This window comes from Syngnathus acus, chromosome 9 (assembly GCF_901709675.1).
Source record: "Syngnathus acus chromosome 9, fSynAcu1.2, whole genome shotgun sequence".
Taxonomy (NCBI): Eukaryota; Metazoa; Chordata; class Actinopteri; order Syngnathiformes; family Syngnathidae; genus Syngnathus; species Syngnathus acus.
In genome coordinates this window covers 7,198,643-7,447,186 of record NC_051094.1, presented here as the reverse complement: position 1 = coordinate 7,447,186, position 248,544 = coordinate 7,198,643, and the positions used below count along the sequence as shown (strand labels likewise).

Here is a 248,544-nt window from a genome sequence, read left to right as displayed (position 1 = left end):
TTGCTTGCAAAAAAAAATGAAGTGAAATGCCTGGTGAGCATTTGTCCGCAGATGAGAAGCAATCAAGCTCTTCTTCACACCTACAAAAAGTTATCCCCATGTGACTCAGCACTTTCATCCTGAAAAGCGTACAGATAAAGACTGAGGCATGGCTTTGTTTCTAAAGCAAGATTGAGCGAGTGTGTCAGTCACAGCTGCAGTGAACCAAAAACTGTTCTCACCTTTAAGTATAAAACCACAACAGACTGAAATGTCTCTCTTGACGGTCACGTGTTTAAAGTGTGTGACCTCTCTTGCTCTAATCCTTTTTATCACAGCTCCGTTTTGCAGTCTTTTTTTTTTTTTTTTATCAGTTGAACGTAGGTGGGTGTATGGAAATCTCTGGTGGAGTCGCACACTGAGTGCTAAATTATGTAATAACTTTGCTTTGAAAGCCGCCGGCCTTCATATTGTATGTCTGTTATTCAAAATTCCTCTCATCTCAACGCACCGCTGTAAAAATAAAAGGGAACATTTTTAACTACATTGTGTTCCAATTAAACTATGCTGTTTTTGTTCAATGTAATAAATAATCAATTACAATTAAATGTTTTTATTTAATTTGGTCTATTCAACACCTCAGTATAAGCCAAACCCCCTCAAAAAGTTTGAAACTTTTACAAATAAGCCGAATTGTTACGCACCACAATTTAAAACAATAATTGGGGTGTCTTAAACTGTCGGAATTTGCACCAGTCAGGTTTTACGATAAGTTAGGAGCTCAGGGGATGGTTAGAATTATTTCACTAATGCAGGACTTTTACAACTGCAACGCAGTTCTGAGGTTCTGGGTTCAAATCCAAGATATTGCCGACTCGCTCTGACTTTCTTCTCCATTCAAAAAACATGCACGTTTGGTTCATTGATGACCCCAAAAAGTCATACATGCGCATTCACTTGGAACAAAGCTAATGGAAGTACCATTAAAGCAGAATATTTGCAGTGGCGGTGAGTGACAACGACAGTCGCTTATCTTCAAAGGATGTGACACAGATTGTATTTCCATGCGACTAAAAATAGAGCCTGCGTGACATCCTGAAAACAAAGACAGAGCTGTAAACTTCCTGTTTCTTGCTCTTCCCACCACTTTATAAATATATACAACCATTAAACGCCAGCAAAATGTCACCCAATGGCTTTATAGTCTGAAGGTAAGGTTCTGTAATCTTTAAGTCTATGCAATTACTTTTGTTTTATTCTTACTGTTCTTTACACGCTATCATTCTGCAATGTTAGATTTCAAATGTCATGTTCCGATTTATGTTCATGACAACTTCCTGTCATGCTTTTGTACAGAGCATTGTCACTGTCAAATGAAATCTTTTTTTTTTAAATTCCACTTGTACTCAGAAATTTGGGGAAGGGCCAAAAAAACAAACAACTATTCACACACAAATGGACAATCTAGAGCACAGGTGTCAAACACAAGGCCCAGGGGCCAGGTCCGGCCCGTAACATAATTTTATGTGGCCCGCAAAAGCAAAATCACGCGTGTCAATTCAATGTTTCTTGTTAAAATACCAAAACTTGAAATTGTCTTTCCTTTTAATAACAGTGAGATGTTGCAACATTTTTGTTATAATCCTAATTTCAAAATAAATTAGAAAATTGTTGACCTTTTCTGTTGCGTGTATTTGATAATATCCACCCATTCATTTCTATTTAAGTCATTAATGGCCCCACGAGGGAAACCATAACTCCGATGTGGCCAGCAACAAAAATTTGTTTGACACCTTCCATGCTTTTTGCTTTGAAGCATGGGCGGGTTAAATAATATAAATAAAATAAAAGTCCACTTGTAAAGTTTAAACTACCTGAAACTTCCCAATTCAAAAGACATCCAAGTGGAATTGCTTTACATTGTCCCCAGGTAGCCTACATGTGCACAATAATGATCTAAGCAGACAATACGCTCCAAAAGAGTGTCAGAGGTGTTCCACCATGTGGGCTGTGCTCTCGCTGCCTCTGTGATTCACAAGGCCCTTGTTCCCCAACCTGGGTGGGCCTGATTTTCACAGCATTGTTCCAGGGCCCTCCATCCTACGCCATTTTGTTTCATGCACCATACAGGAAGTTCACCTTTTTTTTTTCCCAGCAGTGCGAGCTAAAGAGTTTTTGCAGGCGCACACACACACACAAACACATCCTCTTTCTTTGCGCTTCCGTTACACTCGAGTCCAGGATGAACCTCTCTGATGTGACGATGACCCCTAGTCCCAATGGGACAAAGCCAAGAACACGTCCACTTTCCTTTGCAACATACAGTAAGAGGCGCAGACGTGCAAAGGCATTCCTGTAAGGATGTTGCAACAAAAAGGATTAACGCTACATTTTTTTTACCTGCTCAAACACGTGCGGGAGGAGTGACAATGAAGAAGGCGGTGTATTTGGGAAGGGGGAATATTTATTTTGACATTGGCAAGACTTTTTATGATTTTGCCAGTATACACCACCTCTGGGCAGCACAGTGGATGGTGATTTGCACGTTTTAATACCGTAGATTTGAAGTAACACTGTAAATATAAACATAAAACTTGATTATCCTACAGAACACATGTCAAACTTAAGGCCCAAGGGCAAAATCTGGCCCGCCAGATCCTTTTATGTGGCTCCCGAAAACTAAAATTTCAAATTGTCACGAGTAATAAATAATGCTGAGATTTTGCATTTTTTTTTGTTACCCTTTTACAGTAACTTGAACATTCGTTGAACAAACTATTATTCTTGTCTTTTGTTTTCGATACTCGTAATCCATCAATGTGTTTTCATTCCGAAAAAGAACCTACTTTAGTTTCATAACATTAAAAACTTTTTTTTCTTTCTTTACTTTCTAAAGATCACATGAATAAAGCCAAAACATTAGGAAAAAGGAGCCAGAATATATGTTATTACTTTTGTGCATTTAATATTATGCTGAATATTTTGTAAGCTAAAGAGAAAAAGTCACCTACAAAAAGGTAAATCCAAATGAAAAACACCCTGTATAATTAAGGCCCTGCATAATTATATGATGGCAAAAAAGGTACGATAAAACATAGTTTTGTCACTCAACACTCTCACCACAATGAAGCGATAACATTCCATAAATGCTTTGCTGACAAGACTATTGCACTACATAAATGGATAGCAGTGACTAATACAGCAAATCCCCTTTTTTTCATAGCCAGAAGGAACACACCCATTAGGAATTGTGTGTTGTTCAAACACATTCCCGCAATAAAAGACACTCACAAGCGTCTTTGGGAATCCAAGTGCAAAGACATGGCTTACATTCCATGTCATTAATTGGACTTCCTCTGTGAATGTGTTGCTTCAGGCCTCTGGAGGAGTGAGGCTTCCTCTCCATATGCTTCCTCCAAGGAAGGATGCCATCACACCTCCTCCTCCTCCCTGGAGGTTCCACCCTTTCCTCACTTTAGTCAACTCGGGGCCCCGGTCCGGTTTAGCACCCGGTTTAGTCCGGATTGGGTGTGCAGTGGAAGTTTTTGGGTGTGTGGTACAGAAGGTTAAGGCGTGTGCGTCTATTTGTTGAAGTACGTGTCTTTGTGCACCTGAATCGTTCATTAGAATACCTCTGAAACCTCTCAGCATTGTTTCCAGGTATATGTAATTCTCCGGTGGGTTTAAATTTATGCAACACATGCTAGATTGTCTACCATTAAAATCAAGAAAGTAAGTTTTTAAATATAGAGTCTTCTGTTGCCTGAATAAAATTGTTAATGAAACTTTAAGCAAATGCAACTACAAACTCTAAGATGACACTAAAAATTATATTGATTTGTCTTCTTGCTGTGACATATTCATCTATCATTTTTGCTGTACAATGAGCTATTTCTTCAGAAATAATGTAACCGTTTTTGTTGCCAGACTGACAAGTTATTAATAAGTATATTATTCAAACTACCTGCAACTGACTGGTGCCTAGTTCACGGTGTTTTCCAGAATAAAAAAAATTGTAAAATGGGACAATAAAAAAAACGATAAACTTATTCAAAAAAATTTAAAAATATTTTACAAGTAGTACAATTCTGAACCATGGCATGCAAGGGTCAGACAGAGTTATTTGTGGATAAAAATTGATAATTCAAATTTATATACTTTTTTTAAGTACATAAAGTCCATTGCAAAAAGGGAACACTGGTGTAGGAAAAGGTTATTGTAATGTAAAATGGAAAAATACCCACAAAATCACATATGTATTATGAATCAGGTCGGGCTCTCCAGTGCCTCCAGGTCTTCAGAGTTAGTCATGAGCAAACAGCAATATCGGAAACAAGCAACTTCAAACTCATCAATAGGTCGGATATAAATACTAAACCGGAAATGGGCATGTGTGGCAACAATGCTAAAAGAGCAGCCCAGTTTATGATGCAGAAGGGAGCACTATCCACCCTCAGAGGGCCAGTTCAGTACTTTCGCTTGTGAGTCACGTAGAAGGCGAATACAGCGAGCTCACTGGGCCATGGGAGCAAGAGGAAGAGGAGGAGGTGGTGGCAGTGTGCGAAGAAGATGCGGTCGAGTCATGCAGAAGAAGCAGAGGGTTGCAACTTGGACACGGTGAATCATCTCATCGGGATCCCATAAATGCTCTGGGCACATGCACACGCACACACAAACACTCCCCCTCACTAGTTCGGACTCTCCCCACATAGATGTGTTTGGAAGCCTCCTGCTACAGGGCAAATAGACATTTACAGGCGGAGTCTTTGAAAAGTCAGAGGGGAAATCAGGGTCGCAAGTGCTAAAGCTTATTTAGCTGTTTGCTCATACTGCTGTGTATTGCTTACTGCTCCACTTTGACTACTGTTTTCAACCTGAGCTATGACCTTGCCAGTCTTTCATTTATGAAGAACATCCATCCATTTTCAATATGACTTATTTTCATTTGGGTCACGGGTGAGTTGGAGCCTACACCAGCTGACTTTGGATGAGAGACTCATCTAGGGCTCAGAAGTATTTGGGCAATAGCCAGTCCATATAAACAATCAAGCATTCACATTGCTATCACACTTGGAAAAGTCTTTGATTAACCTTAATGTCTCTAAAATGTCGAAGTAAACCGGAGTTCCGCTAGAATTCTTGTTAGTCACTTAATGAGGAAAATGAGAAACCTTGAGAAGGGGCCGCAGTTAGGGGAATCCTCGTTCCAGGACGACTTGGCTGCAATGGATACTTAAGACAATATGGTGCTAAGAATAATGGAAGAGTCCATTAAATAAGATGAAACATAACTAAAACTCTTCTAGAAGGCATAATTGTACGATAGCCATGGGGTTGTTAAAACATGCCGTGGCACCGTAGTCCTAAATTAATTCATGTTATTGTCACATTCAGTCTGCGATTGCCTGGCAACCAATCCAGGGTGGATTTTACTGTTCTTCAGGAAGTCAGTTGGGATAGGTTCCAACGCACCCGCAACACTAATGAGGACAAGCATGACCCAAATAATAAAAAGGGATGCCTGTGTTAGGGTAAGGACTGTCATGTTAGAAAGGGATTTTTGAAAAGCCAATTATGGTAGGTCTGAGACTGCTGCATTTAGGTTTGGGTGGAATTGCTGGCATTCCCTTGTTTATTTGTAGTTTTATTCTTGTAAGAATAAAACATTTCTTCTCTCATAAATTAATACAGGTTTACTTCAATTTGCGCCCTCATTTGCAAGAGTTTGAGTTATTATAGTTATCGCATGTGGTTTGCTCACTAAAACCATTAGCATCGCACTGCATTGTTCATTCTTAAATCGATTATGACAAAGTATAAAACTGATTGACTTCTATTCCACAAAACGTGAAATTTTCCTCATGAGCTTCAAAGATGAGTTTGTGACCAAACAACCAATGAGGAGCCACCAGGAGGCAGATGTGCACAGATAGTTTATGGGCATTGCACATGCCATGATGTCATCAGTCAATCATTTCTGACCAACAGTCAAAATGTATTGCTGTACTTTACAAGTACTTTGTGTCATTTACATATTTAGATACAACAAGTGGGGTAATACCAAGTGGAAAGTACAAATAGTCATTTGTATTTTGAACAGGAAACAGCAACAAGTAGGAAAATGCCCCGTGAGAATGTTCTACTCAAAAGAGGATGCCATTGTAAGCTTCAGTAATGAGGGTCAGGTGATTCAAGTGTGTCAAACTTGTGTGGCATCTGGATTACGTCAAGGCGTGATGGTGTGACATTTCCAAAACAACGGAATGCAAATCAACCTGTTTGAAGGTGAAGGTTGCACGGAATTGCGTGGCTTTATTTTTTTTTCCCCACTGTCAATAGACATGTGGGTCACTGATGTTAATGTTTAGTGATCATACTCATGTCCATATAAATGTGATTCCGAAAAAATGATGTAACATATGTACTATTCCAGCAATGCCAAACACATATCAAAACATCAAAATATGTATTTAAACTCAACTTGACTCAAAAACCACAACCTGAGTTCTTGTGATTAATTTGTGAAATCGCGTCGCTGCTCCAAAACAAACTGTCAAATTTTTTTTTTCTCATGCTTTGTTTGCTTTTGTGTTTACAAGCTCAATGTCAGCCATGGTGTATCAGCGTATAATGGCACCGGTGCAGCCTGGGAAAAACAATGGATGAGGTCACCTTTAGGCTTTTCTTCCACGCTTGTTTGGAACATAAAAAGATGGTGGTGCTGGGAGTTGTAGAAAAGAGCTGAGAGGAGGAAGGGGAGGAATTTAAGACCTTGGTTCTCACTCACTGCCAAATAACAATGATGAGAAAAAAAAAAAAAATGCCCCGAACAAAAGCTAATCATAATGTATGTAATTTTAGCTACACTTTGAAACCCCAGTGATTAAACTAAAAATAAGTTATGAGGAAATACCTCTCACTTGTTATTGATGCTTTTCTATTGGCAAGACTAGGTACTATGCAGTACCCCCCCCCCCCCCACACACACACATTTGCAGCCACCAATTCACAAATTCACCAAGTTGCGATATTCTAATTAAAAAAAAAAGTAACAGTCGGTATGCAGGAGTGAGTCATCAATTAAGGCTTGCCCAGGCGTTTCTTTTTGGTACTTTCACTAAGCGTTAAATCGAAGTCATAAAGCTAAGCTCCATGGCTGTCATTGTTTTTGACATAATCCTTTAAGAGCGCCGCTTCTGATGACTCATCGGAGGGCTGGGTGACGAGCAGGCGAGCGAGCGAGCGAGTGGCAAAGGTGCTATGTTCTTGGCGTTATGCACCAACGCGTGGACCTCCGTCACAATCCACTCCAGTATTGTTTAATTACGTACATTCTGTCAAGTTACATTCAAACTGTGGGTGTTATTATTATTTTTTTAAAAGGACAATATGCCTGCTGATTCTTTTCATTTGGCTGACAGCATTCACAGTACATAATAATGCAAGACAAACAAAATGTTCATTATTTTGCATGGCATTCATTCATCCATTCATTTTCTTTAGCAAACGGCCTGATTGGGGTCACATAGTGTACAGACAAACAAGGAATCTAACTCTTATTCAGACAGATCCTGAAGGTAGGAAAAAAAAAAAAAGACTCTTTCTCATGTTTGCTGAGAACCGCCCGGATCGCGTACAATATGAGATTCAAACACAGAACTTTGACCAGGCTACCATGCAGCCAAGTCAAAACAGAACAAAGGAGAATAATCACTATTAAACCCACAATGGTCTAGAATCATTGCCCTAATTGATTTGTAAAATCTGTAACTAAAAACCACAACTAATGTGTGCTGCCATGAACTGATTGTTGCCTCCGTTAACTATTTACTCTTGGTGGGGAGGAAGTGAGGCAAAAAGAGAAGCCGCTGTCTCCTCCTCCCGTCATCTTGTTTACAGAGTTACACGTGTGCCCATTAAAAGGCCGCGTGTAGCTGGAATGACAACACTCGGGAGCCCTTGTTGTCCCGCGCCCTGCGGTTTAGTGGGCTAAAGGGCACATTCAGTTAATCATCGTTGACCACACTGTGGTGACAATTCCGGCGATACGGAAGGGGCAAACTAAAACTCCACAGTCAAACACTGTTCCGTGCTCATGTGCAGCGGGTAGCAAAAAAGGATAGACAAGTGCGTGACCTTTGATAGACACTCTGCGGATTGGGAAAGGGCAGCGCAATCTTACGGAAGCTCTCCCTCGGTCAGGCGGAGAGCATTTGGGGCCACTTGACTGCTTGTAATTATACGTCTGGACGCACGGACGAGAGGGAAGGCTGTTGCCTGCAAGGCTGCAATATAAAGTTTAGGAAGGAAAATGGAAAAGTGTCTCTAACGTAGAATAAATGGATGAAGTCCATTTTCCGCACTTGGAGGTCGTGTCAAAGCCATTTTAAATATCGGATCGTTATTGAAAAAAGCTTTTTTGCCCAACTTGTTTGTTAACCATGCAAATTTCCAGTTTCCAGTTGTTTAGTATAAATGGCACCAACATGGAACGAGGGTACAGAGTTGGCCCTGCAATTTTCTTCCTTTAACACCGCCTGTAAAAGCCACCATTTGTCCACCTGTTTTCAAATGTCACGTTCCGGATGAACAGCACCAACACCAAATGGAGAGGACAAAGTCAACTAAGCGATTTTCTACCCACAGAGAAAGAATCAGAAGCACCATTTCATGTAGGAACAGTTCTTCCTTTCTTTTTCTTTCCTATGTGCCAGTTGTATATAAATCACAGTGACACCCAATTAGGAAAACAAAGTGTGATTTTTCACCTTTTACGCCACCTGTAAAAAGCCAGCATTTTTCTACGTCTCACTTGGATAAACACAAGGCGGAATGGGACGACCAATGTCAACCCAATAATTTTCCAATCACAGCGATATTATCAAAAGCCCCTTTTGTACTGCCTGTAAACGATGGCAATTTTCCAACATCAGTGCTCTGCATAAATAGCACAGACACAAAATAGAGGGACAAAGTTATCCTTGCAATTTTCCATCTTGGGAGTTAAGATGACATTTTTACACTGTCAGTACAAGCAGGCCTGTAGAAATAGCACTGCATTAAATAGGAGGGAGGAAGTTGACAATTGTCCACCTTTTGAGAAGACATTAAAAGTTGTTTTTTCTGGTTTTGTCCCGTGTTGCCGTTCAACACAAACGTCACTAACACAGAATGATTCAAGTCAATGCGGATATTTTCTAGTAGCAATTTTACAGAGTCTCTGAGTACAGAAATCTATACATCTTGTGGAATATAATAAGAGACTTGTCATATTGGATGCCAGAATATCATTGTTTCACTACAATTTATTTGTTTTAATGTGTTTTACTTAAAACGGCTGAAAAGCACATTGGTGACTGTGCTTCCTTAATTCCTGTTAGAACATGTTGCATTGTTAACACTCTCCACCTCTGTGTCAAGTATGTGTGCGTGTGCAGGAGGGAAGAAAAAAATCAGGATTCTGTGAAAGTGTGCATCATGCATCTGTGAACCTGCAGTGTGTTTGTGCAAGTGTGTATTTGAGGATGTGAGTGTGTTTTCACCAAGTGTCAACTAACGGCTGTACGGAGTACGTAGCATGAGCAGAGTGTTGCGTGGTGTTTGGAATCCAAGGCTGCTACTGCTGCTCAAACATTCAAATGACACAGACACCGGAAGGAAATGTGAAATAACAGCAGTCTACCAACTCATTTGAAGAGATTTACACAAAAGACAGTATCTGCCATTACTGAGTGTAAAGTGTGTTTACATGGCCTTGCTATTTTGCTGATTATATACACTTTGCTGGTGACTCCGAAAGGCATTTTCACGATAAATTTGTTTGATGATATATCCAAGGAAAAATAATACTACCGTATATTCCAGATTATAAAATGCTACTTTTTGCACAAGCTTTGCACCCTGCGGTTTATAAGTACAGTGTGGCTTATTTATGGATTTTACATGATTTTATGACATTGTATGAGTTGTGCATCTTCTCTTACATATGGAAATTAAACATTAAAACACCTGCGTCTTATAGTCCAATGTGGCTTATGTATGGACAAAACAGGATTTCCCTGTAATTTCAGCTGATTCGCCTTACAGTACTGAAATTATGGTACTTATTATTGTACTTAAGTAGAATTTTCAAGTATCTGTGCTTTATTTAAAATGTTGCCAACCTTCACTTATGTTCCATTTCTGAAGTAAATTGTATACGTTTATCATTTTTGTTACTCGATAGTGCTAATTGAAATAAGAAATTCGGATTTTATTTACATTATACTCAACATCCCAGCCTCCCCAATGACTTTCATGTATTTTCTACAGGATTGGTAGAAGCTTGGAAACAACATCTGTACTTGCCATTGGCCTAAAAGAGCCTTGAGGGAGTTCTGTGGTCTATAGTGTGGCATTCTAGTCTCGCAGCAAACGTCACAGATCATGCAGTTTTACATTATGACCGGCTCACTCTTTAAAGGACTCTTACTGACATGCTTCAACTGGCCCGAATTGGCCTTTAACTTGGATGACTGAAGGAGTCTGCAAAAGAATATGTGAGGCAGTGAGTAAAAGCGATATAAAGTGCTTTGGATGAAATGTGCTATTTCAATCCACCGTAAACAGAAGAGCTGCATCTGGCCATGAATAAAAGTGAAATATTTCTAAAAGGGTTTAACAGAAGAATCGGGCTCATTGTTTGTTTCATTTTCAGGAAGCACCTGATAACATTTGTCATAATAATGGTTGCGTCCGACTCTTGCAAAAAATGGTTGACATGGAAAATAAGGACTTTCCATGAAAGAAATATTTAAATATAATTCAACTTCAATTTTTTTCTTTTTACCTTGCAACATGTTTTTATGCCAAAGCGTCCAACGATTGCGATGATGAACTTTGTGGCATCACAAATCCAATCATCGACATCAAATGAAAAGCGAAAGCTCACACAGGCTAATGAGCCTAAAATGTCAGGGTTGCCTGAGAATGAGTCAGCATACCTCCAAGTGAAGAAAAAATGCCACGTGTAATCTCATGCATGGTCATGTCTGAAAGAAGCAAGTGACAGAAACTATCCACTTTGCTATTTGGAGAATGTGACCTAACAGTTTCGCACTCCAGTGATCAGCATCAAAGTGTCATGTTGAAAATGAATGGCATGTTAATTAAAGATTAAAAGATTAAAGTCCCAATGATCGTCACACACACACCTGGGTGTGGTGAAATTTGTCCTCTGCATTTAACCCATCCCCGTGTGATTTTAATCCATCCCCTGGGGGAGAGGGGAGCAGTGAGCAGCAGCGGTGCCGCGCTCGGGAATCAGTTGGTGATCTAACCCCCCAAGTCCAACCCTTAATGCTGAGTGCCAAGCAGGGAGGCAATGGGTCCCATTTTTATAGTCTTTGGTATGACCCGGCCGGGGTTTGAACCCACAACCTTCCAGTCTCAGGGCGGACACTCTACCACTAGGCCACTGAGCTGGTAATGTTTGGTGAAATGTTCCTGGTGTGAACAGTTGGAGATGTCATTCTTGTCTTCAACTACTTTTGGTTGGAAAAAGTCAGCTCCAGAAGCTAGTTTGTTGGTAGGCATTTGTATCTTGAGTACAAGAAGGTCTGAGGAATATATGCCCGAAAAGACAGGAAGTCGGCCATCTTTAATTCAAGGCAACATTTTAGGGTCTTGTTGAAAATTAATAGCATATATAAGCTCGTTAAACGTGAATGGCATGAACAGTTGGATATGATGTCATCAACATCGATTCTGCTTTGGGCTTTGTAGCACTCAGCAGAATTTTGAGAAAAAATCTGAGGGAAATTCAGTTCCCTCTCAAGCCAGTTTCGCTTGACAACATGCAATTTGGTAGATACGGTCTGTCTAATAAAAAGTTCCATGCCGGGAAGACACCAGAAAAGGAATGCCATGATAATGTTGGTTAAACACGCTTGTTGAAAACAGTCAGACACGATTTCGTATTTAAGTCTGACGCACAATAAAAGTCTCAGGAACACCAAAGTACGGGATATCCTGGTTTTATTTGGGGAATTTTCAGATTAGATTTAGGCGTCTTTCAAAAACAAACAAATGAACATACAAATTTGCAAATAATTTAAATAATTAGCAGGAAATCAAATCAATGCAACAAACGACCTCGTCCTTCAACAGGTTTTTACAAGTTCCGTCTGTCTGCATGACATCAGTATTTATTTTTTACCCCACAATAAGACTAGGCATTCATTATTAAAGCACCCTTTTTTAAGCTTACTGAAAGACTACTGAGAAACTTGAAGTTGCTTTCAGATACCCAACTGGGTGAAGAGCGAGCCTTTCGGAGTAGCCTCTTTGGCCTGTGAGGTTATGCGGTTCATTGTATTGATGCATTTGTGTGGCAGAGAGCCATGTGAAGTGGTGGATCTGAAACAAGGTCACAATGTATGGGCAAAACCTATTGGGACACTCGTGGAAATCTATGTGGGCTGCAAGATGTGCTCAAATATAGTTGTTATGACCAAAAAGGTGGAAATTTGATTGGAAATCTACCAGAGCGGCTATGTGATCGATGACATGATGAAGCTGCATGTGTTTTTTTGTTTTTGTAACTTGACAATTGTATCTTTGTCATCACAACGGAGCAAAAATACTGAGAATATGTCTTAAAAGAGGCATTCCGGGATGAGTTCAACTTTAGAGGATTCACAGCACTTTTAAATTAGATTTCAATTTCAATTAGATCTCAACTTCATAAATTCAATTGCATTATCAGATTTGTTATATAACTTCAAAGTTGAGCAGGTTAACTTGTCACTGGGAGAAATGGAAGACATTAATGGATTTGCCTGTCACCTGCATGATTTAGCACAAGATGTACCAAAAAATGGAGGTGCATGCGTGCACGTGTGTAATCTTGTCTGCGATTCGGCATTCAGGGTCTCATTTTCTTTTCTTAACCGGCTATTACAGAATGATCTCGACATGCACTCTGCAGGAGCAACTAATTCAATACAATATACTGCTTGCTTGAGACTGAAAATAGGGAATGAATAAAAAATGTTTTTATATTTTCAAAAGAAAGTAAAGAATCTATTCAGTGGAAGGAAAAAAATCAGAGTGGTTATCCACTTCACATGACTTTGTGATTTATAGTGGATGAATGTGCGGTGCACTCCGCTAGTCAATTTTCAGGTGATAGTCAACAAAATGAGTGCAGTGCTATTATGCCGTGCCATCGCCCCCCTCATTTTCTGCCCTGGTCACGCCTTGAGTCGTATCGTGCCTGGCACTGGGTCGTGATGTCTCGCGTCTGAAGGGCTTATCAAGGCAGAAGTCAAAACGGGACCCATTACGGCTCGAGAGCAATCTATCAGAGCTGACTGCACACATGGTCAGGAAAGAAGTGTGGGGTGCAATGAATGTGTGTCTCTCTGTGCAGTGGGTAATTACAGACTGGTAAAAAAAAAAAAAGAAAGGCGTCAAGTCGTGCTGGGTTGTCTCACTCCAGCAGCTTTCAACCAAAGACAGCAGACAGCCTCCCTGTTTGGAGCAGCGGGAACTGCTTGGAATACTAATGTGCAAAGGAGGAAGGGAGGACATAAGGGATGATGGAGGGAGCAGAGGAGGGAGGGAGGGGGCAGAGTAAGGGGAGGAAGCGATAGGAGAGGCACTTAAAAAGTAGGCCTCGCAAAAAGACCTCAATAGCAAAGTGGGGATGCATATAAATCATGAATGATGCTGCATTATTCTCTGGAGTGGCAGAGTCTAACCCGGCCGACAATGAGCAAGAGGTGGAGTACGAACTGGACAACCCTATGTACTTCCTGTCTTCTTGGACACCAGCTTCCTTCCACAGCCCCAAAACATAAATGTCAGCAAAGACTCAAATGTGTCCCTATGTGCCAATAGAATCTTACATAACTGTAACATTTGTATACCTGAGGGCAGTTGGAAGTGACGCTGACTGGTTAAATCTACAAATTAGCGTTGATTTGTAGAACAGACAAGAAACTCAGGATGCAGGATGATTCCTCTCTCCTCCAACTCCAATCAAATAAGATGTTATGTTTGAACTTTGGATGACTGATTGTGTGCAGCGGATTTCTTAATTGGATACTTCTATCAAGGCTGATGATGAGATGCATGTACGGCTCTGAATTCCCCCTTGATTGCCATAATCAGTGCAAAGAAAATGCTGTTGGTTGGAAATTAAAAGTCAAAGTGATGAGAGTGCTGAAAAGGACATCACAAAAGGAAGTTATACATAAACCTGGCTTATATTGACAAAATATAAATTATATATATAATTTTATATATATAAAAATATAAAATATATATTGCCCGGAGAGCATTGATGATTGAATATTTACATTATTGTTTGAGTCATATTTTCAAAGAAGCAAGAGAAGATTTTAGTTCTATTCTTGTAGCAGTCCTGCTATGTATCAGGTTACAATCATTGATCCTTTTTTTCCCTGTGAAATTAACTGTTGGTTAATTTAATTAATTTATTAATTAAAAGTTTTATCTTGAAAGAGGCACCTCTCAAACTAGTTCATTAGATTACGCAAACTCTCACTGTGAGGAAATGGTTGACTTTCAGATAGGATCTAATCTCACCGATTTCTCTTTCTGTTTGTTGAAGGTGCAGAAGCCAGTCGACCAGGACTGACTGCAAATTGGGAACAAAGTCGAAGAAGAAACAACCGTATGTCGCTTCTTTTAGTGTTCATTCGGTACTTCCCGCAACAAAAACAACAACAACAAAAACAACAAAGTGTAATAAATCGAAAGCAAACGCAAAAAAGCGACTGCGCTGTGTTTTGGCCTGCTCGCTCCATTCAAAGGCTAAAGTGCACCTGTCGAGGGAAGTGGACACAATGGGTTAAAATGAGCTCATCTATCAAGCCCATAAGAGCCACTCCCCGCTCTCTTGCCCTGCACCCGGCTTCCTGTTGTGCAGGAAGCGTGGCCTGCCCGCCTCCACCCACTCGGCTGCACGACTAACAGGGAGTAAAAAAAAAAATACACAATATATCAAAAGATCACTCGTATGACGGAGGTATAAGTTTATGTGTGTAACGAAGAGTAGACAAATCATCTGTCTAGTAAACAACACATGCACACGCAGAAGGTCTTGGCAGCTGCATGCTTCCATTGTGGTGAGGCCTCATTAGCTCAGGAAGCGCTCTGGCAGGAAAAGCGCCATTTGGGATCATTCAGGCTGCAGGAAGCCTTGTGCTTAGACAGCCAAGTCTTTCCTGTTGGAAGGGAAGGTGTGATGGCTTTTGTACACTCGCACACCTGCAGCTGCAGAGACCCCAACACCCCCCCGTCCCTCGCACGCTTTCAATCACGAGCAACTATTCACATGACGTCTTTTTGCTATTCAACGCATTCTCATTGATGTGACAGCTGACTTTGGGGGAGAGGTGAGGGATACCCTGGACTGATTGACAGTCAATTAAATGGCATACTGTTAACTCTCATTGAAAAGTCCATCACAATGTCAATACAAAAAATATCAATGAACTTGCTAAAAATAAAAAAATCCCTTTTATGTGAGTGTGTGAGGGGGGGGGGGGTAGATTCTCACTCAGTCGTCACGGTCACAGTAATCTGCAAAAGTTGAAACCAATTTTTTCTATGACGTGTTGGTTGTCTCCTATAGTTGAAATTCGGAAATATCCTCCCCCATTTGAACTGAAAGTCCATTTTGATTCTCCAGAGCGTCCATTATTGTAGGATAATGGCTTCCGTCAATGAATCAGATTTTGCGCTTTATCATCAATTGATTTTCTTTTTTGACTGGGAGATAAAGAAAATGAGTCTTATGAAATCATTCTGCCCAAACCATTCATCTTAAAAATGAGGAAAATTTGAGCTCTTTTTTTGTGCTGTCCAAGTCTTGCGCAAGTCGTCGGCTTTTTCGTCAGTATTTCAATAGCTTGTTGAAGGAAACAAAAAAAGACTTTGTATCACCTAATTGTTATCCATAAGAACTACCCTGATTACACCCCCACTGTTGCAAATACTTGGCAGTTCATCATTTCTGCTGACATACGTCAATGTCTTCATGCATCACAAGAGAGTATTAATGGCTGTATTCAAACATGCACTGGTCCACTTTGAACGGATCAGGCGTCCCTTGCGTCAGGTCTCATGACAAACCACTTCTGATTCGCTACAAACACATGCGGCTTTTTGTTTGTAACAATCCACTGTAGGCCGGCATCTGAGATAAAACAGTCTTAGCCCGTAGTGAATTTTGATTGTACCTAATCCTTCTTGTAGCCTGTTGTTGAGGGGGCGGACTGTGTAGAAGTCTAGAAGTCATCGAGGGAGGTCAGGGGCTGTCTTCATGCTTTAGGATCATGCACCTCCAGAGATGGGAAACTCTGCCACAGTTTAGCTTTAGCTACAGGTACTTTTAATCAACTATCAGGTAAACAAATTTACCTGAAGGAGTAGAAACACTAAAGACAAACGGTGGCAGGGTTTTTTACTTTCTGGACTGGGATTTCCCATCTCTGGTGGTGGTTGACCCTAAAGCACGAGAACAGCTTGAAGACAGCTGCTACTCTTCGCTTTGCTGCAACAAAACTGGAAATTCCCCCATTGCAGGGTGAATAAAAGGCTTGCCCTATTCGATTTTCTTCTACTCATGTGAAAAAGTAGATCTACCAAGAAACTAGTTGGGGTCTCGTGCAGCTGTGTCAAGCTGGGACAATCGTGAATAGATGCACACATGGTGACATTCCTGAATGCGCACATTAATTGGCTCCTTCTTCAGCGTTTTCTCTCGTGCGCCAGTTGATTAGTAATAAGAGCGAAACACACAGTCTTGCTGTGAGGTTCCTGCGTCATCAATGTCGTTCTTATAATCGCCCTCCTTGTGTTCCCGGCATTTGGACAAGAAGCACGGGGTCTCTCGTGTACAAACCCAACTAAGACGCAGATTGTCTCTATCAGTCATTTGTATCCAAAATACATTTAAAAAAATTATAACATGCTAGAATTCTTTATGATATATTGATATCAGGCATGTCGTATATGCGTTAGCTCGATTTAAACAATTTTAAATTTAACATATGACTGTGTTTTAGGAAATACCCGACCTGAAAAACAATAAAGAAAAATGTTTTTGCATTTCAGGTTGAATTATAGGATAGCGACGCAATGTTTTGTTAGTATAAAGGCCCTAGTACCAAATCTTGTGGTACTCAAGAGACAATAATTACAAACAGTAAAATGTATTTTTGTCTATCCACATAGCATTCTAGTCCAGAATTGACAGTCCTTGTTCTACGCCAAGCCGAAAATAGCAAACCCATCCATTATCAACGTTGCCAGTGAAATGATTTAGACTCCATTAGAGATTCCAATCAAGCTGAACTAAACATCATTAAAGATGCACCAGAAGCTCAGATGTCAGCAGTGTAGCATTACGTGCAAGAACATACCCAGGACAAATTGTCTTCATACAGATGTGAATGCATCAAGGAGCTCACTTGGTGGTGTCGCATGACTCCTTGGAGGCTGAGACAATGACCACAACATATCTCCATGTGATATAATCATCCAGGAGTAAAAGTACAATGTATTATTGATGACATCAGTCCCCTAGATCATTTCTAAAATACACACACGCATCATAATGCTTAGCAACATGACAATTCCAAACAGCGGGCCATCACTCGCTAGAAACGTGTTGTCATTTACGGAAAAATCAAATTAGGCCTTCCAGGTACCGAACTCCTTGCATTATTACGCGCTTTATGTTCAGTCATTGAGTTAATGTCTTCTCGTCTGCAGTACAACAGAAGCATCCATTTGTGTGATTTGTACAGACGCCCAATTATTGTCGTCTAACTCGTCTTCTTACTGCTGCTCGGAACATGTTGAGGAAGAAGGAACTTAGGCGGTAAAATGTTTGTATCTAACATTTTCGCTGGCGACAGTGGCGTGAGACAACAATGGCAATTTAGTGTTGCGCAAGATGTTCCCATGAATTATAATAAAATGATGTGGGGAAAAAAAAACCGCACTGTTCGTTTGACTCTGAAAAAAATTCATTGTGCAAGAAGATGATTTGTTGAATATTACGTAAGGTAGATGTTTTGAGTTCAAATGAGAGGGGGACTAACGCAGCCGTAACTTGGCTGACTACAAAAATGATTGATAAATAATTATGTTCATCAATTTTTAAGCACCTTATTCTGTGCTTCTTTTTCAATATGAGCTAAGTAAGCTGGCCATTTGCCATTGAGTCATGAAACTTGTTGGGGACACAAACTTGTTTGTCAGTCCTCGTATTTGGGTTAACTTTCTACCTTCATTGTCTAGGATGTATTACGTCGCCAACAAATACATGTAAGCATCCTTGAAATTCTGAAACTACTCCATAATTGGGCATATGCCTTCTTAACATTCTCAGCAACATCTCAAACAATTTTAAACACCTTTTGAAGGTGAAAAATATTCACACAGTCCCTCTTTTATTGGTTTGATACCAGCGCTTGTCTCGCTTCTGAGTCAGCACTCACGTCAGCATTGTGAAGCAACAAAGTGTGTCATGTTATTTTCATGAATAATGCCACAAATACAAAAAAAAAAAACTATCAAAATTTTGACATATACACAAAGTTACCAGTTAAAATGCATGGATGGTTTAGTCTTTGAGAAGATTTTTCTTTTTGGTTCACAGGCTATAGTTTGCATGAGTCACATTCATGGCAAAGTGCATCATTTTAAGGCTTATATGGTCTTAAGATTGATTTTTCTATTCTTCTCTGTGACGAACATACCTCCACATGGTTACTGCGTATTATTGTGTGTAGTGGTTGCAAATAAGTTTCCCTTCATAAAGCGAGATTGCAGGTTTTGAAAAAAGCACTGACAGAAGAACGGAATGCCCTAAAGCCAGAAGGGCTAGCGTCATTCTCGATTTGGGAGGGTTTGACTGAAGCATGTCCGAACCTGCTCAAACAAAAGTTGCTATTGATTGAAAACATACCGATACTTACATGGGTGGAATCCTTCAGTATGTTGACAAAAGTGAAAGAAGAAATTGTCCTTTTAGGACACTGGAGTCAAACTCAAGGCCCGGGGGCCAGATACGGCCCGCGACATCATTTTATGTGGCCTGCAAAGACAAATTGTGCATCAAATTCGTGTGTCATTACTAGAATTGCAAATTGTCTTCACTTTTAATATCTTTTTTTTTAAATATTTGACCAGTTTTTACTCGTCTGATTTGAAAACGAGTTATTTGTCAGTTTGTTTTGTAGATTTTACTGGATATAATATGAGGTGCTTATACATTTATTTGGGTTGACAGTCATAATGGCCCTCCGAAAGAAGCTATGACTACAATGCGGCCCGCGAAAAAAACGAGTTTGACACCCCTTGTTTTAGGACGTGAAATCGTCTTTTAGCACGAGAAGCTGCTGTGATCCACCATTGTTTGTTTTCAGAGTGGAGCATGACTTGCTTATTTTCACTTACAATGTTTACAAAGTAAGCATTAACAGTGTATTTAAGAGACCCATTTTTAAATGTCTCAGTCTGAAGATAGGGTAGTATTGCCACGTAAACAAAGCAAACCAAAACCAGCGAACCTGTCATCCATTTTTTTTTAGATAAAGCGCTGTCGTGTAAACAGCCCCTATGAGATAAATGTCTGCAGAGAAGCTGCTAACAGACATGCCGTGCGGTCACATTCGAGAAGGTGCTAGTCAGACCTGAGTCTTTCTTCTCCAGGTGTGCTTTTACACTGACAAAAACAGATGCCCCCCGTGCAAGTTACAATTATCGAGAGTCATCGTATTACTTTGAACCGGAGAATGAGTATTTGTTTGTGGCTCGTCATCATGCGTTGCAACTTTCTTGGCGAGAACGACACCTACACTTTGGCATCCAGTGTTGAGGGTTACACACGCTCACACAAAAGAACACACCGCAAGCCCTTACATGGTTACAAAGATACAAAGTGGGCCAACATACCCACATCCACTACCGAACAATCCATTCATTGTTTAAGGATTGTAATTATTATGAAAATTATTTTTCCCCGAGGCTCTCAAGGCAATGGCACCCCCACTATAAGGACATTTAATACTTTTAGATTTATTTAAATTTATCGATAGAAAAATACATTCATATTGTACTACTTTTAAATTGATTAATTCTTCTAATTTTGCATCCACAAACATTTATCATGTTAATACATATTATTAATCATATCTTGTCGAATAAATAATTAAATTAATGGTAAATGGGGTGTTAGTAGGTGGATGTTAGTTTTACAATGTCTGGAATAACTGTCATATATTTTTTATATTTGTTACCTCTATTTATAAATTTATGTTAAATTTTCATTTTTTTCATTAAATTAAAATATACAATGTTTATACTTATATAGAAATCATGTCTTTCGTTTTTTTTTTTGGCAAATGTTTTGTACTGGCAGCTGCAGCAGTGAATCACATGCACGTCTCTTCCAAAAGTGCTTTTCTTTTTTTATTGCAAATAAACTTGTAGTGAAACCTGTGCACTAAATTCATGACATAATCTGATGACAGTATTTGGGAGAAGAAGAGCGATGACTCAGACAGAGAGACCAAACCAACTGCAGATGTTTACACGCGGGGGATGACAATGAGCGAGCGAGCCAGTGAGAGAAAGAGAGGCGGTTGCCACAGAAACAGCGATGTGTCTCCCACTCAGCTCGGTTGCAGTCTGCACATTTAACAGCAAGACTTGATGGCGTTTGATTGGCTCGTCGCGGATATGTTGTGCTTGACGACTCTGACCTCACGTCACGCTCTTTTAAGGGCATGCAGCTTTTTTTATGAATGAGAGGAGGAGGAATGTGCTGGAGTATTATGGACAAATGTCTTGACGCCTTTTGTAACGTCACCTGGCATGTGACAATTGGCTATGCAGGGCTTCCCTTATATGGAAAAATTCATCAATTTCATTCAAATGAAAACCATTACAACAGTCAACATTTCTTTGGTCTGCTATTAATGCTGCTATACTAAAAGCCACTCCTTAGCCAGGTTGAGGAAGATTCAGGGAGCAGAATCAAATAATACGAGTCTTGACGCTTATTTTTTTAATAGCCTGAGCTCAACCAGTCAGATATTTTAAATCTTTCTGTTTGTACACAGGCAATGCCTGATATGTGAAAACAAGCCTTTCTCTCTCCTTTACTAAAAGGAGACTTGGATGGTTATCAACCCATTTTAAATCTGTGTACTGTAGCAAAAGTTTTAAAATTTCTATTAAAGTCATTTATTGAGCAACATAATATTCTTATCCCAATGCAATCTGATTTCAGATTGTTTGAAACTTAATGATATCAATTCTGCATTTGAAAAGAAATTATTCTGTGTAGCCTTATCGATTGACGTTTCCAAGGCATTTGGCACAGTAGAGGATTGCATCTTGTGAAATGTTGGTTTTGGCCCCAGTGCAAATAAACTGGAGCTAACTGGAGCTAACTATCTGACCGATCCCAACCGGTATGCTAAGTATTAATGATTTGCAAGTATCGTGAGCATTAGCACTTGTTGAGCAAAGCAGCCCCACCCAGATCCCTTGGAACTCTGGGCATGCCTGTCTTGGATTTGCTTTCTACATCAATGTCTTGTTATGAGTCACTAGTTTGAAACGCAGCTTTGAAGCCTGTCACGCTTTCTCACTCGACTAGGCAGGGCTGCATTTAATAACGTGACACATTTCGGGGGAGCTTTGCTCAACGTCTTTGGCACCTTGTCGCGACACAATTCTGTTCAAGAAACAGAAAACTGACCGTGAAGCCATCGTTCAACTGTGACGGCTTTGGGAGTCGCAACGCCACACCAATCCCCCCCCCCCCCACATCCTTTAGAAGAGCTTATGAAAGTAACAAGTGCCCTGACAGCATTTGAGTTTTTTCATAGGGTGGCGTGAGATGCATACATCCCAAGCTTCTCTTTCACACTGCTTGACATAAATCACAGAAACACTGTTGAGCCACGTCAATAGATTCATATCAATTTTAACAATTTTATAAGCGTAACGTGTGTGAGAGCATTTCGGTTTTGTGTGAGAGAGGTCATGTGAAATGATGTCCCGGTTGGCCCCTCATAACAATCATTTCTACTGACTCGTGCTTTTGCCTGCACACAACCTGAGGGGAGAAGCCGATATAAGGATTCCTTTGTCACATCAGCTCAAGCTCATGGCTCAGCTTACCCGCACGCACTACAACATCTCCTTAGTCGATGTGACTCAAGCTGGAGCTGCCTTGTTTGTGCCTCACTGCCAATATGAACTTTAAATTAGATACCAGCGTTCACACTAATTGAGTGAATCACATTTTGGCTCTTTAATGGAAAAGGAGCTAAACCAACTCTGTAGGAAAAGTGCCATGTCTTTAGTTGTAAGTTGGCATAATCAGTGTTGGCTCAATTACTTCCAAAATGTAATTAGTTAAAATTATTAGTTACCTTTCCAAAAAAGTAATTGAATTAGTAATTGAATTGGCCCTTCATAAATGTAACAAATTACTAGGGAAAGTAATTTTTACATTACTTTTTCAAAAATGTTCAATGATGAAAAGAATTCAGATTTTTAAGCAGGTGTCAATACAGTTGCATAGAGTAGAACAGCATAGACCAGTACTTGATTTAAGTTAATATTTAGTGAACAACAATGTAAAATAAAATTTAAATAAATAAATTGTCACACAACACACACTGCGTGTTAAAAAAAAAATAATACAGCAGTGACCGCTACATGGTAATGTAAACAATGTTGAATTTTTTGGACAGTCCAAGAGCTAAAAAATCAAACGAAGAAAAACGTAAAAACTTACCAGGTATGCCAAGTTCCACACTCAAAGTCCTCCAGGCCTGCTCCCGGTTTTTATTTTTTATTTTTTTTGCCCTGATACATAAAGAGGTATTACAGAAGTATTAAGTCATAGAAAGAAATATTGCATACTCAGAATGAGCACGGGCAGCAGCGATGATCATTTTCTCCATTTTGGTCTCTTTTTCCCAAACAAAAGCCCCGCCATTGCCTTGCGCAGTGTCATGTGTCACCTGCGCGAAGCTGATTGGCGAGTAACGTGCCGCGTTTCACTGTTAGTAACGGTAACGGCGTTTAAACAAGTAACATCAGCTTGGTCTGAAGTTCTGTGTTCACATGTTGGCGAATTTTTGGGGAGTTATTTTTTTCCCCTACGCTTGTTCCTATGATCCAAAACCAAAAACATGCAAGTGTATGAGTTTTTTGTTGTGAGTTTTTGTTTTATGTTTTTTTTCCCCTCACTTTTTTTTTTTTTTTTGTGTGCCGTTTTGTTTTTGTATATTGTTTTGTGTAGCTTTTATGTGATTTTTGCCTGTTTTTTTTTTCTACTGTGTATTTTTTGTCTTGTGGATTGTCCATGTGGATTATGTGCGATTTTTTGGTGGATTTATTAAAGTGTATTTTATTGTGTTTTTGGTTGGATTTTTCCTTGTATTTTTGTGGGGATTTTTTCTTCTACCAATATTAATCATGCTTCATGTCCTTAATTTTGTATATTTGACATCCATCCATCCATCCATCCATCCATCTTCTTCCGCTTATCCGGGGTCGGGTCGCGGGGGCAGCAGCTTCAGGAGGGACTCCCAGACTTCCCTCTCCCCAGCCACTTCATCTAGCTCATCCCGGGGGATCCCAAGGCGTTCCCAGGCCAGCCGAGAGACATAGTCTCTCCAGCGCGTCCTGGGTCGTCCCCGGGGTCTCCTACCGGTGGGACATGCCCGGAACACCTCCCCAGGGAGGCGTCCAGGAGGCATCCTGATGAGATGCCTGAGCCACCTCATCCTTCTACCTTTTCTTCTCACTGTTAGTGAGTTCTCAGGTGCGTGTCTGCATGCATCTGATGCAGATGCTGGTCTGTGTTTGTTAGGCCACAAAGTCAAAACGCCCTTGAATGCCATGCAAAGTCAACATCAACATTCTATTCGGAGCGTCCATTACCGTCAAAAGCACTGGGACCCTGGAGGTATCACCGCATGAATAATTCCTACTCCTTCCCTCACGTGGACCGCTACTTCCTGTTCTGTGGGTATGTCTACGCTTGAACCATGTATTATTGAGCTCCACTGAGCATTGATATTTTTTTGAAGTGGATGACTCAAGTATCTAGGTTGGACTGCAGACATTTCATTGCTAAGTAAGATGCAGCAGTGAGGAGGTGTGCAACTAAACAATCAATTGAACGTTCGGATGACAAAGTGTGAGCTGTAGAGGAAGTGATCTCTGACATTCAGAAGAGCAAAAACTACCACATTTTTCCCTTTGTAGGAATAAAATTTGCACAGTAAAGTTTCATTGTCCACGTGAAGTATCAATATTTGTATGATAAATAAAATTAAAATGTAAAAACATAAATAAATTGAATGACATTTATATAACATAAATCTCAGTGAGAGTTTAAAATCGATTTAACAAATAAAATACAAATACTTTAGCCAGTTTTCGTTCAGATGCTAATAAGTCTCATGCAGTATGTTTGATCACATAAACAAATTGGTTAATTCATTTGGAGACAGGCACGACTTATTAACCTAAATCATGTCTAAGTGAAACAAGTCAGTCAAAGTCACATCAGGTCATCTTTGCAGAGATGGGCCTTTATTGTTGACAACCTCTTCTATCTAGCTCATTTCTGTGCTACAAACCCTCATGTTCAGATATCGTACTTGCTTTGATTTGGACCGGAAAGAGACAAGAGTTGGAGATGGGCCTTTATTGTTGACAACCTCTTCTATCTACCTCATATTCAGATATCGCACTTGCTTTGATTTAGACCGGAAAGAGACAAGATTGTCAATTGGGTCCATTTAGCTTTTATTCCCCTCTGCAACTAATTGCTTTGGAGTGAGAAAACAACTCCCAAACTGCTGCATGAAACATTTGTTTAAAAAAATAAGGGAGATATGAAGATAAATTGGCATTCGGTGGAAATCGTGATTTGATCGAGTTTGTATGTTTGCTCACATTACAGTGAAATGGTCTCCAGTTTTGTGTATATTATAGTTAATAGGTAAAATATTAGTAGAAAAGAAAAGAAAAATTCACACATATTCACTTTTTTTTTTAAGAAAATGCACTTTATTATTAAATAAATAAATACGGCACTTTTTGTACACAATAAGTTATGTCGTATTTTTTTTCCCATAATGATGATGATGGCTCTTTAAGCATTCTGGGAAAAGAAAACATCCTCCCCCACCCCTGTGCGCTCAGTCTAGTCGTCATTAAAGAACTCGCTGTTCATTTTTTTTTGCATGAAATTACAACCCTCCCACACACACTGACTCAGATACACACACAAACAGATGTACACATTTTTACCACCATTTGAACCTTGGCCCAACCACACACATAGTATAAGCATGTTTCTGTATGGCAGGTTATCTTACACTGTACATCATTTACAATATTGAGACCGTCTTGCGGCCTCTTTTTTCGATTTTCAAGCTGGTGCCAGCCCAGCTGTTCGCTCTTTCCAAAAGACATCCTCCTTCTCGCTCTTTGTCCAACACATTTGGATCGTACCAACATTCCCGGGTCCAACATACTCTCCTCCAGTCAAACGTCATCTCTTCTCTCTTGCATGGAGTTCCTTTATCATCCACAATCTGTTGTCACACCACAATTCCACTTGCGCAGTTCCTCTCCGATAGCTCTGCAGGATGTGTTAGTCCATGTGTCGAATGCACATATTTAAGCAGGGTAGGGTCTTTAGCTGCACCTCTGCAGCAGCATGTTGAGCGAGTAGAGCATGCGCTCGCGCAGGTCGGCGGGGCAGCCGGATGCCAGCAGTGAGCTGAGCTTGAAGGTCTTGGAGACGCGGTCCTCGTTGATGTAGGTCAGCATGTATTCGTCCCTCTGGCAGCACAGGATGATCTTGGTGTGGTCGTGGTAAAAGTTCACCTTTGGGAAGAATGACAAATGACAGTTAATAATAGCCAAAAAGGGTTTGGGTGTTTGTTAAATTTGGTTAAAAAAAAAAAAATCTGGCTATCTGATCTGTGCCCTCTCAATTGAACCAGAATGATAATGAGTGCAAATGAGTTTGACAAATCAAAAGGGATCGTAAGGCTATGCGGTATTTCTTGTTTCAATTTCACCAAAGAGGTTTTCAGGGGATAGCGATCTGTTTGTTTTCCTGTTTTGGGCTTCCTGTTTAGAGTTTCAATTTTGCATTCCCGAAAACAGAGGTTTGGGTCAGGAAAGTGAAATGGACTGAAACACAAATTGCAATTAGTGGAGGGAACAACCTTGGGGGCTACTTGATCATAATTTAAACAAATTATCTGAATTCCTTTTGATGCTTGCAAGTTGCATTTCCCCAATTTTCTTGAGTGCGGCTCAGTATACACTCACCTAACAAGATGTTAGAGCCATGGAGCTTTCAGGTGAAATTACAGGATGAACCTAAAATGTGCAAGACCCTTATGTTTGACTTTTAACTCTACATTCCGGTGCAGTCATCTGACTTTATTTGACTCCATGTATCCATGCCTACATTTTTTAAAAGGCAGCTGATGTGCTCAAGAAAGATATGCTACAGGCTACAGCCCATTCCACAATGACAATGGTTTCATTGTCTTTCTTTTTTTCCCCCCAAAGAACCTCACAAACATCTTTGTCAAATCTTATCTGATTCTCATGAAAATTGTGTCCGTCAGCAGTTCTGACACAGATTTGGCGGTTTAACATTATAAAGCCCTGAAAAAGCACAATGACTGTATGTCAGATCTGCCAAGAGATATTTCTCTGTCTCTAATGTTGATATAAGGGCGTTATCTGGCTTCTCCTGGCAACCACCTATGTTTTCCCCGAGAGTGTTTACCTGGAAAGTGCCGTCATTAAAGAGCATCATGAGGGCGCGGTCCGATTTGAGCCATTGAAGCAGATAGAGTCTGGGCATGTGTGCATCCGTCATAGTGCCCAGGTCGCCGCCCTAGAAACACAACACTGTTAGCATCCGACAGGCCGCGGCATGCTATTATTTAGAAACGTAATGAACAACTTACATCCATGAGGTTCTCCTCCATGTAATGGGAAAAGTACTTGAGTACAGTCACTTGGCCCACAAAGTGTTCAGGAACCTCACAGGTGGGGAAAACAGAGCGCTGGCCCAACTCTGCATAATAATGGATTGTCCTGGGGATGAATTGAAGATAAACAGAGTCAGACAAACGTTGATTTGAGCAAAAAGCTCAAATAGTGTGATTATCATTTTTTTGGCAGCGTCTGAATAGCAACATTTGCATGGCGCAACATTTGCAATGGCACGTACTTTCTGTCTGGCAGGAGGCTCATGTGAGTGCCATTGTTGAAGAGAACGCCCACGGTGTGGTCGGACAACTGGTATCCAAAGCCGTACTTGTTGGAGTAGTCCACCCACTTGGTCACCCATTGAAGGCCGCAACTATTTGCACTTTGAGGAATGTTGTCGGCTGCAGGGCGAAACACAACAAGAACAATAAGGGGGGTTTAGAATACATTTACCAGGAGGACTGCATGTAATTTGTATTCCTCACTATCAAATAAGTGCACTAATATCACAAATGTTCTGTTCTGTTCGGTAAATGGTGGCTGGGTGAGGGGGCTGATGTCCATTAGAGTGGAGGCCTTGGGAAAGACTAATAAGGCATAATTTGCAGTTCACCTGAAGGCATCGCAAAACATAAGTTACTGTACATTTCTGTTCTGTACTGACATTTACTGAGGCAAATATTAGCAAGAGAGCTCCACTGTGGATGGGGGTAGGTGTCAGTTTGGTGGTAGGCCTTATTTTTTACGATCCATATTGGTAGGAGGAATCGCTAAGTCACGTAGCTACATCGGAACATAAATTACGCAAAACTGCGAAGCGCCTCTACGTCTGCACTAGAACTCCACATCCGCAAAAGAAGTTGTTTCAGGGAGTGATAAAACTTTACAGACTTTATGTAGTTGAGAATTATAATCATCGGCTTGAAGCCTTTGAGTCGGTGCGGCTGAAGTTTTATCGCTCTCCAACCCACCAGTTAAATCGGTTCATAACCTCAAAACTGTATCTGTTGGGTACGTCGTATATGGCTGACTCACCTTTCGGCATGTTCTCCAGGCACCCCCTCAACACACCGGCGACCGTATCGGCGACGCTCCCCGTGGTGTTGTACTCTAAACCTTCAGGGATGACAGGGTATGGATTTAAGCGTTTCATGTTTTGATTTACGGTCACACTTCATTAGGTACACCTGCACAGTGCTGTCAGTCAGCGAGACAGAAGAAAAATACTGCAAGTCCTGCAATCATTAAATGGAGTCCGTCGTGAAAGGCAGCAGCGTGTACCACCAATACGGAAAGTACAATGCAGGATTTTTTTATATGTCTCTTTGATTACATGTCAATAAATTGTAAAGTGTACCTAACGAAGTGTCCAGTTTACAAATGTCACCGTAAGAACTCACATTCGCTGCTGCTGCTGCAACTCCCCAGACTCCCCCTGACGATTAAACGGATGGTATCTCGCGTCGTCGTCAGGGATCGGCTCTCTGTTGCCAGGGCGACGGGGCTTTGGGCAGATGGCGGAAGTTGACTTCCATTCTGAGGCGGATGAAACGAATGACGACAGCGTTTGAAAATGTGCGATGGAGTAGGATTCATCTCCTCCCACTATGACTCAACTCAAAATGGTTGAAAATAACCAGCTTTCTGAATAACTTGCTCACTTAGGGACCGTATGAAAATTGCCAGTGTGAATAATTCATTCATACCTCGGCTGTCTTTTTGCACTGCTGCTGGCCGATGACAGTTCGCTCCAGGTCATGCTGCAGCTTGTAGATCTCCTCTTCTTCTTTGGTTAATTTATCTGCAAGAGAAAATATATTTGATGCAATGTAATGCTAAACTACACAAGTGCTTCGCTGTAAGCAGCTCTCAAGGACTTCTCAATTGGTCATTTGAAGCAATAACCCAAATACAAAATGAGATTAATTTATTTCCAACAATTTATTCTAGTGTGTTTGTCCATGAAATATATCTTAGACTGTTCAATCTGATTTCGGCCTCTAGATGCCAATTTAATCTGCCCAGGGCCTTCGGCAGCACTCGTGCTGGGAAATGTAACATAAACCAAATTAGAAATCGAACGGTCCCTTCCTCGAATGGGACCCACAAGTCAGCGTTTTTACATCCTCGGGTTGGTGAGAGCAAGAGATCCGTATTTTATTACTGTAACCCTATCATTAATACCGAATTCACGGTGATCGGTAAACGAGTCTTACTCACTCAGAGTTTCGTAGTATTTGACCTTGTCTCGTCTGCCTCCAAAGAGAGCCGCCGCAGCTTTCTTGAAAAAGCTCTTGGCGGGACTTGAAATGTGGAAATCGGGTGCAGAGTGACAACAGCTCGACGACAGACGCTCAGGACTTAAGCCCTGCAAAGGGGACACACCAAAGTGGGTCAGCATCTTACTGTAAGGAAGGAATGTAGCGGATGGAGGTTTTGTTCTTTGGAAAATCACCTGTGTGAAGAAGTCGTGTCTCAAGATGTGTTCCAGGTCAGGTCTGTCTTCTGGCACCTTGGCCAGCAGGCTGGCAATGAGCTGCTTGGCCTGCGGTGATAGCGAGGAAGGCAACGAGTAGCGAGCCTCGCGGATGCACCGGTACGTCTCTTTCAGGTTGGTGGTTTCAAACGGCGGCCTTCCCAAGAGCATTGTGTACCTGGAAAAAGATGGTGCTTGTAAGGCTCTATCCATTTATTTTCTACCGTGATTTTGTTCATGGGGTTAAGGTAAGCTATCTAAAACTATTCATATGCCACCCTCATTTACAACCGTTCAATTCAAGTTATACAAGTTGCACTTTCATACAATCAGCACTTTGAGGGTTCACATTAGGACTCATTTAGAAGTCTACTCACATTACACAGCCAAGGGCCCAGATGTCTGATTCACAGCCATGGCCCTGCTTGTTCAGCACCTCGGGGGATAGATAGTTGGGAGTCCCGCAGATCGTCTTTCTCCTGTTCCCCGCCGGCTCCAGCTTGGCTGCCAGACCAAAGTCGCCCACCTTCAGCTCCATGGATTCACTTACGAAAAAATTACCTACGCGGGATAAGTGAGAAAGATGAGAAAGGGCGAGCTGACGAGGCTCCTGTTCTATTCGACACGCACGAAAGACTTACCCAGTTTGAGGTCCCTGTGCAGGATCTCCTGCTCGTGCAGGTACTTGAGCCCAGAGACGATCTGTCGCAGGTAGTAGCGTACCTCAGGTTCGGTGAGCACTTTGCGCGCCTTCAGGATGTGGGCTAATGACTGTAAAAAAAGAAGAAGGGTCAGGCATGCAATTTGCCACAGGGCAGAAATGCAGACTAGTCGGGGTGCAACGCAAACATGGATGGGTGGGATGGCTACAACAAATATGTATATAGGAAGCAAGCCACTGATCTGCTGCAGTGCAGTAGTTGGATCACTAACAGATCAATTTTTCTTTTCTACCATAACATTTTAAAAATGGGTAGAACCCAAATGAAATGATAACAAAAATCCACTTCATGCTCACAACAAATGACAAAAAAGGTCAGTACTCAGTGAATCGACAGGTTAAATATTTATAGACTAGATTTGCATGCCTTTACTTGCACAGTGCTACGCCGTGTGAGGAAAGGAGGCAACAAGTAGGCAATAGGATGGCATAGGACAGGACAACAACTAACTTTTCTGCTGCAGTACTCCAGCAGGATGTAAATGTTCTCCTTGTCCTCGAAATGGTGGTAAAAGTGCACTATGTGCTTGTGATGGAGTATTCGGTGCAGCTCGATTTCTCTGTCAATCTAGACATGAAAAAACATTAAAATGGTTAAAAACACTTTAAAAAAAATAATTGTGATTATTAAATTTGGAGACAACTGTGTTATGTGTGGGTTTATACCTTCTCCCGTTGGTGCGGCTTGGAGACGCGCGCATGCGGGATGATTTTGGCTGCGTAAACTTTGCTGGTGGAGAGGTCGGTCATCTCGTAGCACTTGGCAAAGCCGCCCTGCAAAGACAAAATATTATTTATATGAATGACTGAATTATTGCATAAATAAAAGTTCTCTCTCTCTTTCTCTATACCTTTCCCAGAACTTTGCCCCGGCAGTAGCACTTGCCGGTGGCCGGGTCGGTAATGATTCGAGACATCTCCGAGGGAGCGCCGGGCTCCTCGGTTTTCTTCCGCCGAGGCTCGCATGACCTCGGCGTGGATTCGCACATGTTGCCGCTCCTTGGTTGCTGAAGCCCGATAGTCCTCTGTACTTCCATTTATCGTGAAATATGAGAGTTGCCTTTGCCCTTTTCTACACTCTCAATGCATATCCAGAGCGCGCACTTGGGTTTTATACTGCGGCGCCGTCTGTACTCCGCCCCTTCTGTGGCGTCACAACATTCCTCTTACGTCCATTGCTATGAAAATACAGCCCAAAACAGGTATAGTAAATGAATTTATATTTTATATATAACTCTAAAGAGGTGTTTGATGATTGTGACTGTATTTTTCTTGCATTAGCAGTCAAATAAAAATCACACAAAAAATGAATTCACTTTGAATATTCTGAGCAAATCTTTTTCATTTAGGTGAGATTAGATATGCGGCTGATGTATTTAGTCGTCCTCAAGCATAGTCCTGGCTGGAGTCTGTTTTTGCAGCTGTTTGGAGTACGAACGCCCCCTGGGTGGTTGTACGCGTGTAGTGCATTTCAGCTTCGGTAAATGGAATGCGCATATTACCTTGCATTAAACCTCAAGATGTTTTCGTACGTGGTGGATTAGTTTTCATGTGCAACTTCTAAATATGTTCAAGCCTTTTTTTTTTTTTTTTTTACAATTTTTACCAAGCTAAGTTTTTCAATGTTTTTAATATTCTTTATGTAACACTGTACAAACAACCACTTAATTATATCTACATTATTCCGAACAAGTACTAGTGATGTCCACTAAGATATAACCAGAAAAGTCACTAAAAATCCATTACAGTATTTTCATATTTAATTTCAAAGTAATTAGGACAAACAAATGAGATGTGTTAAAGAACCACACTAAAAAAAAAAAAAAGCTAACCTGCTAGTTTTTCACATATTAAAATTTACATGCGAGCAGCAAATGATTTGTCTTATTGCTGACTCATGCAGGACATTCAGATATACTCCAAACATTCAGTCCCTTAAATAATCATCCTAATCTGAATTAATGAAAAAAAGCATTGCACAACTGAGGGTCACCTGAGTGACCTCCTGCTTCCTCACATTATTTGACATTTTGCCTCAGACTGGACCTCACAGTGCCAATGTCGTAGGCCCACGTTTGGTTAAGTCCTGAGCCGAGAGTGGACTGGTGAGTCCAGCCGGGGAAAGGGTAGCGGCAAGCGATGACTCGTGCATCGTCAGGAAGCTCTTTCAGCAACTTCTCTCCGAGCACTTCCATCTGTCCAACCATCGGGAGAAGCTGCATCAGCCAAAGTGCTATTGCGTAATGCTCGGAAAACGTTAACTCACCACTCCTGTAGCAAGAAAAGCCGTCACGTTGTTGTACTGTGATAAATCCGTCTATGAGTAGAAGAAATAAAATTCACCGTTAGTCTAAGATCCATAAATAAATAATCGCACATCCACCTTACCTTCCAAAAGTCTTTTTTAACAAAGGTAGCCTGGCTGGAAGGCAATGCGGTCCAATGGGCCTTTGCCCTGGCATACGCAACAAGAATGGAGTTAATTTCGAAGCCAGTGCACTTGAAGCCAGCAGAGGAGGCAGCAAACACCTGAGAGATGACAACATTTCTTCATGTCATTTAAGATTTTCTATAGCGCTGGGCTGGTTGCAAGTCAATCACAGGGTGCATTTAATTTCATTTATTAAGATTGGCATTAGCTTGGGCAGAGGGCACCACGATTCTTCCTGGAGTCCAATTCCACCATTATTACCTTTACAGTGCAATACATTACACACTTCAAGCTTAGGCATAGCAGCTCACCCACCACTCTCCCATCTCCTGATCCCAGATCTGCTAAGCGACCTGTGCGGCCATCAAGCAGCTTCATGATGTTCCATGTCTGATCCTTACAGGAGGGCAAATAGGGCACCTAGAGAAAAGTAAACATACATCAATTAATAACACCCGCTGGACACTGCATTAGATACATCTGCACAAGCTAATCTATGCCATAAACACTTTTTATATAAGAGAACCTTTCTTCACAAATATAGGTTTTGATGTATTCTAACAACTATAAAGGTCCTTTCTAATTTCTTGCAGCCAACATGCATATTAAGTTAAAAATACTTGAAGAACTATATGTAATCATAACATTGCAAACCACACCTATAGGGAATAGTTTAAAACATTGCAATAGATTCAACATAATATAATATTAAATATTTAGACAAGTAATGTAAAATCAGATATTTATAACAATAAATTAAATTTAATTATTTTTAAAAAATCAAAATAATCTGAACACAATCCAAATACAATAAAATGATTAAAAATTATTACAGACATTACACTGGTGCATCTCAGATTTAAAAATGTTGTAAAAATTTGTGGACCAATTAATTACTATCAAAGGCAGGATTCCTGATACAGCTTTTGTACTGGGTCTATCTTAGCGTGTATATGCATGATCATTTATCCACTATTGTTTCTGGCATATCATTGACATGTTAGGGAATCATGGGAAAAGATGACTAAAGTGCAAGGTAATTGCACAAAACTACAACTCACTTAAGGACAATCATCTCCAGATCGGCGTGTTTTCTTGGTCTGATTGTGGAAAAGAGTTTGCATTATGTCCAACAAAGAATCTCTTTCATATGTACAAGAATTAATGCAATCTAGGTTACAGGCGACTTTTCTTTGCTACTTTTGTTGCTATCACACACGTACAAAAAAACCAAATGACTTAATGTGCAAGTCTGTCTTATTTTGCATTGATTTTACACAAATCAGGCAGACGGTTTAAAGGGGGGGGGGGGGGGGGTGTAACATTGAAGCACCTTGAGGTTGTGCGGGATTTTCCGGAAGCCGGGCATGGTGAAGAGGCTCCATACTCCATAGAGGCCTGTGAACAGGGCACCAGTGCAGGCCGACAACACCGGATGAGGATTGCTCAAAGGAAGGACCTGCAGGATCACTTCGATGGAGTCTTCCATTGACAATTCTATAAAAGAAAAAAAAAAAAAGGGTCTCAAAAGATTAGCCATTTTTTTGCTCTCTGGTCTAAGCAGTCGATGTTATTCACTTTTTTGTCTAACAAACCAGGTGAAGTATTAGCTTCTCTAATAATGGAGATTTTGTTGAACAACACTACTCCCACATATTGGCATATTCATTTTTTTTGTTAACCCCATTACTTGCAAATAACTAACAGGTTTGCTCTTTTAATTCTCTGGCCTTAGCAAGAAAAGTAATGGTTTGACATAATTTCCGCTATTCGGTGAGAGGCTTGGTCTCCCTCCGCAAATAGGGAAGGGGTTAGGTGAGGAGTGGGTAGGTGTCTAGATGGTTAGGTACTGTCCCTACTCTAAGTTGAGATAGACATGTTGCAGAATAAAAAAAGAAAGCATGTACATTACAGGTTTTTGCATGTAGTGTTTTTTTTTACGTCATTGTAGTTACATCTGGTTTAGGATTTGCCAAGGTCTAAATTAGCTCAGTTGCATCAAAGTGTTGACCTTAACTTGACTCGAGTTTGGCCTTTAGTTAGTAGCAAGCAGCAGATCGATTCTTGTGCAAAAAAAGCACAGGGCGCTACTTTGGACCTTTAAGCCACGCAACACCTCCTAGAAAAAAAGTGCCTCCTGCACGATCTGGTGATTAATTAAAAGAGTTGATCTTTTTTATTGCGCATTTTCTTCTACAAATTCATTGCGCACGTCACAACTATCAAAACTGGCTGCAAGCGTGGCAAAAACGCCACAAGATGAAGAAAAGTGCCCAGAAGCGATGTGAAAATATGCTGTTTATTCATAAAAATGCTGCAATTCACAAGCAGGCTTGTTAGTGCAGCCTACCTTACCTGCTTCTGGAGCGACTGTACTGCGTAGACTTCAACGCCCGAGCCACCATATCGGGGGAGGGCAGCTCCCACCGTAGCCGGCCTATGAGCACACTTTTCCGGCCACTCGTCCTATCACAGACGAGTCCAAGCTCCCTAAAATCGCCCATACTTGTCACTTGACAGCCGCACAATAGTAGTTTTCAAGCTTATGCAATCACGTTATTGATGTCCTCATCTTTAGTCATTTAAACACAATGGACTTGTACGGCAAGGTAAGGAAGCGGTATTTCATGACACGTAAGCCGTGAGGTTATTTATCACACTCCGTTGTCATCGTAAATCACAGTTATGTACGCATGTACCGCGTTGCATGCTGGTAAATGTAGTCAACGCTCCTTTTTTCGGCAGTGGATGCGCTTCCGTGTCTGAGCCGTAAGAAAACTACAACTTGATAATGGATGACGTCAGTAGCAATTCGTACAGTCACAGGAGAGAGGGGGGTAGAGGAAAGCGAGAAGGGAGGGGGAGGGGGAGGTGGAGGGAACAGCTCCCTGGTGCTGAAATTGCTTCAACACAGCCAACGAGCGAGGCGCAGTGGGCAAGAAGGACAGGGGGAAAAAAAAGACGGAAAATAACAAAAAGCCAACAAATATTGACTAAAACAAAGGAGGATCATTTTGACACAAATTGAACTCGAGCCAAAGTCCTTGGAGACAGGTTTGTTTATCAGCATGTCTATTGGCTTCATCTGTGAATGGCTCATATAATTCGTCATAAATGACCTCGCTAGCGTTAGCCGGTATGCCCCCCTCCCCACTACCAACACCCTCTACCCCCCCTCCTCCATTCCTATCACATCGTGCCATTCTTTTTATTCATTATTCATTTATTAGTCGTGTGTGTAAATGACAGCTCCTCAATGGTTGCATGTGTTTTTTTCATAGTAGACAAAAAGATGCAAAGTGGATGCTAAAATTATTCTATTTTAAAATGACAGCAAGGCAGCATATGTTTGGCACGAGTGAATGCGGTGCTTTTGCCTGCACGGTTCACCTTGGAGCAAAGATGATTGTGTGTGTGTGTGTGTGTGTGTGTGTGTGTGTGTGTGTGTGTGTGTGTGTGTGTGTGTGTGTGTGTGCGTGTGTGTGTGTCATTGTGTCTCTGTGTGTGTCGGTAAGTGGCCGGTTGGTGACGTAGAAACGAGCAGGTCAAACATCGTGAGAGAAGGTTATTGTATTTACATGAAGTATTAAGTTGGTGACTCTGCATCAGGGGCAGGGATTGCAGTGCCCCACCTAATACAACAGATGGTACTATTTTGGGGGTTTTGGATCATTTTGCTTGACAAATTCCACCAAACAACATGCCAGAGCAAAACTGTAATGCACGTCAGCTTCACGAAACTTCATAAAGCAACAACCCACACAGGATACATCGTTTATGCCTCTCATTCATCATTCATTTACACACACAGATTTAGGAAACAGATTGAAACCAAAACATAATTTGATTGTATCTATGATCATTACGGTACACGTTGACTTTCAAATACTGACATATATACTTGTCACTAATAGTGTTAGATACACTTATAGGTGTAAATGCTCATGTAGACATTGGTGAAGTACTGTACTGTGTACATAAATTTCTTCAATAGCCTCAAGCTGTTTAATATTTAAAGATGTAAATGTACTTTTTGTGTGTTCATTTAAATGTAACAAGTGCACTTTTGTGTTAGATCAGTGAAAATCACTCCAATGTACGTACGTGACTGAGCAAAATTGTAAGACTTGACTTGCTACCTGCTTGATCTACATCATGATTTCACTCAACTTGTTTCGAATTTGGTGTTGACTCAACTTAACTTGCTTGATTTTTAATTCCTCTGTAATTTAAGACTTGTAAGTTATGACTTGAGACTTGCACATAGTAATGTACTTTGTATGTGATTCAACAAACCCACCTTTGGAGAATAATGTTGAAATGTTGGGAGAAAACGTTTAAATGTCACAAGAATAAAATCACACTGTTAGAAGAAAAAAATAAATCAAATTTTAAATCGCAGCGAAATAATGGCCATTGGCCATCATAAAACCAGATGAGCCATCAAGCCTTGGCATTTTTTTTTTTATATTATCATGGAATGACCCTCAGACATCTTCCAAGGTTGAACTGCTAATAAAAATGATTTGTGTTTGTTTGTCTGTCTGTTAGCCAGCCGGCCACTCCCTTGCCGACCGCTTAAAAGTAAAAGCCATATCCTGCTTACAAATGCAGCCCCTTCCCATCCTTTTCACGACGTTGCCCAGCCTCTCCTTCAATAGAGGCCTCCTCATCCTCTCTTCTCTCCGTTGCAGATGGCTGCCACTCAGGATGCAAAAGGCAAAGGGGAGGGAGGTGACCAAAATTTCGATTACATGTTCAAGCTGCTGATCATCGGCAACAGCAGCGTTGGCAAGACGTCCTTCCTATTCCGCTACGCCGATGACGCCTTCACCTCGGCCTTCGTCAGCACCGTGGGCATCGATTTCAAAGTGAAGACGGTGTACAAAAATGACAAGAGGATCAAGCTGCAGATATGGGTACGAAATGACAAACTTAAGGGTATAAAACAAAAAGTCCTCTCCGCAATCATGTATTTTGTCTTTGTACTTTGACATTCATTGGAATTGGGGAGGCAGATGGAAGTCTGAACATTTGTGAGAGAAGCTCAGTAAGTGTTAGCTTGGCGCTCAGCAGGAGGGGAAGGACACACACTCACACGGTCGCACCTTCCTGTGTGTGGAAGTGAAGCTAAGCTGAAGCTTTTTTTAATTAGGACTTGCAGAAGCACATTGTCTCGTTCTTGCTCTGTCACCCATTTTCCCTTCCCTCTTGAATTTCACGCCAAAGGTTAACGTTCCTGTCGAAAACGCCATCTCTTGTCGTTAAACTATTTTACAGCAATTAGCCAGCCCCTGACATTCAACGACCGAGATTTGCTTTTAACAGCATCATGACTGTCTGATGCGTGCATTTTTAGTCAAATGTCCTCCTTGCTCTCAAGTAACTGCTTGGTCGTCTTCTAATTGGTCTAAGCCGACACTTGCAGTGAGCCTCTTATGGCTGCTGGATGACAGCGATTTATTGGATCTTATCTATATTTGATGATTTAGCACAAAATTAATCCAGTAATAGGGACCGAGTCATGTTGAAAATAGCAAAGAAAATCTGTCCCGGATCTGTCTCCGCTCCCCCTCCCCACTTTTACAGTCATTAGCACACGTCGATTCTTTTTATACATGTTGTAACCCTTTTTCCTAAACTGCCCTTGAATGCATCGTGACAACTCGCCACAATCAATCACAGATATAAAAGACAAGACAGACTTACGCTGCCGTCTGGCCATGGCAGAAAAGAAAAGGAGCAAACCAGACTGCAAACCTACAGTAAGTTAAATTAGTCTGTTACATTTAATGACAAATTACCCAAGCCTGTTTAAATGCCATTTTTTGTGACAGAAAAAAAATTAGACCAAGATACCAATGAAACAAGGGCTGAGCTTCTTTGCCATAATTCCAAATGATCTTATGCTCATAAAAGTTGGCTTGAACAAATCGGTGCCCCTCCCCACCACTACTGAAAAAATGGCTGCAAACATGTAATTTCCAATATTAATAGTTTAGATTATAAAACATAACTGACAAAGTTAATTAGTATCCAAAATAAATGCCTCCGCCCAACCGCTCTCTGCTTGATGGTGTCAGCTGTTTGCATTGATTTCCTGTCAGCGTCCAGCCCAGCTTTTCATTTGCACGACTCAGCAGGTTTTTTTTTCTCATTCCAGTCATTCTCTTGACATTTAAATGACAACAAATCACCGGAGCAGTGCTCTCAGCTTTTCTCTAATGAGTCTCGGAAAAAACTGTACTATCATCTTGGACTGTATAATCAAGCAACGGAAGCACAATTATCCATAGTTTTTTGTTTTTTTCCAACGTCTTTATTCCATATTTTTTATGTGTCATTGCAAGCAGTTAAAAGGTCAGTGGTGTGTGTGTGCATGTGTGTGTATACATGCAAGTTCAATCTCTGCAGAGTGAAGGTCAGAGTGGGCCTCAAGCTACAGCGAGCACACTGCGGTGATAGCCATGCGCATGCCGACGGATTGCAAAGCGTGGTAAAGTGGCGCCAAGTGGAGCAGCCAAAAAAAGCCCTCCAACATGATTCACAGACAGACGCTCCCCGCAAAACACACTTTGCTGTGGGCGGAACAAACTGCCCAGCGCAAACGGCAGACCTCGTGTTGTCGTTATCTAACTTTTGGCAAACGGGACGAGGAGTAAACAAATAGCCCACACGTCCTCTACTACAATCAAGCACATCAAAGCATCATCATTTGCATTTTCATTGAAATTTCAGAGCAAAAGGTGCAACGGCGGCCGTTTGTTTCCACGGTGATATTTTGAAGTGTTCTGGTTTTCCACTGGGCGGGATTTACACCAGCCACAGTAAAGATTATGCAGTTGCATCTCAATTTACTTAAAGATTGAACCACTGATATGATTTAACTAATTAAAATCATTCCATTTTTTTTTTCTAATGACCTAGTTGGAGATTCATCAACAATATTACATACACACAATCGAATGAGATCCAATATTAAAGCTGGGAAAGAAATTCTATCTTGATGTCAAGCGAACGTAGAAACAAAATATTTACACAGCTCGGCTGAGCTTTTCGAGGAGACGCTAAAATTGAGTCACTGTTCTGTGTCAGTGCAGATTTATTGCGAGGCACTCAGCAGAATGATGTCTGCATGGTGAACACGACACAAAGGATGCGATTAAATGCGGCCATTGCATCCTGCGTGGTTTATACTCTCTTGTAATCAGATTGTCATGGACAGTTATGTATGCACATGACAGTGAACAGTACATGCGTGTGCGTACGTGTGTGTGTGTGTAGGACACAGCAGGCCAGGAGCGTTACAGGACCATCACCACGGCCTACTACCGCGGCGCCATGGGCTTCATCCTCATGTATGATATCACCAATGAGGAATCCTTTGGCGCCGTGCAGGATTGGTAAGTTTATTATTTAGTAGGGTTTTATTTTTGGGCTGTCATGATGTAGGCAAATTTATATTTAGTGTCTATGTACAGTATGTGCAGAATAGACTTTTAAATGTCCAATGCTAATCAAGGTCACATAGTGTTGTGTCATCGTCTGAATTGGGTCACATTCAATCATTTTTAGAAAGCAAGTTTCTGGGTGGTGAATACGAAACTGCTTGTTAAAAGTCCCATGCAAACACGCTACTGACAATGTATCTCATTTTGAATGAGCTACCAAGTTTTTGTAGTCCCTGAAAATGCAGAACCAGACGAGCAAAGGTTGTGAGGGAGGAATGCTTACAAAAACAACAACAAAAAAACACTAAGAAGGATCAAGATACAACCGCACAAGAACCCAAAACTGAAACATTACCGAACTGCTGTATTCTGTTGGTCTTATTGCTACATTCCCCGTTTTAAATTTCACTGCCTTTCATAGAGTAATCCAATCTGCACCTTGTATCGACTTTTTGTGCCTGTCACTTTCATTCCGCTTCCTCCCATCGCACCCTGCGACGTATTGCGAAAAAAAAAAAGCATCGCCATGGCAACCATTCTTTCCTCCTGAATGAAACTGTGTGACGTTTTTATACGTATCCTGTCTGCGACAAACCTATTCTGGTGCCGCCGCGCCACACAGATGTTTTTTTTTTCTTTCTAAGTGAGTCATACTGTATCTCTGTACACATACACAGCATGTCTGGCTGTCTTGCCGCCTCTTTTGCTCTCCTGTTTTTTGGAAGCCTTCATCTTCGCTGGCCTACTTTTGAGTGGGGCTGCAGCACCACAGGAGATATTTGCTCCTTAAGCTCTTTCTCTCAATGCGCCTCACTGAGTCACAGGGACTCTTTTGCACAAACACTGACGCATCGTTTGGCTGCAGGACTTTTTAACAATCAAGTAAAGTGGAACTGCTGATGTCGGATGTCCAAAAGTGTGTAACCTGCTTTAGTGAGTCGCATTTTTCTTCACTTTAGACCTCTCGACTTCTGCATGTCTGTCCTGAGAAGATTTTATAAATATTCGCCTCAATGTTTGGAGCAGTCGTAATAACAAGAAAGAATTAACCTACATAGGAGTGCACATGTTCATCCCAGAACAGCACTTGACCCACTTTCCCTTTCCTGCCAGCAGTGATTCATATAACAAACGATGAGGCAATCTCAACCTTTGACCTGTCCAAATGGCGGACCAACTTCACAACATGCCCATCTCTCCGTTCCAGCTGAAAAGATTCCATGCAATCTGGTGACCCAATAACAACTTGTCATTGTTGTTTGACCGAAGCATGTATTCTTACGTTGTTGTGCACAGGTCGACCCAGATAAAAACATACTCGTGGGATAATGCGCAAGTGGTGCTTGCTGGTAATAAGTGTGATATGGAAGAGGAACGAGTAGTGTCGGTGGATAGCGGCAGGCTGTTGGCGGAACAGCTGGGTAAGTGTGAGAAAGACCTTATTTGCGGGCTGCACCTTGAACTAAAGTGTGAATTAGATATACGAAGCTCTCCAATCAACTATATTGAGTATCTGTATTCATTCTTCAGGAAATGCTAACTCTAAATACTAATGTAAATGCAAAAACTGCATAACTATTAAAACCTAAATGGTAAATGTACAAATTTCTTGTTAAACACTCGACAAAGGCTTTGAATTCTTCGAGACCAGCGCCAAGGACAACATTAACGTCAAGCAAACCTTTGAGCGCCTCGTCGACCTCATTTGTGACAAGATGTCCGACAGCTTGGACGGCGACCCCGCCGTTACAGCTGGAGCGCCCACCGCCAAACTGACAGACAGTGCTCCGCCGCTGCAGCAGCCCAGCTGCAACTGTTAGTTCCACTTACTGTATCGTGTTTTTGTCCCCCACAAATCCTTCTTCCCTTTCCCCTCGCCATCTGGGCCCTTTCGTGGTAGAGATATTAAAATGCTGTCGTGCTATCGCCTAACCTTCGTCACTTTCTAATGCGAGCAAATAAGAAGTTACAGGATGTGCTATTAGAGACACTGTCAATAACCTCCATATTTGTAGTCCACTCCATTGTAAAGCATCCAAACAAATGAAAAACAATGATTATGTTGTGTATTTAAAGGAGACATATTATGCAAATGCTTTCACAATTTTAAACAGTTCCTAGATGTCTTAATAAACTGATCACTAAAGTAACTCCTAAACCCTAACACTAACCCCTAATTCTAAACCCCAGTTAAAATAAGACACATAAGTGAGCATGCAACTATTTGGATACAAGCCATTAAAAAGTGAAATCTCCATCATATGTCTACTTTAAATGTTAGGCTGCCAAATAGGGCACTCCTCAATGAGTATGTGTTTGTGAATGAACTTTTTGGGAGTTTTCACACGTTAAAAAAGTGGCCTTTAAGCATCCATCATGGCCTGACTTTTGTTTGCGTTTTTACTTTTTCACGTTGTACTCCATCGATGCCCTTTTTAGCATGCCGCTGAAAAAAGGTCAATCACATGTTCATCTTAAAAAGACAATGTCGTAACAATGACACAGCACAGGAAGTGTACTACACAGTTAGTGGGGATGGGGTGAGGGAATTGATTGTTGATTAGAATCGTTTCCTGTTGTAGTCAGCATGCCAATGACGAAAGAGCTCCTCCTAGTGGGTGCTGAGGGCACTGCAAACGTGAGCTGTAACCAGTTGATTTTTTTTTTGTGTCCTTAAGGCCCTTTTGGCTTTTTTAGAACACTTGCAATCAATGAAATATGTGTGCCAAAAAACAGACAAAAAGGTTTAAAAAAACAACAACACTCATTTTAGGTTTGTTTGTTTGTTGTGTATAGGCAACAAAATAGCAGGAACATGCATGACCTTGACATTATGAATAAGATAAATGTATACATGTACAGTATATATAAATATATATGTAAATGCTACGTTAACAGATTTAAAAAAAAAAAGCATGCTTGCGGCGCTCGCCGTGACATGCAAATGGGCCAATAAGTGCAATATTTTCTGACTTTAAAAGCCTGTAAATACTCTCTCCATCACTATAACTACAGTGTGTGTGTGTTCCATTTTGTTTGGGTCAATCATTTTGTAAGACAAAAAAAAATTAACAGATGGCGTCCCCGCTCTACATGTCGGTCGTGTCAAACTGCAGTGTTGTCGTGAGGATTCAACGAGACGTTGTGCATGAGTGTGTGCGTGTGTCAGAATGTGTGCGTAATGTTAGAATTTGATGCAATGAATAGCCATGAAATAAGATATATTATCGTATGGATCTCAAGCAAAAATGTCTGCGTTAGAGCAGGGTGATTTGCATAACTGATGAGATATGACAGAAAATTATGATTGAGATTGTGGAAAATAAAACCAATTTAATGTCCTTCTGGGGTCCTCTGTTATTTCCACTGTGGTGTCAACGTTTTGACTTGCACTATAATATCAGCTCTAGCACCACCTAGTGTTGAGCGTGCACACACGCACGCGCACACGCACGCACACAGAGTGAGGGGAATCATTCATTACCAGCAAACAAATTCCAACATTTACTATTTTGCATATTACTTGTAAAAGCAGGTACATAGAAAATAGCTATGAAAAGTTTGACATAAATAACAGAAAAATATGCAATATTTTTTTTTTTCTTTGAGTTAAAACAAACTTTTAAATGGATTTATGTAAATTGCCCGTCACTCGTATTGACACAAAGAGGATTTAAGTGAGCTTACCGGCTTTCTGTTCAGATCTTTGTTTCTTTTTAGTACTTTGTATTTGACCTGCATTGTGTGCTGCGGTGATATTTCTTGCTCCTCCTGGGATCCTTAGTGACATGCAGGTCAGAGGTTTTCTTTGATTTACTCAGGTGCGTAACGTGCACGCAAAATGAACTTTCTCAACACTGACTGATGAGTAATCTACTATTATGTTTTTTGTCAATATGTAAATGTTTTTTTTTGCAAAGTTTGATCTTTAATCTTATTTCAAACAGACAAATATTTCAATTAATTTAAAAATGTGTAATTAGTAATTACGTTAAAAATATTTATGTATTTACTTTTTGTGGGAAAATTGGATACTGCAATTTGTAATTGAGCTAAATGTGTCTTTTTGTATGCATAATTGAAAAAAATGATGGAATACCCAATTTAGGCAGAATCAACCCATGCTTTTATTTAATCCATTGCATATAAAACATTTTTTTTTTCATTCTTTTTACTTTTTTTATACACAAAGTGTTATGCTCTACAGTTCTATCCAATAGACTGCAATCAACAAGGATTCCATTAAAATAACATTTGGAATTGTCCTGTGAAACGTCCAGACAAGTTGGCATTCTAAAGACATAACCCCAAAAAATAATTGTCCTGAAGACCTTTTTATTTTCTTCTTCTTCTTCTTTTATTTCAAAGTTACAGTTTGTGTTTTTCCTTTCATACCATTAAAAAATAAAACACAAAGAAGAACAACAGACTGTTTCCATTGGGCCAGGGCTGTTTAGCATCTACAGTATATGTGTCAGAAGAAGCGTCTCTGTTTGTCGGAGTATTGTGTTCTATTGCCAGGAAGGGAAGGAAGGAAAGAGGGAAGGAAGGGGGATGTTTATTAGCGACACACACACTCATTGTCAGTGTTTCAGCCAAATTTAATGCAGCAGCGGCTGAATGTGCACGTGTGTGTGGGTGTCGCCAAGCCTGTGTGCTTTCCATGAGCAAAGGTTTGGCTTCAAACGTGAAACAAAAAGGCATTTTATCAAGAGGTGAGGCCATCGTTACGGTGGCCCAGAAGTAGCAGAAACAAAGAAGCAAAACAAATGTACTTGTTGTGAAAGACCCAATTGTTGATTGATGAAAACATGTTGTGTTTTTTGTTTGGCTGTGACAACTTCACAGTACAAAGTTCCCAAAAATACATTTAAATGTTTGTTTCCCTATTGTATTGCTAAATGTGACTAAAATATACTTTTTGTCGATGTATGTCAATTTATATATATATCGTTGCGAGGTTACTGACCATTGATTGTTGTTTATTTGTTTCAAAGTATTTTTTTGTTAAAACTTTTTATGTCACATTTTTTTCTTTTAAACATTTGGTGGTTCAATTGCGCAGTACCGTGCAACATAATCACTGTATTGTGAAATTTTCATCCCAAATAATATTGTGATTTATGCCACAATTCCAACAACATGGACATTTGTTTTGAGTTTTGCAACTTTGTCCTTGCAGGCCACTGGACGTTTCTAATGCAGCAGCAGAAGAAGATAGAAAGAAAAGAAGGGCGACAGAGTGTTGGATTTAAGGCACAGCCCATGAGCCAAGGAACAGTTGCTCTTTAGAAATTAATTTGGCTTAAACCCCCCTCGTTAGTTACCCCCACCCCAAGCAACAATTTTTTAAAACCTTATGATTATTTTTTTCTCTGACACATTCTCTCAACAAGAGGTACGCGATTACAGCCACACCATCACCAAAAGGGATGATTAAAAGTTGACCATTTACAACAAACGGATGATAGTAATAACATTAATAATAATAATAATAATGATAATAATAATAACTATATAGTATATACACAACAACAAATATCATGTTTGTAAACAGCGGTTAAACCGAAAAAGATCGTATTACAGATAAGGGCATCAGGTGAGCATGAGGGGGGGATAAAAATGGAGAGGGAAAGCATTTGGCACAAACAAAACGAGAGATCAAATAAAGTAAAATAAATAAAATGAAAAAAAATCAGTGTGCAGTCTTCAAGTGTGTTTTTTCTTTTTTTGGCAACTGCTGATTGTGTTTTATGTACACAGAAGAAGAAGGAAAAATATAAGAATAATATTTGGGTTTTTAAACTGGCAAGCTTTTCTATGCTACAGTGACTTATGTACTGTACCAACTTTATAGGATTCAAATTAAGGGAGGAAAAAATATATTAACAAGTTATGTGTGGAAATGGTGAAAAAAAGCATTTGAGTGAGGGAGACAAGTTGGCATGTTCGATTAATTAAAAACATCTCAAATTGATTGAAGTTGAAAATGAAACAACACTGAACGGAAATAAAAATAAACAATGATATAAAAATGGAAAAAAGCAAGTAAAACAAGTTCAAAATATTGGGGGGAAAAAAAAGATCAAATTTAAATAAATTACAAACTACCAACTTGAATGCAGTGAAAAAACCAAAACAGGAAGTGACAAAACAATAAAAAAATTTTTTAAAAAATCACTCCGCTAATCACTAAACATGGTTACTAGTTGTGTCGAGGACAAATTCTTTGACAAAAGAAAAAAAGGTGCTTTTTCATTGTATGGACTAGAAAGCATTGCATTGTCTCAAGATGCGTTCAAAAAGAACTGTAGGCAACAAGAAGATTTAAAGGCTTCACCCCACTTCAACTTGTGTTTTTTTTGTTTTTCCACCTCCTCCATGGTCAAAAGAAAAGCTAATCATAAAGTCCTAGCAAGTTAGCCGAGTGGGAGTAGATTAAGGAGTATAAATGCTATCGGAGCAAGTGCAAACACCTCACAAGAGTCTCTCACACACGCACAAAGACCTCATTGTACGCTCAGTAAAACAAAAGTGTAGAAAAGACCAGAAGACAACAAGACAAAGACAGTATCCCTCCACTTTCCAAGGAAGACTTCCACATCCGTAATGTGTTTCTAAAGGCCATCATGCACGCACGCACACACACACACCCTCTCAGATTTAGGAGAAGAAGGTCAAATGATGGAGCAGGAAATACGGCACCTTAGTGTGAACAGGAATATAAAGTTTTCCTGAGTGCAAAAACAACAACAACAACAAAAAGTGACAGAGTACCGGTGGGTGGACATGTTTGAACCAGACGTGCGCTTGGCATGTTTGAGCGGCGCTCATGTGTGCTGGGTGTCGGCTGAAGCCCGATCTATACTGTAGGCCTTTTACAGTCAAAGGCCATTTGAAACCGTGCTGGATTTGCCACAATTCTTTCTTTACTCTGTGGATTATTTCTAGCTGTTCTGTTCAGTTGTAATTTGCAAGGTGGCGGTTGTTACCATTAGCTGGTGAGAAGCACAGGACAGTCAGGTCTGGACTTTTTGACATTGTGGGGTTTATTTCAACTACGCAAGATGCAAGAGGCTAATTTGTGGATTATTTTTAGTCGTTCTATTCATGCTGATTTCACAAGAGGGCAATTATCGTGGATAACTGGCACGGATATAAATAATAATCATATGACACAAAAATTGCATGTCAATGTCTGCCACAGCTTTTTTTTAACTCTGGATTTATTCTAGTTATTGTATTTATTTCTATTGCAAAGTGGCGATTATTATTAATTACATGACACGCACATTGCCCATCTGTAAGCGCACGAGGTGGACTTTTTTTACTATTTTGAACTGCCTTGTTTTTATTCTGTGGATTACTTTTTTCATTTATTTTTTTCTAATCCAATAATGTCGGCGTTGCATGTTGGTTCCAAATCGTGCCGGGCTACCTCTGAGGTGAAGTGTACACATCACAACTAAACATTGTGGACTCAAGCACGGTTCAAACGGCCTAGTGCGAGCATGCGTGAAATTTTGCAGCATCATCTTTTGCTCGTGTGCTACAGTCTAGAGCAGGCTTAAAGTGTAAGTCAAGTCAAAAAAGGTCTTCGCAACATGTTCTAAACGACCTCACTAGTCTAAATACAATATTTCAGAATAATGTTGTGTTTATGGAACATGAATTAATTAAATTATTTAAATCTACCCGTTTTTATCATTCTCAAGGGGCGGCCATTTTGCCTTGTACGGCGACTTGCTGCTGACATAAAGACAGATTCTACTTAATTCATGTTCCACAAATACAGCACATATCAGAATGCTGTGTATAGAGAAGCGGAGCGCCATCAAATTTAAGTCGAGAAGATTTTGGACTTGACTTCCCCTTTAAAATCAGTGTCTGAGCAGGGCAGAAGGGGAACATACAAGTAAGATAAAACCATACCCCCCCCCAAAATAAAAATTCTATAAATAATCATTACTAAGAAGCAGTTCATCACTCCCTAAACTGTTATGTGTCAGGAGATTTCACTTCCGCCTCATCTTCCTTCCCTTCCGCTACCGCCTCTTCTTCTCCCTCCTCCTCCTCCTCCACGACACATGTTTGCGAGCAGGGAGAGTCGCCCTCCTCGGCGACCTCCTCTTCCTCGGCCACCTGCTCGTCCAAGGGAATCTCAGTGCATTCCGAGTCCTGCGTGCAGAGGGTTTTGGAGTCCGTGCAGCTGTTTTCATCCTCGTCCTCATCTTCCTCTTCTTCTTCATCCTCCTCCGGCTGGCTGCCGCTGTCTTTCTCCGTGTCTGACTCGCCGTCCTCCTCCAGTGTCAGCTCAAACTGGAACTTGTCCCCGCCCGGGTGCCGCCCGCCGTCCTCGGGCTCGTCCAGGGTGGGCGAGGGGCTTTGGGGGATGGTGCTTTGGTACCACTCCCGGTTGTCCTCAAGCGTGTCCAAAATGTCCTGAGCGTCCGGATGCACTAGGTCGGCCCACGTCTCCCACAGGGGGTGCACGATGTAGTCGATGAAACCCACCTGCGCATCGGGGGACACTTCATGAGAACTGATCTGGTTGGTCCAACCCAACACGAACCACCAAAGAGGTACAAAGAGTCTCACCTGGCTCTTTTCGACAGAAGCGTTGTGCTTGTCGCACATAGGGCTGATCTCCATGCCTCGCTCCCTCTCGCGGTCGCCCTGGCTGAAAAATTCCTCCATGATGCGGTCGGTCCACTGCCTGTACAGCTGCAGCGGCTTGGTGGGGTTACTTAGGTCGGCGCAGTGAACCATGTTCTGCAGAACCTACAAATCAAGTTGGTGATTATTATTAAAAAAGTTTTCAATTGGGCTTTGGAATAGACCATGTTTAGGACGGATGATGTGAAAATGGACCTGTATCCGGTCGGAGTAGTTGTCCAGCAGCAAGACTCCTGAGCTGGTCACCTTTTTAGTTTCCACCATGGTTTTCAGATCAGCCAGTAGATTCATGTGCTTGGACATGTCAGTAGCCAACACCTAAGATGGAAAGCAGCAAGTTCGGACTCATCAGGAGAACAAATCAACACTGGAAGATTTAAACACAACTGTAAAGTGATTGATAGACAGACAGACAGACAGATAGATGTTTTTGCACTCACAATGTCGATGACCATCTTGCGCAATGATTGTCGTTGTTTTTTGGTGAGATTCTGGAAGATGTCGCAGTTCTCCTCCTGCAGGAGCTTGAAGCCCACGGCCAGGTGGTGGTTCTCCAGCACGGATGAGTCGTTATACATCAGCGCCAGTTCAGAGTCTGCCGGGACGGAAACAGTGAGACAATTAAGCTAAGTAAGGAAAAGGTTTTTCTTCTTTTCTTCAAAATTTAACGTTTTGGAATAAGGCTGTGACGTAACAAAAGGCGAAGAGAAGCTCTGTGAAGATTTTCCAAATGCACTTGAAGTAACGATGATTGGTAGGAAATAGTGCTATTTATAACGGCTGTGCCATTTTGTTCAACCCAGCTCGTGAAGCAACTTGTTCTTAAAGTGACTCTGCTGAGTTTCCCAGAAGAGCTGCTAGCCTGAGTGGCTAATAATGTTGAGTTGAAGCTAAACAGCACGTTTGATGAGCCACTTTGAACTCCTGACAGCACGAGGTCACCTGTCTTCACACGTGAACAGATGCACACACGTGAAGCTCTGCCACGTGGACCTCGCATTTGTTCAAGTCTGTGTGTATGTGTGTGTGTGTAATTGATTTTTTTTTTTTAAATATGAAAGAAACATTTAATTTCTTAAATTTGCAATATGAATAGGAGCAAACTATTTCCCTGTCTAAAAACGTTTTTCCGTGGAGCACTTACTGATTTCATAAATATTCAAAATACTATATTAATATGCTTTTGATTAAATATAATTGATGATCGCTTTTCTAGGACTGCCGGGACAGGTCGGTTGTAATCGATTCAATGCTGACAATCAAATGACCTGGATGAAAGAAAATATTCACAAGCAAACACATTGTGTGTGTGTGTGTGTGTGTGTGTGTGTGTGTGTGTGTGTGTGTTCCCACGTGAGGAGAGAGTATTGTGTGACCAAAAGTGATGTAGGCGCTAAGATAGCACCGCTTATAAACTCACTGGTGTTGATGAGGAACTGGTTAGATACTCCTGGGTGGTCCACGTCGTGAATGGCGCTGGCAAAAATGGCGGCAAGGATCTCCAGGTCCGTGAACACCGCCTGCCAGCAAGGGAGAGAGAAAGGAAGGGGGAATCAGAAAAGCACAAGTTAAAAATATCCCCACAAGCACGAGCAATTGATTGCAGTGAACTCGGGTTTGATTGAAGCTTATTGTGGCGTGCTCACTGGTGCGTTCATGCTCGTGTGTATGCGAGCGTGAACGCGCTTCTTCTTCAGTACACGGTGTTACGAGACTAAAAACATCACTTTCCGAGAAAAAACCCGTTTGCTAAGAACACTGACAAAGTGTTGTGGGGAAAAAAGGTCATGAGAAAAAGTCAGTGTTAGGCGATATATAATTTTGCAAGTAATTTCGCAATACGTCACGGAACTAAAGATCATGATTTTACGACAGGAAACTCAAGGTGATACTCACAGGAATAAAGATGTAAATTTTACGCAGAAATGTTAGAGAAAAAGTACTAATTTACAAGAAAATTAAATTGAAATGTTACGTATGGCACTAGAGATGTCATTTTACAGGGAAAGATTTCCAACAAAAATGACAAACTTACAAGAATAAAGATGGAATTTAATGGGAAATAAAATTGTGTCAACATTTCTAGGGTTATGAAAAGAGAAAAATGACACAAAAGTGGCATTACAAGGGGAAAAAAAAATCACAATAGTACAAAAAGAAACATTTTTAAAGAAAAATGCCACAATTTGACAATTAATATACCAAAGAGGGATGAGGTCTCAGTTTTGCAAATAAATAAATAAATTAATAAAAACCAAAAAACGTGTGTGTGTGTATGTGTATGTGTGGTCCTGACCTCAAGCGCCGGTGTGGAAAGCAGCACGTGGGTAGACTGTGTGACGTCAGCAGCGTGGATATTGTTATGGTAGGCCACGTCGCCGTGATAGTGGTCCTCCAAGGTCATCAAATAGGTAATAAAGGTGTCCAGTGGAATTTTAAAGGTTTTCAACAAGTCTCGCTCCTGAAACAAACGGCAAAGAATTAGTTTTTCAAATCCAAAGGCTGACTTAATACCGTTTGGTGAGCGGGAGGCAAGACGTGCTACCTGGAATATGGTGTACATCATGACTGTCAGTGGCCGATTCCCAGAGAATTCGGAGATCTTAAAAACGTTAAGGCCCCATTTGTTCACTTGTTCCAGCTCCTGTTGGAGAATCACAGGAAATATTTGAGTTTCAAAGCCAAACCGACACAATTAAAGCACGACTTTGGTGTCATCTTGGTGTTGTTGTTAGGTTGAATTCATTGATGGCCTTTTTTGTTATTTGTAACGTTGATTTTGAACTACTCAGTTGTTACACAGTCTGTTAGCACCATCTAGTGGCGAAAGCTTAATACTGCAGACAAGCGATGAGCTTTTCTGGTACATGGTCTTACAGCATAGAAGTTGGCTGGAACAGTAAAGGTTGAACGGAACAAGGAAAAAAAAAGAAAAATAGGCGCATACCTTGCCCAGCTCATCTTCCGTCTCCGTCTTGACGCCAAAGCGAGCGATGTTGGAGTTGGTGAGGCTGGACGAGTGTTGCAACTTCTTGACACCGCTGATCTGAGACATAGGCTTGTTCTTCTTCTCCTTATCCTTTTGAGACTGAGGTGACGGCATCTCGACCTCATGTTGCTTGTCTGCAAAAGTCGGAAGAATCAGATGATGGTCCAAAAAGCTGATAGAGGATTTAGCATGAAGACCAAATAGGAGACAATATGGCGCCTCATAAAAAAATTGAATATAGAAGAACCAGTCTCACCTAGGAAGGTGCTGGAGATGAACTCAGACACCTGATTCCCGGAGCGACTCATCTCTGACAGGTGAGTCAGTTCTCGATTTAACATCCTTTTGAACTGCAAAAAAGCACACGTGTCTCTTTATAGGGTTACTTCGGGACGCGCCGCATGGAATACAACAAATACATGAACAAAACATTCTAGACGTAAGTACTGGTTCATCCATTTATCCAGGAGGTTGGTTCTTCCACATCACACTAATCCAACCATCAGCAGCAAACAACCTTCCTTCCCCAAACCGTTTGCACACATTTTTCCAAAATGTATTAAAAGCATAAACTAATCAATCTATCGTGCGATATGTCTCAAGGTTGTCAAAATACAAACATGGAATATAAAACCAAATTCTAACTTGAGGTTAAAACCTCGGACTGAAACTGTATAAACAAAAATGAGAAGAAACTGGAGCCAAGAACGGGATTAAGGTAAGCACCCAATGTCAACTGGGGCAGGTGTTAGCTCGCCCACAACCCTATTAAGGATAAGCCTGATAGAAAATGGATGGATATGCCTATGATAAATTTGCCTTTTGTTACCATGACAACCAGGGCACGGCAAGGGCATGCGATCAAGCTTTGTCACGATATTTTGGGCAAGGGTGTCCCGTCGTTTGGATCAAATACAAAGGAAGGATTTAACCATTGTAACAACATTTTCAAAAAGCAAAATAAACGACCAGGTGACTCCAGAGTAGGATCTGGACGAATTAAATCTAAAATTAATCTCAAAATCATCATTTTTTTTCCCGATTGGATGCCTTGCGAGTGCACCGCCATCTTTCGCCGTAACCTAATATTTAGTTCAGCATTTCTTGCGTAACAGTCAGTTTGTGCCTGTCCCTTACGTCACGCGGGTCTAATTGAAGTGGCAGGAGCTCACTTATCAGTTGCGGTTTTGTGATTTGATGGATTGAGGGTGCTTGAAATCGGAGGATTTTCCATAGTGCTTCCATAGCAAAATTGCGCAACAACTCATAAAAAAAAGAGAGAGAGAATAAGTAAAAGAGTCACTTCCTTCAGGCTAAACACATTATGCATGCATATTGACAGAAACACAGGAATCGGTATTTACTATTGATCACTTGAAATAGACCATTACGGTGCCACGAGAGTGCTTACTGCGCTATTGTTTGTGCTATTGAATAACACCTCCCCTTTTTTTAATGGACACAAAGGTTCATCTGAAGAGCACTTTTGTGATTCATAAAATAAAAACAGAATACTGAAAAGTGACGAAAAACACATGACTCAAATAAATAAACAAGCACACATAAATGAATGAATAGTAATTCGTGTTTCATTGCCTTGTTCCAGCCTGAAAAGCTGTATGACGCACACGAAGCTCTCTAGAGGACGGCTAAACCTTTGTCACGTTTAAAATTTTCAATTACGATTGTTACATATTTATTTTAATGAGTAGCATAGTAGCATTAAAATAATTTATATATGCGTATATATGTATATATATTTATATTAAATAACCATAGAAGAATTCAGAAAATGGATGGATGGAAAAATGATGAAGCTTACCTAAAATAAAAAAAATATACATATACCTAAAGTATATAAATAAAACTCAATAACCATAGGAAACTAATGATACAACAGAAGGGGGAAAACATTCCTCCCCATATAAAAACTAAACTAAGTCAGTTTTTAATCACAGAAAAGTTCATATTATTATAGCACTAGTAAGCAGTGAGATTTTTATAGCTTTGAACAAGTCAGGTAATGAACAGTATCTCTGAATACGTATGATTTTTTTTGTTCTATTTGCAGCCCGTTATTGTCATCATCTCAGAGGATACACTAAAAAGTGTGTCATTCTATTAATATTGCATTTTTGTAAATGTAATGAAAGATGAAATGACCAATAAAGGGTTATAAAACCAACATTTTTATTATCTCTTACTGTTCCAGCTAAAATAACATCTTACCTTAATGTATCCCCAGGATACAGAGAACAAATAATTAACTTCAGGCATTTTGGCAAAACAAACAAAAGTGAAACCCACAAAAGAGAAAGTGGAAAATGTAAAGTTTCCAAGATTAAAGCTGAAGTTCAGAGAGTGTCTTCATGATGCTTCACATCCCGCTAGCATCCGCTGAGGAACGTCAGGTGGAATGTGACTCCCTCAAAGATCAAGCAGGAGCACATCGTGACGGATTGTGCATCCTCGTGAGGGATGCGGGGAGCAGATCGGATGCGAGGATTAGAAAAATAACAAAAGGATGGACCGCCACAGGGAAGAGATGGGGAAGCAGTGGAATATTTGTGTCATGTCCTTCCTTGCCTGCTCGGCTAAGCTGAGAGGGAGCGACATGATCCTCCCCCGCGACGCACAGTCTGCTCCTAAAGCGACGGCAGCCAATCGAGACGGGGCACGGGCGGACGGTGAGCTCACCCTGCTTTTTGATTGGTTTGGACGCCAGCAGACTTGAGGTCACCAGCTGAGCGATTGGCCCGAAATTGTGGAAAATGTACAGTCCTGCGCCTCCATGCTGGGGCATGCGTGTGCATCGTCATACGTGTGTGAGATCATATGAGCCGGTGTGTACTGTGCGGTGACTAAAGAGATCCAATATTAAAGGAAGCTGAGCTCACACATTTAACACTGAGTCATTGGGATGATGTCAGTGGGCCAGAATAAAGACAAATTAAATAATTCATGCTGACAAATCAAAGGTGGCAAAAATACTTACAAACTGGACTTATCAAACAAACAAGTAAATATTTTGCTGTCTGGCATCTGTCTTTTATTGAAAATGTGTAAGTGACAGTTACATACAGGGGGTGTCAAAATTAATCGATTAATCGAAAACAATTCTTATATCAAGATAATCGTTTTATATTTTAAAAATCCAGTGATCGATTTTTTTCAAATCTTCTAATTTTAGGCTCTCTAAAGTTGTTTGATTTTTTTAGTCCTTCATGGAAGCAAACTGATTTTGTATTTAATCAAAGTAAGACATTAGCAAACATTTGCTTTTACTTTAGAAAACAATGCCCATCAATCTTTTATGTGTGATATTGCTTGACTGCTGTTTAGTTGTTTTTTGATCACTAAATAATACCAAATTAATTTGCTAATAAACTAATCAAAATGATATCCATAATTTGTATCTGATTATTCGATTAATCGATGGAGTTATTGATAGAATAATCGAATCTAAAAATATTTTATATAGGGACAGCCCTAAACTACAATGGCCTGGAATCAAACCCTGTGATGATAATATTGTGATTCCCGTCTGCTACAACTTGGCTCGACTTTTTTTCCCACCAAGAAAAATGATCAATTTTGCTGTAAAAGCTCAGAATTCAACTTCACTTTCAAAGTGGTGAGGGCTGTTTTGGGAGATGAATAGAACACAATGTCATTGTCAGGATGTAAAATGTATTGAAAATGGAGCAAACGAAGAGCAAGTATCTCGTCTGACTTTGCAGTGGGAGTCATTTACAGCTAGAGTGAAGCAGATGAGGCCACTGGCTGATCACAAACGCGCATGAGCACATGCACGTGTATCTCTTATGCAATGCACACTCGTACGTATGGATAGGAGGTGTGAACAAAAGGTATCGGGTACAAATTGCAAAGTGTCACACCAGTCTGAGCCAGGCCCCCAAAGCAATTTGTTCTTTGGCACACTGACCAAAAATATCTACTCCTTTCTAAAGAACACCTGCACATGCTAATGTGATTGCCACCGAAATAAAATAAGGTATCGTATATGACCACTTTTTTAAAACATTTTTTAACTGTTTATATATGTTATGTGTTTTTTCTTTAGGCTTTTTTTTGGTCTTGTTTACAAAAAGGATGATTGATTTTACTGATGGATGTGGAATATTTGATACCAATAAATAACTTTGCCCAAAATACACTCAAATTGAATATTTATTTTTTATTTTTATGCTCACCTCTGAATCACTATGCAAATATCCATCCATTATCTGAATCACCTATCCGCACAACACTGCTATCTACTGGATGTGAAGGGTACTCCGTCTAAGGAACTGTTATAGAAACAGTCAACATGGAAATAAAAAACCACTAACTGCTCCATGGGTCTGCAAATAAATCTCCATTTCCATTGCCCGTCACTTCCGGGTTCCAATCCGCACAAAATTCCAATCAGCATCCTAGTTACAGATAGACTGATTTGTTTTTCTCAGTTAATCTTCTACTTATCTTTGGTGAACATTCAAACAAAAACAAAGAGCACAGGGATTTCCCAGCGTATGTAGTATCTCCTTAAGTTAAATGTTGATGGATAGATAATATTTAAATAATACAATGAAACCTGTTGTGTCCATACTAAAAGCACGAGAGTGGAAATTTTCATAGGAAGGCCAAGAAATAATTGTCTGTTAGCATTCCCATATTAAACAAATCAGGAACAGCTCCGTCTTTTAGTCAATGCACCATCTACAAGGTGGCCGCATTTAGGCCTGTAGCTGTTGCCATGGCAACCAAATATTGTAAAGCTGTGGATGCTAGGTGGTAATGGTGGCAGGTTTTTCTTGGGGGGGGGCACAACACATATTCCCGCTTTTATATGATCTCACATGTCTGGTGCCAGTTGACATCAGTCATTTTTGTGCCTTTGTCTTGCCATTTCCATCATCCACCTACTTCCCCCCCCTTTTTTGTGTGACATCACAAGGTGTGACATCATTGCAGCTGATCAGCATTCAGAGTGTGCTGCACACACACACACACACACACACACACACACGCGCGCACGCATGGCGCACACACTGACGCTGACTGAGCATGCTCCCTGGCTGCCCGATGATGCTATTGCTGGCACGCTAAACGCGATGTGCTGACAATGCTAAGAGATGAGCGGCTGCCATTAGTGACGTAGAGACGACACGGGGTCAGCATAACTGCGGATGTGCACGACACGTACGTGCTTCAACTTGAGGATCAAGCTCTCAAAGGTGATGCTTCTGTGCAAATCTTGAAGAGTGATTTTTTTTATTATTATTAACCCTCCCACTTTTTGCTCCTTCCACATCAACTGATCTAAACCATTCAAACTTCCAAGTTTCTTTTTTTTTCCCTGCAATGCCATGTTGCCACATTTTCAAATGATCAATCACAAGTGTCCCTTTTAGAACAGGCCCGCAGACAAGCTCATGTGGCCCTCGAGTGGAGCCCGCGAGCACCTCGCTGTCGACCCCTGATTGACCCCGTCATATGTATGACGGCTTTCACCTCCGAAAAATCATCATACCTCCCACAGCTTTCCTCCCCAAAACATTTTAGCCACAGCCCTTTTTCAACCACACCTCAAAACAAAGCCTGTATAGTGAAAAGCCAACCAAGAAATATGACACATCATGTCATCACACATCATCATCATCATTTTGTGCTGGAAATAAAAAGGTCACACAGCACAGATGCCTGGCACTCTCTGCAGTTGAGTAAACAAACCTCCAGGCCACTAAATGAGGAACAACAGTACACGATTGGTCATCCTTACCTTATTGGAGGCCATCTCGCTGACTGAGTGTCTGGTCTGCAGGGTCTCCAGCTGGTCCAGGCACCAGTCCAGCTCCTCCAGAGTTTCAGTGGCCAGTTTCTGGTAGGCCTCCTCTGCAGGAACGAGACAGGACAGTAAGGGGTCAGTAAGGGCCCGCTTCAGGGGGCTAGTGGACGGCCCAGGCCCGGGGTCTCCCACCCCACACACGGCTAAGCTGGGATACCCCGAGTAGACACATGGGTGACTCTTCATACTGGACGGAACCAGCTCTTGGGGAAAGGTGTGTGTGTGGGGGTGTCTAGGGAGTAGGGCCTTGGGGTCCCTGTGTCCAAAAACAGAATCCTTAGTCCTCTTCTACGAAAGTCAGACAGATTCAACGTCAGCCAGGACGATCAAGACTGTCCAGATGCTAATGGAGGGTAACAACGATTCGCCATAGAAGCCAGAGAGCTGCCCACGCGCACGTTCACGCCACTTCCTGCCTTAGCAGCTCCACAATGTCATTCATATGAAAGGTGTAATTCCAGTCATGTAGCAGAATGATGAGCAGTCTGCCCAGCAGGCTCGGGAGGAGGGAGGATGGAGGAGACACATCGGATCCGACCGGGGGGCTCACAAACGCCTCGGATCCCCGCCGAAGCATCCTGACATGACTACCAAACACACACGCACGCTCACGCACCGCAGCGCACGTAACACTAGCACATGATGCTTCAGCCGCCGCGTGTGCAAATAAAAACATCCATGGTATCCGTGAGGGTAGATTCCTCTATGCTAGCCAGACAGATGCTGTGTGTGTAAAGAAATGGAGGTGGTGCTCAGGGATGAGGGGATAGGAAAGGGGGGGGGGGGTATCTGCTGTTGCTTCGGCGTCCCTGGTAGCCAAAACGTGCTGTACCTAAAGCCTGAGAGGACTGCACTGTAGATGAGAAAGGGAGGGCGACAACACATGGACTGGATTATAGGAGGAGCAGGAGAGCGCCATGGCAGCTCCTGCTATATCGTGCACGTCAAATATATGATCAGCATACAAATGCACCGAGCAAGGAGGTAAACAATTAACATGGCGTGCAAGATGATAGACGCCAAAGCTAATGCTATGTGATGAGGGGAGAATAAAATCGGTCCCCTAAGTATTTGCGGTTTACTAGTCACAAATTTACGTACTGGTGTGTTTTGTGAGGAACCTATCCGCAGCTACTCACTAAAAAAACTCAGCTATGGCCATTTTCTGTAATTTTTCTGAAACACCACAAGATGCCGCCAAAGCTACATCTAAATGAAAAAGTAGCACAATGGATATCAAGGAACGTGATACATTTCCTTGTAACACTTATTAAGAGGCATCATCCATCCAAAAACAACATGAAGAACAAGAACATAATTTTGGAAAAATTGATTGTAGAAAGGCTTGATAAAAAACATTTGTAAGCATATTTTTGGTTGAACTCCAAAGTGTATATGACATTTGGGGTATTTATCTTCTGCACGCCGAATCAAATCAAAATGCCGTCATCTTCCTTTAGGGCTTTAATGACATACATATAACGTTGCCATCGAGTGACAACAGCATCAGTGCGGTCACACAAAGCGTTCGTCATGAAGAAGCTCCTATGTCACCGGCTATTGTCAACAAGATCCTCCTACTCCTCTTTCTGTCACAATAATCCTCCTTCCTCTCTCTCACTCATCTTGTCTGTCTGTCGTCTTTCTTCCCCGTTTGCCCTCCCCGGCTGGGGTGCTACCCTTTCTGACAGCGACTGCACTGACGTCAATGACATTCTTCTCATGCTTAGTGCGACATCAGACACCGGGTGCTCCGAGAGGCCACTCTGCTGCTGCACAGACGCACGGCTGCAGACAAACCACGAAGCGGAGCGCTCGGGCAGGCGAAACTGGACCGGGAGGAAGACAACGGCCACATTTGATTCTTAAAACAGAGTGATGGGATGGTCATTTGTACTTGTAATATGATTTCATGTAGTTCTGAGCCAAGGGTGTATCAAATTCTTGACTCAATTAAAAACCGTGGCAATTGATTGATTGAACGCATCTCCAAACCAGTTGGGCGCACTAAGTGGCTGTTGATGACACTATTCAGCTATTTATTTCTATTATATACTATAAACATACACGGCCGCCTGCACACACGCGCACTAAATTTGAGAGAAAGGCCTTGTCTGATTTACTTCAACCATGAGCTAATCTTCCATCGATGAAGTCCCTGCCTTGCCGTTGCAGGTCGTCAATATTCTCAAATAACCACTACCGTGACTCACAGCTGTCACCAGTTTATGGCAGGGCCCATAATGGCCACTAACCAGTATGATTGTCCTCTAAATATAGCGCAGCATCGACAGACGTCCCATATAAAGGAGCAGGCGATTTATCGGCAAGTAGATAATCTTGATTTTTTTTCAATGCAGCGAAACCTCCTATTTCCATGCATAAATAAATGCATGTGAAAATGAAATGTGAATTTTACTATGAATAATCTATATCAGGGACATATCAGATTCATTTTCAAAATTCAATTTTATTAAAAAAAAGTTAATTATCATTATTACTAGGATGATGCTGATTATCATTTGTTGTTTTCATCAAGGGCATAGGATAACACAAACCTCTTGGATTTGTTTTTTTAATTTTTAAGTAAGAAACATGTCACGGGCACTAAATTTAGTGTCTGGCACAGATGTAAAAAAAGGACGGTGGGTCATAAATTGGCCCCGACCCTAGTTTGGACATCCCTGGTCTATATTGTGAGATATATCAAAGTGTCTAGGACAAGTGAAACCAAAAACAGACAGCTCATCTCAACAACATCATTGCCAGTAACAACAACGTTCATCATAAAGTTGGTCAGAAAGTTTCATAGGGTATTTTGAACACACAGTGGATGTAATACTGACATCATAGACTGACCTGTAAAGGTGGTCTTGGTGATGGGTGGTGGGTTGCACATGGGTGATCTCCTGTTGTGAGGAAAAAAACCACACGTCATATATTTGCAAATATTAGCCAAGTGTGTTAAAACTGCAGCTGGGAAGGAGGCCTTCAATTAGACATCACTGGAATTATATTAAACACTGTTTGCAACATAAAGTTGCCCAGAATACTTAACAGGGAACACCTCTGTTAATTTGATCTGTTTAAATGCTTGGTAAGTGTTGCTGTTTTGGTTAGCAACATAGTTCCAAAGAGCTCACCACTCAAAACAGTATTTGCTATTCTGATTAGCAACAGTGTTAAATCGAGGCCAGAGGTTGTTATGTGTGCACAATCAGGTTTATAAACTCAGATAATTACACTTCCTACATCTTTTTTCCCCCTGGATGGCAAAACAGAGGCATATATTTGACAGGGCCATTTATTTATTACACTTGGATCATGCATGCAGCAACTAAAAGTAATAAAAGGCTGTAAAGCTGTTGATGTAGTACCACTGACGAACAGAGGAGGGGGTACAAAACCACATTCTGAGGTAGAGCTGACATTTTCCCACAAAGGGGCGCAAACGTACTTATTCGACGCTCTGTCTTGCTGCAGGTTGGTTAATGCTCCAAAGTTATTCCGTACAGTTCTTAGGCTGGCAAGGACCTGTAAGGCAGAAAGTGAGAATTGTGTTTTTAGTATGACTTGCAATTGTGAAGCCTGAACAAATGGGGTTGAAAATGATTACCTGTGCAAATGGCGTTACAATCATGTCGTCACCATGGCTGGAAAACACAAGAAAGAGAATTTGAAGTAACAGTATGTTAAGTTTTTACTCTCTACTATGCTTGTGGACATCTTGTGGACAAGCACAAAAAGATGGGGTGTCGTCATATGAGAAGTTTCAGTGTCTGTCTGGCGCTCCATCATGTCGATTTCACATCATCAGCTGTTAAGGCACTCGTCTCTTGTAAGCCGGCTTTCGGTATGCGGCTGGCGCAACGTTGGTGTGACGCAGAGAAAGCTTCCACGCACGAGGATTTCCTATTCATGGATTCTGGGAAAAGCCAACAGGATGGAAGGTGAGGGAGAGGCCCTTACGCAGTTTGCTCCCTCTTGAAAGGAATCCGAACTACAGAGACGGTGAGTCACGCACACGAGTGGCGGTGACCTCAAAGCTCACCGTCAACATTTGATCAGGTGATCGATGAAACGTAACACACATGACATGACATGCTGGCCGCGTAATGTCTTAACGCAGGTGATTACTTTTTCGTCCATCCATTACTATTTTTCTCATCTTCCCTTTCAGGCTCGATCAAAAAGCTACATTTTCGCCCAATGAATCCATTTCCCGTTTGACTGCTTCATGTCAGTGGATAGCAGCGGGGGAGCATGCTATCTTTATACGAAGGAGGCAATGTCAATCTTATTATTTTGGTGAATGCTAAATTTTCAATACAAGCAAGATTTTTTTGGGGCAAGTGTTGAGTCGATAAAGAACAGTGTGTCAACGGCAGGGGTTTAATCAGTCATTTAAGATTCTTCACCGTGCAGACGGCGCGCGATATGCGATAAGAATAGATGTGACACCACTCGGCGAGCTGTTGGTGATGCACACTTCCCTCCAGAGCCAAAGGTGGCCGATGTGGCAGCTTTATGACCTGTGCTGATAAACATCCAGCTGTGGCACTCAGACACACACTCAGACAGGCAAAGAAAAAAAAAAAAAAAAAGAGTCTAAAAATAGAATAAAAAGCTTTCAGCGCAACAAGAGAACATGGGGGTGGATTTTTTAAAAAATGAAAAAGAATTAATGGTCCGATGCACTCACATGTCGCTGGCGATGGAGGAGTTTCGGGACATCGACTTGGGCGAGAGGTCGTAGTCGCTGTCTGAGCGGTACAAGAACGACTCCCTCCGCTGGCTGTGGACAAAGTTGGCCTGCAGGATGAGACCCGATCCTGGACTGGCCATCGGGTCCAGCGGGCTGCGACCTGATGATGTTCCATTGTCCACGTCGAAACTACAAAAACAAAAAGAAACAAATGTTAACAGGGCCATGGTATGTGAAAGTCGGGGATGTTCTGCACCCAACTTGACTTCCCCTTTAACGTATATATAAAGTGTACTCTAACTTATTTGAACTATATTTAAAAAAAAAAATTATAATAATTTATTTTCTCAAATTAAGGACCATTTTTATCCTTTTTCATGACCTTCCTCAACAATCTATTTTAAAAATCTAACGTTGCCCTTGAGCACAACCCCTGCACTGGGGGATGCCACTGACTCACGACTCAAACAGCAAATCATTGCCACCTCGGCAACACCAACCCGAACGCCTTAGTCTCCAGAGAGAATTTATCGACCGGCCAATGACTACCGTAATTTTCGGACTATAAGTCGCACCGGAGTATAAGTCGCACCAGCCATAAAATGCCCAAAAAAGTGAAAAAAACCATATATATGTATATAAGTCGCTCCTGAGTATAAGTCGCCCCCCCCACCCAAACTATGAAAAAAAACCGCGACTTATAGTCCGAAAATTACGGTACTAGTACTTGTGTCACAGGCAGGTGAGATCTGTTGCTGACCCATCCCATAATCCCAAATGGTTGTGAGGGAGGCTGGGGGGGTGGGGGGGGGTGGGGGGCATCCCATGACGCCGAGCTATGACGTGCCCCCCCGCACATAATCATCATCCTCACTGTGGATAAGGGCATATCCTTAATCCTGTGTGACTAACTTTGTAGTGTGTGTGTGCAACAGGATGACGTCAGCAACGTGTTGAGGCATGCCGTACGCACGTGGATAATTGGAACGGTGGAAAGGGAAATACATTGTGAGAGCGCGTGAATCGTTTTCTCATCAGAGCTGATTCATACCTTCACAGAAAAAAGTGGGAATAAAAGAACAAGGAAGATATTTCACGTAATTGGGATTATATTATTCAGTTCAGGAGAAATAAATTCTCTGACATAAGAAAAGGAAAATTTGACTCAGCGAGATAAACGATTTAGTTACACTTTGCCAAATGAAGACAAGGAAAAAAAAAAACACACACAACCGATATATCTTCAAATCAGACTCAGGCCTCTTGCAAATATGAAGAAATATCTGATACATTTCGGCTATCTGCCAATCCGAGTGCCGTGTAAGCAGATTTGAGATACAGCGCCAATGTCTGCTTCTGGGACCATTTCACTTCTGGTACGTGCAGTGAACATGTGTCCCAATACTTTAGCTATGATGGTTGAACTTATCCATTTATCTTTTATGCGTCATTTAGCAAGAAGTAGGTGCGACCGATACTAAACACAGCGAGAGCAATATGGAATAGCAACCACTGGAGTACAAACACTTCACACACAGAAAAATACTCGGAAATATTCTATAGGAACCTCCTGCATGTCATTTAATGTGTAAAAAGACATTATTCGCTAAAAACAATAAAATACTCCATAAAGTGACAATGTGTGTTTAGGGGAAAAAGCTAAATGGTACTTTTGGTTCCAATTGTGATAACTGATATAGAAGCGTTAAAATTGTTAGATGTGGATGAACATGTTATCTGTGTGTGGATACACGTGTCGCTATGTTACAGCGAGCCAAAGTGTGAGGAAGCCCCCCCACCCCCCCAACACTGGGTTCTCACCCTCTGTTGTCTGGGTAGCAGCAGCAGCTAAGGGTGTGTGTCAGTTTTGGCTGGCAAGGAAAGGGCAATCGAATTGTTCCCTCTTTCTCTCACACTCATATTCTCACACACACGCATGCATGCATGCACACAGCCAGTATGACTCCAGTAACTCCTCGTTTGTGTTGACTGGACATCATCCGGTGTCTCTGCACCACATTCCTCTCACCGCCACATTTCATATTTAGCATCAGGCATGAAAATGAAACCTCACATTCAGACAAGCACCCTTTACACTACTAAAAAAAAAATAATAATAAAAAAATAAAAACTGTATTCCCCATGGTCCGTACCAACAGCGCCGACACAGAATGGGGACAAAGTCAACTTGGCAATTTTTCGCCTACCCTTTTATTCTGCTTGAATAATCTTTTTCTATGTCACTGTTCTTTTGGTTGTCATTTTTTTATTTTGTTTTGCTTTTTGGGGGGGGGGGGGGGGGGGGGAGAGTGAGTGCACTTCATTTTAGTTTAGTTTTGATGAGTTTCAGTACGAGTTGTTTTTATATAAATATATGGAGTATTTGTCCAGTGCAAATTAAAAAAGGTTACAAGGGTGTAATAAAGTAAATCACCCCCCCACCCGCATTTGGAATTTGCAACCTACTGTATAAGTCTAAGTGTGTGTGTGGTGGTGGTAAAGAACACACCCTCTCTGGGAATGTCTTATTGAGCTCTGACGTCACACCCAACGGAAGATTTTCTTTCCAAGGAACGACTTGGCCGCCAAGGAAGAAAATATTTCAAGAGTCAGCAGATTCCAAATACGCCTCTAATCTGCCTTTGTGATAAAACAATATGTCTCGTTGACTTCCAAGAGGACAGCAACTTGTTCAAAGATGGAAGCTCTAGCTTTAACTGCCCATACATAGCAAATACGCCAGATGGCCGGCAAGGAACAATGCTTCCCACGCGAGTCAAGTTGCATGCTCGAATGTCAGGAAACTTCACTGAAAGCGACTCCTCCTCACACTCCGCAAGCGGTGTGAGATTATTAATTATCAACACTGTGTGGGACGTATTAGTATTTATGATACAGAACATTGAGCACGGTACAAAGTTCTTACGCAGAACAAATGAGGTTCTGGTGGGCAAAGTATGGCTTGGGGGCCACATAAGACATGAACTGGACTTGAATCTGGCCCACAATGCATTTTTATTATAAAGAGTCATGTCATTTCTAATATGTACCATTGTGTATTTCATTTATAGAATGAATTATGTCAGTGTTGAAATGAACAATTTTACATTCACATTCCTTTCTATCTGTAAAAATCAATGGCCCACGGACACAAGCGTCTGCCTCACCCACTTTAGCCACACATCTACTCTGTAAACAAATATGGACAGTGCAGGTCAGCCTCTGCTTGGTGCATGTCACAGTTGGTTAATATGCTTTCAGCAGCAGCCAAAATTGTTAACTCATTTAAAAACGAGAAGAAAAACCTAGTGCAGAGCAATCTCAAATTTCAAGTGGCACTTAAACAGAGGATGTAACCAAAGCAATATCCAACAATAATAATAATAATGAAATAATAGTAATAATAATAATAATAATTATTATATTACTATATTTACATTTATGAATGGGGGGGAAAGCAACAGTTTTTTTTCTGAATGAAATTACTCTACAACTCTACCTTGCGCCACAATATTTTGCAATTTATTTTATCTTGAGACTTTAAAATATATTGCTCGTAGTTTGCAGTATTAAATGTCATTGAATCTTGAAGGTGTATTTACTTAAACTCTTGTTTTATTTACCAACAATGTATGTCATTGGTGTCAACGTCCTTGGAGAGAAAATTAGCATACAAAAGTAGCCAATTGTGTCATCCAACTCTGTCTGGTTAATCTTGTTCTGCCAGATGGAGCGCAAAAAAGTCAACACTCGCTGCTCGTAGTCTCCACGCTGACTGTCAATGCTCCATTCAGATGAGCCATTCAGTCGTGACACGCGTGCAAAATAAAGGTCACGCACTCAACCAGTTCCGCTACCGTGCCGCTAGGAATCTAAAGACTCGAATGTGACTAATATAAAACAGGTCCTGTGCACATGCGAGCTGCATCGTCGCTCAGTCGACTGACGGCAGACGAAGTCCAGATGAAAGTGCTTCAAGTCAACGTCAGACAATTCCATTCCTCCACGCTTCATCTCAGCATGCCATCATCTGTGTTTTTGAAGTGGGGCAGAGGTGCGAGAATGCTGGTTTTTTTAAAAAAAAAAAAAAAAAAAAAAAGGTTAAAGGGGAGGTCAACCCAAAAACTTTCTTTACAATAATATGTGGTATGTGCCCCCACTAGTCTAAATGCTGCATTTTGATTAATATTACATTTGTGGAATATGAGTTAGACAGCAAAATGTCCTTGTTTGTATTCATCTCTGGAGGCGGCCATTTTGCCACTTGCTGTCGACTGAAAATGACATCACAGTTGCCAGTTTCAGGTCACAACCAATCACAGCTCAGCTTCAGAAAACTAATGAGCTGAATTCACCGGATTGCAACTCCACCACTTGCCTGCTTTTCATAATAACCACCACTAGACTGATTACATTACTAGTTAGTCTGGGCTACGTTCCAGAGTCACTTTCAAGCTCCATTGTCTGAATGTCCACCATAAGTCCCAGACTTGCTACCATGCCAAAACCAAAAGCTAAGCAGGGCTGCTGCTCTGGGTTTTGTTAAATGCAGAGGGAAGGTTGACCAGCTTTTGACCTTAACGCTCCCAGTTTTCAATTCAATTCAAAATAAACAGACATCATCTCTGTTGTGGTATTGAGACAGGAGGTGTGCCGCACATTACCCGAGGGTGTCAGCTCCACATGCAAACACAAACAAGTACCACAAAAGAACACCAGAGTAAAGTACTGTCTTATCCTAACAGACAAAGCCAAACAATCTCCCACACCTTTCAGAGCTATTTTTTTCACATTTCGTGTGATAAAGAGACTACAGAAATGTGCAAGAAAGAACTGATGAAAGGATGTAGTTAAAAATAGGAAATCAGAGAAGAGGCGTTCTCCTCTGTCCTGTACGATCGCGGCATGGATTTGGAGATTTATTTCAGCACTGTCTGACAGCACGACAGTGGAGGAGCATCTTTACCGGGCTCCCTCCTCCCGGCGTGGAAGCGACAGGAGGACAATTTGTCAGAAGGAAATGCGAGCCGACAGCCAAGGACGAGTCGAGACAAGATGAGGGCAGGGCAGGTTGCGCCTCGGGCTGCATCTTTGTTTATCTGCTGTACCAAAGCGAAAGAGAGCGACTACTTCCTCGGAGGACAAATGGAGATGGTGGGGACCAGTGACCGTTTGAAACCTGAAGTCTTGCCTGAGGCCCTATAGGGGTGCCACCGGTTAAAAAAAAGAAAACCTGGATACAACGGAGGTCCGTCCATTTTCTACATCGCTTGTCCTCATGAGGGTCACAGGTGAGCTTGGGTCTATTTAATAGAGTAAGTACATAGATGGACTGACTGCCAGTCAATTAGCAAGTGCACACAGTTTTCAATGAACGTAACGTAGATGTTTTTGGAATGTTTGAGGAAGTCCGCGTATCCAGAGAGGGTGAGAGATCCGAAGCCTGAAACTTTCAACTGATGTCATCTCGCTGCACTTCCTACTATGGATATTTTAATAAATATCCACGTTTAGACAATTTGTGACAATTCATCGTAAGAAATATGATGACACTTCATGTTGAGATCAGGGCATACAAATTAGAAGAAGAAATTGCCCCAAATATGTTAGACTGGCAACACATGAACATTTTACTGATGAATTGATTGATCAAGGTTTCTCTATGTTGCAGTTTGTCAATAAACTGCTTCAACACTGGCTTGAAGAGAAGTGCGAGACTATATTGAAGATTCAAGAGTTTTTATTCGCCATGTTTGAGCGTGCCAAACAAGAAATTTGACTTTGGTAAATCACAGCCTCTGTTCACCCCAATGAATGACCCCGCTCAGGTAGGTAGTGACGCAAATCCCCATTTTCACTGCACAGTTACAGCCTCACAAGTTTTACCTTCAAATTAGTACCTTGGGAAGCTGAAAACAACGTGGCATTGAAACGCTAACAAAAAACCACAATACAATAGACGTGAAAGAGGTGCTTCAGTATTTACTTCTCGGTGCGTCAGTCACAGCATGGTGACATCAGAGAAGACAAAAAAAATCGATATATTCTTGACAGAGAAGACAGGTGGTGTGTAAGAGGTGTGACGGAAACCATCAACATGAAGGTGAAAAGACCATCTCTAAACAGAAGAGGTGACTTCTGGCACCACATATCTCCAACATACAATGCCATCCTTTCAAACTTTCCCAAGAAACTATTTCCTGGTCTTGATACGCATTTGTATTTGGTGTCAGCTCATTCAAATTTCCATTGACATTCTAATCATTCTTAGCTGTAGGCAACTGTGAGAATTATATCCGAGAGGAGACTAAGGGCTGTAGCAGCAAAGTGGAGACTGTGGAGTGTAATACGGCGTAGGTCGGATGTAAACCAACAGGAGGTATAAGTAACACTCAAACAGGAAGGAAGGAATGGTGAACAATAGCGTGTGACACACACACACACACACACACACACACACACACACACACACACACACACACACACACACACACACACACACACACACACACACACACACACACACACACACACACACACACACACACACACACACACACACACACACACACACACACACACACACACACAAAGAGGACAGAATGAAGATTGTCAATTCTACTATTTACCATATTCCTTCAGTGTTCTTCAGCGAGCTGGTGGAGCGCGACCTTGGCTTTAGAATGATACTCATGTTCTCCTGTTCCCGTCCACATCCACTTGCTCTACTCAAGCACACACACATGAAGCCACCCCAACACAGCCACTCAAGGGCCACCTGGAGCTCCAGTCCTGTACGCTCCCAAGTCGTCCGTATTCCAGATGATTCCCGACTTCCTTTCAAGGCTCGTTTGGAATCCAGACAACTTCCTGGGTTCCGCTCCCCCACTCGGCACCCTCGACCCCTCACCCGAGTGGAAGCGTTACATGACTCTTCGCGCTCTCTCTGCCTCACTCCACAGCTGCAGCCAGGCTTTTGAGTGCAAGTGGGAGGGGTTGTTTTGGTCATAGTAATTCCTTACAGGGCGGGACTTGCTTTCAGCTCTCGCTAACTCCCAGGCATCCTTACAATCTCACGCGTCGATCACCCACGCTGCCAGGGTAACCTAAAACCAACGGCAACGATGCCAGGAGAAGCGGCCACGGGCCCCATATGTTCTTTGACTGTAGCAAAGAAAATGTGAGGGAGTGGACTGGAAATGTGTTTGATGGGAGATAAGAAAGTGACAGTTAGATAAGTACCCAAAGTTAAAAAAAACAACAACATAATACTTAAGAAATTCTGAACCCCAGAAAATGATTGTAGTAGAATCAATGATTAGTGACAAAAAATCCAAATGCGCCCCAGTCAGGTGTGCGTATCCTCAATTGGTGTTTCCCAACCTTTTATTGAGCCAAGGCCGCAAAAAAAAAATGTCACTATCAAAATATTAAGCCTTAATTGAATTGATCTGCCTATCAGTACTACAATGATGGCATAGAGAGAAGACCAAACTTTTTCCATTCTTTCTTTCTGTACCCGAATTTTTCTGTGAATATTCTCATTCCTCCAGATCATTTCTTTCTCAGGGCATTGAATTGGTCGCAAAATTTTCAATAGCTCCGACGCTAGAAATAGATCATAAAAAATGATTGCAGGGGCTTTTTCATTGTTACTTGTGTTTTTAGAACTGCATCGCGAAGAACTGTTTCCCTACCCCCATCATAAAACTGTGGCTGTTTTACACCGACAAAGAAGAACACCCAAGACGCCCTGAGGTCAATTTAAAAGCAGCCTTGTACATTTCTGACCAACCAGAGACGTAAGCGACGGCAGAGTGACATCAGTCGGCGTAAGGTTCCCTTTTGTTCGCGGCAAGCACAGCGTATGTAAAAGACATGCAGATGGAAATGCGTCCATCTGCAAACCCTTTCAAAGCATAACAAACGGCCTGCCCGACCCTTTTGACTGATAATACGCGGTCATCCACTCCAATTGCAGGCATGGGCTTTCATGTTATGAAAGAAAGGTGGCGGTATCGGCGGCCTTGAGGTGAATGCAGGATGCTGCGTTGCGTACGTACGTTCGTGCGTGTGCCGGTGAGCTCACAAGCACAAACATGTACTCATTACGTGTGAGCGTCATCGTAAACACACCTCAACACAGCATAAAAGCGAACTCAAAACGACACTTGAGACTGTTGTTGCGAAACAGCAAACAAACAGGCTCTTTGGAGCCAAGATTCCGCATCATACTGTAAATCACATTTCAACTCAATGCAACACTTCTTCGGGACATTTTCAACTTTTACGTAAGGCAAATATCACAACCAAGTGCTGTTTGATATGGACAGGTTTTCCAGTATAGTCTTTTAGAAATATAATAGACTAATAATGATAATACAAAAATATTAACAATAAGAATAACTTCAAAAATAAAATTAAATATTAGCTCAGTGCAAAGAATTTTTTTTTACTCAAATGTTTTTTTGTCAAGTTGTTGCATGAAATAGATGGATTCAGATACTCCAGATAAGTGGCGTATCTGGAACCAAAATAATTTTGTGACAAAATAAAATGATCTGAAACCAGATCATTTTATTTTGTCACAAAATTATTTTGGAGCAAATTCAACACACCATTGTTTTTTCAGTGGAGCCCTGAGAAGACTCAAACGGTCCATCATAAGTGAAATCAAAAATCTTGCCCGCCCCTGATGTACAAGACAGCCACCTAGTGCTGATTGTTCTGCAAGTGCAGCATTAAGCCTGCCCTCAAAGAGCTGCAGCACAGATTAAACCGACAAACACAAGATGATTGATTTTGTTTAGGGGGGGGAGGAAAACGTCTCGCTTGTGGTACACATAGAGAAAGCACTCTAAGTAAACGCTGAAATATATATAAATAGCACTAAAGGAGGCAGAGCACAGATGGCTCAGGCGCGCTATTGACAAGGCTCCACCATATCTATATGTCTACACAGCCATTATCTTAAGTTCATATGCAAATACTCCGACATCACACACACACACACACACATCAAGATAGGCACATACAAGTGAATATCCAGATTTCACATTTATCTATATATATATTTTTTTTCCTGTGTTGTTGTTCGAGGTCACTGAGTGTATGCTGCTAACAAAAAAATATGGCAGCATGATAATGGATCTAATAAGGTCCTGAAATTTGCTGTGCGGGGCCTTAATGGACACAGAGTGCACGGATTATGAGCGGTGCGCCTGAACACCTTGATTGAGTGTTCATTCGTCGTTAACCTTGTTGTCGGAAAAAGCAAAAATGAGGAATATGGGAATATGACACAAAGGCACACATGCAAACAGACACTGCAACAGGGCAGCGACCCAGGCGCTTGCCCGGGGCATCGAGCTGAAGGGGGCCAAGCGAAAATGCTGACACTGGCCACTATTTCAAACACTGGCAATAAAAAGGTACACCAGGTACATAAAAAAGCTACATTCTGGAAAACATGCCTTTGAATCATTACACTGGTCAAATTTTAACCAGAGATGGCTCTCTGTGTCTCTACTTAGTTTTGAGGATAAATCAAAAATGCCTTTTTGTTTTCTGATTTGACCAATGAAAGCTTACGCAATTCAGATTTTACGTGTTTAATAATATTATTTTATTATTATTATCATTATTATTATTAAAACCTGATTGGCTACAGAGAAATGGTTATTTGTTAGTCGTTTTGCAGTATTTTTAAGGTTGATGTCAATTATTAGAAGTCATGGAAGTTGATAACATATTTGGAGTTGATATGTATTTGCAATTAAAATAAATAAAACAATAAATGAAACTAAAATATTTGTGATGCAGTCCCTTTACATAGGTTTATGAAACAGCTGTTCAGATTTTCAACATGTTGAAGTTTTTTTTTCTTTTTATCTTGGACAATAGAATTTGTTTTAAAATTCCTACAAAAAGTTTGGGTACCTCCGAGACAAAGCAGCATGTCTTAAATAGTTCAATGAAAACTTTAAACAAACAAATAAAGTTTTCTACAATACATACAATTTTCTAAAATTTCACTATATCTGGAGTGTTAGTTTTACTTCACTTCGCAGGCCCAGCAGCATCACTTAAAAAGTTAAATGCAAATTGAAATAAATAAATAATTTGCACAATATTCCCATGTTATCCGCCAGTAGATTTTGAAAAATATCATTTGCATCAAAATGCCAAACAAACATGCAAATTCAACTATATCATAAGAAGTTTTGGGGGCGAGGGTCCTCTGTGATCCTTGTTTGGGCCCCCCAAGGGATATAAAACTCCCCACACACACACAACACAGATATATACAATGTTGAGTAAACAGTGGTAAACTACAGCAGGTGGAAGAACTCAGCAGATACGCGGTCATAAGCATGCACACAAAGCAAACCGTTCAAGTTCAGGCTGAGTTTCTGGCTCTCAAAGCAAGCACACAACTTTTTGGACTCGATTTAGCCAAGCCCCTCTGCCTTGCATACCCTCTCCTGCCGCGAGGTTTGATGTCGATGGGCTTGTTGGTGGCGTAGGGCGAGCCGTTGGAGCAGGCGTGGCGGTAGCGCGCTATCCTCTCCAGAGACAGGTACTCGGAGTTGACCGGCAAACTCATCTCGACCAGGGGCGGGGGTTCATGGGACCGGGAAAGGGGGGGCTATTCCAAATCCAACAGAGCCCACTTGGTACCACCGAGGCTTCAGCGTCCAGTGTTAGTGAAAAGGAGAAGAGCCGAGTGTAGAGAGCGAGGGAAGCGGTGGGTGTGACTTGGAGTAAAAAGATGATAGAGGGAGAGAGAGCGAGGGATGCAATAGGAGGGGGGCAAAGTGCAAATGCAGAGCAAACTAATTTATCATATCTGTCGGCTCATAATCAAGTATGTTTTCTAGTAATGCTGGAGACTGGCTGCATGAGCACACTTTCAAAGTCACTTTGCTCATAAATTACATTCATGTGCAAAAACTGTTTGGACAGTTAATAGCTGAGTGGACCTTATTACTGGAAGCTGATGTTTTGGATGAACATAAGCACTTTTTCTTTTGTTCACATTTTTATTCAAAAGAAATACAACATTTCTGTAAGCTGTAATATGTTCAAAGTTACCTGTTGTTGAGAAAAAAAGTAATGAAGTGACAGAAAAATGAGAATAAACTACTTTTTGTCGATATTTGTTGTAATTATTTGAAAATGACATCACAGATGCTCGGGGCTCAGGTAATGACCAATCATGGCTTACCTGTGTGCTGGGTTTGGTCATGGGACATTCGCAAGCGGAGCCGTGACTAGTCTTTGCCTGAGGTCTGAGCAACTGTCATGTCATTTTTGGCAGCAAGTGGCAAAATTGCCAACCCTGAGATGAATAAAACTGCTTGATTCTTTAATTCTTACTTAACACGCAATATTAATCAGAATACCGTATTTCGACAACTACAAACTAATAATAATGACAATCATAAATGATGTATTATTAATCCTTTTCCCCCTTTAAGATAAAAATTATTCCAGAATTTAGCCAACATAAATCTTTCCCTGTCAGACTGTGACCATGGACACAAGATAAGTTTATATGGGGACACAAAAGCCGATCACCCACACCCATTCAACTCCTGTAACTGACAATTTCCACCAGTAGGAGGGAGTAGCACATCACAAAGGCGGACACGAGTCAACAGACACGCAAAAAACCTCACCGGAATTATTTGGTATTTTGACTTTTCAAATAAATGCTCTGAATGACAATAGTTGATATCAGCTGTCTACAAAATAAAACATTTATTCATTTTACTCAAATGGATAAATAGTAGCATTTAGAGACACTCCATGCCTGAGAATTATGTTTTAATTTAAATTCAAGATTATAAACACACACACTGTATTTCTCAGCGGTGTTCCTGTTGCTACGCCACTCTGTCAGACTCACACAGCGTGTGACAACAAATCGTGCGCATGTGTGCATGACAATGCCATCACACCGGTGGGCCCTGTGACATCCACGTACGCACACACTATCCATGTAGTGATTTAGTCGAGTGTGTCGGGGCAGGTGACACGCACGCTCCAGTGCAGAGACAAGCATCTCGTGTGCCTCCTCACACAACAAGCAAACTGTATGCTTTGCACACCCTGTCAGCGCGGCAAATGACAACACGACTGCCGTCACTCGGTATCCCGCCTTCCCTGAGGCACGCTGCTAAGTAACCAAAGGTGACAGAAGTACTCTATATTTAATCACGAGTTCGCCATATGGCTCTCATTAAAGGTTTTGATGAAAGATCATCTGAACAAAAGAATTGTTGAAAACACCCAATTTGTGGTCTTTATTTGAAGGTGCTTTTGACATGGGATATATGTTGTCATTATGACGTCATCGGCCATCAAATTACAGCCTCCAAAATCGATGCCGCCCTTTGAATTGGGGTAGAGCTATGCTATTTTGAGCCAAGTCTGTTGTGTTGGTGGAACGTGCCACAAGCAGCTGCAGGCCCATCCTAATGCCATTGAGTCAGAACATTGCCCTCTAAAGTGGTCTTTCATTGCCACAGTGGTCTAGTACCCAGCGGCTGTTAATTTGTCCTTCTCTCGCAAGCTTCCTTGGCATATTGTAGGAATGATCTGTTCTATGTAGAGAGATACAGCAGATTCACTGGAGTGCGAAAACCTGCATAAATCAAACAATCGAAATTCAGCAGTATGAGCACTTTGTTCAGATTTGAGTGCAAAGCCCACATTTAACGAATAAATTGGATAGTTTGACTGACTGACATTGTAAGAGTTTGGTGGTTTGACAAATACTTAACACTGCAGCCAAGTCAGTGCATTACGTACTTTGTGGTATTGTTTCTCGAAAGATAACACAGGGCGTGAGTGACAATCCGATTCGACAAAGAGGTGGGGATGAGCTATAGGGCCATCTATCTTACACCACTGGCTGACACGCTCGTACAGAAGGCACATACATCACAGTTAATTGAATTCTCCGCAACGGTGGGTAAATGGTTAAAAAAAAAGAAGAAAACATTCTCCGCAGCGCATGCTAAATTGGCAGATTATCACCATGGCAACTGCACCTTGGCCACGGGAAAGCAGGTTGACAAAGACTGACTATTCATCTTACGATGTGTGTGTGTGTGTGTGAATGAGTGAGTAAAGTTATTGTGAGGAAGACTTGGCAGTGGCGTGGCCAAGAGGCAAGTCCAACCGAGCGTCTCTTGACCAATTACGCGTCTCACCTCAGCTTGCACCTCCTGCCTACCTTTCGCCGTGGCCGGCGAGTCATGTTTACGATGCGGTTGCCTTGGAGACAAGGGGCCAGGTAACCAACCAGCATGTCGTTGCTAAGGATAAGAAATGATGACAAAATAGAGGATGACGAGAGTTGACGTGATGTACACGCAACACGATGGGAGGTGATCTCAAAAGAACATTTGCAAGATTCTATCACAATAAGGCCGCATACAATGCGTTCAAATAACAAATAAAATAGTCTGACTGATTATTTACTCAACTGCACATCGCTTTTGTGCAAATATTTTAAGCACACATTTTTTTCTTTTTGAGTTGGGTTTTCATTTAATGTGGAAAAAAAATCCACTTGAGATATTCCACTCTGTCTCGTTCATTAACTTGCACCGCTAATTGCCTTGCCAGCGTTCCAGTGATGGCGCGACAACAATGGCTTTCAATTCCATTGATTATGGACACAAAGATGGTCACCGCGGGAGTGCTGTCAAATCCTTGCAGGATCTGTCGTTGGCGCACAATAACTGTGAAACTGGCTTCCTCTCTTGAGACGTGCTAAATTGATGGAAAGATGAATGGATGTGGGGAGCCTCTTAAACCTTACGCATGGCCACACACATGCAAGCATAGCACTCAAGATGCAGTACACTGCAAGCACATGGGGCAGCTAATAGGTTTAACCTGGCAGTGGGCCCGCTGATGTCAGAGTAATCCCTCATTAATGCCCTGATGACATCACTACTACGCGAGTGAGAGTGTGTGAGCGAAAGCTTGGACAACCTTTGTGTGTATGCGTGTCTGTGTGTGTCGTTCTCTCATTCTCTCTGTTTGCCTGACAAAATCTTCGCCGTCCGTCCTACCTTTATTGTGTGGACATTTCTCTTTGTGTGAACATTTTGGACAGTCCACAAGAGAAACCGCCTTTAGACTGTGAGCATGTTTGTGCGTGTGTGAGGGACAGCCTGTCATTGTGTGCCAACACAGACCAGGTAATCCAGGATATTCCCCAACACACACACACACGCACACATGCTTAGTACGCTGCAGGGTCTTTGTATGTGTGTGTGTGCGTGTGTGTGTGTGACTACACCATGTGTTCATGTGCAGTTTATATCAGCACATTATCACTAACAAGAACATAGGGTTCCACATGGGTTGAAGAGGACCATCAAAAAATGCAATTATAAGCAAATTAAATAAGTTTATTGCTAAAACCACTGTGGAAATTAATTAACAGTGTAAAGCTTTGACAGTGGTGCTTTTTGGTGAGGCCACAAACATTTCCTCATACAGAAATATAATCATATAAATAGCCTATAGACAGAAGTGGTAATCTGGACAGTTGCAGAAGTAACATTGATGGACAACTCCATTTGTTTTGCTCTTTCTTTGGCTATTTTGCAACATTTATTCAAAGTAATGTGGGCCTGAAGGAACCAAAAAGAATCAAACCTCGACAGATGTAATGCGGGGCATGACTCTTGATCGTTATTAAAATTTTCAAGTGTTATTATGGTTAAAGTCTCACATACAAATATTATCTGTTTTTTTAGCTTATGTATAGAACATAGCCCATTTCTGCTTTTTCCGCTGTAGAAATGGAACTCCGTTTTAAAACAAAGACACCTGTATGAAGAGAAGTGAAACGCTACTTAGGTTTTGCTATTGAGAATCTGGCTCAAATGTTCTGGAAAAATAAGCCACAACTACAACATTGCGACAGTCCCCAGAGTCCCTTAATCAAAAACAAATAAAGGCACATATACAACAACATATAGAAGGAATAAAAATCCTGCGGCGGAAATGAAATGTCAGTGTGAAATGTGCAAGTCCTAAATGACGAGTGACTTTACACGCCGACAATGTAGAATCTGTGCTACCACATGGATGAATAATGTACAGCAACAGTTAGGATTGTGCAAGTGGGAGTGTGTTTCCTCCAAGGAAGTCATTGCATTCATCGTGTGCCAGAACACACGCACACGCACAGTACAGTGCTGGCTAAACATTACTTCTAAATGTTTGCACAAATGAGAATATTTAGGGTGGAAGAAGTGAGCCAGAGAAAGAACATGTAGACGTTTTCAAGTCTGTCATTATGACCCGATCCAAGCAGGTACGAGGGGGGACTCCCTCTCTAAGCCCGTCTAAGCCGTTGATTACAGCCAGCCATAAACACCATCGTCATCCTAATCGTCGGCGTCATACAGCTTCGCTGCTAAAGAGGGCGATTCCCGGAACGCGTGTCAGGCACCGCCTTCGGACGCCACTGACCACGAGGGACGTGATTGCAGCACTGCAGCTGGCCATGTGCTAAGTGCTTATTACCTCCTCCAAGGGCGTGAGGTTCCCAAAGACTGTGTGTTTGTTAGTAGGATTACTCTAAAAGCGAATTATGGAAAAGTTTTTTCCCCATTACTTTTGTTGCCATTCTTTTTTCTGATGAATATTACTGTGGATACGCATATATTATACAATCAGGATGGGAAAAGTAAACCCCACAGGCTCCGCTCTTAATCCAGCCCAATGATCTCATATTCATACATCTGTTGCATTCATTAGAACACATTTTAATGAAATTGGGTAACTGAAATCCATTTGTTTTATTCATTCAGTCATTAAATGATATTTTCATTTTTATCGTAAATGAAAGGCACAACATTGTGAAAACATTAAATGGATTTTATTTTTAACTAACTGTAAAATATTTGTTATTAAAAAGTTAAATTATTTGACATTTATTCCTTCAATTTATTATCCTTTTTATTTATATTATAAATGATTGTGTTATGAATTTATTTTTGCAAAATAGTGTTACTCATTTGAAGTAATCAAAAATGAGAATGAACTATTTTATTTTTACAATAAACGGCCTTCCTGTTTGAAGAAGCTACTCCCAGGTTGTTTGCTCTCCTCAGGTTCAAACTATTAATACATAAAGGCAATTATTGTGATTTTGTTGTGGAGGTGGTGGCGCTCAAGTCCTCATGGTTCCTCGCTGTTCACAGCGGGGCTTGTGGTCCTTTATTATATGTGGATAGTACTGATCCAGCTTAGGTTAGGTTCCAACTGTGATAAAGGTTATTACGTCCAAGAGTAGCCCTTCGAGAACAGGATATCTTTATTATTATTATCAGATGATTTCCTTCAAACGCAACTGCAACACTCAATCCACATTGTTTTGTTTCATTGCCATTTATTAGCAGCGGCGGCACTATTGAAGTAGACGTCTCCTTTGTTCATGCAGGATGGACCGTGCTTGATAGTATCTCTGGTCTAGCCTCAGGTTTTGTTTGTGTCAAAGGCTGACGTACATGGCCGCACAGTGGCACTCTGATTCGCCGCACGTATTACGTTTCACAGAATCATTTTACGAGGAAACTACAAAGGCCTGTCTAATCTGAGTTTGGGAATGTGGCTAGGCAGAGGATTAGCCTCCGTGGCTCGCTATTAACTAGCTTCAAGAGATTCATGATCTAACTTAGAGAGGTTTAATTTTTGTGCCACTTTAAATTAAAATTCTGGCTCAGGTTGTTCCCATGGCAGTGAACATTATAATTGTTATTACTAACAAACAAGCATAACTTATTTCCTAAAGGCTACATTTCATAAATTAAAGACAGGATGTGACTCGATTAAACAATATTGTGTTGCCTTGGATTCTGCCAGTTAGTTGGTAACAACTTTCTTAGAAAATCTTAAGCCCGTATCTTACTTGACTGTAAGAGTTTGTGCATGTAGCAAATGTTAGTATTTCGGGTTGCAAACAGTTGCAAACGGTTGCAAACGGTTTTTGAACATGTTCTTATTAGTTGTACGCCATTGGAAACCACAATAAGAAACGCGTTGTTGAATTAATGCCTTTGAGACAGAAACCTGGGCACGATATTTGTATCGATATCTGTCAACATTTCAAAGCCCCCTCCCAAATCAATCAGTTATTCCCAGTCAGCCAGTCGCCTTCGAGTCAAAACCGCGGCGATGTTCCTAATTTTCAACAGCTCACAAAGACATACGTCATGACCGCCAGCTTGTGGTCTGTCTTTCTTATTGATCCGTCCGTCTTCACCCCCTATGCGGGAGAGATGAATGCCAGATTGAGCGACCCCGTGCAGCAGCTGCTGTGTGGAAAGCACGACCTGATAAATCAAATTGAAAAAGAAATGGATATTTACAATTGATGTGATCTCAAAGCTGCCTCGGGGCCTTGGGGAGCCTCTCCTGGAAGTATGGTGTCATGTAGCCATACCTGAACCTTGCTATCAAAGACAAATATTGTGTGTCGAAAGGCTCACATCTTTATTGGTCATGGTCCAACTTTATTTGCGCAAATCTATTTCTGTAAGACCTCAGGGCTTGTTTGGGGCTCCAGATGACCATTTTGTGTCATTCCGGAGACTTTATTCAACTGACCAGTGACAACCCGATTCACTGCGATGCCCAAAGAGATTTTTGGCCAGTTGTAAGCACGAAAGGAGACATATTAAGACACTTTATCACAAAATGAAAGAGATCCTAGGAGCCCTAATAAAATGTGTGGCATTTCTTGGATAAAATGCCTCATGGATGCAAAATTGCAGGACACTGGACGTACTGAATGTGAGCATCACTTTGAGCTTCTTTTTGGATGATGTCATGTAGAGGCGCCTTATCCTTACGACTATTATGATGTAATTTATTTTTTTTGCGTTCATGGGAGGTGATACGATAACACTCATATCCTGATAACGTTCAAATTCAACAACCCTGCAGATCTGCAGAAGAGCAACAATGTATGAAGGAGAACGTGGATAACGCAAACATGCAGAATAGTGTGGAGAGAAAAAAAAGGAATATTTTGGACATGACGAGCCTCAAAGTAAAATACACACAATTAAGTAAATACTGTTTCTGGTCAAGCAAATGGTTGCTTCCTCAAAAAAAACGAAAAAAAAACAGGAGTTGAAACAAGGAGGTCTTTGTGGGCAAGAACTAACATTCCACGTTAGCGCCCATGCACACGAAAGCGAGACAAATCGGTGAGAAACATGTCTGTTCTGCTTCAAGTCAGTTTATAATCAAGTTACCGCCGCACCGCGCACCTCATGGGACACATCAGTGTTCTCACACACTACATAAAATATGCTCTAGGTTTTGATTTTAAAGACAGTTGTTAGCGGAGGTCCTCTCCCAAACGTGCATCTTTCGTTTTTTTTTTTTTCAAATTCAAATAATCCGTAAACCATTTATTTTTAAGGGGCAATTTAAAATGAGTATTAGATGATATTGAAATTGTGTGTTTTATTTTAGATATAAACCATTAATATAGGCATTTTCTTGAGCTATATATCTTCAATTTATAATACCAAATCTGCTCGGCCAATGAGTCAACCGCATGACATTGACCCGGTACAAATATTAAACCTGTTACATATTAAAACTTTGTCCACCAAGTGTGTGTTTGTGTGTTTTCCTCTCCACCACATCACATTTCTGATGCAGGAAAAAGGTACAACGTGTTGAGCTGCTTGGCCTCACCGTGGGGAGAGTGTGGAGAACCTAATGAGTGCCAGCGCACCAGCATCACACAAATGAGTAGGAAGGCAAGATTGATGCTGCAGTTGAGCAGCACACACACACACACACACACGCACACACACGCACACACACGCACACACACAGCGCTGGTAGGGGTCCTTGGCATACTCTGCAAACAGTGAGTGATGTGTTTGTGTCACCACAAATGACAGCAGGTCTCTGCTCTCTCTAAAGTACAAAAAAAAAAAAAAAAAAAAGCCCATTTCAAAAGCAAAGCAACTGGCAGAGAAAAAAAGTCATCTAAAGTTTGCCTGAGTGCAAGTGCAATCAATGACACAGGGCAATGGCAGACAAGAGCGAGATAACAAGTGTCTCATTGTAAGAGGAGCGCCTCGGGCTAATGCGGAAGAGGTAGACAGGAGGGTGTCGAGGCACAGGAATGAAAATTGACCATTAACCAGTAAAACATTGGTAAGAAAAAAAAAAAAACGTACTTTCCGTCATCCGTAACTGGTCGAACAGGAAAAAAACCCCAGCTCCACTCCTCAGGACAGATGTCAGGGTTGCATTTTTCAATGCTTTTAAAGCAGTGCTGAAGGCAACCACATCAATCACTGGTTTGATGGGGAAAGTGTGACTTCGGAACACATCACATTGGACTGATGGAGAGTTTAGCAATTACTTGCGTGAAATTGTTGTTGGGTATGAAAAATGAGTGGGATTTTACACTAAATGTCCCAAGTCATATCTCATCATAGCATTCTACACCTAGCACAGACAGAAGAGGAACGGCTCTGTTATCGAGGTGTAATCAATTATACATGTCTCCTTGAAAGCTGCTTTGGCTATGCAACTACACACACACACACGCACGCACACACACTAACAACAATAGGTCAGTACAGAAAAGATTTCACCATATTAAAAACTATTGCCCTGACGTGTTTGCAAGCACGCGCTTCGTGAGAGGAACAAGGATGTTTGAGCATGTTGAAAGCAATCTTGAAGGGTTATTTGACGGCACCTTCCTGTCTATAAAGCCTGCCCTCTTCCGTGCATGACAGTGCTGTAAAATAAAGATACTACACTGACGTCTTCACGTACGTCAATGTCTGTTTCCGCTGCTGCAGCAGTTCAACTTGTGTGTCTTGAGTGAAAAACTACCTGAACCTTAACGTGACAATAAACAGATAATAGTTTCTGTAAAACTGCAGAGTGAGACGCACTAAAACAGAAGGGAGGAAAGGTCATTTCGAGTCAGCAATATTCCTAAATAGGTAGTAGAATCAGAAACACCATATAAAAGTTGGCATCATAGACAACATGTTGAGTGGGAGGACAAAGTCAACAGACAAATTTCCCATCTTTGTTGAGAATATCAGAATCCTCCTTAAAAGTCAACCCAAGAATTTCCGAATGGAACCAGTATCGTATTTTTCCAATCGACATCGGAATGGAAATGCCCAACACGGCGCCCCCTTGAGGTTGATGAATTTTGTTTAACTCTTACTGCACAAATGTAATATAAAGAAGAATACCCGATTTTTACTGTTGCTTACACACTATTCTTAAAAAAAAAAAAATCATCCTTCCACTTTAACTGTCCGAGCTTTCTGCCTTTGTTCCGCATGGCTGTTGTGTATAAATGTCTCCAACATGGAGTTGCCTTGGCATTCTTCCTGAGCTACCTGTAAACGCTGATACTGCCATTGTTTTTTTTCAAAATGGCACCAACCTGGGAATGGGACGAAATTGACAGAGAAATGTTCCTACTTCTGGCGTAATATCAGAGGCGTTTTTTAATAGCTTATAAAAGCGCCATTGTTGTTCCCTACTATGAACAGCGTTGAGTCAGAATGGGGATGGTGAAATCAAGGAATTTTCTGGTTTCAGTGGTAGTATGGAATGAGTCAATAAATAGCCCCCGCAGAACCAACCAATCATAATTAGCGTCAGAAGTAATTGTCTTCAACTCTGACTTTTCTCAACTTGCAGACACAACAGAAAAACTACTTCAAATGATGCAAAGATAAACTTGGGTCCATTTACTGGCCGCAGAACGGAACCAATTTGCCTTCACGAAACAGCACTGATATCACAAATCGTCCCTATGCACCTCCTCTCATTTTCAAGCGTATATGGCACACCTGCAGTATTCCCAAAAGACAAACCATTTAGCCTCATTGGGATGACTAACAACCAGACAGCAGGAGAAAGAGCCAACAGCCCAGCAAGTCATTTATCAAGTTTTTTTCCCCCCCCTTGGCTTGTTTGGCTGTTGAAAAGCAGCAAACATCAACTTGTTGCACTTTTTTTCCCCCCCTCCTTGTTTACGTTTGTTGCAGAAGAAAAATAACAGGAAATCTCACAATATGTTTCCTGGCCTGAGATTGCAAGGGGTTGGAAGGGCAGCAGGAGTTATTTGTTGAAACTCACCATATCCAGGAGTGTCTTCTAAAGGGAAAGTGGCTAAGGTGCTTCATGGTTCTGTCACTGGAGACACCTGGACACAGTCCGGGCTTCATGCTCAGGCTGACTCAGCTCTTTTGTCACTCGGATTTGAGTTAGTCTATCCACCGGTGTGGTGTCCCATGCTGCAGTGGTATACCAAACGAGTCCAGCAGACAGCCATAAATATAAGTCTTTGGTTGCAATCAAAAAAAGCACTTAAAAATAAAGTAGCACCTTCAAATTCATGAAAAAAAAAAGCTGCTATAAAAAGGCAGATAAAATCCCAGTGTCCAAACTGCAGCGTATGGACTCCCAGCAGTGCGGCCACCCACGCCGAGCCCTCTGGGCCGCCGCCACCGCCGCTCCTTTTTTCCTCGGTATTCTTCCGGCAAAGGTCTGGAAATGACTGCCCCGCATCCACATGGTGAGCCGGCTTCAGGGAGTCATTCCTCCGGAGAACAGCTGACGGGGGGCAGCGGCGGGAGGAGGAGGAGGAGTGGCGTTAACGTGACCGAGCATGTTGCAAAGCGCTCTGCTTTGTCTCGCTTACTTTCTCAACATCCCGCAGAGGAACGTAAAGAAATAGGAAGGGAGAGAGAGAGGGAGAGGGAGGAGGAAAAAAAACAACAACAATGAACCATCTGAGCCTATCGCTGCTTCCCTCCTACTCCTCCTCCCCGTGTGGGATGTCCTGATCGTGCATAAGAGGGGTGCTTTCTCTCTCCACTTTGCTAAAACCTATTGATCCTCTTACCATTCCTGAGCGACGTGTCTACACATGCACACAGCGGTAGTGTGTACTTAATGTGCACACACGTAAGTTGACACACGTAATTCCGCCCACTTATATCCATCTGCCGCCGCACCTTTCTTTTCTTTGCGGAGTACGCCTTTGTTTGTCTGCCGACGTCATCGCAAGCAAGCAGAGCCGTATTGCTTTGCATTTGTGCGCGTGTGGGTGGAACGCAATAAAAACATGCAGGGGCATGCTTGGAAACATGTTACACAGGATGTTAACTAGCCCCTAACTATTAACCAGAAACAGACATTCCTCTCTTACATCAGCACCTTGGAGCGTCAATTATGCATGAAACCATAAATGCTGGAAGGGGGCCACAATTTTTGCTCATGGAATGGGGGCGGGGGCGCGCATAAAACCACACACTTCCTAACCAGATGTATGACAAAAATGTCATTTTAAATATGTGTCAAAATACAAGCACATGAGTAAAATACATGCTTTTGATATTTCCATTGTTCATAATACATTACTCAATGCATGTTTATCAATGATTTACTACCCTAACCCAAAAAGGAAGCTTTGAAGCAAACAACAAAATAACCACATACTGTGTTTTTTTTCTTCTTCGTGCAAAGGGTTCTCTTACTTAAAAAATACAATTTAAGGGCAGCACAATCCTCCTGAATAGCAAACTGACTCATTTTGTGCATCTCAAAATGCGTAGCATTCCAAATTTGCAAAAGATTACTACGTCCTAAGCGTATCTCAGCCATACTTGCCATCTAGTGGTAAATGGTGAAATTGCAACTTAATACTACAGTCAACTTCTGCATATTGGCATAGTCAGTTTAGATTTTGGGTATTTTGCATTTTTCAGGGGTTTTAATAGGAAATGTCCAAAAGTCAAAATGCATTGCGTTTCCTTTTCATTCAATGCAACCCATAAAAAAGCAACACTCATTCCTTCATTTTCAAAACTATGGTCGACATTTTTAACAGTATGCCCATCAAGCTGTGTCTCAATGGTTGGATTTAAAACCAATTCTACAGGCAAGTCAGTTCTCTATGAATTACAGTGTTTCACCGTGGTACAAAATCCTGCAGCATTCTCGTGAGAACAAGCTCGAACCTATTTAGAGTGTGAAAGAGGGTCATACGTCACGATGTCATTCATAAGCACTGAGGTGTGAAGATAATCCCCCCCAACTGCGTGATTGACACTGATTGCAGAAAGCATGCGTATTTGCGTGCACGCATGCGTTTAGGAATTTGGGTATAAGGGAGTGGTTTGCGAGGAAGTTACGAGTGGAGGTCGGGGTGAGCACACTAAGTGTGTGTGTTGTGCAAGTCATAGCAGTGGCGCGACTCCAGTTGCTTGCGGTCTGAAAAACAGGATCCAACGCTGCTTCTTGCACACTTCCTGCCGACACGCACGTCAGCAGCCTCTCAAACGCTGCCAGGAGTCTAAACCGCCTCGCCGCCTGTGTCGACTTGCACCTCTGGGCTACGCGGGTTGGGTGGGGCAGCTGATGACGGGCGGGGAATCCGCTTGTGGCCAACGTCGAGACCGAGATGCGGTCCCGCAGGGAGACTGTGGCCGGTTTGTGCACGCAAGCAGGATGACTAGTGTCGTAAAAGCGGCGACAGGGAAAACGTTTTCATTTAGGAGGCTTCAAAGGACAGTCGCAAAACTAACAAGACCTCTTCCAAGTCTTGGCTTAAGTAGAAAAAAATTGCGGGGTGCCATATTTGTGTTTATATGTCCCTCCATTCATGTTAATGGTGCGCCATTTACGTCATGGCGACACAGTTAGCAAAAATAGTCAAATAATTGTAGAAATGCCTCCAGCAGTTTGCAACAACTGAATTTACAAATAAATTGATTGAAAGTTAACAACTTATTTCAACACAAGTGTCTATGAATTGAAGTAATTACACTCAACACTTGATTCAATCCATTAATCTGACATGACTATAGAATTTCCTGTATTGCAATTTATTCTTTATTCTTCTCTGACATTTTTTTAGATTTGATTGTTTTAGTGGTGATAGTCATAGACACTGTTTGTCCCTGTATGCCTCTGCTTGTCGTCTTGCATAATCTTAGACGTTTCCCCGGCGGGCTCTTGGCCCCCGATCCACTCAACGCTGGTGAGTTGTCACGACTCATTCTGCCAGTCGACACAAATAGGAAGAGGAAGGGAGTAAAGGCTAAAACAAATATGCTAAAAGTGTGCAGATGTACATAAAGATGAGAGCAGGACTCAGACGAAAAGATGAGGTTTAGGAAAGGTACTTGAAGGGTCAATGACCACTTGTTTTGTAATATTTTCCCAGTCATTTTCAAACAACTATGTCCCTAGCAGGAGAACAATGGACAGTATCGTTCGTCAGAAAACGCCTGCGTCCCATCGCATTGGTGAACCGGCACTCCCGTGTGACCCTGGGCGCCCCAATGAAAAGAGGCGGGATTACACAGCCGAACAAGTCGGTATTGATTTCACGTTAGCAAAGAATTTAACCTCGTACGCTGTATCTCGAACTTCCATCGATCACGGAGCGGAGACTTGACAGAATGACACCGCGACTGGTCATGTGACCGCTTTTGTAGCAGGTGAAATGCAATTAATTCAACAACACGGGTTGCCGGGTTTTACAATAGTCCCAACGTACACAGTTCATAAAAACCTACATGTTGATAATGCCAGGGCTGATGTTAATAAAAACACTTCAATACTCCAGATAAGATCCAAATGCAAAAGTGATGCTCCCCAGGGAGGTGAAAAAAAGTGGAACCAGGTACACACTTAGCTCCTTTGAGGAAGGTCGGCTGTCCGTCATTTGTAGGTGTGCTGCTGTGCAAAAAGCCCAGAGGCACCAGCCCTCCTCCTTGCCATTCACACAAGTATATGTGATGGCATTTCAGCAAATGGTAAGTCATTCCCCGTTGGAGGCAGATATTTGTAATCAGATCAGCATCGACTGGGGGGGGCACTTTTGAGGCGACAAGGAGGCTTGAAGGGCCATCTGAAGAATATCAAGAAGGATTAAGTGGCAAGAGAAGAAATTGCTCACTTGATAAGTAGGGGAACAGCCCCCCCCTACTCTCTCTTTGATTTTATGGCCTTTATGGCTTTTTTTCTTTTATTCCAAAAAAGAAAATCAGCTTCAAAGAGCTGCCGGATTTTACAGATGGAGCACTTTTTAGTAACTCATAAAAGGAAAGGAAGCAGGAAGCTTTGGAAGTGTAAAGCTGACACTTTCACCTTGTCTACTTGTCATATCACCACAAAGACAGCTAAGTGTTTGTATTTGGTCATGGTTCCATTTTACATTAGGGCCAGTTTGACGAGTTTGCAGGTACTCAATTTGCATTTTTGGGTTTTCTCCGAGCGTTTTCTTCCTTCCACATTCGGAAAAACATCCATGTTCAGTCAATGGATGGATGGGTGGGTGGATGGATGGATGGATGGATGGATGGATGGATGGATGGAAACGCTACATACATTTTTCAGCCAATAACAGAGGATAGTTTCCAAAAGAAAAGCAGAAATAGGCAAATTTGTGAATAGCAAATAGGCGGGGGATTGCCGACTGTACGTATATGTTGAGTATAAATGTACAATATGTCTACATGTTTCTCATTCACACAGGCACTGTTGCATGTGCACTTTTTCCCAATTTCCCTGCCCATCAAGCAGTGCACCCCAGCACCTCCATTTCTCAGCTCCGTTTTTCAAGCCCTCCAAAAATAGACTCCTCCTGCATTGCACCAACGTTGTGTCACTGGTGCGGTCGAGACACTCGGGCTGACTTTTTTCCCCTTTGCGCCGACTGACTCGTGCTGGCCTTAATCACCGGGCTGCATGGACTGATCGTCAATGTGAGCGTGATTAGTAATTCCACAGGGGGATGGTACAGCCCACTCGTGACCCTGTGATACAGTAATTACCAGGAGCTAGCGAGGAAATTACATCCAGTCTTGGTCTCAAAGAGAAACGATAAATTGAAATCAATTAGTTATCCTGTTGATATGGGACCCAAGAGGTGATGTTGATGGGACACTTCATCCCGTACAACCCTGGAATGTGTAGTTTTATTGCTCCATGATACTGGTAGAGCAGACTACTTATGTTGTTAGCATCTGTGCTAATCTTCGACTAGATATGACGTTATAGCTTACATAAGGTATGTTAGTACATTTGTTGGCTTGACTTCATTGGCTTTATTTTCCCTTCCTGTGCTTTAAAAGCACTTGAGGATTAAAAACAGGAAGCGGAAAAAAAATCACAAACACGATGAATACTCATACTGATATTAGTATGGAGTATTCAGACCGAGACACATTCGAAGGAATTTTGAGGGCATTTTGTGCAAAAGAAATGAATCATGGCTTTTTGGGTCCTGTTTTTTTCCCACTGCCTTAAATTCCGTTCAAGGGCATGAATTATGAAGGCGGAAAGAACAGCACACGGGAAGTGCGTTGTCAATGTACATGGGGGCGGATATGTGTGACATTAAACTGTTAAAGTAATTACAGGTTAGGTGGATCTTTGTGGGATATAAAATTATCTTCCAGGCAAAAAAAAGCTACGTTTAATTTTCTGTCTACAAAGTGCGGAAGAAAAAACATAAGACTGAGAGGCACATTCACTTCTACACCGATCCCTAAAATCATCCACGTTAGTGGTCTAGAATATTAGTGGACCGGCTTGTTTTTTTTCTCGGCTAGGTTATGTGGCAGTTCTGTTTTCTGCGTCACAGAAGTGCTGCGAAAAACTCTGCGACAAATTGCAAACTAGTTCAAATTGCAAAAGTCACCTACGATGTGAACCACTACACTACGGACAATTCCGAGAGAAGACGAATGGTCGCTGAAGCAAAATGGAGACTGCTGTTTAGTAGCCTCAAGTGATCTGCTTGGAAGTGTGCGCTGGCCTGCCAAGGTGGTAAAATTGGTCGCAATTGAATTGGAAAAAAACAGCGGTCAACAAACATTCAATTAGCAGAATAGGGCCATTGTAGATTAAATCTAAATGAATTAACTCTTGGAGTAAGACTCACAGAGCGGTCCGCTATCAGTATTGCTGTGGGCTTTTCTCTGTGCAGATGCGGCGGGCGGGGTGTTGTGGATTTTGTGTCTTGACAAGATGTGACAGCAGCGACTGAGGGGCACACAGCAGCGACCCGGCCACCCTTCTACGTGTGTGCGTGTGTTCATGCGTGCGTGCCTATGCGGTCATGGCTCCTGTGACATTTAAAAGTCAAACTTTCACCTCCTTTTCATTCACACATCGTCTTTACCCAAATGAAGCTCGACTGTCAGTCCCCTGGGATCCCTGGCAGACTGGGGTGACATGGACTGGGATGACAAAGGCATGCTAGCATGTTTGTATGACCCCGGACACCACATTAACTATATACAGTAATGCTCAGCTCCTGAGCAATACATTTTTTGCATTGGATCTCATTAGACCGAATGCTAAATGAATGTTGTGACCGCTGAGTGTATGCTACATAATGCAAAGCACTTAAGAGTATGCACCTCCTGCGGCCACATGTTAATATTTTAGTGGGAGCCTCATGCCCCCGGTGTGTAGCATCACCAGGTCCCCGATGATGTCATCAGTTCAAGGCATAGAGAAATAGAGAGCCTCCCCGCAGAGATCAACAGTGTCATGTTGCGGCTATTATTGTTCGCCCAAGTAAAATGACCGAGCCAGCACCTGCGGCACCTATGCTCTACTTTTATTCCATTTTCCATATTTTATCTACTGACTGATGGATTGATTCCATGTATGGTTTTGTGGACTTACTCAACGTTATTTAAAGACTATTCCAACAACAACAACAAAACACGATGACAGCAAAGAAATATAAGAGCTCACTTCACATTAACATTTTGTAAACAGGAGGTCGAATGTTGCACAGTCAAAGTTGTTCAAAAGGAGCATTGGTTTAAGAGACCACTGAAAGTGAACGAGGAGCGAGCATCGTTACGTAACGGCGAGGAGCGAGCGGCATGGGAGCAAGCAGAGGGAAGCTCCCGGGCTTCTCTGCGAGTCGCAGTATGACGCATTGCCCTGGCACACGTGCACACGCACACAAAACATGGGCACACACACACACAGAAACTGCAGCACGCGTTCAGCCGAGCTACTCCCAACCTTTCCTCGACACGACGAAATCAACGCCGCTGTGCTGCAACGGGTGTGACACATGATGGCCGTTCAAGCGATGAATTATTTAACACGTGTGCACCACAGTTATAGATTTACATCCATGTCTTATTTAACAAGTGGGGATTAAGGGAGTGGGTGGTCTGACTGCAGTGCGCTGGGGTTGAAGACATCCTAGTGTGGAACCTTTATGGTGGAACGCCACAAAGGTCGTACAAAGTGAAAAATGTCAACAAAGTGTTGAGGGGAAATATGCTCAATGCAAATGATCTAGTAAGATAAGATGAAGTATCTTAAATCAAGAACTGGCTGAAGAGCGTTTCAATTGATTCAAGCCATTTTTCAAAATCTATGTACAAACTTGACATTTTTATTATCGATAATGAGTAGGTTTCGTTTCAAATACGAAATACCATCATTCTATAAGGGTAGGTCGGTGATTCTCAAAATGAGGCGCTGCCTCTAGTGGTTTGTGAAGACACTGCATAAGTTCAGTTGTATTTAACTTTTAGGCTCAATACAGTTGCATTGACTGAATGCTGGAGCAGATATGTTAAAATTTACAATTAATTTATTATGATAAGCAGCTTGGCGTGAAGGGGGGGGGAATGAAACAATGTCTTCCAGGAGTACATGCAATTATGATAGTAAAATATGAATACATGAGAAATGTAGAGCTTCCGTTGAGATGAAGCTCTTCATTCATCACAAATACATTTAAGTGTCGATCATTTGTTTGCACTTTTTTCCAGCAGCGTCTCCACGCACTTTAAGGCAGATCTCCAGGAATCCGTGTCGCCTTCGCAAGCTATTTTTACATTTGTAAACTCACGCGCGCAGCAACCCTGAGACGAGGCGGATCGATTGATGAGCCATGTGACAAAAAAGCTGCATCGCTCCCCACCTGGAGCGCAGGCGTGGGCCGCCGCAGAAGACAACGTGGCATGATCAATATCCCGCAAGTTAATGAGTCATAACCTCAGAATCTGATTAGATAAACAGATTAGCAGCCAACCACAACATCGCCAGCGGGCGGAAAGAAACACACACTGCAGTTTAGGCGAGAGAGGCAACCCCTTGTTTTCATAATTCTGACTTGTGTTTTTTAAGTTTATGACCGAATTCCTCAGTTAGTGGCCCAACTCTAGTCAAAATAAATATTGCTCTCGAAATACTGCAGCTTATTATTTTTGTTGTTATTTTGTTTTAAATCGACAAATCGCACGAGTTGATGGTGTTGAAAATAAATAACGGCATATTGTGTATGGAAAACATTTTGACTGAGCGAAGACAATTGTACTATCACAACACTGCAGGGCTGGAGGAAAATAATAATTAAAACGTTCAGCCCTTCATAAATAATAATGATACATTTTACTATACCCATTAAGTGGTATAAAAAATTTGACAAAAATCCTCTCCACCCTTCTACATTTGAGAAGATCACTATGTGAGGAAACATGGTGTCAGTGAAGCACTACTGCCTAGAGTTCTTGGTGATGCTGATATTTATTAATATGCCACCTTATATAACGCTTTTTAAAATCAATATTCAACAGACTGAAGCATCCAAGTGAAGCAGATGACTGCATGCTTTACCTTTAGGGGCACCTCATGCTCACTTCAGCAACTTACCTATAAAAAGAAGAGAAGAAGGGAAGAAGGGTGGAATGGGAGAGAGAAATAAAGAGAGAGGTTAATCCATCCACTCCAGTCAAGTGTAATTTGTGCTGAAACAAGCATGGGAGCACATTTGAGATGACTGGAGCTAGCCCTTGACCCCCTCAGCGTAATGGACACCACGCACACACTTAGAGGGAGACTCTATCAATTCACTGCAGTGGTGAGAAAACATCTTTCTTTAGCTTCCTGCACTACGGCTTATTGATCGAGTCGAGCCGAGCCTTTCGCGTTGCTCTGCGCTCACCCGCCTTCGTTATCAGCATCGCTCGAATAAAAATAGAATGATATGTCTGCAATGGGAGAAAGTGTGTGTGGGGGGGAATCGTGGACTTGTATGATAATTTCAGATACTTTTGAAGTGTAATGAAATCTATAAAAGAACAAGAACCAGTGGAACATTTCCCTGAGGGTTCGACAAATTTGCTTGAAAATTGCTGTGCAAAGGTTTTGGTTTCAGTCAGGCTCTTAAGTGTTGGCTCCGCACTTACTAAGAGTCTGGTAGATATTAAACAATTATTCAATTTGTTTATTGCCACTCCCAGTCGAATATTACTTTGCAGTTAAACATAAAAAGAATCACAAATTGCTTTTATAACCAGAGTGTTAACTTGAAAGTCTGCTAGCTCAATGATAATACAGAATATAAAGCTCCATCGATGGGGTAGAGAAAGTAGCATCCATCGTATAGTAATTGTTAATTTTTAAACAACGTACCGTCAAAAAATTGTTATTTTTGGTATCAATGTCAATCAGATTAGTGTATTGATTTCTTAACACCAATACATAAACTCAACTTTTAGTAGCAAAGAAAAAAAATCCTGGTTCTACTCTTCATTTTGCATTATTTTTAGATTAAATCCTGCATTTTTAGTGCACAGCACGACTACACGAGCACCAATGAGGCAGTCGACAGGACAAATGTGATACCATTGTGGCTTTTCTATAGCAGCCGTGTGGAGTGAAGCTTGGGAACGGGAAGTAAGATAAAACTAAATGGGTACATGGCTATTTTTCATTCATAAAGACCCAGCATGATGTGTATTGTCTTTTACCTCTACACCGCCAACCTTTAAGAGAGGTTAATGGTTGCTAGGATACATAAGGTAATGGAGAAATAATGGCTTATATACAGCAGTCAGAGAATGTAGCTTGTGTATACACTCAATTTGGACATACACAAACAATTTAAAAAGTATGGGTAATCAACATTTAGAACCATATTTTTCACCTTCAGAAGCTTATTTTCAGCTTGTCCATTTTTTTCCCCATCATTTCTCATATCAACAAATTGGTGCACAAAGATGCATCCGCCATCTTTGGAACATGCTGTCAATCGATTGTGCAGCCATGGATTTTAATGATTTCTTTTAACAGTTGGATGCATGTTAGCTACACCCGAACAAAAGCCGCCTCACGTGTTGCTTTTTGACCGCATACCGTACGAGATGCACGTGCATTTCAAGTGCACAGACTAATAGGACGAGCCTCTCCAGAGACCAAATCCTAACGAGGCTCGTTACCGTGGTGACGAGATACTTGGCCGGGGGGATTTACAGCATCAAATAGTCGTCACCTTCAAAGAGTGCAGTCCTAAGTGAAGGGTGACAGCTTGCGTCTAACAAAACAGATGCAGCGAACAGGTGTGCGCGCCTCATTACGCCCGGCGTTCCATTACGACCCATTTTAATCACTTGCATGAGAAACGGGTGCGGCGTGCACAGTACGAATACTCGTGGAATACTTGAAACAAGAATCAGTACCTTTGCCGTCTCATATCAGATGCATTGTAAATGACAATAAGATGCGGTCATAAGGTACAGAAACAAAGGGCTCCATGTATAAGCGGTGCTTGCTTAAGAACTTAAGCTCCATAACAAATAAAGAGAGCAGACCCAAGCTCCGCTCTAATCGTAGCAGCTTACATTATTTTCCTCACAATTGGGAAGCCACTGTTTGCCGTTTTCCCACCCTTGGCAGACATCCTCCGCCCTCTCTCGACACACTGTCGACGCAAACAGGTCCATTGAGGGGGAGCGTTTTTGGGGGAAATTGTTTTTAAACACAGCATATCCCCATAAAAAAATGTTTTAACACTGCATGTTATAGTGCACATCTCGTTACATACTTTGGTAGGTTCTGCTGTTTTGGTTAGCACAGTTCAAATGGCCTCAGCTGCCCGTGTCCGTCTGTCTCTCTGAACTTATGACAGTTCGTACCTGACCTGTTTCGCAGATGAGAGGAGGAAGACGTTCATTTGCGATATTCACTGTGACAACATTATCGGCAAACGTGTGATGGGTGAGTTGTGTAACTGTCTCTCATGCATCATTAGAACTGAATAAATATTTCATGAAAGAGCCAATCAATGCTCATTGACATGTAAGAAAGTGTGCAGACTGTAAATGTGTTAAATAATTATTTTTTTTGTATATAGATTAAAGGCGTTGACTGTGTTGTGAGCATCCCGCAAATTTTGAGGATTAGAGGTTGCGAGTCTGCAGCAAATGAGTCACAAGGATTACAATTTCATACTGAGAGATGTAATAATGTTACGTCGCTGGCTCACTTTCCCGCCCTGCGCAAGCCAGCAACAAAAACAAATAAATGCAGGGGGGGAAAAAAATGGGATTACAGTTGTCAAAATCTCTCGGGTGTGTTTCAGCCTCCAAATGGGAGCAGTTTGCAGTCACAATTTGAAGACGCTCATTACTGTGAAATGACCCAGTACGTCTTTTTAAAGGTGTTTATAAAAGCCGTGCAGAGAGTCTCAACCTTACATAAATCATAGGAGTGTGCTGCTTAGAAAACGTGAAATATTTCCTTTGTGATAACAAAAAACCCTCCAGATCTGATTAACGTCGCAGCGTGTTCCATCTGTATGAATAATACAGACGCTGTACCAATTTAAGTAATGAGATTCAAATATAAAAATTTGTTTGAGCTCAGTATGGATTCCAGCTATTTTTTCTCACGACGAGCCGATTCATAGCTGACGCTCAAAAGTCACACGGCAAGGCTGAGAGGTCAGCGGGGTCATTGAAGTTCAACCCGCCGACGTTTGTCGAGAATCAAGCGTGTGATTTACGGGCCGAGTCTCCGCCATCGGCGTTGCCTTAGCGCATTACCTTGTTCCTGACTCTACTTGTAATTACGCTTTGTGTGATGTTGCTAGTATAATGTTCTTTACAGCCTCCTGCAAGAATGTGAAAATCTGAGAAAATAACATGTCAGACTGTACAAAGACAAAGATTATTATTCCGTAGTCCGGAATAAACCAAAAAGTCAATGGTGGCTATGACATCAATCATGTTTTCATTTTACTCTCCGATTCGTAAACCCGGCATTCTCGCTTGCTTCCTCTCTTCTTCCTCTCTGGCTCCAGAGATAAGCTTTCTGTCAAATACCAATTTCGAAAGAAGATTACGCATTTCTGGCTCTCAAATCAATTTGATCCACTCCGCCGCAACATGAAGACAAGCGCACGCACACGCACAGAAATGCATCACGAAGCACGGGCAAGTTGTTGCATGACAACTCCCTAATCAAACATGGCACAAGTAGCTGCTGCATGATTCCAGAGTCAAATATTAAGGTGCTGGATATTACTTTTTCAATCTGCTATCATTATTTCAACACAAAATGGCTGTATGTTTTTGGTGGAAGGATCTTTCCGATGCATACGGTTGAGAAGCTTTAGGAATTGAGGCTGCATAGAAAAAAAAGGATGGTTAAGGTCACGGAAGAGCCAATTGGGATGTTTTGACCAATTTTATTATAGAAGCTTTTCTCCTCAGTGTAATTTTTTTTTCCCTGTTTGGATTTCATCAAGATCTAACCTCAGGCCAAGAAAAAGAGGGAAGGAATGAAGGAAATCAATAAGACAATCAGCTGCGAGGAATAGCAACGCAGGTGTTGGAACGCAACAGCATCCAACATGCATCGACAGATGAAGTAAATACTTAATGCCGCAGGTATGAGGAGGAGTTCACATCCAAGAGTTGTCAGCAAGAGTCGGCGACATGGACAGGAGAGAAAAATCAATGAGCGGGACGCACGTGACAAGGCCCGCTGGGGAGCATCCAAAAAGCAACAGCTCGCAAAGAGGCACGTGGGATCCTGGAGAGCAGGGGTGGCCCGTGCGCTCGCATTCTCTGGAACGATGTCAACTTCTGTCGTTGCCATGGCTATAGCGGCGGCATGCAGCATTAGCGCCACTGCTGCGGCTGCTGGCGGAGATGTACTGTGACTGCAGGTCATTCAGAGTTCACCCTGAGAGAATGTTCCTCTCTTGACTGTATTCCGACTGCTGTGTTAACACAAGATGGATTTGTTTAACTATTTAACATGTACATCAAAAACATGTGGATGGAAACGGCATCTTGTAAAAAAAAATATTTATAGGCGTTGCGGGCTTTTCACAGCGGGTAAGGACTCAGCCCAGCTGCAAATAGCGAGAAAAAAAATGTTTTTTTTAAATTAACTACTCCTGACTGTCCACTTTAAACTTAAATCTGATGTCTTCTCCTTTCCAGGTACCATAACACTCGCCCTACCTCAAGTGTTGCAATAAAACACTCTTGAAGCAAACACAACAGATTAAAAGGATATTTTCAGATACACCTCTGCACATTTTGAAGCGTGCACATCCATTTGTGCTCTTGTATTTGTGCATGTTGTGGGTGGGATGTGATGTAACTGTTGTCTTGTGTGTTTTCCTGTTTCCTTGTTTACTTGATGTGTGGGCATTACTGCAGCGCATGTTGCCAAGATACTGAGCCATTTGGGATTAAGGAAATGTTCTTGAGTTTGCTATAAAATCTCACCAGGAGACCAAAACAATTTCAATTCTAAGCCTTACATATGATCAACAACCATTTTGCAACATGTCAGGTTAATAAATGACTCCCCTCGAAGTTGGTTTTAAGGCTCCATCGCGAAAGCCGTGTGAGGTGATCCAAGGTCCATCTTCTGTTTTTAAGTATAGGTACCTGAACTAATCTTTCCACTCCAGTTCAATTCCCAGGCCAGACGCTGCACTTACCTGGCACTGCAACACATCATCATGTGAATTATGTATGATAACATACTATACCTGAAAAGCTGCATTGGAAAATATATAATTTAAAAGTTTCAATATAGAAATTGTACAAACTCTGGGGAAAAAAAGTTTTGAAAAAATATTGTTCGCACTGTGTGGATTACATCCATCGGTTTTCTACTGCTTACCCTGTTCAGTGTGAAAGGTAAGTTGGAAACGATCCCAACTGACTTTGGGTGAAAGCAACACAAAGTTGTTCCACGGACCAAATTCATTTATTTATTTTTATTTATTTTCATACATTTAAGGTCAAACTTAATGACAATATTTAAAAAAAAAAAAAGAATCTTGTCACGACCAGTTCCAGACCTGAAGACGAGATCGTTTGGCCGTCACGGCTGGAAACACATGCAGCCTGACTGCCAGGACCAAAATGAACCCTGGCCCAAGATGATAACCACAACAATTAAAAATCACTATTCAATAAACTCAAATCCTCAGATGTGTTCTACAGCTGTCACAGCTGTGAAGAGAAAAACTTCAAAGATTTCTGCCAGAGGCTGACAGCATTCATCCCAAATCACCAAATCCACTTGAACCTTTTCCTCTTCGACACATTACACATACTTAGTTGCACTCCTTAAAGCCATCTGCTCAGTCACACATTAACGTGCTGTTCAAACATCTGTCAGGGTACAAAACTCTTTAGAAACATAGCTAAGTTGAGTTGAACTAAATCCAAAGGTTACGTTACCTGTTGTATATAAGTCTTGTATTGAAGCTTTCAGAATAATAAGAAAAATAAGAAATAAGAGGAAGATAATAATAAGAAAAAAGGCACGATATAGCATTTACCTGCAAATGCAATCGATAGGTTTCCATGTCTGGAACATGCCAAGGATCAGGAAGTACAACATAACATACTTATCACATGCATACATTTTTATTGGAGTATTTTTTTCCATCAAGATCTGAGAAATGTGATTTCAGGGAGTGTTCCAACAGAAAGTTAGACCTAGAATGTCTCGATTATGAGGCAGATGTGCAAAACCACTATTCCACTACACTGCCTCTGCCCTTCTCCGCTCACGTATTGACAAATTGAAAAAAAAATAGATAAATAATTCTTCAGTGAACCCATCATGCATGTTTTTGGAATGTGGGGGAAAAAAGCTGGATTACAAACCTCAGAACTCTGACGCAGACGTGCTAACCACTCAACCACTGTGCTGCCCACCAACATTCAACTATAGCACAAGTGAAAAACGTTGTCATGGAATTTTCTCAATACTGCAGCTATTATTTTGTGAGGTCAAATACATGACAGTGATTTTAAAACGTGTTTTAATGTTTGATGTGATTTTCCCCTGTCGAGAAGCAAACTTGTTGCAGAGTAGTAACCTCGCACACTCGCAGAGCGCCGCTCATTTATCACCACGTGAACCGCCGAAGCAATTCAATCAAAACGAGGGAGTGCATCAGAGGCAGAGGAGACGGCGGATGAGTGGTAATCAGAACAGGTTCTGACAAAAACAAGAGTGCACACAAGTAATCCACTGGCGTACACAAACATGCATTCATTGCATGTGTATATGAGAATAATGCACACAGACAAAAGACGCCAGGTGTATTTACACAGGCATGTTTGCATGCACATAAAAGACACGGCGTTAAAAAAAAAAAAGGATATTGGGAGGTCGCTGTGAAAAACGATCAAGGGATGACATAAATGGCAGGACAACACAGGGGACATCTGCATGTAAATTGTACATGCAAATGGTTAAGAGCGGCCACAGGAGGACGATCCACCCCATAGGTCATAGTTGAACAAATAACCAAACACCTTAGACGCCAGCTGCTTTCCTGTCCAAAGAACATTCTCGCCACATAAAAAAATGACACAAATATTCAATGCGAAAAAAAATTCCATGACATTTTACAAATTTAACTTTCTTCCATATTTCTCAATTTAGTTTTCTTTTGGTATTTTCTTAGACAGGCACAGGTAGAAAGGGGGTGTTTACGCCGTAGTGGGAGGCAACACAGCCGACTTGGTTGGCAGCCTCGCTTCATTCCCTTAAGATTCAGCTCAGGGAGAAGCGCATGTACACATTGAGATTGACACTCGCATTCATGGTCAGCACAATATCCTTGAGTGCCCACAAAAGTGCCTATGAATAAAATCAATGATTAGAGACATCTTTTCATCTGAAGCACTTCCTCTGACATCGGTTCTACTTGAGTCTTTACTAAACAGTCGCCTTGTCCAACAAACTGTGCAATGCCACCATCCATCATTAGACGCACACTTATCCTAATTAGATACCTTTGCTGGATAAGTTGAAACACATGAGCAGGCACTGAACGTTTTGGACCATCTATGTCTTATCATTCCTTAACAAGCTTAGGCAGTCATTTTATAGGCAACCGTGACCAATGGAGTCAAGCCAAAGCAATATATCATTAAGGCTTCTCACCTTCCAGATAATAAGACCCCACTCAACTAAATGTGATAACAAAAGCCTTAGGGAACATTCAACTTTCATTTTTGGTCACGCAACGTTAAGTCGCTCCTCGGAGATGAGATAGGATATGTGGCAAATGATGGAGTTATATAGTCTTTATCTTTGAACGGCGATAACGACGTAAGGCTAAAACGATGATGTCGTCAAGAAACGACACTACGTTAAAAGCTCCCCGACACTTATCTACGCGTCACACGCTTGATTCCTCAGACTATTTCTCTAGTCGACCGCGTTAATCATGGCCGCAGCTAATCAGTTGCTAAATTCTTTCTTTGCAATTAACTTTTAGTCAGAGTGGTACCAGTGAAATGTAGCAGTGCAAAAAATGACAAAGATGAATCACGGATATGCATACCGATTTTTTTTTAATTTAGCCGAGCCATTAATTTTGAATTTTAATCATAATGTTGGAAGAAGAGTTACAAATGATATTAACCTGTCACGGATTGACAGTGAGCCAACTTGCATGAATCGCTCCACAACAAAAATAAAAGCCTCAAACTGTCTACGTTTCCATATTCAAATGTAATTTAAAAATAGAAGCAATGGGGGATGTGTATGTGTGTGTATGGTGCAGTGGCCACTGGCAGAATCTTTCCGTCATTGGGTTGAATCAAACAAGATATCAGCATATCAAAAAAGCCTTTGATGAAGCCCTGCAGCTGGGCGCATTCAAGGCGCATTCACTCTTGTCACACTTTAATTAAACGCGTCGGTGTGCTAACCTCAGCCGAGACACCTTGGTGTGTCTGCACCAGTTGACATCCACTCATTGTCAAAATGTCTACCATGTGACCTTTGTATTTCCGAAAAACACGGAGTACAGCCAAGTACAGACTGCTCTATTCTGCCCGAGTATGTCGAGTAAAGCGTCATTTCAGATATCTGCCACATCATTTCACCTCGTCATTTTTGTCGAAGCATTTATTGACACAACTACAAAGAGTACTTGACGTTTATTCTTGAATATACTTTTCTAATAGTATGTTTTGTAATCATATACCCCCCCCAAACAGGATGTGCCTGTTTGCGGTTGCTATTGTTTAAGTGGAAAATTAAGGAAATCTGCCCCCCCCACCACGTGTGAGTTATATAACATTAACATTGTGCGACTCTTTTTTTTTTTTTTTTTCTCTTTGCTTTTAATGTAGATTGCCACCAAAGTGCTACTGTCTTGTGTTCAGGTTCATTTGCAACTTATCAAAATGACACGAGCACTTTATTGAGCATCACGCGTCTGCCGTGACTGTCGCAGGATAGAACGCCCGCACTTCAATAACTCATTTCCTCCAGTAAAGGTCACATTTTGCAGCCATTGTTTGGTACACGCCCGCCCTGCAGGGATCAGACAGACAGACCCCGATTTTGTCAACAACGCAACAGTGTGGATAAAGCGGCTTCTCTATATAGGTTTATTTTCAGAGTTAATACTGGTGAGCCAATTTAAATTCTGTTGCGGCAACTATGAAGATATGAATGGAAATATCAGGATTTTTTTTTCCTAACGATGATATTTATCTTTTTTATTCTACCATGAATTTTAATTTTAAATTTGCATTGGCTGATCCACCAACAGCGTGTGTTGTCCACCTGACACAACAGTTGAGTAAATAACCCTCAGCCTATTTGATCAAATGTGGTAATGAAATCCGAACTATTACAACAATAGACAGCGGCACTTTTCTTTCCCCTGAATTCTCTCTTATCTTATATCGACCATCACCGTCTCTGTCACAAGTACACAAAGTCAAAGCTGAGTCACACAAACATGACTAATCCCCGATCGCCAGACAGAACAAGTCAATGCGTGTCTGTGATAGCGTGCAGCATCACGAGCAAAATCGTGTATGCCCAATCTGTCCGTCTTTGTCAAACGACGTGATGATACAAAAGCAGCAGCCGCAGACACAGCAGAAGCATCGCCGCACATAAATATATGTATATGCAAATCATTTATTCTCCTGGGCCGAGAGGACTGTTTGAGCTGATAAAAACTCGATGAATCCTCGTTTCTTTGCCGCGACCTCAAAAGAAGCTGATTACTTGAAGAAGAAAAACATGTGCTACACCTTTAAAATGAAAGGATGAGCATGAGCATGGACTGACTGCAAGGCCCAAACAACGGGCGACGTGGCCCTGAAGAGACTATTAATAGAAATGGCACAATCAAAAGGTAGCTATAGAGCCTGTGGAGAAAAGGAGCGGATGGCTATGGTTATGAATAAAGAAAGAAAAGAAAAGATCCTCTGCAGCGAATGACAGGACGTACAGAAAGTGGATCATCTTGTAAACAATTGATAGTATCATCATAAATATCTTTCAATAAAAGGAGATTTTACAAATTCAAAATGAGCCACTGCTTAAGCCGCCCATCAGTACAGCGGCAGGGGCCAATGCAGAGCACGGATTTTATTATAATGACGAGGGGGGTTTGCGATAAGATGCTGCTGCTAGCCTCGACTATAAAAAAATAGAGGAGGAAGCAATTTAGACAAAATATTCCCTTATTTGTCCTATGCGGGGGGGGGTATTCCAAAAATGTCATTACCTAATTGCAGATTCTTTCATGTGGCGCATGCAGAAGACATAACAAAGTATACCTGGAGTCTGATTCTATCCAATATAAAAAAATGCCTTTGGGAGAATAGCAGCCAGTTTTGATTGACAGTAATGTAAATTTATGTTAGGGCACACTAAAAGTCTCAGTCAAAGTCTCTTTCTTAAAACATCAGTGCAAGACTAGCAGCTGACCACAGCTATATCCAAAATTCAGCTTTTACAAACTAATGGTGATTTTTGAGGGGGGTTATTCATCATTGTGAGTTTTACTGTGGTTGCGGTTTGCAGTGATGTACAACTGTTTTGCATCAATCCAGCTAAAAGCCATCAAATAAAGATGCGCAAAACGATGATATCAGCCAGTCATGCACTTTGGTCCTCGACTCCGAGCCAAACATTAAACATTCATCATCCATCCGCCTGTCCGTCAATCATCTGTCCGCAAGCTTCCCGCTTGGCCAGAGAGGAAGCTCTGGCATCAGCGCAAACCTGCCAAAGCCACCTGTTTCCCCCGCTCTCCCCCTCCCTCCCTCCCTCCCTCCCTCCCCTCCCCGCCTCACTGATGTGGCCCACTCTTCCTGTTACATAAAGAGCCAGTCGCACTGTTGCAATGCAGCATCGGATGCGGTTGTGCAACAGCATTAAAATACTTCAGGGTCAGTTGGGAGGAAAGTTGAAAACTGCGACTACGGCGGAGGGAATGTAAAGAGGAGTTTGTTGGTTTAGGAGGTTTATATCTTTATTTATTGGGGGAGGAAGTACAAACACAAAGCAATGGACCCCCAATTAGGGTGGAAAGGAGTGAATGGATATTTCAATTTGGCAACTGTTTATTTATTATTTATTCTGTCATTCATTCATTCATTCATTTATATAAGAGTTCCCCCCTTTTTCAAACTGCAAAATGTACCTTCAAGTTAACATAACCAATATCTTAACTCATTCTCCATGAACGTGCCTTGCAAGCTAAGATACAAACAAAATGATCACACTGTCCAGTAAGCATCCGCTGCATCTCTTGCCTCGCTCTTGTCAGCTACTGATTACGGAAAACTGCTACTTGCCACAATGTGGTCTGTCAAACCAACCACAAAAACAACCCTCCACTTTGTTGCTTCTCTACATTGGGAGAGGTCTGCACTCCACTGTCAGTCACTGATGAAATCAACATTCATGTACACGTGCAAAGGATTCAAATTACAAGCAAAGCGCTGTTGATAAAGAGTGCGTGGCTCGCAGAGTAATTAAATGCTCGCGTGTGAACTTTGGTAATGGAGGTGTCACAATAAGCTAAAAGGCTGTCACTTCAATTGCGCATTCAACAGCACAACTCATTTGCATTCACCATCCGCATTCATGTGCTCATGTCCAAGCCACATACATAAGTGTTGTTTTATTGACACCAAAGCCAAATCCAATTTAATTCTGCTGAGGTAGACTATCTTGCTGCTTGTTAACACTCCTGTCTTTTTGACAAGAAATTATTATAATCCCAAACCGCTACACTAAAGTCCCTTTGAAGAGCTGTAATACTGCCAACAATTGCATTGGAAGCTCCGCCTACATTAAACACATTATCAGCTGTTTGCACATGCACAGGTTCCGTTAGCTCCGAAATGGGTACAGTATGTCCCACTAGCTGCATCTTTAAACCTACCGAGCGAGCACTTTTATTATCAAGGGTCCTATTGCATAAATCTAGCCATTTTTTTAATTCTAATGTATTTTTACAGTATTTGTTTTTGCATTTATTATCTCATTGGAAACAGATTAGTTATTCATAATTACATCAATAAAATAATCCTATAAAATTAGAACGAATTTGGTGACCAAAAAAACACAAATTATACATACACATTTTCATAATATAATAATTTAAGAATTTAACTTGTTACGCAAAACACGTCAATAAAATCTCCCCCTAAAGTGAATGGAAATGGCATTAATCTGTTACAGCCTTGGTGTTCCTTCTGCCGTGTAATACAAACATACAAAACTGGGCTTCACAATTGACTCCATAAGCAGCAACAATCATGTTTTAGTGTTTTTTTCTGAAACAACTAAGAATTAGTGGTACTGATATGAGTATATTGTCTGTCTTCATGTGTTGCTTCACCCCTTGTGTCCAAATACACATTGTGACACTGCAATCCAGGAGGTGATATATTTTATTTTATTGTTGTTTTTTTAAATTATGAGACAGGTTTTGATGTTTGTTTTGGCCAATCAGCATTTTGTTCGCATTGATGATAGAAGAGAAATCAGTTTGCAAGCAATTTCCATTTGAGCAGCTAAGCCGTACATCAGTCCAATCAGTCCGGCGAGAAGCATTGTCTCCTTAATGAAGTGTGGAGTGTTACCACTGAGGGCTAAGTGTATGTGTGTGTGTGTGCGTGCGTTTGTGTCACTAGACTTTAACACCCAGCGGCCCCGCGAATCCGAGCAGCAGTCAAACAATAAGGCGGTGATTGAGGTAAATTGCGCTAGTGTCTGTCGCGCTCTCATAAATAAATTGTCTCTCCCTTTGCCCTCACGATACAACACCTCTCTCCTCATCTGTCACATCATTTGTATCTAGTCTGTCTGACACTTCTTATTGTCGCCATTTTTTCCCTAAATGTCAAAACATAAAAATGACCTTGCTTACCTAGGCGTTGTCTTTGCTTACCGCCTCGGACTGTTACTCTCTTGCAAGACCACGGTCATGACGATAAGAATGTTTGTCTTGCATTTGCATAGATAGCTGACACATCACGCTTCATATCAACACATACAGCCAGTTTGAGTCACGTTTCTAACAAACAGGACAATTCAGTTCCAAGGCATGAATCCAATCCATAAACCATGATCAGACTTGGTGTCAATAATGTAAAAAGTAGAGACTGATTGATTTATCTTATTATCAATCAACTCTGGTTCAATCTGAGTCATGACTTAATTTCAAATTAAAATGATAGAGTAGAAGAGAAGCAGGGTATCAGAGGGCTGTGTGGATGATGTTTTGCTAGTAACCTCACTCATTTTGTTGCTTATATGCGGCATACACCTATGGCCTGAAAAGTATTATTTTCACATGTTTTTGTACTTGGAAATTCCTCTAACCTTTTACTATTATGAGTATCCACAAAGAATGTAGCTCTATTTAATTCCGTGTCGTTCAGCCAATGCTAGAAAAGAACGAAAACCAAATGGCTAATATTTGGTACTAAAAGATGGTTTGGAGTCTTTGAAACACATTAAAAGCCATACTAAGATGAAACTGCTTTAGAAACCGTCACATCAGGATGACAACTGGATTGGATATTCTTAATTTATCCTTTTTTTTGACTGTTTACTATGAATGAGCCATTGCATTAATTTCCAATGAATGCACTGTTCTGTAGCACCAGGACATCTGCCCAGGGTCCTGCTTAAGTCATCAGCGGGTTAAAGGGTGGAGAGCACTGCTATGATGTCACACTATTTACATAGCTGACGCAGCTATGGCTATCCCGACACACCCCGTGGTGGAAATATAAGCCAGATCTGGGTTTACTCTTTCTCAACTGTTCTGTGGACATCTGGCTCAGATCCCCAAACAGGAAGCTCGAGGACCTCCAGAGAAGTAGAAGACAAGCAGAGTCCACACGGAAAGGATTCAACACGGTTTTAAATTTGCTTCTGGCAATGATTCAGATTTACTCAAAAAGCAAACAGCTTTGCTACCAACAACCCTTTCCCACAATATCACCGTGGATAAGAGCTTAAGTCAATAAAAAAAAGTCTGGTTATTAATTAAGAATAGTGGAAAAGATTAAAAAATATTTTAAAAAAGTCCTCCTTAAAGTGGCTGATTGGGGAGAACGATGGTGGTGTGAATGGTTACATAACCTGAAATAACCACCACGGACAAATCGTTGCATTCACATGTGTGCGCACAGACACAGATAATAAAGTCATAAAATTGAAATTACACACGCTCGCTCGCAACATATACGAGCACTGGGCGCCTGAACATTGGATAACAGCAGTAATAAAAGTGATGGGAAATTTAATAAAGAAAAAGACTCCAGACAGACAATGCAAGGAGACAAACGAAGTAAAGCCACATTTTATGCAACCAAGAAGTTAAGCAGGCAGATGTCACAAGGGTAAAATTAGCGGTCTAATCACCATAGACATGTCTACCAAGGTATTTTAACCCCAGTGTCACAATGACAGGAAAACCTAGCAAATCATATCTGTCAACTCGTTCACCTCGTGCCATGTGTAAATCCAGAACAGTCACGTGCTCACACTGTCATGAATCAAGGAACCAGCGAATGACATTAAGAATAGAATATTGTCGTGGGGGGGCGACTGGTTAATGTGGGTGGGGGGAGAAGAGAGCTAAGGCGGCACAGGCAACCGGGGAATAGATGAAGGCACGAACAAGGCGTGGGTGGGTGCAGCCAAGCTTGACAGACAGCCATGAATAAAGCGCTAATTAACAGTCCAAAAACTAATGGCAGGCAGGTGTATTAAAAGGAACACGATGATGGAAAAAGTGATGGAGTTTTGAAAACTCAAGAGGCGGGCGGGGCCTGCGTGAGTATCCAGGTGTGAGCTGGGGCTGACAGCAGCTCCTGTATGAGGGCGTGTGTATTTCTCCCTTGAAAGACTTTGATGCCTGGTGGACCGATTCGATATGGCTCGATTTGATTCGTTATGGCACGAGAGTGTAATGCAACCATTTTTTGGTTGTCATTTTACGGCATAAATTCACTTGTCAGTAGGTTGTTGTAAATCTGACATTTCCCTCAATGAGATATTTCTCCAATAAAAAACGATTATAAGCGTATCTCGATAGATTTTAAAATGGCTCGATTCAATTTGATTCGATTCCCCACGTCTTTTAAATGAAAACCGATTTTGCTGATGTTCTCTCTCCCAATATTGTGAAAATGATTGGAAAATGTGACTATGGACTTTGCAAGTCAATTTGTGATTCATGCCACTAAAATTTCAGATTCGGGGCAACAGTGCTCATAGTTATACCCCACATAAAGTTAGTCTCGAGCCCTGTTCTATAAGTAAAAACAGTAAGCAGTACGTTGAATGCTTTAAATATCTCATCACGCAGCTGCCACAAGCAAGGACACTTTTTTTTTTTTTTTAAAGTACGGTATTTTGTCTCACCATGTGTGCGCTACGGTGAAGCGCCTCTGCTTGTGAATGTTATTGTTGAGCAGCATGCGGCGGAGCAGCCTCGGCGAATTGCGCGGCGAGAGGCGGGGGGAGATGGAGGAGGGCGAGCGCCGGTGTCCTCGAGGTCTCTCCGGGTGCAGCAGGTTCTCGCGCAGGATCTTCACCAGGTCCTCGTTCAGGCCCGAGTGCTTGGGCATGGGGGGCACGGCCAGGGTGTCCTGGTGCGTCGGCCCCATGGCTGCCTGCTGGGCCATGCCTCGCCCGCGGCTTGGCCACCAGCACAACCAGTAGCACCAGGAAGATGCCCGGGATCCAAAGACAAAATCACCTTAGTCCATATAGTGACGAATCTGCAACCCCCCCCACCGCACCTTCCCAAATTCCTCAGGGTCGTGAAAAATCAAATGTTAAAATCCCTTTTTCCTCCCCTCTCCTTATCAAGAGATGATCACCGAGGCAGGCTGCTGCCTTTGTCTGCAACACCACACTGGATGTCTGCTGTGAGAAGATGAGGGCACGATGCAAGAGAGGAGAGAGGGCGGTAGGCAAAAAAAAAAAAAAAGGGATTTCCGTCTTTCAGAGCAGCGGCACAGTCCGGCAAATCCAAATCTGGCAGCAGTAGTTGAACTAAATCAATAAGTGTGTGCCCCCTGTTTTAGTGAAATCCAACCATTGGGAACCATCACCAGCCCAGTGCGACTAAATCCAGTAAGGCTTGTTGGAGTTCTGCACCATCCAATCGAAGCAATTCACCCATCCTCCTCCTCCTCCTCCTCCTCCTCCTCCCATCTTTCCTCCTGACATACACACACACACTCGCGCACACACAGAAAATGACTGCTGACTGCAGCCAGTTTACAAGCTACTGATCCTTTGGCGCTGTACGCAGCGAGTTGTGCGCGCAAGAGTGTGTGTGTTTAATAAACTATAAAAAGAGGGAGGAATACAGTTTGCTTGAGTGACGCTGTGAAGATGTTTTAATAGAAATATGCTGAGAGCGCAGCTGTGTGGCGCTAAAAGCCCGCATGAGTTATTGAGGGAGCTGAAGGCAGGCTCGACATGAAGATATGTCGAGGAACAGCCGAAAATGCCAAGTGTGTGCCTACGAATGCATCACTTCACAGGGGACGTCAGCTGGAAAATTGACTTTATCGTGGCAAGTTGCAAAATAAAAATACAATTGTAAATAGTCGAGTCTCCGGGGTGCCTGTCCAGTCATCTAGTGTGACATTAAACAAATACATATTTTGTTATCTGAAAATGTGTGTGAGCACGCAATTGTGCACTTCCTAATTTATAGAATGTCCTAATCACATACCGTAATTTTCGGACTATAAGTCGCACCGGAGTATAAGTCGCATCAGCCATAAAATGCCCAAAAAAGTGAAAAAAACCCATATATATGTATATAAGTCGCTCCTGAGTATAAGTCGCCCCCCCACCCAAACTATGAAAAAAAACGCGACTTATAGTCCGAAAATTACGGTAAATCTTTTATGCCCACAATATGACCAGCTAAGCAGTGAGAAAATGCAAACTGAAAGTGAAAGGCAGGCAATATGACACAAAAAAAAAAAAATCCTCATGAGTGTGACGCTCCCGCAATGACGTTCAAGCCAAAAGGTTAGCAAAGCTGCATTTGTTAAATGCTCAGCTTAGCATTAACGCCTGATGAGTAGCACATATTGATTCTTTTTATTGCTATTATTGCTCGGTGAAGACGTCAACGTGGTGGTGCTGATTTATATTCGTGTTTGGTATGTAATGTCAGATGAATAGAGAGAGGTGATACATCATCACCAATCTTTGTCCGACAGGGAGGGGCTAAGTTTAGCCTGGGTCATTAGTGGGAGTTCTAGAGTATATGGAATGTATGCATGCACATTATTTATTCAAAATGAAAACAATAAGTGTTTTGAGACCATATTTTTGTGATTTTATAGTATGAACTATTAATAGAGGAACATCAATTAACTGCATTCTTTCATAATTTGTAACAGCCCCTCCCTTCCCCCGCCCAAATAGCTTTGGTTTGTAGTCTATTTCCCTTATTTTTAATGGGATAAATGAATGACCAATCCCTTAAGTCAACTGGAGACAAAAACTATAAATAGACCGTAGAAAAACATGAAGGAAATGCCACCATTTCTGCCAACATCATCTAAAAAAATGTTGCTTGTACCACCAAAGAAACTAAGAAAATGTACCATGGCACTGGTTAATAGCCACAACATAACAGAATCTTCAAATATTGGAGAAATATGCTCTCTAGTGGCTGCAAGCAGCATCGGGACGACATAAGAGCCATTTCTTGGCTATCATTCCAGACTAAAGTATCAGTTCTGCATCTCCAAGGCAGCATAAAAGCATTCTTCTTCATCACGATGGCCATTTGTCTGCCAACCTTGACCCATGTCTATTCAAACTCCTTTGCAGAGAAAGCTGGCTCCATGAGATTCAAATTCAGCATAATCATGTTCAAATGAATTGAAATGCCGCAATGTGGCTGTTAAGTCGGCCGAGTCTTACATCATTGGATGGCTGAATCGGCGAAGCGCAAACCGTGTGACACATTCGACGGCGGCAGCTTGCGTTCCAGCATTGCCAGCCATCTTTTTTTTCTTTTTTTTTTATCTCACGCTGCTGTTTCTCTCCTTACCGCCTTCACTTGTGCTTCTTTTTCCTCTGACCTTTTTTCATGTGAATTCTCCTCAAGCCTTCGAAACGTGACAAAAAGCGTGTATTCAAACCGCCCCCACCTAGTTACCAGAGGCAACATAGATGCAAGAACAAGTGGATTCATTAAAAAAAAAAGGCCAAAGGATTAAAAAAAAAGAAGAAAAAAAAAGCAGAAATTGGATGGATACAGATCATTAGTTGAAGGAATAAATTCATCAACACAACCACAAACAGAAATAAAAAATCTATTGTCTAACAAGTGGAATGCCATCACAGAACAGTGAGACCTGCATAAAAAGCTGCTGCCATGGTGTTTCCGGACAATTTCTCAAAGGAATAAATTCACCAAAACGTTCAAATGTTAAACGGCCTTGCCCTCCCACCGCCATGCTTCACTGATAAGGTGATAGTCCGAGCTATAAATAAAATGGGGAAATTGGCTGCTCAGCCATTCCACGGCCTAGTGAGCAAATATAGCTTGCCGATGGAACTGCTTCCTTTGTATTTATTGATGATGTGACTGCTGACAAAAGCAGCAGGGAGAATTCGGAATTCCGCTCATATCCAGAAGTTGGACGGCACTTCACACTGCGGATGGTCAATGACTTTCACCATACTGTGAAAGCAACCTAAGAGTTTCTTAAGGTAAAGAAGTGGAAAGTTATGTGTTGGCCAAGTCAATCACCCAACTTGAATCCAATTGCAGTATGCATTTCGCTTGCTTAAGACACAACTGAAGGGAAAATATGCCAGGAGGATGTAAGAAATGAAGCAGAAGACGCCAGGCTGAGCATCACCAGGGATGAAATCCTCCACCGATTGACGTCTATGCTTTCCAGACTTATTATCTATCACACGAAGGGCACAACATAGAATAAAGAGAAGCCTGTAAACGTCACTCTTAGACATCTTTTATCTACACTGCGGAAGGATACATTATAAAGTGTGACTCATACCCAAAAGCATAGACTAGATTTAATTCATGGTCAGACGGTTTCATTTTTTTCCCCCCTTTTGATAAAAGTATTTACTTAACCATAACATAAAATGAATGTGCATCAGTGAGCAACGGTGTAAATGCATTTTCCCTGAGGCAGTGTCATGGAGGGACAGCAGTCGAGAGCGTGAGGTGTTATCAGTGAAGGGGCACTCCAGACGGTGCTCACAACACTCGACTGTGCTTAGCATATTTAGTATGATGTACACAACGGCACGTAACGGTTAGCTAGACCTGGAACAAGCACACAACAGAAAGTTTAGGGATAGGTAAATTATTTGCCAAGAGGAACACTGAAAATATGATTTAGTTTTGCCTCAGCAAAGCTTGTGCACATCCGTTTTAATGCTCTGGCTCCCTCTAGTGGACATATAGTACATGAACCTAATGAACAGCACTCATTAGGGGTGAGATATAATTTTAGTCATCAGTAATTCTGTGAAGAAAATATGATAAATAAAAAGCTGTATAAATGTAATAAGTAATAAATAATAAAAGTTTAAATATTACTTCTCATTAGGAGCCTAAAAAAACTTAAATAAATGCAATCAAATGGCTGTCCAACAAAAAGGTTGAACCTCTTCTTTCAACCCAAAACACAAAGAGTAATAAAATTCTGTTGTTTCACAAATGATTGTTTCCTAAATAATACAATAACATTCTGACAATACAACAAATAGCTTGCATTTTTACTTTTTTGTTGTTGTTGAGTTTCAATAACATTTTCAAGCGTTCAAAATATGACGATACATACAATATATGAAAAATTCTAATATAGATTAAATACAGCTTGTATTACGGCTTCCATTACACACCATCATTTCTTATGATTTGTATTATTTCCACCTCGCCTTTCAAGGCAGTGTGTATTATGATGTTATCATTATAATCCATTTTGTGGCAATACCCGAGTAAAAATGGTGGCAACCTCTATTTGAGGTGCCAGGAAACAATTGTCCAAACTAAGTCGCAGTAACACCAGTTGACCAGTAGACAGCAGCATTGGTGCAGCAATCTCCTCGAGATGCTCTGCAAAGACTGACACGTACTATTTATAACATCTTCAACATTTATGGAGCTTTCACTTAAGATGAATCACAAGTAAAACTGAGGTTGTTAGTCATTTAAAAATGAGAAAAACGGGCTGGCTGCTTGTGCACGTTCAGAACCTCAGAGAAAATGTGACTAATATCTGCTGCTCATTTCAGGCACAGATCCAAATTTATTCTATATTTTGCTGAAAAAATGTCAGACAGGGTGGGGGTGGGGTGGGGGTGGGGGGCATCGTATGTCTCCTATAAAGCAAAAGACTGCAAACCTTCCAGTCCGGCACACAGATCCTTGATCCTACTTTCTCTGTTTGCTTTCCTTATTGCCCCCATCACCTTGCCAGGTAGGGCAGGCTGGCTCATCGGCTAGCACAGCTGCCATGGTGACCCTGAGTGGTCCCGTTGTCCCACAAGTGGTCAGTGGTCCAGACCAACCCTCAAGCCACCCACTTTCACCCCTTCTGGCCAAAACACCAGAGCAAATGGCAAAGTGTCAAGTCAAGGCATACATTGTGAATAATAGCATCACTTGGGTTAAAAGGGTGGCAGATTTGGCATATCTGAGCTCCACAAATGGCCCGAATAACTGACTACAATTTGCATTACACCATCCATCAATAATTCACACCCACACAAACACGCATGTATACATCAGTTATTGTTAGGTGTCTTAGTAAGGGAGCCAAAGTTCTGGAAAGAAAATACTTCTGAGGTCAAACAAAACTTGAGAGTCCATAAATGAGCCATCCACTAAGTGAGAGCATCTAAAAGCATCGTGTGTGTGTGAGTGTGTGTGTGTTTGTGTGTGTGTGTGCGTGCGTATTCTACACAAGTGTATTAGTGTTTTGGTTTGGTTGTTTGTGATGACAAATGGCAAACTAAATTATAATTTTTCTATGATCTCTTTCAAAATAATTACAATTCAAGAATGTCACACAACTGCTGAACAAGAAACCAACATTCATTCATTTTGCAATTGGATTGAATTCAGGTTTCATGTCACTTTTTTTTCTCACTGAAAAAAATCTGAAGTTAACAAGAGAGAAACTACATTCAAGTGATGTGTTCCCTCCTTAAATCCACATCCGAATCTGGCAAAGAAATAACGCCATATCGAACGCACATCTCTCACTCATAATTCACCTGACATGTTGTTGAGAGGCTATTGCAATTTCCGAGGCATTACTCGTTCAGGAGCAGTGTGCCTTCGACGGAATAATGACTCAGAAAGCCCAACTTGGAAGAGTCGGCGCTGCTGAGGAAAATAAGTATTATTACAGACCCCAGGCTGGGATCCATTAGCACACTCCTGGAAGCTTTGATTAAAAGTGGGCATGCGGCATAGCGACATGCCAATGTGTGAGAGTCTTGTTTTTCTTTATGGCACAGTACCTGTACATGCATGTGTTTATAGATTTGACACAAGCGGGAAATGGACCAGGTGGGAAGAAGAGGAGGGAGGAAGGTAAAGGAGGTAAATGAGCAGGAGCAGGTTGCCAAGTCTGACAGGAGCTGAGAGCGGCCGCTAACAGATGCTGGGTGAGAGTAAAAGGATGAATAAGAATGAGCACATGGATGAGGGAATACATACACACAAACGTGGGAGAGAAAAGGAAGACGAGAAGCTGAGGGCATCGCCGCAAATCGTCGCCAGCTACTGTCACGACGTTCCCTGGAAGAAGGAACCTCCCAGACCCCATCTGTTCCTTTATATTGGAACTCAAAGTCCTTTTAAACTTATTACTACAACAGCAATAACAAATACCAATGTCCCTGGGATAATAATTGTGTTTCTTATTTTCCACCCTCATTCAATGAAAAGTCAGTGAGTTCGCAAACGATGAATCATAACTGATTCTGTGATGTCGACAGGCAAGGAAACAAATGAATTCACTTTAAAGCGTCTGTACTCTATATTATACAAAGCGTGTTAAAATGCTAATCCCTCCCCCGTACCGCCCCTCAGACTAAACACACGCCCACTTTCACGACGTCCTTTCCACCGCTCTGAAATATTACCGAGTCGATTTCCGTGCGCTCACCCACACATGCATGTACAGATGAAGGCGCGCTATGGGCGGCCTCCCCGTCCGAGACGCACCTTTCCGGAAACTTTATGTGATGAAAGGGGCGTGGCAACCACAATGTAAGAGGCGGGGTTAGAAAAACAGCCACCAAAATAATATCGACATTGAGCTAAAGATAATATAGAATTAGTGGAAAGCTTAAACTAGCATGTTATAGAACCTTTAAATCATTTCCTTGGTGGAAAGAAAATATTTCACAGTACATGCACACTTTCATGAACAAGGAATATGTAAATGCGAGAGGGGAGCAAAGGAAGGCATGCAGGGATGGAGGGATGGAGGTCATGCTAAGTCACGTATGAATCCCTTTCAGTGATGGTGGCTGACACTAATAACGTAAGTGACCCATTTTCTTTCTTGTCCGCAGCCCTCATGCATGAGCATGTGTTTCATAAAATGACTCCTAAATGAATAGTCTATTTTAAGCTTGGATTCACTTAAAAAAAAAAAAAAAATGACAAGAACAGAGCTTAGTCTTAAGCGGGGTATCCACATACCAATTTTTAACCTCTAAAAAATGGACAAGTGTGTGCTTATTGCTTTTAAAGCAGGCTAACACTGATTCTGATGAGCAAACATCGATAATTAAACCTCGGCTGGCTGATTAGAATCGAGTTAAATTCTGTATTCCACTTTAGCTAGTTAGTTACTGTTCATTGAAAAGCCCAGCGAGTAAATTGTGTTTAAAAATGCTTACATCATCTTAAAATGTGAATGTATGATTCAAGCAGCCTAATCTGTCTGTTTATAAAGTCGATGAATAAATCAAAATTTGAAAAGAAACACAGCCTTTCACCCCCAACCGACAACAACTAATTTAAACGGACAGAAAAGAAAACTGGAGGAGACATTTCTGAAATTGCAGTCAATTTGCTTTTAATATGCTCTCATTATCTTTCCACTGAATAAAAAATGAGGACTTCTATCGGGTTCTGCGCTTTGAACCGCCGGAGCGAAATACGGGAAAACAGCTTGGAAGCTCTGGGGATGTGACATCAAGGCTAAACCTTCGTGTTATTGCTAGTTGCACTGTGGAACTGGGGGCGGAGCTAATGAGTGCTTTAAATCTAAAAACTGGGAAGACCCCACAAAGATAGGATATATGTAGATTAGATTTTGTCTTCATGGAGGCAGCACTTGATGACAGAACTGCAATGAAGATATCACACTTGTCTTACCACGCTTGCTACATCAAAACTCAATGCAGCTCTGCTTACCTTTTGACTTATTTTACATTCTGATTCGTCCCGTCACGCATCCTTGAGTTTGTGACCGTCCTACCGGGAATATGCCGAGGAAGAAGTCAAAAACATGCAGGCCGGGTCTTTTTCCTTAGCTTGTTCTAGGTGTGCAAATGAGTGCGTGCTTCGGCTTGAGCGGAGGACATCAAGTGCAGAACCCAGGAGACATTTCATCGTTGCTTAAAGAGGGAACACATGTTGATGGGATCATGCTGGGTCAGCCGGTACAAAGAGATGTCCACGTGGGAGTAGACTACAAAGGTTTTTGGTTTTACGCTCTTTATTTTTATTTATAGACCACAATGCTTCCGATAAATGCACATTTCCTTGCAAAGAGCAGACCGATTAATGGTCGTCAAATTTTTTCCTCTGAAAAAAAGACCTTGAGTCAAGCTTTTATCGTTATACTACAGGAATCCCTCGCTATTCACGATGGATAGAGATGAAAGTGAAAAAATTGACGCAATGCTGCTTTTTTTTTTTAAAATGCTATATATACATCCCAAATCATAGGTTGCAAAGGAAAAAAAATACAGACACCCCTCTCCATCATGGGATTAGGGTTTGTGGTTTGGCTATTACGCAGATTTATTTTTCAATCATTTCACTTCCAATTAATCGCAAGGCAGTGAAAAATATTTCGCTGCCATCATCAGTGCGACTATACCGTACCAAATTCCATTCATAATAACCGCCTGGAGGGACAATATTTAATTCAAATCAAGAAACGCTTTCTGCAGTACTGCACCTGTGCCTCAGCTGTTTTTTTTTTTTTGTGCTTTTTGAAACACAGCTGTCCAGCTTTACAAAGTGTGCTGAGCTCACACAGCAACTCCTCCGCTCCCTGCACCCCCCGCCTCTCTATTCCATCATCTCCTTTCCAAACGTGCACTCTTCCAAGCCCATAGCCCCAAAGGACGCTGTCTCTTTGACCTCGCTGGAGCCTGATGCTCTGCTCTCTGAGCCACCACCACCCCAGAGCACAAAAAAAAAAAAAAGAATCCACAGGGGAATAGACCTTATTGTGTCACAGATACACAAACCTGGCTTGGTTGCACACGCAACTGTTAGTAGGCTGAAGCATCATCGCCAGATTATGATGTTCAATAATCATTAGATGGTGTCTGTTATTCCTCAGACAACAACAGTGTGGTAAAGAAAACATAATTTATCATAGAATAACAATCGCCACGACATTTGACGGCACCTGTGCCTTTTACTGTCTGCGTATTATGAATAGTTATATTTTAAGGTAAGCAGAACTGCAATGAAATTCATTGAAGCATTTCTTCATTTAGCTGAATGTGTGTGTGCAAATTCATTTAGCTGTTCCTTAAACGGTAATATTAATTATGTCCCTGGGATTTGGCATTGTTGGAGTCAGTAAAAATCTAAAATGCACACGCAACAGAAAGCTATCACCAAGACTGTCTTTGCATACAGAGGGGCACTTGGACTGTTATCTTTCCCTCACAGCACAAGTTGGAATTCAAAAACAACACAACACACAGGGGCTTTAAAAATAAATGGACCCGCTTGCTCTGAGGCTCCCTTGTCAAAGCCATGAAGCTGATCAAGGATGCCGTTTCACTCGCCCCTTGATTAGCTACATCCCTTAGCACTTAGCATGAAAGGCTCTCTATTCCGTCCCTTGAGGAATCTGAGTGGTCACCCGCCGACACACAAATAGCCGCCAGCAACAGCCTGAGAGACTTTCTTTTCCAAAGTTCCTGACAAAATCAAATAGAAAGTAGAGATGCCCGCATGGAGCTTTATATGTACTTTAAGTGGAAGTCATATATTAAAACTTCACAGAGGGAGAAGTTGCGCGCAGGGGGCGGGAGGCAAGAAAGTTTTTTTGCCCCCGTCACATTCCCCTTGCTTTTTCCTTGATTGGGACTCAAGAGTCGCTTTGGGATCTCCTCTGGTGTAGCGATCGGGCTTTTTAGCATCCACTCGCCACTTCAAATGACAAGTGCCTATCTCTAAGGGCCACTCTTCCCATCATTCTGATCCACAGCCTATGAAGTCAACCATGTAGGCTATATGTGCATTACAGGAAAGTCATAACTTATTCATGTGATCACGTTAGAGACCTTTTATGGGAGTGGCATGCTCACGGACATAATATAAATGTCAGTTGAGGAAAATTGTTCCATAACGTTATTCTTCTATGGCCTGAGGTGATCACATTTAATGCACCTAATCAAATTTTTATGGATCAAGTTATAGCATAAAATTCATGTTTGGTTTTATGGGGCCTAAAAGTCTGACCTAAAGCCGTTTTGAATTTAAATTGCCTGTGCATTAATTATTGGTCTAATTTGCAAGGTGGAAGATACCTTGAGGCGAGGTATTTATTCCTGGCTTAATATTTATATTTAAAACCTGGTAGCAAGAAATATGGAAATGTAAAAATCTTGGATTGCATTGAGTAACGTGCTTATTTGAGGTGATGGATTTAGTAGGGAGGTGACGTACTCACTGAAGATGAACCTAATAGAGACAACATGTTTATTAGAGAGGAGGTTTATTATTTGTACAAAATCATTTCCGTCTTCTCAACTGCAGAGTGAATGAGGTATGTAATAAAGGCGTGGCGTTAATTAAAGAGGAGGCCTTTTTTTTTTTTTTTTTTGCATCTCTAACTATTCAACTGTAGAGACTGTCATGTTCTTTTAGGAGGCATTTTTTTCCATACTAATTCACACATGTGTTTGAGAGGAGGTCTTTATTTTCTCAACTCTACAGTATTCAGTAGAGTATCAGAAAAATGTAAACCGGTGGGACAGCTGCTGCCATCCAAGAAGCTGTGCCAGGCCCACTGGGAGGAAATTAGGGACCGGTGCCTTGCCCATGGACATTTTGACAGCTCTAATTAGAGGTGGAACATTTATTAAAGGAAATGCCTGAATTTTTATAAATGCATTTTTTATTATATACTGTATTTCAAAATATTATGACTGCTAAAATGTATGTATTTCGACCCAAAAAATATTGTGATCACTTCTCAGTAAAATAAAATGACTATGACACAGAATGAATACAGATTTTAAATGTCACTAATACTATTTCCTGAAAACAGTAATAAAAATATATATATTAAGGGGCCTATTAAAATCATCCAAGGTGCTGCATAAAACTACAGAAAAAGCAGAGTGAGTAAAAAATTTACAGAGCCAAGCTGGGTCTGAAGGTTGTAAGATAATTGATGCACGGTATATATTAGTGGGAAGAGCACTATTTCAGGAAACGTGCAAACTGAAATTGATGTCATTTTACAGGAAGGGCGGCTCAAGCTTCTTTCTAGCTTACGTCTTCGAGAGCAGCTTTGCTTGCGTTGCTGGGTGGTGTTACTTCTCTGTATGTACGAATATCTCGGGAATTGGCTTTGTGGCTCACTGGCTGATTAGATGTCCCACCTTTGTGCTTCTGCGAGGACGCAGGCACTTGAATGGAAGCACTCACAATACATATAACCTTCCTTCTCCTCTGCAACATTCCCCCCCCCCCCCCCTCCCCTGGGGTCTTGTTAACCGCAAACACCTTGGTGGGATGTGGTAGCAAAAGCGCGCGTCGACCTTCCAACAAGTAATGCAAAGATCATTCAGAGTCTATTGTGATGATAAGACAAGACTTCCAAGCTATTAGCAGCGAGCATTACGACGGTTAGCCACGACTGAGTCATTTAGCTGAAGTCAAAGTGCTCAAGCTATCATAACACAATTAAGGACCACAGTAAAGCTTTTGTGATTGCGGAACACCAGCCCCAAATGAGAAGCTCTCAAATATAATAGAACAATCTTTTCCCAGTATATTGTTCGAACAGTATCCATTTGTATCCGTCCTTTTCCATGTCCTAACTCGAGATAAGCAACTGGAGCCTATGCCAATTTTGACATGTCATCGCATAATGTAATAAATACAGAAAATCTGGACTGAGGTCCAAATAAAACTAGACACACAAAGGCGACGGACAGATGACTTTGGACTCAATACAATAATATGCACCGAGCCTAACCTCTTTGAAATGATGGCGGAATATATTTTTAAGAGCGTCATCTTGCATTGATTGCGTGTCTCTTTTTTTCCCTCTACCAACGCAGTGGATGGAGGGAGCTTCAGAGTTACACAAAACTTACAAAATTGCTTTCCCGATGAAAAGGATGCACTCTTAAAATGTTGATGGAAATTCAGCCTTCTTTTCTAGCACAGAGGGTTCTGGGTTTACGACGACAAAAATAATGTTTCAAGCTTACAAATAATTTGTCACGAGGCACAAAAAGGCACACCGAGTTCCTAATAAACTGTTTATTCGACGTTTCATATTTGTAGTTACAATTATGGCGTTGTGATGGATTACCGATTTTGACTTGGACTGTATTAGTGATAATGGTCTTATATTAATTGACTCATAAATTAGGTGCGTTTGAAGTAGTTGAACACCGTGCTATGAAGCTGTTTGGTGAATGCAACATGACAACAAAGCAGGCTAGCTTTTAATTGTTCTGCATGTCACTCCACATTATATTTTCTCATTGTATGGTCTGCCTCTTCCACAGTTTGTGCAGGTGCACAGAAGGTCCCGCAGGCACAGTGACACCAGTGCCAAAAGAAAACAGCGCAGTTATCAGCATCCTCGTTTTCAGAAAAGTGCTTCTATTGGATTTCTTCATCAATTCGAAAAGGCACAGAGACGAACGAGGCCATTCCCACAGCCGAGTCCGAGTCAGAGGAGAGTCGGTGTGCATTGACTTCCTTCCCCCGGGCGCCTCGACAATCTGTTCATTCTTTACCGTTTCACATTTGAGTCACCTTGTGGAGAAGATACGGGCAAACGGAAAGCAAAGTCATGCCTGCGCATTAACTTTCCCATCAAGCTTCTGCTTACCTCCTGACTGCTTTTATCAGCAAAACTAATGATTCAAAAAAGAAAAAAAAAAAAAGAATCGGAGAAAATGTTATTATTGACTTGCATGTGAGATTTATCCTAAAATTGTGGGATATTTCTCTTGCCTTTATAGTCTCTCAAAATATTTTTTGAAACCGATTACTACTTTCCTGTTAGCTAAGGCTTTGGTGCCATCTTGTGGCTTCTTAAAGCATTTCAGGGGGGGGGGGGAAAGTGATTTTGAAAAGCGGACCTCGAAAAGGCTAGGTTTCACTACTGTCCATAAAACAAAGCTAGCTTGAGACTGCTTTTGAAAGTTGATTAACCATCCACACACTCTTGAAATGTCCTGCCCTTTAGAGAGAAATGATCAAAGTTGGACGCTGTGTCACTAATGGGCCTGGCTAACATGTAAAGCATACCGACTAATTAGTCATTTGAACGTAGCAAAGGAAAAAGAGTAATTACTGCAGCGTGTTCGATTGTAAATCACAATCGACTGACGGGCTTTGACTGCACAGCTGCTTGTGTTGATAATATTTACTGGCTGGATCCCAGAGGAGGACAAATCCATAAATGTAGCTCAGAGGTATCCTTTAAAGTCAAAGCAAAATAAACATCAGCGAGTAACAAGGCAATGACAGACAGCCGAGGTTACCAGCAACCATGTGATTGACTGCAATTAAATAGTCGAGTCACTCACTATTCAGACAACAGTAAACACCAGGGGTGTGCAGCTCTCCATTTAGGTTCATGAAAGCTAAATAAATATATTATAGCAAAAAATTTCTTCATCTTTGTCATTTAATATCAAGCCATGGAAACAAATGAACCAACCAAACATACATACATGGACGCTGCGATTAATTCTGTTTTGGGGTTTTAAGCTGGAAAAGAGCTTTGTGCTTCTCTAACTCAAATATTTAACATTTCAACTTAAAAAGGTCTTCATAGCATTCTGATCCATGTCAGTTATATGCATCCAAAGCAAAATGTCACCTTAAATGCTACTTTCAGCAAGTAGGACAAAAGAGATCTTTGGCGCTTCTGTTCACCTATCAGGGCCCAGAGAGACATATTTAGGAAATCCTCTCATTAGTGTGGCACAAATCAGGTAAGTGACATCTGCAGAGAAGCCAAGCATGTTAGCAGACTTATGCTTTCCAAAGCAGATGGCACTGATGAATCCCACAGAGAGTTCTCGCCGACAGTGAAAGATGTCATGTATGAAAAGACTAAACTGGTGAGATGAGAAGAATTTCAGACAAATTTAGACGATCTTTTTTTCCTCCTAAAGGGCTTCCCCTACATTTCTTAAGTGTCATTTATAGTGGTCAATACAAAAGGGATTGTGGTGAAGGGGCTGGTCTGAGAAATGAAAGCCAGAGTAGCGAGAAGAGGATTCCTGGCTGCTCCAATGATTTTTGACCACCAAATATCTGCCACTAGCTTTTTATTAGAGAATGGTGGAAAAAAATACTGAAACATTAAACATGCGTATTCAAACATTTAAAGAATATCAAATTAAATTCACCTCTAAAGGTTACCTTGGATTATAAATTCATCCTGAAATCTCACCTGTGAGCACAGTATGCCTGAGTTTTTTGGAAGTAGAGTAGTTCAAGCCCTGTGTCATTGTTTATGTTCTTAGCAGTTTTATAATTGTGGAGAAAAATCGATCTTTGCCCCAAACAGTTAAGCACTGACTGCCGAGTAGCACAAAGAAGCCCGCGGTTGGAGCGGTCTTGGAACGTGAAACAAGCAACAATTCCACCATGACTACTACTTTGTGTCGTCTTCAACCCTCGCAGAATATAACGAATGACAAGGCACATTTTAGAAAGCAGACACGCATCAAGAAAAGCAACCCTCACCATTCCCCCAAAGCCCTCCGGTGGAAGCTTACAGCAACACGCAACGAGTGTCGGACCACTTCTTAAAGTGTGTGTATGTGCGTGTTGACCTTTAACAACTTTTTTTTTAATAGGATGCTTATAAATCCTGGAAAAAAAGTGTGCAGGTCACCCATTCATTAACTTGCTACTCAGCTCAAGTTTACCCAAGGACGAATTACAAGTACAGTTATATAAGGCCCAAATTCCAAAAGCTATGCAGGATAACACAAAAGTAGCTCTTTTCGACATCCAAAGTAATTTGGTACATCGAGGTTGGTTCGGACCTAGAAACACTGCAGTCTATTGAATCGGTTGAATGGGAATGAACTGAAAGTGGGAGGACACAAAATGTCTCTTTTGGCAGACAACACAAAAAGGCCAGCACTGAACTATTGTTTACTGTGTGTCTCCGTGGTGGAATTTATTGGCCGAGTGAACCTATTGTCATGATGTTCCGTTATTTACGTAGCTGACCCAGTTGTTGTTGAGCATTCTACACTGGAAATACAAATAATACCAGAGTTTTCCAATTTGTATTGCTCGCCAACATTTTCTGGGGGGACCAAGCAGAGAAACGTTTTGGCAATGGAGCGCCACATGGATGTCCTCGGTTTTTGTCCTTGGACGACAATGTCGTGTTGCTGTGGCACTAATTGCGCCTTCTTTCACTGCGATGATGTCACGACGTTTACTGTACTTGGCTGACGCATGCCACCTACACGCTTATAGAAAAAAAGCCAGATACTGTTCAAAAGTATTTCAAGGCAAGCTGAATTGTACCCTTGGGTGAAAACACTTGAAAGAGCAAAAACCAAACTAAGCGGAATGTAGGAAGAAAAAATACACGGCGACGAGAGACCGACAATTATCAGTGAGTGGCATTTTGAGTCACACGTCACTTGAGTCTCCTCAAGAAGAGGACAGTATGAAACAGGTTGTGCTCTGAAAAACACACTTGGCAGTAAGCACTTGTGTTCATGCCAAGTTAGATCCTTGGAAGTCAGAGACACTCGAAATATGTCCTCCAGAAAAGCTGCTAATCGAAGGAAATAATGTTGCTCAAGGAAGATAACAATTTTGGATTACATGTATTGCATTTTGTGTACCTTATGTAAAGTAGCCACTAGATTAATTTAGTTTTCTGTCAATACACCCCAATGGACAAACATTTGAAATAACATCTTGAGTCCTTTTATTGTGCACGCATGACACACCACAGCACCATGTAGAAAACAAAAACGCACACAGATGCTTCAACAGCCTCAACAAACCCAGCAAGATGCGCACAAAATGCCCCGAAGCCAATGTTAAAGAAATGGAACGAAGGCTCTGCTCTAGGGTGATATTTGTAGCCACATAAATCAGTCACTCCACTGAGTCAAAGACTAGCCACTTCTGTAATTATGCATGAATATTGCAGACATTGTTTTGACTTGCAATTTAAATGGGATGTGTGGGAGAAAAGTTAAAGATATATTCTACAGCCAAATTATAACCTATGAGTTTACCCTTTTAATGTGGGCCAATCAATCCACAAAGATATCTTGGGGCTGCTTCACTATTTACAATATAGGATAGGATAGACTAACATTTTCTGGGGGAAAAAAATGACTTGAGCCATTACTGTATGAAGGTGACACCAAGGCTTGTCCTTGCAAGACAGCTTTCTGATTACCTTGGAGTGCACTGGCTTCAAATGTAGCAGTTTATACAATCATGCTACTTTTTGGAATGTAAACACGTTGTGCCATTCCTCTCTATCCACAAAAATATATATTTGTTATCATATCACTGTTTACATAGACCCTAATTTTATAGGCAAAGATTATTTTTTTTCTCAGTAGTTTTCGCGTCAAATGCCGCTTTCCCATTGAACGCATCAGCAAACAACAGCAATAGGGAGAAAATGGATATTTCGGAAACTGTTGGCTGGGGTAACAATTTGAATAGAACTATCTGATGGATGTTTTTTAGAACTCCATCCCACAAATTGAAGCGGCTACATTCAAGTACTATTTTATTAGACTGCATTAAAAAAAAAAGTATCGAAATCAGAGCTTGACAGCAGTTTACAGCATATAGCAATGTAGCATTGGGACCAGATTAGAGCCCCCCACACACAAAAAAAAAACAAAAACAATGACTCAATATGATGGACAGTCCTGCAGTCTCATTAAAAAGTGACTCAGGGGAAATATGCTAGAGGGCATTCCTCACTCGCAATAGCACACAAGCTTGATATCTTATTTATGTATTGTGCTTCTCGCAACTTTGGAGACAGACTTTCTTTATTGGATCTCAACTACAGCAATCATCTCACAGTTCTTTTTTAGTCAAATGTGAAAATCAGTATTCTTGATCCGAATGTGCTGGCGTCTTATGTCAATGGGTTGGAAATCTAATTTCCGCCATTATTTCCACACAGGCTGCTGCTCGGCACAAAACGAGCCAAGAGGAATGTCGATGAGATGGCGGTTTCTGAGAAAACATTTGGGTGGAGCCGCTCAACTAGGATGTGAGGGAGGAACCGCATCCGATGGGAGTGACTGAAACGAGAGTGGGACAACCATCGATGACACCACACATATTTGGCGTAATTTTCTGTCCTTTGGGAGTCTTTGTAATTATGATAGTTGGCAGTCAAGAAGTTCTGGCTCACCTGCGACCTTAATAAGGACTTAAGCTACAAAACAATAGATGAATCCAATGACTACCCATCTCCCTCATGTTTCAGACTCATCCTATAAGTAACACATGAACAAGAGTCATTTTGACCACTCCAAAGGGATGCTCGACTCAGTCATGCATTACTCCCTGCGGTGCATTGCCATCACTATTGCAATCTGTGTAAATAAAACCAAGTGTAGCAGAGCATGACATTTTCCCACAATCATAATTGACTTTTAGCAAAAGGAACCTTAATCTCCCTGTTGTGTGAGACTGGCTTATCTCGGGAAGTTAACTTCAGCACAAACAGATGGACACCAGGAAATGGAGCTTTTTTAGTGTCCATGAATTAAGGTGACGGTAGCGGTGCACGCTGAGTGATTCAAGCTTGCAGGTGGTGAATACTCGGTGCCAAATGCTCTTATGATAGTGATACACTACAGCGCATTCCTGTTCAGGAACAATCGTCATCATGGCAGGAGTCCTGACCTAGTATTAGCGTCTGACGTCAAACTATTGAAAGGCAGTGTCAAATCACACCATTTCTTTACATTATGCACCCTTACTAGCAAGGTATTCTGAAAATGATTGTGCTTGTGGAATATGAATTTAACATAACAATCCACACATTTATGCATATCTCGGCAGGCTGCCATTTTGTATGTTAGTCACTTGCTGTCAACTGAAAATGATCTGACGGTGGCAAACTCGCCACCCCCTGAGATGAATAGATTTTTATGCTTCATATTAATCCGAAGCAATAATAATCTGAAATCTGTGTTTAGACTAGTTGGGGGGTGCGCGTAGAAATATTGTAAAGAAAGGTTTTGACTTGACTTCTTTCAGGCCTTTTGGACTCAGCAGGAGGCTTTAAAAATTCACACTGAGCAAGTGCAGTATGAAAATGGCTTAAGGATCGCCAGTGGAGGAAAAGAACAAAATCTGCTTAAACCTGCTAATTTTATGTTAAATGGCCAAATGGATCAATTATTAGAACTCAGCTCTTTTAAAAAGAATAAAAAAAAACTTCCACATAATTGGTTTCAAAAGCCGTCTGTCTGGGGAGTACCGATATTCATGTACATGTGCATTTCTGGTCCTCACTAAAACACAATGTGCAAGCAAATTGGCAATGTTCCCTTTCTTCCTCGCCTCTATTAAACAGACATTTGTGTTATTTGTGGTAGTAGCTTTCATCATCACGCCACACAAAAAGTTTTCAAAGTCTCTTACGCATCTTCATCTTGACAGCAAAATTGTTGGGTGAAAAGCAAAAATCTTCCCATCTGCTCAGCACATCCTCAAATAATTTGGTCGCATTTCTTCTCCCTTCCTGTCCTATGCCCGCTGCCCTCAAAGCGTCCTCGTGAGATCTCATCACTAATGAAATCAGCGCGCCCATTTAACTAATGTAGCCATGGCAACTATTTCTCAAATGATCACGGTGCCCTTCTGTGAACGTATTCTGAGAAAATGCAAACCGATTATGATGCAACCCAAACAGTATCCATCTATTTCATCCTTGATTGATCTAATTTGATGTACAAGAGGACATCATGCAAACAAACACAGTTAGTCAAAGAAGGGGTATAATCCATGGATTCAAACTAATCGAAAATGTTTTGAACTCTCAAGACATTATTATTTGATCTCTTAATTCCACATTACAACAACATGTACCTTCAAAACAGACAGCAAGTTAATGGGATGAAGTTGACTCGGACCACTAAGTTAGCATTAAGTGCTAAGTGCAGTCTAATAACTTTGCTCAGCTAAAGATTACCGCGGGGAAGCTTGTGGTCGGCAACTATAAAATTAAATATATGTATTAAAAAACAAATCAATTGAGGAAATTCAGTTACATCACCAAAGTCCACCCAAAATATTAGTTTTTGAAAAATCTCCAATATTTTCCATAATTTATGATGAATATATATGAAATAAAAGTTAATATAGATAATAAACGTGTGTCCTCTAGCTGCAACCAATATATTGTAATGGGAACCATCCATAACTGCTTTTCCACTCAATCCTATGTGTTACCAGAAAAATAAAACAAAGTTCTTATGTTGAGAAGGACATGGCCTCTAGCCAATTTATTATGTGCTACAACGGAGATATTAAAACTCAAGCGATACTCAACTTGAAAACAAACGGAAAACAGTGACCATGGCCTTTTGCAATCCTTGGCCCAAATTAGCCAAGAATTCTTGCTGAAGGCATCAAAAAACACTGAAAGTATATGTAGTAAATAAGCACAGAGACAGGCCACTTAATTATAAGACCTAATCCCCTAACGCCATAGAAAAAAAAATTGCTGTGTTTACCATAACTTGTTTGGTGTTAAGCAGCTGCCCTGACATTTTATTTATATAGCAAATTGTGTTTTCAATCCTTTATGAATATTTAAAAACATGCCGACGAGAATTCTAATGGGATTTTTCCAGACATAATACATTACCGACAGTGCTTTGTTTTGAAACCAATAACTTTCTAAATGGCTTTTTCTGCCGGGACAAAAAAAAAAAAAAAAAAAAAAGCGAGCCATACGTAGAACGAGTGGGGGCAAACTTTAGTCCATCACCTTTAATCAGACATTTTTAAATGAGTCGCTTTGGGACCAATCATCAACATTTCTCTTCCCCATACAGGACAGGAAATTAAATTTGATAGCTATCGCTATGCTGGAAGTTAGTTTAATGTTTAGACAACAACCATTTAATCATACCCAAGAGTGAGACAAAATCTTGCAACGACTGGAGAACATAAATGTGGCAAGGAAAGAAAATTTACGGTTTCCATAAAATATTTTTTTTATCGCCTTCAAACCAAGACCTGTACATTTTTATGATGAAACACACAAATCTAATCCCACGTGTGTTTACATGCCAGTAGGGATTAATAATAATGGGGAACATCATAGAAGGAAACTTGACAAAGGGGAACAAAAATGAATAATAAATCAGAAGAGGGATTGGACTATGAAGACATGCATGACCGACAGCTCTTCTATCAAGCTCCCTTGTGGTCATGCATAGTCGGAAATCTTGTTCATGTTTCAAGAGCTCGGATGAAACTCAAGCGAGCGATATAAAACACCCATGGGTGCTTGCATCAGACACGATATGTCTCTTTACAAAGCACCGCGGAGCAGCTCTGCCATCTGAGATGTGCTGTCAGCTTCTTTATTAGTTGGAAAGTGCATCATTGGGAAGAAAATTTGGGGGTTGACTTCAAATTTCAGGTTATCTGTAATCTACCTGAATATTTTTTGGATGACTTTTGTCATTTGAAAAACGGACAGATACTTGTCGGCTCCAAAAATGATGTCGTCTAAAAACGACCAGCTTCCGGCATTCAAAAACTGTATCTAATCTGAACAAAGCAATTGGTATTATTTTTCAATCATTATGATTAATTTAGCCGATTTTGTTCCTCAGTTACGTTGGCAAAGCAATGGCGGAACATGCTGTTTTGAAAAGCCTGAGCAAACTCGAGCTCCTGGTTCAAAAGGCAACCTGGAACTTGTTTTTTTTCCCTTCTCAGTATGACCACTATGTAAATTAATAAAAGAGAGAAAATATTTTCTTTTTTTTTCCATGCCAAAAAATGAATCTTGCATATGATTGACAATAAAAGCATTCTTTTATTCTGAGTGAATGCATATGGCATTTAATAATTGACGTTGAAAACTAGCATTGTCACGCAACTCCAGGGCACTTGTGGGGAAGATGTGACAGTGAAGGATCAACTAAGTGCGACAAATGCTTCAGAAGTGACCAACTAACTCAAAATTAACCAGGAATTGAAACTATTTTCATCCATGTTTGAGTCAGCCCAAGAGTGACAGCAGTGTGCTGACCTAAAAAAAAAGTAGCACAGAGTGATGATAGAAGAGAACCCCACAGAGTGATACATTAGCAAGAAATTGCCAATCTGACATAAGATTTAAATTGAAACTACAGTTTTGATTCTTTATTTTTACATTTAGTATTCTTGCACGCACGGTGCAACTTTCTGTTAAATTGGTGTAATAGACATAAGAGTACAGCCAGCACTTACTTACTTGCCTGGCCTTTTCAGAGAGAATTTGACAAGACCAAAGTGGCCCGCGATCCTTGAGATAAGCGGTTCAGAAAATGGACGGATGGATGGATGGATGGAGGGATGGATGGACGGATGGCGTCCAAAGTACACATTCAAATAGTCATTTGGACTTGGCAAATTCGACAATTAGATGTGTGGTAAAGTCCGAGTTAGGAATAGCGAAAAAAAGAAAATCTATCAACACAAAGTGGCTTGGGTAATGAGTTCCGGGTGTTCAACTACACACTCTGGTCACAGCTCCTCAAACACAAGCAGCGTTTTACCCCTCTTCTGCCTTCCATACTGTGTTGGGGCCTGCAAATTCATCATCAATTCCAATCCCACACTGGAAACTTACACACAAGGCAGCAAGCAAATTGGAGAAAGCCTTTTGATCGCAAAATAAGAAAAGACACGTGGAAAATGAGGAAGAAACCCGTGATTAAAATGTCAAGTCGACATCGCGCTTACACGAGCAGTTGTGGTGTGTGATTGCAACAAGCATATCTATCGGAGCGGATGCATCTGGCATTTGGCATTGTTCGTTTTCCCCGTTGCGAATTCCGTGGCCACTGGTCATTGCTTCTACTTCTGAAGAAGAGGCTAGCTGCATGAATGTGTCCAATGCCTCCCCTCTCTCATCTATCGTTGTATTTTTTGGGCCAATTGTCATTTGGGTTTCTTTTTAAGGACAAACAATTTCACCTTCTTACAGGGGAAATGATATGATGCCAATTTAAATTCTGCAACCGTCACATGGTGGTAAATCATGGTTAGGGGAAAAACAAATGTGACTGGCAAGTCATTTTCAATATAATGTGTCGTTTCTTACAGAGACAGGCGGTCAGCACAATCTCTTGTGTGCGTACAGTCTGTCGAAGCCTTGACGACCAAGTTATTCTCTATGTAATAGTGCCATGTGATCCACATGATGTAGCCAGCCAAGATTGATGGAAATCACCCTGCCTCAAGACAGGCGAGGAGGCTCTGACTCACAGTAGCATCCATGTCCGTCCATACATTTGATAAGCCCGGCAAATGGCGCAAATCTATTGGAGGTTGTAGAAAACATGGTACACATAGCAATTTTTAATAGTTTCTATATATCATATGGTCAAACTATCACATACTCAGACACTAATGAATAAAACATTTTGAAATTAACAATTGATGGACGGATTGATGAATATTAAAACTGTTGTATTAAATATGCTTCAAAATATAAACTGCATAATTGCAAATTGTGTCTTATTAAATTAACATACCCTAAAAAAACAGATAACAAAAAATGATTAGTTTTCCCTCCACACAAAAAGTTGTCTAAATTGCCACTTCATTTCATCAACAAAATGTGCCAGTTGGCATACTAAATGTGCTAAACTGTCTATTTACAAAACATGGTCAGTCATCTTGCTCACTTGCATGCATAATAAATGTAGTCTTAACAAGAATGACATTGAACAGAAATATAATTAGCCAAGAGTGCCCAAAAGAAATGAAAATAATCGAATTAAATGGGAAAAGCCAGCTTATAAACTTGTGATTCAAGTATTGCTAGAGAGCAATCATGTTCATAGAAAGGCAAGACGAAAACACTTTCGTATTTGTCTGAGGAAGAGTGAAACCAACGTGACAGCACATCGTTTGACAGCATTCGTATACTTTGCTTTATTTGAAAGGCCAGCAATCATATCACCTAGCTTTTCATTGGCTTTCTATTGTATCTCACTTTTGACAACGGGGAAAAAATAAACCAGGGTTTGATAATTCACTGGGAGCCTTGCACTACATGCTGACTGCATTTAGCAGTCAAGGATACTTTCCTTTTCATTTGCAGCTTGAAAAGATGTGAAGGAACGAGTGGTCTCGGAGCAAAATCACATAAGATTTATAAAAAAAAAAAAACATAACACAAGGTTAAATAAATTCCTAAAACCATCCATTTTCTATACAGCTTATCCCACTTCATAGCTGAAGTGTCCCCAAGGTGACTTCAGATAGATGACACCCCAAGACTGTTCTCCAGTCAATTAAAGGTTGCCTTGAGCGACAGGAGTGCGAATTAAGTCATGCAAATGAACAATTACTCCGACAGCAACCTACTAAAAACATATTAAAAGCTGAATAGTTGAAGCAAATAAACATTATCAGATATTTGACAATGACTTTTATTGTCTAATGCACGATGAGTTGATCTTAAATGGAATTCCTCGTCAGGTGTGACCAAGTAAACAATGAACGTTGCTCATGAGGAAAGCTTTTGATGAGTTGTCAAGGTTAGCTGCAAGCGAGGCTTCCGGCGCGTAGTGACTGCCTGGGCTTGTGCATAATAACGATGATTTAAAGATTAAAGTCCCAATGATCGTCACACACACACCTGGGTGTGGTGAAATTTGTCCTCTGCATTTAACCCATCCCCGTGTGATTTTAATCCATCCCCTGGGGGACAGGGGAGCAGTGAGCAGCAGCGGTGCCGCGCTCGGGAATCAGTTGGTGATCTAACCCCCCAATTCCAACCCTTAATGCTGAGTGCCAAGCAGGGAGGCAATGGGTCCCATTTTTATAGTCTTTGGTATGACCCGGCCGGGGTTTGAACCCACAACCTTCCAGTCTCAGGGCGGACACTCTACCACTAGGCCGCTGAGCTGGTTTGACTCTGATTCTGAATGCTTGCTGACCTTTGTTAGCGTTCTCATTCAGTAGACAGAGGCTTTACTCCACATCCGACTGGCTGAAACTACCTCGACGGGGGCACCTAAATGCGTCTGCTTCTATAACCTCCTAATGTGCTAAAGCCTTGGAAAAAATAATTTTAAAAAGCATTGGCTAAAGCACTGAGCTCTTCTTAATGAACAGATAGATATGAGTCAGTCCGCTAAGGAGGCGGGTACCATTGATATATCATGACGTTGGAACTTCTATCTATCTCCAATGAGTGCATTGTTGTACTGAGAAATCACAAATAACCATTTTGTGATCCCGTCTATGAACTTTGATGCTAATCTTGACTAATGGAATGTAGGGCACGGCGTTTATTAGCACATTCCTCACGTTCTTTGTAGAAGTCACATGGTACATAGTCAATCGTACAGCAGGGATGTGATTATGGGGTTCCTCGCAAACATCGTTAGAATTCAAAGATGAGCAACGATTATGCTAATATTAGCAAAAAACTTTCTTGGGAATGGGAGTGATTAGAGAGAAAACTGCCAAAAGCATCCCAAGAACCAGGACGCCTTATAGCCAGAAGCTAACCTGCACTCAATTAGCTCACAGAGTGGCTAGAGTGCAAGTCAGTCACACTTTCTTCCCTATTTTGTTCTGCGTGGGATCTCGACCAATCTCGACCAATGGAAAAAAAATACAAATCTGATTACAGCTACCTTTAAACCGTTCCTAAAGAACACCACGACCGTCAAATCCAATTTCGATTCGAAGGACGCAGGTAAAACGAAAAGTACCAACAGTCCAGATGGAGCCGTTCCACGTTTTCCTCTGCTTTGATTTCATCATTTCCTTTTCCAGTCAAAAATTGGACGGCGAGAAAAGAAATCGGGATGTTCCCTTTGACAAAGACGTGTAGCATTACTGAAGCGGCCCCTGCGGCGTCTCTGCAACAGGGTAGAAACGGGAGAAATGCCATGTTGTCATCAGAGGATGCTCCAGATTCTCGCTGAGGTCTCACAGAAGCCTTGAGCGACATCCAAGGCCCGCCTCCATTGTGACACATTTGGGTGATGTGTTGTACCTGAAGGGGGGCCGCTGGACTTTGCACTGCACCAGCCACTCGGGGACGTACTGTAACATCCACAGTCATTGGGGAAAGGGCGGTTGTCTCTCTGCATATACGCAAGATGGTAAGAGTGAAAGGCAAAGGGGGGAGCGCCGGCTTTTCTCATTCCTCTTCGGGGACAGTGGCCGGATAGTTGTTTATATCTGTCTGCTATAATCAGGAGATGTGTCAGCGTTATCTGCCTTGAAGCAACTTGATCGCTGAGGTTTTCATGCGAAGAAATGAGGCATGCCGTCGCCTGGCTTAATGAGGTTGTTCCAAAGTACGGCTCGCATAAACAACATCGGCAATGCCGAGCCAAAAGCGTCATATTCTTCATCTTCTTGGGCGGCTTTACTTACTTTATTGCACGTCTGGGAAGGACGACAAGTGGCCTTCAAACTGCCGCACGGCACTAAAACAACAAGCCTCGCATGAAATAGCACGACAAGCACTTCTGGTGGGGAAGGCCAGCTACCTTTTACTGAAGGCTTAATGTATCTTATAGCGGTGCACCATTTTGTTTTGTACAACACACGCTGGTTTTGGGATACAAGACAAGTAGGGACAGAACCTGAAGGCTGCAGAAAGACACAATGTCGTCATTTGATTTGTCGAGAAAGAATCGTGACCTCCGGAAGACAAAATGCGAGTCGCCCGCTTCTTGTAATGAAACGCATGTCAAAAAATTAGAAGTCCTCCATTGTTGTACTTGGTTTATTGTCACCTTCCTAGACATCACTGAACTTTCTCACGTTCTCACTCTGCTATGATACAGAAAGGAAGGTTTACCATTCTGAAAAGTTGAGTCCCAAACAATGCCGCTTTTCCACTATCAGTTCGGATTGGGTCCGGACGACTTTGTTTTGTTTTTCTCAGCGCAGAAACAAAGAAAGAGGCAAATGGTTCCATCTGTCAGACCAAAACGACAAAGAGGGTCTCCTGCATTTATGTCGCAGGTGAGAAGACCGCTGCAGTAAAGTGGAGACAGTATCATAGAAAAAAAACGTTTTAGAGCGTCATAAGGCTACAGTCAACTGTTATGATCCGTTCGACTAGCAGGTTGTCATCCAAACCAGACAGAATACAAGTTGAAGGACAAGAAGGAAGGATATGTGACATGGAAAAAAAACAAAAACATGACCAACTAAAAATCAGGTTTGTTTTTGTTCCTCACAATGAACAGTTCAGTGTATCACTCACATAATTAGTCTTTGGTGTAAACTGTAATTTGCTCAGGGTACCTCGCTGGCCGTTAACCTGCCCTCTTTTGAATGGTGTCGTACGGCATACGAGAACATGTTGGCAAAAGAAAGACACATTTTCATGCTACCTTTTTTTTTTTACCGACAAGGGTGTTTAAGTGCAGCAAAGCGGTTGCATGGCTGTGTCATTTCCATCTGTGCTCTGATCTCGCGTGCCCTCCCTGCTACGCTCTCTCTCTCTCGCTCGGGCTTCTCCTCCATGTGACTGTTCTGCCACTAAAAGACAGGAACTATTCTTGTCAGCCAGCCAGACAAACCAACAGCTTTTCTGTAGCTGGCCAGCAAGCGCTCATCAAAAGAAGAAAAAAAAGAAGAAAAAGCAATGAGGTGGTGGTGGGGTAGGGGCTTACGTCAAGTGATTTGACATAAAACCTGCGTCCCTAACAGTCACTTTAGACATGGGAGCTGATGTGACCTTCTCAGATTTCATCCTCAGATGCTTTTTTTCCCCCTCCCATCCACTCTGTCGCGCGCTCTCTCTTTCCCAGAACATGTGAGTAATTAGAGCACTTCCCGTATACACCACAGCCATTTTTTTTTGCCTTTCTGCCACTGTGCATAAATGTGTGCAGGAAGTGCTTCATTAAAACGTTGCTGTCATCACTCTTGAGTGTCTGTATAAAATGCTCAGGAGAGTAGGAGAGAGGGATTGTGGACATCGCGCATGTGTACAGTACGATACATCAGGGATGCAGAACCATTTTAATCCTGTTATAGGCGTCTTGGAGGCATAGTAAATTTGCGGGGGAAATAATTACCAAGTATCCATCTATTATCTCGTCCTCATTAGAGTTGTGGGTGAGGTGGAGCGAGAGGCAGTATACACTTTGGACTGCTTAATCGCATGCAGGGCCAAGTAGACAAACATTTACACTCATTTATTTACAACTATGGACAATATAAGATGTTCGACTGAGGAACCATAACAGAATAATTTGAAGCCCTAATCTCAGGACAGAGAAAAATATGCAAATTAAGCATGAGATCAAAATGCTGCCTTGATTTTCCAAAAAGTGGTACACTGTATATGATGAGCATTCACAAGTTTCAATTGCAGAATTGCATGGGCCGATAGCGTTTCGCTCACTTGGCTTCCGCTGGCAGCGTGAGTTCAATTACCACTCAGAAGGGTGTGATTCTAGATGCGAATGGATATGTGCCCCGTTTTTCAAAGGCACCAGAACCAGCCCAGGCCGTATTATAGTCTGCATTTGACCCAATTTAAGATGGAATAAACTCTGGTTACCTGCATCCTTGAACAGGATCGGCAGTACATAAAATAGATTGATGGATGCGGGCCAGATCAAATGCTCTCAAGGACCATGTATGGCCCACCGGCCGTAGGCTTCCCACCGATGTAACTGGAGCCTAAGTGTGCAAAATGCCTTATGTCTCACACGAGTAGGAATGGGTTTATAAATCTAAATGGCAATAATTCTTAAGGATCCGTGCACAACACGTCTGCTGATTTGCATATGTTATAATTCCTGTGACCCGCCTGTGGGGCGACACCTCAGCTCGGTGTCATTTGCACCTGAAGGTAGCCACTACCTTGTTTTACATTGTGCTTTCATTTTATTTTCTTCCCATTTCATAATAACCTCCAAAATGATCGTTTGGGAGTTAAAACATCAAAAGTTGCAATAAATTTCATGTATCATTGCTGCCTTCAAAAGCAAGATAAACCGCGTCCATTGTCAAAAACTGATGCAAAATGTGCGTCTTGATTGAAAAGCAAGAGAGAATAAAAAAAAATTGCAGAATAAAGCAACAAACCCGTCCAAAGTTCAGCAAAAAAGAACCGGAGCTGCTAAAAGACCCGGTCGCTCCTGCACACACCGCCCATCGCGAAGCAATTTGTACCCGCCACCTTTTCGCACTCCGCTCGAAGCTTACCGTCGAAGACCTTGAAACGACGACGGCCAAGACATGCGCGATTTCTTCAGTCCGGGTCGGTGTCCCGTGTCCACGGCATACGTCCGGTCCATGTTGAGTGGTTTGAGGTACCGCTCGGTGTCGGAGAAGCCTCGCTGTCTGACGCGCTGGTGGCTCTTGCGCACAAGGAGAGCGTGGTGGAGCGGCGAGAGCGCAGCCTGGTTCTGCTGCCTCCACAGATGTTTGGGAGCCTTTGCACTCGCGCCGGCGGCTCCGACGCCGCCGCCGGCCACCGAGGGCTGCGTCCCCACTTTGCCTTGCTCCATTTCACTCCTGTTCTTTTTTTTTTATTTTTTTTTATTAACAATACTTAAGGTGCTTTCTAATGCAAATGTTTGGCCAAAGCATTAGTGGAGGTAAACTTTAAGGCTTGTTAAACTCAACTCCATGAATTATCTCTCCACTGACCTACAGTACATCCATGTGGTCTTGAAGAGGTCCAAAGTTGCATTTTTGCCCAAAGTAATGTCTACATTCATGCCCACTCCAGCAAAAGGTATCACATGCTCACTTGAAGACCAATTCTGCATGTGCACAACTTTTAATGAGCAAAGAAAAAAAAGAACTTTAAGTCAAAACGCACGACTCCGTTCCCTCCTCGAATGCTCCTGTGCAGGATCCACATCCGGCGGCAAATATAGGAAACCAGGCAGGAGCCTACATTAAACATGAGACCCACCCAGAGCACCTCCCCTGCCATCCTGCGAGCGTGAGGAGGCAAAGGGTGGCCCAACTTGGCCCAATCATTTACCCACACTCACAGCTGGAAAACAGCCCAGTGCTCCAAATGAATAATGATACTAAAATTAAAATAAAATAAAATAAAAACATCTTACAACTATGCAGAGCAGACTTCAAATGGGAGGGAAATGAGCAAATTAGGTCATTCACAGATACAAAATACAATACAAAGAATAAGAAAGAAATTAAAAAAAAAAGTATTTTGGAACGCAGTAAAGTTAGTCAACATCAAAATATGGCACAACATTGACATCGCCAAGGAGCTGCAGTAATTTCAGAATTGTTTCTGACACCAAAGTCTGAACTCAATATATTTGAATTCTCTCAAATGCAATGAAATCAAGGTTGAATATTTTCTACCATAATTCCGAAAGAACCCCGATTTTCAGTCCGCAGTGGAAAAAAATGGCAGGAATACCCCACTATCAAATCTGAACTTCATTTGGGGTTATGAGGATATTCAGAGGCACTTTAAATGGTGGCAAGTGTGTGCTGGGTGAGTCCCATTGAATCTCAAACCTCTGCCAAGACTTGAGAATCATAAATAAATAATTGCTTGATGGGGGGGGGGGGAATTAGGATGTTCCAAGCGATATTTTTGCAATTCAGAGCTGACGATTGTGATAAAGAGCATCACAAAGTGGGAGCCAGCTGCCACACATCTGCCGGATCATGGCCCAACTTGGCCCCAATGTGGCCGGACTGACACAACAAAAATTACATGCATATAAATGAATGTATAAATACTTGACGTATCTCAAACTGCACCTTCATCCAGAAAGGCAACTCAACGGAATTACTTATTCTTGGGGTCTCTCCTCTTAAACGCTTCATGGAAATGAGGTCATTACCTCAGCAATCCATAATGACCACTGCACAATTAGGAAGGGGTGTCTATGGCCTCATCCATCTCAGGTGGCTTCGACCCTCGAACAGAACCTGCCTGTCCATCCCCAAACGTACACATTGATGACAATTAGCAAGCAAGCACGCTGCTTAACCGCCACGCAAACTAATTGCCGTCCAGAGTGCTCGAAACAATCCACACGTTTGCGGCGTCACATAAACATGTGTTGATTTGAGTTTCCGTGCTCGCTGAAGCTTCCCCGGAATGTTGTTTGAAAACAATTTGCAAATTTACAAATGCCCCAACACACCGTTTCATCAACGTCACGTTGTTTAGCAAAAACAGCTACTTCGCTGGTAAACACTCGCATCTACTCCCACAATCTCGCGTGTGAATTTTGCCGTACTGATTACCAGTAATAAAAACATACAGTAGCACTCTTGACTCCATCTTTTGTGGTACTCGCACACACCAAATTATTAAAATGCAGCTTGCGTTGCCTTATATGCCCAAAAGTCAAAGTTGAGAGTATTAAAGCGTGGCACCTTTGTATAGATCTCCACACTGCGTATTGAATTATAAATGAATTATGCCTGAAGCAAGGCAAAAATGCATAGCCTGTGTTAACATTCTTTCCATAACCCATTCCCTTACAAATTCTGGATTTGTGCATTTGATTTCAAATATGTGAGAGCGCTTGAGGGCTGTCACACTAACTGGACTGATTAGTGTTGATCTAGAAATACGTACGTAGCTTTTAACCCCCACAGTGGATTAGCCCAACAGTTTAATAAATCATATGTATTAAAAGAAGTTGTTCAGCAGAGCAACCAAGTTCCAAAAACAAAATGTTATTATTAAAGTTATTTCTCAATAAAAACACAAAGGAAATTTTGCTTCTAGACTGAATTTAAAATACATACATTTGTTATCTTCAGGAACCTGTCTTTGTTTTTATTTGGCTCATATACTGGAGTGGTCGCACACATTCATGCCAGACTTTTGCCTTCTACGTTGCCTTATAAGTTATTCATTGATGGCGACCGTGATAAACTGTGTTGCTACCAATTTGAAACATCTAAACATCTTCTAGTCTGGTTGCGGTTGATACTAAAGTTGCACAAAAGTTTAAAGTTGGGCTGTTTATGATGTCACCCAAGAACTCAGAAAATCTCACTGGACTTCATTTTAGCGAGCATGTAAGGGTTACTTACATAAACCAAATGAAAATAATGACATTAAACTAAGAGTAACAATGATGCATCCATGCATCTTTACTCCAGTGATCCATCCATCAGCATTCCAAGACAAAAATCCAAGCGTAACTTTTCTTACTGGGGACTTTTCTGAATTTCATTTCCACCAGAACCCTTACTGCACCACTTCATTAGAATAAAAATGAGTCCTGTTATTAACACAAGTATGACCTATCAAACAAGCAAATTGTCGTAAAATTGGATGTTTCACCTCCGAGAAGTGGAGAAAACAAGGCAGCGTTAGATAATCAATTCGTCCCATTCTGTTCTCAACTAGCCTCAAAGAGTCACCCAATCGTTTTCCAATTTATTGAAAATGATAGACACACACACTTGACACTTTAGTGTAAAAATAAGCACACACAGCCAACATTGGGCTGTCTCTTCATCCTACATCATTTCCCCGCTGGCTGATGGCAGAATGATTCAGTCTAAGCTACAAGTCGGAGCTTTTTGGGTTGGTGACGCATGGTAAACAAAGCCAAAGAAATGTCAGCAAGGCAGACAAAAGCTTCTTACAAAGGAACACTAAATCATTTGTGTGAACTGTTACAAAGTTGCCTGATCATGTAATCCACACATCAGACTATAATTTCCGACATCTTTTTTTTTCCATCGATCACCCTTTTTTTTTTTTTTTTTGCCTTTGAATTCCATTAGCGGGGCTTTATTATCCCGTCTCGATAATGAAAGCCCCCATAGCAAGCCTTATTAGTAAGCGGCTGCCGGTGTCCTTGTTGTTTACCCACTCACTGCAGGTAGCAGCATTCTTGGCAAGCAAAAAAACAACATGAGGAGGATGAGGCAGGTTTTTCATTCCTTATTTGGAACAGAACTTTGAGAGACGTGTGTATGTTGATAACGTGACAGATGCGCACTTGTCTGTAGCGACTGTAGAATCAACCATCCGAGTCGAGGAGACCTTCGACTATCTATCTTGATAAACAGAGCAATTGCGCTCGAGCGTAAAAACTTGATTTTGTGTCGATGCACACCTCATTCATATTTACGCTATGCCGTACACCAGGTATGGCAACAATCTAGAGCCCTCTCTTTCTCCTTGACGGACTTCCACTGACAGATGAATTTGACCATGGAATGAACTACTGCCACTATTTCAGCTTGCTACGTGATTGAAACGCCGTCTTTGGCTGTCGAATGCGGGAAGAAGGATTTGTTTGTCTCTCAAGAATCCCATATGGCAAACACACACCGGTACAGTCTCTTATCCGGAGTGGGCGACATTTTTCTCACATTTGTCTCAAGGTTGTTTTCTTCAAGTGGAGACAGACTAATAAGCACTCTGTAAAGGATTGCTTGAGATTTATTTTTGTATTATCATTATTTTTAATGTTGTAGGGGTCCGTGGATGGATGGATGGATGGATGGATGGATGGATGGATGGATGGATGGATGGATGGATGGATGGATGGATGGATGGATGGATGGATGGATGGATGGATGGATGGATGGATGGATGGATGGACGGACATGTTTTGTCGTGTAAGAAAAGGCCAGCAAATCCGCAGTTTTCTATTCTGCACTGCCCAATATGAAAAGATGTGTTGCTTTACATTCCATTAGGCGAAAGGCTGTGATTAGCTGGATGGAGGCATGTTTCAGAAAAGTGACACATTCATCTATTAAGCGTGATGACTCACAGCAGCTGGCAGTTAGTCATTTTAAAGAAAATTGCAAGTTACGAGGCAATTACATATGCAGGATGAATGACCAAAGTATACTCCAGAATAAATTCAGAACCTCAGTCTGAAGGGACTCGAATGAACATCTTAATCCTCATTATCATTTGAAAAAGGATTAAAGTGATTAAAGATCTTAACCATTTTTTAAAATCACATTAGTTTGACAACATTTCTGCATCAAATATAAATGAAAAAGCCTCGATGCGCTCCTACCTGCTGGTGTCAGCAGAAGTGATGGCAATGAGAGGCGGTGTACGAAGTGGGAGACTGTTGGGCCGGGGAGGAACGGTGACCGGATCGGCTTCCGCTTTGCGCTCAAAGTACGCCTGCTCGGCCTGTCTGAAGGCCAGAGGTGGCAGTTGCACTGTGCGGCAAGACAGCCGCCGCACCAGGAAGGGTTCCATGCAGGTGACAGGACCCAGCTCTGGGGAGTCCGTCGAATCATCAGACACCTGAGGAACCAGGGAAGAACATATCGGCGTAACCATGTTGTGAGGGCAAAAAAAATGGTGAGAAAATTCTGAAAGACCACACGGCGAAAATGAGCCAGATCAAATTGACAATTAATCCAACAATCGTTCCCTCTGCAATTTGCTCATGATAACTGTCACCTTGCATCACAGAAATATCCAGAACCATTTGAAATTATCCACATCAAAGCACATTTAACGTTTGTTGACATACAAGCACATGTCAAAATTGTGCCAGAATATAATCTAGGAGGTCATTTCTTCTGCCACTTGTTCATGAGAACTGTCAACGCACATCACAGAAATAAGCAGAACGACTTGAAATAATCCACAACATCAAAGTTCATGCCGATGTGTTGTGGGTCCATGTGAAGTCATCGCTCATGTGGCTACCGAGGAGTTGCAAAGTTTTCACCATCTCCACCTGAGTCCCACTGATGGCAAACGGTGCAAGATGCATTTTGCCTTGGGTCAATAATCATCTCTTTCTTCTTTACAGCATTGGAGGAGAGATTATTTTGATTGCACCAGAACACCAGCTGAGCTATCTCATTCCTGTAGGCTGTCTCGTCTCCACCGGTGATCAAGCAAGTCGTGTCATGAGCAAACTTGATGCTAATGATGTCATAAATTCATTTAATGTCATACTAATACAAAAGTTGGATTACCGCTGTTTTGTTTAAGACATCCATGCCATTTATGCATTGTGACTGGGATGGTGAATGAGCTAAGTAAGAGAAAGAATTGCAGAAATGCATCGCAAGATGACAAAAAGAGTTTCAGCTCAGGGGGAGACAGTTCTGTGCAAAAAGACAAAGGATTATAGATTCAAGGCAGCGTTTAAATTTTTTGAAATAAACGGCCTTCTCTCCTCTCCACGTCGAAAACAGACAAATGTTAATTATTGAACTCCATTTTATACATGCAAATTAAAAAAAAGTACACAAGTATTCTGTTGCCAATGGCTTAAATTAAGTCAAGACACCAAATACGAACTAACTAACCCCCCCAAAAATAAATAAATAAATAAAAACTATTGAAAGCACAAAATGGCTCAACTCATAAAGGCTTAATGTCAGACCCTGCCACCATCTTTGTTTTTGCCCGAGGCGGTTATATAGTCTCTGCCGTAGCTGGAGTGGATCTTAACAGCAAAATATAAAGTATTTTTCCTTCACCATTTGGAATTCATTTCTATGAATGGAATTGTCTTAACCGAGCCATCCTGAAAAAAAAAAAACACGTCAACCAGAGAAACAAATGTTTCACTCCCCTAAAGGCGCAAAACCCATGACCCGCAACATGACTCAGTTATGCAAAGCTTCTGCTGCTATTTTTAATATCCATACGCTTGTGTGGCTTTCAGTCACACCAAGGTGGATTGCATTTATGGCAAATGATAGCGTGATTTCCTCTGAGGTTACACCTTAGACGCGAAGGTAACTCGGTCGGAGCACATTAAAGTGACTGATGCAGCATAAAGTGAACAGATTATTTAAATGATCGCCATACCGTAAAAGCTGCCGCAATGCTGAGCAACTCGGAGACTCTCTCCATTATAGTCAAAACAAATGAATCATTTCTTTCAGGCTGTGATGGACTGAGCTCCAGAGTGAGTTGCTTTCTTTCTTCCAATCCTTATTGAACACAATAAACCCAAGGCTCAGATGGCTGGAAGTGGACTAGATGGAGTTCAATTTAATGTCTTCTATTGTTTGTTTTGTTTGGGTTTCCTTTGGTAAAGTGTCCTTAGGGAAGGTAGAAAGGTAATCAGTTATTTGCCTATTGAGCGCTCGCAGGAGTATTCTTGATTCAGGGCACACTTGACTACACAGGTACAAATGCACAGGCTGGAACAGCATGATAAATTGAGGGAGATACGGTGCCCATTTATCTTGCAGCAAACCGCCCAGAGTTTTCATTTGTTGTGCATGAATAAGAAAATTTGCCCCGTGAAGTGAGGCTCAGACGTCAGCACGGATATCCCGCGCGGCTCTTTTCCAGGTGATAGTTCCACACCATTTGTACAAGCAGCGCCGCCCCCCTCACTAAAAATAGACCCATTAACAACCACGGATTGAGATAGTCCATTTAAACAACCCGCTTTACTACAAAAAGGTCAAGGTTGGATTAGCCTGACACAGTTTATTTGCTGTTGGGCCCCTATTCATACCTTATCTTCTACAGGGTCTAGTAAGTACCGCAAAGCACTCTTCTGTTGGAGCGAGAATATTTGACTAAGCAATTATACAAATATTGTGAGATGGCAATCTGTTTAACTAAAAAGCCACAGAAAATTGAAACAATCCACCCCGTTAAGCTTTATACTGACAGAATAGCATTTGCTTAAAACCCTAATTTGTGTTCCTTGAAGAAGTATCGCTTTAATTGTCACTGACTACAAGCTTGTAAACAACGCCTGAAGAGATTAGCGTCGAAGCCGAATTAGCGGCATTACTAAGAACTCAGAGCCCTCTTCTCAAATATTATATTAATTAGGTTTTTCCTCTGGCTCGCATTGGACTCAGGGGCGGGTTGAGACTTCAGTTGACAGGCGGTAGAAGGAATGATTGGCGTATCTGGAGCAGTTATATGTCGACCTGGTGAATTTCTGTCAGCAAAGTGCAATCCTAGAGCCCCCAATGTGTCTTAACAACAACATTAAATTGACAGGGGGGTACCCCCTGCCAGCGGACCTCCGTATCTCATGGCGCCACATCATCCACGTGCACACCATCAGTCTATCTGTTTTGTATACTGAATACACACCTGTCAAGGGTTGCAGTGAGATGTAGATTATCATCAATCTCCGACCCCATCTCATGGACTTAATTTTATCTTTAATTATCATCAAAAAACCTACAGGGTATTTTGTTGCAGAAAGCATTGACCATCAATCATGAACGGATTATTTGACTCAGTAGCAAACGCTGGTGTTTACAACTTCTCAACATAAGCAAGCCATGCTAACAACGTAGCAGCCGAAGCAATCATCGTGGCTTAGGTCATGGACGAAAGTCGGGAGTGAAATGAGGCTGAATTCAAAACTTGCTAGTTCCAACTTTGTTTTTAACAGTTTTCCAACTGTTTTTAACATTAGCATTCACAGATCAGTAAAAACTCAAATTCAGTTTTGAAAGCCAACAATTTGAAACACGCTCTATACCAACACCTCAACAACATAAATCGAACACCAGCCGTCAACACTGCAGGCAGTGATTTGAAGATTACGTAAACAAACCATACAGAAGTTGCATATTAAAAAGCTAAGAAAAGCACTGGTAGGCTCATCACAGGATTAGTAAAGGTTCCAGATTTTCATTGACTGTATGCATGGCCTGGGCCAGCGTAATCAAATGATTCTGCGGATTAGTGTGAAGCTCTGTAGCGTGAACACCAACACTGTACATCTCTATCAGTCCAGGTAACGCCTCACCGAGCACTAACTCGCTTGCCCGCGCGCATCCATCAAAGTGTCAATCGTCATTGTTGAAGCCGTTGAGCTGCCATTTCCACATAATTAGGTGCATTACGCTCAGCGCCACAGACTGCGACTTGTCGTTGTGGGGCACAAAGGGGCAGATTTGATTAACCTCACTATTTAAGCAGATCCAAGGTAAAATGATTAATCTCATCGTCCAATGAGGAAAACGAATAACCGTTAACACCGTAATGTGACGAGAAAAGACAAGATGCTGCAATCATATTGTTTGTATGAGTTTAACCTTTGCAGCCTTTGGGTCTAACTCGCTTGTGCAATGCTTCAGTGGCTGATTTATTGAGATCTCAAATAACAAGCGCAAATTAGCACACGAGCGCTAAGAGACTATTGGTAATCAATTTGTATAGACTCCTCCCACAACGTTCCACGACTTACAAAGTAAAATGTGCCGTGTTTGGCAGATGCAATCCTTGTTGAGGCTAGTTTGTAATGTCGGTGAGATTCCACACATCTGTTTGCCGACATGGAATCAAGTTAGCTGTTTTTGCTCATGCAAACCTTTCGCAAACCAGCCACCAAATGTCTGAAGAGACACTTTATGATAAGTGGGATCAGTTTAAGGTTAATGAGCCTACAGTGACTCTTCTGCATTCGATGTGCCATTCAGTCGGCGCTGAAATCATGTTATTTGAAATGTGGAAGGTCAAACTTGCTGCTCCACTTACCATCTTCTGCCTTTGAGTTAACAACTTGACTCTTTAAAAAATATGATTTTATATGAAGGTGGGGACTAAAACGGAAGCTTCTTTTATTTATTTATTTTTTAAGATTAATGGCAGTAATCACGTTATGCCTCTGTTGTTTTAAATGAGCTGTGCTCAGCAGTGTTAGCATCCCCAGTGCTCGATGCTGCTGATGTTAGGAGGTGGCAGAAGTATTTGAGGATCCGGTTCAACTTCAAGACCACACAAAAATTCAATCGCACTCACAAAAAAAATAAAATGACAAAAAGATGTAGCATGACACGCGTGTGGAGTTAATCTTTGAGATGAGAGCTTCGGTCCGACTGCTCACAATTGTAGCACCTTCTCTCGGTCGCTTCCGTTTTCCACAGGGGACTTGTTCTTGTTAATATCTTTTTACGTTTTCGTTGATGCAAGCAGATCCCGGCCTTGACTGAAGCCCGCAGTTACTAAATTTGTCAACAATAGAACCGCGGGGAGCAAGTAAAACAGGAAAAAAACATTTGTTACAAGCAATGAGAAATTTTGGAGCCACTTCAGATGACAGTTCATTGGATAAAACCGGTGATATTAAAAAAAACACAGTGGTCAGAGAAAGTCGAATCAGTGGATACATTCACGAAAAGCCCATGTTATCATTAATAAATTATTGTGGATTATTGAATTAGTGAGGAAGCAATACAAAGAATACAATGTAAAAGGAGCTATTGCTTGGGGGCCCTTATTTGACATTGAAGGTGTAGCAACATCTCACGCCTGCAGCCTTGATGGTTAAAGCCTGCCTCCCGCCTAAAGAACAAGTCCAGAATCATTTGCTGGTTTCACGGGACCCGTGTTTGGGGGTTTTGGCGGCTGCGGGAGAGCAAAATAAATCAATGCAAGCAAGCTCCTGTTCCCTCTTTGCACAACTCTGGGAAGCTGAACAGAAACTCCAAAAGAAATCTGGTTTTACTTTTTGATTGCATGGGCCTTAAAAATACACATTCACAATATATACTTGATTTGAAGAGATATCCTCGCTGTGGTGCAGAATCTAAATGACAAAGACTTTATATGAATGCAGCACACGCTATAGATTTTTCTCAACATCCTCAGTTCTCCATTCAACATCTGGCACAATTTCCCAATTCCAATCAGGCAGTATCATGGGAGCTATTAATGGTTTTCAAGATACATTTTGTTTCATACATAATTTATGAATTAATTCAGATCAATTAGATGGCTTCGTTAGCAAAGAGGAAGTCATTTCTTCAGGGTTTTTTTTTTTCTCATTATTTCTGTTGTCCTGAGTGCTCAGGTGACTACAAATGTGGTCTGTGTGGGGGTTTCTACTTTTGCACAAGATTATGGTGTACTTAGCATGGTGGGACAATTGTTTACGATTGTGGCATGTGCGGGCGGGACAAATGCTTCTTCTAAAAACAAAAGTTCAGAGGCATTGTTATGAAAAGACATCCAAACATTGAACCGACAAACGAGCATAAAAAGAACATTTTGTAGTTTAATAATCTCTCATTTTGACAATACCTGAAAACTCTCTTGGTTTAATTATTGAGAAAAACTCTATTAAAATACACTAACTGCAAAGTAGATGACATTTTGAACAGTTTGAACATGGCACAAAAAATTCAAGAGTAAGATAAATAGGGAAATGCGTGTTGTGTTACAATGCACATAAGCACATGTGAAGCTGCATAGAATTATTAGATAATTATATTATTATAATGTTGCTTATGACATTGGATCTCAAAATTTGGACATAGCAAGGTTTCATTCCTATTGAATTTAGTGTGTTATGTAATCCGCTGCAACATTATGCGCATCTTGAACATGACTATTGTGCTTTGTTGTTTATCCCATCAGCACCATCTGCCCCAAGTGTTGCAATCTTTCTTGAATTTAGTAAGGCCTGATTTCCTCTTTAGGTTTCAGGATGCGAGCTCCCCGAAGGCACAGCAATAAATATGAGAGTTCGCCATCATCACCGGGAGCCACAAGGTATCCCGCGAACAGTACCCCCCCAAAAAAGTGCAACTTTTCATCAGCAGTGCCATCATCCATCTCCACGCTATGACTTTCGCAATCAAGTCTATCGGAGAGTGAATCTGAAATGACTGTTGAGCAAAGGTGAGGCGAGGGAAAGAAGTTAAAGAGGGGAAGGGCGGAGGAGATGAATAAGAAAGATTACGATTGGAGAAGTTCTCAATCACCAGCTTACAACAGAGGAAAAAAAAAAAGCTCTTTAACGTTTCCATTTTTCTGCCGGCAGTCTCGCTTGCAGAACAATGTTCTTGAAACACACTTGCAAGTGAGCTTTTGTCGACAGTTTATTGGTAGCTGGTGATTCTCGTAAAGAGCGATATGAATGTTCCTCGTGATTTGGTCATTTTCGACACACAGTGGCGGGAAATAACGACATACAGATTTCATACGATAGATTTTAAAAAGGTATCTGAGCATATCTTTATTTCCTAAATTTGAAGAACTTACGACTTTGTCAAAATGTTGTTTTTTTTAAAGCTGCAGATTCAGAGGAGCCTGATGTGGGCCACCAGAATAATTTGCAGCAAATAAGAAAAATATAAAGCTATGGTATATTTTTTTGAAATTGTTACCAAGAGGGGTTTTTTTTACCTATTTTTTCTGATGGAGTTGAATTGGTATGCTTTTACAGGAGTATTTTTCTCTTAGTATGCTTTGAATTCGAGACAGACTGTGAGTACTTGTGCTTCCTACGCGCACACGCACACACGCACGCACATATGGGCTTATCACTTGAGTAAAAGGAGAGGTTTATCTGCTGCACCCTGGAATTTACAGCCATGTGTGTATTTTTCTTTTCTTTTTTTTTTCCCGACAGCTTGATCTGCTGTCTCACCTGGCTCAGAATCCCGGAGGGAGTAAAAATTAACCCATCTATCTGCGTTTGAGGTCACATTTTTCGCAACACATTGCAAGGTGGGGAAGGTGATTAGTGGCAGTGTTTGAAATTCTTCTCTAAAAGTCAGTCGTCGAATTTGATTTTATTACTGTTTATTTTGTCGACAATTAGATGCCATTTTGCCGACGGAGGCTGTGCCACTATTAGTCATCCGCAGAGAAATGCATCCCTCTCCCCCACTTAGGAGAAATAAACGCCTCCCTTTTCCCACTTAGGGTAATAAATGACTCTTTAAAAATCAGGGGGAAAAAAGTTCATATATTGCATTGCTCGCACACAGATAATAGTCGAGTGAGATGTTAATTAAACCGGGAATTCTTACCGTATGTTGAAAACAAGTGCAGTATTGAAGTTGATCCGATCGTTTATGTTAACATGATCGAAAATATCGTGAGTTTCACACTAGCATTTTCCGACTACGATTAGCACATGCTTACACGTGCACCTAAATGTTCGTGATGTTTTCATGCATTACGCCATCGTAATGGAACGCTTGCACCTGTTTCTTGGGCCATTATTTTTATGTCATTATTTTGGTACTTGAACTTTTTTCAGGGACTCAGATGGCATTGGTATTTGCACTTTTAATGTTTATACACACTGCCTTATACAATAAAGAAAATCTATTCGACTTCAAGTAGATGCTGACGTGTGATCACTCCACAATATTGCTTTTGCCCATGTTCATGCTTTATTTAGTTTTGTTTTTAAACACCAATTTAATTCATTTCAGTATTTATATATAATTCTAAAAACGCTTCCTCATCTTTGCTGCTTCCCCTTATGTGACCCAAGTAAATAAATGCCCGCAGGCTACGCTATGGCATGATAGAATGTGGCTAACTCTTACTTGTTCATTCAGTAGGAGAATAACTTGAGTTTATTCAGTAAGCTTTTTTTTCATATGTTCATAAACCATAAAATCCTAGAAAAACAAAACTTTTCTCTTGTACGGTGTCCAAGAAATATTTTGCGATTGGGCAGAAATTTTAAGTGTGACGTTTTGGGAATAGTGAGCTGTCAAATGTAAAGTTTGGCGGATTAGCCCGGTTGATGATGTAGAACAAACACCTCGACAACGCATCGTGGAAGGTATACAAAGAAATGGCGAATAATTCGCTCAAAGTGGAAGCAAGAGCGGCACATGGAAACCCATTTTGCGAGTTGTCCATCCATTTCCCGCAGCTTATCTAGTTCAGGGTGAAAGGTGAGCTGGAGCTTTTTTCCTGAGATGGTGGGGGCAAGGTAGGGCAATGGATGCAGCACATTTTCTGTAATTTTGTACCAAAAGTCATTGTCAAAGAATAGAACGAAAGAAAGAACATCCCACTTGCAGTTTATTCCGTCTTCGCACCGAAAGGCATCGATTTTATATTTGCTTTGTAATGGGAAGGAAATTCACTGTGTCAGCCATGACTTGAAAGCGACTAAACTTTGACATCGACGGGAAGGTGGCTTCATCCCACCGTGAAATCTCCATAACGACCTTCCCGAGAAGAGTTCGCACATCACTCTTCATACATCGGGCCTACATTCTCGCTGAGCGTGCTGCCAAACACCTGCGAGATTAATCACACTTTAAATGCGCTCAACAGGCTGTGAAATGAGAATGTTTGGGCGGCTGCTGATGTTTTCTTTTAGACCGGGTTTAAAGAATAAAGAAAGAAAGAAATAGCAGACTGGCTTACCTCTCTTCAACATCAGGCCGAGCGAGCAGACAAACAGACTGACACGATCAAGTATTTTCGGGAACAGATAGCTAAAACAAATGAGTTTTGGCAGGCTTAAGGGAAAAGACACATAAATGAAGCTGGCTACTAATTTATTTAATTGTTTCAAATAAGCAGTGGATTGCTCACCACCTCTATGAATAAATAAAGCAGGTAGATAAGCAGTGGCTCAAAAACAAATCAATAGTCCTGGCCAATCACTGATAGCGAGGACCCTAATAGCTCTGTTACTTCTACTCGGGGCAAAATGTTTTGGTGAATTGCCGTATTTCCTCAAATAACATCCTCCTATTTTCACTCCATTGTTCCATATCATGAGGACATAAAGATGACGGTCTAGGTGTCAAACTCAAGGCTACTAAGCTCTGATTTCGACGCTAGTTCTTCATCAGTTTGTTGTGTAGCCCATAATATAAGGCGTTGACAGTCATAACGGCCCTCCGAAGGAAACGCAATGCAGCCCGCGACAAAAATGAGTTTGACACGCCTGGTCTAGATGGATGTTCTCATGACATGGCTGTAATCGGCAATATAATCGTTGAGATTTAGTCGATTGTGTTGAAGGAACTGTGGAAATGTCTTGGAGCAATTGCAGTCTAATGAACATGACTTCAGCTACGGGGAGTTGAGCTACAGCCACGGAAACCTCCACAAATGGCCTAAGGCAGCAATATTGGGATTCATAAAACATGACATGGGAAGAGAAGTTCTGAACTTTCAAAGAAGGATTGTCCCATTACAAATAACAATTTGGAAGAGGGCCTTAGGGGAACAAAGAACTTTTTTTTGTTCCTACTTGGGAGTCCCAATTATTGATGCTGCTGCTGCTAGCCACCAGCTGGCTTTTAAGGTAACGGGCTTATGGGGCTCCGCCTTTTGACCGGCTCGTGGCTGGTGGTCTCATCCCCACCGTCACTTCCCTTTCTTGGGAGTTTAAATAAGGACACGGACCCGATGTGTTAATTATGACATCGGCATTTACACAATGTTGCAGCATAAATGGGCCAAGGTATATTTATTATTATTATTTTTATGAATAACTAAGTATTGTGCAATTGTGCCAGAAATCCACTAATGTGATTGAAGGCTCTCAAGATATTAGATGGAAGGGGAGGGGCAACTTATGCTGGAAGCCCCAGTGCCTTATTGAATGCCATTATAGCTATGGCCCAAAAATTAATACATCAATAAAAAAATAATAATAATTGTACATTCCTACACTGCATCTACTTGAATCAGTAGCAGCTCGTAAAAATACACTTTATAACATTCCCAATTTTCCATGTAGAAGAAATGTCCTGCACTGATTAATTGAGCAACTAGAGCTCAAAGTATTACTGCAAAAATAATATTCGCAGTTTTCTAAAAAAATAAAATGCATGGGGTTTTTTTTTCGACATAAGTCCTCAGCATACCTTATTTTGGGCACAAAGTGAACAACATCAATATACTGACTGGGCCCCTTAAGGTCATTTCTACTCACAAGGACTCTTCACACTGTTGTTGTCACTCAGTACAAGGAGATGTGTCCTGTAGAGACGCTGTAATGAATCACTTTTCACTCCTCCATTGTTCCATATCATGATTGTTTGTTTCCGGCAGCTGTTACTCTTCCATCTCTCTTATGATGTCGTCCTGCACCGATGCTGCCCAGCTCTGCTCATTTAATATCTTGTCACCCACTTCTCCTTCCATCTGCTTCCCAGCCATCACTTGCATGTACACAACATGTGTTCTTGTTTAATTGCATTTTCATTTGCCTTAGCAAATTAAAATCCTCATTGATTTCTGTATCCATACAGGGACTCATTTATCCATCATTTATGGTCACCTGGCTCCGAGCCCGCTCAAGGTGCATTCGGCCCACTCTCTCGGCGCCTTCGCAGGAGTTACAGATGCATCTGTGTTGCCATGGCGATGCTGATAAGGTGACTCATGACTATTCATCAATAGCCGCGCCTGATTGCACGGGCCACCCCCAAGAGCGTCGTGAGCCAGGAACGCATTCATCAAGTGCGGTCCTGCGTCCCCGTGCTACCTCTGCGGGGCTCACGACTGGGCGCCGTGTTTGTGTCCCAACTTGTCTTTGACATCTTTAATTACCTGTCCTCTTGATGTCCCCGCCTCTTTCTTTTCCCCACCTTTACCCGCAAGCTTCACTCAGCTTGGCTTTTGAAGAGATCTTGTTATTAACCTTGCCAAATATCTTTCACATAAGCTTCTTGTTTCGCTCTAATCAAGCCATCTGGCCAATATCATTTAGTCACAGCCAGTAGGTTGCTTTAAAAAGACATACTGTGATTTAAAACAGTTTTCAGGTGTCTGGAATCGCAATTTTGATCAAAAAACCATGGCAGACAAAACGTTTCTGTAGAATTCAGAATTTATGTGTGATCTATCAATGATGATAAGAAAGCCTGTTTTCAAAAAAGCCCCTTAATCCTTCACTGCTTGACAGATGAGCCTGTATTTCTGAGGAATTATGAGCGGATTGTTTTTTCTAGCCGTTCTGTCAAAGATTCATCTTTGTCTTATCAGTTCGCCAAACTTTGACTTGAGTTATTGAGGCTCCTTTTTGAACTTTAGCATAAATTCCAGCTAGGCCTGCCTATTCTTCCTGCAAATGAGGGGTTTGCATTAACTTGAGTAGCCTCTGTACTTTGTTCAGTGTTTTGACACAATATGGAGAACTTTGTAACCGTTGACAGAACTCTTCTTCAAAAGTGGGTACGTCAGGTCAATGGCAGGCCAGTGGAGGGAGTGTATCGACCCTAGCTTGTGTTTTGGGACCACCTCCGGGGCGCCTATCAATTGGACGTGCTTAGAAAATCTCCATCTTAAGAGGTCTTCTAATCAAGTGTCTGAAGTCCTTTTGATGTAAAGAAGCTGTCTGCAGTTTTACTTGATTGTCTCTGAGACGAAGCCAAACTCCAGAAAATACGAAAACCCACTTCAGATGTTTTCCGTTGGTGACAAAAAAAAAATCAGTGTACGTATTCTATGAAGTCAATCAATGAAAGCATGTTTTATAAATACATATTAATAAATATCTCCATGGGATTTATCCACTTTATAGCAGCACAACTCAGTCGTTTAGTCTGGGAGGTAAACAGCAAGACAAAAACTAATGGCAAACACTCCACTGCAAAGGGACCCTAAAAAAATCTACCAAGCACCTGAGAAAACGTGTTACGGACCAATTCATCCAAGGTTAAACTTGACTCCAAAATGGATGTTTGGCACAAACAATGCTGCTCATCATGGAAAGAAGAAGGCAGAAGCTTGAGCGTCTCAGTGGTGACACTGCCCTCCTCGCTTTCCAAACCGAGTGGATCATCGTAACCCGGCTGTAATGGTCGTTTTGACATTTCAATCTCATCTTTTTGCCGTGACTCATACTTTCCCCATCATGTGAAGAACACACAACATCAATGGGGATTGCTTAATCTTCCATTTATATTTAACATCTTATTACGCTTTTGGCCTTTACTGTACTTCCCGCCGAGAGAAAAGCGCCATCTGTGTACCCGATGCATTTGGTCTCTCGTGTCAGCCCATTTGGGAGACTTCCATCTGGGGATCGACGGCTATCGAGAAAAATCGAATTTCTTGTTCATGCCTGAAAGGGAAAGGCCAGGACCATCCGCGGCGGGTCAATGCGAGCTACAGCTCCAGTTAAACATGGCTGCTCTGACCTGTCCGCCACTTATCAGGACTTCTAAGAAACGTCTATTAAATCCAGACAGCCTGCGGTGAGTGACAGATAACTCGCGCTCAGCTCTGACATCATCTGTGATGGAAACATTGTGTTTCTGGGCTGTTTTTCTGCAGGGGGCACCGGACGACATCGCCACAATGAACAGAAGCATGTCGTGTAAAATCTTGGTTATAAACGGATGGCTACGGGATTTTGTTTTTCTACACATGACATGGGCAAAAAATATTTTGTTTAAAAAAAAGTTTAAAAAATGATTATTAGTAAAATTAACATTTACTAAATGTAGCTGTTAATCAGGTATTCTTTGTAGTCTGGAGTAATTAGCTATTATTTAATGCTTTATTTGTGCACGGTGAAAGTTGTGACATTTCAATAATTAGGTAAAATCTTCATATTCATATTGATTATTCTCACGTACTTGCAACTAGACTCAATGTTAGCTAACTGATAAATATATATTAAAAAAAAAAAAGCCTTTACAAATGTTATGTTGTTGGGAGATAAGATTCTACAAATGGAACATCTGTCCAATTATTCGCCAAATACACCCAAGACAAATAAATGCCTCCTTTTTCCCATGAGAAAAAAAACCCGATTGTAACTGCAGTTGATAGATGTTATTGTTCACACAAAGACATTATCTTGAACCGCTAGGAATTGTTTTGGGTTGTAAACAAGTTCTCGGCCGATAATAAAAAGTCCCAAGTCATGTGGCGATTCTGCAATTAGTGATTGCTACACAATGTTATGCGCTGCCATTTAACGGCCGCCAAATCTGCCCTTGGTTCATGTCACACTGATCCATTATTCTTTAATATCCTTTTTTATGTGCTAAAGCAGCCATCTTACTATTAAGTCTGCCCTTGGTTCATGTTAGTCTGATCCATTACTTTTTAATACCTCTTTTATGTCCAATATGTCAAGTGAAAGCGGCGTTATAATACCTTGGTAACATTGTTTAATATCAGTTAAAAATCACATACAGTGTAGACACACCCTGAAACCAATATAAAGCTCTACCTGTCTGCAGTTAATTGAAAATGCTCCCCCATAAAGTAATTTAATCTAATTATAAGGCAATAACAATGATTAATTTTGCACATGTATGTACCATGCCCTTGTACATTAGAGTTATTAAAAAATATATTTTTTATGAGCTAAATAAATGAAAAATGAGTATTATAATGAGGGGCATAAAAAGTAGTTGAGCTGTGTTTTACTCACGCTGTCCCGCTGGGTGTCATCCACAGACAGGTCATTTTTTTGCATGGTGTGCGCAACCTCCGGAAACAAGGCAGGGCTCACTCACACAGTTAATCAGGAAGGGTGCTGGTGAAAACAAAGACAGAGAAGAACATAATGTGTGTGTTCAGCAAGAAGCTTGACAAGATGTTCTAATAGCATCAGTACATTAAGAATTGGAAATCACGTTTTTTTTTTTGGTTCTCGTAAGTGTACCGCGATGCCTTGATCTCCTTGACAACCTTGTGTGTGTGTGTATGGGTGGTGGTGGTGAGGGGGGGGGGTTCATACGGGGATCCACTGGCCTATTAGAATGCATTAGGCTGTAAAAGGTAAAGGGCAATGAATTAAAAGCCAGAGTTACACAAGCCTGTTATGTTTACCTGGCCTAATAACCCCTAGCAGACACCTGCCTCCCTCTCTTTTTATTGTCTTTTCGTGACAGGACTGAACTGAATGTTCTGCACAGAGTGGAAAATGTCGTTTGCAGTCCACGAGAGGAAAACCTGAAGAATTGCAAGTGGAAAGATTAATCTAATGATTGATCTGTGCCCGTGCACATAGCGTCTATTACATCTCAGCTTTGCGATAACAACTATTGTTGATAGAAACAAGTCAGCAAGTGACTTCATACAAAGTTGGATCCATGTAAGTCTTCCCAAATAATACTTCTAGCCTGCAATGAGTTGATATTTGCATTCTCCTCCTCGCTTGCCATTTGCAACATGACCCATATTGGAGGGAACTCCTCGTTGACCCTGTCAACAGCACCGTGACGAGTGCAACCAATGAGCGGGACCTTCTCCAGTAAATAGATGCGGACTTGCGGAGTGACAGCCCGGCTTGGTAATTACTGCAGACTTGAGATAGGATGGAAGCAAAGGGGAGGAGATGCTTATCACACAAGCTATCAACAGTACTGATCTGCTTTATGAGATATGTACTTAAAAACAACAGTGTCTTACGAAGGCTTTTGGTGTAAAGAGGTTGTGTGAATATGTCATATTTCGCAATGAAAAAAAGGGGCAATTTCTACAGTCTGAATATTGTCGTAATAAAGTCAATATTAAAAGATATGCATGAGAAAGAGAAAGCGAGGATAAGAGAATAAAGTCCAAATGTTGTAAAATATTGTAATATTAATATTGTAAAAATAAACGTTCCAAAAATAACATCTGAATGAAGCCATGAGAATAATTAAAAAAAAGAATTGTACGATTAGATTTAAAGCCGATGTTTTAACAAGGACATTTTGAATGCGGTAATAAGTCCTAATTTTCCTAAAATAAGAGGAAAAGTGTTTTTTTTAAATATTTCATAGAAAAAAAATGGACTACCATTACCATGGTAACATCAGAAGAATGAAGTCAGACTGTTATGACAGTAATATTGGAATATGAGGAAATTATTGCTATCAAAATAGAAAAAGAAGCTTCCATATTTTTTTGAGAGGCAAAGTTACAAAAACAAAATTGTGACAATGATATGAAAAATAAGTTAATATTCAGAGAAAAAAGCTGGAATATGAGAAAAGAATATTAATTTAATGCCGCACAATTTTGTGCTTCACCTCAGTTTATAATGCTCAGTTTTGATGGACAATAACAAAAGTTAATTCATTTGACAATGTTTATGCACTGCCTCACCCCAACATTTATTTTTAACATCATAATATCCTAAATATAAATTTGGCTCCACAGGCCAGTTGCTTTGTCAATGCTTTGGTTCGAAAACGGGAACTAATTCCTACATTTCAGTCGACGCCGCTCCTCTTTGGAGCCTTCAGTGTGCCGAGAGATGCTAATGAACATCTTCTCCTGAAAGCGCTGACATTTTGCATCTGTCGGGAACTCCGGCAAACCACACTTGCATAATAAGTCTCTCACAGAAATAACTTCACTGCTCAGCTATTTCTCGCTCTCTCAATCCAAGGTGGGCACCTTTACAAAGTGACACGGTGGATTCATTTTTAAAATGCCTTGGTTAATTTAAGGGGAAGTCAACCCCCAAATTTTCTTTGCAATAATATGCTATATGTGCCCCCACTAGTCCAAACACATTTTGATTTTTATTGCATTTGTGGAATATGAGTTAAGCAGTAAAATTCACCCATTTTAGAGGGCGGCCATTTTGCCACTTGCTATCGACTGAAAATGACAGAGTAGCCAGGTCTTAGTTTCAGGCTGACCAGTTTTCTGAAGCTGAGCCATGACTGGTTGTAATACAACTGACTAGAAATTGCACCACAGACTCAAATTTTGCACATGTTCAAAATGTTATGGCTATAAGAAAATCTGTTTGTGCCAATTAAAACAATTGGTGGGTGAATGTCTGGCAAATATCTGTGCAACCATTCGCGACCTTGATGAAAAATCAACATTCACTACATTTGTAGACACTCACAAACCTTCGCCGCTCAGTGGGTTTCTAGCCCAAGGCCAAACAAAATATGATTTCGGAAACCTGCATTCATCACACTGCATTAAACATATCAGTCTGCTTCATTTAATAAGCTTGTTTGTTATACATTTGGTCCCAGAGCCTGCTTTTGGGATTCGGTCTTCACAGGGTAGCTGTTTTCTGACGGCTAGGAGGAACATTTCATTTCAAGAGGTTGAGGGCTGCTGCAGCAAGTGCTCGTAAATAGGAGCAGCCCCGCCGGCTGGAGACGTTCAGCCACAGTGACGCTTTTATTCGAGAGGAGAATAAGGTCTGCTGCAGCAAAGTGGAGACTATGGACGATTATTGTCATCCGAAGAGTGAAAAATGTAACTTTCTAAATAGCACAAAACTTTCTCATCATAACAACAACCCTTGAAAAATACCATCTTGTCATTGCAAAGAATTCAGGTCGATACATCGGAAAGAAACTGAATAGAGGACGTAAATAAACAAGTGAACCGGGAACAAAAGCGAAACCTCAATGTTACCTCTCAGAGTGTCAATTAAAAGTGAGCATTGTTATCTTTGCAAAAATATTCGCTCGTTTTCAGAACCCGTTAGATCAGGAGTGTCAAACTCATTTTTGTCGCGGGCTGCATCGTAGTCATGGTTTCCTTCTGAGGGCCATTGTGACTGTCAACCCCAAAAAAAATGTATGAACGTCTCATATTATGTACACTACACAAGAAATTAGTTTTGAAATCAGAGAAAAAAAAAACATTCCACATTTTAAAAGATAAATTTTAATAAAAATTGCTCTCTATTTTTCAAACGTGAAGACACAATTTTTATATTGACACATACAGTCGATGCACAATTTGTCTTTGCGGGCCAAATATAATTGCACATTTGGCCCACAGACCAGACTTTGACACCCCCGTGTTCGATTGTAAAACCGTACCTAATATTGTGACCGGGAGTGTGAGCTTTAGTGGGGAACTCCTCTCCTCTGTGTGCTGCTCGTGTGCGTGATGGATGATCAGTAGATGTGGAGCGTGTGTCGATAGCGCAACCGCAGGAGGTTGATTTCTGTCTGAGCTCAAAGTTAACTTGTTTCTTTAGTTTCTTAAGGGCTGCACATCCCTCGCGGGGAGCTTTTCTTTGCCTGCCAGTGAGCAAAAGGCCAGCAAGTTGTCCACAGTGGTTTAGGTGTATGATGGATGGAAATCCAACTGCTTTGTTTGGCTTTGTTTTTTTTTTTGTCAATACAGTTTAATTGTGACAAATTGTTTAATAGTGGTTTCTGTTTTCTTGTGGCCATTTTCCACACGATTAGCTCAGCGATGGTCATTTGCGTGTTCACTAAACATTTTGCTTGGACTCCAAATTTGTGTGGAACCAATTTTTTAAGTTCCACTGTAATAGTTTCATAAAATGACATTTTAGATGGTTAGCATTCATTCAGCCCTGATAAGAACAAGCTCTACAGAAAATAAAAGAATGTTTTGGATGAACTCAAAGAGCTTGGCTACAAGTCTGCCCTCTGTGAATGTCATTTTGCCCCACTGATATGTCCTCTGTTGAATGTTCCGCCATCAGTAAAAGTGCAGTGACAGTTCATCACATTAACCCGGGAAAAAAAAATGTTTGGGCTACAAGGCTGCACACGGCCAAGGAGGGTCACGGCTGTCTAACGGGGATTTCAGTTTTCTCAGTGAAATGTCTTTTTTTCCTCTATGTTGAGGCTGCTTATTGAATAATCCCTCAAAAGTAACTTAGTCTTTTATCATGGCTGTCCAATCAGAAAAAATTAGCTTGTTGGAGCTTTTATTCCCTTTGAAAGCAAAGCTGCGCACTCACCATAGTAATCAAGAGGATTTATTTTTTTTGTTCCATTTGTAAAAAAAATCCGTGGGCGTTCGCCCGTTACAGTCACAAACATCCAAGCTTAGATTTTATTTACTAGAATGGAGCACCTGTCAAAAAGAGCTTATGCGAAGCTGCATCTGCGCAAACATCAAGAACCTACATTCAAGTTCACATCATAGATCTTGCTCATGGGTGACATTAACTTGAAATGAGGAAAGCACATCACAGTCCTGGCCGCTCAATATAATGTTCTTCTGCTGACGATTATAATAAACAGAAGAAAGGAATGTGCAATTCAGGATGAGTCCATGATGCATCGCAACATCTATTTAATTGGGCAATTAATCGATTTCTATTAATAAAACTATTAACCACAACGATTATTTTTTTTTATACAGTGTTCAAATTGTGCACTGCTCACATTACTGATTTTCAGATTAGTTAATAGCCGCGGTAATCTTTTTATTTAAGTATTATAGTAAAGTATGGTGACATGTTGATTAAAATCCCCCATACTGCAAAAAACATCTTTTTGATGGTGACAGCTCAACTCGGGAATGAATTGCCTATTTCCTGTGGGATGAACGAATTCAAAATAAAATCATAAATCACCATATAAAATTGACAATGATCTTCAAATACATTCCAATTTTTCCTAAATGCACTAGTATGACCCAAAATGAATGTCCTGGTAGGTAAGAGCAAAATAAATAAATAAATGATTTACCTCCTTGAAGCATCTAATGCAGCAGTGGCTCCTCCAAGTGGTGCTACACTCAACATGCCACTACCAGAGAAAGAAGAAAAGATGAGTTAAAAAATCAGTGGGATGATATTTTATTACGGGGAGACGCAGAAGAGGATCAGATCCTGGGCGGCTGGGTTAGCACGACCTTGTCCTGTGTCCTTTCCAGTCCTGCTGCCTCTCCCCACATAAATCAAGTACAATCAAAACACAGAGGGCCTGTCAGCTCATGAAATGCAATCACACACACAACCGTGGAACCAACAGATGTCAGTCGGTGCAGGTGGGATTACTACTTTGTGATAGCGAACATATCAGCCTGGATTTCCATCGCCATTCATCTCTTGACATGCCACTGGGCCTTTGTCGCACCTTGAAACAATTTCAGAACAATTGGACAGGGGAGATGAAATATATTTACTTGAAATGTAAATCAGCTCCCGAAACCCTCCCCCGAGGGTTTTATGTCTTATCTCCCGGCGTCAAGTATGACTCATGTACTTCATATTGTTGTTTGGTTTTTGTGCTGTGAAATTGGGTCATCACAAGGGGGAGTGGAGTGGAAAGTGTGTGAAATTAAAGTTAAGGCATTGATAAATGACTCCTCGTACAGGCTTGCACAATTTAAAATTCTACCAACGTGCCTGACATCAGCAAATGTGAGATTTCAGCTTAGTGGAAATCAATCACTGGGGACATACTTACTGTAGGGTCACCATACAAGCATTCATTTTTCAGTTTCACGCCCTTGGACAGGTTTGTCTTCAATTAAAAAATGTTTTGGGGATTTATACCCCAAAATAATAAGCAAAAGGCAGTGACTCATAGCCTGCACTACACATCCTCCTTATAGCACAATCAGAAATGGAATGATCCTATCAAACTGACGTCATCCAATATGTATCACGCTGGCTACAATTAATTTGCGGTACTGCAATGGGCTAGTTCAGGGGTGTCAAACTCATTTTTTTCGCGGGCCGCATTGTAGTCATAGCTTCTTTCGGAGGGCCATTATGACTGTCAACCCAAATAAATGTATGAGCACCTCATATTACATACAGTAAAAGCTACAAAACAAACTGACAAATAGCTCGTTTTCAAATCAGATGAGTAACTGGTCAAATATTTAAAAAAAAAAAAGATATTAAAAGTGAAGACAATTTGCAATTCTAGTGATGACACACAAATTTGATGCACACATAAACACTTTGCGGGCCACATAAAATGATGTGGCGGGCCGTATCTGGCCCCCGGGCCTTGAGTTTGACACACGTGGGCTAGTTGTTTAATATGTTGACTTGTGTTGTTGTTATGAGGAGCCAAGTGTCTGTTGATGTGTTTGCGTGCAAGTTTACAATAAAGGCCTTTTTTTTTTTTAATCAACAGTTCAGAATCCATTCCTACATAAGGACAGATGACCTACACGTCAACCTGAGTAGGAAGTGGCACGGCAAGAGTTGCATTATGGGAAATGTAATTATGGCACTAATTTTGGTCACAAACCTGCACTTCACCGTGACAAAACAATGCAAGATAATACATTAGCTGGACAATTGTTTGCACAAATAACTAATATGCTAATTTAACTGAGCCACCTGTAGGATACACCCAGGCGTCAGGCGTGCAAACCATTACTGGCTAATCTTAATTGTTTGGACGCGGATTAATGATAATTATGATTTACTTTTTCCAGATTTAAAGTGGCTTTGCAGGTTTTCTCCCTTCGAGGTCCGTGTGTACTGTAAAACCTGACTGTGCCAACTTGTACTACACTATCAGACCTGCAGATGTCAGCAGAGAGCTGTAGACATTTCTCTCCCTTTCTGTTCAATCCAGACTTTAACTGGGGGTTTGAGGATTATTCACTCGCACATGTGCAGCTCACCGTACTGTAGTTTAATACGAGTTCAAGTAAGCCAAACAAATAAATGCCAATGCCTTAAGGCGCACGTCATTTGTGCATTTTCAATTTATTCAATTGCCGCTTTTGATTGGAATTGTAACAATGACTTTGCAAGCGAATAACGTCGTTTGCATATGCACAGTGTAGAAAAATTACGCCCTTACAAAGATAAGTATGTCAGAGAGCTATTCGTTAAAGGAAGTATTTATTTATTGTGGTTGCCTGCTGTCGCATAAAACTGCGCTGCATCGTGCTGAGAATATTTTATATATTTATTTTATTTTATATGAATATTTTGTGCATTTTTGTGAATAAAGTAAGTGAAATATTTGTGTTCCTCAAAAATGAAATGAGAATCACACGAAGAATGTAAAAGTAAGAATAGGTCAGCCTACATGGAGTTTATTTATTTTTTATTATATATATATATTTTTTTTTTTTACATGGAGTTCTTATTCATTTATATGTATTTTTTATTGTGGTTTTATCCATTGGTTAATTTATGTCTGTTATGTATTTCTTTATATCTTATTTAGCTTATATTCATTACTGTTTGTTTGTTTGTTTGTTTGTTTGTTTGTTTGTTTGTTTGTTTGTTTGTTTGTTTGTTTGTTTGATGCATTTTTGCATGTTTCTGATTTATCTGTCTTATTTGGGTTTTTATTTTTATACATGCATGTATTTATTTATGTTTATCTATTGTCACATTTATTTATTAAATATATTGGATTTTATTTTTCTTAAATTCAGTCACATATGTACTATATATATCACAGTTGTAGCTTTTTCCTTTTAAAGGAGTTGAAATCCTTGAGAATTTCATTTGCAAAGGCCAGAGAGGAGAGTGACATTGTCCAAAAAAACAGTGAAAATGTCAACAGTTGTAATGGAAAAATTCTCCATGGTTCCGGAACAAAAAACAAAAGTTGTTTAACAACCTTCCGGTTGTGCGGTACTCCGCAGCACATCGTATCATTCTCACGAGATATCATAAATCCAAGCCCACCCTCTATTCCCCTGCCTTCCATTCCCAAATCCCCACAGTGTCTTTAGTGTTTTTAACCTTTTGCTTGATACTTTATGTTTTTTGACTCAGGCAAACAAACACAATGGCAGGACGTCCAGGCGGACGAGGAGAAAGGAAAACAAAAGATGAGCACTGGGACACAGCTGCTTCTCTGCTTCCTCCACTCACTCGTTTCCCTGCGAGGTCATTCCTGATGTCCCGCGTCACACTGTGTCGTCACGCACACGCGCACATACGCACACACGCAGTTACACACCCACCCACACACATCCTCTATCATCATCGGCTTGCAAGTTTACACAACGTCAAACCAATTCAAGTTGTCAGACAACAACCTGGGGACCTTTAGTCACATGCCACATCCATAACCACTCATCCATGGCAGTGGAAGTCCAAAGTTTCAACTGCTGTTAGCCATGATGACCTTAATACACTTCAGATGAATCAAAGGATTAATGTCTGTTTTGCTTTTTCTTGGCTTTATGGCCACACTCATTCCATGTGTCTAGCCATTTCCTACAGCTTGTGTCCATCTGAGAGCAGGAGCCTATTCTAGCTTCTCAGTCAGTCAGTGGGCAACATAGAGACGTCCATTCAAAGTTCATTTAATAGCTGTGGAGAATTCTGCGTTTTCAATGGGCCTAACTGGCATGTTTTTAGAATGTGGGAGGAAGTCGCTGGAGAAAACCAGGACTTGCAAATTCCACACAGGAAGCCTGAGGCCAAGCTAAGATCTGAATCCAGGACCTGTTGACCGTTTGGCACATGTCCTTGACCCCCCATGCAGCAAAGCAAATTGCAATATATTCAGGACTGTGTTCGACCTGGACTAAAAAAAAAAAAAAGACCACCTGTGCTTGAGCTAATATATGATGACCTGTGTAGGTACACAGCTGCCTTTTAAGGAAGTACAGAGTGAGAACCCTCCTTTATGAGTTCAAAAGTCACACAAGTCTTTAGATTTTCTTGGATGCGTGCCGCATTAATCACTGGGATCGTGACAGTATCCGCCAAGATCTGCATGCAGGGAGCGTCCTTAACATGATGCATTGAGGAGATATGTTTGAAGAAAAAATAAATACAACTGAGATGTTATACAATGACCTTAAATAGCATCGGTACATGTTCGGTGTTGTTATGGGAACCAACTATTCAATTAAAATGTACTGAAACTAAAAATGTGTGTGGATACGCTGCCTCGCTAATAAAAACAAACACAGGGTTATTATTACAGTCATGAATATGCTTTAATAAGCACCTTATGTAATATTCCATTAAGTCTCCATTATGAAATGGCAAGAGTGGCTCAGGGAAATATGTGACATTTAACTTTGTTGGCACCAAGGCAAACTGCCCCCCCATCCCTCCTCATTTTCTGCAATATAACCCCCTGAACTTTCACCTCTGCAAAGCACCACAGTGCATCCTCTCAGCATGGCTTTTAAAAAGCACTCCTTTCAGAAAGGAGGACCATCTGGAATAAACTAAAGTCAGATAAACATTTACACACATCCACGTGTTCCGGATCAAAGTGGTTGAAGTGAGGGGGAGATGAGCAGACGTGACGTACACGGCTGCTTTTCATCTCCGCACATCGTTCGGAAAGTGTGGCAGATGTTGGGATGCTCGCGCTCCTTTAATGCTCCAAATGGACTGAAGCAAGCAGGGCCAATGTTTTTCCCAATCAACTCGAAAGAGAAAAACTCTTTCATGAACTTGACTAATGCTGTCATCACACTTTATCAAAAGTGATGTACGAAGATGAATTTGAGCAAAGGCCTGATTATTGAAGATTTTCTTGAGCTCCGGTTGCTGTACCGTACCGATTATCGGTAAATACCATAGACACCTTGTGATGTGTTTTTTAGCCATCCAAGGAGGCTCCAATTCAGAAACAGTCCACTTAAATTGACGCCAATATGCCCGGGAGCTCACATTTACGAACAATGGCAAGCGAAGCAAGCTCTACGGCACTTTAATGTCAATTTTAGTTGACAGCAGGGGGCGCTGGACCAAACACAAAAGGTGATTGTAAATATTCAATAGGTTTCAAATTTATGATTGCCTGCCATATTCCAAAGAGAAGAAGTATGGGGGGGGGGATAATCTGTCAACACACCTCACCACAGCACAATCGTTTAGAGTCCTCAAACAATCAGGCGTTTGCTGACTTTGATTGCAAGAGAGGGAAAATTCAGATCGATTACCGCTCGAGTATGTGTGTACCCTGTTTTAGGGTGCATCTGGCTCTATATAAACTGAAGGCACTCTAATAAGCCAGCAAAGGTGAAATACTTCCACAACCACTCGTACTGTTACGCAGTGAGTCACCATCCTGCAATCGGATCATTAAATGACGACATCAGTTGGAGGTCTGGCGTGATGTAAGAAAAAAAAAAAATCGCTTTCAACACACTAGTGGCTGAAGTGTGAAACTTCACACATCTGTCTCGCCATCCCAGCATTTATACAGGCGTCATCAGGCTCTGTTACTACTAGGTGGAACTAGTTGGGTAGGAGAAGGCTCACTACTGGACTCATTGGAGTTAATGAGCTCTACAGGTCACTGAGTTTTCCTGCTATGTAGCATAGCTTTTGGGTTGACAAACACAAGTAAGCCTATGGTAACCATAAAGGGACAAAAATGGCTCAGCACTGGAGTAGCTGGTCCATAAAATGCTAAATAAAGGTCTACAGATTAGGCCTATGTTATTTATTGCTGTAGGAAAGTAAGCACACAAGACAGCAAGAGAGTAATGTACTTTTTCTGCTATGCGTCCTACCCTAAGTGCTTCATATAAACAAACAACTGCTACAATGCATCATCTCGTCATTGGCCGTGATGATGTGAAAACAACAAATTGCTAAGTCAGCACGCCCCAATTGGGTCTTGCAATGCACAATAGATGCTTGACTGAGAGGTTAAAGAGGCGAGACAATATTCCCCCCGCACCCTCCCTCGTTCCCATGTTGATAATTAAACGGTGAATTCTGTGACGTGCAGGTGAGACAAAGGACTCACTGATTCGTTGACGTGAATGTGGGGCATGGATGACTATTTGCATGTAGCCACATGTGATCATGAGGCTCTGTGGGTGTATTTCTTTTTCCTAAAAACATGCAACCTAAGTTTTATTGTAGACTCTAAATTGTGCATTTTGAATTTCACTCGGGCTACTTGTTTTTCTATATAAATATAAAATAAAGAGACATTACCATTGATGTTGTGGCAACGCTCGACATATAGATATAACAATTGAATTTAGGGACCTCCTGAAGTTACAAAATCTGTTGTGGCTTTTTCTTTAAGCAATATTGTATAAGATACGAGCGTAACTTTAGTATAGGTCCTCACTAAACCTCATTTCAGCCAGCATCAAAACTTTTTTCTTTTGGCCTTTTGTGACTTTGTGCAAAATAGGCTAGTTGCAAGAAAAGAAAAAGGAAATGTGAAGGTTAATTGTGTATAGTGCTGCTACATGTATAGGGATTGGAATTACTTCCCATTTAGTTTGTTCTGCCTCTCAGCCGAAGGTGATCACTCCCACATCACTTTGTGTTTGGCAAGAAGGAGCACCGAGTTGAGATTTAGACTGCTACTTTAGCTTCCCAGCTCGCTGCGCCACCTGGTTCGCTGCCATCTGCTTGACACTTATGTGTGTGTTGTTTATACATCTTGCATTAGTGTTGGGTTTCAATTTAGACTCCTGTGACAGTTTAGCCAAAACTTCCACCGGGGAAATGTGGAGCTCTGCAAAGCAAATCATCTTAACTGCATGTGGCAGTGGAACAAGGGAAAGTGTGACACATGCAAACACACCCATTCCGTACCAATGATTACAACACACATGCATGCAAGCACACACACACACACACACACATTAAAAATGGGCAACTTTTTATGTTCCATTTCCATATGTCAGGTTTTCCAAAAGTCAAAATGGGTCACTTTGCACTAATTCATGTTCTTTATCATTTGTACATTTACAGGACATGACTTTGTTATGGCAACACGTGACGTAGAATAAAAGTAGTGTAGTTTATGTTCGCCGAGTGAAGTTTATGAGAATCTGCGGCACAGTTTGGGACGCGACCCCTGAAAGTCACACCAGGGATTTCGAGGAGGAGGGGGATGAAGTCCTTGAGCTCCTCAGTCAAAGTGAGGCAATGCAGTTTGCAGCACTCTCCTCCTGCTACCTACGCATCTCTCACAGCACATTAACTCAATGAATTCTAATGTAATATACATTGTGGGAGGAAAAAAACTCTCACAGCATGAAGACTGTCTGTATTGCATTCATTATCACAGCTATTGTTATTATCCATAAAGAAACTTACATGTATTGATCCTTGTTTGGTGTCTCCCCTCTCTGGTAGTCCCAGTCAGCTAGAACCAAAACAAACATGCATGCATCATCACAACCACGCTCCCACTGCCTGCTTACTGTGCTCAGGCTCTCTCATGATGGAAGGAAGGAGGGAACTCTCCTCAACGAGCTGCCAGCCGCGCGGCCCAGTGACGTCACAGTGTTTCCTGCTTCCCACCTCCACCAATAGTGCGGCTCATACGGACGGGCCCCCCCCCCGCCTCCTCCTCCCCGCGCTGGAGAATGGAAGAAACCGCATGAGGTAATTGACAAACAATTGATTTAATTGGGAGAAGTGGTGATTAATTTTGAATACACTCCATTTATTATTATTTTTTGCAAACACCTTTTTTTCTTATTGGAAATTATATTAATTTCTTGCAGAGTCAAACAAAGTACAGCGAGAATAGAGATAATAGTTTTAGTTCTGCAACAAATATGACGTTGTTGGGTTTTTTTCAATTGCAAACTGCGCACAGCTTTACAAAAACGCACATAAAAACCAATTTAAACACAGTTTATCTTTTTGAACTGGGGCGGGTAAACTATATCCCATGGGGTCAAAGCATATGAGCTGACCTGCCACAGAATTCTAAGAATAGAAAAATAAAAAAGGAACTATTGTGAGAAGTCCAAAAAACATTTAACCCCTAAATGCTACCACTATTTATTCTTGAATGGCCTTTGGACAATTGAAAGGGTCTGATAAGAAATTTAATTTAGAGTTTGAAGCATAATTCCAAGCATGCTGTTTCATTCTATGTCCTGCCAAGAGCTGCAAAGAAAGCTGCTTCTTTTCCAGCTGCTTTTTAAAATTCCCAGAAATTGAGTTACACTCTTGGCCACTGTGTGCAATGGTAAGAACGGCGACATTTCCAAAGCGATCTGCTTTTATGTGAAGCGGATTGAATGAGACAGCTAAAATCTTTGGACATCAAACCCGTGGCATATTTCTTCAGAGTCACACTAAATGAGGTTATCAAACGTTAAGATCAATATTTGATTAAAAATGATTTTCTGGAAAATGTCAAATTTGGCAATGTGATATTTATCACAGTGTAAAATCAATGGACCCTCAGGGATTGATATGCTGCGGAAAGAAAATATCCTGATCTGGACCCTAAGAACAAAATGTAACCTAAAAAATGACCACATGAAGCTCTTGTCACTTTCCCATAAGTGTATAAAAAGTCCTTAAAATGTCCTTAGGGATCAAGTTGTGTGTTTGAGTTTTCTCGTGCCACGTAGGGACTAACACTGCAACAACAAAAAAAGACACTCACCTATGTAACAGTGTCACTAGTCATCACATCATATTAGTCCTTCTGCCTTTTTCCTTACATGGCTGGAACATGTTTAGCCCAAGGCGTTTCACTCACTGTGAGCCATCAGCCAACTATGTCTTTTCTGCACCAGAGAAGAAAACCAAAACACTGGCTGTAGTTTATATTGCATGAATTGAATAAGATGATCGCACTCGTAGGGGAAAATCGGGACGGCCTACCTCTATTCCACAGATTCCTTTATTCCCTAATAAAAGTCCATTTGAAATCTAATATGATTATCTGTTAGTTCAAGTGCAGTCACAAGGGTTGAAGTCCAATGACAAATTTCATTCTACTAAAGCAGGGGTGTCAAATTCGTTTTTTTCACGGGCCGCATTGTAGTCATAGCTTCTTTCGGAGGGCCATTATGACTGTCAACCCAAATAAATGTATGAGCACCTCATATTATATGCAGTAAAAGCTACAAAACAAACTGACAAATAACTCGTTTTCAAATCAGACGAGTAAAAACTGGTCAAATATTTAAAAAAAAGATATTATTAAAAGTGAAGACAATTTGCAATTCTAGTAATGAGACATGAATTTGATGCACAATTTGTCTTCGCGGGCCACATAAAATGATGTGGCGGGCCGTATCTGGCCCCCGGGCCTGGAGTTTGACACCTGGACCGTCATCTTTATGTCCTCATGATATGGAACAATGGAGTGAAAATAGGAGGATGTTATTTGAGGAAATACGGCAATTCACCAAAACATTTTGCCCCGAGTAGAAGTAATAGAGCTATCAGGGTCCTCGCTATCAGTGATTGGCCAGGACTATTGATTTGTTTTTGAGCCACGACCTGCTTTATTGTACTAAAGTATACATCACTTGAATTTGTTGCTGAGTGCTTTTAGGCGCTTTTCGTAGCAGTAAGACTATAGCCATTATTTAACTAGCTATCCCAGCGCTACATCCTGTTTCCCAACAGGAATAAAAAAGGGAGAGGGGATACTGCCCGGAGAGGAGACGGACGAGTCCCTCAGGGAAGTGAGGCAAAGAGGAATGCAGACATGGAATCAGCAAAGCAAGCAGGACCACTGCGAGGCTCATAAACTCATGGAAGTGGAAAGGTTATGCAAATACTATGCAAAAGGCTCCGCTGCTCCTCCATTTTGAATCTTTGCATCATAATAAACATCCACTGAATAAATCTGTTGGAATACTCATTGTAGCGTGAGGAATGAATGAAAAACAGAGGGGAACAAATTCAGTGATATGGAGGAAAATTCTATTTTATAAAGGGGATGAAAAAACTGATCAATAAGTCGACTTTGGAGATGTGTTACAGTGCTGCAAGGCAGATAAGAACCTGTGAAAATCAGATTTGTTCCAGTGCTGTGCACGACGAGATAACGGCGAAGCTGCTGGCAATTGCCATCACAAAAATGAAACGAGGAGGGATGTTCTCTGTGGGGTAAGGTGTGAAAACTTGGTGCTCCGCAAAGTTAAAGTAAAAGTGACAAAAACACCCCTCGGTCCAAACTGTGCATCAGTTTGGATTTGGAGTATTTGAAAGCAAAAGTAATAAGACCGCAAAAATTACCTCCACTAAACTGAAAGTGAGAAGGCGAGAGCGATTATTTTAATTGCAGTTTGTGGGTTTGTTTTTTCTACTTTAAGGCAAATGAGGTTTGTGGTTTTGTTTGGTTTTCCGTCTCCCACCAGCCACGATTATCGAGCTAACTAGCTATGCCCACACGCCAACAAGTGCAAACGTGTCACAGTGAGAAAAGTGCAAGCACAAATAGGAGAAGAGTGTCGGGAAAGTCCAACTTGACAGTCAAACCCTTTGGGGTGCCTTAATATCAAAGTGTAGAAAAGCCCTATAACGACTTGCTAGGATATATTCCATTTTGTGGATAAAACATGTTATGAGTAGGCATAAGAAAGATTCAAGATAAAGTCGCATTCATTTTCCACTTCATCGTAGCCTACACTGTAGGCCCTACAGTCACCACCCACCCGCACATGCTCGAATCGGCAATTGTGAACTGACGCAGATTTTTTTTTCCGCGAACCAAATCAGATTAAGCCACGGAAATCTCCACCTACTCGTGATGGTATAAACAGTCATAGACGCAAGAGGCAAACTCTTGAGGGTTGGCATTAGAATTAAGGTTCCGAGTCGATAAAATAGATTGCACATAAGTGAAAAAGATAACTACATCGATGTTTGAAAACTAACAGTTCACAAAAATGAATTAAAAAATGTATTCTATTTAAGTTAAATAAAACTGAACTGCACTTTTAATTCAAAAGGTTTGGGGCACGATACTATTGAGTTTTGCGCTTTTTTCAAATTCGGAGTTTTCAGGCGCCGCTAGAGGGAGCCCGTGTATCACACGTTTGGCTCATCACTGGTGTGTAAGTCATGTCGCTTCTAACAAAATAAAGCATATGGAGAAACCTTTTCCCCTTTTCCGTTAACATGGTGGTCGTGTCTGGCATTTGAAAAATAACAGGCTCTCTCAAAAACCACAAAAATCACTCCTGTTTGGTAGCTTTGCAATCCTATTGCCAGTCATCCATCTGTCTTTAAGCTCCTGAACCTTTGCAAAAGTTATTCCATTTGATTTTAGTGACTAACTTATTCTTGTACTGGAAAGAAGGGGATGACGTTTGTGATATTTTGCAACCATTTCAAAATGTCCCGTTATGGAATAATAGCTCAGGAATCACACTGTACCTTGGCAGCATTAAAATCATTCACCTAATGAAATTTGACAGTGAAAGTGAAATTCAAAATTAAGATCTAAAACCAACATATACATAGTCAACATTTATTATACATAAATACATATAAAACAGTATAAACAACTTTTCAAGGCACATAAGTCTTAAATGGTTAACAATTGGACTGAGAACAGGATATTAGACGTGAACATGAACTGCATCATTCGAACTAACCCTCTTCTCAAATACACACCACCAGCGATCTCATATCTCCTTTTGTCAATCACAGGAGCGCCGTTTCATTCACTTTGAAGCTTAAGATCATCATAATACACAGACACTCCTGTGACCGACCCAAAGACATGTCACTGTAAACATTCAACTTTTTTAGTGAACAATGCCCTGGTGCTCCACAAGAGCGCCCCCTGGCTCTCCCAGGAATCAATTTGTCACGCTTCAAGAGAACATTCCACTGAAAACATCAGATCTGTGACTCCAAGCATCAAGGTGTGAAATATTTAAAATAAAAAAGTAAACACCCTACTCTGTATGCATGTTACCATTAAAATAGCCTTGCAAAGACTAATATTACGGCAACATGGATTACCCTCCAACTTTTATAGTGAACCACCAAGACAAAATAAATGTGGGGAAAAAAAACAAATCACACCAACCCGTCACTTTTAAGAGGGGCACTGCACACATCAGGGTCATGGAGTCTCAGTCATGCCATTGGAGAAGCCCTATAAATGACAGTTTTTCCCATGGCTTAATTAACTATACAGTCATGTCTTAATTAACTATACAGTCAATACTAAACATTAAAATACAAAAGTTCCCTTTGTCTGGGGTTAAATATAACTGGTCATAATTTATAAAGATTGTCTCTTTTTTGCAAGTAGAAAAAGCTAAACCAGAGCAGCAGTCCGCCACAAAAAAGCCCCGTGCCGAGCGGCCAATTATTCCTCTTTGGTGTGGTTAGCGTTGCCATTCATGACGCCGTTTGAATGGTGGGCCCACATCTGGGCCTGCAGCACCTTGGGCAGCCGCTTGCCTTTGGTGTAGGCGTGGTACCAGAAGTTGAGGAAGAGGAAGAGGAAGATGAGGCCGTACAGACCGATGATGTAGATGAAGATGGGGAACTTGTAGGCGCAGTCCTGTATGAAGAAGTACTGCGAGATGTGCGTGGTCACCATCACAAACTGGATCTGTACATAAGGGGGGGGGGTCAGGACCTTGGACTCTCACACAAAATGGCAGCCATTGGCTTTCTCATTTAGCAACCTTCACAAAGAAATCTGGAGATTGCAACATGAAGCAAAACCAGCCTTAAAGGGGGAAGCAAACGTGACGTACCAGCTGAATGGTGGTCAGGTATTTCTTCCACCACAGGTACTTCTGGTATTTGGGCCCTAAGGCGGTCAGGCCGTAGTAAGTGTACATGATGACATGGACGACACAGTTGAGCACGGCGTGAAAAGTCCCCATACCACCTGGCGGGGTGAAGTATACGGTTAAAAACCATGTAAATGGAAACTAAGGCCACAAGTAGAGAGCTTGTGTTACCTGCAGAAAAGCGAACACCAAACCACCAGGTAAACGGCATAATAGAATGATGGAACACGTGAAGAAATGTCACCTGGCTGTTTTTCTTCCTCAGCACAAAGAAAACCTTTAATGGAGAGTGAACAAAAAGGGCAAATTGTAATATTTGTCAAATTGTCTTGATCCAAGACTGACTACGCAACCACCGCGACTTACCGTGTCCAACATCTCGATGAACTTGGAGAAATAGTAAAGCCAGCACGTTTCTGCCATCTATTGGAGAGAGACACTTTCAGCATTTGGTCACACAGCCAGTTGCAACTTTTAAAAACTGCATGATGTAAAAGACAGTCTTTACAAAACTCAATTTTAATTGAGTGTTCCCGATAAGAATTACAAACACCTTAGTAAAATTTAAACATCTGTTTTGTGCCAACACCACACTGAAGGTGCTAATTGAAGCTGACAAATAAACCACAAATGGAAAATTGCCACTAGGTGGCACTGTCGCGCTCCTCTTTGCAGTACAAATCTGAAGTTGTACTTTATTTTAGTGTTAAGCGTGGTTGTCTTTACACCTCGACTACTAGAATTATTATGACAACATACCATTTGGTGCACGAATTGAATTTTCCATGGATGTCTGTCATTTTGAGACTTCCTACTTTGAGTGGTCATTGAATGCATCTTAAATCTACAACAATGACAGTGTCAAATTAGCTAAGAAAATGACTTGTTTCCAAAGAAATTAGACCGCCATTGTACCACAAATTATGGTGTAATGGTGCAGTGAGAAACAGAGGACTCCATATAAATATATTTACCCTTATAGCTTGTGGCGAGTCAGAGTAGTCAACGAGATCACAGCGGAAGGAGTATCCTGTTCCCCATCCCGACATGACAAACTAGAAAGAGACACTCTAGTTAATTGGCAAGCAAAATTCCCAACATGTCATTAATGTTGCACACTCAAGCAAGCAAATCAGTCATTTGACATGCATCCGATGCGGCAACATCGTGCACGTGCCGTTAGCGAGCATGATGAGTAACAGATTGTGTTGAGTCACCTCGTAGCACATGTAGAGCGAGAGTGCCACCACGCTGAAGTTGTACACCACCAGAACCCCTTTGAGGTCAAAAGCTTTGCGCTTCTCCATGATGCACGGGCCCAGTGATATGACGAAGCAGATGTACGCCATGATGATGATGTTCTGCACGATGGGAGAGTCCATGAACAGCCAGTTCTCCGTACGAGAGTCTGTGACAGGAGTTAAAACGGGTAAGGACCGGAGTTTAACCATAACAGAAAAACTGTATGGCGGAGGAACCGACCTGCGTTTTGGATGAAGTCATCATACATGTGCGAAACTGAAGACTTGATATCATGCAGTTCCATTGTGAGATCGTCGCAAGTTCAGCTTATGGGGAACAGGACAGGAGGTCTGTTAGCATGTTTTGTGTACTTCAACTAAGTTGTATTGTATCACATATCTCCAAGGTAATACAATTCGGCTTACCAACTTTTTAGTTTCGTTGAATAGCAAGAATTAAAAAAGATATGCGTGCTCGTGCGCATGCAAGACAACAAGGCAGGCCACACAAAGCAAGTACTGTATGAGCAGTACAATAAGTAACAGCCTCACAGTGAACAGTACCATTCTATAATCTATTATTGGGCAAATATTTTAACAGTGGAAGAAGTAATCATAAATCCAGATAAACATTTTATTGCTGTTGGGCAGAATATTTGGCTCTTCAAAATTATTTTGCAAGTAAGATTTGAAAAAAAAAAAAAAAAGTTGCTGTGTAAGCAAGTGAAAATGATCAACGCTTATTAACGGTCCTACCGGAGATGGTAAAACTTGTTATTTGAACTTTGCAGTATACGACTAACTGGCCTGACTGGTTCTATGAAACAGTTGTGACAGAATACAGTTGAGGAGCAATGAAGAAAAGTGGGAACCGGAAGTCCTTATTAGGAAATCGCTGCAGTTTTCTGCTGATAAAGACGGGAAGTACATGTGAATACAAAATAATAGCGGAAGTACGAACAAGAGACAAAATAAAATACATTTTGGCAACGGAACAAGTTTTCGGAGGTCGGGTGGAGTCAGCACCATTTTATACCGGCACAAATTGTACAAAGATGGGCAAATTAAAGCGCCTACTTCAACGACGCCTATTGATTAGCATGAGATAATTAAGATTAATCGAGGTAGAAAAAAAATGAGGCTTTTTGAAAAGCACCAAATACCTGTTTTTAGAGTCACACGCAGTCTTAAATTGACAATCGCAAGGACAAAAGAACGGTTGTGGTTGTGATGCGGTGTCGCAAGGGATGTAAAACAAGTCTAGCAGCAGTTGCAACGCACATGTCCACACACTCCACTGCTTAAAAGTTAAGTCTTACCTGGAAATTTGTCCTACAACCACCCAGTGAGAAATCCTTTCCGACGTTGAACTACGGTAAAAAAACAAAAGAATTAAGAGTCGGGGTGTGTATGACTCTCTACTTGCACAGGTGCGTCTTGAGCTCAGTTCACGTGTTAATGATGCGCGCGCCCGTGGAAATTTATGGCGTTTTTGTGGGGGCGGGTCTCGAGTCCTCCGGGGTTGCTGATTGGCCGGTGCCTAGACTCAGCAGTCAATGAGGCAATGCCTCATTATAACGTCACAATACCTTACCTATGCGATGCGTCACACTAATTCTGTCATCATGATCGACAATTGGGAAGACAAAAAAAACAGCGTGTACAGTATGCATTTCCCCATAAGAACAGTACACTCCAAAAAAAACAAAAAAAATATTTCAATTCACACACACACAAATACACACATACACACACACGTACACACATTGTATAGCACTAATTAATGTTCTTGTGCTTCTTCCACCTTTAGATGGTTACAAAAGAACTCAATCAAAAGAAATGCACTAAACAAAAACTGGTATATTTTTACACTTTTAAAAGAATCTTTATTAATTTTTCAATGAAAAAACACAAACATCTTTTTAAATCAGACCTATTTATCTGTATTCCTTTTTGACATTTTTATCAACAAAGTGTAACAAAATTGTCATCTTATTGTTTTAATTCATGGAAGATTTTGGTAATAAAAAATATTTTTCAACAAAAATGTTATATTTTTTCAACATACTTTTGCAAATTTCTTAACAAGGCTGTTTGTTTTTTCAAGAGGTTTTATTTTTATAAACAGAAAAAGTATTTAAAAAATGTTGACACATTCAACTATATACAGGACACAAAAAGGCCAGTTTATTTAAAAATAATTAAGTTTTACAAAAGCGAACAGTTTAAGGGGCATCAGGGAGAGGCCTCGCTTGGTATTACTCATATCCTATCGTAAGTTTCAGCGTCAGGGCTCCCAACATAAACACAGATGCAAATTTGAACCACGAATGACTTAAGGGAATGTATGTTTTGCAATGCAAGGTAACACCCATCCATTGATTTGCAGGTGGTGGCAAGAAAATGTTTAGTAAAAATACAATAGGAGAATTGACAAATACTGTATGTGTATAGCAGTCCTCTCAAGTCAATCATTACTAATACTTAAGTAAACCATGATGTCAGGATTATTGTTTCACAATGATTTTTTGAATCTGTTAATCTGTTAATTTGCTAGCACCATAGTTCAAACAATAGTGGAGTCCATTGGTGAAACCTTGAAGCATCATTCTTCATCGCTGCTCCAGTTGTCCTGGAAGGCGCGGTCCACTGACGACCTCACTGCAGCAATCTGTAAAACGACAGTAAAATGAAGTATCAACATTAAAATACAGCGCTTTGGATTTAGCTCCTTAATAATGAAACAGAATGTGATGATGCAAGTGTGGAGCAGAACAGCGTGACGTCGTTTTACATTCCTGTCATGATTATCATATAATGTCATATTACAATAGACCAAAACCATAACTGACACATGATTTTCATGGTCATGCAAGTGAGTAAGATGACTCGTCATTTCTGACTGACAAACATTCTCGGTTTTGGAAATTACAAATCATCAAAGTCAAAGTCAAAAGTCAAAGTCTGCTTTATTGTCAATCTCTTCACATGCCAAGACACACAAAGAAATCGAAATCATGTCACCTGATCTGACTCTTCCTCCACATCCGGGCCACGTAGGACCGGAACCCATGCAAGTATATTACCGTCTTTACCTGCGCTGTACAACTCCTATATGCCGGGAAAAGACACAAATAAGTTATATGTACACAAAATGAGCTCCATCAATTTCTGACAGGCACACAAAAAAAGAAAAACACACACACATGCAGAAGGACTGCTGAATTGTTACCTACAAGTACAGTAAACAAACAAAAAAAAAAAGGTTTACACAAGCAAAAAAATGGGGACAACACAGATTGCCATCTTGGCAGAGGTGGCTTCTTTGCCCTGAACCATGAGTGAAAAGCCGCTTGACGGCATTCCCACTGCAGAGTACAAACGAAACCGGCATGACACAATGCATTGGAAGTGGTATGTCCTCTCGCTCTCATAGGCTCAAACGTGCTCCATTAGGAGCAATTGGGGGATGAGATATTTTTGGCCATTTTGGGACATCTCACCTGGTGGTCCGGGTGGAACTCGCAGCAGTCCACGTAGTTGAAGTGACCCCGCAGCATGGTGACCAGCTCGCCCGTGTGGAGGCCGTACACGGCGACTGAGCTACCGCACGGCACAAACACAAACTCCGGACTGCAGCCCCGCGAAACCGTCAACTGACGCCTCTTGCGGCTCTTGTTGCTCACTTTCCCGTAGTTCACCTGAGGGAAACGGGTGAAGACTACGTTCATACTAAAACCAGGGAATGTTGTTTAAAAAAACAGACAATCATGAAAGATGCGTTTTGTCCCAAATACTACCAATTGCCACTACAAAGGGACGTTTGTAAAATGCACTCAGTCCTACTTGTTCAACTGTGCCCTTTCAATTTCCTCAGCTCAACTATCAACCATCTCAAGACTATTGCTCTGTTTTCCCCTGAGGAAAGATTCTCCACCTCTTACGTGATGCTGAGTCTTGGAGGTGGAACAACAACAAAAAACAATAGCAACCCCTGGACATTTCAGCCGAGCTGGAAATTACAGCCGAGGGATACGTTAAGGGCTCAAAGTAATGGCAGATTTTCTTCAAGCCTTAATGTAAACGATGTTGTCACATGCGACCAATTAAAGAAGTCCCCAACAGGTTATGCAAATACGTTCTTATTGGTTGGGATAGGGTCATTACTAACATAACTAACATACCAGGGTGTTTGCCCCTGTGGCGCTGTTCCACAATCGCATGCGATCATCGGTCCCAGACGTGAGGAGGTGCAGGCCGTCGCTTGAGAAGCACAGGCCGTTCACTCGGCCGTTGTGGGCTGTGTTTGCTGGGGATTGATAGGAAAAACGCATTATGTTAGCCTAATAGCATCATTTGAACTTGCTGTCACAAAAGCAATTCAAAATTACAAATGTGGCGGCAATTTATTTTCCTCATGGTCTATGAAGCTAACGCTTAGCGACTTAGCCAATGATACTGTTCAGAAACATACATACAAATATCTTCCCTAAGTCCTGCAGCACAGTGTACAAAATACAAAATAAATGTACTCAGTGAGTGAATGCATACCTGCCTCAGAAGCGCCTTTTGATTTGTCTCCATTGTGCTGGTCCAACGTAAATAGGCAATCTGATGCCCGACGCACATCCCACACTCTCACTTTGCTGTCAGCACTGGAGGAGACAAATTACCATGTTTGTTGGACTTATAGCAGCTCCTTCACAAGATAGAATGTTAAATAGCCATCTTTCTTTGACAGTGTCAATAAAAAGTGAGCATAATTATATTTGTAAAGGAAGAATTGGCCCGGTATACCTATTGTTACCTTTAATTGTTATTTCTCTGCATGTGGGGATTAACCATGCAGCCAAATGAAATATCACAAAGGCGTGCGTCACCACGTGCCTCTTTTGTGCCAGTTGTTTTCAAAATCACTTCGACTCCAAAGGGAGAGCGGCGCATGGGTCCCACTAGATTAATTAGTCGGTCTAATGTAGCATAAAACAGGTGGAGGGCCAGCATCCACCATATGCTTTGGTGACACATCTAGTGGAGTGCTAGAGATGTGCAGCCATCATCTTTGACTCCAGGCCACCATGTGGCCAGATGGCCAGGGAGGGGAATGACAAGATGAGCTGGTGGAATGATCTGCTGCCTGTTATTTCTCTCTTTGATGGGTCTCTGGGGGTGAATTACACTCACCGGATGCTTCCTAAGGTACGCCTGCACAATATAACAAGACCCAGTGTAAAAGCTGTATCCAAAATGATTCTGTTAATGCTTAGTTTTGACATTGAGTGTTAGAATAGTTGCTTAATTAATAGCGTTCAATTCAGTGTCGTAGATGTCATGCTGCAATTAATTGTGTTTGTCATACGTAAATAAGAAGAAAGTCCCATTTATCCAATTTGTAAAGCTCCATCCTTCCAGCAGATTTGAGTCTTCTTATTCATGCATTTCACCAGTAGGAGCGAAGTGGGTTGTAAATGGTGCCTACCTGGCAGTGGCTAGGATATGTTCGTATCTAGGTGACCATCGCACGGACAGGACCTCTGCTCTATGACCTGAGGTGGGGATGAAGTAAGTTTTCATCATTCATGCGCTTAATTAGAATATCATAGAAAATTTATTGATTTGACTAGTTCAATTTAAAATGTGAAAAACATTATCTAGATGCACAAAGTGATTTCTTTTCATTTTGATGATGATATTGTAGCTTTCAAATAATAAATGTATCTGTGTGTGTTGTCATCTAGCACACTAACCCTGCAGGACTTGGATCTTTGAACCGGACTTCAGGTCACACAGCTGTATTTTAGGATATTCGGTGCCAACTGACAAGATAGGACACACACAAAGACACACTGAAAACTACATTCTGCCGCACATTCCTTCGAAACCAAAGTTCAACAAGGGAGGGGTGCTCGGAGGAAGCTCCAAAACTGGACTCCCCGGGTTGTCAGAAACAAGGTGTGGTGAATCAGGATACAGATAACAACTGCTAATCACGAGCAAGTCCGTGCACATCAGGGCAAGTGAAATTCTTCCAAAATACTAAATGATCAAATTCAACTGCTGAGTGTCTTTTTAATAGCAGATTGATTCAAAGAATTTTCTAGATCTACAAACAGTCGTCGGACAGAGAGAGACTTTTATTTTCTTTCTCTGAAGCACGTGTATGACTAAGACAACTGGTATGGGTAACCTGTTGTTCCGGCTCGGTGATGTAGTAGTGCAACAGCATAGAGAACAGCTCACATCACACTTCCGAGCCTCTTCTCGTTCTGCTCGGTTTTAATGAGTAAGGGCGTGCAACCAAATGCCTACCTGCGATGAGACTGTGCTTTCTAGCAATGGGTGACAGGTGGTGGCTGTAGACGGTGCCTTCAAACGTAAACACTTCAGCGGGCTGAGGGGAAAACAACGACAAGAGGGGTGTTTAGAAAAAAAATCCACATTTTATTATTTTTTTCAACATTTGTTAAAAATAACTTTTTTTTTCTCCTAATATCTCACTTCTTGCAGCCAGCTCACCTACTTTTAACCTCAGACTGTCACAAAGATGTGTCAGATACCAGTCATTCTATCAATGAATTACTAACCATGACTCAGTGCATACCAAACCAAACTGAAAACAATGACCTTAAATTGACCAAACTGTGTTCTGTAAACTGTCCCACCCCGAATGAATGCTATCTACAATGCAATAACCCATATATGTTTTATTAACGGAATATTGTTGTCATAATCCTATTAAGTAAATTGTGCCTACCTTTGACTGCAATACAACAATGAGGCTGGTGGCGGCCTTAGCCATTTAAACATTACTGTTCCGTTTGTACAGCCTTGACAGTGCACATGCAAACAAACACAGGAGCATTTTTGAATCGCGAATGGCATCTCATTGGTGCAGCTGTGGCGGTTACGATGCAAATACTCCAGCAAATACAAAAAAGCCTCTGTTGCTGCACCATGTGTCAGTTTGCCACTAGTCAGCCTATCAATGGGGCACACAGAGGAGCCTATGTTTGTATAAACATACTCCCTAAATTGTGGGAGACACACAAAAAAACTCAACAAGCTATAAAGGTTCAGTAGGTTCTTTTCTCTTGACCCTTCTTTGAACTTGTGATGTAACCATGAGGCCAGTGAAACTGTAGCTCAAGGCAGAATCGGCCATCTGCGACAATGTGGCATAGGAAGGCAGAAAGCATGAAGCTATTATAAAGACAAAGGATGGAAACAGAGACAAAGGGGGCGGCAACAACAAATCTGTACAATGGAACCTACAAAGTCGGAAGCTTTGACACGGCCACGCCTTCAAATGGAATTTAGCACTTTTAGAGATTTTTTTTTAGAGATTTGCAATCTTGAATGAACCGGACAAACTCTGAAGGCAGCATTTACAATAGAGTCTTAATTGGCTGGCCAACTAGTCCAGGGTGTACCCCATCTCTCGTTCAAAGTCAACTAAGGATAGGCTGCAGCTCACCCGTGACCCTGATGAGGACAAATGCTATAGAAAAATCGATGAATGGATGCACGGTAACACAGCAGTTGAACTCGAGGGAATCAATTATTACGGTACACAGCCTCACCAATAACTCACCATGTCACACGTGTGTGGGCGTGACATGTGTTACCTTAAGAGTCTCTGTGTCCCACACCTTCATTGTCTTGTCAAAGGAGCTGGATACAAACATGCCAGTGTCGTAAGGATACCACTGGACCGTCTCTACGCTGAATTTGTGGGCATGCTTGCTGGACCTACAATTAATTAGATTGAAAATTGTTAATTGTGTGAATAATATAAGATTTAAAGAGATTCTGCTGGACATAACACATAAATGGGGGTCAAGACTCACCTTCCAATGGTGGAGACAGCCTTGCAGGTGTACTGCGGTTTCCCACTAAAGTTCTCCAGGTCATAGATGACAATCACTCCATCGGCACCGCCAGACAACATGCTAAACAAAAATGAAGGGGGCATATTCCTCGTCAGCCGTAAATTACTTTTATGATTAAATGGTACGTTGGCGCCATCTTGTGGCATGTTTCTGCTTTTCAACCATAAAGAGCACGAAAGAATGCAAATCTGTGAGTTTTTTTTGTTTGTTTTTTGTAAAAACTTGGGCATAAGTTCCACAGGGGAAAAACGTGAAACGTGACTATAGGCCGGGGGAGAGATTACTATAATTCATAGAAAACAAAAATAAACATTTACTCACTATTTGCCTTCTATGACTTCAATGTCAACGGTATTGACACCATTTGCGTGGATTCTCTCCACATCCCTGTCTGCATTCAACTGCAGGCTTAGTACTCTTTTAAGATGCATAAAAAGGAAGATCATTATTTACTGCAAGGGCAAGTGCTGTGTTACAGAGCATCTGTGTTTACCTTCTCGTCGCCTCCACCCGCCTGAGTCGCAGAGGGTCATCCAGACCGGCACGCCTTGCTGCCAAATAACCCAGCATTGTTTCAAAAAAACATAACAGGGGGTTACATTTGTGCATATGCAAGATTTGTTCGATGCTAACAAACGAGCTGGCATGCTATCTGCCGTAAAATTGAGATTTTCTAACAAAAAAAAGTTTGTCTCACAAGTTGACATGACAGCTCATCCATCGCTCTATATGCAACGGTAACATCCACGTTACAATGTAATGTAACCTCTTAATTAAGTGGCTTTGTTTATAATTTCATTTTGCGACTGATACAACGCCATTTTGAAAGGGGAAAAAACACTTCCGGTAACAAATGAGCAGATTGGTTCTGCAAATCCGCCGTATGTCCAATTGGAGGGCGGTTTGTTCAAGATTGGCCCGCCCCCCGAGGCACAACCCCTGCTGAAGTTGGCCAACCAGCATTCAGTTTATTTACAATTGACCATCTACCGGAAGTCTTTCATAAACAACCGGAGTAAAGCGCAACCCTGTTGGCAAGGGTGCACAGAAGACAACTAAATCCTTCCCCTTACCTGTAAATATGAATAAAATGGTCGGGGCGTTGCGGAGGACGTTCGGCGTGGTACGGGAACACGTCGGCACGGACCACCTGGGGAATAAATATTACATTATCCCCGAACAGAAGACATGGACAGGTAAGCCATGGAGTGGCGTGTTGAATTTAGGTCGATGCAATTTAGCCTAACAATTCAGTAAAGAACGGTTTAAAGCAGTGTCAATTTATAAACAATTGACTCAATACGGTCTTGTTCCCCTCTACGATGTCTGCAATGGATAGTCTTACCTGCTTTGGACCTAATGTTTTTCATCTAATGTCGTTTCACCCTAGTCAAATTAACATCTATAATCGATTTCTCATCAATGTTTTGTGGATTTTGCAAGAATTTTGCCATTATAACTTTCAAAAGTGTATGCACTCTTGGTTTGACAGCCTTTTCATTGCTGTAGTACCTCACGCCTACCGCTGGATGGAGGACGAGGCTCAATAACGTTATTCAGCTGCTGGTTTCAGTAAATAGATGCCCATGTATAGCTCTTTTTTTTAAATTAAATTGTAAAAGAAAAAAAAACACTGAAAACCAATAACATTTAAGAGATAAAAGGATTAATGGATGATTGCCATTTTGGGCGTCCATACAATTAACCCGAAAATCAAAATAATTAACCCCTCACATTGAATGTAAAACTGCCCTCCCACCCTAGTTTTTGAAGTGTTAATATTCTGTATAAACGGCATCGATGCGCATAAACAGCACTGACACAGAACGATGTGGTATAGCCAGCCTGACAAATCTCATCTTTCAGAGGTCGTATCATTTTTACACCTTTATTCTCTGTCGTTGTGTTGTCAACACAAAATGGAGAGCTGAAGTCAAACAATGACCTTTTCCGCCTTTTTTATTTTTTGGTGTTATGTATCAACACAGAATGGTGGAGTCCAACATGTCAAGCTTCCAGTTTTGCAGGATGTATTAGACTCCTGTTTTAGACTCTAAGCTTATCAGCATTTTGCTTATAAGCGTACTGTTGTGTATATACAGCACTGACACAGAATTGAGGGGACCAAGTTGGTCATTTTTGACATTTGAGAGGGTGCTATCAGAAGCTTTTTTCTTTTTTTAACTGCCTGTGAAAGCTATTTCACCTTTATGATTAAGCCTTTGATTTAGTGTCAGAAGCCCTTTTACATACATCATCTCTAAGAACCCTACTTTCCACCTCTTTTTCTAGTTTACTGTCTCTATAAATTCCTCTGCCCTAAAAAATATGGAATGAAGTCGACACAGCAATTTTCTATCATCTGTGGTATTGTCAGAGCGGTAACAGAGTCTGGATGATGTCTGTGATTGATTACGCAATTCTAGGACAAATATTGAATTTGTATATACATTGCATGAGACTGGACTTTGAGTTCTGTGTGAAAGGCATAGCAGATAAAATGCTGACTCCTGTTACGGCTACCAGTCCCGGGCGTACCTTGCCTTTTGCCCGAAGTCAGTTGGTATATGCTCCAGCACCCCCCCAATGAAAATAAGCGGTATAGAAAATGGATGGATGATTACATACAAAATTATTGTTTTATGTCATCTTCTGACAATATGGCTCACATTTTGATTAAATACAAAATATACATTCAGTAATAATGAACTCTTCTTGTGAAGATAACGTCTTGGTCTGGAGACAGAGAGGCCAGCCTCCAGCAGGCTTGCACGCATGGTTTCATTCTGACTGAACTTGACTTTGTGCTTCACCTTTTTCTTTGCAGTTTGCCGGGGAAACTTGCGCCCACCTCATATTTATAATTCATTACAAGGCTGCGGGCTGTCAGACTATTCAAATGAGACATCACACAGGCCCATTTCCCATCACGCTACAGGCCACCGTTTGACTGGCCAATCTCAATGACTGACACTGCCGGCCTGCTGGAGAAAAAAAGAACGCTGGACGCCGTGCACACACACACGTGTGAGCACGCCGATGCATTGCCCAAAAAAAAGCAATATATTCTGTCCATATTTACGTCCTTTTTTTCTTGCCACTCTGCCCGGTCCAAGCTGGTGAAAATAAAAGCAGATGCATTATTCAGGCCATATGTCTCGCTAAAGCCAGCTCTTTTTGATCTTAAACTGATAGGCCAAGCGTGGGCTCGTGGCCTTGAGGCTTTGGACCGCTGAGCTTTTTTTCGCCGCTGCATACCAGCCGTCGGTTCGGGCAGGGTGAGCAAAAGCTTTCTCCGCTCTACCTCCTTCATTTGTTCATCCCCCAGTGCTCGTGGTCCATCCTCCTACCTTTATCCATGCTTTGCTGCTCCCATTTTCTACCTCTCTCGGACTGTTACCTTTAGAAAACTGGGGCGTAAGCAATCTTCCGTGTGGTAAACTATGTATGAAGACTTTAATAGTTGTGCCGAGAGAGGACTAAAAGGACACGCCCGTCTTGTTGGTGCAAAAAGCATGAGGTTGTTTTGATCATATATAGGACAGTTGTTTAGTAGAACTACCTAAAAACTGCAACTTGTGGTATCAACAAATCTCTTTTTTAAGTGGGACAATAATCAAAACAGTACAATCGATATGTGGCTCATTGGGCCTCTTCTATTGTTTATGATTACGTCGAGCCTGAGTTTCACTGCGTCTTCATGCCGACTTCTTTCTTTTCCTCCAGCGAGTCCGTCCTCCCCTTGGCCCCAGTTCTCCTTTTGTTGCCGCCTCTCGACTTTCTCTCCCTTTGAAGCCTTGCCAGCCGAGATTGCGATTCAGTACACAAGAGTAGTTCAGTCTGGTGGAATGGCTTGGACTCTCCCCCCTTACCCCTTCCAGTGCCTCACATCAAAACGAACAGGCCTCAGTGTGAAGTGCATGCCTGGAGAGGGAGCAACTGTAGATACCCAGCGCCGTCCTATTGCCCGACCACGGTGCCCCGCTGATGCTTGTCTACGGGCACTGGTCTTGCCGACCCTTGTAGTCGGCTCCATCCGCATGAATACGGAATCAATATTCATTCCACTCTCTCCCTTGCTTTTGTGCACTCGCTCCCCAGCCCCGGCCGGCTCTGCCTCCCGCCGCACGGGGCGCCGTGTCACGCTAACCAGATGAAAGCCGAAGTGACGAACAAGCCCCGGTTCGGCGGCGCGCCCGCAGTTCCCGACGCCTGCCGTCGTCTCCTTTTTTTTTTTATTCGGAAGAAAGGAGGCGCGCTGACATTATCGGCCGCTGCAGGCGCATTTGAAAATAATTGCCTGTATGATTGCTATTTTTCCCACCTCTTTGAGGAGGTGTAGCCTTTTGTCTCGGGGAATCAATGGCTGCTCAATACCGGACAGAGGAAAGGCAGTCTTCTTTCATGTCTGCTCTGAAAAGGGGAGTATTTTTAGCCCTATTCATTTTTAGCAGCGTCTGCCATGCAGTTTTAATCTATCGCTCCTCTCCTCTCCCTGTGTGTGGAGCAAGAAAGGGTTTCAGAGGTTCCTCAGAGGTGCACCACGCTGTGTCAGACAAAAAGGTGCACCATCACCATCCCTCTGCCTTTTGTCTATTATTTATTTGATCAGCCAGCTCTCACCTATCAAGTCCAAACTGAAAAGGCCTGCACTCGGCTATTTCAGGATGGGCGACTCTCGGGACTGCGAGGGAGGTGTGTGTTTCTGTGGCGTGTGCGCATTTGTATCGGCTTTGTATTTAAAAGGAATCAGCGATTGCATGCGTGTGTGTGTTTTTCTTTCCCCCTCCCCGCTTCATGCCCTAACACACTTAACACAACAACAGATGGCCGCGTGTCATCAGATCGTTGATTCAAGCCGCTTATTTTCATGGAAAGAGTCGCAGCGGAGGGAGACGCGGGTCCAAATGGCTGTTTATTTTGCCACAAGTCGTCCCTCGGGTGCCATGAAGGAAGGTCTACCCTACAGTAGGACATCAAGGTGCCGTTTACCGCGCATCAGTGTTGTCCAGACCCGCTACAGTAAATCACGCTAATTGATCAGCAGCTTTGCGGTGCACAAGGTTTAAATGAAGGTTGTTTAATCGTTATGGAGACACGAGTGTGTTTGGCTCATCTTGCACGGTGCCGGTTGCCAAGTGTAGGCACGCGTGCGTGTGTGTGCATGTGTGTGTGTGTGTGAGAGATGGAGCATCATGGAGTGGCTTAACTACTAAATTAAAAAGGCATTTGCAAAGATGGATGCTCAAGCTGAGATCAAAGACGACATATTCCAGTGGGAGAGCATCACAAGTAGGGCACTGCTGCCAATGTCACCACAGTTCACACTTCAAGCCTTGAACTTGAGCGTACGCTCGCGGGTCACTTCATTAGGTACACCCGCAGACTCAAAAGTGGGCAGCGGAGAGCAATGGTTTTATTTCTGCAGAGATGCAATTCACCAACCGAGGTGTTCTAATCTCAGACGGGCCAGCAAGATGTTGCGCCACCCGAGGAGGGGTCTCTTGTCACGAAAGGTCCCGACTTATTCCGAATATTTTAATGAAGCAGACAGGCATAGAGGAAGCGGGAGTGATAAGGCACAGTGTGGTGGAAAAAGAAGGAGACTTTAAAAAAATAAAAATAAAAGAAAGTGACTGACAAAGAACAACGGGGGTGCTGACATCCGGGGTGAAATTACAGAGCGGATGGCATGAAGGAGAAGAATGGTGAGCGTGAAAGGCGATTTTTTTTTTCTGACAGAAAGAGGGTGAAATGAGTGGGTGGACTGGGCAGACGGGAGAAGGTGGAGGCAGGTTAATGGGAAGGGGATTTGATGAGCGTGATGGAGGTGAATGGAGAGGGGTGGACAGCTCTGTGTATGGACATCATACACATGGTGAGGGTTACACAAAAGGACGCTGAGTTCCTGGCTCGCCACCATTTTTCCCCCCCCCCTTCTTCCAGTACTGAGGAGACTGACTTCAAGAGGACTGGTGGTCTTAAGCGAGCGGGGGTATCGCATCCCTCTTCCGCCCACAAGCGTGCCTGCGTTTAGTTAAAAGTGACACTCGGGGGAAATCAGCATTCCTTTTCTTTTACTTCTGTATGAATTATTTTGCTCAGCCTCAGTGGCTTCAGTGGCGGCAGGGACAAACAGAATGAGGGCTGAATTTAAAAAGTATGAAAAAAAAAATCCAGCCCAAGCGGCAGCGGGCCTACTTTACACTTAAGCTCCTCCTCTCTCTCCACAGTGGATGCAAAACAACGGCTGGCCTTTTCCTTTAAACCCTTTCTCTGCGTCACAAGGCTCACAGCTAATAGGTAACCATGGTTACGGGCCTCACACACCCCTCCCTTCCCAGTTATATTAGAGATTGGAGGCAAGAGAGTCCGGATTGCTACCTGGTTTCCCTGGCATCACTGATGCTTATCGGATCACTCCATCTTCATAAGGCTGTCCATTCCCTCGGAATGAAATAAACGAGACTCGGTCCAGGCGTGCAGATGGGCGTCTTCAAAATGCCTTTTTGTTCTGCTGCAGTCGGTTTGCTCGTGGTGGTCCAGTTCAGTTTGGTTCCCCACGGTACAGTTAAAGTGCGGATCCTCCGGGGTTTTTTTTTGTTTTTTTTTGCTGCCGATTCTGATTCGATCATCCATAAGTAAGATTTGCCAAGCACTATTGGTATTTTCAATTTATTCTAACTGTAACTAATGATTATTTTAATCAACATCCATCCATTTTGCTCCGCTTATCTGGAGAGGTAGTAGCTTTAGCTAGGAAACCCCGACTTTCCGCTTCATCCAGCTTCATGCATGTCTTGCGGGTGGGGGATCTTTAGGCATTGATTTCTTATTTCTTTTTATTATTTATTTCCATCGCTTTATTAAACAAGAGGGCACTTTTTTCAGTGACAGTGTTGAAAATGCATAAACAAATTGTGATTTAAAGGGTCGCGTGGTTGCAGGTTCAAACTACAATCTGCTACGGGTGGTCGTTTATTTTTTCAAGGCTTGAAATATGCGCCTTCTTCCCCACTTTTCCCCCCCGCTGCGAGTCAGGTGCTCCTCCGGCGAGGCGTTGGTCCACCCGTCGGCGAGAGATGATTTGTTTATCAGTTTCTCTGCAGATGTTTCCAGTCGGGTTGTTTTCCCCTTCGCTGACATCTGCGGGAGCCATCAAAAGACTGAGCGCTTGACAGTCTAGGGACACCCGCCACGACATTGCAGAGGTGGAAAAAAAAAAAAAAAAACTCTTAGGTCGCCCCCGGCGGGAGTCACCTGGGAGATGATGTGTCAAGTTGGGGGTTGTGTGTGTCTGTGTATAAGAGACAGCGGGTGAGTTGGCGCAGGTGATTGAGTTTAGCAGGGTGGATTCAGGGTTCAAAGAGCAGCCCCCCTCCGAGCACACACGCGCCGTCTTATTCTAGCGAAGGCGTGCCTGCCGTTGGAATTTGGCACGCCACACCGCTGCCACGGCAACCCCCATCTCACCTCCTTCAGCGCTCCACGCCTAAGTCTCCTCCCTCCCTAGCTCCCCACCCCCACCTGGGGGCTGGCAGACGAGTTGCACTCAGACAGGTGAGATGGCTCATGAATATTAATGCAGCGGGGATTTCATTCCTAAAGCTGCCGGAGCCCCTCCCCAACCCCCCCCCCCCCCCCTTCTTTGCCCACCCCCCCTTCCCCGACGCAATGTCGCTGTTTGTCCTTCACGGTGAGAGGCAGCGCCCTCACTCCTGTCCCTCAGGTTAATCTGCCTGTTCACCAGCCTGTGTGTGTGCGTGCATATTGGTAAGTAGGTTCCCCCTAGTGAGTGATGAGGAGGCAGAGCTGTCACAAGGGTCCCGCTGAGATCGAGAGCTGCTAACACCCTTCATGCCTCTCTCACCTCTCTCTCCACGAGGGGGGAGGGGGCCCTCAACTATCCGACTTTAATTGAATGACCAGAAAAAAAATTGCATAAAGTCAAAAGTCAGTTGTTAGAGTTACAATTTGAACTGGGAACTGGAGGTTTCCTCCCTCCGGGGGGCACTAGAGGACTTCAGGGAAGGTGTAGCAGCGAAAGAAAAAGAAAGAAAAGAAATCTGCTAATTTGATGTATTTTCATTTCCTACAGTGATAGATGAGATCGAAAACTCCACAGAGTGGCTTTAAACGTGCCCTGTGATTGGCTGGCAACTAATCCAGTTTCTGTTTCTCATCCAAAGTCAGCCATGATCAGGTCAAGCTCACCTGAAGACAAGCGCTTCAAAAAAATAGTTGGATAAATGAGTTTGAAGGAATTTTCATCATGCTATGTTGTCATGGTCATCCAAAAAAAATAGATATATTTTGTTGGCAGACGCAGTCGTTTGTCTAAAGAGTCAAAATCCAAGTTTTTCTGAAGCGTGTTATTAAAATATCCGCCATTCATTCTGTGGGTCACATTATTATGATTTTTTTCCTATTGTTGTGTCAAGATTTAACCATAACAGCCACTCAAGAATACATAATAGTACAGTCTTGTTGTCTTACATCATTTATGCGGACTAAAAAGTGACCTTTTATTATATAAATGGAGAAAGAAACAAATTTAGACAATGCGTTTTTACTCCCACATAAACAAGCACTTTGACCACAGGAGGAAATAAAACTAAATGAAGCTTTAACATGGGGAAACCATTAACTGGTTGGCTTTAAAGAGGGCAGGACAATATACTACCATGACGATGAGATGTAATTGTAATGCAATTCACTTATAGGACTGTATGATATATAACAATCAATAGCTATGATATTATTACATTCATCTAATTCTCAATAAAAGCCCTCTATTAAATTGTTGTAAAAGCTTTTTTCATTACATTTAAAGTGCAGGAAATGTTGGGTTTTCATCAAGCAGCAATTTAATGTGATTCACATGCAAGCTATTAAAAGTCTTAATGGAAATCCACACAACACTGCAACACGTAGTCTTCTCATGTCCTTTGCGTTTATGGCCTTCAACGAAGGCAGGTCAAAGTCACCTTATAATGGTAGTCTGCTTTTCAGGCATAAAGCACGGCAGCCACAACACTTAGTCACAACTACGTATCGTGAGGGTAGCTAATTTGCCAAGCAAAAACTCTTTTAAAACTAGTTCATTCCATTACAGATGTTTTGTTTTGATGTAAACAAATGATGCAAATTTTCTCATCAAGACATGAAACAACAGATTTATGGAATGTCATTTCCTTTAAATGGGGGAATATTTATTTAATTATACCAGGAAAATGAGTTGCTTGGTCGGTCACATGGCATGTATTACACTCATGAGTATCTCTGCTACAGGGAATTAAATAATAACAAATTATAAATGATACCAAGAAGATAGCCCAGGACTGATAATTCAATATTTGTTATTTAAAGAAAAAAAACATAAAATAAAATATTTGTCACAATTTTCAGATAATTGTAATCAAAAAACACTATTTAATATTGTTTTCCATTATTTTATGTAAACATTAGAGAAAACAAATTCACATACAGTTTGGCTAGTGCTGTTAAGTACCTACTCAAGAAAATTAATAGATGACGTAAAAAATTCAAAAGGCTGCTCGTAAATTTTAGCTCACTGTATGTTATGTTTTTTTTAAATAAACAGATACTCTAGAAATTCAAGCAATGGTCATGCTCGCACTTAAACAGCTGCCGTGTACTGTAAATTACACGCTTATTTGTGTGTAACTTCACCACCATCAGTAACAATCCACTGTGAAGTATTTTGTTCATGAGGACAACTGCTGCCTTTGCTTGCATCATTTCTAGGGGTGGTTGTGTAACCACGGCCTGCGTGTGTTTTTGTGCAGCTGTCCTAGATGTGAGGTTACCAGCAGAGCTCACGAAGCGCCCCCCCCCCCCTTCCAGTGTGTATATGTCGTGGGAGAATCCGCTGTGTTTCAGAGATATATGGACACACTGGATATGTTATTCAAATCCGTGAATAAATGCCTCGGTGGGCCGAGGGGTTTAGTCATGCTGCAAAAGTAACGAGACATGAGAACCATGTCGGAACCTAGCCGAGGAAAGCGATGCAGACGGTGTACTTGATTTTCAGTAAGCGTATTAGTTCGGCATTAGCTATAGCGAAACACTTTGCTTGTGTTAGTGGGGGGGGGGGGGGTTACCGTTTTTGTACCGTTGCCACCCACACCACACCCAATGCAAATACGGAATGGGATCAGTTTATAATTAGCATACCTGTTAAACATATTTGCTCGCTACGCGTGGAGACCAGAGTCTTTTGTTTGCCGGCATTTATTTTTGTTCTGCAATCATGGAGGGGGTGGAGATAGATGTTAGATGATAGCATGTTCTCTGAAACAATTTCTTGGTAGACAAGCATGAGTGTCCCTGAATCCGTCCTGTTTCCCCAGCCCGACCTGTGTATCAAGAAGAAGCTGAGGAGCCGACAAGGCCCTTTTGTGACTCTACTCGTAACCAAAGCAGAACCAAAGCAACGCTAGCCCTAATTAGCTGACCTGATTACTATATAGGCGGGCACATAAAGTATAGAGACAAGCTCGTAAGGCATAATTACAGAAGCGTATACGCTTGGAAGCGGCTTTTGTTTTTTTTCACAGCAGCAGTAAACATGCTGAGAAGATGCTAGCGCAATAACCTGCGGTTGGGACCATCATGGGCGTGTTTACAAAGGGAATACTTTCATCCCAAGGGTTCATAATGCGGATATGTATACGTACATACCGTGATATCACATATGTATAACCCAACAACTAATTAAACAGATTAGTACAATTTGATGTGGTACAGTAATGGGGGTTAATCCAAGTATCAGTCTGTCTTTCTGTTTAGAGATACAGCGGCGTGCTAACTGCTAGTCACTAGGCTAACGCTGGCGATAATATGAAAGTCTTTAAAATAATATTGCTGTCATTTGAATTGACGTTAAGATACAATCATCGATCTAAATCGAAGTCAGTGGTCGTCTTCGAACCCGAAGGACGAATAACAAAGATACGAATAAATGACCTTTTTAATTACTCTTACGTTAAACGCTGCTATTTTGGTGCCCTTGTACGTGTATCCGAGAGATCCAAACATGAAGGCCATCAGTCCGCATCCACTCAGCTACCGCCGTACGCTGATGGAATCCTGACAGATTGTCTGTGTTTTGGAGCGTGTTGTTTTCCCTGCCCATCTATTTCTCTCCTGCTAGCCATCTTTTGCCATGCATCATCACTCTAGCTCTCTTGTCGACCGTCCCCTTTTTACCTCCTAACGCTTATGCTCTCTCAGCGGGGGGTGGCCGGACATGCGACTGACTACCTGTGAGGCGGAATCTGTGGAAAGACAGCAAAACCTGCACGCCATACAAAAGCGTTTCCTTTCATTCTCTTAATCCTCACCCGCCCGCCCTCCTCCTTCGTCGCCATCTCCGTGTCATTGTGTGCCAGCCAAACTTGTCTAATCAGCAGATTTCCACCAAAATAATTGGTGGCGGCCTTGCTGCCGGCGAGCCTCGTGCCGTACACAGATAGGGAAAAGGCGCACTTAATATTCCGCACGGCTCGTGCCTGCCCCCTCCTCCCCTACTGTTCCCTCTGATATCTGACCTCTTTTGTCTCCTGCGCGGCTTGATGTTGATTTTGGAGGGCATTGTTAGCCGCGGCGCCGCCATTGGTAGAGCTGGTCGGCGAAAGGCGGTCGGAGGGGGGCCGTGGTTGGTCGGGTGAAAGGGAGCCTCATTTGCATAAAGGCTTAGCCCAGATTTGGAGCCACTCAGCGAGATCTGAGGAGAAGGGCCCGGGGGCCACGAGGTAATCATCCATGGTCTGTCACAGCGCTGTCATTCCTCCATGTATTTATATGTGCGCACAAGGAGGGGGCTTGTGTGTGTGTGTTTCTGTGTGTGTAAGTGAGACTTGTCATTGTTTTTTGTTTGTACCGCTTTGCATCATCTCGTACGCCCTCTCCTTTTGTTTCAGGGAGACTCGTCCGTGCCAAGAGGATGGTGGAGGCCTCAAATCCCGCAGAGTACGAATATACGGAAGGCAGCATACCAATCGAGTGGGACGGTGAGCGCCAGTCCCTCTCTAAGCATCAAACCGAGGCCTTCGCTTATGTTTTTCCTCTTTTAATTCCACACTCGCGTTGCAAGATGGAGGTTGTGAATGCTTTTTTTTTTTTTTTTTTTTAATCAGACACCTTCTGCCAGCGTTCTAAAAGTATGCCGGTAAAATAGCATTCCTTACAAGTGGATACAAACGCTTCCCTCTGTCTCAGGCTGGCTTTATCCACCTTAAACCCCTCATCCCGCTTCGCCCCATCCCTCATGCATTTTCATCAGCATGCAAATAAGAAAAGGGATAAAAGAGGGCCCAGAATCCCCAGCGCTAGCTGGAGGAAGAGTTGGAGAATCTCTCTCTCACTCTCTCTTTGGCTTCCTTGAACCTGCTAGGCTATGCAGCCAGCTCAGCCAAAATAGAGCTCCTTTCAAAAAAAAAAAAAAAAAGTGCAGTGATATGACAGGAGAGGCGAGGAAAGAGGACAAAGGTACTGATGAGAAATGACAGAGCGTGTACGCTTTCAAATTCCGAGATCAGAGTGGATCCACCCGTTGTCTTCCAGGACTCTCAGTGGTCCAACTGGTTCGAGCAACTGTTTTCTTTCCTCCATTGCACACCGTAATCTGTTCTAGGACACTAGTTGGCCTCCGATAGGAAATAAAGGGGTGTTAACAATGATGCTAAATAAATTGAGGTCTCACGAGATAAGCTGGAATGCACAACGGTAGCTCAGACATCAAATGTTTGAATTGTGAATTATCCACCTTCTGGAGCGTTGGACCCACCACAACTCCATATGAGACCAGGTTGCCCCAACAAGAGGTTGCGGCATCTTAAAAAAAAAAATGCCATTTTGAAATATGACTGCATGTTTTGTTTGTGTGGGTGTTCTCACTATCTGTTTTTTTTATTTTTATTATTGCTGCAGCTTGGATTCGAGGCAGACGGAAGGAGGCTCCCTCTGTAGAGGTACGTCTCCCCCGCCAGCGCCCCACCGCAGCAGCAGCATCCCTGCTGTGATGATGCTTGGACTCTTGGGGGGTGGGCTTTCAAGGCAAAGGAGAGGCTTTTGATTTGGTTTCTATCTTTCGCTTTCGAACGAGCAACTTTTGGGAGCAGCATTAAAATAAACATCGTGTCCTAGTTAAAGCCCGTGAATACGCTGAAGTTGATTTTTCAGGTACTTTATGTGATTATTTAATTTTCTGATGATTTCTTACTGTTGATTGTTGCTAATGAAGATTAGCTAGCTGTGCAGAAGGTCTGTGTGTGTCGGTTTGGCTTTTTTTTTATTCATGGCTTTCTCCTAGATGGGAATGTTGAACGCTGGTTCTTTTTTTTTCCCCTTCCTCTCCCTTGTGTTGCTCTCTCCGGGTTTTAATTGCTCTTTAAACGCGAGAATGCTGGAAACGGTTTGGGCCTGAAACGAAATGTGGCTCGATGTAGGAAATCCCTCGCTCACTCGATCGCCGCCTCTCCTCGCCAGCGGGCCTGTGCCATCCCTACCCACCACTGTGCCAGAACATTCTATTCCAATTTTCTTTGCCTCGTGTCCGCTCGTCGACAGCTGGACCAACCGAGGCTTCACTCCCGGCACATTTACCCTAAACCCCCTTGTCACCTCTCTCTGTCTCTCTTCCCAGTCCAAGTCTGACATAAATTGATTGGATTAAATCCTGTCATTAACAGGCTGGAAAAGCAGCTTGGTATGTTTGCCTCCGTTCTCCCCCCAAAGTGTCGCTTTTTTGGCCGCGCCGCTCACTTTTCCAGGCCAGCGCGCCGCAGCAGCAGCCCAGTCGGCACGGCCTTTTTATGACATGGCTCAAGTGATGGCGAGGGAGGGGGGAGCTGTTTAGAGTAGGAATGTTGGTTGAGCAGGCTTTTCCAAGCGTGGACAATTAGACGTTTCACTCATTGTCATAAATGTGCATTTGTTCCTGGCATTGCTACTTTGAGTTGCTTTTTTTTTGTAAATGTGAGCAGATGCTGCTTTGTGTACCCCTCCAAAAAAAAGGGAAAAATGGAGTCAGAATATCTATCCCTCTATATATTTCTGTCGCTATCGATCGCTCTAGGTTTATCTCTTGTTATCTTCTGGCTAGCAAATGTTTGTCACAAAATCCAATTTGTGTCCAAATGATGATTGGTGTGCATTCACGCAGGAGCTGATGAAGAACGAGGCCTACAGGGAGCAGATCAAGCTGAAGGCCAGGGAAGTGGAGGAGAAAGACTTGGCCCTGAGAACGAAGGAATATGATGAAGGCCTGGTGGCGATTCCATCCAGGACTGTGGCTGCGGGCCATGCGGCCGCTACCAGCTTTGGCAAGGAGGAGCTCAGCAAGGAGCCCACTAGCACCGCCAACACCTTCCAGCCAGGCTCCTGGCGTCCTAATCCCAAACAGGAAGCCTGAAGAGACGGTGTTATGGACTTAGACCACTTGGCAGTAGAATGCAATCTCACAGAAAGAAAGGCTGACTGTTTTCATTCAGCTCTTGTATCAGAGCTCTTTCATTATGCTGCTAATGAAGTGGCAGGTAAGTGCAATTAATTTGGTGTCAATAAGCAATACAAACATTATTTGCATCCTGTTTGAAGAAAGTTGTACATCCAGAAATTAGGAAGCTGTGTTTTATGATGCTATTAAACGTTACACAAGCAACTGACAATGTTGGGATGGTTTAGTTTGATTGCAGAGTGTCACAAAGAAATAGCATTACATTTCATCTTATGGAAATATAGATCTTAAGGACATACACACACACACAATGTTTATGGCCTCCATTATCAAATTTAAAATGTAACTATGACTGGGGAAGATGGGCTCAGAATATCACATTATTGTACATACTCTCACAAACTTTAAAAATCTGGACCTTTTTTAAAGCCACCATGAAAACTTTATTGATTACAAATAAATGTGTTCATTACAGTAGGGCTTCATTTCATTTGAACACAATGAAGATGTTAAAAAAGGAATGTTATGTGTGGCAAATGCTACACACAATGACAAGCAAACCTGTGTATAAAAATGTCAAACAGACTCTTGCTGAGGAAAGTCCGACGGGAATGTCCGTCTCGACACTGTTCGACCAGTGGTGTGCAGGCGCGCCCTATCCTTGCCCTAAAAGATCTGCAGCGGTGGTGAAGGCAACAGGTGGGCGGGCCTTCATCCTCCACACAGCCATCTTATTAGTTCCTCTTCACCTTAGCCAGGTTCTCCTGACGCCGCTGCCTCCTCTTCTGCTCCTTGTCACGCACCTCGATCAGCTTGGCCAGTTTCCACGACAACAGCGCACAAGCGATGAAGAGGGGCGTGAGCGCCAGCAACACACTGGTCAGGAAGCCATAGGGATCCTTGGCGCACCACTCCACTATGTACTGGACCCATGCTCGCATCATTTCAATCATGGTGCTGGGGAAAGAATAGCGCATCAGTGGTTGGGAGACATTGGGGCAAACATCGTGAAGTGTAAAACAAACTAAAGTACAAATAGTGTTCCCTGTTCTATTGCATTTTATCTTTGGTGCACCGATGGGCAGTCAATTCCCAATTTAGTTTGTAGATACATTCAGTGGAGCGTGTTAATCACATATGTGCGTTGACAACCATATTCACACTCAATATTTTAATACTTGAACTCTCAACATGTCTTCTAAGTAAGCCCGAAGACGGGTTTCGAACTCCGAGGCACACGAGCTAACTACTTCACTTCTAAGAGTCCACCAGCCTAAACTGGAGGCACCGTAGCATGAATTCGAGCTAAATCAGACGTAAATAACGTATACTCGCCGATATGAGTGAGTAAAATGAACGTCACACCTTTAGAATAATTACTAATTTGATGCTCGCTACTTGTTCATCATTCAAAACGAACGAAAAAAGTAGCTCCACGTCCGCAAAATTATCACAATTCGTTTCTATTCATCTGTCGTTAGTATTATACGTGAAGTTTGAGTGCCTCCGTGAGTGATTTAAGCGAGACTTTCGAACGGGGTTAGCATCATCAGCTAACCAGTAGCCGGGTAACGGTCCGAGTTGCATCAAAGACGAAAGCTCAGCAAACGAAACATGCGAACGTGTGGATTTTAAAAGGTAAGTTCCAATGTCGATGCTCGCAACTTGCAAAGTGAGACAGATACTAACCTGGGCGCTGTGATTTCTTTTTATTTCTACCCCTTTTCGATTTCTTTTCCTGTTTCCGGATGCAGTGCTGGGAAGGATGTGACGTAATCACGGGTGTTGAATGGGATTTGTAGTTCGTTGTGATGATAAATCAAACATTCGTGATGTTTATTATGCGGAGTAAAAACAACGGTAGCTATGACGATGACCAGAATTTGACAGTGTTTCTGATTAAAATGTCCAACATAATGAATACATGAAAAACTTGGACAGCTACAAATTAATTGATTATTCATAATTGGATGTTTATGATGTTTCCTTTTAACAAATTAATAGATGGATGGATGGATGGAAGTTAGTAGAGGATAGGATCTCATAAAACTATCTATCCAGAATTTGTCGAGTAAACATAATTTAGAATTTTTCTTGGATGAACTTGAAGAAAAACACCCTGTGATGCTGCTGTGATGTCATATAATGTCATGATGCATATCATCGTGGAAACTATGTAATATGTACATTTCATTTAATATGTTTAATTTCAATCAAAAATAATACTTCAGTTATAAAAAGTTTGTAATTATAACAACTATATGCAAAGATGCATTGTAACTTGTAAGCTACCACATTTCCCTTGTATTATTTATTATTGTTTTATTTCATTTCTTTCCAATGGAAGGGGGCAAATTGAGGCGTTTATCGTAGATGAGTACTGATTAACAGAGACGGTCTGTATTAAAGTGCAGACCACTATTTGAAGAGTCACACCGTGAAATACATGTAACCTTGTAAAAAAAAAATAAAAAAAAACACGCACACACACCAAAAACATATGACACCTGGCTTTTATTATGGAAAAAATGTGATCACCAGTAAATTTTCTGTTTGAACAATCCTGCAAATTATAAAGCAATAACTCCCGTCCGCAAGAAGAAAGGGAGCCAAAAAGGCTTCGTTGGCCCTCTGAGAAAGATGACTAACATAACAAAGCAGGACCTCCTGGCTTTGTGAACTTCCTGTGGGGAAGTATTGAAACCAAATCAGGTTAGGCCACATCTGCTGGCTCCATACGGCATGGATCGCTTTCAACGAGGTTCAAAGGGCAGCCTTTTTAGTCCCCCTTGCATGAGTCGCGACGGGGGCTGCTGGGAACACGTTGCTAGCATTTCTCATTCACAGGCATACTTTTGGTTGCCTTTTATAGACCATTAAGGAGCACGCCAGCCATTTTGTTGAATCGTTTTAATTATTACGGTAGTTTCTGGGCGTCTCGTCAGTGGTGGGTAGCCCGGGGGCCGGCAATGTAACCACGAACAAACACCCGCAAAGGCATGGCTCCGCTTTCTTGTCACAGTAGGAACACACACACAGGAAGGTGGGCACGCCAAATAACTGTACCACCATTTTGCATCCCTCCACCTCCACGACTTTTTAATGACTGTTAGGGGAAAGTAATCTTGTGGCCAGACACTGAGAAACAGCAGACATTTTTGGGGGAAGTAGACAATATTTTTTATTTTGTTGCACAGTTGCTGTGGCAATGCGCTCTTCACAAAGAAAGTTTATGCTGTTTTTAGCCAATTTAGATAACTATATTCTATGATGTACATAGGAGTTCTGTACGCCGCCTTTATGTGTAAAACTGATATGATAGTGGTGGTATTAAGAGTTAGAAGGCCAAGGTCCCAAGTGCATGGCCCCTTCAGTCAAAATGGTGTTGTTCATTTTCATGTTCACTTCACTAACTTTTACCACCCTGTCTTTTGTCTATTTTAACAGTTAAAAGTCAGCTTTGGGGGGGGACACCACTCAAAAAACAAGCATCATGTTATTACTGCAACTCCAGCTCCACTGGAGGAGAAAAAATGAAAGGGGAGAAAAAAAAGGGCTTTTTCGCCCCCCCTTGGGCCCGCTGAGAGCCACCGAGACCGCCTCTGGATTAAGCCCCCGCCTTTAAACTCTCAACAAGAAGGCAAAACTTCAAAAGACCCCGTCGGCCGTCGGGGCTCCGCCCTCGCGCGCCCCGACGGCTTCACAAAGGATTTGCCGACATTCGGGAATTCCGCCTCCGCTTCCTTTTATAGCAGCAGCCCCCACCTAGGCCACGCCCAGCCGCACACAAAGGCCTCTGTGACGACATTTCGGTCCCGCCCACATCACCAAATAAGGCTCACCTGCCCATGTAGGGCAAACAATCGGCGCGAGAGTGACCCTTTTCTCTTCCTTATCCCGTTTATATGATCGGAGAGGCTCGGCGAGGCAGGTCGGAAGCGGTGCGAACATGGCCGAGCGAGTCCAGCAGCCTCCAGCCAAGCGGCTCTGCTGCCGGCCCGGCTACAACCCGGCATGTAGGCAGGGGCAGCGGGCTGGAGGAGTCCTGTGCGGCGGAGGAGGCAGCGGTTCGGGCTCTACCGCGGGGCAGAGCGGCAAAGCGCACAACCCGGAGTCGCTACTCGACATCGCGGCTCGCCGAGTGGCCGAGAAGTGGCCCTTCCAGCGGGTGGAGGAGCGCTTCGAGCGGATCCCGGAGCCCGTGCAGCGCCGGATCGTATACTGGTCGTTCCCGCGGAGCGAGAAGGAGATCTGCATGTACTCGTCTTTCAACGCCGGGGCCGAGGAGAGTGGAACTAGTGGGGACAATAACGACGAGACTCAGCTGCCTTTCATACGGGGTGTCACTCTACTGGAGGGCGGCTGGGTGGACAACGTACTGCAAGTCGGTGAGTGCCAATCAACACCAGACTTTTTCTTTTTCTTTCTATTCTAGTGTAAACAATGCCGGGTATTTCCACGTAATCGTAGCCCACTTCTCCTTTGCCCGAAGCACTCCCCCCCCCCCCCTCCTCCTCCCGTTCCACTGGAAGCTTATATAGCACTTTGTTCCTATTTTTCTGCCTTTGCAGCTCTCCCCCCACCAGCACCGACCGATCCACAGACAAAAGCCCCCCTATATCTTTTCACCGCTGGCTAAATAGACGATATTTAGAAAAGAAGGGTGGGAGGGCTGGGGCGATTTAAAGCCACAGTGCTTCTATTTTGGTTGCCAAACACTTATTCTCTTTCTCACTCTGTCAATGCCAGGACGTATGTGGCTGCTGGATGCAAATGATTCACCTAGTTTTATTATGAGAGAGTGGCTAAGCACCCCCCTATCTCTCGCCTTTCCCCCCCCTCATCATATTTCACCAAGAGCGTTGGACTCTGAGCTGTCAATCCCACTCCACACCCTTGGAAGATGTTCAGGATTCTAATCCCATTACCCTCCCCTGGTTCATCTGAATCTGAACGCATCCCGCAAACAAGATTTTATGCATGATCTTCCTCCTCCTCCTTCTCCTCCTCCTCCTCCTTGGCTCGCTATGCCTCCAAAGAATCTGCGTGCGGAGATGGCTGGAGCTCTTGTGGGCTTGGAGAATGTGCAGCGCACAATAGTAGCCATGGAGCAGGCAGGCAGGCGGGCGGGCGGGCAGGCAGCTCTCCCCTCTCCTCTTCCTCTCTCTTCTCATCTCATCCACTTTCCTCTGGAGCTGGCCTGTTTACCAGATTCCCCACTATTAGACTCATTGGACGCTCACGCTGCAGGGTTGGGGTTTGGGACTCGATTGAGGACAGAAACAGAATGAAGGAGAAATGAACTGTTATTAGTTCATTGGCGGCATGCTGAACCAGCACTTAGCATGTCTGCTTCACAGTGAAAGGTCCTGGTTTTGAATCTCCACTTGGAGTTTGCATCGGGTTTCTTTCATTTTACCTCCCATTGCAAAACCCTGCATGTTAAGGTAATAAGAATTCACATTTTGCATAATTTGAGTGTGAATAACCCATCCGTCCTTGCCGAACCCTACTTCTCACTTCACAGTCAGTTCAGCTCTGCCACCCTAATATGGAGAAGGGCTGTTGAAAAGATAGATGTCACCATTGGAAGAATGGCTATGTAGTGGATAGCACATCTGGCTTGCAGTCAGTAGGTCTGGGTTTGAATCTTTGTTTTACGGAGAGGCTCCAGCTCACGTGCAACAATAAATATGACAAGCGCATTAAAAAATGGATTGAAGGTGAGGAGCACGGCATCGCTCATTCAAACTTACTAAAATACACAATGTGTTACTCTAAAATAACAAGAAACTTAACAATAAAGAGCACAACAAACACAACAAAGCGAATAATAATAATTTATTATTTTAATTGTTATTATCAAAGTCAAAGTCAAGTCAAAGGCAGCTTTATTGTCAATCCCTTCATATGTCAAGACACACAAAGAAACCGAAATTCCGTTTCCTCCATCCCACGGTGACGAGACATACAAGTAGGCGACACAAAACAAAAACAAGAAGGCACAAACCATAAATAATAAATAATAAATAAAATAAAACGAGCGATGAATAAATAACAGACCAATAACCCAATAAATAAGATAATAATAATGTTGCACAGTGTGCTAATTCCACAAGCCATGACTAAAGTATTTTTATGTCAGTGTGTAGTGTAATTGATGAGTAAGCAAATGATCGTCGATTGTTTTGATGGCGTGCGCCTCTGGGCTGCAACCAGCAGAGGCGCTGTTGATTCAGTCGCAGTGCTTTCTGAAAAGAGCATGGGGGATGTGTCAGCTATCGGAAGTTACATTTTTTTCTCAGCACTGTAATCCGACAATGGTAGGGAAATAGAAGTTCAAAACATTCAGAGATGAAATCAATTATAATATTGTATTTGAACAACAAGTAATCAATAACACTGCTCAACAAAATTTCTCAATTTTTTAATAGATTGTTTTTTTTCTCTTGCATCAGGTTTTAATAATAATAATAATAATAATAATAATAATATTCATGAATTAAAGGTATTTTCAGAAACGTCAAAGCTATAAATTACAATGCGTGGTTAAATCAGTATTCAAAGTCAAAGTCAAAGTCAGCTTTATTGTCAATCCCTTCATACGTCAAGACACACAAAGAAACCGAAATTCCGTTTCCTCCATCCCACGGTGACGAGACATACAAGTAGGCGACACAAAACAAAAACAAGAAGGCACAAACCATAAATAATAAATAATATATAAAATAAAATGAGCGATGAATAAAAACAGACCAATAACCCATTGAATATTGTGCAAGCTTTCATAGGACAAACATCACAAAGATTCTAAATATCTCAAAAAGCGGATGTGTGATTTAAAAAGAATTTTTCCAGCAATGGATCACAAATCTTTATTGAAATGCCTATCCTGAGATGGAACATCCGTCTGAATGTTCTAAACTCCCTTTTCCATGTCAGTCTGCATGGATGTCCCTCCACTGCCTGTAGCAAATCGAAGATAACCATGACATCAGCGATGGGAAGTTGAGCTGCATCAACACATCCCACAACTTTGGCACGGCTACACTTTGCACAATTCTTCTCCCTGCAACACTGGCATGGAAACAGTTGATCATTGTCACAGCAGTCTATCCTGCATCCTGCCCAACCTTAGATGGGAGCACTCTCTGAATATTCGAAACTCCTGCTTCCGTGTCAATATACCCCCTCTGCCCGTGGCTGTCGTCATCCGCTAAACGGAGCCCTCCGTTTTGTCTCCATTGCTTCAAAACACGATTAATCGGCAATCAATCCCGCACAATCGCAATCATTCTCAACAATCAATTAATCGTCTAATTGGTTCCTCTGCCTGTCCTTTGTCTGCAAGTGTGCGCGTGTGTGTGTGAGATGAAGAGCGGCGGACGCGGGGGGTGACGGTCTGTGCATGTGTTTGTGTCCTCGTCTGCACGGGCTGTCAGTCTCATCCGCTCACAACAGAGGCGAGGATGACAGGCGAGCACACAGCAGGAGGACGACAACGTGTTATGCTGATTGCAATTTTTGCTCCACTTTTTTTTTTCTTTGTGCATGGGGGGGTTATGTAGCGTGGTTGGCTGTAGAGAAGAAATAAAGCCAAGGAGGAGGGGAAAAAAAAAGATAAATAAAAGATGTAATCTACTCCAGGGGACAGGCAGCCACTGGAGGATGAGGGGCTTAAAAGCAGGGCAGCGCAGGGTAGAGAAAGAGAGAGGGGGGAGTGCTGGACGGGGCTGTCAGCCACATCACACGGCACATGTATTGGCCCATCACATACACACACGGACACACACACACACACACACTCTGGCCTGGAACAAACCCAGCGTGTGTGTGTGTGCTGTCACAGGGATGGGATTCATTGTTGATGATGAAAGACAGTAGCGCAATAGAATAGATGCTGAGGTTATTGTGTGCGTGTGGGAGGGGGAGGCTAATATACTTGAATGGATCTGCCGTCGCCGTACTCCTCCTCTTCCTCCTCCCCCAGCCGTAAAACTCTCCATATTTGCTCCCCTAAGGCCAACTACCAGCCCCCAGTCTCCTGTGATTATTTATCTTTTTCTCCAAGACATTAATCACACACTTTTTCCTCCCCCCTTCCTCTCACCATCCATCCTTTAGCATCCATATATCAGCCCGGTCGAGGGGTTGGATAGAGGCTGGTGGCGGTGGGCTGCGTTTAAGGGGAAGAGCAAAAGACGGGGTGATATCAGGGAAGCCCAGAGGAGGGGGAAGGCGGGTATTGAAATGGTGATTGCAGGAGAAAAGTAAAGGATGAGGAGCGGCAAAGGCGAGCGAGTGAGATGGATGGCTCGCTCGCTCCCCCCCTCGCGAGCTCATCTGTTCCGACGGCAACACTCTTCAGATAAATATTCATACGGAAGCCGACGGTCCAGCGCTCCGTGCAGGCAGTGATGAATATGTCAGGTGGGCTACCTGTGCTCTTAAGAGCTTCTTCATGTACGCTTTACTGGCTAACAGCTCGGAAATTCCAGGAAGGAAGCTACAGAAATCCACAAGACTTAAATGATTAAACAACCGAGTGTGCTTTTTGAAGTTCTTTTATTGTACACCATTTGTACCCTGTTATTGTGTATTTTTTCTTTTGCTGATCATATCTGTCTGTTGCAAGAAACCATATTTATGTTGTATGTTTTAACTATAAAATGATTTACTGTAGTTACATGTGGAAAAGGACAACCACAGTAACTGACCCACCAAGTCCTACCTCTTAAAGGCACAGGTCTAACATAAAAACATTTAAATATACTATTTTGTATTTTATAGTTACATTTCTAGCTATCTGTTTGGTTAGCTAGCTGGCTAGCAATGTAATCTGTTCTCAAAAGGTGGCAGGACATGCAGTCGGTACACATATCGCCATCTAACGGTCTGGAGTGCACATTACATTTTGTGTTTTGACAAAGTTGTCATTATCTTAATGTACCCTGAATGACCATCGTCCTTCGAGTTGCCGCGGTCATATCCATTCAGACGTTCGGAAACCTTCCATCTCTTGGTAGCTTCTTTGCCGCCCTCCCCCGACAAGCCAAGGGCGAACCTTGTGTAATTTAACCGTAGCTGCTCACGGTGGCCCAAAAGGAAGGCTAGCATTATGATGCCCCCCGTCCTCTAATTATAGAAGTCTAATCCTATGGCTTTGGCGAGGCATGACAAAGCATGTTTCCACTTCATTACCCTCCTTCCTGTTTTTAGTCCTCCAGACTGGGTCAAGTTCATCCCCTCTTCTCCCATTCATCTACTGTCCTCCTCCTTTTGCTGACCCCTCGCGCCAGTATTTCTTCTTCGCACCCCCCTTCTGTCTGTCTCCAGGGCTTTCTGCCTGGAGGTAAAACACACACACACACACACACTGCACCGCCTCCTCCTTACTATCCTGTTACCGTAATGTCCCCGAGGAGCGACAGACATAGTGATGCCTGGCATATGTCGCTCTCCGCAATGTCATTAGGCCGCACGCCTCCTTCCCCCCCTTGTTAGGGGAAATTCTCACATGGAAAAAGATGTCAGTTTTATCAAGCAGCTGCCCCAAATCTCAATGACGAGGCGCACGGGACGAGGCTTTTTTAGTTGGTTAAAATTAGATTAAAAAAAGAGTGCCCGCAGTGGTGCGACTGATCCATGTCGCCTTACAAATATCACTCGGGCGCCTGTTTGAGTGTGAATGTCATCCTGCTCCGGTTCACCTCCTTTCTGCCAGGGTGTGTGTATGTGTGTGCATGTGCGTACATGCATGCACGTCTCCGCTCGTAACTCGGGTTAATTTGTTCACGCTCGGAAGATTCTTAATTGGGGTTCTGCGTCATCTACTCTCTCTCTCTCCCTTTTTCCTTTTGTTTGATATTGTATCATGGTAGTCAAGTAACAGGCAGGCAGGTGGTTTCCTGCCCCCCCCCCCCTTGCTTTTTTACACTGCCACTGTAGTGATAAAGTTTATCTATTTACTTACTTACTTATTTTTAGGATTTTTTTTTACATTTTGTCAGTGTATCATGTCTGAATCCCGTCTTGTCGATCTCAAATTTCAGCTGCTATAAATTGTCAGAAAACAATGAAAAAAGGGGTTTAAAAAATTAAAAAACACATTGTTACACAGAATTTTTAGTTGGCACATATTTTATTTGCTTGTGTGGAGTTTCTTTGTGTCCTCCGACTTCCTCCCACAAATTTTGACTCGCTAACCGCATTTTCTTTTTTTAGTCTTGTCACGATAATTGAGATCCAGTTCAAATATGCATCAAAATGCATTCTGCCATTACAGATAAGAATTCTCACTTTTGATTGACACTGTCAGAGGGTTTAATTTAACTGTTTATTATGGCAAGGGCTCGACATTTTGTCCAGAAAGGTGCAGAATTTATGAGGCGCATGATGCATAAATCTTGCATGAGCATGTCGCACGCCAGGCACCGTCAGGCTGAGGTGGCTGAGGGTGTCTTCGTCTTTGTGTGTGGGCTGTTTTCAAGTGTGGGTGGCTGGATCTGGTTCTCAGAGCTTCTCCTTCTTCTCTTGCTCCTTCTCTTCCTTCTTTTTCTTCTTTGCCTCTTCCTTCAATGCCAGTCAAAATTGAGCCCACATGCGCAGCGCCCAAGTGACAGCTTAACAAGTTGCTGACACAATATGATTCAGAACTTTTGGGAAATCCACCCCACCCCACCCCCGCCCCCCCATTCTACAGTTGGAATCATTTGAATTAGTCTAAAATTGTGGAAGGGGAAAGTCAATGTGTATTTTACTGTGAAATTCTGGGATTGTTTCCTAAAATGTCCTGAATGAGCAGCAGAATTGAAATTGTTTGAATCAGTTGAATGTGTACAGCAGGTGGGACAAATTGTATAAAAAATCTTTTTTAAATGTAGGATTTTTATTGTGAATTTTACCGTGAAGTGCGTGGAATTTTGGATTTTTGTGATTGGAACTCTTGATGAACAGTTTGGATATGGAAAGATAGGAAATTGGCTTTAGGGGTGTGGAATTTTTTGGGTATGTGGAAAGTAATTCACCATGTGTCCTTTATTTCGGGAATCTTTTGAAGTTCAAATGAAATGCTTTGAATGGGCTGAGTAATGTGGAAGGAGTAGGACGGCGGAAATTGGCAGAATAATAACAATGAACGCTCGTCAGCATTCGCACAATAACCCTCTCGCAGTCTCAAAGGTGAGCCAAAATCTTGGATTGAGCATCTACCATGTGACTAACCCAGGGCTTGTATCGTCATGGAAACATGGCCGAGCCTGGAGCGAGTGTAAACATCTGGCTGTCCGTGAGGGACGGCGAGGGGGCAGCGGCTGCATTCATGTGAAAGACTGTCTTTGGGGAGACAACTCTTGCTCCCATTTTCTTGCTTGCTGTTTGTCTGACATTTCCATTCCAAGACCCAAAGAGGCTTTAGGATGTTAGCATGTTAGCGCAAAGGTGGACACTGCTATTCACTTAGGTGCTGTATTACACTCCATAGTCTCCACTTTATTGCAGCGGCCCTTAGTCTCCTCTTTGTCTCCTGGGTTAAGATTTGGCAAATTTGGCGCTGAAATTTGTGGTAACCTGGTAACTCACACCATTGTTGTGCCTCGACTCTGGACACTGCTGTATTGTACTCCACAGTCTCCACTTAGCTGCAATGATCCATAGTCTCATCATCTCTTTTTTTCCTTGTTGCCTTTTGTGTCTGTTTGGGTAAAACAGCCACATGCTGAGAATTCAACACAGGAGAATGTCATTCTGCATTATTGCTGATGGTCATTGTGCTTCATTCCCACTGGTGCATTCAATGAAGCCTAGTTGTTGTAGTTTCCTGCCATACTTAAAATGGCAAATGGAACCGAGCACCATGATAATGGCCGCCAAGTTGGTCATCCCTTCAGGAACCAGGAAGTGCCCTGCAGATGGACAAACAAATACAATTATGGCTGTCCATTATTAAGCTATTATTTGTTTTCACTTGTTTGTCAGGCTTTGCTGATGTCTGTGCTGTACTTAGTGATACTAATTACGTATGGTTGTAGTCATTATGGCATTGTAAAAATAAAACTCTCGTAAAGTCTTCACAGTATATGTGTCTGGAGGAAAAACACATTCTGTTTTTTGTGTTTGCCATCTCAAGTGTGGCAATTATTCCCATTAACGTCTTCCAATCGCCTGATTATTTTGGCGACAGGCATTAAAATGCTAATTTACCCGATTTATTTTGTGATGTGCGTGTGGCCGACAAGCAATCAAAACAGAATCACTGCCATATGCGATGAGATAAAAAAAAAAAACCATTTGTCATTTTTTTTTTGTCTGGAAAAGCATCAGAAACGAGGAAGTGGGTGATCAAACGTGTCCCTTTACGACAGCCTGTTAAGTCCCCTGCACACCAGACGGTCCCAGACCTCCCTACCTCCAAAAAAACCCACACATCCCCTCCAAGTTCTCTTTTCCACACCCAGCCTTTAACTTCTCTTTTCACCAAGACTGTCCTTCTGCCATCAACTGAGTCCAAATGTCTCTGCCCTATTTCCAGTCTTTCCAACCCACTGGTGCCAGCCCCCCCCTCGTCTCTCCCTCTGATTCCCATTCCCGGCCTCAGACATGGTCGCTTCCAGCTTTTTCCTCACGACCACAGTCCAGATGTAGCTTTTCAAAAACACCCCTCACACTAACGCATTTTCAATTCGCCCTATCACTATGTCCATTTGTGTGTCCCCTGTTAAAATAAACCGGCTAAAGTAATAAAACTCCTGCGTGAGTTCCTATCCCGGTCCCCCTTCACCCGCCCCTTTTCCAACTCCACTTGTCTCCGCTCCCAGACTGTGGCTGCTCGCCTTGCGTCAGCTGCGAGACTCTGTCTAGGAATCCGCCGGTGCTCCTCTTCCTCCCCGCGAGGAAGGAGCAAGCAAGGCGAGCAGGCAGGCGGGGCGGCGGCAGAAAGGCCCTACTAAATCCACAATGACAGCGGCCTATTAAAAGCCATTTTTTTCCCTATTTCATTTAATGACTTTTATTGCCACGCTGCCCTTCGATTGGGCAATAATAACAAGGGAATGCAGCACTCAGCATTCTCCTATCAGATGCTCACGTGTTTTTTTTCCCTTCTCTGTTTTTAATGAATTCCTCGTTGCACCAATGGCCTGCTGAAATAAGCACAAAGTGGCTTGCTTGCTTACTGCGGTGGAATGTTTAAATGTATGGATGCTGTATGCTAGCTAGTCTTTGCGTGAGTGGCCATTTTGTGGACAGTGAAACCTCTTTAAGTCATCTGGTTTGTTCAAAATATGATAAAAGCACGCCACATGTGTTATTGAAACACCTGAGGAATTGTTTTAAATTGCAGAAAGAGCAAAAATATTTGTCCTTTAAGACAGAAGAAAAGCTCTTGTGCTAATAGTTAGCCACTTGAGATGTTTATCTTAGCACAAAGGGCTCACCAAGAGTGTTTACGGTGAGGCCAATACTAAAAGGTGAGGCATGTAAATGATAAGCGGGTGGATGACATTCCCGTCTGTCTTCATTCCCACGCTATCTCTTTTCCACTCCTGCACGCACACACACGCTTCTTTTCTTCTTTTTTTTTTTTTTTTTTTAAAGGCGCTCCTTGGCTCGGCAATGCCGGGGCGCCACCACCTCGGCGCCTAAGAATAAACAACCGACAGCGATGAGGGCTTACCTGTCGCTGACCCCTGCCACGCAAGCGCACAACGAGTTAGGGGTGTTCTCTCGTCAAGCTGTCCCAGCGTTGACCTCATCACTTTACTCCCCCCCTTCCTCCCTGAGGGATTACTAAAGCCAAAGAGCATCATGGTCAGACCGACCCCCCAGTGGCCAATTGCTCTACTTAGACCAGCGAGCTGTCATTATTGTTTTCCAATAAACAACCAAGCTGGCCTTGTGCATGCAAAGAGAAGCAGTTCTTCTACAATATTGGCTTTTAAAGTCTTTTTTTTTTTTTTTTTTTACTGGAATCTGAATGCAATGAGGAATCAGAGCCAGATTTAGGCTAACGACTGAAATCAGCACACAGTGAATGCCCATTCATTGCAGGGAATACAAATCCATTAATTCATGTTCGGCTCATTTAAGGCTAAAAATTGTCAGCTAGGATGCGCTCCATCTCACCCGCAACCCTAATACTGCTCGGTATTAAAAATAAAATGCACGTCGGGAATACAAACAGCGCAGCGTCTTGTAGGCCACAGCCCCCTAATTGATAATGAACGTCTAAAAACTGTTTTTGTTTCAGAAAATAAATATTAAACACAAATGAAGTTGCGTTTATAGTAGATGATTAAAAAGTTACCCACACCTCTATAAATTCAATCTGAGGTATAATAAATGATAATTAGCTTGCTCATGGAGACTTTTTAAAAAGGTTTACAGTGTAAACAAAAAAGGATTCACCTTTTCCCCTTTGTATCGTGTGACAGGGCCTAGAAAGGTGGCTTTTTTTCTTTTTTTTTACCCCTTCAGACTGTTCAGCAGTCTTCTGGAACAATGTGAGCTATGCGGGGAAAGGGCGGCGGTGATGGCGGCGGTGTCGGGAAGCAGAGAGCGCACAAGCTGCCTCTGGCTGCGCCTGGTGCAGCGATGTCAGGCCGCTGTGGCATGCGAGACATGAGCTCGGCTGAAAACGCGAAAGGGAGAGGCCGTCCTGGTATGACAGGCAGCCACGTGGCTTGGTTCACTTTTGTTTCACTTCAAAGAGACATTTGCACCCACGCTCTTTTTTTGGGTAGCCTGAACATGCCAAGATTTGAAATTCAGACTTCTAGTGTACATTTCAAGTGATACATCTGATGACCAGTGGCATCATCTGATTCTGATCCGACTATATTGGTTCTGTGCGTTTTACTCTGGCATGACTCGTATCCAAATTAGACCATGTGGGAATAAACTGATATCTTGTGTACCGAAATACAACATCATTAGTATTTCTGTTTAACCCTCCTGTGTATATATTGTTTGTTTGGTATACCAGAAATATTAATGGGCCTATCCACTTGCTGTGCATTTATAATACAAAAATACAAAAAAGAAATGAATTTGTTGTTGTTGCAAATAATAGTTATAATAGTACAAGATTTTATTTATTTTTTTAACTTTTGGTTTTATAGATTTTCTTAATAGAATCTTTTAAACAGGTCGATTTAATCTTAATCATAACGCGAGAGTTAAATTCTGAAAACACAAACGAGTCCCTGTCGTATCATTTGTGCTTCTAGCATGGAAGATAAACAATAACCACACCTCAACTGTGTCCAGCAGAGTCTCATTACTTTCATACGCCAAACTGGGGACAGACAAAAGAGCTGCTGCATGCCTTTTTGACACTGCCAACTAGTGGCCGGGCATACATGACATCATTATCCTCTTTCCGCTGAGGTCCCCGTTTTTACTGGGTCATTTTGTGTAAACGTACCCTTAATTATTGCTCTTTGTACTCACCCATAGTTTTCCTTCCTCTTCCCGAGCTCCTTCTAATCATCCCGCGTGTCTCTTTTCCTCCCTCTCCTTTTGATATGCTCTTAGACTCTCCATTTCGACGCTTCTCAATTTTCCCCCCATTTCATTTCCCAAGCCGGGCAATAGAAACTCATATCTTATTTACACTGACCCTATCTAGATACGGCATGTTTCCATAATGCTTCCTGTGTCCAATCTCCCCGAGGATGGCTTGCCTACGCGGCTAGCGTTCTTCCCTGTCGGCGCCTCGTTCCCAGTCAAAGCGAGTGCGCATCGTGACCTCAGGGCTATCTGCTGCTACATTTAGAAGCTGTGTTTACCAATGTCTAGAATTAGGAGGAACAACACTCGGCCTATTTGCTGTGATTTTAGCTCTCTGGAGTTTTCCCGGCAATTCCTCCCCTTTATGTTATACACGCTTCGCTCGGGCAAACAACTTCTTTCATGTTTAGGCCTCGAGTTCTTGGGCTGTTTTTGCAGCAAATGCTACAAATTGTTCTGTTTGTAGCCGGTCTTGAGTTTTGAGCTGCAGACATGAAAACCGCGCTGGGCGTAATATTAGGTCGATTAATGGATCATTTAGAGTTCCATTGATTGTGTCGGGGTGATTATTGCTTTGTGGCAAACTGAGGCCAAATCACTAAGGCTGGATTGACATTGCGAAGCTGACGCCACACAATTCCAATTGTTTGCTCACAAGTGGCAGAATTGGGATATGCATCTTGGCAGAACAAAAAGAAAATGGAATGGAATCAAATATGTTCAGATGAAAATCAAGTCTCTTGAAAATGCAGCTCAACATTTTATTTGTGAATCCGCCAATGTGAGTGCAGACTGCAGAGTGTGCCGATTGGATTTACACCGATGCCAGTTTGGTGCTAAATCACCGCAAATTGACACGTTAAAAAATCGAACCTAAAGAAATCTAAAATATAGCAGAATCATGGCACATATGGAGGTTGTTCTCATCAATGGAAGAAGAGTCAGGTCAGGTCAATTATTACTTTAATAATTTTATTATTAATATTTGAGTGTATGTGTATTTTGAGATGGAATATTTCATGTTTTCAGTGGAAGCAAACTCACATCAAACAAATCAAATTTAACATTTAATTGCAATTGGGTATTTGGCTGTGTGGTATAAATCCAGCGTAAGTAACCTCAAGCCTTTTTTGCACAAAATCTGACAAAATTCTCATGAGAAGCAAAAGCTTTCACGTCTGCTTCGATTTGTAACCTTGTTTACTTGAGTTGCTAGCATCAATAAAACATAGACCTTGTTTTGTACAGGTAAAGTGCTTGTCGACCGCTTGTCTTTATGCAATATTCAGCATGTGTACGACAGCTTCCCTTTGTTGGGGAGAAAAACATTCCTACGTAGTATGCTCGCGTGCTAAAACTGGGCTATCGTTACTCCGGTGGACATATTTAATAGATTCTCAGATTTATTGCCTTTTTTCGCTCCTGAAACCTGCACCGGTTTTACCGCGCCTTGTTCTGTTGGGTCCCGGCCATGCTTTTTGCTGCACGACCGTGCACGACTTTCAACAAAAGCCGTCGTTGTGTTGTTGACAGTTGGCCGCCGCAGTGGCATTTCCACCCTGTCCGTCTGCATTCTTGCCCAGAACCTCATATCTGGCTGCCTGTCTGTCTGTCTGGCAAGCGTATAGCCGTCCCTCCTGGGCGGCTACGTCATCTAACCTCCTAACCCTTTCACAGCCGCTGACAGGCCACCCCGGCCCGGGGAGACGTTGGTAATGGTCGTTTCTGATGTACAGCCCGACTGGATTGGAGCGGATGGCAGACGCGCTCCTAAAATAACAAAAGGAGGAGGGGGACGAGCGAGGGAAGGGGGCGAAGCGATCGATAAAGCAGGGGACACATCGCCTAATAAAGATTTATTCCCTTTTTGTTTTTTACCTCCTCGCAGCCCGCCTTGGCAGGAGAGAATTTGATTAGTGCACTTCTTCTCCCAAGGCGCCTCTGATTGCATGCGCACACCCGAATCCGCACCCCTCCCCGGCTGAGGCCGACCCACTCTGTGTCGTTTGTTCCATGAGCCGTGGCACGGGCAGCTGCAGCTGTGTCCCGGCCTCGCTCTCTCGCTGTCAGCTAATATTTAGTTAATCTTTGGTCTGGGACCTACGTGATTGGCCGGAGCTCCCGGTGTCCCATCCATCTCGCACTGATCTATATTCCACACTGGATGCCTGCGCCATTAAGCGGGACGGAGGGGAGTGGGGCGCAAACGGGGGGGATGAGATGGCAGGGAAGCTGAGGAACGACGACGGCAGATGGGTGCTGGGGGAGTCAGGAGAGTGATGGAGGAGGAGGAGGGGTCCAATACCTTTTCAAGTATGAAGCTTTGGATCCACCAGGTCATACGGTTTGCGGTGGAGCGATCACTTCGGAGGTTTGGTATTCGGATCTTTCTGGCCTTCCTGTGTGGCATTTTTTTTTCCCTTCCTTGTCCGGCTTCTCTCGCGTCCCCAAAACATGTATGCTGGATGAATTGAAGACTCTTAAATTATCTTTAGGCGTTAGGTTGGAAATGCAAAACAATAGAATGGAAAAACTGCAACTGATCTGAAACTGTGTGTTTGCTCAAAACCTCACATTTTGGCAGCACAGTAAAGTGAGGACTCCCTGTACGTGTCTGTGTGGGAAGTGTGTAAAAAATCTTCCGTAATGGCCTCCATGCAGATATTGCACAAGATTTTGAACTTTGAACTTCCCTGTACTGTGAAACATTCCTTTTCTTTCTGTACTTAATTGCTAAACTACATTCTTACTACGATGGTGTGTGGCGGATGATGTCCAACTATTACAAAATCTGACGCGGCTTTCGTCATACCGCCTACGCGTCCCAACGAGGAACACCAAAGGGCTCTTTAAGGTTTACATGACCCAACCCGCAATGGAGCTGTTAGATCTGCTTAAAAAAACATTGTAGACAAACCAGTTCAGAACAGTTTTTTGTTTCCATTACATCCATTGGAAATACAGGCTGAACATTTAACTGTTTCACAAAACGACAAAAAATGGGGCTAGCGTGGATTTTTAACTGCCAATTTTTAGTTAATCTAAATTAAACGGGACTTCCCATGTTGCTTTTAAATGGCTGCACAACATGGATCAAGTCCGGGTTACAACGGATTTGTTTGAACGTCCATCTTTTTTTTCCTCAAATCCGATACAATCTGACAAGTATAATTTTGGTTTTAATAGCTGGATGCAACAATTTAAAGATTAATAGATGAAAATACATACAGTCCTTGTTGCTAAGGAAACAAGTAAAGTGTTGGCGTTTGGTCATATAGTTCAAGAAGACACATTTAGTTACCACGTTTAGTGCTGGAGTTCCGAACATATTTGGGTGACATCACTCCGTCATAAACAATAACCTTTGTAGTTGAGCTCGAATTGGATTTGCTTCATCTTTTCCTGCTGCATAGTTATTTTGATGGCTCCTTTTTAAGGAAAGCCCTCTTTTTTATGGTATGTAAAATTGTGGCATTTGTGAAAGCAAATGAAGGAAGCAGCAGGCCACATGCAGCTCATTGTTATGCATTGCACAGCCCAGGTACGCAAGCGTTGCACACCTGCAAAATCTCACTGCTGAGTCACTCGCGGCCAAAATGCTTTTTAGCCGCAACGCCCGTGGAATGTGATCGTGCTTTGTTAGTAGTCCCCCCCCCCACCAGTGACTCGCTTTTCCTAGAAACCAAATATGTGCAATTAAATGTCTCTCATCCCTGTTTTGTCTTTGCTTTCTCTTCTGCAGTACTTGCTAACCCTCATTTTTCTTGATTCATAGTCGTAGCTCTCAAGTGAGTGCGCACTGTGCGTATATGGCACCTGTTAGCGGAGAGCTCTCGGAGCGCGCTTCGGATCACGGCGGCGGGCGGTCCGCAATGAATAGCAGGACTGTTGCCCGAGCGGCTGGCCAGCCAGTGAGGAGGGGAGCCACTGAGCCTTAACCACCTCCTGTCTGCGCTTTCTCCGGTCTATGCTAAAGTCGCCAGCGGCTGGAAGTAACCAAGTACAAATACTTGACTGTAGTTAAGTAGATTTTTCAGGTTTCTTGTACTAGAGTGGTATTTTTTTGTAAAGAGCTATTTATTGCACCTTTGTCAAAATAGACTAATTTTGGACATAAGCGCAGAAAGCAAGTGTTGAAGTGTTGAAAAAGTGGGAAAAACTAAACATAACGGGGACTGAACGATTAGTAATAATGGCAACAGATTTGGATAAGCAAGATAATCTCCACCCATGGCCGAATTGAAGAGAATTTATTGTTGTCAATTCCAATAATGGTTTTGGCATTCAGAAAGTCTCCGTCTGCTCAAATCTTTAAAAAAAATAAATACACACGCAATTAGGCTGTATTTCTTCCGTTTTTATGATTCGGCCATTAACTTCTACAGAGTGTGAATGCTTCTGCCACCTCTGCTAGTAGTTGGAATCTAATGGATTTTCCTTCGTCCACCTCCTTAACCTCCATCCCCACCCCTGCATCCATCTCTCCCTCTCTGCTTTCCTGTTCACCCCTCCCCCCCTTGCCTCACCCGTCTTTCTGTATGTCCTTCCAGCTGCTGGCCAGGGGAACAGCTGACTAAATCTAAAGCTGGGGGCCCCTGGCTCTGGCTCTGGCTCTGGCTCTGGCTCTGGCCCTGGCCCTGGCCCCAGCCATGCTCCAGCCCTCCCTTCTTTCCTTTCCTTCCTCTGGCCTCCAGCCCTTGGCTCCTCTCTCCGCCGCCCCGACTCGGCCCTGCCTCTGCGCCTCGAATCCAGCTCGGCTGGCTTGACTCGCAGCACTTCCCTTCCAACCATCCCCACTTTTGCAGCTGAAAAGCCTCTAAACACTCTCTGTTTTGCCCATAAGCACGCCTCTCCCCCACTCCCTCCCTCCTTCCCGTCGCCGACGAGCTGCGGCTGGGCCCTTGGTCCGAGCCCAAGTTATCTGGACCGAGACTCCATCCAGGCTGGCCGCAGTTCAGTCCTCTGGCTCGCATACCCGGCCGCTCTGTTCCAGGCATTTCTCCCTGGCTGGTAACGTTAGTCACTGTAACTCACTGTGGCTCGCTCCCTCCTCCAAGCCACGTTCGGCTCGCGCATTCGAGGCCTCTTTCCGCATGTGACTCTTTGTCTGCTCGCTCTCTCCTTTACGTCTCTTTAACTTGCAGAGACAGCTCGGGCCCTGGCACCGACGACCAGCCTGCGCATCGGGCGAGGGTGCGAAGCATGTGACGTGTGATTGGCAGCAGATGGCGGGGGGTGGAAGGGAGAAGTGGGGCCTTGTCACATCTCCTGGCGGTTTGATTTCTGCCCAGGGAACAGAGATTTTCGTCCCCCTCCCCTGGACAGCTCGGTGGCTGACGGAGCTAGGCTGCGGGTTTGTGGGATTAGGTGGGGGTCTTGCACAGAGACGACACCTGTCAGTGGTCTTCCACTTCCTCTCTAACACCCTTCGCCCCTTGCATGGAGTTACAAAACACCCCACGGATAAACTTCCTCCTGATTTGGGGCCATTATTAGTTTTTGCAGCGTTGTGGCCATCTCTCGTTGAATTTCACCATTGAGGCCATTGGTAGCGTCATGGTTCATATTAACAATTAATTAAGACACACCTAAACAGAACCACCGCAACACGAGCCGTAGCTTCACGCTCACATCACGGCAATAGCGCCTTGTGGATTATTATCCAGCCCACTCTGGCTGTTGTTGCCATTTTGGTTGTTTGTGTATGCACAAAGAGGAAACCAAAGGGGCAGGTGGGGGAGGGTGGGCGCGTGGTTTGTGCAGCAAAAAAAAAAAGTTTCCTTTTGGGCTCTTCACGTTGACTGACAGATGCGGGACGATGAAAGCACATTCGGCACTTCAAAGTGTCCTGTGTTCCGCCATTTATCGGCAACAAGCCGCGCTCCCACTGTGGCTTCTTGAAAATGGGGAGGGGAGAAACTTGAAGGAACAGAGGCAGATGACAAGCGAGCAGCCATCCAAACAGCTGGAGGGGGCCCGATGGAGGAAAAGGAGGAGGGCTGCTAAATAATCAGACCTAGGCACTGTAACCGAATCGGACTGCTTTTCATAAGCACTCTCAATCAAAAGGGCTTGTTTGATGCACACGCCTCCTGATACAAACGATGTTGGAGCAGAGAAAAAGTGACTGCTTGAAGTTGGTCTGCTTTGGGACAGTTTTGATGCCTCATTCTGCTTTTGTATGAAGTAACACAACGTTGTTTGGGAAAACTCACATGAAGTCAGCCAGTCCACTCTGGAGTCTTACTGCTTTGAATGAGTCCACTTGCTTCACAAAACTTTCTATTACTAGTACTTTGTAATTGTGTTCATAACAGAAGGTGGAAACAGGAAGTGGTGCAGTGGCGTTCACTTTTTTAATTGGGGCTACCAGTCGTTTAGCAGGTCACCTCTCGTTGTATATCGTCTAGTGGGGCTACCAGTTACAACTCAATGACCTTTTCGTTCCTGCTCTTAATTTCTGATGTGCTCCTCTCATGGTGTTGTTTTTTGTTAAACTATGATGTCACGGGCTTTTACAAAGCTGACGCAGCTTTCACACACCCCGACGTGGGCGCCACATCAGGTCTTCAAACCACACTGCCCACCGAAGCGTACCGCATGGTAGAAACATGGCTTTACACACACACACACACACACACTCACTCACATTGGCATCCATTGACTGCCAGTGACCTAATTTGGGAAATTTTTCACTGACCTACTTCATGGGTGAATGCTGACTTGCCCACAGGATACGAATAACACATAAACACATTCTCTATCCTTTGCGATGAACTCGCAGGTCCTTCCAACGTCCTTTCTGGTTGCCATGGCGCTGGGTTCATACCCCCGTGAACAAAAGTGCATGTGTCAGGGGCTGTTGAAGCAAAGACCAAGCGACATTTGGAATGATGTCCTCAGTCGTCTAACGCCATGGCGCTACAGGCCTATATTCCGCAATCATCGAACAGACGACGTGAGGCAAACAAGTGTGATGAGCACACAATGAATGGCTGCGCCGTGCACACCTCTTATTTGCCAACAATCACGCTCCCTCCAATGCAAATACGGATGCTTGCACTAGTGGCGGGTTGTCATGGCGACATATACAGATGTCAACAAAAGAGAGTATCTATGGGGTTGGGTCTTTCCTCCTCTCTTCTCCTCCAGCGGAGGTTTATTTCATCTCCATTGCCGCGAAAGGCGATATGTTTCTGTAATGTCTGCTTTTACTGTGAGAGTTGAAACCGAAGCCACCCAGAGAGGAGGAAGAGGATCTCAATTCTCCGATTGCGAGGCTTCACCCCTCATTGATTTCTCTTCCAACCCTCTACCCCCTTCTGTAGCATGTGATGCTACCCCCTCCCTTTTGCTTTATAGCTTATCCTTGGGAGAGTGCTCCTAACATCAACGTCAATATTTACAGCAAGAGCCCGCAGGCAGCAGCATCGACCCCGTGTACTCTTACCTTTCTCCAGACACTCCCCCCGCCTCCTTTACCGTCGTCTTCATCCTCCCGCCCCTTCATTTCGCCGCCCCCTTGACCGGAGGTATTTGATGTGGACTTGAGAGATGCTGCGCGACGTGTGTCAAGCAATATTAAAACGTGAGAGAGGCTCACCTCCTTGCGTGGCCCACCCTTCCGCCAAGAACTGTCTGTTGTGGTTAATGTGAGCCGTGAGATTTCTTTGTCTTGCCACTTCTGCATGAGGCTATTTGTAGCCCTTTGTTGGAAAAAGAAACCATTATCTCCTCTTCAGGGTTTGAAAACCCCAAATAAGAGTATATTTGTTTTTTTTTTTGCTCACGTTTACATGGCCTTTAAAACCTGAAAACCAATAGTCTACTTTTATTTATTGACTGCATGTAAACGTTCTCACAGGCACTGACCTCTGAGTGTTACGAATAGTCCAAAGTTGAACGCTTGTCTGTCTATAGGCGCCCTGCGATTGACTGGCGATCAGTCCCGTGTGTACCAAAATCAACTGACATCGGCTCTAGCTTGACCCTAATGAGTACAAATTGGATGCATGGACTGCAATAAGATTGAAGGCCAAAGCGCTTGGAGTTGTTTACCTTTTGTAATAATGTTGTACTTTTTGGACTCTACTTTTCACCCTCACTGTGATCAAAGAACAATAACAGGAACATTTAGCAATACAAAGCCTCTCAGCATTGTTAAAAACTAAAAGAAAATGGATTCCGAGAGGCTTAACTCACTTCCTGGTGTGTGCATGCATGTGTTCTTTCATGTGTGTCAAGGTAATAATATGAACCTATGAGCTATATAATAGGATGTTGGGGGGCTGTTAGGCAGGATGGTGGTGGTGGAGGGATCTTGCACAAGCACACACGTGGAGGATGATGAGAACGGCCGGTGTGACCTCTGTGCATCCGGGAAGGAAGGGGTTAAATGGAGCTGGCGGTCCGGTCGGCGAGGGGCTGCTGTGCGTTACGCAAAAAAAAAAAAAAGCAGCGCCTGGCTGGAGCTGAAAGGGGAAGTGCTGAGCTCAGAGGAACGCTGGCTTGCTGCCACGACCCCCCCACCCTCCTCCCCCGTCTCCCATCCGCCAACCATCCCCCCTGCTCTACCCCGCCTACCCGCTACAGCTGAGCGCTCCCCACGCTTCCCCTCCGCCAGGCGTGGTGATGTGTGTCTGTGTGCCTGCTCAGGAATGCTCCCCCCTCCTTCACCCCACCCCTTCGACTGGGGCCTTTGCGTGTGTGTGTTTATGTGTGCACGTGTGTGACTCTGCGTGTGAGTGTGTGTGTCTGGAATGATGCCTCCCCTTGTCTAGTAAGTGACGTCAGTGCACACACAACGGGTCAGCACAAGGCTAGGGAACATTCCCCGTGTGTGTGTGTTCGTGTGTGTGTGCGTGCGTGTTTGTGATGGGAGGGGGCAACCGGAGATGAGCCAATTATTGAGGAGAGAGGAGGAGCTGTTTGGGAGCAGAAGGAGGGTGATTGTAGAGAGCCACTAAAGCCAGTAGGAGTGTATGCGTGAGGCCGACGTGAGTGATGTGTGTCAGAACTGGCTGATCAAATGTACATGTGTTTATAATGTACAGTAAAATGGAACCTCCAAGGATGATATGCAGCTGTAATCGCCCATGCATATTCACTATTCATATTCACTTATTGAGTTTTTTTTAATGGAACCTGTCGATGGCTATTTGCTGAAACAAACACACATTTGTGTTTTCTGTTCTCTTTCTGTCATGAGATGACACCAAGTAGGAAAATGGTAGCTGGTGTCAAAGACATCTCAAGTGAGAAACAAATAGCCCACGCTTAGCCTGGCTTGTTAACGGAGCGGAAGAAGTGACCAGAGCGTTTTTACCATTTTTTTTTTAGGGTGATGCTGTAAGATGAGTTTCAAATGATGTCAAACTGTTTTCTTATGTTCTTGTGCTTAGGTTTTGGGTCTTGTCGATAAGTCTAAACAGACTGGATGCTATGCTACCACCGCATGGGCGATATTTCTGTGCTATGGGTGTCAGCACAATTTGCATCCTCTGTTGCTGCCATATACTACTGAACAACTTGGACATTGAATTCATTTAATAGGGAGGGTAAACATTTGCCTGGCTACTTCCTGGACTTAAATAATATCCACACAAACACACAAGTCTACTTGCATCGGTGCACGCGCACATCCGGTTGCATGCAAATAATTATTTTCAGTTGGCCTCTGTGTTGTAACACACGCCTTTGTAGTGCGTCGTTTTCCATTTGCAACAACCTTTCCACGCCAAAACAAATCCTCCAAACGCCTTTGATCAAAACGATTTATTATGGGTCAAAGTGCAATTGAGGCGAGAAGGCATGTGTCATCAATTTTGGCACAATGTCATTTTGTGCTAATCACACACACACACTCACAAGCTCGACGTATACATACATTCCAAACCATTGAGCTGCATTTATTGTTTGACTCTTTTGTTTATTCTTCAAGCTTGACTGATTCCAGGCGGCATCATCTCACTCACTTCACTGGGCCAGCACGATCATGTCTCCACTACTCAGTGGCGTGCTGTGCATTTGGTACCTTCTGCAGGGACTTACCTGACTTCATCCACCACTTAATACAATCGCTATCAAGTCGCAATTTTACCAACCAATCAGTGCTGTACACAAATGTAAAATAACATCATAGAACTGTACATTAACTGGAGCAATTGACAATATATATCTAATAAAAGGACAGACACATACAATATGTAAATTCAATATATCACACCAGAGATACTGACCATTAAATGCATGAAGATTGTGTGTTTTGCTCGTGGAACTCGGTTCTAACCATTTTGACTGTTACCAACCAATCAGAACAGAGGACAGAACAATGCTGATGTTATGTGCCAGCCCCGTGTGACTAAAATTGAAATAAGGCCCAATCTCATTGCTAATAGGTTACATTTGTCAGCATGATTGATTCTGAAAACCCTGACCAGATTAGATAGGTTGCTATGGCAGTAACACGTAGCATCCACATGTACTGGAAATAGAAATACCATGAAATAGAGCGATTGAAATTTCATGGAAGAAATGTTCACGTTTAGGGTTTGAAATGTTGGTGATTGATTCTGATGCCGTTTAAGCCGGCAGAAAAGGCCTCGCTCGCTCGGCTTGACCACGCTTCACTACCGCGACTATATGGCTATGTCGTTAGGCCTGAAGGAGCAGGCGATGGCTTTTCAATGGCTTTTCAATGTCCATGACATAATGTCCATCCGTCCATATACTGCAGCTTCAGCAGCCCTCTCGGGACACACCTCTCGCTAATTACGCACATTCATTCCCTGGGCCTGCTGTAATTTCATTCACGCTAATGAACCTCACACACGAATGACTATAATGTTAAGTTAATGTACAGCCAGGAGACGGAATTAGCAGGCCACCAGCTTCTCAAGTGACTTGGGTATATAGTCAGATGATGGGATGCTTTCAACCTGAGCTCCATAATTTTAGAACAAACAAAAAACATTGCTACAAAGTTGTCGGCAAAAAGGCCTCAAAGCATTTCGACCTGAAAAAGCAGTTGTCACTCCTGGCTGTAGCTATCTTAAAATACATTATAAATAGTCCCCGAACATGTGCCTTGTTTGTATATTAAGTGTTACTGTAAGATGGCTGTCCTTTGTGGCTAAGCTAGGCTAAGCTTAACGGCTATCGGCGGCTGCTTTATTGAATAATTTCATGTCTTACCGTCTTAAAGCTAACGAGAACATAAAAATGTAAATTTCCATAAATGTACACACAGCTTTACGATGGCAATGCCTTGTTTATTTTGCAAAGAGCACAATAACGGTTCACCGATGTCACCCCAGAGAGACGAGAACTCTCACACCAATGCTGCAAAATGGATTGTTGGTTGCTTGACTAAGTATTTGGAATAAATACTATATAATTTTACTTTTTACTGCATTTAATAGTTTATATATGCATATTAATGCATTCAATTCAATAAAATGTAAAGTGATGTTCTTTTTTTATATTTTGTTGATTTCCCATAAAAATCAAGCTCCTCTTTTGTGGCCAATAAAACAACAAAGAATATTTTCCATTTCAAATAAATAGTGAGGAGACATACTTTGCATTGGACACACCGATAATGCATGTTACTTTTGAGATCAGGTCAATACATTCAAATATATATATTATATATTATTGCAAATATTAAAATAGTTCATTTTAATTTATATTGTGAGGAATCCAGTGGTGGTTTCAATTATTTTCTGTTCTTGTCCATACAGCCGCCCCATTATAATTCTCATTCCTTCTTTTGTTTCGATTTCTTCCTCATGCAGACGCTCAGCTGTCTCTGCATTGCCGCCCATCCTTCAGAGCGGCCAACCTTTTGGGATCCGTCACTGACAGGGCCTCCTGTCCTGCGGAATTACAATCCATTTTGAAAGTGATAGTTGGAAAATTGCAAGTCACTCTGGATGTAGCGCTTGGCAACTAAGTGGCAAGTTGGCGGCGGCTTGTCACTTGCAAACGCTAGCCAGTGACAGCTCCGATCCCCCAACCATCCCCCCGGGCTCCTCTGTGCGCATCCCATTCTGTCCTGATGATTAGCATGCACACGAAAAAAGATCATCAAATGCTAATTCAAGCTCTGTAACGGTACCTTGACTTGGGGCGTGGCCTAGTGAGTGACATCAGAAGCTTCATCTTGTGTAAACGTCTTGGTGTGCGAGTTGTGTCCTCCCGCAGGTCCTTGTATTTGCATCCTTATTTTGTATTCATGTGTTTGACTCGGTAAACAGCAGAGCAAGCATTAGCGATGATGGCACTCCTTGCCCTCATGCAAGTTCCTATAGCTGTAAATTGGGGCACTGGTAACTTAGATGTCAGGGTAGCACTGCACAAGCAAGTTGGGATCATGAGAGAGGTGAGAGGAAAACACATCTGGGGAGAAGACGGCTCCTCGCACTCCCCGGAGGGTTCAAGGCATAAATATGGCCGCCCTTGGAGCTCAGCTGTGTTATTCCTGCCCCTCCCACACCTAGCACACACACACACACGCATTTGAGGCAAGGTCTCCTGCAGGATAGCATTGATCTCTGTTTATGGTCTCCGTTTGGGTGCTTCCTTATAGGACCACACATGCTCGGAGATCCGAAAAGGCCTCTTAATCGAGTCGTGGTGAGGAGATTAGGGGGGAGCTCTTTTGACTGTGGGTGTGCCGAGGGTCTAAAGGTGGGGGTTGCGCGGCGACCTCTCTTCGACCCACTGCAAATCTGAGCTTTTGGGATCGGATTCCAACCCGGTAGCCTTTTTATCCATGAGGTTTTTCGCAGGCCATCTTTGGTCAACATGGGAGTCAGATGGCGTATTTTCCGATCGGCCGCAGGCGCTCACGGGCTTCCGATCATAAAAAGCTTGTGTTGCGCCCCCCCCCCCCCCCTTTCCTCATCTTGTCTGACAAGGTAATTTGATTAATGTGTGAGGCCAAAGTGGATGAGCACAGGCACATTTAACATCTATTTGCTCTCTTTGTTGACTCGCTTTCACAGCGAAATCAGTCATGGAGACTGACTTTTTTCGCGCACCCCGATTAGATTTTGTTAACGATCACTCCCAATTCAGCCAATAAACATAATGACCACTCCCCGTCTTCTACTTTGACTTGGGATCTTAACTCAATTACAGAAATATGTTTGTCGCTCAATCTAATTTCAGCCCCCCCCCTTTTTTGGGGGGGGGACACTGAGCGCTTTTTGTGCGAATCTTTGAGGGTGCCGCCCGCCATCCCTGCCGGGCCGCCTTCATGCGGGGAGCTAAATCCTATTTCATAGGCCACGGATAAAGGCAGCATTATTCTGTCTTGCTATGTTGAAGACTTCCCAGTCTGCAGCTTTTCCTCCAAGAGATTGGTGTCGTGTAGGGATGAGGTTTGGACTCAACGACTTTGGAGAAAATCATATAATAACCGGTGCATTCATCCATCGATGTTCTAGCGCTCATCCTAGTCAGGGTCACAGGTGAGATGGAGTGGGCGCTAGGTGATACAACACGCTGGACTTGATGCTAGCCAATTGCACAACACATATTGACTTAAAACCATTCAAACTCACATCACACGATGGACAATTTAGAGTCTTCAATGTAACCTATATGAATGTTTTTGTGGGAGGAAACGTTTTTAATGATTTTTTTAAAAATATGTTTGTGAACATGCGCACAAACCTCAAGCATAAAATATATAAAATAATACTGTATGAATTGTCATGTCTGTGTTAAATACTTAAATGGGCCCATTCAGGTGGTATTCGACCAGCTTGTGAGCGCCCGAGCATTAGCTGTGGCCCACAGCAGCTTTTGCATGAGTGTGATTTCATTATTAAAGTGCCAAATTTCTCCTCAAAGATAGTTAATCCGAGCCATGTATACATATATACACACACAGTACATATACACGCACTCATTCTGGCTGGCTCTTCCACAACGCCGCGGGCCAAGAGTGATTTCACCGCTACGGCCAGGAGGGGTTTCTAGGGCAACCTCACTAAGGCCTTGTTCTAAAAATGGCCGCCATGGTTACTTTGAAAGCCGAGGCCGGCCTCTTGAACCAGCACAGAAAAGAGCCATGAGCACCACTCGGGGTAGGGGGAGTCGGGGGTGCTAGGTGGACCGGGGTGGGAACCAGGCGCTTTAATAGCGAGCACATGAGCCATGGAAGGTTTCAAAACTCGCCCAACCAGCAGTCATGGGAGATGTGAACGGCGTGCATGTGTGTGTGTGTGTGTGTAGCTAAACAGTAATACCCCTGTACTCAGCACTTGGCTAAATTAAAAGGGCATATTTGGCGTGGGGGGGCACTTGGACGGGGAAAGGCGAAACTCATTACCTACCCATCTGTCAGTGAGAGGGAGAGCTGTGGGAAAAGCGCAAGCGTTGGTTGGCTGGTCGGGTGGTGGGAGGGCGAAACAAAACAGACTTTTGAATGAGTTTTATCACCACTTCATCCTCCATGTGTGATGAATTTGAAGAAGAATTGTGTTAATTTAGCCTCACGAGGGGTAACAGAAAAACGCTGGAAACGAAAAGGTGGCGCAGCTGTTTCATTCTTTGCATTAGTATGGTTCTTTTTTCCTGTTGTCTTTGCTCTCACGTGTTTTTGATGTTCTCTTTTCATTGACTCCTCGTGATTCACATGTCACACACACGCTCACAAACAACACTTTTGTATTCCAGCAACAATATGTAGTACTCAGTCGACAAAAGTGGTTCAGCATCAATTTGTTGGTGCACCAGCTTTTAATCAGGAGGATAGCATCCCTGCCGTTGCCATGGTGACCATTTTATCACCAACTCAATGACACTTCTCGCACTGAGAAAGCCTTCCTCCAGGACGCCTTCAGTGTTCTTTTATCACAGATTCCCCGAAACTGGTTTTGACATAATTATAGCAACAAAAGTAAAAGTGAAACATCTTTTCTCCAAGCCTTCTGTTAACTGTGTGTCGTTACACACGAACAGAATCCTGTTTAGTCTTCCGTTGTCGCATCAGCTGCACGGTTGTAAGCCTTTTTGTCCCACTTAGGTGAGTCGGCGTGACTCCCTCGCAGCAGCGCTGGCTCGCTTTGATCAGCGCAGATGCAGGCAGCTGCCATATTCCGCGCTCACCACGTCTTGTGTGAATATTGTTTGCAAAGGTGTACTCCTTTGTGCCAGCTGGCTTTCACCGTGGTAGGAAAAAAAGAAATAAGCGTATTTCCTTGGCAACATTTGCATATTTGCCACCAGCACTTCCTGCTCTTGCAGATGGTTGCAGATAGGTTGATGTTCTCAGCACAGGCGGCAAAAGTACTCACACTGTGTACTTAAGTAGAAGTACAGAAAAAAAAGAAGTCAAAGCACCAATTCAACTTCAATAAAAGTACAAAAGTTCAGCCTTTTTTTTTTCTAATGTTACCTCCATCTTTTTTACGTCGTCATAATCTCTGGAAAGAGACAAAAGTAACAAGTTTATTAGGAGTAGAAATGACAAAGTGTTTCGAAGACTTGTTTTATTTAGCATCCAAACTGCTGGGGTTGCATTTTCTGAGACCCTTGATAACTGACCCCTTGTTTAGCCGACGCATGTGTCCCATTTCCATCTGTACGCAATGAAATATTCAACTCCTCCCTCGCCTCTCACATCACTGGAGGAGCCGCTTTGATATCTGCTCTAATACATGCTTGATATAACAGCATTGCGTGCGCTCGAACCCTTTGATAAACATGTTTAGCTGATGTATGTCTTCGCCTGTGCATCTCTCCTGAGCGCATCAATGCATTCATAACACTCCTTAACCACTCCCATTATTAATAAATGCATGATCTCACGCTGCGGCCAAGCGTGTGCGTGTCTGTTTCATGTTCATCCTGTGCGTGGGGTGGGGGTGGGGGGGGACTCCGCCCCGCCCCGCCCTGCTCATTCATATTCATCTCGCCATAATAAAGAGCGGCCGCGCCACCAGATAGCACAGTCAGGGATAAGATCAAACATTGTATTCAAAGTCGTGGGAGGAGGAGAAGGAAAGAGGGGGAGTATAATTCATACTGGAACGTCTCCACACGCTGCTCACTTCCTCATTGTTGTTCACATGCATTGCAGATGTGGACTTGATGAGATGTCTCACTTAAGCGGGGTCCGCAGGATTTATTTTTTAAAATGCTAAAGCCTTTTAGGGGGGGGGGGGAAATAACAAAAAAGCGCGTGCATATTTGTATCGTGTTTGCCATACTCAAGAGACGGATATGTATTTTTTTGTGAATGTTATCGTTGTAATAGATGAAATGTATGGTACTTAAAAGTTAAATACAACTGAACTGTAACGAATTACTACACTATATATATTTTTTTAAAATGACTTACACTAGGCACAGTTTGAACATTTAATTCAACGAATCCACTGCAAATAACACAACATTGTTTCTCTTCTCCAGGTTTCCACTTGAGCGGCACCGTTACGGATCCGGCCACACCTTCGTCCCCCGAACTCGTATGCAGCGTCAGCGTCAGCTTCGACCGTTGCAAGATTACGGCGGTCACGTGCACTTGCGGCAACAAGGACATCTTCTATTGCGCCCACGTGGTGGCGCTCTCGCTTTATAGGGTACGCAAGCCCGAGCAGGTCAAATTGCACCTGCCCATCTCGGAAACCTTGTTCCAGATGAGCCGCGACCAGCTGCAAAAATTCGTCCAGTATCTCATCTCTGTCCACCACACGGAGGTGTTACCTACCGCACAGAAATTAGCTGACGAGATCCTGTCGCAGAACTCTGAGATCAACCAGGTCCACGGTGAGTGTGTGCTGAATACACCTGTAAAAATGCTGGGTTAAAAACAACCCAATTTGGGTTCAAATTGGCCCAACCTAAGAAGTTGGGTCAATTTGCTTTGCACAAAAATTGCTTGGCACTTTTTTTTAACATATTGTTTTGACTTGACATCCGCTCAGGCTGTCATAAAAAAACAAAAAAGGATTATCATACACATCTGTTTCTTCGTGATACTTGTATGCAAAGTATCACATTTAATTGGATGCTACTCTGTCCAATGACATTGATCCCGTCTTTGATGGCTTGATAGCGGTTTTCCTTTCCCTGGTTACATGGATATCGATCTGTATCATCATTGACATCCTTGAAAGTATGGATTATTATACAGCCACTATATATAGGCAAGCGTTGGCAAAATATTTCATTGATGGTGTATCAGGCGCTACACTGTGATAGCCGAATGACAAGATATGAAATTAAGATCGTATCAGGACCTGCATGATGATTGAGTAGTCGGTAAATGACCTATTTAATGTGATTTTTTTCTTCTTTTTAGCTGCAGAAATATCGAACTAAATTTTGGGGGATCAACATACAATCGTATTGTCATATTTAGTTCGCCAGGGCAAACTATTGCATATTGTATAAGAAGAAATGCTGTGATACGTTGATCTGATTGGAGGATAGATTCTGAATGAAAGTGATTGTTGCAAATGAATTTTACTTTCCGTAATTATCCAGATTGCAACATGTATCATCAATGCTTTCTATGGAACAGAGCTACTCTGTAATTCCTACTCCTCATTTGATGTAGGCCATGCATGCAGTCATTTGTACCTGGTTTGTCGTTTGGCCTTTCCCTACTTGTGTGTGCGCGCGTGTGGGTATCGACTCAGGGATGAAGGCAAATTGCGGTAGGATCAATGCCGTACTCATTAACGGGACACAGACAGTAAAGGGAAGATTGGATCCCTCTAATCAACGCTATATAGAGCCCTTATTTACCTCTCGAAGCGGCGCGATAACAAGAAGGGGATGATTGCAGAGTAAAATAAGGAGTGTCTGTTGTTCTGTTTTGTTGTTTGCTTCCATCCCATTTTGTGTACAACGGTAGCTATCATTTTTATCGACACGTGCGAATACATTAAAGGGGTCGTTCGGAGTAAGCATGGTTCTCCGCTCACTCACCAAAGCCATTGCTAATGTGCACGAGACATGCTACGTTAGTCGTTGTTGCTACTGTACTTTGGTATTGTGACTTACTTGTAATGAAGTTTTAGTAAAACAATTTTCATTTAAAAAAAATTAGGCTCAAAGTAATTATTTTTCCAAACATTTTTCCACTGACTCTTTATTACGCTTTTAAAAAGTCAAACATTTATTTCTCATATAGGGGCACCGGACCCCACAGCGGGGGCCAGCGTGGATGACGAGAACTGCTGGCATCTGGACGAGGAGCAGGTTCAGGAGCAAGTCAAGCTCTTCCTGTCCCAGGGAGGGTACCACGGCTCGGGCAAGCAGCTCAACCTGCTCTTCAGCAAGGTCAAAAGCCGCCGGCGTTCTTCCTTCCTTCCACATACACATTGCAAACACGACGAAACATTCCGTCCCCGACACACCATTCCGCCTTCGGGTTTTCTTTTTCACCGCAACAAGACAAATGTAGTCTCTACTCTGAATCTGGTTAATATTTTCCCTCTCTAGTGCACTTATACGCTTCTCATCTCCCTCCTGAGAGGAGACCTTTGTTCTCCAAGTAATCTCCAACGCGCATTGGCACATGCATTAGAAGTGCTGTGCTGCCTCTTAGCTTGCGGCTAATTGCTGGAGAGAGCCAGCGGACGATATACGCAGTATGTAGGATATACACTCATGGGCCACGACATTAGGTACACCTCCGCAATCTAATAAAATCCAATCGCGCCATCAAACATTCCGCCTTCACAAAGGTACCCCGTATGGCTTCAAATCGTAGTCTGGGGTGTTTATTTACACACCTGCAGATGGAGGGAGGTGGTATTGGTAATATTACCACCATAAAACAATGTATGTCAAGTAAAAGTAGAGTTTATAAAAACAAACTGATTGGCATCATGGAGTTTTTGTGCTCTTTTTAATATTGTGGCATGACAACGATGATATTCTGGCCGTTTAAATATCCCGATATCGATGTTATCATTACTTCTTGATGCGCTATAAATGTTTTCATAATTGTCTCCAAAAGCTGATTCCTACCATTTATGATTGTATTTGCTTAATATGCGTCTGATAGCATCAATCAAAAGTCAGCACTATTTAGCACATTAGTACAAAAGCAAAGGTGAGGTTAGCGTTAATGTGTTGTGTGCATTTTATAGTCAGCAGAGCAATACCATTAACGTCCAGGCTGCTCGGCTCCATGCTCTTTTAATTGTATTTATTTATACACACACACAAACACACACACGCACACAGAGTAGAATTTGAAACCTAATACACGTATAGAAAAGAGATGACGCCTAAATAAATGACACCGGTTCTCTTTTTTGCTGACATGTGAAATTTAAAAGTGGAATCGTGTGTCAGCCAGTGTCCATAACAACCAGTTTGTGTCACCAGTTTAAGTTCAATGTGTGGTCCGTCTTCTCACTCCGATGAATGCCCGCCTTCAGAACGTCCTCCAGGCTCAAACCGAGTCTGCATCAGTGCAAGGACGCCCAAAGTACTCAACGCCAAGAAGCGTGTCTGTATTTCTTTACATGATGTGACCGTGGAAATGAAATGCTACAATTAGCAACCAAGGCGACCATTTCAAAAGGCATTGGAAAATCCAATGCGTCAAAGAAAAATGTATCCAAACCATCTCATGAAAGCATAGCTTCATAGTTGCCTCTCTTTTGCCTTTTGATTCACAGGAATGACTGGCCACATGTTAAATTGGAGGAAAGTGAATGATGATGCATAAAAATAACCGATTTTCAAAACTTTCAACTGAGAAGAAACATTCTGATTCACATGCAAAATAAAGCACTTTGTTTTTATTAAACTGCTAACATTCTGACCAAGAACGTCTGTGACCCACTCGGTTTGGATTTTTTGGCCTTGATGGAAACCAGAGTACGATTATATTTGTTATACCTGACCTTTGTTTGCAGTGTGTGTGTTTCTTCTCATTGAGTGTCCATGAAGTGACCTTTTTTAAGCCGCTTACAAGTTTGTGTTTGTTATTGCATACTAACGCCCCTCCCTATTGGCCCCTGTAGGTGCGAGAGATGCTGAAGATGCGTGACTCCAACGGAGCGAGGATGTTAACACTGATCACAGAGCAGTTCATGGCCGACCCCCGGCTGGCGCTGTGGAGACAGCAAGGCACCACCATGACAGACAAGTACAGACAGCTCTGGGACGAACTGGGTACGGCACGCACATACATGCGCAAACACACACACACAGTACACAACACAGACGCGCAGATTCAACAAGGTGGGTGATCGGACCCAGACTTTACTATGACAGTGTCAATCAGACACAGAAGTGTTTGTGTGTTTATTCTTTATTGTTGACAGCTCACACAGACAGCGTGAGAGACACACACACAGGCGCACCCACACAGAAAGTCCAGTGTGAATATCGGCCCAATAACACTCCTCAAACAAGATGCAGTAACACGCTCCCCAAACATGGCTGATATGCTGCAACACACTCACCCAACATGACATTTTGCCACGTGATCTTCTAACATGGCTGCACTGCTCTTGATTAACACGGCAGGCGTTCATGGCTGCAACACACTCCACAAACATGGCCGGACTGCAGTTGAACACTTTGCAAACATGGCCACCACACGGCAACACACTCCACAAACATGGCCGGACTGCAGTTGAACACTTTGCAAACATGGCCACCACAAGGCAACGCACTCCTCAACCAACCTGCCCTGCAGAAAAAAAAAAATAAAAATCCCTGCACACATTCTTCAGCTGAGCACTATTTGATGACAGGACATCCGCCATGTTGTCTCCAGCCTTTGTTGTCTCCCTCGCCTTTGCCGTCTTTCACATTGTTGACAACCATGTCTCTTTGCTCTCGTTGTGCACTTTTTGTATGGACAGCCCAATGATCTCATCCGTTTCAGCGCCACGTATTCCCGGAATTGGACGTGTACGTCGGCTCTCGTCTTTTTGAAGTCGACACTTCAAACCCTTCTTTTCGAGTCCTTATCGCTCCCCGTGATGCGCGCTCAACGCCGCCCTGCTCGACTCTTTTCTCTCCCTCTTTCCTTCATCCTCGCTCTTTTGTCTTTGCCTCCTTTTGAGGCTGCGGCTCCTCGTCTTCCTCCAGACTCAAAGCCAAGCGTCATCGTCCGCAGCTCCTTCTTTTCCGTTTCCTAGTTTTTTCCCTTGCATTTCTTTATATACAGCCCCATTTTTTTTCTTTTACCTCTTCACAACCCGTCCTTGTCTTCGCCCTTTCTCCTCAACTTCTTTCCACACACACAATGGGGCTTTCAACACAAGTCTACAGAGTAAAATTCCCCAGATGCAGTCACATCTCATGAGACTGAAACACTTTTCATATTCTGTTTGTTCCAATTTGCTCCAAAATGATGTGTGCGCAGTCTACGTTGCCTTGGGACTAGTTAATTTCTTTCACATACTTTTTTGTGGGGTAGAAAATGTGCTCCAGGAGGAAAATAGTGAGACCGCTCAGAGTGCTGTGCTTCTTTGAAAGACACCCTCAAGATGTGCCATGGATATAAAAAGTCTACACATCCCTTGTTCAAATGCCACATTTTTTAAGACAAATAAAATGAGACCAGGCTGAATCAATTTAAAACTTTTTCTACCAATAATGTGACCTATAACCTGTATAATGTTTTATAGAGGGAAAGTAAAAATAAAAAAATGAGATAATGTGGTTGCATAAGTGTACACACCCTCTTAATTTGGGACGTGGCCCGGGGCTGCTCTCGTGAGCTCTTTGGGCCGTCCAGAGTAATGACCAAAAATGGCCCTTGAGCACAAAAAGCACATTCCGTGTTTTGGTGTCCACCAGGCGCCCTGTGGATGTGCATCGTGCTGAACCCACACTGCAAGGCGGAGCAAAAGTCATCATGGTTGCGGCAGCTGCGCAGGTGGAACAGCGTGGACGTGTGCCCCTGGGAAGACGGAAACCACGGCAACGAACTGCCCAACCTCACCCACTCGCTCCCTCAGGGTGCTCACAGCAACCAAGGTCGGTGTTGCACGTTTTTATTTTTTTTTTATTTTACATGTCAATTTCATTTTATGGCGTTCAAGATAGAAATTAATTAGCTGCCTGGCAGTTTTTTTTTAATTGGTTTTGATATGTACAGTGAGCATGCAAAGCATGTAATCCTTTGGATAATTAGCGGTACTGTTATTTTGTTTCTCAATTGTTTATTGATAGTCGAGTACTTTGTTGAAAAACATTCATACCCTGTTAAAAACTGACTCTCGATTTGGAAATTAGGCTTGGAAATTTGTTTTGTCTATATATTGTTTGCTTAGTCTAATATATGCTACATTCATTTTCAAAAGGTTTAAAACCTGAAAACAATGAAATGTATTTATTTTTTTGGTATTGAAAAGAAACATTTTAAAATATATTTTTGGATTTTTATTCTATTCTCTAATTCCTTATGATACTTCCCCTCGCAGAGATGCGGCCCCACAGGACCGTATTCACTCGAGCCATCGAGGCCTGCGACCTGCACTGGCAAGACCGCCACCTCCAGCACATCATCGCCAGTGACCTCTACGCCAACTACTGTTACCACGACAACCAGGAGGGCTCCCTGTTTGACACGCGCGGCTGGCCCTTGTGGCACGGTGAGTGGAGAGAAAAGAAACACGGGAGACATGTCCATCAAACTCTTCAATTCCATCTCTCTCTTTTTCATCTTAGAACACGTCCCGACAGCCTGCGCCAGGGTGGATGCCCTGCGTTCCCACGGTTACCCACGAGAAGCACTCCGTCTGGCCATCGCCGTAGTCAACACGTTACGGCGACAACAGCAGCGGCAACTCGAGCACTTCCGCCGGCACAAAAAAGGTCAGGCTCCATTCTCACTCCACATTATCTTTCGGAGTCCTATGCTGATAAATGTATTACTTGTCTCAGAGTTGCTCCATAAAGGCCACACTTCCATTACAAACATGGAGGGCTGGGTGGGACACCCTTTGGATCCCATCGGCACCCTCTTCAGCACTCTAACAGAGTCGGGACGGATAGGAGAGGAGGGATCTAATACCTGCTTGGACCTCTCAGGTAGCTACCGCGAATGATGTGTAAATTCAAATTGATGAAACTGAATGAATGCTCATTCGGTGCCAATGAATTGCTTCGTGCGCAATTTCCCAAATGTTGGGTTGAGAGACCTAAATCAAGTCTTACATAAGTTGTTTTTGTATTTTCTTGGCCGTTTAGTTACTAGTGACTGTACTTTTTTAAACTGAACAACAAGAATGGAACATTTAGTTTTTCATTCAAATATTTTTAACAGCAAATTTGTGATCGCTAATTGAGAGGACCCAAATCTAATAATCATCTCATGGTCATGCCTCTCAACAGACTGCTCCAGCGTGGTGACTCGGGCAGACCTCCAGCGGATGCCCGTGCAGAGACTGCTGGGCGACGGCGAGTCATACGTGGCGCTGGCGGTGGAGACGGCCTTGATGGGTCTGGGCCAGCAGCGCGTCATGCCCGACGGCCTTTACGCTCAGGAGAAGGTGTGCCGCAACGAGGAGCAGCTGCTGGCCAAGCTTCAGGAAGTGGATCTGGACGATTCCCTGGTCAAGATCTTCCGCAAGGAGGCTGTCTTTCTGCTCGAAGGTAGGAAGGAATGCTGGACTTGGACCAATTTGTGCGTGCGTGCGTGTGAGACACTACCACTCACTGAAACACATCCACACTCATAACAGCATTCACATTGTGACTCACCACTGTGGTACCTTGATTTGCCAATTTGAATCAACATAGAAACTTTTTTAAAGATTGCAGATAGGTTTTATAAAGGGTAATTATCTGGAAGGGAGGGGCTTGACCTCATGAGTCAGCCTTTCCTTATGACTGTTCTCATTTTATATTTGTTTGAGTTTTCCCCCATTCATTAAATTACTGAAATTACCTGGGCAACTGTCACTTTTATTACCACTTCACTTGAGGAGCTAACTTGAATTTTGACTGGCAACAAAGAAAACCAAAGCATCACCTCAAGTCAAGATACCGCTTCATTTTTCATCCTTTCATTTTGTGGCGTCAAATAGAGACTGAGCTGACCAAAGTCAACCTTTTAGCCTTGCAACACCCGGCGCATTGTGTCAGCACACACACACACACACACACACACACGGATACACACACACGCCCCTGTGTTCATTTAATTTACAGAACGCCACGACAGGGAGGAGTCAAAATTTGACTCTGTTCCCCACCCAAACCCCCATCAGCATCTAAACCAGGGCCTGGTGCGACCACCCACCTCTGGCTCTGTTTCTAATCGAGAGCGCCAGCCCCCTCCCACGCCCCGTTCGGCCCTTAGAGACCACAACCTCGCCACCCTGTGATGTGGTCTGCGGTCGAGGGGGTTTAAAATAACGACGGCGTCGGGTGGGACACGAGAGAGAGCGCAAGTCCAAGCCCGAGCATATGGTTTTTGACATCATTGTTTGTTTAAACACAACGGATAGACCACTCTATGACTATGTGTATTTGTACTATTTTTAAACACATTATTTTCTCACTACAGGGTTAAAAATATCGCAGCCCACGTGAAAACGCACCACATGCCAAACCACAAGTGGAGCTTTAGGGCATTTTAGCCAATCGCAAACCTGAAGAAATTCCTTTGCGGAAAGGAAAATCTAAATAATGAGAAAGAAGTAGACCACCTCCAAATTTGAATTCTTAGTAAAAAGAGGAGAGTTGTGTGCATGGAATCCAGGTTAAAACAATGGTGAAAACAACAGTCCAACGAGCTTGTGTGTTTTGTTCCACACAGCCGGTCCGTACTCCGGCCTCGGGGAGATCGTCCATCGAGAGAGCGTCCCCATGCACACCTTTGCCCGCTATCTCTTCACCTCCCTCCTACCTCATGACGCTGAACTGGCGTACAAAATTGCACTGAGAGCCATGCGGTAGGTGATGCACCACACACACACACACATACACACACACACACGCACACGCACACTTTTTTATTTTTATAGCTACCTTGGTTGTCTCCTGAGCAGACACAAAACCATTGTCACCTACTGACAGCCACTCTGTTTGTAGGGGAAGGGGAGGGTGTTTTGGCTGAGATCTGGACTTTGGGGACTCGCACCCCATTTAATGCACGCAAGACTGAATGTTAAGCACTTAATCTGTGCTGAGTCATCACCAAACAAATCAGGGGCTGTTGAGCAGTGGAGCACTGCTCTCTGGTGACTCAGCCGCGTCGTTATCCACTATACAAGCTCACCGTGCCGCACACGCACACGCATAAACTTTACAGTAAGAACAACAAACACATTTCGAGACCAGTACGTGTCCGCTTGTATTGCCATTTGCTGGGAACTAAAAGTGACATCACAGTGCCCAAGGGCTCATCTTGCGAAATGTGAATATCATGTGACTAAACCCGGAAAACAGGTAAGCCGTGACATTGGCCAAGCTGTGATGTCATTTTCAGTTGACTGCAAGGGAAAATGGACACCCCGATACAGATTTTGCTCCTTAATTCATCAGACGCAATATTGACCAGAATACTGCATTTAGAATAGTGGCGCTGCATAGAACAGTACTGTAATTTTAGACTTGACTTCACCATTAAAAATGTTTCAAATGAGCAACAAAAAAAGCTTTGCAACATAGCACTTGCTTTCAAAGATTGGCCATTGTGTTTGTTTAATCAATCTTGAAGCGCTCGGGTTAATCATTTGAACTGGATTAATAATTCAGGACACTGATCGGACAGTAGTGTTTGATATCTTGTCACCAAGACCGCAGTGTGTGCACATGTTTAACATGCGTGTGTTTGTGTTGGCCTCCGTCCTGCTCGTGCCCATGTGTGTGTGTGATCTCTCTATTTTGGATCTCCCGTGTGTGTGTGTGTATGTGTGTGTTTGCGTGCGCGCAGCCGTGTGTGGACAATGTGTGTTAATCAGACTGCGCTGCTGTGTTTTGATGTTGTGACTCACGGGAACTGGATCAGTGGATATTAATTACATTAATGAGAGTGTAATTAGTGTGGCTGTAATGAGGAGAAGGGGGGCACACACACACACCACAAACACACATTGCTTTGCATGCAAAAGGGCCAGCAGGAACTGGAAAGTGTGGGAAAATACAGTTGGTCGTCTGTCTGCAACGTGCACGATTTGTCGAATGGAGTGCACTGCCTCTCACTCCCCAAACTTTTCCCCGACTCAGCCTCCCTTACTTGTTACGCCTCCGTACTCCCCGCTGTGGTGCGAAACGGGCCGATATAGAATAATACGGGCCACTTATGGGTGCTCGTGGGAGCCCGGTGGTGTCTACTCAGCACATAATGAATGTGTGTAATGTAGCGTAGTGTAATATGAGAGCGTATAGCTCAGCGCTCCCACGGGATGGCGGACAGTTAAATATAGGGGAGGAGGTAAAGGAGCCGGGGCTATTTTAATGGCCCCATTATAACATTATCATTGATACATACCGAGAGCGAGCGAGCGAGAGAGAGAAAGTGACAGACCTTTTCACATGACATGCTTTTTGTGTTTGACTTCTCAAGGCTGCTTCTGTGCAGCTATTGGTTTAATCATGTGTGTAAAGAGAAGTTTTTTTTTCCCATGACAATTTAGTAATTTCATACAAAGTGCAAATGCACTATAACGAGATGGAAACAGACATTTGCTATAATTTTGTAATTTTTTTCAGCCCTCCAATTTTAGGATTAAAAATATGGTGGTTTTGTATAGTAATAAAAAAAAATCTCCTTTTTTTTTTTGTCGCACAATAAAAAGCAGTTATAGTACCCAAGGCCTCAACTTGCGAACAATTTTTCTTCCTGTAAAGTGGTCCCAATTAGTAAGAAAGGAACATGTTGTTAATTTTAATGAAAAATTTGAGTAAATATTAAGGCGCAAATAAACATTTGCACATGTGCTGCTTCTGTTATGTTACTTTTAATAATCCATTTTAAACATAGTCATCCTATGTACATTTCTTACTAAAACATTCTCCACCCCTTAGCGTGGGCGGAGCTCGTGAGGTTAAAATAAAAAAAAGAGCGCAGGAAAAGATGAAGAAGAAGCGCATTCTTGTCGCTCTTGCACATTTTCCTTATCGGCGCTCTTCCGAAGCAGAGTAGCTGAATCCGAAGCGGCCGGTATTATCATATTGCGATTTCCATAGGCGATACGAGTCTTGCAATGCTAATGAAGCTAGATCCCCGCTATAATCCACAACCTTTGATCCGCCGCATAATCTTTGCCGACGCAGCACTGTTTATGCTCTCGTTGCGACAATGTTAAAGCAATGACATTGGCTTTAAATTGTGGCAGACGCATCAAAAACATTCTACATCAAGTATAATGTTTAAAATAGTTCCCTGCATGTGGAGTCCTTAATAAAGTGAACTCTCTGTAACGCTCTGACAAATGACAAGAGATGACAGTCCCAGAGGCGCCCAAACGTGGTTTCTGTATGGACGTGGCTCTTGTCAGCGGATGTGCAGCTTAGCTGATGGATGAGCGCTCCAAGAGTGACGAGGGCCGAAGGGTGTTTACAGTCGAGATGAGGAAAGGACTGTAACACAGGGGAGGCTTGGTCGTCATGGTGATGCTGACCAGATATCTCATCTGGGGGCTTTAGGATTGGAGTGAAACCAGGATAGGCTTTCTTTTTGCCTCTAGCTTTTTTCTACATCTTTGTTACTTTTCTTAAGGTTAGGGTCGGTTTTGGATTCCAGTGGTACAATTTTCTTTCGAAACCAACATTGGCCTTTCAAGTTTCACTCTTCATCAATTCACCTATTCACATTTTTTTCTGTGGTTGATGTTTTTATGCTCGATCTAATATACTATAAGATGCCACAAGATGGCACCAAAGTCCTGGCCATTAGGAATGTAGTAATTAAAGTCAGGGAAGTCCAATGAAATGGTAAAGACTAAACCTATTTCGGTAAATTGAATGTTTTATCTTTGCCCTGCGATTGGGTTAGGGTTGCTGGCAAAAGAGAAGGTGTAACCCGCATCCCGCTCATAGTCGGCTCACCCATGACCCAAATGAAGAGAAGCATTACAGAAAGTCGACAGTTGCACAACACATGGAGATGTTTTCGATGCAGCCTACATTCACCATTTTGCATCCCACACTTGGGGTCCCACTGTACTTGTGCTTGAGTAAATGCTTGCGCAACCGTCGTTTTGGGGATTGGATACGGCACAACAAAAGCCCAGTATGGATTTCCACCCCTAACACGTCGAGCTCCCATCCAGTTGGAGGCCCTCTGGCTCTCTCTGGTGCAAACCAAACAAAGCGTGGAATGTTGATGAGGCCTCCATCATTTTTACCCGGGGCCCTTTTTTTTTTTTTCTTTGCTTTACCGCACCCCGGGAATCTTCCAGAAAGGCCCCCAATGTGGCAGAGGCTTTTAGTGACTGTTTTTTTGGATAGCGTGAGAGGAAGGAGCCCGGCTGTTACTTGACCATCAAAAAAAAAGAAGAAAACCTCACATTTTTCCAGCAAGTGCAAATGTTCACACTGCTGAATGTATCACGACAGGGTTTTTATCACCTCCTGCTGCAGTGTGGATGTTTTGTGGTCATGCAAAAAGTGGAGTCTATTTATCTCACCCATACAACATAATGAAAAATCAACCACAAATGTATATGAAATTTTAAAACATAACACTGAAAAATATACAAATGTTCCAAATAGCACAAAGACTTTTCACCACTATCCAAATCCTATTTCTTCAAATTGAGTTCGTATTCAAACCAATGAGAATGAGAAGAACAGAAAGCAGAAGCTTGCTAAAATGAAAGCAGTACCAACGCTAAGCATTGCTTAAAGCGGCCATATGTTGCATAACAGCGGGGCTGCGTTACATAATCACCACCACCCTGCCGGGTATTCCACCCAAGAGGTTGGGTGAAGCTCCACAGCCACTTTCAAGCTCCGTCGCAGCCCGGCCACCGGTGTCTAAAACCGTGAAAGTGTGTACTTGGGCCCCCTCTAGTGGTACACAAAAGAATCATTACCTTTACGTACAATTCAGTTGTATTTAACTTTAAATGAGTTGATCACATTGCACTTCATTAGGTATCAAGGTCACAGTAGCATCTCTAAGCAACAGGGTTGTTATGGACTTCTCACTTGAAGGTAATCGCGGTGCAGAAAGTGGAGTGTTTTTGAGCAGGCCTTCATATCGGACATCATCACGCGCGGTGGAATTGAAAGTTGGCATTTAGCATCGCCTTGCTTTTCACCAGTCTGCTTTGATGTCTTCCAAAAGGGCAGGTCTGTGTATGAGAGTGTGAGCATGCGAGTGTGTGTGCCGGTATTTGTTTGATGTGTGTCCAGGCCCTGTGCGGCTGGAAGGTGAATCCCTTAATTTCCCCGCGGACTCAATTAGCTTTGTGATTGGTGGAGAGGAGGCCAGGTTGCTGCCTTGTGAAGCGGAGGAGACCTTTTGAAAAGGGAACCGTGGCTCAAGACTGAAGCGGAATAGGAGATGAGGCACCGCGGAACGCTCGGCCTGCTCCGTGTTGCCGTGACGATGATGAGGATGATGAGAGGGTGAGGCTCCTCTGTCCGTAGCAGGTGTTGCTGGGCTCCGAGTTGATAAGAAGCAATTAGAGTGGAGGGGAAAAAAGTCAGTGATGCGCACTGGCTAACTGTCCCTTTCAAAGACTTCATGCGTCTCATCTTCTGATCCAGACACTGGCCAGGCTGCATCCAGCAGATGTGCTTTATTTTCAATACAGAGCGCTCGAGTCATAATATAAACTTGTCTTGCTTCTCTTGGGAGTCTTCGCGCTTTGTGGTTCCTGCTGGCTCTGACCATGTCCTTCTGAGTTCCAGTTCCTGCTGTCTCAAGCATTCATGTCAAAAAAAGCTGGCAAAAAAGTAAGTACACCCCGAGGTGAACATGTTATTGATATTTTGGGATCCTCCCCCCCATTCAGGTTGCCCGTGTTGGAGTCAACGGCATCGTCCGGCGACCTGTCGCGGCCTCATCATATTGTGTCGGTGGTGCCCAACCGCTACCCGCGCTGGTTCACCCTCAGCCACATCGAGTCTCAGCAGTGCGAGCTGGCCTCCACCATGCTCACCGCGGCCAAAGGTGCGCACTCCAACACACGCGACCAAAGCTGTACTAGTTTTAGCAAAAAGTATCAAATAGGAAGATGCAAAGTCCATTATTGCCAAACAATGTTACTTTTCAACCATATTTTTAGATATGCAGGAAACCAAACATGACAGTTACAAGCAGAAAATCATTTGATTCATTATTTTTGATATTTCAGGTGACAGTCGCAGGCTGGAGACAGTTCTGGAGTCCATCCAGAAAAACATCCACTCGTCGTCTCACATCTTCAAACTGGCGCAAGACGCGTTCAAGATCGCCACACTGATGGACAGTCTGCCCGACATCACGCTGCTAAAAGTTGCCCTGGAGCTGGGACTGCAGGTAACTGGGGTGCAGAACCGAGTGTGGCTCCGTCCACTTCATCAAACACTAGAGGACCAAAAATGAAACGCTTCTATTGAAGTCTTGTTGCCTTACCGATTGTTTTTGTCCTGATCAGGTGATGAGAATAACGCTGTCCACGTTAAACTGGAGGCGGCGGGAAATGGTGCGCTGGTTAGTCACATGTGCCACTGAAGTTGGTAAGGGAGCTTGCCTTCATTTAAGTTGTACTCAATTTAGGGGCATTTTGTACAAAAAATGAAGGCCAAGCTGACCTTCATTTTTTGTTTTTTCTCAATTTCTTTCTCCTCAATTCAAAGTCGACCAGTCGATGATGTGCATCATATGTTTTAAGTCCAATACAGGAAGATTTTAGCATTGTGGACTGATTGCACAATCGCAAAGTAGGTTTATTGACATCAAGTGGAACAGCATTCAATTGTTCTGCCTGTCAACGTTAGCAAAAACGAAGTGAAACAATGTCCCATTATTTGTCGTAAATCATTTTTGGACCAAATAGGTAAGATCGGGGACGTTCCTGTCACCGGTTGTGAACCACTGCTGTAGTGGGCCAGGAGCACGGCCTGTAATTTTTGTTCCCAAAATTGACCAACCTGTGTGTGTTTGTGCGTGTGCGTGCTTGTGTCAGGCGTGTACGCGCTGGACAGCATCATGCAGAGCTGGTTCACCCTGTTCACTCCCACCGAGGCCACCAGCATCGTGGCAACCACGGTCATGTCCAACAGCACCATCGTGCGCTTGCACCTGGACTGCCACCAGCAGGAGAACCTGGCGTCGTCGGCGCGCACGCTGGCCCTGCAGTGCGCCATGAAGGACCCGCAGAACTGCGCCCTGTCGGCTCTGACGCTCTGCGAAAAGGACCACATTGCCTTCGAGACAGCCTACCAGATTGTACTGGACGCCGCCGCCACGGGGATGAGCTACACGCAGCTGTTCACTATCGCGCGCTACATGGAGCACCGCGGCTACCCCATGCGCGCGTACAAGCTGGCCACGCTGGCCATGGCGCACCTCAACCTCAGCTACAACCAGGACACGCACCCGGCCATCAACGACGTGCTGTGGGCTTGCGCGCTCAGCCACTCGCTGGGCAAGAACGAGTTGGCCGCCGTCATCCCCCTGGTGGTGAAGAGCGTCAAGTGCGCCACCGTGCTCTCGGACATCTTGCGCCGCTGCACGCTGACCACGCCGGGCATGGTGTCGGCGCTGCACAGCCGGCGGAACTCGGGCAAGCTCATGTCGCTGGACAAGGCGCCGCTTAGGCAGCTGCTGGACGCCACCATCGGGGCCTACATCAACACCACGCACTCGCGCCTCACGCACATCAGCCCGCGCCACTACAGCGAGTTCATCGAGTTCCTTGGGAAGGCGCGCGAGACCTTCATGATGGCGCACGACGGACACATCCAATTCACGCAGTTCATAGACAACCTGAAACAGATCTACAAGGGCAAAAAGAAACTCATGATGCTGGTGAGGGAGCGCTTCGGCTGAGCGCCGCTACTTTTTTTACCGACTCGAGTCTGCCTTTTTTTTTTTTTTTTTTTGGAACTTCCGGGAAAAAAAGAGAGAGAACGGACGTCGAAACGAAGCGATGAAGCGGAAAAGGAAAAAAACAAACTCCACAGAGCCACACGCGGTATTATTGTTCTTGCTGTTGTTCTCGTTACAAACATTATCGCTATTATTATTATTATTATTATTATTGATAATAATATTACTACTACTTGTACAGAAGTGTTTGGTTTTTTTTTCACGAGAGGAAATTTGTCACGTGAATGTTGTGGGTCTGCGTGTGTATGAAAGGAGAACAACATTTTGTTTTCAAACATCTTTATCTTTCTCTGTTGCGTTGTACAGGTGCATCTCAATACATCAGGATCTCTGTTGTAATTCAGGATTTGAATTCAATAAGGCAATTCTCGATTCACAGCACGGAGTGAAATCTCGATATAGATCAGGGTTGTCAAACTTGTTTTTTGTCATGGGGCACAATTACAGATTCCCTTGGAGGGCCTTTATGATGGTGAAACCAAATGTTTAATCGTCTCATTATATATACACAACAAATTGAGGAGTCATTAGTTCTGAAGTCAGAAATGATGTTCGGTAATTGTTTTATTGTTTAAATGACTGCAAAAGGGAACAAAAAAGAACTTGCAAAAGCTTAACATTATTGTTATTGTTTCAAATTATTTTGCCATGTCTGTCCGCCAGCACTCAATGTAAGAGCAAGTTTTTGAATTGAACTCCTCAAATGAATGTTTCCAGTGTGTTGAGATGCACCAGTATGTGGCTAAAGGCCTTCTACAGTAGCGCTCGTCATAAAGAAAAGCAGAACAAAAAAAAAACTGCATCCTCGAAAGAGAAACTAAGGCTTTAAAAACACACAGAGCACCTCCCCTTTGGCCCCCGGGCCCCCCAACAGGGGGCGCCAGGCAGCACTGCACATCTTAAAAAAAGCCGCCATCAGCATTTTTGGAGCACTTGAGCAGCCATTAGTTTTCTCCCAGCGCCAATACGCACGACTGTGCTCTTAGCACCCACCTGTGTAATGTGATGTATGTGGCGATCTGCAGCCGTGGCACATTGGATTTAATCCAACCCGGATTATAAATTAACAGTAGGTACACCTGCATAATCCGATATAAGAGCGCTATTGAAATTCCAGACTTTGTTTTATTGCAGCTGCATTCTACTGAGCTGTTTCAAGCTTATCAAATGTGATTGGATGATTCCTATTTTGAGGCCATACCAGGGCATCAGTTTGTCATCATTTTGTCGCAAAAAAAAAAAAATCATACTGTTGATTCGACAGTAGAAAATGGCCAAAAAATCAAATTTCATGAAGGTTAAACATGAAATTCACCTTTTCAGAACAATATGCTAAATTGTTTTCAAAAGTTTTGTTTTTAGGACAAAATAGTGAGGATTATTTTTCGGCCTAAAGAATCTTGCCTTTGATTCTCTTGTGGAAAACAAAATATCTCCATTTTTGTAATATTTGCACAGAGAAACATTGAGTGTTCCAGTCAATCCGCACATTTCTTTTATTAATATCACTTTGCTGTCAAATGAAATGTGTTTCTCCACTATTTTTAGCCAAAAGAAATTGAATTAACAGCACACAAAAAAAATCTGTTTCAAATCAATGAATAGAAATGTTACATAATCCAGGCAAACGATGCCATAAAACAATTCGTCAACCATAACTGACTTTTAAATCTGTTTAACATCCAAAAAGGTTTTGACAATGTTCATGAAAAGTGAGCATTAGCATTTTCCTATTGGACTGTGCAGGTGTCCTATTGTCATGGACTGTGCAGGTGTCCTATTGTCATGCCCAATGATTGGAGCTGTGTTGAACGGGGAGCGACTACCTCATTGATGCAGTGTGGAACCTGCTCCCAGCACGTCACGGACGAGATTTGTCGCACATAATATAACACGGTGTTCATCAGTCGCTCTTATCCCAGCCCTCGGATTGGCTACAAGCACGTGCGTCACTCCCCATCTCCCTTTCTGCCATTTTTATTTCTTTTTTGCCCTCCCCCATTTCTTTAATAGGCCAGTGTCATTCGGTTCCCTGTGTGTCATTGCAATGAGACTTTCTACTGTTGAGAAAAAAAAAAAAAGTGTGCAAGCGCCACTAATTGTCCACCGGAACGTTCTCAGGGATTTCTTCTTTTCCTCCACATGAAAGAAAAAAAAAAAAAGGCGGAACAAAACCAACGACTGACTACAGGACAATGGAAAAAAAAAAAAAGACATGAGCGAGCATTTATTGTACTCTGTATATATGCCATAGTATATGTCTGAATATGGAGGAGCTGAAAGTATATGTTAACTAATTTATACAGAGTATTCTATGTAATGTGAAATACTTGAAGCCGCTGTAGTTTGCTCTCTCTCTCTCTCTCCTGTCTCCTTTTTATTTGTTTTTGGTTTATGTGATGGAAACATATCAGGAGGACAAGACTTCATTCCTGCTGACTAAAGCAAACAGACCAGGAAGGGAGGTCAAAAGTACTCACTGGGGGCCAGTAACACATTTTTTGTCGCTTTAATCCACTTTAAATTCATTTCTCATGCAGTAAAATCGACACTAAGTGAGTCTCATATCACGCGCACCCGTCAACTAAGGTCTGACTTTTACTCACCGTCATTTTTGTGTCCTTTGTTTTAAGAGTGTCTCGACAAACAAACCAACAAAAAAAAAAGCAGCCTTTACTTCTTGCCTTGTCTTAACGCTTTAACGTAACCAAACAGGAGTTCTGTCTAACAACCAAACGCGTTCAAAGGGGTGAGAGGCGGTGGTCCAGCTTTAGTGTCCTTAATTAGTAAGAAAACAAAAAAAAAGAAAGGAAAAAAGTGAATGGCTGTGTTATTAACTCTTCGTCCTGCTTTTGACGACAAAGCAGCTCCTCACATGTGTGTCTGGTGGTTGAGAGAAAAAAGAAAAAGTGCATACGTCGTTGTCCGGTGTCTCGCAACAATTTCCTCTTGAGTCTTTCTAGCTGGTTTTTTTTCTTTGTTTGTGTAGAAAGCTCTCCCCTTTTTTATTTATTACGACGACCCATGTATACATGCTTATGAAATTCAAATTTGATACGCCGATATCACTTTATTTATGTAACTAAATCACTGTTTTATAATCTTGTTAATGAGTCGATAATTGATTTTTTTTTTGTTTCTTTTTTTTGTTTTGTTTAAATAAAAGTTAATTTTTGAAATGTTGATGTCTTCTGCTGCACTTCCCTTCATAATCACCTGACAACGTTTCGTTGAGACCCTACAGCTAATTAGTCGTTATGATAAAATGTGTCTTTTGTCTCTGATAGGTTGTTGTTCCTCAGGCGTGGTGGTTTCGATAATCCAAAACAAAAAAGCAAATCCCCCTTTGAATCGTTTAATTTTGTCGTTTGTGGTGATATGAATAATAGTAAAAAAAATAATCTTGTCATCGGGTTGAAATGCCGAAATCGCTAAATCTTAACAATCCCTACTTTTAATGCCCTGTCAGGTTTTTTTTTGTGTGGGGGGGGGGCATGTTGTTATAGCATGTATGCAGGCGGATGCCCATCAGGGAAATCAGAGGTGGGGGTGCGCAATGCTGTCATGTGGAAATGTTATCCCTTGCTAGTCCCCCCATTTTGCTTTGTCGTGTCAGCCGGGCTGCAGGATGACTACATTGCTGCACTTTGTTTGCGCTACCTGCCTGCGTGTGTGTGCGTGTGTGTCAAGGGGTCTTGAGGGAGCGGGTGGGAACAGGTGGTAGCGGCGGTAGACTTACAGGAGCTCCTGACAGCAGCAAGGTCCCCTGACTCACAGCCCCCCCTCATTAAACATTGACACAAAAACACCACAACTGTCTGTGTGAACAGTAATGAAGCGTGTGTGTGTTTGTGTGCGCTTGCACGTTTGTGTAACGTCGTCCACCTGCATATCAAGGAATTCATCAACTTATAAACTAAAGAAACTCCTGTCAGAATCCATGCTCAGGTGTCCAATTGTTATGTGACAGATGCCTGCCTGCCATGCATATGTTTCTCTGTGTTTGCGTGTTTATTAATGTTGTCTAAAGAGGTTTCCACCTGAATATGGAGGAATTTATTAGCTTTAGCATACTGGTAAATCTCTGCTATCATGCGCTATGTCCAATTGCTATGGGACAAGAGTCAGTGTGTGCGTGTGCATGTGCGGGTGTGTGTTCGGAATATAAGAGTGTGAACCTGGATAATGAGAAATTCACCAGCTTTAGGAACAGAAGTAACGCTCTGCTGTCAGAGGCCACACTCAGGTGTTCGATAGTTATGCATATGTGTGTGTGTGTGTGACCTGCATTCAGGTCCCTGCCTCACTAGCAGCTGGTAATGACGTCCCGTGGGTGCAAGCGAGCGCAAGCAGGCCTGTCTGAGAGTATACTTCTAATGACATCGTGATCACACGAGGCTGCTTTTCATGCCCAAAAAAGAAAAAAAACATAGTATGAATTTGAAAACCCACGGCAACATCTTCCGCCTTCGAGCCACATCAAGGCTGACGTTTACTCACCGCAGCTGTCAGTCGGTCTGCCTTTCAACTTTCACCTCTAACACAAAGAGTATAGTTTGAAGATAGAACAAAAGGCTGTTTAAAAAAAACACATAAGTTGCACTGATTGATGAACAGGAGAGTCTATGTCATCATCCTGGTCAGACAGCAGCGATGATCATTTCATGATGATGGTCGGGGGTTCATTCAAGTTTCAGGTGTGTTGCCGTGTGTGCAAAGCGAGTATTAAGCAGATGTTCATTTGACCTTGAAGGTGAACATGGCAATGTACTGAATTGAATATACATTTTTTTTAATTGGATTTGATTTTTGAATACCCAGCTATACTGCGGTTTTCTAGTGGGTTCATGGAGAGCCTATCCTAATGGAAGGCAGACTACACCCTG

General features: G+C 42.3%; 10 protein-coding genes across 20 annotated transcripts; 3 read left to right on the top strand and 7 right to left on the bottom strand.

Annotated features, from left to right (window-relative positions):
• Window positions 1-25,272: 25,272 nt before the first annotated feature.
• Window positions 25,273-31,364, bottom strand: plk2b (polo-like kinase 2b (Drosophila)). The gene is made up of 14 exons (XM_037258524.1): window positions 31,112-31,364; window positions 30,927-31,034; window positions 30,712-30,828; window positions 30,181-30,310; window positions 29,917-30,100; window positions 29,519-29,717; window positions 29,284-29,431; window positions 28,770-28,864; window positions 28,464-28,599; window positions 28,099-28,179; window positions 27,305-27,464; window positions 27,039-27,168; window positions 26,855-26,965; window positions 25,273-25,932 (listed from the first exon to the last, which is right to left on the bottom strand). The coding sequence occupies exons 1-14, from the start codon at window positions 31,295-31,297 to the stop codon at window positions 25,741-25,743; spliced, it is 1,977 nt and encodes a 658-aa protein (XP_037114419.1). The 5' UTR covers window positions 31,298-31,364; the 3' UTR covers window positions 25,273-25,740.
• Window positions 31,365-32,002: 638 nt separating this feature from the next.
• si:dkey-190g11.3 (uncharacterized protein LOC567059 homolog) lies at window positions 32,003-35,155 on the bottom strand. 2 transcript variants are annotated; one of them, XM_037258527.1, is made up of 6 exons: window positions 35,047-35,155; window positions 34,025-34,188; window positions 33,007-33,111; window positions 32,649-32,789; window positions 32,527-32,577; window positions 32,003-32,455 (listed from the first exon to the last, which is right to left on the bottom strand). In XM_037258527.1, exons 2-6 carry the CDS (start codon window positions 34,178-34,180, stop codon window positions 32,279-32,281), a joined length of 630 nt encoding a protein of 209 aa, XP_037114422.1. In that variant the 5' UTR covers window positions 34,181-34,188; window positions 35,047-35,155; the 3' UTR covers window positions 32,003-32,278. The 2 variants fall into 2 exon arrangements, with proteins under 2 accessions (XP_037114422.1, XP_037114423.1); XM_037258528.1 differs by having other exon boundaries at window positions 35,042-35,124.
• A 22-nt stretch (window positions 35,156-35,177) lies between these two features.
• On the top strand, window positions 35,178-43,483 carry rab3c (RAB3C, member RAS oncogene family). Of its 2 annotated transcripts, none has more exons than XM_037258525.1 (5): window positions 35,178-35,300; window positions 37,386-37,610; window positions 39,976-40,094; window positions 41,439-41,563; window positions 41,772-43,483. In XM_037258525.1, exons 1-5 carry the CDS (start codon window positions 35,283-35,285, stop codon window positions 41,960-41,962), a joined length of 678 nt encoding a protein of 225 aa, XP_037114420.1. In that variant the 5' UTR covers window positions 35,178-35,282; the 3' UTR covers window positions 41,963-43,483. The 2 variants fall into 2 exon arrangements, with proteins under 2 accessions (XP_037114420.1, XP_037114421.1); XM_037258526.1 differs by lacking the exon at window positions 35,178-35,300 and adding an exon at window positions 35,566-35,745.
• A 762-nt stretch (window positions 43,484-44,245) lies between these two features.
• On the bottom strand, window positions 44,246-167,221 carry pde4d (phosphodiesterase 4D, cAMP-specific). Of its 7 annotated transcripts, XM_037259752.1 has the most exons (18): window positions 167,115-167,221; window positions 159,829-159,871; window positions 154,833-154,937; window positions 140,778-141,016; window positions 62,361-62,552; window positions 61,275-61,311; window positions 61,116-61,192; window positions 60,518-60,567; window positions 57,593-57,705; window positions 52,064-52,157; window positions 51,766-51,941; window positions 51,364-51,462; window positions 51,115-51,279; window positions 50,239-50,338; window positions 49,259-49,413; window positions 49,014-49,136; window positions 48,741-48,923; window positions 44,246-48,656 (listed from the first exon to the last, which is right to left on the bottom strand). In XM_037259752.1, the coding sequence occupies exons 3-18, from the start codon at window positions 154,875-154,877 to the stop codon at window positions 48,141-48,143; spliced, it is 2,364 nt and encodes a 787-aa protein (XP_037115647.1). In that variant the 5' UTR covers window positions 154,878-154,937; window positions 159,829-159,871; window positions 167,115-167,221; the 3' UTR covers window positions 44,246-48,140. The 7 variants fall into 7 exon arrangements, 6 of the variants coding, with proteins under 6 accessions (XP_037115647.1, XP_037115648.1, XP_037115649.1 ...); XM_037259753.1 differs by lacking the exon at window positions 159,829-159,871 and having other exon boundaries at window positions 167,115-167,219; XR_005098896.1 differs by lacking the exons at window positions 140,778-141,016; window positions 154,833-154,937; window positions 159,829-159,871; window positions 167,115-167,221 and adding an exon at window positions 68,993-69,462 and having other exon boundaries at window positions 44,246-47,093; window positions 47,510-48,656.
• LOC119127705 (cAMP-specific 3',5'-cyclic phosphodiesterase 4D-like) lies at window positions 135,872-136,877 on the bottom strand. Its single transcript, XM_037259757.1, has one exon. It carries the CDS (start codon window positions 136,281-136,283, stop codon window positions 135,975-135,977), a length of 309 nt encoding a protein of 102 aa, XP_037115652.1. The 5' UTR covers window positions 136,284-136,877; the 3' UTR covers window positions 135,872-135,974.
• Window positions 167,222-171,237: 4,016 nt separating the features above from the next.
• elovl7a (ELOVL fatty acid elongase 7a) lies at window positions 171,238-175,242 on the bottom strand. The gene is made up of 8 exons (XM_037259352.1): window positions 175,101-175,242; window positions 174,023-174,108; window positions 173,758-173,948; window positions 173,515-173,595; window positions 172,907-172,963; window positions 172,712-172,817; window positions 172,502-172,638; window positions 171,238-172,353 (listed from the first exon to the last, which is right to left on the bottom strand). Exons 2-8 carry the CDS (start codon window positions 174,084-174,086, stop codon window positions 172,105-172,107), a joined length of 885 nt encoding a protein of 294 aa, XP_037115247.1. The 5' UTR covers window positions 174,087-174,108; window positions 175,101-175,242; the 3' UTR covers window positions 171,238-172,104.
• Window positions 175,243-175,888: 646 nt separating this feature from the next.
• On the bottom strand, window positions 175,889-182,520 carry ercc8 (excision repair cross-complementation group 8). 2 transcript variants are annotated; one of them, XM_037259593.1, is made up of 12 exons: window positions 182,164-182,520; window positions 181,992-182,087; window positions 181,629-181,730; window positions 181,407-181,530; window positions 180,091-180,172; window positions 179,529-179,597; window positions 179,261-179,327; window positions 178,333-178,436; window positions 177,966-178,090; window positions 177,285-177,482; window positions 176,806-176,892; window positions 175,889-176,452 (listed from the first exon to the last, which is right to left on the bottom strand). In XM_037259593.1, exons 1-12 carry the CDS (start codon window positions 182,277-182,279, stop codon window positions 176,387-176,389), a joined length of 1,236 nt encoding a protein of 411 aa, XP_037115488.1. In that variant the 5' UTR covers window positions 182,280-182,520; the 3' UTR covers window positions 175,889-176,386. The 2 variants fall into 2 exon arrangements, with proteins under 2 accessions (XP_037115488.1, XP_037115489.1); XM_037259594.1 differs by lacking the exons at window positions 181,407-181,530; window positions 181,629-181,730; window positions 181,992-182,087; window positions 182,164-182,520 and adding an exon at window positions 180,536-180,662.
• A 129-nt stretch (window positions 182,521-182,649) lies between these two features.
• On the top strand, window positions 182,650-196,359 carry ndufaf2 (NADH:ubiquinone oxidoreductase complex assembly factor 2). 2 transcript variants are annotated; one of them, XM_037259293.1, is made up of 4 exons: window positions 182,650-182,866; window positions 193,619-193,708; window positions 194,628-194,668; window positions 195,862-196,359. In XM_037259293.1, exons 1-4 carry the CDS (start codon window positions 182,752-182,754, stop codon window positions 196,108-196,110), a joined length of 495 nt encoding a protein of 164 aa, XP_037115188.1. In that variant the 5' UTR covers window positions 182,650-182,751; the 3' UTR covers window positions 196,111-196,359. The 2 variants fall into 2 exon arrangements, with proteins under 2 accessions (XP_037115188.1, XP_037115189.1); XM_037259294.1 differs by lacking the exon at window positions 182,650-182,866 and adding an exon at window positions 186,183-186,365.
• A 211-nt stretch (window positions 196,360-196,570) lies between these two features.
• Window positions 196,571-197,112, bottom strand: smim15 (small integral membrane protein 15). Its single transcript, XM_037259295.1, has one exon. The coding sequence runs from the start codon at window positions 197,106-197,108 to the stop codon at window positions 196,890-196,892; it is 219 nt and encodes a 72-aa protein (XP_037115190.1). The 5' UTR covers window positions 197,109-197,112; the 3' UTR covers window positions 196,571-196,889.
• A 2,931-nt stretch (window positions 197,113-200,043) lies between these two features.
• On the top strand, window positions 200,044-244,568 carry LOC119126726 (zinc finger SWIM domain-containing protein 6-like). The gene is made up of 14 exons (XM_037258066.1): window positions 200,044-200,543; window positions 228,088-228,444; window positions 229,817-229,965; window positions 231,666-231,816; window positions 233,458-233,637; window positions 234,084-234,254; window positions 234,331-234,477; window positions 234,547-234,693; window positions 234,997-235,257; window positions 236,426-236,561; window positions 241,578-241,735; window positions 241,920-242,083; window positions 242,202-242,283; window positions 242,733-244,568. The coding sequence occupies exons 1-14, from the start codon at window positions 200,105-200,107 to the stop codon at window positions 243,596-243,598; spliced, it is 3,408 nt and encodes a 1,135-aa protein (XP_037113961.1). The 5' UTR covers window positions 200,044-200,104; the 3' UTR covers window positions 243,599-244,568.
• Window positions 244,569-248,544: the final 3,976 nt, after the last annotated feature.

Bases quoted from the DNA above. Each gene is read 5' to 3' on its own strand.
- plk2b (XM_037258524.1), bottom strand. From the start codon at position 31,297: ATGGAAGTACAGAGGACTATCGGGCTTCAGCAACCAAGGAGCGGCAAC. The intron at 30,101-30,180 runs GTAAGTCTTTCG...TATCCCGCGTAG, and splicing joins GCACAGGGACCTCAAACTGG to GTAATTTTTTCGTAAGTGAA. The intron at 28,600-28,769 runs GTATGAATGAAT...CATCCGCCTCAG, and splicing joins AGTGCAAAAAGACAGCCGAG to AATGGAAGTCAACTTCCGCC.
- si:dkey-190g11.3 (XM_037258527.1), bottom strand. From the start codon at position 34,180: ATGGAAGACTCCATCGAAGTGATCCTGCAGGTCCTTCCTTTGAGCAAT. The intron at 32,790-33,006 runs GTGGGTGAGCTG...GTCATCTCTCAG, and splicing joins GATCAGGAGATGGGAGAGTG to GTGTTTGCTGCCTCCTCTGC. The intron at 32,456-32,526 runs GTGAGTTAACGT...ATGGTTGGACAG, and splicing joins CTTTTCTTGCTACAGGAGTG to ATGGAAGTGCTCGGAGAGAA.
- rab3c (XM_037258525.1), top strand. The intron at 40,095-41,438 runs GTAAGTTTATTA...TGTTGTGCACAG, and splicing joins TTTGGCGCCGTGCAGGATTG to GTCGACCCAGATAAAAACAT. The intron at 41,564-41,771 runs GTAAGTGTGAGA...CACTCGACAAAG, and splicing joins GCTGTTGGCGGAACAGCTGG to GCTTTGAATTCTTCGAGACC.
- pde4d (XM_037259750.1), bottom strand. From the start codon at position 69,372: ATGACCAAAACAACCCCTCCCACTTGCACTCAAAAGCCTGGCTGCAGC. The intron at 61,193-61,274 runs GTAATCATTTTC...TCTGCCTTACAG, and splicing joins TTGTAACGCCATTTGCACAG to GTCCTTGCCAGCCTAAGAAC. The intron at 51,942-52,063 runs GTGAGACTGGTT...CGACTTTTGCAG, and splicing joins CATCTCCAGCACCTTCCTAG to ACAAGCAACATGAGGTCGAG.
- LOC119127705 (XM_037259757.1), bottom strand. From the start codon at position 136,283: ATGGAGCAAGGCAAAGTGGGGACGCAGCCCTCGGTGGCCGGCGGCGGC.
- elovl7a (XM_037259352.1), bottom strand. From the start codon at position 174,086: ATGGAACTGCATGATATCAAGTCTTCAGTTTCGCACATGTATGATGAC. The intron at 172,964-173,514 runs GTAAATATATTT...TCTCTCCAATAG, and splicing joins ACTCGCCACAAGCTATAAGG to ATGGCAGAAACGTGCTGGCT. The intron at 172,818-172,906 runs GTAAGTCGCGGT...TCTCCATTAAAG, and splicing joins TCATCGAGATGTTGGACACG to GTTTTCTTTGTGCTGAGGAA.
- ercc8 (XM_037259593.1), bottom strand. From the start codon at position 182,279: ATGCACAAATGTAACCCCCTGTTATGTTTTTTTGAAACAATGCTGGGT. The intron at 181,531-181,628 runs GTGAGTCTTGAC...AATTAATTGTAG, and splicing joins GCTGTCTCCACCATTGGAAG to GTCCAGCAAGCATGCCCACA. The intron at 178,437-179,260 runs GTAGGCACCATT...TGTCTCCTCCAG, and splicing joins CATATCCTAGCCACTGCCAG to TGCTGACAGCAAAGTGAGAG.
- ndufaf2 (XM_037259293.1), top strand. From the start codon at position 182,752: ATGAATAAAATGGTCGGGGCGTTGCGGAGGACGTTCGGCGTGGTACGG. The intron at 193,709-194,627 runs GTGAGCGCCAGT...TTATTGCTGCAG, and splicing joins CATACCAATCGAGTGGGACG to CTTGGATTCGAGGCAGACGG. The intron at 194,669-195,861 runs GTACGTCTCCCC...GCATTCACGCAG, and splicing joins AGGAGGCTCCCTCTGTAGAG to GAGCTGATGAAGAACGAGGC.
- smim15 (XM_037259295.1), bottom strand. From the start codon at position 197,108: ATGATTGAAATGATGCGAGCATGGGTCCAGTACATAGTGGAGTGGTGC.
- LOC119126726 (XM_037258066.1), top strand. From the start codon at position 200,105: ATGGCCGAGCGAGTCCAGCAGCCTCCAGCCAAGCGGCTCTGCTGCCGG. The intron at 234,255-234,330 runs GTGAGTGGAGAG...TTTTCATCTTAG, and splicing joins CGGCTGGCCCTTGTGGCACG to AACACGTCCCGACAGCCTGC. The intron at 234,478-234,546 runs GTCAGGCTCCAT...TACTTGTCTCAG, and splicing joins CTTCCGCCGGCACAAAAAAG to AGTTGCTCCATAAAGGCCAC.